We start from the raw sequence: 281160 nt of genomic DNA, 5'->3' as shown, positions 1-281160 counted from the left end.
AGTTGCTTGTTATTTATTTGAAATCCAGTCACTTCTTATTCTCACACCATCTGGCCAGACATGTCTGTTTCTATACACTGTAGATATTCTAATTTAAGTTACTTGATCCTTAACACTTAGCTCATACATTTTAGTTAAAATGTATTTACAATTAGATGATGAAACATTCACTTACACCTTCTTCATGTATGTAAACTGAGATTCCAAATGGATGTCACTATCAATTTGCCAGGAACATATACACATTCCTTAGTGTTTATATAGTGGATTAGTTCTGGTTTAATACTCATTCATTTTTATCCTATCTTCTAAATTTTTATCCTCTCTTCTAAATAATTCATGTAAATAATTTATGTTTATTGACTTTTTAGTTACCTCTGCAGCAAGACTCTTCACTAGCAGCTGCATAAAACGAAATTGCTTTTATCTAGACTGCAAGATTCACTTTCTAAATATTTTCTTTTTAAAACTGACTTGAAAGGAACAATTCATTCTTATCTGCTTGTCATGCAATGCATGATAGTTTCCTGAAGGACTATACATTTTTATTTAATTTCTGTGGGGAGGGGGGGTGTTCCTCTCCTGAATGTCACTATTTTGCTATTCAGTATTTGAAAAACTTACTGTCTTTGCCTTCCAGGCAGCAAATATCCACCTTGCCTGGCTGAGCAAGTCATGGCAGAGCATCCTGTTGCTCTTCTCTCAGCCTAGGATGGGAAAGGTGCCCAGCCAGGCCAGACCTAAGGTGTAGAAGGGAGTCCCCCTGTGCAAATCCTTCTCTGGACACCTGCAGCTTGAGGACAGAAGCCTGAGTCCCTGTAGCAGTTTGTCCTCAACTGAAAGCAAGAAAACAACCAACCAATAATAATCAGAATGTGCCTTCAAAGTAGGATGTGAAAGTGTAGACTATAAAGTGAGATATATCTTAACTAATAACTATATCTTAACTAGTTTTGGATATAGAAGATCCACCTTCCATGCCCTCAACTGCACCAGATTGAGAATTTGTCCCTTGTTCCTCCAGAAGCTGTGAAAAAAAAGAGCTGATTTTCATCCCAAAATGTATAAAAACCCTCCCTAAACAGTAATTTTCTGGCCAGTCCTGTCAGTGATAAATATTAAGGCTCTACTAAGCTGTATTTTATTTTATCTAAGACTTGAACAGTTCAAATTGATCTGAGTAAAACCTGAAAAAACTAGACATTTACTGACATTTATTTTCTAAATAATATTGCTAAAAATGGGTAATTCAGCAATAAAATAGGCAGAGCTTACAAGCAAATTATATAATAATAATAATAATGCTAAACATAAGCTTAGTCATGTCATACTGTAATGCAAGGCTCTGTAATGAACTCAAAATGAAATATGGCAGAAACATAACAAATAGACAAGAATAACAATACCAGTACACAACAAATACCAAACCACACATTTTTGTGCCATCTCTACCTACAAACAAAAGATGTTTACTGTGAATTCTTTTTATGCTCTGCAGATTTCATTTACACAAAATTTTGAACCTGTTCTAGTTGGTAATCTTCTAAGTGTAAGGAGATGTGGTAATTAAGATGCTTAAATGTAAAGCCATGAAATAACATGACATTCATGACATACACCCAAGCTATTCTGTAGGTCTCTTTCAGGTACCTTTTTAATTGTTGATACCCTGGAAACAGCCACATTTTTTAAATAGGTCAAGAAAGTTTTAACCTTAATAAATTAGAGAATTAACATATTTATAACATTCCATAACGTTGTTCAGGTGGAGGAGCTGTCTCTCATAGCCCTCTTCAGGACTGACAGAGGAAAAGCAGGGTCTCCCCAGGCCACATTTTGGGGCATATTGCTCAGGGACCAAAATCCACATTGTACAAACAGTGGAACAGAAAGGGAACAGAAAGGGAAAATGAGCTTTGGCACCTGCTTGCATCAGACTGTGTCCAGCCCTGGGAGAGAATCCTGGCCTGGGGAGAGCTTTTCTACTGGCACAAACCAGAACCTGAAACAGCACAGCAGAACCACATTCCTGGGCACCACCCTCTACACCCTCAATTCTGACTCCAGCTGTGTGCTGTGACCTGGTGTCAGGTCTCAGAGTCACCTGCTTTTCTCACAGTAACACCACAGGCACGTGTCCCTCCTGGGTTACAGCTGGCTGAATGCAGTGCTGCCTAGGTCTGCCTGAACATGACCAAAGTGACTGTTTTCCTACACAGTAGATCTTTAAAATTCACTATTAGAAGACACTAAAATACACACTCTAGGCCTTGGCTAAATTGAAGAGTTTGCTGTACCCTGCTCTTCCTTTCACAGAAGTGCCTTGTTTCCCTGGACAAGTTTCTGTATGACTCACCATTTCCATAACCTCAGCCTCACATTCATGAATGCACCAAGGCTATTGAATATTTATCAGATTGTGAACTTTTTTTTTCCCTGAAAGATTTGCATTTAAATAAACTACAACAAAAGAGAGAGCTGAAAAGAGTCTTCCAGAACTCCCCCACATTACCTCTTTCAACTTTTGTACCATCATAGCAGTCATTGTCTACCAAATCTTCCCAGGCAGACAGAGAATATATTACTGTTGCAAAAAGCAAGATGCAGTTTAGGAACAATAACTGCAAGCGATTACATGAGTTTACAACATGCATATTGTTATGATACTTGTAGGTTTTTATTGCTATTATTAAAAGTCTACATATTTGCTTAATCCTTCATTGAAACTAATGGTGAATTTGCCATTTATAACTTCTTTGTCATTTTATTTGATTTCTTTTTCTGGAGAATGGTCTGCTAGAAAATCTGAACTTATCTTCCTTTAATTCATTTAAAATTAACTTCCTCAGCATAATCTTTTTCTATCCTCTCCCTAGGTGATAGCCACTCTTCTCACAAGAGAGTTTTCTGGCAGCATTCCCTCCACCACATTTTTGGTGCAAATGCCACCAATGAGGACCTGCCACTCTGTTTGGTGCCAAGAGAACAGAGATGTTTCTGTTGGACTGGCTCCAACAAGAGTGAAAAATCAGAGCTTCTGCATGTTCCTTCAAGCAACAAAAAAGAAGCACCCTGATCTCGCCTGCCTACTCTTAACACAGGATTTTCCTTTCCCACAGGCATCCCTGCAACACCTAACATCCACAGAGCAGTTAGTAAGCTCAAGACCAGAGACATGGAGACTTGGAAAAGGCTGCTTAGGACACAAAGCTGTGTGGAAAAGCTTGGAATCCATTTTCCCTTCACTCTCACCCAGTAATGCAGGGAAAGGGAAGATGAAAGTCAAGAAGAAAAAAATTATTTAAAAAGTAATTGCATAAAAACAGTTTTGAGAGCATGAAGCTGCCTCTGAGGATCTGCAAAACAGAGGCAACCTCTGCTAAACATCTGCAAACCTCAGAGCAACAACTGAGCTCATCTTCCCATCCTTACCCAAACACCACAGAGAAACAAACAGGAGCAACCTGAGCCTCTTTCTCCCCTCCCCATATCCCACTTGAGGAAACCTGCACCAAGTAAAGGCAGCACCAGAAGATGGACCAGAGAGATCTGGGTGTGTGATGCCATGTACTAAGTCATGCTTGTAAACATGATTTCAAAGGCAGGTTTTGCTTTTGCATGGGATTTTTTTGCCTTGCTGTTACCATGATGTGTTTAGAGGGCCAAGGACAGAGCAGCAATGACTCCCAATGGCACAGCTGGGGGATAGGATGTCTGTAAGAACCAGAAATCCTGTTCCTTTACTGGGCATTTTACAAGTCCTAATGTACCTGCTGCACTGCAAGAATATTGAATTTGTACAGCTCCTTCATGCTGGCAATTGCAGTAGGCATGGAAAGGTATTAGAAAAGCCCAAAGAAAGGCAGGATCTTTGCAATTCCCAAGGGGGCACCATGACAAAGTTCAGTAACTTCCAAACCATAACACTGTATGGGTTCTGGTGGTAAATGCTAACATTGGGGGTTTTCACCTTATATATTTCCTAGAACTAATGCATATCTTTGTAAACTCAGAGTAATTTCTCTCCCAGGGAAGAGCATCTTACATTTGAAATCCGCTTTAATGATTGCGCCTACCCCGTTCCACTGAGACCCTGCAGAGGAAGAGCCTCTAGTCTATTTAGCTTCATGAAGGGTTTCTCTCTGACACGTGCTCTCCTAATAGACCATTTATCAGGATGAAGGGTGATCCCCAGAGAGTGCAGACAGCAGGACCAGCCTAGCCTGAGTGACAGTCTGTCCAGCAGAGATTGACTTTAATGAAGCACAGAATAAACAGGAAGATTAAGAGAGTGCAAAAATCAGTGACAAGTTTTGAGTCCACCTGGGCAGCTTACTGTGCAGCACAGATCTGTCACTGAGTTATAAATGTTATGTATCTGTTTGGTTGCTAAGGATCAAACACAGCAATCCCACACACATTACAAGAGGAAGCTTTCCCCTTGGTTCTCACCCTTGAGAAAGGGTACCTGCTTTAAATCCAGAAATTTAAAGGGCTGGACTCTGGCAGTTGTCTGGTCTGACCCTCTACTCAGAGCTGGGCCAGTTTCCAGTAAGTTGCTCAGGGATTTTTCCAAGTAATTAATTTTCAGTTGACAACATTTTGTAAATATTCATGATGGAGTTTGTTTCTCTGTGACAGAAATGCAGTGACAGAATGGCTGTATTGCATGGGATCCATCTTAGCAAAACTCAGACCACAGCATCTCCCAAAATCTTGTTACTGACAATGGATAGAAGGCAGGTGTGCCTGCCAGTTAAACATCTACCTCAGGGTGAGATCATGTCAGCAGCTCTCTGCACTGCCTCTTAATGGAAAAAGATCAACTCAGACACAGACATCTTTGGACAATGACTTGCATCCGCAAACATCAGGCACGTAGCCCTGAGGTGTAGCCAAGGCTCATTTTTCATTGTGACAACTGACTCTTAGTCCTGACATCTCTCCAGTATCTTCAAACTTATTATTTTTTTTGCTGGACTTGGATAGAAATTCATAAATGGAGGCTGAAGCTACAAATAGAGAGAAGCTTTTGACCTAGTGATAAGCCTCAAATATGGACAGGATTCTTACTATTAAACAACCTCACAGCTAGGAAAGCCCTATTAAAGTGTATATATCTACTACCAGCAAGAAAGAATCATGTTAAATCTTGTCTCTAGATGATCTGCTGGATGGAAAGACACCACTTGGGTAAAGCAAAGAAACCAATCATCTTTCTGCACAAGATAGTCTTGAAGAGAACACATATTACTGGCAAGATACTTTACCCCCAAAAACCTGGAATTTGAGTTTTGCTTTCTAGAGCAGGATTAAGTCACTATTAACTACTTTCAAACAGTTTTGCTCATGCAAATCAAACTCTTTACTGAAACAAAGCAGAAGTTTCCAAACACAAAAATAACTTCAATACATACTGTTGCTGCCAAATATCAGGACCATCTATAGTTTTGGACAAAAAGTGGCTTTGTAAAATCAGCTTCATAGATGTACTTCTAGAGTTCACACTGTCTAGTTTATTTCCCTGTAAAAAGCCTGTTTTGTCTGTGCCAATATTCACCTATGACATCCAGCCCAATAGACAACGGCTGCTCGACTGTATAGACGTCTGTATGTGTTTGTGTTTTTAAAGCAGAATACATAAAGTGTGAGCACAAGGAATGAGGCTGGATGTGAAACAAGCAGTACAAGAAGCATTTCAGGATCCCCTTCTGCCCATGCTGCAATTGTACATGGCCAACAGATGATGGCACCAAAATTCAGTCTGTTAGCAAATGCTGCTTGGGAATTGACAAAGTGCTTCGGCAAATACATCAAAATAAATGCACTATAGCTAATTTAAAGTGCAACAAATAGACACAACTAAGGGGAATGCACCTTTTACACTACATCATCACTTTTCCCTGCTCCCTCTTTGCCCACATCTCAAAGACTTGGTCTTTCAAAGTATGCATAGTCATGGTCTGACTTCTGAGGGACACTATGGACACATATTCATATTAATGGCATCATTATACCTTCAGCCTTTGCTAATGTAGTGTTGTATACAGCAGTAAGAATGCTCTTAAAAGCACAGGCTAACTACAGGATCAAATGCACAAGCAAGAATGCGAAGCTCAAGAATGTACTTCCAAATGCACAAATAATTTGGCTGTTAGAAGTCACAAATGTACCACACAAATATCCCCATCATGGATATTTCCATGAGTTTATTCAATCTTTCTCAATTGCTCTGGTTTAAACACTGTCAGTTTTGGCCAGCATTTGAAAAACCATCTGGTGTATAAATATTCATAAATTAATTTATGAGAAATACAGTCTCCTTTCACTGCTTCTCAGGTAAACATCAGGTGCAGCTTTAAAGAAGCAGCAGCAGTACAGTTTTAAAGCAGCAAGAAGTGTAGATGTGCTTTAAGATTTGACAAGCTGATTAGCAATAGTATTTCTAATGCTGATTATACCTTAAAGCAGGAAGGAGGCAGGTGTTAAATAACTAAACAAAGTACAACAAACAAACTTTGGTGTTGAACAATTTACTGGATTTAGTCATTCCAGAGGTTTAATGTTGTTTTAGAAGTGCTTTCTGTTTGCCATATGTTTGCAGAGCCATCATTAAAACTGTAATTTTATTATTGGAATAAGCCTCAAAAATATTGTGTCCCAGCCTTACCTGGAACCAAAGGTCAGATCAGCATTTTTTCATGGTTTGAAGCTCTGATATACCTCAAGCAAGACAAAGAGGTCCATTAATTCTGGAAGGCCAAAACCCCATCAACTTGTTAGAAGTATAATTAGTAGGTTGAACTCTATAGTGCATAGTAATGCTAGTGGCCACAAAGTTTTAAAGGGTAAAACTCACTGATATTTCACAAGGGGTAGTTAAAATTTAAAAAATACCACAAAGTTTAATTATGGAATATAAAGAGTAAAACATTTGACACCTGACACATTCATATGTTCCTATTGCCAAAATGACTGCATTAAAATTTGAAAGCTTTCAACTGCATTTTCTGTGTTTAAAGATCACTGTGAAAGCTATTTCTATAACCTGTCCATTTATCCCTGCTAGCTCATTCATTTACTGATAGGACTGTCATTTGTTGACAGACAGTAATGAAGGTATTAGTAGCTGGTTTATCCTGCTTTGTACATTTTATATACCTTTCCTCATTAAAGAATATTTTGACACATTAGAACAAGACAACATTATTCTTTATGCTTGATGCACAGGTAGCATCTTTTTACTAGTATGTGCCTATGTTAAAAAGAGAAAACATTTTTATTATTAGAAACTGTGCACACTCTACTTTTAAGTTATGTCAGGAAAGGGCTTTAGATGAGATGTCAAAATCTGGTTATTCAAATATGCAAATATGACTTTTACACCATCAAAAATAATAACAAGATTCAAAACCTACCTTTGTTACTCAGGCAAAGTATGTTGCAGGGATTTTTTTTTTGGCAACTCCAATGCTGTCTGTACTGTTTTAAAGTAAATCTTCTGTTCCACATGACTGATGCTTCTCCCTGTATTTTGAGTATTATACCTTGGTTACTTGCTCAGGAACAGCTTTGTAAATGAAAACTGGAATGGAAATTATGAAATACTTTGTTTCTACATGAGATACTGTATATTCTCTGCTTAATCTGATGTTCACGTGGGCTAATTTTTAGAAAGTTACTTATTCTCTGTATTTCTGATTTAGATCCATTAAAATCCTTCCTTTCTCCAATCTCCCACTGTAAACTTCTTACAGGATTTTTTATTAAAAACAATACCATATTTATATGGTATTTTTTTTTTTACCTAGTTAACAAAAAATGTACCATGTATACTGGGTTGGGCTTGTGCATGCAGCTGTGAAGTGACAAATGACAACAAGGGGGATTGGGATTGAAAGGCCAAAGTCGCACAGTTAAAATAGCAGTGTTCATTATCAGTTTCCTACGTAGCTAAAATAAAAAGCCAGGACAGACTAGAAGGGATTTTGTTCAGTATTTTACATCTTTTCCTTGCACTACTGTTTTTTTTTCCTCACAAGACCATAGATCAGTTACTAAACTACAGAAGTCCGCCCCTGTCTTTATCAACATTGTTATAAATTATTCTAATTGAAAGTTAAATTATAAAAAATGTGAAAAGATTTATTTATATTTTTTTGCAATTAAAATACAGTCTTCAAAACTACTGCAGCTAAAGAGAGAGCGCCGAGCCTGGGATCAGAGATCCAGGACTGAGACCCTGGAATTAGTAATCCTCAAAGCAACACAATACTAGCCCAATATCTGCCTAAACCCTCCAGGAAAATACAATTGCCAAAGCTGAAATTCCAACTAATATAAATCAAAAGAGAGGAACTGGAGGGTCAGGGGAGGAGCCTGTGACTGGTAGAAAAGCACCAGAAGTACAAACAGAATTAATTTCTCCACTCCTAGAACACAACTCAGTGATGAGGGGATAGGGAGAATGAAAATCTCAGGAAGAGTTTCAAGAAGCTGCACCTTTCTGGCCACATAAGAAACAGAAGTCCTTTGTTTTAAAGAAATGTACAAGGGTTGTAATGCTGTATTTATCTTTGTCCATCTTCTTAATCACATCCAAAATATCATGCTCTGTTCTTCTGGGACAAACATATGTGTGTTCATGTATCTGTGTATTTTAGTAAAATATATAGAACTAATCCAGTGGTCTGATGAGAAATGCACATTACATTTAAATGAGCAAAGGGAATAACAAAGAAAACAGATAAATCCCATTACAGGTGTCTGTGAGAAAGAGAATACTGATGTGAAGCTCCAGTTTGAGAATTTTAACAGCTGTCAACATTAAAATACCCCAGTGGGAATTAGAAGAGTAAAGCCTTTAACAAATCTTGCAGGTTACTGATGTTTGGCCTGTGCATCCACAGAGGGCTGAAATTAATGGAGCAAGTTTTAAACTCAGTGGTTTAAGATAATTTTATATTCTGGTAAAACTCATCTTCATCATCCAGAATGAATGCCTGTCTTTTACAAAGAGAAATCCAGTACATGTAGCATTTTCAATCTTTTGAATGCTGAGACCAACATAGGCAACCAGAGGACTAAAAGAACTATCTATCCAGGTAATTTTCAATTAGTAAAATAAATAATTACAAGTTCCAAGAAGACAATCCTTATTAACAGTTTTGCAACCCCTTAGAATACTCACTGTAGAACAAAATGAGCCCCTCCTATGCTCACTTGTCCTTAAAAGAAAAATTATGGAAATAAAAAGAATAATAAAAAATATTTAAAACAGTTGATGTTAACATGTTTGTGAGAGAAGGAAAGGTGACAAACTGCTCCACTGGTGAAGTCAAGGGTCTTAGTTGTTATTTTGAAGGAAATAACCACAACTATTACAAATGAAGGGCCATTTTCAATCACTTGTAATAAAACGGATACCTACAACACATATCCAGAAACAGATTAAGAACCATCATACAACTGAAAGGTAATTTGCACACACATATAAAATCTCACATTTGAGTCCAGAAAGATCAGTGTTGTAAACCAGTATAGAAAATTTAGCATATTTAAAACATAACAAAACTTTTGTAAAGTAACATGTTTTCCCAATTGTCCACCACCTAAATGATCAAGGAAAATTGGGTGCAAGAGAGCCTCTCTTCCTAGAGTCCACCTTCTGCAATGAAATCTAAACCATGGTTAAACCCAGTTTTTTAGCTAACTACAATACAACACAATAGTATTTGGCTACGCCTGAAGATCTCCAGGGATTATTAACCCTTTGCTAGCAAATGTAATCAATAAATTAATTTTTTGCAGACTGAGGAAAGCAGAAAAGAAAACATCAAATTGAAGATCTAAGGTGAATAGAGCACTAGTCTAATTTCTTAAATGAACTAAACCTATCCAGTGGCTGGAGCACATACTACTCATCCCAGAGCTGTCTGAAGGTGACGTGAAACCAGGCTACATCCTGCAGCACTCTCATCAACTGCCATGAAGAAATCTGTATAAGTACAGAGTGCTGGGGATGGTTTGCAGTGTGCACTCTTCAAAATGTTGCTAGAGAAATGAGGCAGTTACAAGTGTATTGCAAGAGAAAGGACCTGACTGCAATTAAAGGCATTAAAGGCTTTTAAAATTTAATGTGGATACCAAATTACATCTTATTTCTCTTTCCTTAACAAACAACAAAAATCTTATAACCTAAAATAAGCTTTTTTAAAACTTAGAACAGCAGCTATTACTCAGTGGCTGTATTGTACTATCACCCTGAAAATACCACCCAATGAGGTGTACTTGCTGTACTTGCCCCACAAATATATGAACCAATCCCTATCCTAAAGGGTTTGTAGTTTGCATGTTATAAAGTGTAATTATAGTGTGAGCATAAACCACAAAACCTCCGACAAGTGGCAAAAATCTGAAAAATCAAGATAATTACAACCCTTGCTCATCCTGATTTTTGAGGATATTTTTAGAACAGCATAGGCTGATGTGCTCTGAGCTTTTTTATATTTGCATTAAGTCCTCTGTGATTCCTCCTCTGAAATGTGTGCATATGCTGAGTCCATGTGAGATGCTACCACTGGCGCTTGTCATAAGAATTAAATCCCTCTCAAGCTTGTTTACAGCTCAGCACTTGTCATACTGCTCCCCTGAGCTTCATGCCTGGTTGGGTTTTTTCTTTCTCTTTGGCTTTGTGAAAGATTTAATTTCTTTTTTGTTTATGTGTGTACTTACACTTGCAGGTGCAGAAAAGAAAAAAATCACTGTACCCAGATGTTCTGAAGCTGCAGTAGCATACATACAGCTCAAATTAAGGAGAAAAACTGTAGCAGATAAAACCAACTTTCTCATACATTCTAGAATATATTTAATAAACTTATCATGTTTCATTGACAAGAAGACACTCAAATTCCATTTTAGGAAGACCAAAATATCTTACAGTTGCTTTCTTTGCCCTGTTGCAAATAGATTTTTAACATCTGAACATGGTCCAATTACTCCTATTTTCAGTTTCACTAATATCCTCTTGTAATGGTTACAGACTCCATCACCACTACAGCTACTGCAAACCAAGCTGTCTTAGCTCATTACTGAATTTGTTGAAGCTCCCAGTTTCACCCAAATATTCACTCATAATTTGAAAATTATATTGTATTGTTAAAAAAAACAACAAGCACAAAACAAAAGCAACAAAAAATGCCTAAACAAGCCTCTTGTTTCTGTAGTAATAGGAGAAGTCATTGTCTGGATTGCCTGTAGGGACTGCAGTTCTGATCTCTCATGTCTAGTTAAGTATGTCTCCATTTCACAACTGTCACTGGGTAACCCTGCAATTCCTTTACCCACCACACACAGTCCATGAAAGATGAAAATACCACCAAGCTGTGGTTCCACAGGCAGCTCCTGCAGCCATTCCTGTACACACACAGAGCCATGGCTTGTCTGCCTCACCTGCCCAGCAGCTGCAGGCAGAGCCCTTCCCAGGCAGCACAAGGGCTGCTCCTGCCTTTGCTCCACCTCAGCACCTGCACGGAGAGCCTTTCTACATGCATGGTCCTAGGCAGTCCAGTTTAGTCACACAACTGTGTGTGGAACAAAAGAATTCTTCTGTGAACTTTTTTCTGATCAATTTTTACCTTTTGACTTTTCTAGTCATGCATAATTTGCAACACAGAACTTGCTGACAATGGGAATAACAAAAATACAAGCATCTGATGCAGAACCCACTGGAATTTTAAAGGGCACTCTTGTGAAACCTAAACAGATGAATCTGCTTTTTTTTCAGCTGTTTTCAGCTTCAGTAACCTCCTCTAGAGCTCCACTGGACACTATGTGCAAGAGCCTGATCAATGGTTCTATGACATGACCTCTACAATCACAGCATTTTGCCTGCTGGCACAGTGGGGAAGTCAATTTTTTTACTTTTATACCCAAATATTTGTTGGGTTTTCTCTGGAATTCCAGCAAGCATTAACATTTCCTTCTCTGCATGATCAGCAGGGTAAATGGAAATAAAAAGACCTAGTGGCTAATACAAGTGAGGTGCAGAAAGTGCTTTTCACCTCCCCATAACCACATACATTGCAATGACGTATATTACACTTGAGGGACAGGAACTATGTTTGGACCAAGTGAACTTCGTCAATTATTGATCTTTAACTAATTGGTGTACAATTAACTCAAGAATATCAGTTTAGAGCTAGGTCAAATCTTTGTTCTGTGAAGTGACTGGTTTTGTCTGATGCTGCACAGAATTTCATGTTTCTTAATAGAGATGTCTACTCTCATTAACCAAACTCTTATTAAATAAAAGAGCCAAAGTAGAAGCATTTTGCTTGTACATGTTCTATACTCCACTCACAGTAAAGTTCCCATTTTCGGCTGCTTCTTATTGATCTTTTATTGTAATGAGGCATCTTGGTAATCCAATAACACTCTTTGTTTGCTGCTTTGTGTTTTCTCTGGAGATTCTGTTCAGAATTCTTATCACCTTTAGCATCACCTATAAAGAAGAGAATACAGCTATTATGGCAGGGGTCAGTTCAGAGTGGATATATTTTACCCACTCTAATTAAGGATAAGCAAAAGACTAACCTTCTAAACATTTTTTCCATAGCTCCCACTCCTTGTTCCCTGTAGTTTTGCAGGTCAACATACATAGAAAAGAGATGTGACCAAGAAATTCTCGTAACAGTGCAAGTAGATTGTAAGCTCTCTCAAACAATACAAACAATTTTTTGATGGAAAGAACTAACAAATTTGTAAGGACTGTGTAAACACATTCAATAAAGAATACATTAATATAAATCACAAATTATGTGAGAGGACCACAGATATTATTATTACTGTCAAAATATGAATAGCAATTAAGAGGCAACAATATGTTAAAAGTTTCCAATATAGCTGAGTAGCTCACCTAGTCAAGAAGTGTGCTTGGATTAGTAAAATGCTCTAATTCAAATATAATGGCAATTTTAGAACAAACTGTTTAGACAACTTTATGCTCAAAACAGCCTAAGGAGTGCTGCTGAACTCTCATTTTAAACATGATAAAAACAAGATCCTCTTTGTGTTTTATTACTCCGTTCAGATACATCAGGGAAAATAAAAATCAAGTTTTGTTGTCATTATAATTGCACATAACTCTGTGTGTGTACACAAAGGAATGAAGGAACAGTCCATAGTAGCTAAGGCTTCACTTTCCTACACTGCCACCATTTCTCTAGCAAGTTCTGTGTTTCTGAAGTTTTCCTTTAAGGCAGAATTGCTCATAATTACTCACAGCACTGGGATTCATTCTGACTGCCTCTAGTCTGTCCCACTTAAATGATATCTAACAAATACACTGGATTTCAGACCTGGAACACTGGAACAGACCTGCAGGTGATTTTCCTTTAATCAAAAGGACTAATTCTTAAATACACTATTTATGAGCAAAACATATGAAGCTTACATTTTCAAGGCTACCACACTGTTAGTAGGAGACAACTTCCTTCTTAAAGAAACCAGTTTATTCACAAAAAATTTTGGAGAACACAAATGCCTAACACTGAGACATTAGTGAACTAAAGTATGAAATGCAGTTTATTTACATTAGATTCATAGCATAAGCAACCTAGTAATGCTGCTTAAACATGGAGAATTGCTTGCTAAAAAGCTACTTGTTTTGATAATGGATTTAATCTTATTTTGGCCTGATTACAGGCCACACGTGTATTTTGAGGAGTCAGTTTCCTTAATATAAAGATAAATTTGTCCAAACATAAATGCAGATACAGGTATAACATCACAGTTATCTTTCTGGTTGTCAGAAAAAACTCAGCCTCTCTGATATAATGGTTTCAAGAGGAAAGAGTCCCTCAACAAATCCAGCACATTTTTATGTCAACGAACTCATTAGCTTTATAGCACCTTGAAGGCACAACTACATTCACCTCCCTCAAAGTGTTTCATAGATAAACATTTTCCACTTTTTTGTTTTCTTTAATCTGGTACAAAATGGAAATACCAACTTTACAAGGTTAATTTGGGTCAATGAAATGACTGAGTACAAAATTTTAATTAGCTGTCTTACAGCTATAATACTGTTCCAAAACTCAAAGGAACTCTGCAGTGTCTGTAAACTTGCAAACTAATATGAAATACCAGTCAATATACTTTCCCTTTTAGTACAGAATTGGGAAGATTAGAGTCAAAATCCTGCATAAGAACAATGTTCAAAAGAGATAACATGCCACCCTTCATTGAAGGACTGAGAACTGTCCTTTTTAATTACATTAAAACTGGAATAAATATTTCCTTCAAAGCAAAAATATTCAATGTAATCATAAAACATACTTACCTTTTTCTTTTATTAAGGGCATATGAAGCATACATCAAAATATACAGGATACAACTAGACAAACTAAGTTCACAAGCTGCAAAAACCAACAGTAAAGAAAATAAAGTATTATTAAATTAAATTTAAAATTAAGTATAAATTTGTCCACCACAAAAAAATCTGAGTGGTCTGTAACAAAATTCTGTTGTGATAGCTTATGGTCACAGTCTTTAGTGGAATATTTGTGTATCTGACAGTATTAAAAAAAATTACTTTTCTGCATGCCAGCATATAAATAACAATGCTTAATGCCTGCAGAAAAGCTTTAAGATCTTTCAAGGTGCTGCAGAATACAAGCATTACTCAAGATTCTTTACCCCGACATTTAGTTTCTGATTCCTTCTAGAAGGAGCATGACAGAAATGAGATTTAACACGTATCGCCCAAGGTTCTTTTCTCTCACTGCCCAAGGAAAAGTAGACAAAGTTTTGTTATAAAAATTTCCCTTTTTAAATTACATCACACAATACTTAGAATTCAGTGTGTGCTACAATTGGATTTTTTTTTTCCTTGCATTTATTCAGCCATTCCATTTAGAAAATTTAAATCACAGGTGAACCAAAGCTTCTCTCCCAAACTGCACAAGACAAACAGACACTGGTTGCACTTGAGGAACATCCAAGTGACTGAATGTTCACTGATCATCATGATGACTGCAGTTTTCTAGGAAATGTCAATAATGTAGAAAGCATACACATGGGACACGGATTCCTTAAAAACAAGCACTACATAAACAAGCAGCAGTGATTTTGAAGCAAATATGATGAAGTTCTTGAGAGGAGGGGAAAGGGTGATTCTACTATGGACACCAAGAATTAAGTGACTGTTTTTAGGTAAGGCAATGAAAACTGGATGTGAAATGTCTTCTCCAGGACAAAAAGGGAGGTGACACTCTGTAAGAACTACTGATGGCTAGATGGAAAAAACAACTTTTAAATGACTCAGAAACAACAAATTCAATCATGTGCAGTTATGTTCAATTAACTGAAAATGCATTAATGAAACTTGATCCTCTACAGCAGCTTCTGCCAAAAGTACCAAGTCAACTTCTCTCTTCCTTGGGAAACCTCCCAAATAACATTACAGAAATTTATCTTTGTACTTGTGCAGTTTCCTACAGTATTTATGAGCAAATCTTTTACTCCATACAGGAAAAATAGTGACAAGTTTTAGTTTTCTATTTTCATAATAACACCACACCAGTATTTTCATGATACTCCTTCCCTCCATATAAAAGGTATCTGATGCTTTTGCTAGAACAATCAAGTTCTTCCACCTCTTGTTTCAGAAGGATCATAATATATTTGAGTGGTTTTTACCTAATGTTACTTTTTGCATATTCAAGCATTGTCAACATGGTTGGAAACAAACAACATTTTACATAATAAGTAGCTACCATGGATATAATTCTGCCCAATAGGCAGGCTTTTGAGTTCTGTTTACCACCTTTTCTCAACACTATGTGGCCAAATCCTTCCAAATTCTTATTAAAATGGTCATGTTTTACAAGTTTAAATGCATTATAAAAGACACATGGAAATTTCAAGTATCACAACTGGTTCCAGTTGAACTTTTATCTTTTCTAACACCACATATCAGAGCATTTTTCAAAATATGTAATTTACGTGGAAGATCACCAAGCAGATTAAAAACACTACAGATTTCCCTGGGTTCCAACACAGATGCATTCAGCACTCCCTTGGTAACATACACATCCAGTTTTGTAGTTGATGATCTGCTTTAAACTGCATAAAATAAAGCATCACATTGAGTAACCTTGCATGTGTAAAAGCATGAAGACATCAGACTGGTTACCCAAAGCACTATTTAATGGTTTCACTAAAACTTTTAAAGAACAAAGGAATAATGGAACTTATTCTTCTCAGCTTTTTCATGTATTGTGGTTTTGAAGTTCTCCAAGAGGAAAATCTCAGAGCTGTGAGTACATAAACTGGTCCATTTTCTTTTTTAAAAATCTTCTACACGTGCATGGGTGACAACGAAGATGCAGTCTAAAGTTTAAATTCTACATCTCTTTAGAGCTTGAAGGAACCTTTGAGGCTGTTGAGATCTGTTTTATTTAGAGGTTCCAATAGTAAGCTGGATGGTCTCTAGATTTCAGTACTGTTAGACTCACTTAGCAGCTGAGCCCAGTGACCTTAAGGGGACAGAGGAAACTTCAGTTGCAGGCTGATGGGCCAGAAAAAAATCTGTAGAGTCTGGAAAGGTTAGCACACCATATCACAATACACAGGTACAAAAAACGTTTATGCATAGGCACTTGCTCATTTAATTCTAAAATAAAACAAACAAACCAACCAAAGCCCAACAAAAATCCCCAGTGAAACATAGGTCTAAAATTCACAATAATGAATTACTTACTTTTTTGGGAACTGTCACTAAATCTTTTTCAAAAATAGGAGAAGGCTATGCCCAAAGTTTCAAGTTGAGCATAAAATTATACACAAAGACAATTTTTTGTTGCAAATATTTACTCAAAAAGTAATAATTTACAGCAGTACTTTAACAGCTGTTCAAAACATTTAACATTCATTAAAAACAAAACTGTAAGTCAAAAGCACATTCTGAATGTTTCAAATGGAGCAATGAAATCAAAGGAGCAAGCTACTGTTACCATATGCATTCCTAAATCTAGCTAACTAGAAGACAAAAAGAAACCCCAAAACCAAAAAACCAAACTAAAACCAGCAGCCATTTTTCAGTACATAACTTAGACTACAAAAAGTCCTGAAATTGAACTGTACAATACTACTTTATATGCCCTTGTGTCCTATTTTTAAGTTAGCCAGTAGCAGCTGCAAAATGGCAAAATGCATGCCAGGTGGTGTTTCCAGTTGGGAGTTTTCGTTATTTTTGCTTAAAACCATTATTACATCAAACCATACTTTGGTGTGACTTACAGATCATTCCTACAGGTCTACACCTAAGAGGAATTAACCCAATGGTAAAAGCCTAAGAGCTACAGTACTTTCAGCATTGTGTCCTACTTCATACTGCTATGTTTGGTAGTTCTGCACAGCCTGCACAGTGAAAACTCCACAAATATATTTTTTATTGTAATAATTTCACTTTCACTGAAAGTTTATTAAGGTAAGTTTACAGCCTGGCAGGATTACACCTGTACAGAGGTGCACAAATTCATATACTTCTGTTTACATGCTTTTACAGACAGGAATGTGACACCAAGTTCCAATGTTTATATTTACCTAAACTATCAGCAGACCAATAACCTCCATTATAAGTGTGCTCCATGTCAGCATCAGAAGGAAATTCCTACTCAATCCCCGGTTCAATGATATTCACATTAAAGAATTTAGAAAAATACTTTCTGGGCGAACAAATCACCTTATCCTGGGCTAGTTAACTATAAAAAAATTAGAATTTATACCTCTTTTCAAGTATCAATCTAATAATATATCACATCCAAGAGACAGGAAGATATATTTTAACGTGTTACCTTTTTGAAGCTTAATGAATTCAGTCATACATACACATACATGCTACTCCATATGCAAACTTCCCTTTGGTGTCCCTTTCTCTTCTCCTCCCTTTCAAAATTTTTAGTCTTTAGCATCCGTGAGCACACTCACCAGGAATGGTCCATGGTGTTCTTAGCATAGTTTAAAACAAACAATAAAATGAACACAATTTCAGCTTGCTTCATTCTCATCTGTCTTGTTTGCAGTTGTTTCCATTCTGCTGGGATTGCTTTCTCTAGAAGTCTCATCTGTTTGTTCAGTGAGCTGTCCAGCCTTCTTTGACGAAGGTGCGACATTACCTTTTTGGAGAATTTCAGTAGCTTCGTGCTCTAGTACTTCTGATGGAGTTAAAGGCTCCAAATGAATACTGCCTTGTTCACTGATGTCTGAACTCACAGATTCAGGCTCATCCCTCTTTCTCAGGAACTGCTCAAAGCTGACATCTTCCCCCAGGGTCAGCTTTAAGTCTCTCACGTTCTTGGCTGAAAGCGCAGTTCCATCCCAGCCACACGCTTTTGTCTGCTCATTCAGGATGTCAGCTGAACTTTGGCACGTTTTCATCTCACTTTCATCATGAATACATTTTTGTTTCTCATCTACTAACTGTTTGCTATTAGCTGAATCACAGTATGCTCTTTTCTCATGCAAAGAATTCTTCGAGCAGTTGCCAGGGAGTTCCAAACGACGGACATTTTCTGGATTTGACAGTGATGAGTCTTCCCTCTTTTCAAAGGATGCAACTTTTTTAGTTTGATTTCTACTGCATTCTTTTGTTTCATCTGAAGAGTCGTGCTCTTGTTTGCTGAAAAAAATCAAACCAAATTATTTTTAGATAAGATTTCTATAATTTTAGGTTATAAATGAAAAAAAGCAAAGCTTGGCTATTCTCTGCAAAGTGACACTCGGAGGGGTATTAAAGATTTCCTCTTTGGGATTTTCAAGAGGATTCAAAGGAACAAAGGCAGAATTTAACTAATAGCTGCATTTTTCTCATCTATTTACAATCTCAGCTCTGTATTTAGCAGTCAATTAATACTCTAGTTCTTGCATTTCAGCTCCAGAAAGGAAGGCTGCCTTTGTGTGACACATGGAATTTCCCAAAATAACACCTGCAGCTCCTCTACCTGCACAGCCTCTTTGATACAGATGCAGATAAAATTGCTTTATACCTTTATACCACCAACTGACTCTGCAGTACTCATGAGAATCAAGCTAACAGCTGGAAATCTAAATTAATAAATTAAAAATTTATTTGAGCAATCACAACCTGCATTCACTGAAAGAGTAAATCTGTGAAGCAGCATTTTCAGTCACCTTTCAGAGTAAAACTGTGTGTTTATAAAGAGGAAACACAGAGAAGTTCAATTTGTTCTGTAAAGTTTAAATCTGGTAAAAGTGGAATAATTCTTAATCAATCCAAAGTTTTTCAGAATGATAAGCAGATTAAATTACCTAAAATGATGACGGTGACAAAAGAAAGTGTAAGGGAGAGGAAAGGAAAAGCTGGAAGAACAGGAACTGTCTGATTTCAGGAATAAACTCTATATACAAAGTGAAATTAAGCTAATTGTCCCAAATGACCTTTTAAAATTTAAATTGAAAGTAACAATCTCAACAGTAACATGCAGACAAAAGCTGTGAGAAACACAATATCACCACTTAGCTCATTATTCAAAATGCATTTTTATTTTACTTCAAGTGGTTTTAAACATTTTTTGGCTCAAGTCACTCAAATTCTGTAAGCAACACACAGTTCAGAACTCTTAAAAAGAATAACCAATTCTTTGCTACTATGTTTTTTCATATATTTTCAAGCTGAAAACCTACACATATTCTACTTCTCCTGTGAATTTAATTTAAATGATTTTAAAACAATTCCAGTGATTCAATTATAAGGTGACATTGAGTTCTACAGAAAATGGCTGTTCTGGAAAAGGAGCTACAACCATTCAGAAATCTGTTTTCAAGTTTTACTGTTATTTAAATAAACTAATCCAAGAATATTCCATTTCCTCCTTCTACTCTAGGTCAGAGGGATAATTTGAGCAGGAATAAGAGACTGTTGGGACACCCTTGAATGGTGAAATTTTGGTGGTCACTGGGGTATTCATAGGAATCTTTTCATCCTGTTACACTGACTTTGCATTTCTTGTAAGGAATGGACTCAAGAGAGAGGCCAAACTCTTTACCAAATTACATCCTGTATTTGCTACTTTTGTCAAACAGAAATGTTAGGGTTTGGGGTTTTTTCTCATTTAGTGGAGTAGCTAAAGAGTAGATGACTTTCTCAACTACAGAATTTATCTATACAAGTTCTTCTCTTTCAAACATCTAGAAAGAAAAGGGCAAAAAAAGCAATATTGGAAGGAGAACTCAAGACTCAATTCCAGAACAAAAATGTCAGCTAACATCAAGGCAGCTTTTGCTGTTCTGTGTTCTCCATCTTTTCCAAATGTAAGGGCTACAGTGTGGGGTTTGGGTTTTGTAATGTTTTTATTTGGGGGTTTAGACAGAGGATGTTGCATTTTTTGTTTTACTTTTTAAATAAAACCCAGTATTAGGGAACACTATTCTACGGAGAAAAAAAAAAAACAAATTTGAGAGCCATCTTCTATAATGCTGAAAAACAATACGAGATAAACAAGAAAAACTAAGAGAAAACACATCTGAAGTGGTAATGGAATCTATGGAAAAGGTGTGTTTGTGTAAGAGAATCATTCATAACACTTCTGAATGAAAATGAGAGGTCTTCTCATTTCTACAAAATCATTGCTTCTGTTAAAGAAAGTCACCAAACTCTTGGTATTTTGGAAAGCTGGCAAGCAGTGCTACAAGACAAATCTTTCCTAGGTTTGAGGACTTCTCTCACTCTCTTACCATCTGGGATTTCCGTAACAAGAGTGCCCTTTCTGAAGGGCAACAAAAAGACAACTTCTGAAAAAAAATCTGTAAAATCAGAATTCAAAGATGATATTTCTGAAAAAAACCCACTAAGAATATGTACTGTGAGATCTCTTAGATTCTGAGAGGCCCCCAAAAATTACAGTTCAGAGTCAATATTAAACCAGATCTCTCAGTGACCAATTTCCAGATTCCCTGAATGTGAAGATACATAAGAAAAGCAAAGCATTCCTTCACTGGAGGCTGGCATTCAAGAGTCAGCCAAAGGGACTGACTATAAATTACAAACTGATTATAAACCACAAACTGACTATAAATTACAAACTGCACATCCCTGCTGTGGCTGCTCCACTGAAGCTGTGTGTGCCTCTGACACAGCCCAGCTTTCAGCAGTAAAACACACAAAGCTGGATTTTTATATGCAGATCCTCTGAACACCATGACCAGTAATTTATGTATAATTAAAAAACAATAGTCTTGGATCTTCACACTAGTTATAAAGGTCAGAGATACTCTTAGACTATGTGTAGGAAAGACAAGACATTACTCCCAGCTTAGCTTCTTTCACTCCAATGGAGATTTTGGTGTGGATCATGAATTAAGATTGAATGTTTTAAAATACTGTATGGTTGAAATAGAGATAAGGATGAAGATAGAGTAAGAAAGCAATGTGGAAATCTGAAACTGACTTTTAAAGTTAATACTTATGCTGAGCTTAAACATACTTCACTTCAGAATTCTGAAGTGTTTTACTGGGTGTACAGAAATTATAAGATCAACTTGTTTCATGTAAGCCCTTCCAGTTATCTTGCCTCAGGAAAACCAGGAACCAACAGTCTGAAGATAGTGAGCATTACTTTTATTCTAATTCTACCTGAGGAATGATCTCCACACCAGAAAGGTCTTTTAAACCATGACTGAAGTATTTTAAGATCTGAAATGCTAAATTAGGTGCATAAAGCTACCTGACAAAAACATTCCCCAATATAAGCTCAGTTTTCTTTCATTTGTCTACCATAACCCAAACACCCAGAACAGAGCAGTAGTTGACTTTAGGAGAACTGTGAAATGTTGCAGCTGACCTCCAACTACTACATGTAGGGGATGCTTCCTGCAAAATACCTTTACAGGCACAGTCCATACATTAGATGAGCTATAAATTATTTAAATTTATTGACTTTGAAAAGCACATTAATTAAACAGCTTATCACAACATCACCAAAATTGATTTTCTGTGTTTCTGTAAGAAAATGTTATCGCAGAGATAGCAAGAAGTATCTCCTACAAACTTGTTAAGTCATCAGTTCTAACAAAATCTAACCTTTCAAAGGTTCTTACAGAAAAAAAGAAAAAGCAAACAAACCCCTCAAAACTGCTTATGCCTAAATCTTCTTTGTTGATGTTGCATTAAAGGCAAATTTAATCTGCTGAAGTATGGTGCTGCCTCTATTATATTTAGATAATGTTATTAATCATAAATTAAATTATTCACAACCTCAGCGAGTCTTAATGGTTGTCTACAGGGTCCAAAGTATTTGACATAAAAAACAGCTTCACCACTAAAATTTTATGAAACCTGTATACTAATATTAGATTGATCAACCACATGTATTTTCCTAAATCCAAAAACGCAGCCTAACCCCAGACCTTTTAAAGAATTTAAGCACATAGTATCAGCACACCATGGATACTTTCTAACATTAATGTTCTAGGAGCTAACCAGCATCTTAAGCTGTAGCATAAACAATCACAAATGGGAGTATTCTCATTTCTGAAATTCAGTCTCATTGCTTGTCCTGCTCTCACACAATAAATTGTATCTATTTGCACACACACACAAAGCTCAAATCATGAGCCACCCTCTTCACAGCAATCTGATATTTTCTTATAATCAAAGGCTCACTGGGTAAGTAGAACAAACTCAGCTGGAATCTTTTGCCAAGCATTTCTCTTCTGTCCACACCTAACCAAAAGTAACTTTTTCTGGGATGACTGTAGCTTCAAGAATTTCTAGAAATCAACTGTAAGTGGTAAGCTATCTTCCAGACACTCAACTGAATCATACACAGCATTAAAAAATTTAAATTTATTTAGACCCAAAAGAATGGAAAGGTCATTTGGTTTGGAATTTTTAGGTGTTGGCTTTTTTTTTGATTAATCCCACCTTCTTGCAAAAATTCCCTCTTTTGACAGATGTAAATTTAATTGCTGCACAGCCACATTTAACAGAATATCAGAAATGAACATTTACTTTGTATGACTTTTCAAACAAAGATAAAACATAACGGGCTAGTCAAGCAGTGATACTCAATGTCCTAAAAATAAAAAAGACAGGTTAAGCTACATACAAATGAAATCTTAATTCTTTGACCATAAGCTAAACTGGATATATCATGCATATTCATGCTCTGCCCTGGCAGATATGGTCCAATATGTTGCATTATTAATGTAAATTGTTGAGATCATAAAAGAGATTTAATACTAAGGCAGGTTTCTTTTAATGATTTAGAACTGCTTTTATGAGTTTTCAACATGAGTAACTTTTCTAAGATCCTCACACAAATGGAAACAGGCTGTCACAAGGCCAATTGATTCTACATGAACCATTGCCACAAATCTCTCATATCCGTAAGTACCCTAAGAAGTGTTTAAAATGCAAGTTTGAAACTTAAAATTTCTGTAGCAAATCTGCAAAAGAACTGAAGGACAATATTCCAAATAAGCATTTAAAGATGTAGAATTCACATAACTTCAAATCCAAGTGTCTATCTAGTGTCACCTCTGGGAAATTCTTAGAGAATGTTTCTGAAAGCCAGAAAGCCCTACAATCACATTCCATTCTTCTTGTTGTCAGAAACCTGAATGAAAGTGAAATACGAATTCAGCTTCCTCTGAAATGAACAGCATGCTCACAATGAAAACACAAACCCACTATGCTTTTTTGAATGCTGCTGTGTCAAAACAGAATTAAGTCCTGCAAGAAAAACCCGTAGTTGGTAAGTGATGCTTGAAGCTGAACAGCAGCATTCAAGATGGAACACAGCTTCTGTCAGAAGGAAAAACGTTGCAAAAAGAGCAAGACTTTAGAGTACTGAATAAGTGTGCAAATGCTCAGTCACAAAATACGTGGAAGAGACCATGGATGACAGGATCCTTGCCATTATTAGCAATACTAAACAGCTGCAGGAGCTCACTATCACCAGACCTGTGATTGAGTACTAGAAGTCAAGAGGACAAAAAAACTGGTCAAAATGAATTAATCTCAAAGAATTTGATTATTCAGGAAAACGAAGTGCTGCAAATCAAGAACAGCTTGCATTCACCAACACCAAACTCTTACAACTAGGAAGCTGTTTCAGTGACTGATCCTTAAGTGAGGTCAGCTTTATCTATTATGCTGTTCTCAGGCTAGGAAATGAGATTCAAAACATATCCACTGTACACAGGAGGCTGAGTTTGGAGGAATTTTACAAGTTCACCATTGCAAAAGCAAAGCTCATCGAATATCCTGATGGATAAACTTGCCATAGATAATCTAGAACTGAAGATGAAATCAGAAGCAGTAAAATCAAAAGCAGCAAATGTCCCAGCAGCTTGAGTAGAGCATCCTTGAAAATGAGAGATGATCCCAAAAGAACAAGGTGTGAAATCAACTGGAACTGCAGCTGCTCCACCCTCAGAATCAAGGCTCAATAATGTGTGTACTTCCATTACATGCTTTCCTCCTCTCACAGTATTTTGGAGCAAAAAGAAGCTTAGCTACCAGAGAGCAAAGCAGCTAGTAAATTCCTTTGGTCAAGACTCAGTTTATGTAGTTACATGCAACAGAAGACATGGAAAGCATATTTTGCCACTATATATCACAAAGTTACTGGCTGAAAAAAAATGTAACTTACTTGAATATTAACTTGATCAGGACTTGTATGCTTTAGTGAACACCCAAAAAACAACAAAGGCTTTTAGTTTCAGAAGGTGGGATCAAGTTCAGAACAAAATGGGCTTTGATGTCAGCCCATATGCATCAGCATTTACTCACTACTCTAGCTTGGGATGATACTGATAGACTGGAGCAGGGAAGAAATGCTGCACATGAGCAGCAAAGGAACATGGCATCATGTAAGTGACACTCCTGGTAAGCCTCTCTTCAACAGCCTACAGCCCCCAAAAAGCTGCCAATCAATGCTGTAAAGTAGAGAACATTATCAAAAAGGGCCTTTGACTGCAATATTTGGAGAAAAGACCAGACCCACTGTCTAAAAGATGCAAGAAGAGAATACCACAGCTTCAATGCATGAAGAAAAAGGAAAAGGTCTGGTCAGATCCTTGTTTGCTTACATACCAAAATAATCCCAAGCTGGACTGGGTTCAATTTTCTGGTCCACAATGATGTATCAGTGAGCCAAGGCAGTATAGGATACCTGCTCACTTTCAACTGCCCTGCAACAAAAATGTCTGCTGTCAGTTCATTTAAAAATATGTTAATGGTTGTGCAAAGCAGAGAGTTGAGCAATCAGAAGAGTACTTGCATAGTTATTAAATCTTACTTCCTCAGCACCAGGTGAATCACCAAATAAACAAGGAGACTTATGTGGAGTAAAAATTTAAAAAACAAATTCTGCTGGAACATCCCCAGCTGGGTTATCTGTATTACTAATGGCAGGATTCTGGTCCAAAGACAGGCTCTGTAACTGTACACAGAGTTCATGGAACATGTCTGATCATTAGCAATAAAGATGAGTTTAAAATACATACAGACAATCCAATATATAATAAGACACCCAAAGACACCATGTGAGAGATGCAAGAGAAGATCCAAAAGTGTTCAAGATCGTTACTGAGTCAGTTTCCAATGATGAAGTGATTCTGAAGAGTCCCATAAACGAGCCATTGAATTATAGATCAAAGAATTAGAAGAAGCATTCAAAGATCATTGAGAAACTATACAGCAGAAGTTATGAATATTGTCAGCAAGTTCCTCCTTCCAAAGCAACCAAAGAGTACCACTAAGAACCAGCCCACAAAAAGATGAATTTTTTTTGTACTCTGTACAGCAAATTATGAATTAAAATATCTGCTACAGAGATATACTCTTCAGTTCAGCAATGATATATTCTTGTCCTAAGTGTGAGAGGACTAGCATATGGAACAGGACAAGATTGATTGAAAATAATGATGCCTATGAGCCTGACAGTTTCAAAATGCACCATCACTGATTTTCTATCACTTCTTGTGGTATCAGTAACTAATTTTATGTTGGCATCAGAACTCTCAATAATAATGGCTATCTGCATCTGTGCTACTTTAACATCTTGCAGAAACAAACTTGCATATATTCTTGACTTTACTTCAAACCTTTTCAGTGCTCATCCATCTGCTTCTGAGCAACAGGTACATATATCCACACAGCCAACATTCTTATATATTTCCATATGTCTGTCATGTATTCAGAACAGCAAGGTCCTTTTGCAGTACTGAGGACAGCCTGCCACAGCTGCATTAGTGTATCAGTGTATCTATAACCTTTCCTTCCATACACTTCAGCAGGCATTAATTCCCAACACCTAATGCCAGCTCCAAACACAAAAGCTAACATTTCCACAAGTATCACAGCTCAACACTTTATTTTGTTATTCTCTGAGTTTCACTGAAAGCTGAACTACTAGAGAACCTCTTCTTACTAACCACTTTATGGCAACTAAGAAAGAAAATACTTAATAAATATTAAATAATCTATTTGGGAAATCTCCAAAACTCATTGAAAGCTGATTTATGCTTAGAGGCCTAAGAACTTACCACCCTGTTGGAAGAGTTCTCACCATGCATGAGACCATCTAAACTCCTGTTAGAATCCTACTACAGGCTAGATGGGTTATCAGGTTATATTTTGTTATATCTTTTAAAATATTTCTTTGCAGTCTGACTGACATTTTTCATTCTGTATTCTGAAAATGGTATGAACACAAATGTTTGATTTAACTGACATACCTCTAAACCTTGAATTAAGGCACAAACTACACTATAAAGCCTCAGAGGCTGTTCCAGGAATGATCAGGGAGAGCTTGGCATGTCTGATTGTTCTAAGGTTTTAAAAACCCCAAACTAACACAATCTGAAACACAATCTCCACAATACTGCAGGTTCTTCTTCAAATCCTTTAAAAACCCTGATTAATACATACTAATTCCCCTTTGAAAGTCAGAATAAAAAAGCTAATACAAAACCATATGCCTTTGTCATATCAATAACATATTTTTTTAAATAATTCCTAAGTATTTTTAAATATTAAAACTGAATTTGTCCTACTTCAGTCAAGGACATTCCTTTTTGTATTCATATTCATATTACATAAAGAACATAAACCACTAATTTGATAAAGCTAGTATTAAGTAGAAGTAACAATCTCATTGTATATAGACAGGTTAGAATTGAGAAGTTCCAACATTGCAACAATTATTTATCTTTCTTCAAACTGATTTTATTTTAGCTGCAATAGGTACTTTCTTTATCTCTTCATTCTTGTAGTTCTGGACATGGTAAGATGAAAAAGCACTAGGTACAGTAAAGGTCTGTGTTCATCCACACATTTCAAATTCAATGGAATTCAAAAGAAACCAAAGTTCTAAGTGTAAATTTTGGCCATCTATCACTAAAGTAATAGAGAAAAAAAACCCAAAACATTAAGCAGTAAAATAAAACTTACTGAGACACTTGTGCAGCAGTTGCATTATCTGTGGAAACTGAAAACAAAAACAAAGGATTGAATTAAGAATATTTTAAAATGTGGAAATACAGAAGTACTCACTGCTAAATGCACATACAGAAATAATGCAACTCACAACAGGACTGTGATAACACAAGAGACATCCACATGGAAGTATTTATACACTGCATAAAAAGACACCACCTGTACTCACCTTCCTCTACAATAACTTGACAGGTATGAGTCTGGTTCTCACTCAGATGTGTGGCCATGTCATCCAAGCCAGAAACATCAGCCAGGAAATCACAGTTGAGACACACTACAGTCACACCTCTAGGAAATAAAAAATCAAAAAGGAAGCACAATTACAAAATGGTCATAAAAACACTTGTCTTAACTTACAGCAACTGGACAGACTACAAAAAAAAATCAACTTCAGATGAGATGATTCACAAAAACATAATCTTACTTTTTCTACTGCAACTAGTATCAGGAAATTCCCATCAATGAGCAGGGCATCTCCATGCTGGATATAGTACAAAGAACATGACTTTAGACAGAAATTTATCTGTAGAACATGAGTTTCTCTGATTGGATGGTTGTTTTTTATTTTCCCTGACCCCCTCCCCATTTTGCATCTCATGAATAATCAAACAATAATAATAATAATTAAAAAATTAAAATTGCTCAGAATTAAGTTCATAAATGTGGACAAATAAGTATTTGTCACTGACCAGATCACTGCTATTGGAAAACCTAATGGTTTTATTTCTCTGCTCTAAATTGTAGAAATTCAAGAGGTTACAGTCTGAACCTAAGCTAGCAGTTCAACATCAGCAAGCAAAACCACACTGATCTGTAAGTGAAAAAAGCTGAATTACCGTAGCTGCTCTGAATGCTTCTTAAAGATCCAAAACCTTTTACTTGGACGAGCACTGTGAAAGCTGAATATATGAAAACATTACCACTCAGACTGGTTTCAGTGAATACATGACTCTGCATGACCCCTTCACGAGCCATGGAACTGCAATTTGCTTAGGACAAAACATGAAAATGTTTTAGAACCTTAGAACCTAAGCCTAAGGTACTGAACTGCATTATTCTGAAACATTAAATGTTTAAAGCTTACAAACCTGTGAATCTCATCTCTAGTTTAAAACATTGGCTCCCTTGGAAAGGAGCTTGGGAGGTGAAAAGCTAAACTTTACTGGCACCATCAACAATTCAGTTTTTGAAGAACCATAGCTATAGAATGCATCACAAAAGAACTAAAACTTGGCTGAACTTGTGCTCCCTGAAGAGATGGCTTTCAATGAGATATGAAATTTTCACATAACAATAGATTACACACATAAAAGCATGCAAACTATTTCAGCCTAGGACTTTTATGAGCGTTGAAATTGGTATGAATAGGTAAATATAAAGTGTATCTAAAAACTTAGATCACAGATTCAAGAATCCTAGAGTTCATAAATGCCAAGGCATTTCCTATGTATATGAATTAAAAAAAAAAAATCACATTTACTATTTTCCACAATACAGTTGGCTTCTTCAGGGCACAGGAGTAACAAGTAGGTTTTTAAAATTTTGTTTTACTACCACAGCTATATGATCTGTATCTAATTATTGTATAGTATAATTCCATGGCCCTGAAAATGATGCATTTGTGTCCTTAACAGGCTTTTTCACAGCTGTCATCACTAATGCCCAATGCTGCCCCACCACTGCTGACAAAATGAGATGTTATTTCTATGGATGACCAGAAGTGGGGTAAGGAAAAGTATCCACTTGAGTTTGCTATTTGAGACATCCTTCAAATCTGAGCACAGACTTCACTAGGATAGCTGTGGCCTGTATGCATTCAGCACTTGTAAAATCAAATGAGCCATTCAATCTGAAACCCAGAAAACGTGCCATAATTAATCATTATTTGCCAAAGTCAGGCTGAAGTGATTATGGCAGGTACCATAAAAACTCTGAAGCAAAGGTATAATACTGCCTGCACCATTGGATTTTTAAAGCAAAACAAGAATGTGGAGTTTAAGCCTTTGCTAAAATATTAAAAAAACAATCTTACACATTTTCCTGCCCACCTGAGGACCCAGTTCAAAATTCACTGAACAAACACTTCACACCTTACATGAACTTAGGAAGTATTTCCTAAGCCACTAAAAACTTTGAAAGAGTTCTTACCTCATCATGTGATTGACATAGGCTTTGCTACAGCTGGTGTTGTATCTGCATAAACTACAGTGGACATATGCAGGAAAGTGCCTTGCAAAATCTTTTATTTCTGAGAAACACTCAATGCATTTGTGAGTCCCCACATGATACCTGACAGTAACATGAAAAAGTTATCAATTAATAGCAACACTCAGAAGAGACAACTATTTCAAACCTTTTGCTTAAAGTAAGTAGCACCTTGCCTATACTAAGGAAAAATGAGGAACTGAAAACGTTGCTTTTACTTGAACTATAATTTAAATATGATCCTAATAAAAAAGTGAAAGTTAATGTACACATCCATTATTGGCCACTCCTGGAAACAAGAGATAATGCAGTGGATGAGAATCCCCAAATTCAGCTGCTGCTGTTGTCTCCATGTACTTGAGAAGTATTTCCAACAATTATTTCCATCCATCACAATGCATAGGAACAGCCTTTGGCTTTTCTATCACCCCAATATTACCCACATGGTTTGAAACATCTACAAAGCAAGAATATAATCCTGCTCTTCCCCAGTTTTGCTCACTTTTTGATCTCTTCCAGAGCTACACACTGAGAAAGTTAGAAAGTGGAGGGGTGGCATCTTCCATCTCTGACAAAAAAAAAATGCCAACTCATCATAACTAATGAACTTACACTCCAGTGTAATAAACAGTCCATAAAACACTCATGAAAATTGTAACATAAGGACAGCAAACCCCAATAAATTGTCAAGACAAGGACTTGCTTTTACTTTCTTTATTTTTTTTAATTAGTTACCCAAAATACTCTATCTCCTAGGATAGACAGGATTTTATCTTTTAACTAACTGGTTCAAATAAATAAAATAAAAGAAAAAAAAGAAAAAGAAAGGCTCCATGCAGAGAAAATTTCTAAATGTGACACAGAGAAGTTTCCACAACACTTGTTCTTTCATCATAAAGTAGTCTGCCATCACCAAAATCAGTGAAGATTCAGAATTACAACCACAGTACCAGTATGTAGAAAGTTTATGCATCTGCTTTTTCAGCAAACCTGAGGTGCCAGATCTTCTATATTACAGCATTAAAAGTGTTGAAAGACCATTAAATGATCATTTATTTATGTTCAAAATGTACTTTAAGACAATTTCAATGCCAGTATTTTACCTCAGATTATGAAATGCTATATTTGTAGGCTCTTTTTTTCTTCTGCTGTTCGTCCACGCATTTTGTTTCCTCGGTGTAGATTGTTTTGATTTTCCTCTTGATTTACTTGTATTAGATTTGTTATGATTTTTAGTGGTTGCATTTTTATTTTTAGGTGATAACTGAAATGTGGAACTGCTTGTACTAACAGAAGATGTAGCTGATGCTCCTGACTGATGAGATCCCAAAGATGCTCGAATAGTCACCTACAGGGATGAAATTGTAAAATAATTGTTTAGATGTAAGCTCTTCACATTCCAACTCCTATTTGTTTCAAAGTTCAAGCCACTTTATAGCACAAATCATAGCATAAGAAACTCTCCTGATGAAAGATTGCTTTGAAAACCACAAAACACTGACAATACTGTTGGACTAGAGTTAACCTCTAACAGCCAACTGGACGCTTAAAAAGTTTATTTTGGTTGAAACAGTCATGATAAAACATGTTTTCCTTCCAGAGCTGCAACTGGCTAGATCCTGCTTTCTTAAATGAAAAAAATGAAGCAGAAGTGTCAGGCCAATCAGCCCTACTAAGAATATCAAACCATTCCATCAGTATCTGGATTTAACAAAAAGTCCCGTGTCTTACTGCCACATGATGAGCCAGTCTACTCCCTTCAGGTATGTTTATTTCTCATCCTGGAATTCCAAGGAGTAATTCTGGTTTCAGATCTATCTGCTATTCTTGAACTTTGTCATGCTCTCAAATGTGGTTTTGACTCACAATAAGACTTCTAATTCTACTTCTTAGCCATACTCCTAGTATGGAAACACCTTGTCTTCTAAATCTGGTTCCAGGTTTTTTCAATATTATCATTTCATCCTGTCAAGGTCTATTAACAAATTTTAACATAATCCAAGCTTTTGTTAGGTCACGAAGACCAGGAAATCTTAAAAAAAAATTGAGGTATCATCACAGAGTAAAGAATTGGTGCTTTACATTCCTTCTGCAAAGCAAGACAATCAACTGCAGCTGAAGTAATTTTTCCCTTCCTGATTCTACAGCAAATGAACTGTGAAGAGCTGATCAAAATGTTAACTTCTCTTCTTCCTTGCAACTGAAAGGATACGTATTTTGATACTATACTGAAAAAATGGTTGGAAAAAGTCCCAAAATCTACAAGAAAATCTTAGTCTAAGTAGCTCCTTCTTGAGAAATGGAAGACTGACTTAAAGACAGCATAAGTGTTCTGAGGGGACCCAAGTGTTTCCTCACATACCTTCAAATGCTGAACCCAAACAAGACCTGGTGAACCCAGTTTTAAGCATACATATTCTAAGCAGAAGAAAGGAGAAAAGCACTTCTTTGTATTCTACTCTTTTCCCTACCAAGACCTTTTTTTTTCCTCCTTTGTCCCCTCAAGTTTTCCTGCATGAACACTCACCTTTGTTCCAGGAGGCAAGCCTTCTAATTGCTTGGGTTTCCTGAATGTTCGGTGATGCTGAGTCTTGTGATCCATTTTTTCTTTGCATGTTAAAAATTGCAGTCTGCATTTAGTGCAACGGTATATTCCCTTTTTCTTTTAAAGACAAATGACAATCTACAGTAAGCATGGATGGCATGACAAAACTCTAACCCTAGCTTGTCTCAAGCAATGCTCATGCAGTTCCTAAACCATCAACTAAACAAACTCCTAATACTACACAAAGATAAGATACCCTGTAGGAATTAGACACGTGAAAATGCAAGGCAGTACAGTTACTAAAACAAGGAGGAATCAGATTCCCAGTTACAAGACACTTCATTATCTTTATTTGAACTAGTGGCAGGTTTGCTAGTAACCTCAAAAAAGGCAGAATCAAATCACTAAAATGTAATGAAGAAACCAAATAGCAAGAAGATATTCAGACATTACTTTAAACAGGAAGCTGCTATCACACAAAAACAAGACAACTCCCTTAAAGATTTCTGAAATTCTTCTAATGTATTCTTATTAACTACTCTTACCTAGTAACAAGCTTACAAATCAGTCCCATTTGTTTCTTCAGAGGGAGATTGCTTAAATGTGTTTAGCATTTTTCTAGCATTAAGGATTGAAAAGATCTGCTTACCTGATGCCTCATGTAATGATGCATATACGGTGCTCCAATTTTAATAACTTTGAGGCAAAATGGGCATAGCAAATGTTTTGTGTTTTCATGAACTGTTCTAAAATGTGCTTCTACATCTGAAAAAGCTGAAGATCTGTAGCTGCACACCTAAAATAAGAAGGTTGACTTTTTAGTTACAAATTTACTGACAGTGAAGACAGGGGAGTGGTGTAACCTAAATACAAAAGTCACTCTGAAATACCTGGCAAACATACGGCATTTCACCGGGCTTATGATTGTCCTTCATATGTTGCAAAAGAACTTGCTCTGTGTCAAATGATAATTCACAGATTTTACAAATTGCTAGAAAAAGTAAAAAACAAGAAAAAAATTACAAATTTGACAGAGGTCATATGTACATAAATTATAATGCATATATATAAATACGTACACACATATAGGAAATGTATATAACATTAAAGGTAAAGAAATCAAATGACTATTCTACTCTTTAGAAGAAATTCCCTGTACAGTTTCAGAAAGCCAGGAAGGCAAGGGCCTCAAACATGAGGTCTTATAGTAAAGCTTTCAAGTAAAAATACATAATTAAAAAAACAAAAAAAATGCAAGGAAAAAAACCAAAGGCTTTTTAAAATACTTTTTTGCATATATATATATATATATATATATATATATATATATATATATAGCTCTCAAGAGAAAAAAAAGTGCTCTGTTTCTGTTTTTTTTTTTTCATATTAAATCTCAAGATTGTTGTACTTGAATAACAACAGATTTATTCTGAAATTACAATCCAAGAAATAAAAGTTAGGAAATTTCTAAAAATTTTGGCTTAGAAAAGAATTGAACTCACTGGATGACTCGTAAGGCGTGTGTGTACTCTCGATGTGGCACTGCAGCTGGAACGGCGTGGGGAACTGTCGGTAACAGTGCTGGCACGTCGTGTGGCTTTCCCAGCTTTCATTGCTTTGCTTCTCAAGCTCCAAGTGATGTTTCATGTGGTTCATAAACCTTTAAATTATAGTGAACAGGTGCAAAAAACCACATTTGAACATTCCCTATACATATCATATGCAAGATGTACAGGATTCTTTAGAAATTTTACTATGTAAGGACTTCTCAATCAAGAAAAAATATTAAATAATAAGTGTTTGTTAAAACCACAGGCAACAAACTTTAAGCTGATAGAAATCTTGACTTTAAGGAACACACATTAAATCTAAAACATGTTCTAAGACTAAATCTATTACATTTCTCATGTTTGCTTAGACAAAATTCTTGCCTTGAAATATAGGGAAATAAGTAAAGACAACATTAACACATCAACTGTTCTCACTTTATTCACCACCAGCAATCTCAAAGCCCCATTCTGAAACACGTGTAACTTTTGCTGTGCTGAAAACTATTAAGTAGCAAGAATGTATCTGCAATTTGGACATGACAGCTTTATGTGGCAGGAGTTCCAGGAACGTTCCTTGTCTAAAGCATTTACGCCTGACCTTGAGTTATGAAGGACAGTTATCAAAAATGCCACTGTGCAGCCAACATTAAAAGAGTGGGAGAAACTGGTATGGTACTATTTAAGTTACCAGCTTTTCCTCATTAATCTGACCATCTGTCTGAAGCCTACTTTTCTGGCTTCAGAACCTTTTCTAGCTGAGAAGTCCAGGCACCATGACAGCATCACTGCTACTGGTGGAGCAGCACAAGGACAGGTTACCTCAAACCCACAACAGTTCAACTTCCAAAATTCCTGTTTGGAATGCACTTTATTTCAGTACAGCCAGGAGAATTATTAAACATAAGTCACACTACAAAAGGAATGCAGGCCTTGGAACTGTAAAAAACAAATGAGCAAGAAGCATAGTCTCTTGAGCTCAAGCTCATACTACCATGCAGTTGCTTAAAAAACAGCAACAAGAAAACCAGAAAAAGCCAACTGAGACTCTCCAGTTTTCTAAGCAGACAAAAGAAACAGACACTATTACTGCATAATGTCTTAACAGAAAATTATTGCAATGGTGTATCCAACCACAAATCTTTTAAAGAAAGCAGGGGATTACCATAATGAATCACTTTCTGCTTTTCTGAACTTAAGTCAAAAATTATACTTTAATTAGGATGGTAAGACATATTTATTTTGTCCACTATACATAGAGGTGCAAAATAGACCCTGGAATGAAAATTTTAAAGTTATAGAACTATGGAATAAAGCCACAAGGTCACAGTCAAAATTAATATGGTTAAAGTCAATGCTACAGAAATTAAAAAAAAAAAAAAAAAAAAAAAGCTTGTACATTTTTAATGACTTGCTGTGGAACATATAGGGGCACCACAGCACCAACTGCTTACAATATAATGCTGAGTATAAAATAGTGCCTATTTAATGATTAATAGCAAATGTCATTGTTTTAATTACAGAAAACTTGTTTTTTTCAATAATATGTGTCTAATGTTAGCATAAACCTGCTCACTTTAACTTGCAGACTGTGCCCTTTGAAACAATAGTCCATTTTTCAATTTTACATTCTGCTACTTCAGCTTCCCTTGAAGAGTGCATGTAAAAAGGTTCAGTGACCTTAACTTCCAAAGGAACGATGACACAAACTTGTCTACCTACTAAAACAGCTTACTGGGGTTTTATCAGCATTTGGAAGTAAAATTATTCCAACAAAATAACAGATGTTACATAAGTGGACTACTGACTATTAGTCATTGTGCATCCCTAAAGGAAATTAACACTCACATCTACCAATACTGCCATCAATCCAGATGGCAAACTGTAAAATCCTTTGTGTTGCCCTTTCTAACCCCCAAGTCCTACAACTGCTCTTATCAAAACTCTATGTTTATATTAGACACCACTAAAATTCATACTCTAATCTGTAAAAAGTTCTAAGTTATGGTCATACATGCAAGGTAAAAATTAATTCAATTTGTTTAGTCACCCAGTATTATCAGTTTTCAGTACGAAAAGAACTGTAATCCAGAAACACAAAATTTTTATACATACGACTACTATGGACTGTAAGTGATTAACAAATAATTAAGGAAACAAATAATTAAGTTCAAATACCTTATGTTATTTTTAAGAACTTTGAGACAACTGATGCATTTAAATGTCGTATGAGTCTTCTGCTCCTGTTGTACCTGCTGGAGGTCACCTTCATCCTTCCCATAATAAAAGTCATTAACTAACATAATCAGCTTTCCTTTCTCAGATTCCATGGTCCTGTTTGTGCTCACACATTCTGTTTTGACCACTTCCGAGAAAAAGCTATTTACCATATCTGGGCAACAATACTGGGTGCAAACAGGGAGAAGAGACACAGAAACAAAGGTATCAGTCTCACAAACTGCATCAATCAAACAGCATTTTAATAACTGAAGGCACTAATGAGAGATGCAAAGCTTAACTCTCCGACACACTGAGCTTAGTAATATTCAATTCTGAACAGTGTTTAACTAGTGTTTAAGTAATAAAACACTACATATTATAAAACTGAAGAAAATTCTCATAGGTTCATGTAAGATAAATTTAATCAAGAAAACAATACTAGTTTTGCCTTATTCTTGCAAAAAATTCTATTTCATTTACATTTAATAAAAAGAAAGAAAAAAGCAGCTTTCCTGCAAGTATTTTGCTGACAAGCATAAGTTTATTGAGAACTTAATGGAAAGTTTTGTCCTTTTTTTCTTAGGGTGAATCTATGTTGAAACCTTCAAAAGTTCTTTCCAGCATTGCTAAAAAATTCAGAATTCTGCGTCACATAATAGACATTATTCAAGCTTCTTTATGTTGAAGTATACATAAAGAATGCTTAGCCCAGAAGCCATTTCATGAAATTTATCACTTAAAAAGTACAGCACACTTCATAAAGAAGATGCTACCAAGTTTCCAACAAAATTAGGATGTTTCAGAGCACAAATTTTTCTCCTGCTAAATAACGGTTCTTACCATGCAGGACTACTTTCCGTAAGCCTACTAGTAAGGAGCAATTTCCTGCTGTGGAACTGTAACTCAGTATCCTAAGTAAACACACTTCTTCAATGGTTCCTTCATTCAGCTGATGTACTCAGTGCAAAAGCTATTCTGTACAAATAATGATTAGAAAAAGTTAAAACCCTTGGGGTTTTTTCCACTGCTATCTGTATTTCTTAATTATGTTTCAGAACCGAAGGAGACAGCAATTACAGGGTATTGTAACCCTGTAAATCAGAACCATCTGTGAGAACAGTAACTCAGATCCTCACAAATTTGTCTTATGCAGTAGCTGATATTCCTTTTTGTTTTGGATATTCATGTTGTATACAGACTGCAAAGCCATTTCTCTGTCCCTAAAATGAAATACATATGCCCGAGAATTGAGAGGATCTTTGCAAAATGATAAATATTTTCCAGGAAACAATGTTTCCAGAAATAGTAGTAAGTAGTTTCACAATCAAATTAAGTGATGCTCAATTTCTGAGAGTTTTGTTTACTGCAGTGTTTGAGTATGAACTACAAATGAACTTCTTCCCCACAGCTTAAAAACTTTTATCTATTAAATATCAAGTATTTTTATCTTGCTGTACCAAGTGATACATCAAGATTAAACAGTAAGTTTGCATTGTCATCTTTTTGTCAGCTGCAATCTTATACAGATGTGGGTCACCTGGCTGCCTATTCTCATAGGCACCTTCAGAACATTGGAAACATGAGGCAAAAAGTAGCAAGACTTGGAAAAGTGGCAAGCTCCTGTCTTGCTCTCCATGACTGCAAGACTTTGAGCATTTGACTCTGGTTGATAGCAGGCAGAAGCCAAACCAGCTTCCTATCAAACCATGGCACTCTTCCCTAACCAAAGAGAAGCCCACAAAGTTTGTTCTAATGCTTACCAGCCCCAAAAGATTTTACCTTCATGTGATTTTTTAGAGGATCCATAAGATTGAAATGTATATTACACTTTGGACAAGCCCGTGGAAAAGGTCCTCCATTTTTAATGGTGCTGGATGCAGCATTTGTCCCTGTAAAATTTAAAACATATAAAGACTCAGAATTCACAAGCAGAATACTCAATTTAGCAGTAATGGCAGTATTCTAGTAAAATATGCTATTTCAAATGAAAACTACTACCATCAATGAAGATGTACTAACCATAAGAAAGGCTTTAAAAGCATCTTTTAACTATTCTTCCTTTTTCCCAAACTGACTTGGAGTTTGCTCCATTTGACATAGACTGATAAACAGATTTTACAAAATCTGATCAACAAACAAGGAAAAAAACACATGAAGAGATGAAGGCAGCACAACAGGGAGAAAGCATTTCATACCAGCCCACCCCATCCTGGATAGGATGGATTTTGGATGAGTTTTTTTCACAAACTTTTCAAATGAACACGTAAAGCCTGTTTTCTGCCCCAACCTGATCATCATCTCAACAAGGTTCAGATAAAACCCTATTGGTTTGGAAAGGAATTTCACCATTTGGTTCTCAATGATGAGGCTACTTCTCTCTGGAGATTTGTTGGAATCTTGGCTTATTCAAATACATTATTTCTGTTAAGCAAAGGTGTCTTTGGAGAATCTAGAGAATAAATCCTCTAAATTAATAATTACTCCTAGTAATTAAAGGAAATAATGCTTCTCTTATCAACATAAGTGATTAATACCTTTTGAGCAAAAGAGATATTAAAGCTTTGCATTAGTTTAAGCTTTAATGAATAAAATAAGCTTTGAGTTTGCTCCAAACTGTCAAAAAACATCAGAGCAAGAGCTACTTTTCCAGATGAAATTCTCTTGCATTCTCAAGTAATTTACAGATTTGAAGGAGTCCATACTAAGTAAGTAGTTTGGAAGCTAAACACAGGAAACAACATCTTAACAGCAGAGTCAACTGTTCCCTGCCAGGACTATGAAAAGATGTAATAAAACCAAAAACAAATGCAAGGAAATGAATAGGTGTATGAATTAAGAAATGAACATGCAATAGTGTTTTACATTTTTACATCACAATAGTCCTGCCTAGACCATAAATAAACAGTAATTTTCCTTAAGATAACAGTTTTGCTAAGAACCATTGCTAAGCAGAAAGTCCTTCACATGAGTGGATGGCCATGTAAAAGATGTACCACAAACAGTGCTGCAAGTCTTCACTCTTACAGTTGGTAAAACATTTTGACACATCACAGCTAAGTGCAAACTGAGCTGAAAAAAGCCAGTTCTGCAGCACAACCTTGTGCTCTGCAGTTCTTCAGTGCTGGATTCTGTGACAGATTAGAAATTGCTATGCCAGCATGGGATGGCTTAGAGACAAACTCAGCAAAATAAGGTTCTCAGTGAATATGATCTACTTCTTTTTTTACTGAATTTAGCAAGATCCTTCAGTTATCTTTTTTTATTACAGGCTGCAGCACAATATCTATTTCACTTGAAAGAGGGTGGAGGAAATTTTTTTGCTGGCATGTTCATGTTATAGCCACGTCCTTCTGGTAGCTGGGAAGAGCAAACAAGCTCTAAATAATAAATGCAAAAAACCACAAATCTGAAATGATCCCAAACCATCATTTTAACATTATAGGACAGAGGATGTCTTGGAAATGTCTCAAAAGTCAAGAATAAATCCTGGCCTATTGCAATCACTGGAAAGCACCTTTTGGCTCAGGACGAAAATGCACTTAATAGTTAATACTCTGAAACAGCCAGACCAGCTCTCTTCTTGCAGGGAAGGAAAAATCTTTCCAATAACTTTGTTTCTTTGAAATAGACCTTCTCCCCTCCCAATAGTACTTCAACCTATATCAGAAACACTGCTGGAAAAAAAAAAAAGGGGGAAAAACTGCAAAACACACTTTGCGATAATTAGTCAAAGTACAGAATCACAAAATAATTTAGAGTGGACCTTTGGAGGTGGTTTTCTGCAATTTCCCAGTCAAAGCAAGTGTAATCTTATGCTCAGAGGATAAGAGTTCAGTCAACTTCTGATTATCTCCAAGGATAGGGATTCCAAAATCTAATTTGTTACTGCCTTGCTTGGCATTGCTAAAATGATTTTTTCCTTCATCTAATCAGAATCAGTTCATAAATTCAGCAGTCAAAGAATTAAGTCAAGAATTGTTTCAATCTTGATTTTCTGGTTGGTTGTGTTTTGAAGTTTCAACCCCCTACTCCCTTCTTTGACACAGAAAATCAACTAAGAGAATGAGGTCAGGGGCATTTATTTTTATCATCTGTCTCTGAATGACTAATTACTGCTCTACAGAACTCAAACCTACCTACTAAACAATAAAGGTCTAAAATTTGAATAGGTAATAACCTCAGGTAAATTAATTTGTAAAGGTATATAAACCCTTGCATAGAATAGTTATTTTTATTTTACAGCATAAGAACAGTTACTTACTTACACTGCCTTAAGAGCATTAAAAACACTGACCAACTGAAACACTACAGATGTGTTAGCTTTTTCCATGACACAGAGGCAGATCTGCCAGCTAGATCATTCCAACCTCCTACTGTTTGAAGACGCATTTTGTGCCTGTACAACTGGCTTCAAACTGTTCTTATGCTGTAAAGAAAAAAACTGTTGGACAGTTACTGTAGGTGAAAGAGCCAAGTGGCTTCTAGCACCGACCTCAATAAGCTTGGCCTGTTTTGGAGTTACACTGTCACATTCAGAAGCTGCAGGAGGTTTAGATACAAAACCACGCATTTAGACTTGGAGTACTTTAAAGAACCTCAGTTTTTTCCCATAGTAATTAGAACACATTAGTGATGACTGCAATTTAGAGTCCACATAAAGCAGTTAAAATATTTTCCTAAACTAATATGCCATACTGAAGTTGAGAAAATATCCAACTCAGACTGCAGGCCCAGGCCAGTGAGGCAGGAAAGGGTAAATGCAAGAGATCCAGACCCACCTCCGACCCCAGTAAATCATACTGTGGCCACCTGAATTCATGTGGCCTACTTTTCACATCTTGACCCACTCTAATGTGAGACAAGGTGAGTTCACAGTAATGCAGCCAAGCTAAGCAGCTGGTTTCTGCAGTGCCTGCTATCTGGAACAAGCTCTGTGCTTCTGATGGAAGACACCTCTCCTTTCTTTCTGCTTCTGTGTTAATGCTGGTTTAGTTTCTCACATAACTCTGTAAACCTTAGTATGCATGCAAAATGGAGACAGTGTTGTAACTTCTAATGACCAACCACAGCACATCTGCTCTCTTCTTCTGAAAGAACCTTAGACATGTCCTTATGGTTTACAGTATTTCTTCTGAAGAAAATCAGTAAAAACGAACAAACAAAAAAACCCCCAAAAAGAAACAAAACAGAAAAAGCCACAACAAAACAAACAAACAAACAAAAAACCACAAAGAAAAAACCAAAACAAAAACCACCACTAACAACAAAACCTAACAAATCCACAAAAAACTAAACCTAAAAGCCCCACCAAAAACAACCACAAAACACCCCACAACAAAAAAAATCCACCAACAACTTTGAATTTGGGAGGTTCAGTGGCTGATTAACATGCCCATTAACACTCAGCTCCATCTGGTCAGAAACCCATGTTTCTGTCACTGTAAGATGACCCTGGATGATATGATCTCAATCCAGAGATCAGTCCTCAAGCAGACCTGAAAGACACAGCTACAAACCAAGGAGTCTGAAGTGCCAGCACAGGTCTTGTAAACCTCTCACAATGACAGAGTGCAAAGAATCTTAAGACTATAATAAAATATGTCAAAGGCTTCAGTTCTGGACACAATGGTCTAAGCTAAGGACATTCTGGTGTATCCCCCCCCTACAATGACAGAGCTGCTCCAATGATTTCTCAGGGTGTAACAAGAAGCTCAACAAGTAGAGATACTTTATGTCACAAACAATTGTTCACACATCTGAGAAGAAACAAAATAGCTCTCCGGCACTCATATTTCTGTTTACTCAGTGGGAACTATCTAAACGTGGCCAACAGTGTGGAGAATCTCCCCATTCAATGCACATAGGCAGACTCCCAGCAGGGAATGCTAATGAACATCTTGGAGAATCTGCCACACTGTGCCTCAAACATGGGAAAACATAATTCACTCAATATACAGATACCTCAACATCCTAACATTCTCCTTTGTAGTACACCTTTACCTCTTTTTGATATAAATATATTAAGCTCAAATGTCTCGCTCTATGCATTGTTTGCCGAAGGTTCATCCATTCACAAAATGATCAGGTTATTAATTAGATGCTACTCCTCCCTGGGGGGTTTAATTTACTTACACTCAGAGTTTGGTACATGAGCTGCTCACATGGACACAAGTCCTGCTCAGCAAAGGCTTCCATAGAGCTGGTATGGCCTTAGCACTTACCTGTATCACCTGAGGCTACTGGAGCATCCCACCATCACCACAGCAGCAACTGCTGCTGCTGGCATTAAACTTTGTGTAACTCTGCAATGAGGGCTAGGGAAATGACACAAGGTCTGACTGAGTTTACAAGGATCTCCAGTGAAGTATTTTATTTTACTGCAGAAAACCCTATTTAGAAACAAGGACTATTTTAATGTTAAAAATACTGTTCAAAATTCCAATTTTAAAAGCTTTACACATCTGTGATAAAAATTTTGAAGACTCTTTTACATACTTATAAAGGTGAGTAGTCCTGTCTATACAACCCTGACTAGTAAATTCTCTTTCAGAAGAACTATAATAATACACAGGTTTGCATTTTAGTTCTTTTGTTTGTTCATGTAAAAAAACCAGGCCTATTTTGAAAACTAATCACACCACCTCCAAGTATTATTTAATATCTTGCTGGTACAAATCAGATTGACACCTCTTATGATGAAAGTGCCTCTCTCAGCTGGAGTATGGACACCAGAATTCCTTGAATTAACCATATTCCAGGCTAGTTTGTCTCATTCTCTACACAGCAGGTCACAGGGACTCCAAGTACTCAGGACAGCAGGGAAAAGCAGTAGCCAAACAATTAGTTTTTGGTCATTTTGGTCACTTGGTGCTATTAATGAACACTTCAGTAGCCATTACCCAGGAGCTGGCTGTGCTTATACACACAATATTCCTGTGTAGCACATCCATGATGGCAAAGAAGGAGCAAAGTACACTGGCTGCAGCACCACCTTGCTGGCAGGTTTCTGAACCCACCACACCACTGAAAACACCTCAATGCTGCTCTGAGCATCTGTGCTGGCTGGGCCTGATTTCATAAATGATGGAAAAGACATGCTAGAATAAAAGCACCAAATGCACTGTGATGCCAGAATAGGCACATGAAAGGCAAATTGCTTCAGGCCTCTTAGTGCAGCATCCTGCACCAACACCTCCCTTAATCTGGAGCTGTGGATTCATGGATGCACTCCAGTCACCTCCACATGACAGATCTTTGGGTCACAGCAGCTTCTTGTTCCTCCAAGAGGGTGGAGTTTAAAAAAAGGGTTTTGTTGTCAAATTACATACTCTCTCCCTTCCCCTCCTTTCCAGGAACCATCCTTTTGATCCCATCTACTTCAACTCTTGCATATAGCAGTCAGGAAACCAAGATCATCATTACAGGGAATCCATCCAGACTCAGTTCTTCAGGTGCTGTTCACAGCCCCTCCTTTGCTAACAGTCTTTTCCTATTCCCATGGGCCAAAGAGTGATGAGTGTACTGAAAACAAACCTTCACCTGTCAATAAAGATAATAGTGGATCTGGCAATGCTTTTTCCCATCTAAATGAGCACTATAGGAAGACATCAGTTGATTATAGTCAGTCTAACGCACTGAAAAGCAAAGTCTGACAACACAAGACTCCAAAGTTTATTTCATTAAACATTATATAGTGTTATGTACAGGGGGAAGAAAAAAAGTAGTTATACTATATTCTAGAATTGCTATTTAAAGTTATAACCCACAGATCTGCACTAGAGTTTAATGACATTAGGTTGGTTGTTTCTCTTATCAACTACTACAGTTATACTCACCTGTTACAGTCACAGCTGGCCCAGTCTGGTACTGTGGAACTCCCGAGTTCTGTCTCACACCAAACAGAACACCAGATGTGTTATCTGGTGCATCTGGTGCAGAATCCATAATAAAATCCTGATAAGATATTTTCAAGAGGGAAAAGAAGTTTGAGGTTTAATATTTTCTTTTACTTGCAGGCTTCAAAGGGTTAATTTTAAAAACATATGATTGCTTAAAAAAATACTCAGCTGAAAATCAAGTTCATTATAATCTCCCCAAATAGTTTCTTTTGACATTTTAATAAGGCTGCAATTCTCATCAGTGCTTGTTAGTCTTTATAGCTGTGTATGCAGAACAATTGTGAGACCTGGGAAAGACCATTTAATGAAACACCACTAATCTGTTTGAATTACTTATTGTAAAGGCTTTTGTTCCAAAAAGTCTGATGACTGTTTTAAATTATACTTGGGTTTTTCAAAAAACCCAAATACTTTCTTCCTTCAACCTAAACTCAGGCATTTGCCTGTTACTCCTGCATAACATCTTGCTGCATTTCAAAAGATCAAAAACCAGAACTCAAAAGTAGTACAAACTTGCAGCAAGTAGAAGCTTCCCAAAGTAACAGTAAGGTAAAAATGGAAAAGAATTATTTCAACTCTGAAATAATTCAAATGCTTACACTTCATCAAGCTGTATTACAAAACAAAAAATTTACTAAAGTAAAGCAATCTTCCTAAAATAAAAAAAAATCAACAAATTTTAAAAACCATCTAATACACATACAGAGACCTTGTCATCAGTGAATTTGAGAGACAAAGGCCAAAATACATTTTGCTGGGGATAAAAAATAAAAATGTTCATAAACTGATTCCCATTCACAGTTGTGCTACTTATTTGAAAGCATCCGTGTGCAAGTTACCACATCTTTAACTACCACCATGTAAACCAAACTTAATGGAAAGAAATCTAAAGGAGCACAAGTACATAAACAGGTATCATAATCTGGTTTAGGACTCCTAAATACCAGACCAAAAAGGAAGATGCTGGTCCCCCCCATCCTGCCTTTTTACTATACATCTCCTTAAATGAAGACCCTTCAGGACCTTAATAAAGAGCCACTCTTTCTTCTGGTGAGTCACCTAATCCACTCTAACCAAATTAAAGATAGATGTTCAGGAGTAGCTGAGGAAATAGTTACTGAATTTCTGTGTTGTATTTGCTATGAGTAACAGCTACATGAGCTGCAATCACAATAGGGAAGGTGTCACTGTAGTCACAACAGTTTCAGAAGAGCCAGTAAAGGACAGCAAAGCACCTCAGCCTGCAGGCCACAGCTCAAGCACAACTAATGCTCAGGGGATAAACCTGTGGCAAACTCTTGAGTGCAGAGCCTGTGCACATCATTCACATTTGAAATGTGATCAATACAACAGCTACATACAAACACTGCATCTCTTACTGGTCTGTTGTTTCTTTGGTTTTATGTCCTGCCAATATTTTAATTTTCAACAAGATCATAGTTTCGGTATTTTGATGCCATGGACACATCTCCCCAGTATATACTAAACATATCCAGCAAGTTAAAAAAATAAAAAAGACAAACTTCAACAAGCAGCAGAAGCTTTAAGAGACCACAGAATCTGCTCTGGATATCCCAGATAAGGATACATTACTTTCTAAAGCATGTCAGTCTAACCTGGAATAGACAGAACTGATTAATTTATTCAAAAGTAATCATACCTTTTACATTATAAATGAATAAAGATTTACCTGGTTGAGTATTACAGGCTGTGCTGTTGCAGGAGTCTCTGGCCTGGATACAGGCTGAGCCACTACAGGAACTGTAATACTTCTTGATACTGGCTGTGTCGTCACTGGAATGGTTACAGGTCTGCTAACAGGCTGTGCTATTCCAGAACTTGACCCAGGCACCTGCTGTGTTGACAAACATCCAGCAAGTGGTCTCTGCAGTGTTTGTGAAGTTGCTGAAACATTCACTGCTCCAGCCAATGGCTGGAGTGCCACCGAGCTGGCGGCAGGTCTGGGCACAGCCTGGAAGACTGACGGGGCAGGCGCGGCGCCGGGGCCGGAGGCAGGCGGCTCGTAATGCTGGCTCTCAGACTTGAATGTAGTGACTGCACCTGTGGCAAAGGATTCCAAAGTCAGCTTTGTGTAATTCTGCAGTCAAATGTTTCATAAGTGTTGTGGATTTTTTTTTTGTAATTACCATATTAGGACAATAAAGTACCTCTACTGGGTGCACCATTCTGTATCCCCCTTCGTGGTGAGCTGAGGTTGACTCTGTTCAATATATCTGTCAAAAGTTACATTTATCTTAATTGCAAATAAATTAATAGCTTCATTGCTTTTGAAATTTAAAAGCTGCATTTATATACACAATTATGCCAATCAGAATTTGGGTTATAAATTAAAATATTATTTCTAAAACAAAAACCTGGCAAAACCAAGTGTCATTTGTACAAATTATGACGTGTTTTTCCACTACTCTTTGGCTAAGCTAGTTCATTTAACAATCTCAATGTTTATTCTCTTGGAGACAGGTTAACACACAGGAAGAATACAAACAACAACAAAAAAAGGACATGGCATTAACATTTCAATTTGCTGATTATAATGCATTCATCTCCATCTCTTTCTCACATATACCTAATGTTTTCCAAATACAAGGAAGCATTTTCTCTAAACCAGTAATGATATCATTTGCTTCTGTATTAGCAAAGTACAGCACTTACAAAGTGGATTTTAGACTTCAGGATATCTGTTTTCCAATGTGAAAGGAAAATCAACAGATGAGCAACTAAAGGAGTCATATTACAATTGCATTACAAGAGCACTGATTTTCTAACATATCCTACATGGTAGTCTGTGTCCAGAGTTCTGGCTCAGCAAGAGCACATGCAATTTTTTAAATTACATTTACTCCCTAACTAATACCACTCATATTCCCCGACTTTTATGTCTCAGTCTGGGATTTCTGACAATTTCAGAAAGTTACAAAAATATTCATCAAATCAAAATATTCTTCTACTCCCAGATTCTCAGTTCCATTAGTGTTGCTGACAAGTTGCTTGCTCTGACCTGTGAAAATATGCATACGAAATTAGATTGATTCTCTAATGTCTAAACCACAAGGCTTGAAGTAACTTCTGAAACCAGGATCAAATGACATCAGGTTCACAAACAATAGATCTCAGAGTATCTACATATTGTGTTTAATAACTTTAAGGCTATTTCCACCAACAATGGCTCATTAGTATACATTTCACCAGTAGATAAATATATCTAATAGCAGTAGAGCTCAGAACACCACAGCTTTCAACCTGCTACCTGCATTTAGATCATATTGATAAAAAAGCAGCTGCAACCAACATATTCAAGCAGGCTTGCATTTTAAAATATGACCAAATTTGGTGTTGCAATACTAATACTATTTTTACTTCAACATAACAGTAACTACAAACCAGGATTAAATTATTTTGGTATTTACCTGAATACATATATTTTGCAAGTGTTAACAAATCTATACCTCATACATGAATTCCAGAGTGAAATTAAACTAAAGCATCGTCTATCTACAAAAGAAAAACTTTTATAAAAGTTATGTCTTACAAAGCATAGTCAAGACATCTGATGTGCACACATTCTAAATTACAAAGGTAGATTTTATTGCTTTTAAAAAAGAACATTTCAGAAAGCCAGTTAATTGAAATTATAAACTACATTTACGTGACTCAATTGCTTCATCACAGACTTGATGTGCACTTTCCCCTCTTCCATCAAAGTGGTACTTGTCCCATTAGGTAAAACAGCACTGAAGCACAAGCATGCTGACATGCAGAGTAACATTTTAAAACAGTAACAAATTACAGGTTTGTATCATTGTGAAACACCAAGCAAGAACAACAAGTGGTAACTGTAGGAAAAATTAGCAGTTGCAGAAAAAGGTAAAGGAAACAAAGTGTGAACTACTTTTCATCCCAGCCAAAACAATCCTCCAGTACATCAGAAGGGACACTTGATGCTACACAGCTGTCTGACAGCAGGCCAGAGTTGGGGTATTTACTATTTCCTTCAAGCTTTCCACACAGTCTGTACGAAAACTAACTGTACTGTCAGGAAAAGGCTAAGAAAATGCAATGCATTGTAGAAACCACACCTTTCAGAAAAATTAAGACCCATATGTGAGTTTCTATTTGTCATCAATTTTTCATCTGATCAGGTGCAAATTAAACAGTGATAAGCAAAGTTGAGCTCACGGTATCTTGCCTATCACCAATAACAAACTGAAGCCTGACTAGTGCCAGGTAGTACTACTTACAAGCCAGAGAAGAACTGAGGTCATTCTTCCATAGCTGTTTTTGATAGTGAAGTAGAAGATTAAAAAGAGAAAAGTTGAGGAAAAGGAAGAAAAAAAGATAAAGTAACAAGTTATATCATAAGTGATTTTATTTGTGTCAGGACCGAGTATGGACAGCACTAGAATAAGAAGTAACCATTTTAAGTCTCCATCTTTTACCTAAGTTCTTGAAGTTCACAGAATCAACTATGAAAATTATAGTTTTCATCTGAATTTCTATCCTTTCACTACAAAAAAACTTGGAGGCTACAACAACTGCAATCAAACCTGGCATGTTTGTTTTTCCAACACAAGCCAGTGCCTTAATAGTTGTTGTGTGCCATGACCTACTGCCAATGACCAACAGCAATCCAGAGGTCTCTAGACCTTCCAGAAAAGAAGGGATTTTTCAGACATTCTATATGTTTGTAACTGCAGAAAACTTAAGAATAATTTTAAAATAGTCTTCAAATTTTTCAGAGTGTCCAGAGTATTTTTATAATATTCACTCTTCAAAGAATATTTTCTGGTGAGAGTACTTATCAGATTCTGTATTCTTCTCGTATTTTAAATAATTTTTTCACTTTTTTAACCTTGTGTAAGAAGCTTTAAACTTGCTATCCTAGTGAGCAAAAAAAGTGATAGATGCAAGATGAAAGTATTGTGAACTAAAATGACTGAACAGCTAGTAACAGCTCTGAAATCCATGCAGCAGAGTGTGACAAACAGCCTCATGGAACATTTTGTCTGGAGATCCTTTACTGCAAATTATACACCTTCAGAAAACTACTATGGAAATCTTAGCTACAAGCATTAGTAGAGACAAGGCAGAAACTGTGAGGAGTAAACCTCACCAGGCCAAGTCCTAGGTATGTGACTGCTAGGGAGACCTTGGGTCACAGCTCTCAAAAATTGACTACAAGATGGATACACACACAAAAAAAAAAAAAGTTTCATTACTAAAGTTAATTAAAATACAAGAAAAAATGTTATTCTTTACTTACCTGCCAAACCCCAAGCATAGGACAAACACGGAATTCTGAAACATCTCCTGTCATCACAACCACCTAACCTCACTCCCTGCACTACCTGCATTTAGGAGAAAACTAAGGAACTTGATGAAAAACTCTATTTCACAAAGGATGGGTAAATTTATCAATAAAAATCTTGTACTTCACAGACAGGCTTTCAGTATTTTCATATTAGTCACTTTCCAGATTATGCTTTTATTACAGACACTGAAGACAGTTATCTTGGTTTTGTCAGAATGATGTTCACCAACATATGAAATGAGAGGTGGAGGAAAAAAAAAGGAGTGTAACAAGAAGACTTTTAAATTCATGCACATTCTTTTAGGAGGGAGACACTCCCAAATATATAACTGAATTTTAACTATACTATGTAAGAAATTGCATGCATTATTTCAGCACTGCCTATAGGGGCTTTTAAACTCTGCCCCTAATGCTAAAACCTTCAAATGTCCTTATCTTGACCTCAGAGATTTGAGGTTAAAAGTAACCAGAGCTATGCGTAACCTGGGATACGTTTAATTTCAGACAGAATTTCTCAAGAATTCTGGTTTTCAGTAAGACAGAGACATACAGCTTTAAGGTGTGGAATGTCTTAAATCATTCTATTAAGAATTCTATACTTCCAAACTAAGTTTAACTTTCTAAACTTTGAAAGTTCTGTTTTAAGTGATGGAAAAGTGTTGTCTTACATGTAGCGGCTGGCTTTGAGCTGGAGATTTCCCCAACAAAGATTGGCTCATCATCATCATCTTCATCATCCTCTTCCACTTCTCTCACTCTCTTTTGCCAGGGTTCTAGCTCCTCTTCTTCACATTCCATAAATAATTCTGCCATCTTGAGACTAGATAGTAAAAAAAAAAACACAAAAAACACACACACCAAAACATTCAGTACTTTGATGCAATACTTCACTGCTCAATAAGGAATACTGCACTTGCCAATAATTCCCATAGAATGGTCTCCCTCCCTCCATGCTCTTTACAGATTGAACATGATCTGACACAGGAGATCTTCAAAGATTGATGCCACATCACCATTCTGACAATGACTTGGATGCTCATCTTTGCTATTAAAGAGAAAAGACCAAAGATATCCTCCACAGAATTTAAGTTATTTTTGTGTAAAACACCAGTGACTATCAGAGGAAGCCTCTGACACCACAGTGAAATGTATCTTTTAAAAAATTCCAGGAAAGTGATTCCCAAGAAACATGAAGGGCATTCTACAAGGCACATAACTGAGTTAGTGAAACGGTGATTACAACTTCATTCTCTTTGCATATTAAAAAGCCCAACACAAACAAAATAAAACCCCACCCAAACTCACAGCATCCCAAATTTTCTAAGATTTTGCCAAGGCTTCCCATAAGGTCACATTTTCTTTAAACCCTAACAAAACCTACACACAAAAAAAAAAATCCCAAAAACCCACAAAACAACATCAAGAAGAACAAGCAAACCACCCATAAAAACCAATTAAAACAAAAAAAAAAAACTCCACAACAGCAAAATCCCCAAGTTGTACCTACAATGCATTGCATACCACTTCCATTACCAATTAAGACATGATTAAAATTTTGCATAGATCTCATTAGATGTGAAGTCCCTCATGCCTGATAATGTTTTCTTGCATTAAAAAAGTCATGTATAAAACTAGTAATGAAAAATCTGTACTTTTTGGAATTAACCAAATTTACATCAGCATCTCTTATCATAATTGATTTTATTTGTTTTTTAAATAAACAGAGATGGCCAATAAAGTTTTCTTCTTTTAACATTCTTTAACATAACCTTGAATATATTTCTGAACAACAAAATAAGTAAGAAATGTTGCTATTTCTTTATATGGAGTACCAATAATCTAATAAAACTGCAGAAATAATTAGTCTGTACCAGCTTATCAGGGGAGCAGACAAGCATCCTCTACCTGTATGAGAATGGGGCTGCTGGTGTTAGCACATGTTAAGATCTGAGATGAAAGAAAGTAGAGAAATGCCCTAGGGTGACTTGATGATGCTTGTATCCCCAAACTGCTCTGTTCATGCTGGATTTACACCTTGGCCAGTGCCAGACCCACTACACAAAGCTCAACTCCTCCTTTGCTTCCTCCATCAGCTGAGAGTGCTGAAGTCAGACATGGTGCTAGGAAAGAGAACAGGACACTAAATTATTGTATGGGGGAAAAGGTAGATTCTGAAGTGAATTTCCACTTGACAGAGACAACACAGGCCACATGCCAGGTCTCAGAAAGAGAATCAAGCCTAACTCTGTAACTTTTTCTTCTCTATAGGACATTCTTTAGAACAGTTTTTTTATAACACTGAGGCAAAGTTTAATAGGCTTTAAGGCAAAATAAATTACTATTTCAGAGGCTTCTGTTACAGAACAGACAACATAAATGATCAGTGTTTTTATTTTAAGAATTTAGTATTACTTGACCTCAGGGGAAAAAAGGAATAAATTATAAAATGTGCTCAGAGCATGCAATGCAATTTACACTAAAAACACAAAATAGGCACAAGCAACCATATATGTTAGCAGAATGCTAACCAGATACATGTAGTAACCTCACCTACACTGTAACACAGCCAATTTTTCCCTTAAATACAGTTAAAAGGAATTTGATAACACAGCCATGGGCTTTTAGAAAGTGACACCAACTGCTGATACCTCTTATGGATATTTCATTTTATGCATCAGGATACACCCGTTAAGATACTCTTAAAGGTGACTCAAAATACAGAGCCTCTTTTAAAAGGCAAGTATCATGATTAATTTCACATCTTTTCACTAATTTTTTTTTTCTTGCAATGTCATAATTTGAAGCCAAGCTTTCACTGACTTCTCTTTCCTGGGAAGAAAGCTGGCCTAATGAGTTCCTGCCCTGCTCCTGCACCGTGTCCTCAGTTGTGCCAACCCAACTTTGCACAGAACTATGGTGTGAAGCAGAGCAGGTTAAAAATAACCTGGCCTAGTAACAGTTTTATCAGCGCAATTGAGAGGTCAAAAATCTGCAGCCTGAACAATCAAAAGTGCAGCAAGGGGTCATTGATTGGATTAGAGGAGATGTACAGGAACAGCTCCTGCAAGTGGTCTCCATTGCCAAAGGAAACCTCTACATCCATGTTTAGAGTACAAATAGCTTCCAAATTTTTAGCTTTTTTAACTACATTAACACACAAAATGTATTCTAGGAATCCTGTCAGCAGTGCTCTCAAAGACAAAACCAACTGTGAATCCTTCCCCCACTCTGCTTAAATATTTCCCGGTGGTGGTACAGACACCAGTGTAAAAAAAGTAAACCTACTGACAATAGACTTTATCTTCCTCATGTTTGAATGTGCATAAGCATATATTCATGTTTATACACACATTTCCTTAAAGGTGCTCCATGGAACCGAGATGTGCAAAACTCCAACGCGATGCTGTATGCATAGACACAAACAAAGTGTTGAAAATGGTATTGTAAGGTAAAGCATCAAAATTGTGAATAACTTCTTTAAAACACTTTAAAAATAACATTATCAACTATATCAAGATATTGCTTTAAAAAGCAACTGCCCATCTAAAACTAAGCATAGCTATGGAAGTTCATTAGGCAGGCACAAATAACGAACAACCTGCAAAAACACAAGCCCTGGAACACTACTATAGTTACTAGGAAAGTGATGAACTAAAAACCTGATACAGGACAGATTACAAAATGAGAGCTCATTACCCTAAACAGCAATAAGCTTCTGATAAAATAAGTGTTTTAAAAGCACTATTTTACCCATCTTTATCATGGCAGTTAGGTTTAAAAATACCTAACTTTAAAGAAAAAGAGTTTATAAATACAGTTGGCTTTTAAGAATTTAGGACTTAAAAGCACTTGCATAGAAACAACAAAAAAAAATCTAACCTGAGTAAATGCATCAAGACTGTAACAGCTGTAGTGAAAATAGCAGAATGATGTGTAGAAGAGCACCATAAGGATGGACAGAAATTGGCACTATAGAAAATCACAGTAGATATAGCCACAGTAAGACTTAGGAGTCACTGAAAATCCCGTTACCACTTCAAATGGGAATTTGTCTGTTCCACTGTTAAGCTCAAGTGAGCCCTTCAATACTCAAAACTTCCTTGGATTAGCCCAAAGTCAAATAATTAAAATGAAATTGGTAGTGAGCTCAAAGAGTGAGGACATTTACACTAACCAGAAATATGTCAGACTAGCCTTGTCACCTTTTCATAATAGAATCATAGAACATTCTGAGTTGGAAGGGTTCCACAAGGACCACAGTGTCCAACTCTTAGTCCTGCACATGACATCCTTAACAATCACACCACGTGCCTCTGAGCATTGACAAAACTCTTCTGGAACTGGAAGGTTTGGTGCTACAACCACATCCCTGAGGAGCCTCTTCCAGTACCCAACCGCTCTCTGGGTGAAGAACCTTTTTCCAATATCTAACCTAAATCTCTCCTCACACATTTAAACCATTCCCTCGGGTCCTGTCACTGGTCACCACAGAGATCAGTGTCTGTCCCTCCTCTTCCCCTAATGAGGACCGCCATGAGGGCTCCCCTCAGTCTCCTCTTCTCTAGATCAAGTGACCTCTGCCACTCCTCTTATGGCTAAATTATAATTTTTCGCCAGTTTAATAGATGCATTTCAGATGTCCAGAGAAGTTACCTTATTTACAACACAGATCACACAATGGACTACATGATGTATTTCTCAGATAACGTCCCATACAGGCACATAACTTTCCACCACATTAGTTGATGAAGGGTGTACAATCCAGAGCTCCACCAGGACTGGGAACAACTGGATTATAATTGAGGGCTGCACTTGTATAGTAGCAAAGAAACAATGATCAAGCTAAAAGTGAACCTGAAAACTGTAAAAAAACCAAAACATAAACCCACTTCCCTAAAACACAAACCTCAGAAGCCAACGCTGCCCTCTGTGCCATGAGAAGGCACAAGCTCCGCCTAGGGAAGGGCAATATCGGCGGTGCCAGCCCGCCAGCAGCTCACGCCGCCGAGCCGCGGTGGTAGCAGGCCGTGGCAGCAGCCGAACAGGAGCCGCTGCAGCCGGACCGCCCCGCGCCCGCGACCGCCGGCACTCGGCTCGAGCCCGGGGCTCCGGTCTGGGGAGGCCCGCACGGCAGAACCGCGGCCGGCGGGAAGGAGGCCGAGCTGAACCGCGCCGCCAGCGCCGCTCGTGCTGTTAACGCCCGGGGCCCTTGGAGGGCCCCACGCGGCCGAGCGCGGGCGGAGCGAGCCCTGCCCGGGCCGCCCTCGAGGGCAGAACCGGCCGGTGCCAGCGGGGCCCGCGGGCGGCTCGCGGGGGCCCTCACAGCGCGGGGGCCCCGCTCGGGGACGCCAGGCCACGCTCCGACCTAAGATGGCGCCGGTCTCGCCGGCGACAATCCCCCCGCGTCCGTCCCCTCCGAGCGCCGCTCCCGCCGCCCGGGGAGCGCGGCAGGGCGGGCCGGGGGCATGGAGCGGGCTGACCTTACCGTGCTTCCTATCCGTAGGGGCCGCGGCGGGACAGCCACTCCCTGCCGCCCGGGCCAGCGGGGGATGGGGCAGCGCCGGCTGAAGCGCCTCGCTCACCTCACCGGGGCGCGGCGCCACCTCAGCGCGGCCGCCGCCGAGGGAACGCGGGCAGGAGGCGGGGGCAGCCGCGGCCCCGCGCGCTGCCTGACGGGAACCGCGGGTCGGACACATCGCGGTACCCGCGATCGGGGCGGGGCCGGGCCGGGCCAGGGCGGGGCGGGGCCTGCGCCATGTGCTGGGCCTCACACCCCGGATGGCACCGCCGCCATGTGCCGGGCCTCCCAGCCCGGTATAACACAACACCGCCGGGAGTCACAGCCTGGTACAACACCGCCGCTATGTGTTGCGCCTCACGGCCCCGCTAGCAGGAGCTGCTGCTGATGTTGGGCCTCATGACCCGGTCCGCACTGCTGCGGTAGGCCAGGCCTCCTGCCCAGCAGGCCCAGTCCAGCCTTGCACTGCCTGCTCTCTGCTTTGGTGAGGGCACACGGGGCCAGTGCCATGCTCTCGGGGAAACCAGCCAGTATCAACAGAGGCTGGGAACTGAACAGATCGAGAGCAGCCCTGGCAAGAAGGTCTTGGAAATGCTGGTGGACTCAAGGCTTAACATAAGCCATCAATGCTCGCTTGAAGCCCAGAAAGGCAAACGTGGCCTAGGCCGCATCCAAAGCAGTGTGGGCAGCATTGAGAGGAACAGGATTCTGCCCCTGCACTGTGGTGAGGCTCCATCTTCAGTACTGCATCTCTTTATGGGGTCCCAGCACAGGAAGGACATTGACCTGTTTGAGCAAGTCCAGAGGAGGCCACCAAATTGATCAGAGGTACAGAGATCTCTCCTATAAGAAAAAGCTTTAAGATTTGGGATTGTTCAGCCCAGAAAATACAAGATTTTCATAGTAACCTAATTCCAACCTTTCAGTAGGTGAAGGGAACTTCCAGGAAAGATGAGGCAAACTGTTTACCCTGAGCATGAAGTGACAGCGTCAAGGGGAATGGGTTCAAATTGAAAGAGAGTAGGTTTGGCTTGGATATTAAGGAAAACATTCTTTACTGTGAGGGTGATGAAGCTCTGGAACAGGTTGCCCAGGGAAATTGTGGCTGTCCCATCTGTGGACGTTCAAGGCCACATTGGATGGGCTCTGAGCAACTTGGTTGCATTTTATATGTCCCTGCTCACAGCAGGAGGTTTGGAACTAGATGATCTTTAAGATCCCTTCCAACCCAAATCATTCTAAGATGTGCTCCACTGCCTAGGAACCACTCTGGCTGTGATATTTGCACCCCTTGAGCTGGGACCGAAGCCCCTTTGCAGCTGCACCTCCCACACTGACACAGACCACATTTCCTTACCAGCTCGGCCACAGGTTTTACATAGTAATGCCTTAAAATAATTTAATCGTGGTATAGTAACTAAGTCATAAAATAGCAGCTCGAGCAGGGTACCTCGCAGGAAGGACCCCGGACTTTTATACCTTCACAGTCTAAGGGTTTGAAATTCTGGGCTCATTGGCTCCTGCCCCGCCTGTGTGTCCCTCACCTGTGTCCCCGAGTCCTTTGTTGTGCAAAGGGTCAGCAGTTCACGGCTTCCTGCCGGAGCTCTCCTGCGAGCTGAGCCTGCAGCTCCAACTGCAGCTGCCCCCGGGGCCGCCAGCACTGAACGGGCTCTTCAAAAGCGCGTCCCGGTCCCGGTCCCGGTCCCGGTCCCGGTCGGGCCCAGGGCCCAGCACGGTTCCCCTCAGCGGCTCCGCGGGCGCAGTTCCCGCTCGCTGAGCCGCGGGGCAGCCCGGGGCGGCGGGCAGGCCTTTCCCTGCGGGACAGCCAGCAGCGGGAACCCCCCACAGCCCCGGGGCCGAACAAAGCCAGGGACAGCTGTGCCCGGAGCTGACATCGCATAGAGGCAGCGGAGAATGTAGCACACAGCGTGCTGCTACAGTCAGTGGAGCAGCACAGATACTCAGTGCTGTTCAGGCTGAGGGTTCGTTGTGCACCTGTGTTCTCATTTCCCCGCTGGGTTAAATATCAGTCAAATACATGATCAACTCTTCCAAAGCTTTATTGAGTAAAACATTGCCATTACTTTCAGTAGGATGTCGCTGGACACAGCCTTACCTGGGCAATGGAGTCGCAGTTCCTGGAGAAGGCAGCCCTGAAGCGCCTCCAAGAGCTGCGGTTTCACTCGCCTCAGAATTTGCATATGAAAATCGAAAGGTGACATAGTGTAATGAAAAGTAATGCAGTTTTCTCATGCCTTTTTGTCTATAGTTCAGTCTCACCCTGGCCAATAACTAAGAATGCTCCGGAGTTTGAATTAGGTTTTTTTTTCAGGTTTTCTGTCCATTATTCTCTTAATTTAAAAACTCCAAAAACCCCAACCAACCAAGCAATCAAAAGTTAAAAAACCAAAACCCCAACCAAAACCAACCAACCAAACAAACAAAAACCCCAAAAAAACAAAGACAAAAAATACCCCACCACCAGTATGATCATTTAGTAAAATATGAAAATATTACTGGTGATTTTCAAAGATAATATGAAAGTACTTAAATATGTAATTTATATCTCACCTTTTTCAGGCCATTCTTCTCACAACTTATTGTTGTACTATTTTCCATAACTACCTTCAGAAATACAGTTTATTTTGTGTAAATTCTCTCTCAAATATAGGCATTTTTTTCAGATGAGTGAGTGAAGTGGTCCCTCTCCTTGTGAGCTTAAGCTGTGTTTACGCTGGAAAATATTCTCTTCATTTTAACTAATATCTTTAGCCTTGAGATGCTTACAGAGTAGTTTGGAATCTTAGTGAAGAAAAAAACTCATTAGTAGTTAAATAATTGCTGTTTAGTGATTATGTCATTAAATCATTTGGTTGTTAGAGTTTAGTAGTTAAACAATTACTAAACTGTGCCCTTCAGCCAAAGAAGGATGAAAAAAGAGGAGGCAGAAAACATAGCTAAAGGATGGGAGCCAGAGTTGAACTTACTTGAAGCAAAGTGACTGGGAAATAGCCCATTTACTTGGAACACACATTTTCAACTACTAATTTACCTGCTGAGAAATCATTGCAGGTGTTTATATTCCTTCTAAATCAAGATAAAGAGAATATGAAGATTGCAAGGTAAAACATTGAAAAATTGTGAAGTAACAAAACCACAATGCCCTCTGTACATTTTTGTAATTAAACTTGTGCATTCCAATGGTGCACAATTGCATACTGTCTGTTCTGCAAAGCCCCAAGTCCTTGGACAGATTGGTGTGAATGTCTCACACCATCCCACAAAGGCATAGGAGCAAACCAGAGTTTATCAAGTGAGAATTAATAATCATTCATAACTCTAAAACACAAATTAATCAAGGATAGGAAATAGTCCCCGTAATTGCAAAAGAATTCCAGGGAAAGCTGTAAACATATGATACACTCTAAAGAAAAACTTAGCGGGAGCTGATAGAACAATTGAATTTCATGCAGTTGGGCAGCATTTGTGCACTGTTGACTGTAGCAGTGCAGCTAAGCTTGAAAGTTAACTAGTCTGAATTACTTCATCTGTTATTACAGTCTGCTGGCTTGGGACTCAGTTGCTAAAGAGACATTCCTTCACCTGTAGAAAGGTACTGACAGCAATCTCTCATCAGTTTCTGGGTTTTGCCTCAAAAAGCACAATCTGTGCCAGAGAAATTGATTGATTGCTATATCCTTCAGTGATACAAACTGCTTCTATTGCTTGTTGCAGGTTAAAAAACTGGGGGAAGCACTACTGAATTACTGTGACAAATACACCTAACGATGATTTTTTATATTACTATATTTATTTTAAACTCTCAAACTCCATGTTGTGTCTAGTCACTATTTGAGCATGATCTGAGAGTCAGAGGGCAGTTGTCTAGTCCTGATTTTGTATGTCAGTAAAACACCTGGAGCAGAGTGGGGATGTCTTGCTCATTAGCACTGAAGTTTGGGTTTGTTTAATATTGTTTGTTATTCTTTGAGGCACTAGACACAGACAGCAAGTACCAACCCGTATGACATTGCAACTGGAGCTGCTGCCAAAGCTTCATTAGAATAGGTATGTTCAGATGGGAAGCCTGGAACTATGAATGCACAAACAGATACTAAATGAACATCTGCAACACAAACATTATTCAACACATGTATGCTTTACTCATTTATTCCATAAGGTACACTTGTAAAATTGATTGCATTTAGTCTGCTGTGGTTTGTTCTTACAGTATCATACCTTCAGGAATTTGGCACAAGTATAAACACTGAGGGGTGATCTAATGTGTTTATAACTTTATTTTGTACTGCTTGTTAGGCACATGTAACATGTTTATAGTGTCCTTTTCAAGATAATATGAAAAGTCTCAAGTATGCAACCCTGAAGAAAGCATAAGCTTCCAGTCTTTGAAAGTATGCTTCTGTAAATGAAGAAGAAAACCTCAACCCAAACCATAATTTATCTTTTTAAATACTTCCAACATATCATTATGCAGAATAATAATAAAAAATTAGCATCTAGGAGAGCCAGTGTCTCATCAGCATGAAAACACAGTCTAAACTGCTTGAAATTACAAGAAATGTGTGAGTTGGGTGAGCTGTATCAGAGTGAAAATGGCTACAGAGCCATCACTATTAAAAATTGAATTTGTTCATTTGGAAGAAAAAGAAAAAAAATTTTTTTCTTTTTTCCAAGCAGTTTTTCATGGCAGCTTCAGGTTAAAAGAAGTTCAGTAGATTAATGTGAAGAAATAATATTTGAGCTAATTTAGTTTTTATTTAAGAAATTGATCTTGGAAAAATGATGCTATGTACATCTACTTACTACAGCTGCTCACCCAGTTCTCAGAGCAGAGACACGGGGACCTTGTCTATTGGATTTTTATCTTTCCTCTTCAAAGAAATGTAATCCAAAATGTCTACTGCTGTATGTAATCCACATGGTAAAGAAAATCCAAGGAAATGGCTCTTTGGTTTAGCCTCTGCATCCACTTCTACTGAATTAAGTAATTCAGCAGTAAAGAACATTGTTCCACTGAGGTGATTCCAGACTGTCTTATATTGACGGAAGTCTTACAGAGCATGAAAGGTGACATAACACCAACTCAACAAACAACCTGGACATCTTGTTGAAAAATTACACTACTGGGTAAAGTTTACAGTCATATTTACTGCTTAAAAAAAAAAAAAAAAAGTGAGTAATATATATTTATTGGAGCAGTTGTCTTATTGACAGCAGTTGTGCAATCCTACAGCCAGATTGTTTTCCTCTCTCACAAGCCTTGTCAGAGAAAGAAAGGGTGTTGTCTGTTATCTTGCCAAGATACTGTAGTTTATTAAAATACGGTGAACAGATATTCAACAGCATGTGTCCTTGTTAACAGGAAGTGAAAATTTCTTCTGTGATGCTTCCTTTTGTTGTGATTTGTAAAAATTAATTAACTCATGCAAAATATTAACCATTGCTCGTATAGGATTGCAGACGCAAACCACATTCTTTTGAGCAGAAAAACGTAGGACAATTCCTTAAAAAAGGACAGGGGAGGGGAAGGGGAAGGGGAAGGGGAAGGAGAAGGAGAAAGGAGAAGGAGCAAAGAGAAAAAAGAAAACACAGCTCCAAAAAAGTGAGTTATAACTTGTAGAAGTACAATGTTCCAATGCAGCTTTTAAACTATTGCAGATAGTACCAGAAGTGATACATTCTGCTGCTACTTTGAAATCATAAAAATAACTCACATTGTCTCACAATGAGTTGCCATTGGGACGAATTTGAAAATACCTGACAAATAAACATAGAAACGCATTACTAAACTTCTAAGCAGAATTTTCTCATCATCCAAAACCCCCAAACTTATAATATTTCTTATAATAAGAAATAAAGACAGAAAATCTGTTACATGTAATATTCCTTTAGCGCAGTACTGTTCAAAATTTCTGCTGAGGTATCACCAGCTCTGGATCCATCACTATGAGAAGAAAGTGACACACCTTTAGATTGTTAAATTTCTTTATGTTCTTTAATAGTAACAATGTGTTTGCTTAGGAGTTTCTGTCAAGAAAACTAGAACTGAAGCCAATTTCTTGTCATTATCATCACATCTGTAAAACTTGTCCATGAATTCTGAGAAAGTCTGTGCCAATAACTGATTTTTATTTATCGGACTGGCTGCCAAACTGAAAGGAAAGAAAACATTAGGATAACAAAACAGAAAACAACAGGAATTGCTGTCTTATCCAGTAGCCAATCAGTTACAGTCTGTAAGGGGACATGTCTTATTTTTTGTAGGCTCAACACTTCCCACAGATCTGATCTAACCAGAGTTTCACAGGGTATTTGGGGTACTCTTCTCTGATTTATCTGTTTCACTTCAAGAATGTTAAATGTCTGTCTGAACAGAGATTAAAAATCTGGGATGTCCCATCTCCCCAGTGTGTGGTTTACATATCAGACTTGAGTCATTCTGACTCAGTATACACTTAGATGAAACAAAACAAGGAGGTTTATTTCAAAACCCTCCTGAAAGTCTCCTCAAACAGGCGTGAGTCTTCTCTGCCTCGTGCCTTCTCCCAGGTGAATGCATCAGTGACTGGACTTTAGGATGAAATGTGGCATCACTTCCACCTTTTCTTGCTTATGAATCTAGCCAGTTGTGTCCTGGGGTTTTGCATTAATGCTGCTTTATGCAGTTTAGGAATCAGTAGAAGTATTGCCCTCTTTAACATTTTATTTCGTTTCACTACTGTATCATTGCCTTTCTTTGAACAGCTGTTTTTTGGCCAGGCTCTACTAAGAACAGTCTCTAGAATATAAATACATTTCAGTTTTAGAAACTTCCTCTGTAGTACGTGAATGATAACTTTAAAATAGTAGAATTATATATTTTTTAAAACCTTAGTAAAATAAAGATTGTTCTATTTTGTTTGGGGTTTTTTGTGATCCACTGACTTCTATTTATAAAGCTGTCCAACAGGCCTCATATCTACACAGCTATTTCCTTTTTGCCTCAGTATTCAGCAGTCAACTTGTTTATCTTCAGTCTCCCTTCTTTGGGCATACAGTGGTTTTAGGAGAAGTTTTTGTATTCTTCAAGAAAACCTACAAAACAAAATTGTAAGCAGCAACTCTAAAACAGAGTTTATATTATCAAGGCTCTCCATAATCTCCAGATTCTTGAATATTTGGTCCTTGACTAAAATTTAGCCAGTTAAGAGTTCCCTTGCCAAAGTACGGAGCAGAATGCATGCATCCTACCTGGGCTATGTGTGTCTGACAGCCTGGAGTGGTTTGTTCTTCAATCCAAATGCAAAATGCATCTGAATGTCACAGTGATGCATGCCCACTGGTGTCAATATTGACTGGGCTCAAACAAGGCAGTCATTTGCTGGGGAATATTTCAGGTGTTCTAAACAGCTTGATTGAAAATACTTGTCATGTAGAAGCATAGAGGAAGAGTCAAAAATTCACATAAAGAATATAATTTCTTGTTTATTCCTGCACATTTGATTAGTAGGATTAACATGATAATAAATTTTGTAGGATTGTCTAAAAGAAATTATTTTTAATGTAATTTCTAAAAGATTAAATGTTCATTTGGCTTCCTAGAGGTATTTGGCCTAGTTTAGTAAGGACAGGAGATTTGTGCAACCATAGCACACATGCCTTGTTGATAGGTTTTGAGCACATAGGCTGATGTGAGACAAATTTGATAAAATAGTAGATACTCCTTTAAAGTAATTAAGAACTTCACATTTTTGTTAAAGAAAACTCAGGATGAGACTTAAAATTAAGAGATGCTCATTCTTTCCAGGAGAGGTCTGAGAAATGCTACAAATGTGGCTTCCATCAGTTTGTATGCAAAAGTCAAGTTTCATTTGTTGTGATTCTCACAGACCTGAGGTAAGAAAAGGAGATACTATTATATCCCAGTAACTCCTGAACTCTGAGGGCATGGATGGCATGGATTACATGAGTAATCAGAGTCTGAGCTGGCTCCCAAATGACAGCTGAAGTCCAAATGACACTCTGTGTGTCATTCTGTCACCTCTAACATTTCTTAGCTGTTTTGCACAAACAGAACTATTTTGCTGAATATCTGTATATTACTTTTCTTAGTCCTACAAGTATTCTTAAAATAATAATAGACTTAAGTTTCAAACTAGAAATTAAAGCTCTTTTTCTGAGAAATTCATGACCTCACTTCAAGTTCAGTATCTTTGCTCTGTTTTCTTTATCTCAACTCTCCATAGTTCTCCGTTTCCTCTCAATATGCCCTGTTATTATCCCTGTTTTCAAGGTTGCATAAAATTAGTAAAAATATCCTTTAATTTCTGTCTTCAAATTCTGTGTCTGGCTGGCCAATGTAACATTTCAGCCCAGCTACAGTAAAGTTGTGTGTTGTAGACTCACTTAATAGGCTAATAGCAATAGAGGCCAGCATGGCATCAGACCTGTAGCAATAAAATATTGCAGAGCTACATCTTAAACAGTAGAGTTATAGGAGAACAAAATTTGACAGATGCTGGTTTGATCTCTGAGTAAGGATTCACAGAGAGAAACTGGAATTTCATATGGCATTACAATTGATAGTATTGCATAGGCACTGGCTGAAAATTCTTGTGGCTGAGGACAGCAGAAATGCCATTCTGGTGTTAAAACAGCCATAGATTAACTTTACATTGTATGAAAAAGCTGCATTAAATCACAACAGTGCAATGGTTGTAGAATCCATCGTGACAAAAAATACAGGTGAACAGAATGTACACAGAGTTCTTTAAGGGATCTTGATCATAACATTCTGCATGCCACAGATTTCTAACAAATGGTTTTTATGTGCCTGCAGCAGACATTTGCAGGGTGATTTCCTTAATTATGCTACTGTATTAGTACAAATCTGTGTGCAGTAAAAATTTTTTTTTTCTAGACCTTGAATATCTATCAACACACTGAAGCCCTAAACAATTTGTGGTTTGTGGTTAATTTTGTTGTCACAAACAAAAGATGTCAGACTAGTTGTTTTCTCCAGTGTCCCACTTCTAGTATACAGGTTCCTTGGGAAGCATTAACCATGAATCAGTCAACTGCTCTGCTTGTTTAGACAGGTGGAGTACAGATATTAAACTTCTACAATAAACAAGATACCTATGTGAATATGACAGAATTTTAAAAAGCAGTATTTTGGCATGTTTTCTAAACCCCTGTAAACACTGTGCATATGGTGTACTGTAAGCCAGAATTACTCACCAGGTCTGCCAGTCCCCAGAATCAGTGTTTTAAAAGGCCATGTACAAGTCAGTGAAAAACAGCTCATCACTTTGGTGGTTCAAGATAGGGTAATATTTTACTTTTCAGGAAAGAGAAATATGAGTTACCAAGAAGAATATCAAGAAGAAGTGGTGTATATGAAGCAATGATACTTAGCCTTCTGTTCAGAGCTATTATTGTAGAGAAGACTTACTGGCATTGACAAAAGGTTAATTTTTAAATAAAATAATCTTTCTGGAAGTTATCCAAGTGTAATTCACTTGCAGATTTAACATCACACCTTGCTTCTATCAGTATATTCTGTGTGGACCAAAGTTGCAGCTTTCAGACAAAATCCCAGTGCCCTGACAAAATATTTAAAAAATGCACCTGTGAAAAATTTGGCATTAATTATAAACTGTCTCTCGTGGCTTAAACTACAGGAATGCTCTTGTTCAGTGGCAAAGTGCTCGCATAGGAAACTTGTGTTATTATTTTAGGGCAGTTTCTCAGATGAGTTTTCTATTTCAACAGCTAATTGAAAAGGATTCCAGGAGCAGCCACATTCATTCATTCACATTGTTAGCTTCCTAATGATCTGTAATAGGGGAAGAGATACTGTTCTCCTGGAATCATATAGCCATCTAATTCTTCTAAGGTACTTTCAGTTTGGTACTATTTTGGAGAAGAATAAAATGTACCCACATGATAAACTGATCCTTTTAAACATCAACCTCCAGATATTTTTTTTATCCATTAACACAACATAGCTTCCTCACCATCCAGAAATACAATATTGTGCTGATTTGCATAACGATTATTTAACTTTACGGATTTCTACTGTAGCTTGTTAAAATAAAATGTTTTGAAGTTAGAAAGGCTTCTGCGGTGTCTTTGGTCAGATATTTATTTTTTTGGTTCAATTTCTTATGAATTTCAGATAACACCGAGAAAATGATAACGGATAAATTAAAATCCTGTTTGAAGAGGAGTTAAACAACTAAATTAAGCAACTAGAAATTAGGCAGATGCAGAATAGCAATTGTGATGACATCAGTCTGAAGTTATGCTTTTCTTCTGTGATCTATCCCATAGAGATAGGACACAGCATCTTCAGTTTTTTCATAGCAAAACCAACCCTAATTTATTTGATGCTTTTTGTGCCTAACTACTTTTTTGTCTTTTCATGAGTCATTCAGAAGTCTAATATCCATATGCAACCTAATTCCATTTCCTAATTCCCAGTAGTTGGTGCTAAAACCACCCTGCACATGATTTCCATGTTGTTAGGAAAAGTCAGATCTTAGACTTCATGCTCACCATTTGAAAAATACATTAATTCATTCACCATTTTCAGGGAAACTGCCTCTCCAAAGCAAATATTATGGTTTATTTCTGATTACTCTTGTTGGACTTTTTTATAATGTAAAGTGAGAAAGTGGACATTATGAGAATTTTAAGGAATAGTCTGAAGTAAGTTTTCTTTTTAACTAATGGAAGGGTTGGATGCTATCCTGGCCATCACCTGGGCACAACCTCAACATGAGGCTGAAGTGAGGAGGAAGGGCTTCAGTTAATGAGGGAAAAAGCCTTAAATAAAGCCTTTGATTTGCTTTATCTTTGCAGTAGTCAGGATCCAGAAGAATGAGAGCTGGCGAGATGGCTGAATAAGTGGATGCTTGGGCACAGGAGAGAGCCTGGTCTGTGACAGTGCCTCACAGAAATGAGAAGAGACCCATGAGAGATGAAAATTGGCTTTTGCATCAGCAGACCCAGGTGGGACTGCTGTGACTTAGAGTGCAATGAAAGCAGTAGGAGCCAGTGACTGACACAGGCCTGATCGTTGTCTCTGGTGGCCCTGAGAACATTTGGCAGCAGAAAAGAAGGTGGGTAGTTTATTGCTGTTTTGGCAGAACTCTTGCTTTTACTACATGAGATGAACCATGTATCTCCCTTCAGTACAGCAACTTAGAAATAATGTCATTTTGTGTTCTTCTTGGCCACTATATAACAAATTTTAGTTATTCTTAATGTAGTCTATGTCCATGGTTGCTGCAATTTTTCTGTTGTAAGAGTAACTCTGCTGGTCTCACCAGGTGTTCTATAAAGGAAATCTGATTTTGTCATGGCTTTCCTCTTCCCACAACTGATTTAATATTGGTTGAGCTTGACCTGTAACACAATCCAAAGTACTTTGCAAGCTTGTCTCTGTATATCTTCCTACAAGCAGTGAATGTTTTGGGCTGCTTATCAAAATCTGACACCAATTCTCTACATTTTTGAAGAGGCCGGTAAGATTTTCATTTCAACCATTGAGAAACACTGCAAACCTAGAATTAGTTCTAGGTTGGTGGGAAAAGCTTACCATAACCACTTGTCTTTCTTTTTCCTATATCCCCTTTAAACAAAAATCTGTGTTTTTCTAGCAACATAGATTTGTCTTACAAAAAGCACCAGTACCAAGTGAATAATCGAGGCTTTCCACCCCCAAGTTCTTGCACTACCAGATATTATAATAATCTTCATTCAGTGGGTTAACACATGAACCAAAGGTCTCACTGCATGATTGTCAGTGTAAAACCATAATGTTTTGTACTATTCCATTTTAAATGACAGTATTTCTCTATAGACCTTTGTGTGAATCTGATCTTTCTCAAAGGATATTAGAAGAATTCATTTAAAGTGTGAACAAGAACCAAAATAACCAGAGGGTCATTGTAATCTGCAAGAAATACATCCCATACAGTAAAATAAACTTACATCAGTTGCACAGCAACCAAAACATCCATTTTAGGGTGTAATCAAATTGATAATTTTGTACCAGTGTATCTTTGAATCATATGTGGACTTACTGTATTAAAAGAAGATGAGCAAAGCATTTTTTAACCAGTGTTCATATATAATAATCTGAAGAATCTGTATGGAGACCTTGAGAATAAAACTTGCAAGCCTATGACTGCTTAAGGAATTCAATTCCATCTGTATGCACTGCTAAGGTCTCTTTTCTACAGGTACATCATATATTTTACAATACTAAAGAGCATAACAATGCAGCATGCAACAAGGGCACATTGGTAATAATCCCATTCCCATTAAATATTTAGAATTCTGTCATATTTCATAATTGGAACATAGAAGTAACAAATTACAACTACTCCATGCTGATGAAAATTACTAGTTAAGTATTAAAAGCTGTTAGAGGAAGCCATTGCTTGAAAACAAAATCCTCAAAGGGCAAAAAAAGATGAAGTTACAGTAATTTCTAAATGCTTTCTCCTCTTGATTTTTTGTTTTCCTGTTGCAGTATCAGGGTGAGAACATAAATTTCTGGATATCCTGGACATATCTGTAATATCAAAAGAAATAATTTCATCTCTCTCATCTATAAAATTGAAATATTACAGCTTGTATAGGCTCGGGGCTATTCTCATGAGACATGGAAAACCTCAGTTTGTAGTGATGCCCCTGAAGTTTTGCACCGAGTCAGGCCTGACACAAATCATAGCAGCTCTAATGCTGTTCCAGCTGAAGCAATGGGGACAAGTCTTTGGCTCTGTAGCAGTTAGCACATAATGAGATTGGAACTACTAATGAAAAATTGGAAAGTACAAACAGGGAGAGCTGCAGCCTCAGCAGGTTCAACAAAGTATTTGAGCTTCCCTCAGCTCTCAGACAGTTTTTAAAGGTTCAGGCAGAGACCCTGACAAGCAGTACAGAGCTACAAAGCTACATCCAGTGGCAGCACCTGGGTGGGAGAAGGGCAGCAGGGCCTCAAACTCACACAGCAATGCCAGGGATTTGTGCTTCCTGTAACCCACCCAGATTTGTGTTTGCTCTGTGCAGGCAGATCAGAGCAAAGCAGATGGGCTGAGGCTGCTCCCCACCAGTACTGAGTAATACTGGTTATAGCTTTGGATGACAAAACACTGTCCATTTTTCTTTTAGGGAAAACATAGAGAAGCACCCACACTTTCACATTAATGATGCTTTCTAGTCATCTGCCCATTAAAAAATCAGTCTTCAGTAATCATGTTTGAACTATTTCCTTACAAAGTAGTTACACCAAAATCTGTCATAGTTCATCTATGCCTTTGTAGGGGTCTATAAATTAAAGTAAAACATCTGCAAGTATAGTAGTTGGATATTATAAAAGTTTAGGAATTCTAGCGCTTACGTTTTAATTCTTATTACAGAAAATGCATATTTCCAAAGGATAACACAATTTTTATTACCAGACATCCAATGGATTTCACACTGTATTAGCAAGTTGTGGGCAATTAACAAGATTATTCTATTCTTTTAGTTCAGACTTTAGCCTTCTTCAGTCTGGAATAACAGTGTTTTAAGATTAGTATTTTGTATCTGAATATTAGCAGTAGAACTAAAAACTTAACTTAAACTTAACTTAAAACCAGTTAAGATCCTTTAAATTAAATCACAAATCATACCCGACATTAAGTTGATATGGTGCAACACAGAGAGGTCTGCAGGGAGTGACTCAGTAATATTCATAACACATGGTTTTATCATAAGCTTCCTTAGTCTGCATATGTAGCTGATGTGGATTTCCTGAAACTTTGATGTACACAATAAGAGTTTGACTTAGAGTAACTTTTAAAATGTTTACTTGCTTTGCTTAATATGATGGGAAACATTTAGAATTTAAGATTTTCTGAATAAGGCTCTAAATCTCTTACACTCTCAACCAAAAATGCCAACAGTCTTAGTCACTCATGCCATGTAAAATACCTATTAGATGATGATCCTCAGGAACTACCCAAGACATCCCCTCCTTAGCAATATGTTCAAGTCCTACCAGCTCCTGAGTAGTGTGGGAATTTCAAATATGGACTCTGAGCATTTCTTCTATTGGTTGATCTGGTTATGGCATACTTAATGATGGAAGATTTATAGATGCTTGTGTAACATAGGAAAGAGGTTTCTGAGAAGCAGAGAATCTCTGGGCCAGCATAGGCAAAGCTCCAATAATATGGCCAAGAAACTGCCAATTAGTTGTGGTTGCTAATCAACTGTATGATATTAGCTGTAGGTGCTAAAACTGGAACCTGTGCTAGAAAAATGTAGATAAGAAACAAGGATGCATCATAGAGCCTTTTTTTAAGGTAGGTATTTCAAAATGTCTGCAAGATGTTATATCTTTCTTTATCACCTGCTCAGTGCAAGAAAGAAATGGAGTGTTTCATGCTGGGATTTATAATCTCTGTGGACTGTACCATGGTATCAAAGATTAAGTCAGCTACCATCTGCTTCATTTTATGCAAAATGGATGTGGCCCTTGAACTTCTGGCAGTTTTCTAATTCAATCCTCCACGCAGATTTCTAACACTCCTGCTTTACAGGATATCCTATTATTCATCTCAGACAGTAAATTTTACTAGTCAAGGTCAACTATTTGTTGACCACGAAGACAGTGAGAGAATGGCAGGGCAGAAAGGCTTCTACTCTTGTTTTCCATAAAAGCCCTAAAAGAATGCTCTGAACCAGTATGTATATGTATATGTATATGTATATGTATATGTATATGTATATGTATATGTATATGTACACTTTTCACTGTAATGACACAGATTCATTCTTTACCACAAGATTTCTGCAAGTGGCACAGAAGTACTTGATTACTAGGTTTTACTCTTTTAAACTTTTTTCTTGAATACACAAATCCTGTTAAAATTCAAGACTAAAGGTTGAGAAAGGTGATAATTCAAGAAGCCTGATACAAACAAATATTTTGGGAAACTCAGCCATGTCATTGCCGTAAGCATTTTGATTTTAGGAAAACTTGCAGAATTTGAGATCTTTCTCAGGGTATCATTCAACTTTAATAATGTAAAAATAGAATTTTTCTGCATAGTCAATACTTTTTAAAAATCTTTGTTCAGTGATTTGATTTTTTACATTTATCTTCAAGACAGCATTTTATTACATGAGGCTGAAGTAATACTTTGTAGTTACTATTAGAAAGAAACTTAAAATGTTTCTATCTTCAAGGATTCCAGATTTGATGGAATACTGTGGCTCTCTGTTCAGAATGCACTGCAAATTAACACTGTGTTTGTTATATTTCATGTGTGAAACATGCTATGACATTTCACTTCTTTTAAAAAATTCACTCTTGCTTCATTTTTCATTTATTAAAAACAAAGCATGGGCTGTTTTTCCAAAAGTCGCACCAGAATCTGCCTGTAAAATATTTTCTTTTTTAATTTTAAGATGTTGAAACAGGAAGTGTAGCTCCAAAAAGCCATAATTGCTTTCAAAGTACGTTTTGAAATTTTACTATTTATTATTAGGAAAGATAGAAATCAAGAATACCAATTGTACAAAGGTGAAATTAATTCACCTTTTGAACTCTCAATGCACTCATATTTAGGATTTGATCCTCATAGCCCTAAACACTTTATCAAATCCAGGGACCCATTCATATTCTGATAAAGGCTGTGATAGCAGGGATTTCTAATCTTCAAAGAAGGAGAGAATTCAGAATCTCAATAGAAAGAAAACCTCCATACTGCTGATAAGAACTGTAACTGTTTCCTTTGAAAACTGACACTATGAAGGATTCCTGTTCAGAGAAACCCGAGTGATATCTTTAAGTAATAATGTCTGGACTTAGATGTCACACACTGCAAAATGCAAACATTTTGACAAGAGAGCATGCTAGAAGTTGGAGCTTACAGGAACTGCAATGGGTACAGTAGCAGACTGAACTAGAGCAGTAGCATCCTGGAAGTGGCAGTCTAAACAGAGCTCCCATGGTTACCAGCATTTTCCATTTGTTGTCATTTCACTCTCATCAGAGAGACATTTATGTCACAGTGACTACTGATAAAGGAGTCTGTGGCACGCCTGCGGTAGTGACTCCAGGTTTCAAGGACTGATGGCTTTTCAGAGACATTCCTACTTTAGCTCCTCGTGATGGATTTTGGCACGATGCCAAGACTTTAATTTTGCATTGCATTAAATAAAAATCCAACCAAATAAAAAGAGCAAAGTATTAACTATAGTACAGATAAGGCACCTCTTCTCTATGCAATATTTTGGCAGGATGTTTATTTTTCAGACTATTATCTTGACCAACAAGAGAAATTCTAAGGCTCAGGTAGGTCCAGGTGCATATTTACTGTCACATCTCTCAAAAACTGTTAGTCTGTTGTCCCTTTGTTAAATGTTAAGTCAAGAAGTCTGTAAATGCCAGGGGGCATGGAATGTGTGTAAACTGTCTTGAGGACAAGAAAGAGATTTTGTGCTTCCTATGTGTTACCTGGTAGATTCTGGGACAGAAAAGGATGCAACAGAAAGCATTTGGGAAGATTTGAAGGAGACTGCATAATTTTCCTCAAATGTTATTCTCATGCTATCTCATTCACTTCCAAATTGTGCAGTTTTGACCTTCAAAATTTCCCCCAACTTCCTTCCAAGAAATGTTTGAGCCCACAGGACAATTTTGAAGATGTTTGTCTTCAAAACTTACTAACTGAACTTACTTTGAAGGGGAACAAGGCTGGCAAACACAACAGAGAAGTTATTTTTCCCCTATAATGATTTAGCCTTTGATGCATAGACAGATGGTCATGATCTCGTCCTCCTCCACCCATGGATTTTTCTAAAATGACACCCAAGTTTTTCTTGGCAGCAGTTAGAAAGTCTGGCAAACAGCTCACTTCAGCTCCAATTATATTGACCACATTAATGCAGAAGATCAGCAAATGAAATGTTCCATATTCATTTGGAAAAGATGAACTAGAATTTGCAATGAAATAAAATAAACATGAATTAGAAACAAATGCCAGCTACTTACCTCCACCCTTATATTTAAGGATTTCCTGTGGCATGTTTTTTTTACTGAACGAAGGCTTCTTAAGGCAGTAGCATTTAATAGAATTAGTTTTCTGAGAATGTCTTCATGGACAGAATAAAACCACTTGCTCTGAATGTTTTAAGGAATATTAGAGAATAACACTTTCCCTCCATTCTCCAGGGACACCAACTCTTCAGATGAATGTTGTCTCTAGATTTAATATCAAAGCTTTTCACACTTCTCTGTGCTTGTCACAAACTCTCTGGAGCACGGGAAAAGCAACCAGGAATGTGACTAATTCCCACTCGAAGGTTTCTAGCTGAATATTTTTTTCAAGGCAGTACCTACCATCCAAGATACAATTCTTTAGCAAGGCAAAAATGAGGAAACCATGCTGGCAATTCTTTCTACGTGCAGCTACAAGTTAACTTCTTGCTGGTACTGTGTGCTGTCACAACTGCACACAGTATAAATTCACATTCTGAATTCTGTCCTTCTTTGAAGATAAGAAATCCCTGCTATCACAGCCTTTATCTGCTTGTAACTGCTGGGCAGGTTAGTACTTCTCTACCAGTGTATGGGCCATCACAAAGAGCTTTACCTGTGGCAGCTAAATAACATGGACAGTGTATATCTGAAGACAGTTATATTGTAATTATTTATTCACCATGTCTTTAGAAGGGACGGTAGGTAGAGCTGTGTAATATCTGCTATACACATACATATATGTAAATATAAAAAAATCCCATTTATAAAAATCCTGGGTTTTTTTAAACAAAACTTTAAATACTAACAAGTTACATCAGTGAAGATATCTTGTGATGATAATTTGTTATTCCACCCAGACCACCTCTGAGTCTGATTCATTGGCATGAATAATATAAAATTAATTGTACTTAAGGTGTTCACAGTTCCAAACTATCTAAAATAAGTTTCTAATTCTTTGATACTAAATTATCAAAACCTTCTGATCATTCTACTTAGCAGGAAAACTCTTGTGCTTGTGTAACTATGTTTATAAGAATTGGACCTGGGCAACTATATACTAATTCCCAGCATTGTATTTACACACACTAAAGCAAGTTTATGAATCAAATCTCTTCTTTCAGGTCTCTGAATATTTTAAGGAAATGTCCAGTATCGAATCCCAGATAGCAGGATTTGAAATGCCATCTTAAACCTCAAGCACGTTCAGTCCTAGTTTTTCATCAATTCTTATCTTTGCCATAAATCACACCCTCCTCTGCTGTAAATATTCATTACACAGCTGCAGCTCCTCCTTTAAGCTTGCTAGCACAGCTGGAGCTGGAGCGTGCAGACCAGATGGTCAGTCACAGCCCTACTTCCTATTGTCTGCAAAACACAAGAACTGCTGCCAATAATCTCTGCTTCTGGGCCCATATCTTGTGTGTTTTAACTAACCATTCTTCCCTCCATTAAAAAACTGGCCTCTATCACACATTCAACACCATCATACTTCCTTAAGGGCTTCTTCTACTATTTTATTAGCATCCTCGACTCATTTTTTCCCTTTTTTTTTTCCATTAGAAAAGTTTACTTCTAAAACACAGGCTTTTTCACCTGATTTAGCCATATTGATCAATGGAATTCTATTGTGCATTAATTCCAATATTTGTCTACTTCAGCAAAAGAGAAATAAAGAAAGCAGGCTTTTTTTTTTGCTCCACACTTGACACATCATTTCCACAATAACGTATACACAATGAAATGATATATCTATATATGTTAGGAGCAAATTCATGAGGAGTTAGAGAAAGCACCAGACTTGCAGTAGGAAACAGGTTTGGCAGTTCCTGTACAGCACTTTGTGGAAGTGTGGCCATCTCCTTGAGTCAAGATTCTTCAAGGAGAAGAGTGGCAACAGCAGCTTGTAAAAGAAATGGATGAAAAAGCTTGCTCTGCTGGAAAGATAACAAATGAGATAATTTTTCTGGTGGTATAGGGAAGCTAGGTCTTGGTATATCAACACCTCAGTAGCGTTGTACTGAAAGGGCTGGCTAAATATATACACAGTTTTTATTAAGGCTTTAACATTTGAAATAGACAATATTTACCATTAGTTCCAATGATATAGAAACAATATTTTAAATTAATAAGTTTTTTTTGTTTGTATAGGTGTTTGGGTTTTGTGCAGTTTTATTTGTTTGGTTTTTTTTTAATTACTGTCATCTGAAAAGAGTTTGAAAAGCATAAATAAGATTTTTCCCCATTGAAATAGCAAGATTCCTTTTCCCTTCCTGAAAGGAAATGAAATTTCTTTTCGGAAATGAAATTTCATTTCCTTTTGGGAAAGGAAAAAGAATCTTGTGAACCCGAAAAGAAAGGCTTACAAACACTCTGGAAAGGCGATAGGATCAAATGAAATGCAATTGAAAAAAACCTCAAAAAAAACCAGAAAATCGGGAGTTTTAGTGTCTTCAAGAAATAGGCTGTGAGGAAATCAGCTGCATTGCAAAGGACCAAAACATGCCAAAACTAAGCTCACAGATGTTGCAAAAGCAGGGGAAAAAGTCAAGGAGGAAGACGAGACTTGGAGGGGAAGATACGAGGGACATGGCATGGATACTTAAAAAACAAAAAGAAAAAGAAAAAATCTTTCCCAAAGTCAAAGCCATCAAAATGCAGGCAGGCCATACGCCATCAAGTGCAGGCACATGCAGCAAAGCTTGCCAAAATTGATCCCCACTGAAGGCCAAAACAGAAAAGAAGGACTTACAAACACGCTGGAATGGAGATGCCATCGAACGAATTGCAAGTGAAGGAGAAAAAAAGAAAATTTGGGAAATTTGGGAAATTTAGTGACTATAAGAAAATGGCCTGGGATTATATCAGGTGCAGTGCAAAGGACCAAAACATGCCAAAACTAAGCTCACAGATGTTTCTGTTGTTCCATTTTCACAAGTATAAACCCAATCCTCCAGTCATTTCAAATTATCAATCATTTTCAAGAGCAACTGTTGCTAATCTCTGTGCTCAGCAGTTCTTTCTTTTTGAACTGTTCCATTTGAAGGGAAGCCAAGCATTTCTCTTTGGGTAGCTTTTTGAAAAGGGGGGAAATATTCCAACACATTTGAATGGCACTTAATGTCTAACAGTTAGGGGGAGAAAACAGAGTCTGAATTTTAAACTGTTTATTTGCAACGTAGAAAGACAAAGAATGTTTTCAACCAAAATACTCATGATCTTTCTCATTTTTTAAAATTACCTTTTCATAAACCAGTAATGCCTACAGGCTTGGTGCAGTAAACAGCAGATAGTGTTTGTCCTCAGAACGTTTGAAAGAGTGAACCCACTTCTAATTCCAAAGAGAATCTCCTCAGCAGCATCTCTCTGCTGTGAAATTCCTGCAGCTTTCTAGACTTGCTTGAGTTAGCAACACCTGCCAGTTAAAGATGAGAGAGGAGGATGTGCCAGTGGGGAGATGCTGGCAGAAATCCTGCCAGTGCAAGGCAGCTCCCTCTGTCACCTCTGCTGCTCACTGCAGAATGGAGGGGGAGAAATGCAGTCTGTCACTTAGGGCTAATCCCGGATGGGAACATGTAGTTAGCCCAGTTCTTTTAAAATTCCTCCTCAAACACAGCCCAGTCAGGATAAACATGAAACACTAATGTGATTGGTTTGATTTTTGGTCTCCCATTTGCACTGTTAGGTTTTAATAGCTCTAACAGCTTCATTCTCTCAGTGGTCATGAGTCCTTGCCTTGTTCAATCAATTACAGTATTCCAGTTTCAAAGTAAAAGGCATAAATCATGATTGCATTAAGGAAGGTACTCTAATTACAGAGTCACAGAATAGTTGAGTTTACACCAGAATAGTGTCATGAGTTACACTTAAATTCTAGAGTCAAATATCCCTGCTCCAGGGGCAGCAGCTAGAGCAGGTTGTTCAGGGCCATGTCTCCAATGCTGGAGACTCCACAACCACTCAAAAACCTATTCCAGCATTCAGTCACCCTCAAGGTGTTTTCTTATGTTTAGATGGAATTTAACACGTTTCAATTTTGCTTATTGCCTCTTGTCCTATCATGAGCACCACTGAGGAGAATCTGGTCATGCTCTGCTTGGAAAAAAAAAAAGAAAAATATATTCTTAATAATTTTAAAGTGTAATTGTTTAGTAGCACCTGGAAATCCAATCTACCTCCAAAATGACATAAACATAGGTATGAAATGATGTGGTAAGCCTTTAGTCATGATTACAGGAAACATCTTCATGCTCACCATCCTGAGCACTGTTTAGTAGTGTCTATCAACAGCTCCTAAAGAGCAGCATGAAACACCGTGTGAGCCCTGAGAGAAACTTCTCATATCCAGGACAGAGGCATTCCTTAGTGCAGGAGCTGTAAGAAATCTTGTTCAATAGGTACATAATTCTTCATTGCAGCAAGTTGCTGCTCAGTGGGGAGGCAAGAGGAACTGGAAGAGTACAAATTGTCTATTAGTTGTAGTTATGTTTAGGCTATAACAGATGTCAGCAGCCTGGGAAATGCTCTAGTCCTTTCTGCTTACCAGCAGGACTGGGGTCACCCTCAGCACTGTTCCCAAGGGTGCTGCAGTTGATAATTGCAGTCAGTGCAGCTCCAGAGACCACTCATGAAATGCTCTCTGATGCTGAGACAGCTTGGCCTTGTGCTTCTGGAAGCTTCTCACTGCACAGAAGCATACTCTGTAGTGATTATTATAGAAACCTACATGGTTAGTAGTCGTGTATCAAGTGTAGTGTGCCTTTCTGTACAGGTTACTAGAAAGATGCAAAAGCCACTGGAAATAACATTTCAGAGATAATCATAGTCTTGCTCAGTGTGGGTTGAAATGACGAATTCTTCTGGAACTGGTGCCTCTGGAAGCAATTGACAGACAGGTAACCTTAAATAAAGTGGGCAACAGTGGGAGCCAGTTTGTCAGTTCTTGAAGAGCTAACAGATATCATTAAGAAAATTAAATCCTATAATACACGAAATATGTCTCTGAATGCTTAGCTTCAAAATTGGAAAATATTTTTGCTCAGTGCCTCATCTGTTTCATGTCAAACTTCATTGACTTTGTAAAATGTATTCAGCCTTGTGAATTGTTCCATGATGAAATGTGTATACAATATTTATTCTGTTATACTGGTAAAAGTTCAATGAGTGGGATCTTCTGTTCTGCAGAATTAAACTATAACTTTACAGTGATTCTTAATGTAGTATCTCTAAAGAAACAACTCCTTTTAATCTTCACAGAATACATAGATCATGCCCATAGGAATAACTCATAAAAATAAATCACATTGACACATTACATGATATTTTGTAAGACCCTGCAGGGTGGCAGTGGCAGCAGCCACTTTTATTTAGCATGTGTCTATTCCCCCAAAAGCTTTTTGTCGTACTTTTAATTTGGCTTTACATCATGCTAAACAGTCTCTCAAATGTAGAAGAAACCTCAAAATAAATTATCTGATATTTCATTGCTAACCTTTCTAAAGGCTGACTGTAGGTCAGAGACATCAGTCCATCCTCTGTGATGAAGTTCTGTGTACCTATAGAAGTTTTTCATGTGCAGTTTTTCATGCAGAACCATGAGACAAATGTAACAGTTCTGTTAGTACCTTGTTCCATTGCAGTTGTAGTTCCTTATATCCCAAAGTATCACTGTTTATCATTCACTGGTAGTCTGAAAAGCAATGCCACTGGAAACAGTTCTTGTCTTAAGAAATCTCTTCAGGCTTCTTAAAACTGTTTTCTTATTGATCAAAATTAAGCCTTTCCATGGGGGAAAAAAAATTGGGGTACCTCTTTTTAGCAAATAAAAGCTGTTTAGGTATTATGTATTCTGTAGTGGAGAGGTGGAAAATATGCTCTGAAAATGTGAAATGTAAATAAGTAATAACTCATGGCAAAGAGCTAAGTTTTGTTTTATTTCTAAGCTACAATTGCCCAAATAGCTGTAAAATGTACTATGAAAAAAAATCCTGCTTGTTTGGAGTTGCTCAAGGAATGGCTTTGTCTTGGAGACTAAAGAGTAAAACATTTTTATTTTTAGATATATATACCTCATGCTGTTTTATCATTTCAGTTTTATCATTTCAGTTTAACCATCATAAATGCAATATGAACTTACATAGCTGCAGCATAAAACCAAAAATACCTAACACCACCTCTTCCCAGCAAGCAGGTCTCACTCAAATGATACTCTAATAGTTTCTCTTTTGTTATTTGATTTAAGGACAGTTTAAAGGCTATATTGATACAGAGTTGCAACCTATTTTACAGTGGTTTTATAATATCAGGTAGAAGGTGGAAACATGGAAACTGTTTCCTGTTGAATGAATACATATTTTAAAATGTGATGAGTGAAATTGGGTGCGTGGAATTTCACATAGAAAAAAAAGTTAAATTCATGATCTCTGCATTAAAAGAATTTAGAAAATCATTGCTTTCACAGGTAATAGAAACTTAGGTATTCTTTAGCTATTGTACAGGTGTTAGAAATGCAGGTCACAAGTATAAATTTTAATAATACATCTCAAGGCAGTAATTTTAAAATGTATTTCTCATAAAGTTTGAAAATACATGTGTAGGACAGAATCTCTTTAAATATTTGTGAATCAAATAGCAATGCAATAATGAGGGGGTTTTAGATTAACATTATTAGCTTTACTAAATGAAGGTAGTATATCCCTAGTGGTAAAATGTATATATTATCTAAGATTTTGCTTGATGTACATCTACCCTATAATCCAAAATTAAAATATAGTCTTACAGGTATGTAGAATGTTACCCAGTTCTAGTTTTAAATGTCAATTTACGTAAAATCATTTTTATTATGTGTTTCATTTGAAGATCTTATAGTTTAGTTCTTCTTGGCAAGCCTTTAAGGAAGGTTATTGTCTACTCTTATGTTACATGTGAGACAACTGAGATAAAGAAAGTGAAACTGACCTATATGAAATTACTTGATTATTGACTGAGTTGAAAGCCCAGAAAGAAAATCATAGCTCCCCTGAAGAGAAACCTAAAGCTTTGAGATGGTGCAGGAGGGCAAGATTCTACTGGAAGTTTTCTATTTGTGCTGCTAAAATGTTTGCCTTAACATTAAAAATAAGATCAAAGATCATAATATTTAAAATTGTGAAGTGTAAGGCAGTGTTCAAAATTATGTATACAACAGTAGCCTTTCAGAAACCTTAAACTGAGTCTGACATTGAAAAAAAACCTGCAAACTGTACAATAATTCTTGCCTCCTAGAGATAAAAGTATGTTCTGAACTTGAGCTGGTGCTCAGCAACCCCTCAATTTTCAGTTCTGAGCCAGTACCCTGATAGCAATGCAGCTGCTTAGGTCTCTAATAACCATCACTTCAATCACCATCAGCAATGAATGTAAACTTTGGAATTGCCTTGAGCTATATGATCAATTTAATTTTTTTGTGCAGTTTGAAAAAGAAGGGATTAATACAAAACAATGTTAGAAGAAAAATCTCTTGACTTTGAAATAACCATTTTTCTTAGAGAACATAATGAAAAATTTCCACATGTAATATGAATTATTTTGACAGGCTGTGACATTTCTGCTGGAAATAGTTCTGAAGGGACAGTGGATGGGCTACACTTTGGTCCTCCTTTGAAGCCAATTGCTTCATATCCATTGACTTCAATGAGAACAGAATTATGGCAAGTACCTTTTATAACTGCTTTATTCTGGGTTTTGTTTACAGAAGATAAATTCCTGCAGGTGTGCTACCAGTTTATCTGTTTGTCTTTCCAATAACTTATAAATGTATTTTCCAGTTTTTATTCAATTTAACAGAGAGAACTTGTCTCCAAGATAGTAAATCTCTACAAGTTTAATGAACATAAGAATTTGGGTAGAAGACCCTGAGCCCTACTGAGGCAAATGCAGAGGGACACTGACCTTTAACCATTTGGCTTGGTCTGCCCAACAACCAAGAGGCAACAGCTTGCATATAGTAGCAAACTAACCGTGTGCTAATCACAGTGTGTTCCATATTGTAAAAACTCAACTTTACAACTGAAGATAAGGTGATATAGGGAATTAAAACAACTGACTAAAAGCTCATATTTTAACTTGGCACTTACAGCTTTCAATGGCAATATATTGATGCTGTATTTGATGGAGAACAATCACAAGTCTTCACCATCAAGATTTGGATCTCCTTGAATGACTTTCAGAGTCTTCTTCATGGAGCATATTTACCCTATCGACACCATTAAAGAGTTTCATTACTTGATGACCCTTTTGTCATGATTTCTACAAATATGGCTACTGAGTAGTTAAAATATTTCAACATGAACCAAAGAAATTAATGAAGGATGAGCTCTCAATAGCCGCTAAAAACAATAATCAAATGCAACTTCTTGCTTGAGAAATTATTAATTTTCTTATTGGCAAAAAGGAGAATATGTCAGGTACAGGATTACTCTGCTCGTGCCTGATTCTTACATACTTCCCTGAGTGTCCTGTACTGGCTAATGATTGATCTTTCTCATTAGTCTGGAAATGATGCAATACCAGGAACAGGCACTGGGCCAAACCTATTTCTGTTCTCCAGAATCCCACTGAATAATAATCACTGCATTGAGAACATCTGAGAGACTAAACAGAAAAGAGTGACTCTATTCTGGGTTGTTATTTTGGAAATTGGCTACTGGGATAGGTGGACCTTTGGTCTGAGCAGCATGGTTTTCTTATGTTCCCTATTCTTAAAGGCTGTTGAAACTTTATTTAAGGTTGTATTTAATTCAGAAGCCTCTTTGCCATAAGCCAGCTCCCCAGGACCTGCAGCTGTGGTGGAATTATGGTTCTGGAGGTCATAACTACTACTATATAAGCACAGAAGAACAGAAAGCATAAATATGCTGTTTAAAAAGTAAACTGCTCTTCAAAAAAGAAAGTAAAATCTCAAAAATTCACTTTCTTTGAAGTTTCCTTTAGCTCTAGACTTGCAACCTGTATACCTGTATAGAACAACCCTCTACATGGTATAACATTTACATTTTCTATGTTGGTTTCAAGTTTAAGAGCAGACTCATAAAATTTCTGATGGATGTAGTCTTGAATGGGACACTGTACTATTCTGTAGCATCTGGAAACTAGGTAGTTGCAACAAGTATCTGAATGTGACAATGTCAAAATCATGTGACAGTATAAGACAGTTCATCTGCATGTGATAAAAGAGGGGTTCAGATGAAAGGATAACCATGATAATCAAGTATCTTCAGTAACTGAGACTACTCCTCCAGATTTTCCTATGTTAAGAGCCATATGAGGGCAAATTATAGGGAACAAGATATATTTTATGAAGCTTAATCTTAAATGATTCATGTAAAAAGAATATTAAATGTAGTTAATCAATAGTTCTCTGGGCAGAGCACTTGTAATATGGTCTCTTATTTCTAACAGAAACATTTATGTAATTAACAAGGAAATTATAAATACATGTGACAAGGAGACTGCCTACAATTGTATTCCCAAATGAAAATTAATCTGATGTATTCTGCAGATATTATAGGAAACAATAATATTGATTATATATGAGGAAGGAAATACTTTAGTATTAACCATTGTCTTCATACCAGGGTCCACCTATGATGTGGCTGCAAGAATATTCAAAATAGAACTTCAATTGAGAGCTTTGTTTTTCTTCCTAAAGCCTTAACAAACTCCATATTACCACTCTACTGACTTAAGAAATGAAGTTTCTTTCAGTGCAGTTTGAAGTGTAGTTCTATATGTGCATGGTGTAAAGAGTTCCTACCATTCTTCTAAGTTCTGATTTTCCTCTGTAAATGTGGTCCTCTCTGTTATCCATTAGTTCCCCAAAATGCATCATCTGATGGTCCCTGAGCTGTGTGAAGGACAGAAACTCTTCCCATCAGTGCCAAGCAGGGAATTAGTTTTGGGTAGGAATCTCATGCATGAGGGACCCATCTGGGACTGGCTGATGAATGGCTGTAGTCAGAGTTCAGTTAAATTCTTCCAAGCAATTTGAGAATGTAAAACATTATCTGTGGGTTATATGGCTTTTGATTACATTAAAGCAATTATTTCCTGGCTCATGTGAAACTTTGGAGATGAGGAAATGTTCAGAAAGTTCTGTGGAAAACAGATGGATGATTCCACTTCCTGTGGCAGACAGAATACCAGAATTTTGTCTGCCAGAAGGGAACTGCCTGAAGTTACCTTTGCATCCCTGGGTTCTTTGGTCACTAACAGGGATTGACCTTAACTACTCATTTCTTCAGTAGATGCATAAAAGTCTCCTGTTTTCCTTTCCTTTAATCCTTGTTCCATGACATGCATGAATGTGATTTAATTTTCCTTGGTTGACATTAGCAAGTGAATTTGTGATTTATTAAGAAAACTCATCCATCCCCATGAACACTGTGTGCAAGTGATTTCTCCAGGAAATGAGGCTAAAAGTGGTGATACTCATATTTTATGCTTTCTGCAAATTAGCTGTATTCTGACTACCTAGCCAGCATCGTTCAGTGTGAGAACTTAGTAGTGGAAGCTGCTTTGCCCCACTGGCTTTCACCCGTAATGATCATCCTGGAGGTATTTCAAAACTGTTCACGTTGAACTGTGTGATGTGATCATCATAAATGATATGTAGTGAAAGGCATATAGTTCACATAGGAAACTTTAGACATTGTATTATTTCCTCACTGAAAATAAGTCCCCTTTTTAACCTCAGTTACAGGATTCTTTGTTATAATCTGTGTTTTCTGAGTTTTTAAATGGGTTTTCTTAAAATGAAATAGTTCAAAGTGCTGCAGCTGCCCAGCCCCTGGTCTGTTTTTGCCAGCAGTCTGTCTGTCCGGTAGCGGGGCCGTGCTGATCGCTCAGCTCGGCGGGACTGGCCGGCTGCGACAGCCGCTGCTGGCCGCCGTGCCGGTGTCACCTCCCGGGAGCGAGAGGCAGGGCCGTGCTGAGAGCTCCTGAACAGAAAGGTTGAGATACGCTGAAAAAACCCAGCTTTCTCCAGGGATATCAGTCTGCTTTCAATGTAATGAATGCTTTAATTAAACATCTAAACACGTTTCTATTAAGCTTGAGATCATACTGATTTTTAAAGCCACCTTTAAAGACAATGTAATTTAGATTAATTTTATTAAGCTTGTGAAAATCTCTCGTGACTACTTACTTCTCTGTAAGTAGCAAAGTACTGTAAAAGCAAGAAAACATTATGTTACTTTTAGCATAAACTTGTTGATTGTTATAGGTAATTTAGGAAATATTGCCTTAAATTAAACGAGTACTCAAGCCAGCTCCTCTGTGAATTTAATTTAACGTCATTTCTATATTTAAACTGCTTACTTCTCTGGTGGTGTTCAGGTTCGTTTGTTGAGCTAGGGGAAGATGAGGAGTGTTCCAGGCGCTCATGGCCACGAGCAGCGCCGCGCTCGTACTGGTGTGTACACCTCGTGCTGTGTGTAACTCCGGCAGAAGCGCGGAGTGCAGCAGGGACTGCGGGAAATCAGACTTTCCCCGGCCGAACCGTTCGGAGTTCTGCTACCCCGCCAGCCTCTCCGCGGCCCCCAGGCCGGCAGGCGCGGGACGGCACAGAACGGGGTAGAGCGCGGCGCTGCTCCAAACGCGCCTCTCGCTCAGGCCCGCGGCCGGCGCAGCGCGCCACAGTCCCAGCCAGCCTGCCCCCGCCCTGGGCGGGACGGGATGGGGCCGGGCTCCCCGGGATTTCGTAACCGGCCCTGGGGAGGGCTCAGCCGGCCCGTCCCGCCCCGGGACCTGCGACGAGGAGCGGCCCCCGACCCTCCCCCGCGTCCGCCGCTCCCCTCCCCCGGCCGGCGGAAGGACAAATAGTCCTCGCCGCATTGTTCGGCCCCGCACAACTTTGGGCCGCTCTCGGGCGGCGGGTGGAGGGGCGGCCCCGCGGAGGGGCGGCGGCCGGGCGGGCACGGGCACCGTCACTGTCACTGTCACTCCGGTCCCCCGGGGCAGCGGGACTGGGGGCGGGCTGTGCTCGGCGCGCCCGGGGCTCCGCCGCGGGGCTCTCGCAGCCCGAGGGGCCGCTGGCGGGGCAGCTCCCGCCGGCCTCGGTCCCGCCGCCCGCCCCGGGCTCTGCGGGCGCGGTCACGGCGGGCGGGTGGCCCCGCTGTGCCCGGCCCGGTTCTGCTGCGGGGAGTGGGACCAGGAGGAACCATCTCTGATGGGCCCTTCACGCCGTGATTTCTCCTTTCAGGCGCCTTCTTTTTTTAAACCTCCTTTCCCAGACAATTTTTATAGGAATTCCTCTTGAGAGGAGGTCCCTTACGGCGAGCGAAAGCTTTTACTCACCCCATGCTCAACCATTAGCATTTGTCAGCGGCAGAAAACAAGTGAAGTGTAGCTGTCAGTGCCCCACAGAAACAGGTTTTGATTTAACAATAGTCACTGCAGATTTTCTCTCTGGTCGCCTCCTAAGTAGTACTCTTTGGCGACAGGTTTCAGCATTGTAGCCTCCTGCAAATGTTCTAAATCTTTCTGATTGTAGAATATGTTACATAATATATATGTTATATAATTTTAATTACCGCGAGGTAAATATAGCAGGCAGCAAATTCGGTTATCTGTAAGATGGGCTGTACTGATAACAGCAAGCACTGCGTAATCGTGAGGCTTGGGCATAGGAACACAGCTCTGTGCTCTTTCGTAGGATACTTTTCCAGTCTGTTTTGCAAGATGTAAGAAGAAAAAAATGCCTCTCCAAGAATTTCATCCAGAAGTTTCATGCATTACAAAAAAATATTTTAATTTTTTATTGGCTCAAGTCAGCTTCCAGGTGAAGGAACACATCAGTGAGAAAATGGAATTGCTTTGTCCATCCTAGTGCAGGAAACAATGTTGTTATCTCCTTATTGTTGACTCCAAATTAGCATTGCGCTCTGTACAGGGAAGTTTACTGGAAGCAATAGAAAGAATTCAGTAGTTTAGGTGAGGGCAGGAATTTGTTGTAAGAAACCAAACAAGAACAACAACAAGCTGGAGCAGGGAAGAAGATTTGCTGACTTTTCTTCAGGGCTGTGGATTTGCTGAGCAATAGCATTTATCATTAATAGATTGTTGGCTGTGGATGCAAGCTGACCACATACATGTTGATTTAAAGGAGCTGTTCCAGTGAAAACTCCATCCTTGGTCAAGTGCTCTGTTGGGGATCACCCTAGGAGTTTGTACAGTTTGAGTGGTGATGGTGAATTAATTCAGCATCTGTAATTTTGAGAATAAATAAGCCAAAAGGAGACATGCAAGCTTAATGATTCTATTCACACAGGCATGATACATTAAATAGTAATACGGAATACATTTTCTCACATCCCTGAATGCACAACAGCTGTCTGCTGTATCAAATATTTTTCCTTTAAGGAGTGGGTGGAAAGCAATTCATGAAGGCTGTGAAAGCTGCATATGAGTGTGATTATTTTCAGGGAGTTGTGCTCAAGTGATTTGGGTTTTATATTCCTCTTAATTTTTTTATTATGTTCTGTATGTAATTCTTCATTTTCATGGTCACGTTGAAGCATGTGGAAGAACGCTGCCACCGCCATCTGGCAAGTAGCAATTCCCTGATAGCTCTGGTTGGTCGCTGACCATATTGATGTTGGTAGCTCAGCTGTCAGGGCAGTTACCATCAAGATTTACAGTTGTATTGTGTGTTCTGTCAGCGTCTGGAGTTCACTGATGACTTTGTGTGCAGAGGTTTACCTTCCTATTACTTGCACTACTCCATGACAGACCAAAGACTTCTCTAAGGGAAGGGTATTTATTTACAACACTGACACTTCTCTTGGTAGGAAATTCATTGATGAAAATATTTTTGGGAAAGTATCTACAGGAATACAGTCCTGATTGCCGGAGTCCTGGCTTGTGAAATCAGTAGTAAAATTATTAGTGCTTATGATTGCTCCTGTATTTTCCTTCTATCCATCTGAATTGTTGTTCCTTACATAGTGAAGACCTTTTATTTTTAATGAAATGAAAGAGAAGAGGGTGTAACAATAACAAAAGGGGGTAGCATTTTAGCCTGCTACATAATGTACTGGAAAGGTACAGTCATGTCACAGAACAGTTGGAAGTTTTTGATTTTTGTGTGATTTATATACTATACTTACTGCATTTGCACATGTACGAGGAAAGAACCATATCTAGGAGTTACAGCAGGAATGAGACTGGAAGTATTTTCTTTCTTGCAAAGGGGAAACCATTATACCTGTTTGAACCAGGTTTCAGACACTGGTTTCTTCAGACCTTTAAAAATGTTTACAATATATACTGCCTTGGATTTTGGATTTTTTTTTTAATGTTGATAGCATTGGGTTTTGTTTCATTTTCTATGTATGGCTATGACAGAATAAGGATATGAAATGCATTTTTAAAAAACTCTTTGCAGTGAACAGGAATAATTTATAGGGAGTGGCAGAGCTGAAATGATTCTAAGTAACACCTTGAGCATGGGGTTGGAGATCCTGAGAATAGGTGAAAGACAGCATTTCATATACATAGAACATCATGCCTTAATGTTTTGAGTGTACAGTTAGTTCTGGGCAGTATAACATGGTAAGGGGTTAAAAACTGAATACATTAAAGATTCCAAATCTCACAAATGTGGAAGAATAAGTTCAGTACCCAGGAAACATTAGGTTAATTATATTTTGAATTTTACTGTAACAAAGGATGTGATAGTTACAGATCTTCCACAACAGTTTTAGTTGAGCTACCTGCAGAAGTATGTTCTGAAATTTCTGTTTTGGCCAGCTCACTACAATTTTGTGTTCCCCAGCAATCTTCTTTAGGTCAGACTCACAGTGTATTTTGGTCAAAGCATACCTTCCTGAGGCCTTGTGTACTTCCTAAATTGTCTGGCATAATTTCTGGAAAGTTCATTTATGTTCTGATAATTTTTCTCTAAGTGCCTTGAATTTTTTTTTGAGAGGACCGTTAAGGCAGGGAGGTGTAATGCAGACTGCTACAATGTGACTTTTGGCAATGAGCATGTTTACTCAGCATCTGCACGAGAAAGTGACATGTCGTTGTGGAGCAAATAAAACGTTTTATGGTATTTTCTGTAACTTTAAACCCTATGCCATGGATTATTTGGCTATATCATCTTCCACTCAAAGTTTCTAGCTGCAAATAAAAGCCTGTAGATGTGAACTTTAAAATCTGATGTCAGAGGGCAAATACAAAGTATTTGTATTAACAAAGAATATATCATCATCTGTATCTTAACAAAAAAAAGTTATAATTTTAATCCAATTACACATCAGTACAAATAATTGTTAGCATTATTACTTCCACTTTCTGTACATTTAGCCAGCTTTCTAATCAATGCTTATCAGGATTGCAGCTGTACTGATTGGTACTGAGTGCCGCTACTGGTTAAAAGTAACATTTCCAGAGAAACAATATCTTCTGAGTAGGTATATAGGGGATCTTGTAATAAAAATATGTTAAAGAATGTTTCTCATGAAATGTATAATGATCTGTGTCAATGGGCACTTCCCTCTAAAGTGTAGTATTATTTATACTTCAAAGAGAAAAGTACATACTTATATCCCTCAGGGGCACAGAGAATGGAAGTCATTGTGTTGGTATTTTAATACAAATTGCTTCCTGCATTTCTAAGTGGCAAATATATGAATATTCATAGAATCACGAGGCCAAATGATCATCCAGCACAAGGCACGTAAGGGAGAAAAATGGAGGAGCATCTCCAGAATCTCCAGTTTGTCTTTGCCTGCGGGTGGTAAGTTTGTTACCACATTCCCGTTCCTCCGGAAGATGTCACAGTCAGGACCCGGGTGGGAAGAGCTGCTTTGAACGGGAAGGGTGTGGGGCTGGAGAGCCCTCGGTACAGCCTGCTGCTTTCCAGAGCTGGGGGCCTGCCAAGCCTGTGAGGGATGCGAGCTCCTCCACACTGCGTGCCCTTCCTCACTGCGCTTACCGGCTCCCTGTGCCTTTTGGGTTCTCCGGGATTTTAGTATCCTTTCTCATTTTCCTTGTGTTTCGTAAATACCCTTGCTCCAAAAGAGCAATCTGCCAGTAGCTGCCTAGATTATTGCTTTATAATTCTCACTTTCGGAGGGAATGGTAGCTGGCCCTCGCTAGCTGGGGTCAGAAAGGAGCAGGCCCAGGCCCAGGTGGTGGCAAGTCGGTGCCACCTGGGGGCTCTGCAGGCTCGAGAGACGGGCGTGCGACGGAGCCCCGGCACCGCACCGGCCCCGCTCCGCTCGGTGCCGGGGAGAGCCGTGCGCCTGCCTTGGGCCGGTACGCTGCGGTGTGGGCTGGTTCACAGACACGGAATAAACTTCCCAGCAGGACAGGCTGGCAGGGCGGTTTTGTGAGAAGGAGAAGGAGCACAAAAGAGTGATTTGTCTGTAGCGGTGGCAGGACGCAAATGAGGGCGCAGGTTCTTTGCAAGCTGCTTCCCATTTCTGCACGGAAGCCGTTGGGCTGGTTCACCTTTAGCATCACCTGTTTCAGAGGGCTGCAGAGTTTATTTGAGTGTGTGTTCTTGAAGTAACAGCCATGTTCTTGTGCTTCGACACGTTACGGTTTTAATGGCACGTATTTAAGAGGAGGCTGCTAATGAATGCTTAAAAATTAATGTAATTTACATGCCATTTTATTTTGAGCAGTAAGACTGTGTATTGATATATTGAAAGTATTCAGGCGTATTTTAGGGTGTGTGAATTCAGGGTGAGCGCGATAATGTCTTTTGGGGCACGTGCATTGCCGGCAGTGCTGCATGTCGAGGTTTGCTGTCGGTTTGGCTGAGTTGGGGACCGCTGGGGAGGGGTCTGTTCCCGCGGGGCGCGTGTTTCCCTCAGCTGCCCGAGGGGACCCGCTTCTCCCCATCTGCTAAGGGGTCCTGGCCCCGCGTCCGGGGGCGAGGCGGGTGCCGGGGCGGCTCCCGTGGGTGTCTGTAGATCCCCGCCCGCCCCGTTCGGGAGCGGCGCGGCGCGACAAGAGTTAAGGCGGCGGCGCTCGGCGCGGAGGGATACGGAGCCGGAGCCGTGAACGTGGTGCTGAGGCTCTGTAAGCAAAAAAATGTCCGCCTGAGGGAACCCACAAGTTCCTTCCAGCGGGGGGGGAGCGCTCGGCTCATCGCCTCCCACCCAGCCCGCGGCCCGCGCGCCGCCGCCGGCCCGGCCCTGGTCACCGGAGCGTACAGGGGCAGCGGGTAAGTGCGGGCGGCCGCGAGAAGTTGGGAGAGAGCGGCGGGGGAGGGAAGCGGCGGCCGGGCGCTCGCAGGGGCAGAGGCGGCGGCAAGGGGACGGGGCCCGGGCGCGCGGGCGGGAGTGGGGCTGCCCGGGGCGGCGGCGGGGAGACCGCGGGGGAGGCGGAGGCTCCTCTGGGGAACCCGAGGGGCGGCAGTCGGGGCCGGCCGCGCTGGTGGCGGAGCGGGCGTGCGTGGTCTCCGGGCCGCGGACGGCGGGCAGGAGCGAGTCCCCGCGGGCGGCGCTCGGCGTCTACCCGCGCTCATAAAGGACCGGGCGGCTCGGAAACTTGCTGGGGCGCGGGGCTGCGGCGGCTCCCCCGCGGCGCCCGCCGGCACAAGGGAAGGCGCGGGCCCCTCCCGTCCCCGCCGCCGCACGCGCATTCCAGCCCCCCCCACCCGCCCGCTGGTGGCGCGCGCGCCCGGTCCCGCGTGTGCGCGTGCGGCGCGCGGGGGCGGCTCCCGGCCCGCCGCGGTCCCGAGCGCGGAGCGGCGGCCGCGGCCCCCGGTGGGTGGGTCGGGAGAGAGGGGGAGGGGGAGCCGGCACCGGCGGTAATGCCGGGGCAGGGATGGCTCTGCTGAGGCTCGTCCGGCCCCGCTCGTCAGCCCCATTGTTGCGGGGACAGTGAGTCACTTAATCTCTCGCTAATTCTCCGGACCTCGCCGGGCCGCGGCTGTTTATTTGCTTTCTCTTGCCTGGGGGGGACTTAATTCCTGGCTGCCGCCCTTCTGCGGCGTGACCGTGCCTTGCTCGAGGTTGGGGGAGAAGTGGAATGAGGGAGCCTGAGGAAACTTGAAGAGAGTTGTTTAGTTCGGGAAGCTGCTGCCGCCGATCCCCTCCGCTCGCCCGGCCGAGCGAGGCTCCCCCGGGAGTCTCCACCCCGCCCCAGGGGCGCAGGTACCGGAGGGAGGCCCCTGTTCGCCGGGGCCCGTTCGCGCCGTGAAGTGCTGCCTGTGCCTCTCTCCCTGTGCCCTAGAAAGGTGATCGGAGGAGCGGAGGAAGATGAATTCCCAGCAGCAGAGGATGGCCGCTATAGGAACTGACAAGGAATTGAGCGACTTGCTGGACTTCAGTGCGGTAGGATATTCTCTGAGGTCTCCTCATGACTTCTCCGTGGTCGTGCGAACTGAGGAGCAGGGGCAGCAGCGTGCAGGGCTTGGCTGGGTCTGCCTCAGCCAAGTTGGACACCTGAACTTTGATGTAATGTCTAGACTTCCAGATTTAATACTGTAATACCAGCTGGGTCAATTGGTTTAACTGGTTAAAATCAGGCTGACCCAGTGGTGGCATAATCTAATAATTAACATTGGTTAAGCTGGCGTGTGGCACTGGTACCTTGGCTCTTGGGTGTTTTTTTTTTCTTATTTAAACAAAAGAAAAATTATTTCCCACAAAAAAAAAGTTAATAAGTGATGGTCTTGGCTAACAAAATTGTAGGTATTTTCTGTGTGTTACTTTTACCATACCAAAAAGGCTCCTGATTTTTAAATATAATAGAAAACTATTGCATCTTAAATGCTGCCTTTGTGCAGTGACTTTATATTTACAGATCAGTAAGAAATATAATTTGAGTAAAAAAATGTAAGTCGTGTAGCTATTTTAAATAGTCACAGTAGTAGGAGGTGTCCTTTTAGTTTTAAGTTGTTTGTGTTCATGTAGAAATGAGGTTTTGGTCCTATTAAAGAGTACTTCAGCTTATTGGTTTTGTGTGTCTAAACACACGTCTTGCATTGTTTTCAAGGAGAAATAGAAAAAAAAAACTGTTTCCTTTTAACCTTCTTTCTGTTTCCATTCAAAATTGAGCACAGATTTTCAAAGCCAATTAAAACATGTCTTTTTTTTCTTTGCAGATGTTTTCCCCACCTGTAAATAGTGGAAAAACCAGACCAACTACACTAGGAAGCAGCCAGTTCAGTGGATCAGGTAGGATGCATCCAAGACACATAATGTTCATCTCACTGGGTCTTAATGTTTCAGTGTAGTCTCCATGTTCTCAGAGAATTGTAATCTTTCATTTGTGCATATTCTCATAAGATATTCAGATCAGTTAGAGATGTGCTGTTTTGATCTTTATAGTGCATTTTGCTAACTTTAACCATGGTTTTCCTCTCTGTCTTAGACTATTAACTACAGTACAGTGAAGTGTTGAGTATCTCTGGCCATACTGACATGGAAGTTGTAAATTTGTTGTATTAAACATGAATGACTGTGGTGTTTTTGTTTAAGAAAATGAAACCTAGATGTTCAATTGAGCAATTTCCTAGTCCCCTTGTATGAAGGGAGAAAACTGCTGTAAAATACCAAATAGTTAAATACTCCTGACTCAAGGACATGCTATTTTTAAATGCAGTGCTTAAGGAAAATGTGAGTTTAATACAATTTTCTAGTACTATGTAGCTCTTGAAGATTTGGCAACTAGAATTTTCTTGTGTTGAAACTTAATCCATGCATCTGGAAAGCAAGTAACTGTGTATTTACATGTTGCACGTGTTTTGTGGCTTCAGTGTATTATCACATTGTCACTGGGTCCACCTCATTGCTGTGTCAGAGACCTTTGAGCTAGGACTGTAGTAGGAAATAAGTGCAATTTTAAAACAGGTGCTTTGTACCATTCCCTAAAGGGAATACTTACTACAAAAGAGAAACCAGAGTAAGTTTTTGATAGAACTTTTTATGTAGGTTCAACTTGTTTGAACACAGTGAAATGAGATTTTTGATCCTATGGATACAAAAAAGGGATGTTTGTGTTTTAGTTAATGAAAATAAATGTTTAAAATGCCAGTAGAGTAGTGAAGTAGTGGCTTGAGGTTTTGCAGTGACATCCCCTATTAGCCTCTTGGGTTGTCAGGGCTGCTACCTTGGGAGTCCAAAAGACACTGCATTTTAGTAACACTTAAGGATTTTTGTTTTTAAAAACATCTTAAAACTTATCCGTTGAGTAATTTTAAAATTTTCCAGAGACTGTCTTTCACATTTAATTTAATGAAACTATGTAGCAAATGTAATTGTTACATACTTGAAGGAGTCTTCAAGTTAGGTTTTCTCCTGAAATAAACAACTGGCTTCCTCTTCCTCTTTGAAAGTACATCAGGTGTAAGTTAATGGCAATAGTAAGACAGCAAATCTGTCTTAAAATGTAGTTAATATTTAAATTTTTAAAAATACAAATATTTAAGAGAGTTGTTTCCCTGAAGCTTGTTTTAAAAGACATTCAGGCACCTAAAGCTTAATTGTGGGGAGCACAGCCTGAACACCTCATCCCGCTTTGTCCTTGCTTTCCCTGAATGAGTAGAATGATTTTCTGTTGAATAATAAAATTTTAATTTTTACATAAGGTCTTAGAGCTAAGTAATGTGGCATGTCCTATTTGTAGGTAATGCTTCCCTTTCTTCCCTTGGATGTTTTAGAAAAAGAGAGAATGCCAGAATAGTTATTTCTTTAAGAGAAACAGTATGACTCCTTGAATTTCTTTACCAATATGGTGTATCCTCCTATAAATACCAATTCTCATTACAACACTGCAACTGTCAAACAAGCTACAACCTCAGCTGGGTTCCCTTTGGAATGATAGTAGTGTATATTTGTGGATTTTCATTAAAAACATTTCTAGCTGTAGAAATCTAATGGATAGTGGATTATATGCCCTAATTCTGGTCATGTTATGATCTAAGCCTTGACCTAGGGTGATTACTCTGCAGGAGTGAGAGGTGACAAACTTCTCTATTAGTTGTGTTCTGAGACATTAAGTATTGTAGAAAAACTATGCCAAGATCAGTGATGAAGTACAGGCATTTACTTTCTAAGTACTTTGATTTAATTGTGATCTTGCTATAATTTCAAGTGTTTTGTAACTTGTAAGACAAACAATACTTAAAAGGTTTTTTTTTTAACTGACCAGAGATCACTTTTTAAAGAGAAACATGAAAAGAGGAGGTATTTATTCCTTCGAGCTGTCTAGGATTGAAAATCTCACTGTGCACAGATTCCTAAAAAGTACTTCTTTTTTTCTTTGGGTGTTGCTGCCTCTTACAGAGACTTTCAGTGGTTTTGATGGCAATTAGAGAAGTGAAGCTTGCTTTAATATCTTTCCCATTAAGCTCAGTTTTATTTTTGTAATATTTTTACAAGCATGCTAGAGGAAAGTGCTTTCGTTTTCTTAGTTGAAGTAAGAGTGTGTTCATTGTTTTTTATTTTAGAGGCCTCTCTTTCTCATTTAAACTTAAACATCTGCAAACACCTCCCCTCCCCCTCCAACCTGTCAGTGATTTGAGATTCAGCCTAATGGCCCCCATTAAGTAGGTGAAGATCAGTGTATGTCTATGTGGCTCTTAAGACTCTGTATTTCTGGGAAATTTGATTTAGAAGGAAGGAATGCTTCCTTGGTGCTTTTTCCTCATCACTCACTGATCCCTAGTTTGAAGGGACAAATTAGTTGCTGTTAAAGAATGGATAAGTTTTGTTTGTTTTTCAGTGTGGTTTTGTGAAGTGTTGGAAGTACTGGAGTGCATGTTATTAATCCTGATGTAACAAGCTTGATTTGCTATAACTCTGCCAGACTTCTGTTGATTATATTTTAGAAATATATGTATAGTTGGGTTGCATGAATAAAACAGCTAATACAGCTGATCTATAATTTGTAAGAAATTGCTGTCTTGGATTAACAGATGAACATTGTGTTTTGATTAAGAGATAGCTGGGGCAGGTTTGCTTTCTACAAGTCAATCAGTTATGAATGAAAGCTGCAGATAAAATAAGTGAACTAATCTGATATATTGTAGTATATTATGACAGTAAGTCGTGTAAGCTGCTGATAAAGTCAAATAACTTGGTTAGACTGCTGGTGAAAATAAACATATTGGAAAAGTAACCTGATATGTAAGCCAGTGAGTTAAGCCACAAAATATTCCTTGTCATACATGCTGTACTCAATTCTTGTTTGAAACAGAACTTGTCATTCTTTTCTTCTCCAAAGCCAACTTCTGAAGGTGAAGCCATTTCTGTCTTAGAAACTTTACTAGAAGGTTGCAAAGGTCAGAGATTTGTTCCAATGGACTTTTTAATCAGGAGTTGTTTTTTTTTTTCTTTAGATTTTATGTAAAATCTAAATCTTCTGTTGCTGCTATGGGTAAAGGTAGTGTTTGTGATTTACAGTGGCAATTTTCTTGTTTTGCCTTTGTCTAAGCTACAAAACGTATACCAATACAAACTTGGATGGTTGTGATTTTGCCCAACACCCTTTATTTATTACAGTAATTCCATTAACAGCCAGTCACAATATGCATGTGCCACCATAGGCAGTTTTCTTATGGTTTTTAGTAGATTTGATCACAATCTCAGTTTTTTTTGTGAGTTTTTAAATCTCAGGTTTTTATTTTTAATCTAAAATAACTCCCTTTTGTGGTTTTTTTTGTCTTTTGCAAAGAAGAGTAACTCCGAGGCAGTATTTTTCTGTGGCCTACCATTTTCAATTTAGTACCTTTTTCAATGTACTAATAGCATTATTTATTATTTTTGCACGTGGCTGTGCACATGCATCAGTGAGGTATCAGTCCAAGAGATGAAATAAGATATTGTGGATGTATAGCAGAAAAGAGGGATAAGAGTTTAAAGTAAGATGTACAGTTGAGGAGCCAAGTTGTCAAAATATGGCACCTCTCTTTCTGTAAGCTTCTTCTGAAGTTCATGGAAACTAAGTATGCAACTTTGGGAGTGAACAGCTTTGGGCACAAACTTTGTGTGTACCCAGACATTCCTAATATATGCAAAAACTTCTGAAGGTGTCTGTTTGTGTTGGTTTGGTATCTTTTATACAAATTCAAGAGACTGACTGGCTGCCCTTTCCACTTGTCTCTACTAATGTACTGAGTTTTTAAGGGATGCCCTGGATTGGGATAGGCTGCATATGACTTTATGCAAAGACTATTTAAGTTGATAGCCTGCCATTAACCTGAGTGTCCCTAAATTAGGGCCATGTGTCTTGAGAATGGACACAATGGCACTTCTTGAGCAGCTCCCTTAAGTTACCAAACAGTGTTTCCAAAATTAACAAAACCTGACTTTGTCAATCCTGTGAACTCTTACTTCCTTTTCAATTTTCTTGTAAAAGAAACAAACCAAATTAAAAAAAAAAAAAATGAACTTGGGAGAGTTGCCTGGAGGAGCAATGGTTTAGATACTCTGTTCATTGATCTATTCAATTGCTGAAGAGAAAAGGCACTCTTGTTGTGTCTTAAATGCTGGAAATCTGGAGTGGCCTGTTAAGCATTAGTTCATGCAGCAGTATAGCTTTTTATTAAAAAAAAAAAAATCTGAATTGTCCTCTAGCTTCATTAAAGGTGAACCAGCAGACCTGGAAACGTGGCATTTCATCTTTGGTCTGAGGGGTGCTAAATTCTGTCCTCCTCTGAAGAGCCTTAGGAGAGTTGAAGAAGCCTTGTGCTTGAAGGCAGAAGGGTGTCTGTGGCTTCTTTACCTTCCTTTTTTTGTAGGGGGTGACCCATGGATTTCTCTTCAAATGGGCCAGATGCAAGTGAGAGCAAGATTCCAGTCTGGATCCCTCACCTGTTGCATTTAGAAACCTGAGAGTGATGCAGAGGCAGTAAATTCATGACTCTGCAGCTTGCCTGTTGGCAGCCCCTGTCTCACTGCTGCTGTCACATTTCCTCCTTCCATTCCTTGTCTTTGGAAAGATAAATACCAGGCATGCCATGAAAAGTCCTGAGAAGTATAGTGTATATTCCTGTGAGATACAGCTTCCATACTCCTGTTTAGAAAGAGAAGGGGAAAAAATGTTGGATAAGTAGAGAGAACTGACAACCCAACTTTGAAGCAGTGTATTGCAAGGTGTTTGTGGTCATATGGATATTGAGGTTTTAGGGATTGAGGAAAAAGACTAAAACAGCTCAGTGTTCTGAATCTAGCTTAGTGAGCAGAGGAATAAGTGTTGGTCCATTGTTCATTACTGTTGACTTTGATTTTGAAAGATGATGGTATAAACCTCATGACACTTGGTCAGAAATTGTTTGCTGTTTTCCAAACAGAAGATCTGAGAATTTTAATAGTGCTGGTCTGACTTCTGTTTAGAGATACATTTGACACCATTACTAAGGGAAACTGAATTTTGCTGTTTTGGTATGTAGAAAGCATTCTTTCAGAAAGTTAATCCTGCATTTCCAGCAACTTTTTCCTTAGATGAGAGCAGCAGTGTGGTCACTGTGTTACAGGCACAGCACGCAACCTCCAATCCACATATAAATATTACTGATTTGGGATGCAAGGAGGGTCTTTGCAATGATTTCTGGATGGCTTCAGAAGATCTGGGATGCAGTACTGCCTTGTCCTTTCCTGATGTGGATCTAAGGATGGGGCACCTTCCACCATCAGCCTCCCCTCAGCCAGTAACTCTGTGTCCTGCCAAATTTTTCTGATCTACTGTAAGTGATGAAGAGTATTCAGAATCTTTGGACAGTGGTCTTAATGGCATGTGGAAGGAACAGGATTTGAAATTTTGTATTTATCCAGACAGCAGATTTGATAGAAATGGAAATGTGAGGACTAAGGGTTTGAGTAAAGAGGAGGAAGAGCAGAATGAATAGGATTCTTATGTATTTGTATGTCCTTTAATGTCAGCTGAGCTTGTAATCTCCCCCTGTAAAACTTTAGTGTCTGCAGCTTTTGCTGAGTTTTAGCTTTTTTTGGGTATATTTGTTTATGGTCCCTTTTTGATGTTTAGCAAAGGAATTTCATGTTAAAAGCTTATCATTCATACATGCTTGCCAAAGTTCCCCTTCCCCTCACTTCTTTCCAGCTGTCACACAAAGAGGATTTAACCCCTTAGATGTTTTTCTGTCAAGTTGCTGTGACAGCTGTTTCTCAGGTAGTTCTACTTTATCCATAGCTGAGCCTGCAGATACCATTATATGAGTTTCTGTTAATCTACCCTATACTCTAGCATTAATTTGGTAAACTATATTTTCCTGAACTTGCTAAAGGCATAGTGTAAATTTTCAGGGCTGAACATTGTGTGTATTTATGAAGAGGAGGTTGTTTGGTAATATAATACCATACCACTCAGTAAGAGTGAAGTTTGTGGGGACTGTTTTTAAAATCAAAGCTGCACATAAACTGAAATAGTTTGCTAGGCTTCTGACCTCTCTTGACCAGGGAGATGCAGTTCTGTTTGTTACTCTATTGTGGAAGGTTTATGTTTACAGGGAAATAGCATTGAGCATTTTCAGAACCATATCAAATTTATTAAAGTACCCACAGAGCCAGATGTGATCTATGGGATATAATAAATAAGTCTTCTATCTTAAATATACTTCAAAATAAATACAAATTTTCGTACTTGAAAATTCAGTTTCAATAAGTGACCTCATGAAATAAAGTATCTTCTCTGAAAACCTTTTTTTGCAGGCATTATCTAATTCAACGGGTTAGCACTTCTTCAGAAATATGTAGCAAAACTTGATTGGTTTTGTACAATCTTCTGTGAGGAAGTCACTAGATTGGAAATAAATAAGCAAAAGCGGTGTTTTCTTTTGCATGTGAATTATTTGGAGATTGTTATTGAATATGCATAATTAATTCTAAATCGTGTATTCACCTTTATCACTTTTGGCTATTAAACATTATAGGAAAAGGTAGGAAAAATTATCATTCTAAGGATAGGAAGTTTTTTTTTTTTATTTTTAATAACTGAGAGGTTTTTTCCTGCATTATATTGTAATGGCCAGTCCTGCATTTTTTGGGTTTTGTTTGCTTTTTGTTTATTTTTAATTAATTTGAAAATTTAGCACTCCCCAGTTCTATTGTATACTTCAACCTGATGATTTGGAGGTATTTTGTGGTACTTGATGGACTTTTTAAATACTAAAGTGCATTATTTACTAGTGGTTGTAGGGGCAAAGTTGTTTGTTTCTTATTTTTTTCTATTATGACTCTAAGATGAGATAATGATAATTTTTTTTAATGTCTTGAATGAATGCCTTGTTTTTTCATCTGTAAAACAAAACTGTGTTTGTAAACACAACATTCAAAAACATAAAGGACGTACTTCTTTGGTGAAGATGTTAACTGAATACCAAGAATGATCAGAAAGAGTAGCTTTTGTTATATTTATAATATCTCACTGTTTTCAGAGGATAATCAGGCTACAAAGTACCCAATCAATCTTCAGGACTTTGTTAGATTCTTGTATACTAGAGATGTGATTTCTTATTTTTTTTAAGTAAAGGACTGAAATGGCTTTAAAATGCATAAACTTAATGTTTTACCAGTGTAATGCAGAGAAATCTTGCTTGTCCACACCAGAATAATTGTTGCTGGTGTGTTAAGGTAGTATTTGGAATGGGGAGGTGAAAAAGACCTGACTAAAAGTGTTTGCTTTGCAGCGCTGAGAAATGCTGTCTGTGAATGGTAGTAAAAACTTAGCATAAAACTAAGAAAAGTTTATCTTGGACAGACAAGTTGTACATTTTCATATTAGGGCTATGGAAGTACTTTTAAAAGATGGTCCAAAAGTGTAAATTTTTATTACAGTAGCAATTCCTTGCTAAGTGGAATATAAGTAGGTTTAATTTCTTTTTTTTACATAGAGATGACAATTTGTGTATTTTTTTTCCAGGAGTAGCTTTTGTTTATTACAGTGGATTTTTTGCTCCTTATCTTCTGCAGAGATTGTCTATATTGTTGTTTGTATTTTTGTAAGCATGTGAGGTATTTGTTTCACCATTCAAGTTAACTTTGTTTTGGTAGCAGATTTTGTTGGGTTTCATTTTGTGCCAGTTGTAGTTCAGAGCCGGTGGTGTCTCCGTGCCTTGATCAGGTTGTTAATTGTGTGGACTTCTAGTAAGAACCTGAACCACTTCTACTTTGCTTTTCATGAACACGACTGTAGGACACATTTTGTGTTTAGCTTCTCTCTGGAAGAGATCTTTGCTCTTGCTGAAGCAGTGGTAACAGAACAAGACTTATGTTAGGCTGGGTTGGAGTTTTATCTTGAAGTGTGCTCTGAGCCATATTTTGTGGAAGTTATATTTTAGATGGTGTATTTTTTTCTTCCTTTTTAGATGTAAAGATGAATGTGCTGAGCTAATTGTTAGAAAAATGTACCTAGTTAATCAAAATACAAATTTGGCTATTTCTAGTTGTGTACATTTTGCAGGTAAAATGCAGACGAATATCAGACCATGATGTGCATGTTCTGTGTGTTAAATTAAATTGAGTTTAAAACGTATTTTACCCTTAATTCAGTATAAACAAAAAATCCAGAGGTATTTTTAGTTTTCTGTAAGAGAATGGAATTCACTGTGTATATTTTTATTTTTTGTTTACTGAATGCAAGATACTATTGTCTTGGTTGTTATCCCAAGAGCGATTGTGGCTGCCCTATGAAATGATTAAATCAGACAGCTTTGCTTGTAGGACAAACATTTTTCATATTGTGGTGTTTCGGCCATTTCCAATGAGACACCTATCCCGTTCCAGTTCTTTATGCAGCAACTTCATGAGTCATAATCCTTGCAAAAGAACACAGCTTAAAATAATCACTGATTGTTTCTTTGCAATTCTATTCACTGCCCATTGCAGATAAATAAGAGCGGAAGCTACAATATCATTTAATCCTTCAGTGTTTGCTTTTGACGTGCAAAGTATTCTCTTGTAATAGAGAAGTAATCCATAAGGAGGGGAGCTGCTCTTTCATCTTCCTGAATGCTAAATGAAGCCAAGGCTTTTATGAAGAGATGGTGATTTAATGAAGATGACCGAGTTTTTGAGTAATGAAAAGCTTTTGTGTATTTCTAAAAATGATGTCTGGTGCTTACTACTGTAGAGCTCAAATGGCTGTATTTTGTAGTAGGTCTTTGCAGGATTAGTGCTTGAGATGCATAGATGCAAGGGGATTGAATAGAATGGTAATGCAAAAATTTTTTCCTTAGCTGGATTTTATAAAACAAATGCACATTTCTGCCAATTTGTGTATAAATGCATGTCATGTCTGGCATGTGTTCTCTGCTCTGTGCAATACTTTTATTTTGGTAACCTTGAAAATATCTCTGATATCCTATTCCCTTGCCAGAGGACTGTAATAAGCGCACCAAAAAAAAATGGAGCATAAACTTTCAATACTACTTATGACAGGAACATCTGAATTAGATACTTGTGAGTATTTGTAGGATGTTGAATTTAAAAGCTCCTCAATTAAAAAAGCTCGCCCCAAAAATACCCAAACAAAACCAAAACAACAACAGAAAAAAATACAAACCAAAAACTTAATACAAAAGCCTGAAAAACTTCCCAAAAGTGCAAACCCCAAAAAACCACAAACTAAGTCCCCCATATTTGTTCCTCTTTCAGCTGTTAATTTTATTAATTTATTTGCAATATTTTTTAACAGTCTGCAATATTACTACTTGCTAAGCAAGTCAGATAATGCTGATACTTCAGAAGGAAGGAGAGAGTGGCTCTAAAGAATGCAAGACCATATCTTCTCCAGCACATACACCCAACATCCTACCAGGCCTTCAGGGTGTGAGTGCTGTACAGTACAACCAGAAGGAATCTTAAAAGGGGCTAAACTATTTTAGGCATTGTCAGAAACATTGAGAGTGCAGCCATGTTATAGTCTTTATTGTGTATGGGAAAGATAGAGTTGATCATTTGGGGTGAATGAACTTAGGTGAGCAACAGCAGGCAGGGTTTTGTCTGTTTATGCAGATAAAATGGATGTAGCTATTACATTAAGTTTTGAGAAGGAATGTAATAAAAATGCAGAAATGGGTAAAGAACTTAGATTTCCTTCAGGTAGGTTTAAATGGCTTGAATTAGTGGCTGGTCCCTGTGTAGTAGTATACAAATGCTTACAAGGGTGAGAGTGATGCATGTGAGGTGTTTAAAACTCTGCATGTTCGGTGATTAAATCTCAGGATGTCAAGGGTGGTTTTGTGAATACATTTCTGGGTAGAAGGTGAAGCATTCTAAGAGATTGTTTGGGGTTTTTTGTAGAGTGATGTAGTAAAACCAGAGTTTCTAGCCACATGTGTCTGTTATACTCATTAAACTCACTTTATTTCAAGGTACTTGTTGAGTACTGAATAATAGTTTCAGTATTTTGCTTCTTTGCTATGTACTAACCTTTCCCTTTTCCTTTATCCTCATCCTGTTAGGGGAACTTGAGACCAGAACAGGGGTAAATGCCTGAATGCAATTTGTATTCTATGCTAATGATAATATACTTTTTGGCTTTTGAATAGTCTAAATTTGTTTAATAAGGTGAACGGTATTTTTTCTCCCAGAGGCAGCAGTTTATAAGCAGGGAAGTGAAGTGAACTATCATAAGCCCCCCCTGCTTTGTGCCTTGCATTCCTGCAAGTGCTAACTGGCATGTGTGTGACAGTGCCACTTGTGCTGCAGCGAGCGCTCCGGTGGAGTTTGGCCATCTCTCATGAGTGTGTCACAGGTTGTCTCTGCTTTGGATCCTGCAGAACATGCTGTTGCCATAGCAATGAAAGTCCTTCTGAAGGCAGGATTCCTGGCACAGCTCTTGCATCTCCTGAAGTGCTTGGTGCATTGGTCTGAAAGTACCTTGTCAGTATTAGCACATGGCTGGAGTAAAAAGAGCGGGAAGCAGAGATTTCCTTGAAATACTTATTTACTTCTTTGGTTAGTTGAACCCAGTGTTCATAAAGCTACAGCTTTTTAAAATCTTTCTCTCTGAACTTTTTGTATATTTAACATACTGAGCTTGAATGCGTGTAGAGATTGAATGGTTCTAGCAGCTAACTGTCTGAGTTTCCCACAGTACTTGTTCCTTTTTGTACCTGGAAGAAATATTTTTGATGATTTCCTCTGTAGTTTTGAGTAGGGCAAAACAGTTGGGAAAATACACTGCTTCATTCATCATCCTTTTCTCATTCATGTTTTTGTTTTTTATAAGTAAAATGGTTGTCTTGCTACCATTTTATTTATAAATGTGACACTAATGGGGGAAAATCACTTGCAGAGGTGTAAAGTTTTATATATTTGGAAAATATACCTTACATAAGATCTCTTTTTCAGGAAACTCAGCTATATCTTTGCATATAAATGCTTCTTCCTCAGACTGTAGTTACCAAATGTTAATTGTTTTCAAATTAGGAAAAAGTTAATTTCTTGTGTCACGTTCGATAATATAGTTATTGGGGTTTTTTTAATATGTGAAGTTTTTCATCAAGATGACGTGTGGGAAGTCAGAGACAATTTTTAGAGCACAGACTAGGCAGCCATAATATCCATTTCTACATGAGCTGTCAGGATGGAGTTGATTAATTTTTTGCTTATTTAAGAAGATAAAAAAATTTTAAATCTGAGGAATTGAAAAAAAAGTGAATTTTTTTGAAGTTTGGAGACAATGTGATTAAAACTGTACCACGTATTATTTTATGTGGACTGGGACTTCCATGTCTTAAGTATTTCTTTTTTACTGAAAGAGCCTCTAGATGACATAAGTTCTGAAGTTATCCATTTAGCTTGCTCCATCCTTTACATCTGTTTATGTAACATAGCCTTTAACTCTGTCACTTCCTCTGAAATAGATAAAAGTGAGAATTAAGCAAACACTTCATTCTTCTTTTTTTGCCTTCCAAGTCAAATGAAGGAAGAATGAAATAATGAATACTTTATTTGTACTTGAAAATTTTCTGCCTGCTGAGGCAGATGTATGCATGTGCCACACTAGAGATCCTTAGCTGGGTCTTGTTTTTCAGTCCTGCCTGGCCTTGCCCCTTTGTCAGACAGGAGAGCAGCTCCAGCTTGGCTTGGCCTTGGGAAGCTGCTGAGCTGCTGCTCCGAGCCCTTCAGCCAGGACTTGGTGCTCACAGTTTGTACGTGAGTTTGCCTGCCCTGCACAGACGGGCTGTGGTGTGAGGGCAGCAGATACTGCACCAAGGAGAGGTCAGCACTGATCACAAGGAGAGTCTGAACCAAGGGAATCGGGCTCTGCAAGGTGGCTGCTTGTTGTTGTTGTTTTCCCCTTTTAAGCAAATTTAGTGCTGCCTCAGCAGAAGTGTGTCCTAAAGATGTGCAGCTCTCCTTGGGAAGGCACACAGCTCTGACAGCCCCAGTACCCTCTGACTGCTGTGCCAGTTGGTCTCAAGTCACGTTTGGGAATAAAAGATCTTTCACAGCTCCAACAAATGTTCTGTTTATGTGTCCTTTTAGCCTTTGAGTCAGTACTGATTGAGTAGGCACTGTTTTTGGGATTGTGGCAGTAGGGTCACTGACATACATTGAGATAAGCTCATTGTGTTCTGAATGTGTAAGTGTGTATAAATACTGGCCTGATTTTGTCAGGCTTAACAAAGATAGCATTTTAAATGAGGTTAGTATGAGAAGATAGGTATTTATGTTTTAAAATTCTAATTCTGAAATAGTTTTATACTTGCATGACTAATCCTTAAATAAAAGGCACAGGTCATTTAATTGATATAAAAAGCTTCTATATTGAAGTATTAGATGCTTTTCAATATTCTGTAGTTTTATAATCTATGCTGTTGTTTTATTTGATCTGTTAAATTATATTAACATGGAATACTGAATAATTAACAAAATACGTAATTATTGAAACGTGATTTTTTGTCTGAATGACTCTTAATTTATATCTAAAAATTCACTAGGAATAGCAAAGTCCTAGGAAATATTATTACTCACTTTCTCCTTAGTGCTGTTATTTTTGTAAAATTGTAAAATTTTATAAAAAGTTAAAGCAGGCTTTTTATCTCCATTAAAAGCTTTTGTTAAGATTGTATCATTGCCTGGTGAAGGGAAGATATTCTTGAGTTTTAAAGGATGTAACAAAGAGGCAAAATTTCTGTTCCTGTTTTGCTACATCGTTGAGGAACTGCCTTTCTTTTTTTCTTTTCTATTTTCCGATTTCCTCAGCTCTAAAATGAGGGCTAGTGTTTACACTGTAGAACAGACAAGAAGTGTTTTTGAACTTGCTCAGTTAATGTACATGGTGGTGTTGGAATGGGTTAATATCAATAACCTCATATGACCTAAGCAGAGTTAAATTAGCTTTTCAGTGTCAATATTCACTCCCTACTTTTCTATTTAGTTTGATGTCTTTGCTTGTTTAATTTAATCTTTTACTTATGTTGATCAATTTTTTTTTCAATTGAGTTCTTGCTTTGTCTACTATACAGCTTCTTAAATGTAGACGCTGTTATTGAAAAATGTGGAAATGCAAATTTCAGTCTGGGGCTCATATCAGCATTGCAGAAACTGTTTCAGCACACCTTCACAGATTACATATATGTCTCACTTCTGTAAATTTTATTTGAATCTTATCCAAATAAAAAAAACACAGATACATACATTTGCCTAAATTTCTTCAAGGAAGAAAATTTCTGGTCTAAAAAGGTTTCCTCATACATAAACAGAAAACAGCCCTGTCCATAGCTATCCTTTGTATTTAATGGATTAAATTCACTCTGACAGCTGGATATATGTACCAGTGTCTAGCCTATGGCCATGATCTAATAATCATGGATATGGTAACAAGTCGTCTAAAAAGATTCAGTAATCAAGTGGGTTTTTTGACAAAACCTACTCTGACTGGAACAAGAGATGAGGCAGTGTTAAATGTGGCTGCATTTGCCACTGTATCTGGATTCTGAGTACTTAAAAATTATCCTTTGTCTTGTTGTAGACAGAACCTATGCTCTAACAGCAATGGAAAAGCTGATTGTGCTACAACAGAGTGTGTCTTAAAGTTAGGAAACAAATTTGATTTAACCTAATGATCATGAAGAAGTTTGTTTCTAAACAATAATTTCTATTTCCCCTAAGTGCTTTTTAACTTGTTTGCTTCTTCTGCCATAAAAATGGTTGTGTTTCATTAAATGGAGCATTTTGTCAAATAGATGATTTTTATATCATAATTCTGGTATGTGAGGGTAAGTTTAAGAAGTGCTGATGAGAAAACACATGTCAAAGGGGAAGACTTCAAGCACTACAGATATTTTAAAAACAAATACTTCACATATTAACAGTGTACTTTAGACTCAGTAACATTTGATTAGTGAAACCTATTTTGTAAATAAATACTATGTAAGAGAAAAACAGTGTGACTTGGCCCTCAAACAGTTCTTTGAAACTCAAAATTCAACTACCACATTTTGCCAAACTAGTCTGTTGTGACTCTGCTTTTATATTTGGTTCTAGCTTCTGGAGGGAAAGAAAGCTTCTTTATAGCCTGTAAACCTCATGAAAATCAACCAGATTGGGATAAAAGCAAGTGATCCAAATATTGTAGCTCTGTTACTCCTTCTTTTTATTGTAAATGGAATTTCTGATATACCTAGTGGGAAAAATATTTTAGAAAACACTGAAACAGGAGAGACTGCAAATGAATTAAATGTTGTTGACCTGAATTTATAGATTACATTTCAGCAGCTTCTGAATGTGATACTTATAGTTATTGTGAGTGTTTGGTGTGGGGCTTTTGTGTCTTTTTTTTTTTTTTTTTTTTTTTTTTTTTTTTTTTTTTTTTTGGTAATTCATGTCTGGTTTCCCATCTCTTTGTAATTCAAGCAATTTGAGGTGCTTATTTTTAAACTTCACAGCAGCTTTTATGAGAAATAGGATGTTTGCACTGAAGTGAGTACTTAGGGAGACAGAAAGCTGGGGAAATCAGGAAGCAGAGGTATTTTCTAGGGAAGCCCATAAGGTTATCTGGTTGAAACTGTTAGCATGGGAAGGTTATTTGCTTTGTGCCTGATGTGCGAGAAACTTTGGAAATTCTTATCTTTGCAACTCCTGCTAATGTGCAAATTGTACATTTGATCCCTGACTGTTATTATTGTAGATAGGATTTTTTCTCCAACTTGTTTTTGAAGAATATATGTCTTTAAGTGGTAGTGAAACATAATATGAAGGCAACTTTCATGTTTATTTTGGTATGGTTGTGTTATCTAAAAACTTAAAATAAATCTTAAGAGCGTCAGCATTTGGAAAGAGGAGTGTCAACTTTGAAGCTGGGAAATAAAGAACTGCTGTGCTCTTGGGTGCTTCATGCAGATGGCCACGTGCACCCCCATGTGATTGCTTTTGTCCACAACCAGATTTTGTAACTGGTTAAGGTAGTTGAGGATGTCTTTCTTCTGGACTTGATGTGAGTACTTCCTAATTTCTGAATTAATTATTTTTAAAACAATTTTACTTTTAAATTCCAAGGCAAAAATAAAGAGGAGGTGTAAAAGAATTTCTGAGTTTTATAGCAGTTTGGTAGTGGTGCTGCTCCTACTAGTAAGTGTTAAAGGCATTGATAAAACTTTGCTAATGTAATTACCATTGGGTAGCAAGGAAAATGAAAACTTGCTTTACTTGGGGTAGATTTGAATTTGGATGTTTAGCTGAAGTTTATTATTTTTAAATTTTATTTGGTCATTTTCCTTATCCAGGGCTTAGTTTCATCCATATGGATAATACAGTTAGCTGCTTCCAGGTGTCTGATTGCTCCAGGCATTTGTAGGGGATGAACCAAAGGAATGCCAGTCCTGAGCCCTGTACTCTGTGTTGTGATTTCCAGTTAGGCTTTCTAACATCTGTTGATAGACAAATGCCCAGGGACAATTCAGTGACTTTCTCTTTCATTACTGTTCCTGGTGGTGTGATTTTAATTTTTTTTTTAATGGTGATGTCTTGAAAAAGAAAAGAAAGTAGGCAGAGAAAAAGAAAGTGTACAGACATAAATATTAAGAAAAATGTCTGTGTTCTGGAATACAGTTTAATTCACTTTTACTGTAAGGATATTCTTCAAGAATCCTTCAAGACTGTTGTAATCACCTTTGAGTTTTAAATATTTTTCCTTTTAAAAATCACTTGTCTTAGTTTCTTCTCACACACATGTATTTCTGGAAATGTACAACTGAAAATGTGAGTTGGAGGCACAGCAGTGTCTGCAATCACCCCTGAACCAGTGACAGATTTAGTGTTTTGAGACTTTGCATTCCCAAGGGACTGGGAATAGGCTTTTGAGTTGTTTTTAGCCTGATTTTTTTCCTCTTAAACCTCATGATGGATTAAATTTGAATGCAGACAGATTGAAAAAAAGAAGATAATTTTTGTTTCCAGCCTTTTTAGAAATGGTCTTTGTAATATACAATGTATAGTACTAATTGGTGTGCATCTGGAATGATACTATTAAGAATTATATTATTTCTTCACAGGAAATTTGTTGAACTTATGCAGATAAAAATCAGGACTACAGGGAGGGACTTAATTTCTCAGCAGTCTGATAACTTCTTTGGAAATACAGGCCAGCATTATGATGAAATGGTACCTCTATTGTGAAGACTGTGCCTGTGTGGGTTTTCTTTATGTGTTTTCTGTTTTCCCTTAACCAAAGCAAAGCTAACAACCAGCTTAATGTAAAAGATTGCTTACACATGTGAAATTCTGTGTTGTATTCTGTGGCAGCAGTAGTAATGAACATGGTGCTAATAATGCAAATAATGCAGGTTTGATCCCCATATGGACCATTCACTTAAGAGTTGGGCTTGATGATCCTTTTTGGGTCCCTTCCAACTCAGAATATTCTGTGATTCTCTGAAACAGCACTAGAACTATCTGATGTGCTTCTGTCAGCACTGGAATATCTGACCATCTTTTTGAATTTTAATTCTTGATTACTTTTTTCTTTGACCTTAAGGAATTGATGGAATATGTTCAGTTAGGACTTTCTTTGTTAGTTTTCCCAGATTTTTGATAATTTTCATTTCTCTGAGTTCAGTTAAAGATAGGGCTTTCAATCAGTGAACATGTCAGTGATATTGGCTGTGATGTAGTCAAGCACTTACATACTGGCTTTAGTTGGGGGAGTTAAGTCCTGTGTAGACAGCAGAGGAAATATTGATACTGTGAAGTTCCTGCAAGACTGAGTATTTTATATCTGATATAATGAAGTTGTGTCATTACCTTTATTATGACAGTATTTTGCTACTGAAATGTAGTTTGGATGCTGGCTTAATAATCCTATTGAAGTCACTTGCATGCTGGTAGTTTTAACTCTTCACTTTGTATATAAACTCACACAGTCTCAGCCATTTTGGGACTATTGTTGTGAATTCTAGTTATCTCTGTGCTTTAACTTTTCCCTTTCAGGATTTCTGTAAAGGGTGTCAGAGAACAGAAGTTATTGGCATAATGGGTCCAATTGTGCAAATAAATCTTCTGTTGCTGTTCCACAGTGAACAAGCCTTTGCTTAAGTGGCCTGTCTGGTTTTCTTCCTGCCTGTGAGTGATAGGAGTCAAGCTGGCTGGGAGCCATTTGTGCATACAGCCAGCACTGCACATGTGCTGGGGTTTGGTTGTGGTTTATGTTCTGCAGTGAAATTTATTCTGTGCTCACTGCCAGCCTGTGCTGGAGAGCAGAAAGAGCCTCTTAGGATTTGTCTGTTTGGAAGCAAAGAGCTCAGCAAGGATGCTAAGGTCTTCTGGGGTGTGCCAAGTTAGGTTCAGAAACTGTTATCTGCCTATCCATAACTCTGTTGTAACAGCTTGGGGCAATGCCAGCCATTTGGAAGTTGTCGGTGACCTTTTAGTGTTTGTTAAGTAGTTATTCACTCCTTTACAAGCGTATTTGTAGGGAAGTAGAAGTCCAAAACAGGTGTGCTTTCATAGCCTGTAAAATCTCTGCTGGTTTTTGGATGTGAATGTGGCCTGATACTGGAAGTGCCTTGCAGAGCAGAGCTGGCTCGGTGCTCAAAGTACTCTTCTCAATATGCCTCTAACTCAGGACTGCAGGCTGGAGCTCTGGTTTAATATGACTGTTCAAGTATTTCTGTTCTGGGTATGACACATTTTGGCCTTTTTGTATTTGGCTTTTCTAATTTGACTTTCTCTTTGGGAATTTTGATGATTTGTCTTAGCACTTTCCTCTTGTTCTCCTTAGTATTAGAGTTAGACAAAGTAGTGTTAAGAAAGGTTGTATGCTCATTTGTTTCAAATAAAATTTGATGTTGCACATCCTGAAAAAATGTTTCCTGTAATATATGTCTGGAGCTGAGAATGGAAAACTTTTGAAGAAAATGTTGTGGTAACACAGGGTGCACTGCAGTGAAGGAAGTGCCCTGGTAAGTGTAGATACTGAAGTGGAAGCTTGCTGGATGTGCCTGCATCTCTGAACGTCAATTCCCTTTCCTATTGCCAGTGCTGACAGTGGAGGTACTCACAGGTGGTCAGTCATTTCAAATTATTAAAAAGCAACAGTAACAACCCCTCCTATCTTCTTACACATTTTGTGATTCAGCTGGATATGTCTGGATGTCTGTTACTAATCCATGTGCTTTAGGAGTGGCAAATTAAGTTTGTCCTTTGGTTTTATATTGTGGCTTGCAACCAAGTTAGTTTTTAAGGAAAAAATCCTCTCTCAGAAAGGGCCTCTACTTAAAACTCTGCTTTTATTATGAGGATTATTAGAAATAGACATGTGGCTGTAAGCTGTTATCTACTCAAAGGCTTGCATGTATTTTGATTCTAATTAAAATAATTTTTTTTCCAGAATTGACTTCTCCTTGTAACAAACAAACAAAAAAAAAAAAATCTTTTAGGTGCTTCAGTTAACAGAAGGGATTTTTTTTTAAAAAAATATTTTTAGTAAATGATGGCAAGAATGGGTGACTGCCTTGTGTAAGAGCATCCTTATTTTAGTTCTTCCTCCTCAACACACTCTCTGCATTGTGCATGCACAATGAGCTCCTGGTAACTCTTAGAAATAAAATGCAATTTATCTGTGTGTCTATGGTTTGAGATGTCATTTACAGAAATAAAGATGTCATTGACAGAAATAAATTGACTTTACTGAGGTTTTGATTGGACGGACAATGATGTATGAAGTAAAAGGATGTTGACTTCTATGTTTTATACTTCAATATTTTTTCCCCTGGTCCTAGGAATGGCTCATGGTGACATACTTAGAGACGCGGTTCATTGAATGCTGAAGTACCATTGTACAATTATTTTAATGTAAATTTAGTTACTGAATCTAGTAAGGGTGAAAAGGTAAGTAGGATATTGGTAGAACAGTTTATATGCTGTTTATCATTGCTGTTGACAAATCTGTTCAGGCAAATTTCTGTCATTACTAGTCTAGGACTGTAGGAGTGTTTTCTGAAGGCACGAGATGATAGAAGAATGGCTGTGCCTGTGTGTGGTGGACATGGCATTAAGCATGCTCGAAACTGCAAAGGTGCAACAAAAACCAAGTTTGCCTGATGCTATTTGATTCACTGTAGTACTTGTTTCTGTGTACTGGTAGAGGGCAGATGTGATTGGAGTGCTGATGGGTTTTGATTTCTTGACTATTTTTACTTAATGAATTAATGGTTATAGTTCTTGATACTTACTCAGTCTGACAGCTTGCTTTTCCCATAGAAGATCATAATATCCCTTTTTCTCTGCATTTGAAAAAGAAACTGTTGTGTACTGAGTTAAATGTACATATATTTTTACTGATTTATTTAAGTTTGTTGGGAAAGTGGTTTAAATTTTCCAACCATGTGCCATTACACATATAATGTTATTTTGAGAAGTGACATTAGAGGAAGGAATAATATACTAGGTAAACTCAGTATTATCTGCCTTACAACTGCTTATGGATCATAGAAACTAGCACACTACCCTAAAACTAGCCACTGTAACATGGCTGCATTATAATCACTGTGAAATTCTCAACCACATCAGAAATGCACCATTCTCTTGGTGTTTCTGATGCTAAGCTTTGTCACAATACCTTCATTATGAGCTTAGGTTGGTCTTCCGGCTCCTATGGAGTCATCAGGCTTTACATTTCATTTATAGAAAATGCTTATGAGCACCTTTTACTGTACTGTAATCTTATTAAGCCAAGTTGCTGATGTTTTGCATTCGGTTTGTGCTTTGTATCCCTTCATGCTGAAGGATACAGTTGATCATAAATGCAGCCTTGACTATTCCTTATTTAGCAAAAAAATATAGCTTTATAAGTCCTATGAATGTATGCTGGTATTACGTTTGTCTGTGTACTAAAAAAAGCAGTAGCTCTGCTTTGTTATTGCAGTTCTTTAGCATTTGGCACTAAATTCTATTTACTTTTGAGTCAAATATTTTGGGGAATGTTCAATTTTCATCTCAAAACATTTTAAATGTAATATCAATGTGTGTTGTTCAGAGGTGCAAACCAAGTAGTTGAGTGATTTCCATTAGAATGCTTCTCACTTAAATCTGAGAGACTTCTCTGTAAATCCTTAACAGTTCTTGACATTGCCACCTCAAGGCTCAGAGCCAGCATGTGCAGACCCAGGGGAGCAGACCCAAGCACCAATCCCAGACTGCTCCCTCCAGGAGGCATTTTGCTCAAATCCTTAGGGAAATGTTGACCTTCTCTTTCTCAAAAAAGTGGCACCTGCTGGCTAAGCAGGACAGGCTTCGAGGGAATTTGGAGGAGGATGATTTGGACTTGGTAGGCTGTGAGACAAAACTCAGGTCAGGGCTAAAGAAGCACTTGGCTTGAGGAATGGATGGATAGAAAACAAAGAGAAATTGAGATTCTTGCGAGAGAAGCACTGTTTTGATCCAGATCTCATACTCTTTATTCAGATCTTTGTACTCACTCATAATATGATTTTCCTTGATTTTCCCACTGTTTCTCAGTTATTTGGATTGTGCCTCAAAATGTGCAAAGTAGTGCCTCAAAATGTGCAAAGTAGTGCCTCAAATAATTTTGAGTAGTGCCTCAAAATTAAATCAAAATAAATTAAAACAAAAATTAAAACAAAATGTTTACTCGGTTATTTCAAAATAAAAAATTAGGTTCTTACAGACCAGCCTAATGCTGAGGGATCTCAGCAATCTTCCAGATTCTTAATTTTTAGTTTGGTAGAATGACAACAGACTGAGGAGAAAGTCTGTTTTCTATTTGTGGGGTCAGTACATAAAATGCTATTCACAGCCTTTTAATCTCATTTTGTAGTTTTATGGTCTGTGTATTTAATGAAAAGTAATATATTTGGTAGGGAGCAATGAGATTTCGTGCTGTTATTTCCAGAAGATGGCTAATACAATACAAACTAAATGTTTGTCTTTTTTGTTAGATTTACATAGACTTAATCACAGTAATTGTGCAGTTTTGAGCTGAGAGTTAAATGCACAGAATTGTGTTTAAGCAGAGTTTTTTTTTTCCCTTCACCCCTTCACAAAAAAAAGAAACCAAACCACCAACAAAAATTTAAATCTTTAGATGCAAGAAACTGGGTGGTGTTGAGAGGAAAAGAAATATAATTTTTATGATCTCTAAAATTGACATTTTTTTAAAATTAGCTATTGAGTTATTGAGTGTTAAATTCTAGACTGCATTTAGTATTTAGTAGGGTAAATTGCTTATAATTCTGGAAGCACTGATCCTGATAGGAAAGGGTGATAATTAGTTTCTAATATGGACAGAATTGCTGTTATTAGCTGTGCTCCACATGTTTGCTTCCCCTGTGGCATTCCTTGAGGTGCAGCAGATGGATGAACCAGGGGCAGAGGTAATGTGTGCCATGATCGGCTGCTGCTTTCCCCTGGGGATACTTCTGGAATGCTGATCTCTTCTTTTTCCTTTCTTTTTTCCCCCTTTTCTTTTTCAGCAACTTTGCTGAGATGTATCAGAATTAATTTATGGTATTACTCCTTTATAATCCATTAATCCAAGCGTTTAATACTGGTATGGTAATGTGTTAGAAAAGGATGGGCTGTTTGTGTGCTGGTATCTTAAATCTTACAAAGTCAATATCATGCTTAAATACTTTTCTCCATTCTGTAGGGTTGTGTCATTAATAGTCTGATGTTGCCTGATACTGTTATCTAATCTTTTGGAACATGGTCATATTGAGAAATGGAGCCTGCTATTGAAAAGGATTGTGTTTTTCCTTTAAATCTAGCCAAGTAATATCTGCTCTCATTTTCTTTCTGTTCTTGATTAAAATGTAGGCAGGAGGTTGTGTGGGGGCTTTTGTATTTGAGCTTTTTAAATGTTATTTTATTTATTTTAAATACCAGATCTAGGTATTAAAAATAAATAAATGTTATAATAAAATACATAACAATATAATAATATATAACATGCATACACACTATATATTATATTATATATAATATATATAACAACAACAACAATAATAATAATAACAACATTTTATTTATTTTTAATACCAGATCTAGGTATTGAGGTAGTAATGCAGGTTGCCTTAGCAGGGTTGCCTTGCTGGTGTGAGCACAGGGAGCCTGCTGTGGGTGGAAGGAGCCCTGCACTGGAGCTGCAGCTCCTGCTGTGGGTGGAAGGAGCCCTGCACTGGAGCTGCAGCTCCTGCTGTGGGTGGAAGGAGCCCTGCACTGGAGCTGGAGCTCCTGCTGTGGGTGGAAGGAGCCCTGCACTGGAGCTGCAGCTCCTGCTGTGGGTGGAAGGAGCCCTGCACTGGAGCTGCAGCTCCTGCTGTGGGTGGAAGGAGCCCTGCACTGGAGCTGGAGCTCCTGCTGTGGGGGGAAGGAGCCCTGCACTGGAGCTGCAGCTCCTGCTGTGGCACAGCTGCAGCTGGGGGATGCCCAGGGAGCCCAGCACCTGTTGGTTATTAGGCAATGCTTCCATCGGTGCTTTGCAAGCTGTTTTCAGTTTCTTTGTGTATCTTTTTTCCTTGTCCTTTACTTATTTACTCTCCCTCCCAGACTTTTTCACTCCCTATTGGACTTTGCTGGAATCCACAGTATTTTCAGAGAAATTAGTGATTTTAAACGAAGTGACTTTGAAGGTGAGGCTCCATGGGGAACTGCAGGTTTGCCACCAGGGACAGAAAATTTGCTGAAACTCTCTGGCTCATATTTTTGTGAATTTTTGCTGTGTAAGAGCTATAGAAAAAAATACCTTCCTCTGCATTTTAAAGATGACATGTAAATGTCAAAGATTTTTTTTTCGTTTAATTTTATTGCCTTTTGGTTTTAGCCTGGAATCTTGATCTGGAATGCCTAAAGAAAACTTCTATAAATATATATTTTTTTACATGTTTGTATATATATGTATGTATTTGTTTTCTTGGCTGTGGAACCATTTCATTGTTTTTTCTTCTCTGCTTTTGCTACCACAAATTACAGATGTGGGTATGGAATAGAAATCTACTGACAAGGAAGTTGCACCTTCTGTTTGAGGTTTGCAATGTTTCTAGCACAGTAACTGCAAGCATTTTTTGTTTGCAGACTTAGAGAGGACATCCTTTATAATACAGGATTTCAAGTGAATTTTTAAGTAAATGCTAATCCACTTAAGGTTTTCAGAAATGGCTGAGTACTTGAGTGCTTCCTAAAATTAGGTGAAGTTGTAAGGGGACAGTGTCTGTCACTACATGCAGTGGCTCTGGCAGTGGTAGTGGAGGATCGTGCTTGCCAGCTGTGGCAGTGTTTTCTCCAAACTGTGATACATAACTTAGAGTAGTGTGTAAGTGGGGATGGAAATGTGTGGATGCTGCTGTTGTTGGTACTGCTGATGGTGTGTAGTCAGAAAAAAAGTTTTGCTCTGAAGTAGTTACTCTTATTTGATAGACTGACTATGAATTTGGACAGTGTGAGATATTCTGGTTATGCACTCAAGTGATTCCTTCACACTCAGGCTGCTTAAATAGGCTCAAGAGTGCAGAGCTCCTTGATGCAGGGAGTTCTGCTGCTAGGATTTCTCAAAGGCTGTGTTATTCATAGACCTTTGTGCTTGCTTTGTCTGCATCTTGGATAACAAGAGTGTTCTGGATTAGTAGATGGATTCATTGTTTTTAATGTAAAAAGATCTAAGGGATTTTCATGATCTAGTAAAATATATTTGAGTTGCTACACAATATTTTAAATTTTTGAACTGTTAGAGCAAGTATTTCTCAGTCTTCCAGAAAGACCCTTTACTGTACCATGTTCATTTTATGATATGAGCTGAGTAAAACTCTTTGCTCTAGGAAGGAATTTTGCCATTTGATATACTGTGGAAATCTTTTAATGTAAATTTAAAAGTTGCCTGTGCCATCTATGTATTAATTTTTCTATTTAATTCTCTATAGAAATTCTGGATATTAAAGTCATGAAATATTTAATCACAGTGGTGGCTCTGTTCTGCCTTAGGAAACTGATTTTTTTCAAATGTTACTCCTGTGATGAACCAGTTCAGGAGTTTTGTTTTCATCTTCTTCCACATTTTGCAAAATTATTTCCATGCTATTTGTGTAAAGGATAGAGACACGCACATGCATGTGTGTGGATGCATTGGATTATCATTATTCAACACACATAGTATCAAGTTCCTCTTAAACAGAATTTGACAATTTGTTACATTTTACCGATACACTTTTAGAATGCTGACCTCTACAGGTGGTTCATTTTACTCAAGCTGTCGGTGGCTTTGAATTACTTCAGTTGCTTTGAAAAGGAAACCAAATAAATCCTACAGAGATAGTTTTCCTTTCCAGTGAGGCTGACAACATCAAGGGACAAAGGAAAAGCTGGTAACAACCTCACTAGAGCAGTTAGCTCTTACTTGCCCTTATCTCTCCTCAATTGCACGTTGTCTTCCACCCCCACTAACATTTTGGTGCTGTAACCATCTTTGCAGTCACTAACTTCGGATAGTGTTCCATCATTTAGAAGTGTTCATGAAGCTGATTTTGGGACTTTTTTTTTTTTTTTGGTTGAAATATATGGTATTTGTGGAAACATGCATCATAGAGTTTTAGTTAACTCATGAGCTTCTGCAGGTTATCCATCCTTTTTACATTAGTGTACATGAGGCTTTGAGGCTGAGGTACTTTTGCCTGTGTTTTAGTTGCTTGATGTGATTTAGATTCAGTCTGGGGCTCTCAGCTGCTGTTAGCAAGATGCCGTGATTGAGCTAATCAGCCCTGCTATGAACTGCCTGTGGTCTGGAAGCTTAACAGCCTGAAGATTGCTGCAGGTACAGAGTTCTAATTTTGGATCTGTTTCAAAAATGGCTTTGAGTGGATTTTCTTGTGTAAAAGGGGGCATACACATAATAATGCCAGTGTTTTAATTCTAGTTAGTATTTTTCTTAGGCCTGATATTAAGACTGATAGATCTTTTTAACATACAGATGTTCCCTTTTATAATTTCTATATTTTCTTTAGCAGAAAATTTCTTGTGATGTAAAAAAAGTTGTAAACTTTGAGTTAAAATGAGAGATGTGGGTGTGGAGGAGATGTAATTGACTCTCAATAGAAAAAGGGTTCAGTACAACACTAGATCAATACAGGCACCACAGCAGATTCTTGTATTACTTCTCTGTAAGTAGCATTATAGCTGGCATTACTCTGGATTAAATCAAGTACAGCAAGTATAGAATTTTGATTTCAGCTGTACTTAATTTCATTCTTAATGGAAAATATAATGAAGTGGCTTAGCTTCATCTGTGTTTTTGGGCTGTCTTATGAACTGCTAGACTCTGATTTTACAATGAAAGAGTTACGAATCCATATTCGATTGAAATTCTGTAGGAATAGGGTGTATTAAATTTTAAGACTTCTTGAAAACCTAATTAGTTCTCAGATGACTTAGAGGCTTCACAGGTCTTAAGAGGTTCCACCATGTGTGAAGTTCTTGTTCACTTTGAACCTTTTTTAATAAAAGCAGGTATTGATTGTTTTTCTGTGCTCTTCTTACTCTGTTATTTGTCCTCTTTTTAGTGTAATATTTCATAGGATTTTTTTAGAGCTTTTTTCTCTTGTGTGTCCCATAATACACTCAACATTATTTTAATGATTGCTCTGAGTCCTTAAGGAGAATAAAAAGTAAAGAGATCTTAGGAGCTAAAGTGTATACCGTGTTCTAGTTTCTTAATTGGTTAAGAATTTATATCTTACTCAGGGCAAGTTCTGCTCTGATGTTTAAAAATTCAACAGTAAACTTGAAAGTGTAGAAGGAAGTGGCTTCCTTTATTTGTTTTTTCTTAAACAAGGCAAGAAATAAAATCCAAACAGATATTTTATTCCTGAAAATTATCATTTGATAATGCAGTTTGTAATATACAAAGTTTTTTTAAAGGCCAAATTGCAGATATACACCTGAGTGATGCACATGTTTATTTCCTTTGTGTGACCTTTAAATAGAAGCTTTACCTGTTAAGTAAACAGAGTAGAACAAAATTGTTACTGGAGCTCTTGTACTTGAATTTTTACATTTGATTCACATGATTCTTGCCAGGTGCCTTATAAGGGTTTGTCTATTCACTGGGCTTTCATATCACTTGTGGAAATTGAGTCAGGAGCTTGTGTTGGTTTGGCTGCCAGGGAAATGCTGTGTGTGTCTGTGGAATGGGCACAAAAGGACACCAAGGACATCTTGTTCAGCCTTTCAGTTATGGGAGCACATCACCTTTGTTTGAGTTCAGGTGAGAGTGTTAAGGTATGAATTCACTTCAGTTTACAGGAATTTCTTAATTTTCCTGAAAGTATGCAGGCCAGCTTTGTCCAAAGGAATAAGTTCTGCACTTTTAGTGCACGTGAGCATATGTTGTGGAGCCGTATGTGCTGTTTATTCTGAGCTGCCCTATTAAATGTGTGACTCTCCAGAATGCTCTTGTGCATCTGGGAGGAACCTTCTTCAGTAATCCTTCCCTTATAAACTGGCATGTGAACATATTTGATGCCTTACTACCCTTTCACAAAGTGTGATCTGCAAAATACTTATATTATGTTGAGAAGTAATAATATTTTTTGTGACTGAAATATAAGAAATTCTTTCCCCAGTATCAAGTCACAGTTGTCTTTTTCAAAAAAGCAGAAACTCTTTTTCTCGTTTCTGTTATTTTATATATTTAACAGAACAGGAAGAGTCTGTCTTGTGTTAAAATTATTTGATAACCGTTATAAATGGTAACATTTTTATTTTTAGTGGTTGAGCAAATCTGACAAATTTCATTGTATTGGAGCGTTACAGTATGAACAAGTAAAGTACAAAATAAAGTCTGAAAGCTGTTGTTAGAGATGAAAGCATCGATATAGAGAACTGAACACAGGATCTAAGACAAACAAAGTTGCCACGCAAAGAGGCAATATGGTTAAATTGACTTGTTCTGTCAATGCTTAAGATTCTATAATGTGTAAGAGAAAATGGGATATTATAATTTGTAGAGCAACTTATTTGGCACATGGAACCCAAGGCTAGATTTCAAAATGTACTTTGAAATTTTTAAATCAAATTATTTTTTATCTTTTTCATTGCAGAAGAAACAGAGGGACGAAAAATTCTTGAGTTTTGTTGCCATTTACTGTGAAGTAGTTTACTCTTCTTCTAACTTTTGGCTAAAATTCTAGTAAGTGAACAATAAAGTATGTGTGGGAGTTTTCTGGCAGTGTTGAACTTCCTGGTAACCTGTTTCTACCCTAACATGCAGCAGATTCAATCTTTTAAAGATTTTTTTAAATGAGATTATTGGTGTTTAATGTAATTGAAGCATGCATTTATTCAGTTATTTTTCTCACATACTGGCATGGTACCTACCACTGGTTCAATAAAGCCAGTAGTCCCAAAGTAGACTGCAGGATTTTATGCATCACCACATAGTGATGGCTTTTATTATTTTTTCTCCTGAAAAAAAAAACTTTTCTTTTTTTTTGTCCTTTAATGCTTCAGAAGTGATGGGCTGGCTTCCCTGGCCCGTGACACAACCCTGACTTTGACTTTCTCTGATTGTTGTGCTCTCCCTTTCCTTTCTGCCAGCACTGGTGCTGTCCTGGCCCGGTAGTGAAATACTTTTGTGAGCAGGTCTGGCCAGGAACCAGTGAGGGTTTGTTATTTTGATGGGTCTGTTTGCTGCTGGTTTCTTTCTGAGCAGGCTACTGCAGGTCCCTAGAAGCTGGTGCTAGTGTGAGGGGGGATGTGAGGCAGGCTGTGGGCAGTGGGGACAGTGACGTGTTAAGGGAAGCAGGATGGCCTCCCTTGGGTGGCAGCCAGCCCTTGGCTTTGGGAGGACAGGCTGTGTTTGCATACATAAACCTTGACCCATAAGCTGTTGTTTGGCAGTGATTCCTGCACCAGAATCCCCTGCTGGAGTTGGGAAGTGCTGCTGGCCTGGGAAGGGTCACTCTGCACTGGAGCTTTGGTGGGGCTGTGCAGCAGGCTGGCTCATGGCATGGGTCTGTTGGGTGCTGTGCCATGGGGACCAGCACTGCTGGGGACTTAAAGAATCCTTCCACTTCTTATTCTTGCTCACCTGTAATAGTAAAATTAGACTATTTGTCCTATTTTTAATGTAAAATCATTCACTCCAATGTTCTGGTTAATTATCCCTAGAAATTGGTTCCTAAAGCAAAGGTGTAATTTTATAGGAATGACATTAGCAGACTATTTAGTGCTTTTGTAAAAGGAGAGACTTCTGAAACGTCCTGGGAGAGGGTATTAAATGGAAATAATTAATTATTGATTGCCACTTGCTTTCTGGCTACTTAGGTAAATGTTTTAAAGTCTGTAATACCATATTATTATTATAAGAAGGATAATTACTAGGTAAGGGTGCTTTTGTCCACAGAAAGACTGTCTACCATATTTTATTGGCTTTCAGCATTTTCTAGCTGTAACCTACAGAACTGCTGGAACAGCATACTCGGAGAAACAACGACAGCAAATTTATTTTGTATTCAAAGTGCAACTTGTCCTCATTTAAAAAAAACCAAAGGCATGAGCACACAACAGCAACAGGTATGTCTGTTCTGGCTGGTAGAGTATAAAGGCAATTTAATATGAGGTTACTTGACTATAAATTCCAGTTCTAACTTTTTTGTCAAAGTTCTGCTTCTGGAGTGTGCATGGTTTCTAAGCGCATTTTATTAAGAGTGTTTTAGCTCATGTAACACTTGTTACCAGAAAAGCATTGAAAATTCAGATTTCTATAAAAAGTGTGATATTTAGGATTTAAGCCAAGGAGAAATGTTATGCAGTTGAACCAGACTATGGACTATTAAATGAAAAGCTAGCAGAAAAAATAAAAGGAAGATCAGTAAAGTCTTCAAACAGGAAAAAAAGTCTTTGGTTGAGAAGTAAAGTTGGAGAAATCTCAACATCTTCACTGCAGATGCAGGTATTTCTGGATTCACTTCCACCAGAGCCAGACTCTGTCAGACTTAGTAGTTATTTTCTAGAATAGAAAAGTAAGTGGGTTTTTTTTTTTTAGTTAGTGGGATACTATAAATTATTTTTATAATAGTTGCATGTTTCTGCTAAACTAGCAAAGTTAAACTATTTTAATTACTCCTTAGCATTTAAAGACTACAATGCTGAACACAGCATTGGCTACTCTAAAAGTTGTTACTTCTGTGCTGCTGATCCTCTCACAGTGTAATTTTGTTGTTTAAGGGTAGTCTTTCCAGAGTTAAAGCTCTAACAATATGGATATACTACCAGAAGAATGTTAAAATGTGGGTTGTTCCTGAAGGGCAGCAGAAATCAGTAGATCAGCTGATGATACCTTTTCATGAGGAATGGAGAAACCAGTGAATATGGGTGTCATACAGCTTAGTCCTGCCATGAGCTCTGGTGACGGGTCTTAGTTCAAGGGCAATCACAGCCTTTCTTTCAAACAAAGAGAAAGAGTGGAAAGAATAAAAACCAATGTTTTTGGGGATGGAAGATGAACCAGGCTCCCTCAGACATCTCAGTTGCTGCAGTGCTGCTGTGTATTAGCACAAGGCCCATTAACATCAGGCCCCAGTCGTCCTTCCACCTCGTTTGTTGATGCAGGAGACTGAACTGTATCATATCAGCTTTCCAGCATTGTGGGCACACCATCATTTACTGCCACTCACACCAAAGGAGCTGTCAACACAAAGCCTGCCTGCTTGCTTCAGGAGGCAGCTAACAGCCCAGGCAGCAAGGAGCTTGATTCAGCAAATATTTGAGCAGATGTAATGGTACCTGGCACATTTAAAAACAGATTTCTCTCCTTTGTCAGAGAACATTTTTTTTTCTTAATTTGAGAATGAGATTTAACAATACCTGTAAAAGCTCTGTCTAATAAGCTGTTGGAAGAAATGTCTCAGTGTTGAGAAAATGTTTCTTGGGGTGGGTTTTTTGAGTTGTTTTTAAGGTATTACAGGGCCCTGCTAGCAGCACAGGCTGTGCCAGATCTCCATTTGTTCAGGGTGGATTCTGGCTTTGACTTTTGGAAGTAATGGAATTATTGAGAACTGTTGCTTTTGGAGCTCTGCAGAAGGAGAACATCTGGCAAGAGCTTTACTACATTCCAACTCGCTTATGGAGGGGGAAGCACTTGTTGGTACAAAATGCATACTGGAAAAAGTAGTCCTTGACACTGCAGGCTGATGCTAACTTCCATCAGCTCAAATTTTCAGTCATATAAATGCAAGTAGAGATGTTTCTAGAAATTTTTTAATAGTTTACTTTAACCCTTTTTTTCCCCCGTCCATGCCTAAAATAATAGAAGAAAACACATTTTGCACTAGGCAGCTCTTTTACTGAGGGAAGAAGGTGCAGCCTTTCCCTTGGGCAAACTGGAAGGCACTTCATTGTGCTGCAGGGCAAATGGTGGAGCCCTAATCTCACAAAAGCTTCTTTCTTGATTGGAGATGAAGTATGGAGGATTTCTTCTTGATTTTTGTTAAAAGAGGAGAGAAATAAGTGAGCCAGGTTCTAGTAAGTCAATATTGGCTATATTTCTTCTATTGTTTTTTCCACATCTAACTTAGAGCTATCCTACCACAGCTCTGGTTTAGGTGAGCAGATGTGCAGTGCTTGTATTTATCCATTAAGCATTCTTTCCTGTTTAAATACTGAGCAGATAAGCTTTGTTTTCAGCGTTAGAAGAGAGTGTTTAATGCTGAAATTTTCATACAACAAACCCTTTCCCCCAGCTGTATTGAAAGAATCAGAATTCTCTCATGATAAACTTAAGTTCACACAACCCTGATGTGTAATTTCTGTTTTGCTTAGTAATGAGAGTTAATTCCTGCAGCTGACTTAGATGTGCTCCTTAGAACAAGACAGTGTAAGAAATCATCTCATGGAGGATATGCCTGTCTAGAGGCAAACTTAAAACCTTTCAGACTTCTTTGTATTCTACATGCTTTGTTTAATGAAAAATGTAAGATGTTAGTGCATTGCTTTAATGTGAGAGGCTGAGATGCCATGCTGCTGGTAATAGAGTTTTGATTTAAGTATTGTAGGATTGCCAAAAATCAGATACAGAGGTAGTGTGTACCTTGGCAAAGTCTAGGTTTTCTTCCACATGCTTCTATCAAGTGGCTTGATCTAAGATCTTTTAAAGTTCAGACTCAGGCTTCTGTGATCTTGACAGTCTATGTGTGTCTTTGTTTCCAGTCACATTATTGTAAACATGGAGTTACACTGGCATTGTCTTGCCTATAGTGTAAAGTGTATTTGCCTTGATACTGAAGACTCAAAATTCTGCCTCACTAAATTCCAAGGTTTTTGTCTGATGCTTGATTTCTCCACTGGTTCACCTTCATGAACTTGGAAAGTCAAAATATATGCTGTTTCTCAAAAACTTTTTCAGTTGTTTTTTAATGTCCCCCCTCTCTGCTTGATATGTCAGAGAGTCTCTTTTTCCTTGAAGGATTTTAGTGTTAAGGTATTAATGATCTTCTAAATATCAGCAAAGTAATTTTAATTTTTTGCAATTGAGTTATCTTAACTGTATGTGTATAAAGATACATGGCAATGATCAACACCATGAAAGGATACTGACCTCAGGTTGATCTTAGGATTTGTTTTCAAGAGAGTCAAAATTTGCTGGACACCTTGTGATGCAGTAAATGGTTAAAAATACTCTTTCTTAACATTTTAGACATGTTCTTAGAAAAGCTGTCACACTTGCCATGTTTTCTTTGCTCATGAGAGTTAGAACCTCAGTTACACAGTGTGTAACTCACATTAATTGTGTTCTGGTGCCTGAATTGGCAGTTTTCTGTACAATTGTGTTGTAATACAGTTGGTAACAGTAGCTGTTGCCTGTGAGGCTGTATTAGAATATTTTTGGCCTGGTGTGTGCAGTCTTGTGAAACTGGCCTTGATTTGGTGTGTATATAAAAATATATAAGTGTATATATGTATTTGAAAGTGTGTGGTTATATAAAGCAGTTGAGTCATAACTGAAGTAACCACAGGAACATTTGCCAGTAGAAAGGATTATTATGCTAGCTGGTACTGGAGGGCTGAGACTTGCATGTTAGAGCTGCTCAGCCTGATAGTCCATGGCTCAGCACAGACAGGGAATAAGCAGCGTGATGCAATTTAATAGCAGTTTAACTGTGGGTTTTGTGTGTGAATCAAAGCTCTGGGTTGTACCCCTGCTAAAGGCTTCATCTCTAAGCTGGTGTACTTTATTCACATTTGTAACCAGGGAGGCTTCAAAATATACTCTGTGAGCACACATGTAAATATTGTTTGTGTACAGGATAATTTATGAATATTAGCATTTTAATTTTTTGAAAAAAAATTAACCTTAAATTGGATCAGAGAGTAATATTAAAACTTTTATTAATATAGGGAATTTGGAGTGTGTGTGTGAAGAATAGCTTTACTGTGTAGTGCTCTGAGCACCTCAGTGGAAAATTCCTTTTTTTTATTAGTTTAAATGCTATTTTTTACAGGTTTTGTCATTAACTTATGCTTGAACAGTCTGAATATCTATACACAAGTAACAAATGCTTGTTACATACAGTATTATAAATATGCTCTCCTCTTTGAACAGTACCTGCTGTACCTTTTCTGGCAAGGTTCATGTAGCAATGTGCAGTTTTTTGGTTTAGTACAGTTTGTGTGGAAAATGCCAGTTCCAATTTTATTTTGAGTGGCTTGTATTGTATTTAAAGTGTCCAGGTCATGCCAGGTCACTTGGCGTGTTTGGGGATGTGATTTAGAGTCTAGGAAGCAGAGAATATGAGCAAAGAGAAGCAGGTAGTTTCTGATATTTCTGTAATGGCAGTGCTCTAACAGGAATTAATAACCCAGTGTTGTTCTTAGCAAATACATAGGTCTCATTGCAAGAAATGAATAGGATTATTTGTGAAATCAAGTTAAAAGTAGCAATTGCCTTTTTTTTAAATAGCAAATTATATTTAGCTAATGAGTTGAAACAAATCTAAAACATACTTGATAGTTATACAGGAACTGTATTGCCAGTACTGACTTTTGATGTTAATAGGCACTTTTAAAACAATTTCAAGCTTTTCTTCAGTTTTCCTGAACCAGCAAGGTTTTTTCCCCCATTTTCTTCTGAATTTATAGAATGTTTTTTGTTGTTTTAGAAAGTTTTTTGAGCATACACCCCAAAGTTTTATTCTTCCAGAAGAAATACTGTTCTCGCAAATAAACTTCTGTATGAAAGTATAGGTTTTGCGTACAGGGAGAATTAAATTTGCTGATATATTAAGTTGCAACTAATTTTTAATACATGCCAATGGCAATATTGGTCTGAGTTTTGGTTATTGTCCAGGTAAATTGTGTACTTGCTGTATCTTCCTCTAACTTTAATAATTTTGTTCCTCTGAAATTTTAATTGTGATTACCTGTTCTATAGATAGGAATTAACTTTGTATATCATATCTTCTTACTATTATTCCAATAATTTCCACAATGACTGGCATAGCGGATATTCATTCTTTGCTGTCAGATAATCATGTTCTGGGAATCTCCATGATAAGCAATGTTTCAAAAATGAAAATGAATTTACTTACCACTATTAATAATCACAGTTGATATTTCAAACAGATCTTATAAACTGATCTTTGCAAAGATTAATATTCAAATGCAAGCCAGTATTTTATGGGTACTAATTGAGGTAACCAATGTCCCCTCAAGGGATCTTCAGTCTCTGCAGGGCTTCCTTGCACTTTTTCAATGCCTGCCATTAGAGGCTGGTAGTTAAGATCTCAGCTCCCATGGCCATGAACCTGCTGGGCAGGTGGGGAAAGATATGAAACCTGATAGTGAAGCCCAGGAGAAATGTCACTTTTACACTGTGCAGTGGTTAAGGGCTCAATCTGTGACACCATGGATCAATACAGGGAGCAGAGTGAGCAGCATTGTGCAATTTAATAAAATTATCTTGGGAAGTTTCCTGAATTGTAAAGTCCAGAGGTGGTACCAATGACAGACTCAAGATGGTGTTTCCATGGCATATCTGTAGCTCTTCCATGGGTTTTCTCTGGAGCAAAAGTACACAAAAGGATGCTCTGCTACTCCCACTGGTGCCTCTGATAAGCAAATCTGTTACTGGGCACCAACTTTGCTTTTTGATCTGAAGGGATCGGGGGGAACTTTGTATCCATATCCTGGAAGACAATTAGTACATTCTTCAAGAAACAGTCTGAATTGAGAGTTGAATTTTTTTTTTGTCCCCCTCCATGCTTGCACTTCCCCTTTCTTTTCGTTTTTTGTGGAAGGTGGATGGAGAGAAAGTTCTTTATTTATGTAGTTTGAAATGAAAGTGGTTTGTCTTTTACCTAATTAAAATGTTGCATCTCAATTTATCCTGTTGATACTTAAGTGGTTAGACTATTGATAAGTCAGCTGCCTTTCATTTCTCTTCTCAATTTGATTAATTTTCTCAGCTTTGGATATTTTAAGCCTACCACGTATCTATTGTCAAAGCTGCTTTTGGTTTTTAGTGTCATTCTGGTCTTCTTGTCATCTGTGTTTTTCCCCACTCCCTGAGAAATAAACATTGGAACTTTGTCTTGTCTTCATTTATTTATTTATTTGACTTGTGAATGTTGAGTTCTTTGTTAGCAAATAAATGGTTTTATTATATTATTGAAAATATTACATCTAGTATAGAAAGAGAAAGTTTTAATTGAAAACAGCAAGAAGAGAACTAGTCTTAACCTATTGAAAGTTAAAACATTTGAGTATCTCCATCAAATATTATTACTATTTTCATCCCCTTATGAGAAAGTCTAGACCTCAAATATAATTTTGGGTAATAATTGGAATCATACTTTGCAATAGACATTTGCAATATATGGCTTAATGGTAGATTGAGATGTTTGTGTGTCTGACATACAAAACACAATCAGTGCTGTTATGGTTTGTGCTGTAGGTTTTTTTGTAATTGATTTCAGATGTTGAATCTTATCTGAAGGAATATCATTACTCTGAAACAAAATTGGATAAAGAAGCTATAAAAGATAGAAACTCATACCTTGAGTACCTAGTATAACAATCTACAGTGTGATTTTTTTTTTTGTCAAATCATTTATTTGATCAACATCATAGCAGATGGTAACCCTATAAAGTATATTATAGTGTTTATACGAACATTAGAGCCTGTGTCTCTTGAAATAAGTTTTAAATATAGTCTTCTTTGTCTTATGCCAGCAAGAGCAACCTTCATTTCAGTTTGATTGTAAGATCCAATTTTTTTTTTATTACATGAATGTTTGGATCTGTTTCTTCAGAATGAACACATATGTTGACATAATGAGGCAACAGGTTTCTTCAGGTTTTCTTCTAGAATAGCTTGAAATGCTCACAGCAGCATCATAAAAGTGATGTTAAGCAAAGCCTGTTTAGAATGCAATGCATAAAGCCAGAAAGCCAATGCAGAAAGCATCCTCATGGCTTGGCTGGGTCTCCCTGAGGGAGCGAGGCCAAGGGGCCTTTCCCTTCCCTTCCCTTCCCTGAGGGAGGGAGGCCACGGAGCCTTTCCCTGAGGGAGGACCCGCGGCCTTTCCTTGATGGAGGCCATGGAGCCTTTCCTTGATCGAAGATACGCGGCCTTTCCCTGAGGGAGGGAGGACACGCAGCCTTTCCTGCGGGCCGGCAGAGCTCGGGCTTTGGGCTGTGCTCCGCGTGCTTGGCCGGCCGAGGTCAGCAGTGTCCTGGCTGGGACGCACAGCCAGTGCTGTGGAGCTGCCCCAGGCTGCCAGCTGAACCTGCTCAAACATCACACTTAGAGTTACTCCCTAATTAAACTGCAGCATATGTGCTATAGAAGTAGTCAGTTTTGATTGAGAACTATGGAATATGAGTCATTTCAATTACTTTCCGTCCTCAATGCCTACTAAAAAAAGGAAGTGAGGGTAGAATGTTGTTTTACTCCTGTCTGCACGAATGCATGTGTCTGTGTATTTGAACCTTTACAACAACACAGTTCGATTTCCACATTTTTTCTTTACCCACAGAGACTGATACTGCAGCCTTGTCCTGCACGTTTTTCAATGCTTTGCTGTCACAGCTTTCCTGTGCTCTTTAATGTCCATGATTAATTAATGATGAATTCATCCATGATGAATTAATGGATACTGGAATTGGTCACTGCATTGCCTTGTGGAAAGGGGTTATACAAAGGTGATGGTCCCCTTAGTTCCTCTGTTCTCTTTTGCCTTTTCCAGGAAAACACTGGAACTCTTTTCATGACACTTTTGCCTTGAGACTTTATTGAATTTACTACCATAGATGACTCCCATGTTATTTCTTACTGAGTGTTCCCCACTTCAGGGGTTTTACATTTAAAAGTGGTCTGATGCTCCTGGCTCAGTCATGTAGTTACTTTTGGCTTGTTCAAGTATGTATTGTTTGTTTGTGCCCATCCTGCTAGGAATGGTTTGGGTCTTTGTCCCATCCAGCATTTGGGTGGTTTTCTTCTGTCACCCATGGGAAATACATTAGTGTACAAAGCAGAACAGATTGCTTGAGCACCATGGTGACACACATGTGGTTTCCTGGTTGAGTGTTGCTGGCTACCTGGGGCAGCACTTGTTGGGTGTCTCATGTTGATGGAGACCAAGGGCAGCAGGGGTATCATTCCGAATCAAATCCAGATGTCAAGCAGCAGTAAGTTAGAGTGCTGGTGTTCTATGTGCAATACATGATTCCTTTTTTCTTGTAGCCTTCACAGAGCATTTAAAATGTGAAAGCATCTTCCTTGTCTGAAAATTTTGTGTAAGAGATAGATCTACGTGTAAGCCTGTTTGGGGCTTATAAGAATGAAAAATGCTGCATGAAAAGGAGGAAAAAGACACCTGGCAGGAAAAAGGAAGTTAGCTAGAATAGTAAACTGTACTGGACTTTTTTAGAAAAAAAGAATTCTGGGAACTAGTCAGAAATTAGTTTTCTTCCCTATCTGAAGCAGTTACATTTTGGTTTAGAACAGTTTCTTTAAACAATTTATTTGCATAATTCAAATGGTAGAATTAAAATACTTGAATTTTTAGCTGTACATGTGCTGATTAAGCAGAACCATAAGTCCTTATGTCCCACTGACTCAAATTTTCATATGAGTAGCATGTTTCAGTGATTAGCATCTGAACACTATGCATAACCATATCACATATCTCCTGAAATGGGCTGGTATAACCTACTGTATCCTAAACTTTCCCAAGGACTTGGTCTTGCAGTAAGATATTTTTCTTTTCTCACCCCACATATGTCTCGTTGGAAATGAAGGCAAAGGAAGACTTGTTATGATAATGACTGGATTACTGGCACTGTTGTTTCTGGCAGAAAAGAGCCAATTGTGCCAAAAGATTACTTTTGCCTTTGTCAGTGCCAGCCACGACTCTTTCCTCAGCTCCTGGACCAGTTACAATGAAACAACAACAATACTGTCAGCTGCAAAATGCAGTAAACTTCCCCAAAGTGCTGGCTCAAGATAGTGGTGGTTTTGCATTTTCAAAGAGCCTTCTTCAACCTTGAGGATCTTTCCTGCAGTGCACAAAGTGTCTGTCGTTTTTATTTGAGTGATTTACTGTACTTTCAGTTTAACGTTCCTTTTTGCAGGCTGTCTTTGTCAAAACATTATTTTATAGCTTCATAAAGCACATTTCTTAAGGAAATAATGATTAGAATAGTAATAATCCATAGGTAGTTATTTACAGTATGGATTTACATTTTTGACTTTGCGGTATGGCCATAAGAGAAATATGCATGAAAATTTTATAGTTGCAATATAAGGTTAGGGTTTAGAGATGATTGTATGGAGGAGCTTGCACTCTACTCTTATTTATAAATTGCGATACTTAGTTCTTATTTATAAATATTATGACATTAAAAAATTTCATAAATAGTTTATAGTATATATCACATAAAGAATTTCTGCTTTATATCAAAACTCTTTATGAGAAAAGTTTGTGTGACAGGAACGTAATGAGTTGCATTTTGTAGGCCAGAGTGCTTTGAAGCCTGCAGTTTAGGATGGACATGTTCCACATGTGACAAAAATCTCTTGTGAAGCAGATAATCAGGAACCTAATTGTTAGAATAGTAGCAGCCTTATCCTATGTGAAGGAATTTGCCATAGGAATTCGGGTGCTTTTGCAATTACCTGTTTGGGAATGTGGTTTATAGGTGGTTAGACCGGTTAAATTTGGATAGAAATTGAGCAATACATGGGGTCAATATTCTGATACAGTGTTTAAAGATCTTTTCCTTCCCTTTTCTCTTGTGAGCTGTAACCTGGATTTGCATAAAGGGAACTGATTCTAAAAGAACCGTTACAGAGTGTAAAAAATATTACAGTTTTAGTAGTGCAGAGACCATGATTCTCTGTGGGTTTTTTAAGCCATTGAAATATAACCAGTCTGTCTTGCCTTTTTTCCCCATTATGCTAAAATATCTTCTGTGTCACATAAAGGCCAAGGAGGGGAAATAATTTTGCACATTTTACAATACTTAAGCAAGACACAAGAGCAAAGAGTAGATGACAAGTATGTGTTTCACAGTATGCGCTGCAATATTTCAGTGCTTGCTTGAGATGCAGATAAAGCGGGCTGCTCAAAAAGCCATGATGCTCACATCGTTGTGCTTGTTTTGTTACTCATGCTAATTTCTTATGGATTGGGTTGGGCAGACTGCAGATTGGCAAATTTCTTGGCTTTTTATGCTCCTGTTTTCAGCAGCTGCAGGTGTCCAAATGAACAGGTTCCTCTGTAGCCAGCTTAATTAATAAGGAAGCTGTTCATCTGAAGTCTTGCTTTTAGAAACACTGCTTTAAGTATATGAAAGCAGATGTATTTACTTAGAGTGTATGGAAGCAGATGAATATTTTTTCAGGTTGCATCAGAAAACATTGTTTTTGCTATGATTTCTTACAGGTTTGTATTTGTCTTTTTATTGCTAGGTATGGATGAGCGAACAGGTGCCACATCCTGGGGAACAAGCGGTCAGCCAAGTCCTTCATATGAATCTTCAAGGGTAAGATACCCACCTAATAATTCATAATGAAAGTTCATGGGAATGTGCAGAGTAAATCAGCAGATCATTTGGCAAAGTTTTTGAAGGGAAGCTCCTTTAAATATACAGATTAGCATCTTGTAGAGACTTTATTGATATTGGGGAGCTACAGTGTCAATTTATATTTCTAAGACTAAAAAAATATATAGGCTTAGAATTCATGAGAATAAGCCATATGTATGCTTGAATGATGAGCATGTATTTTATTGAACATATAGTTAGAAATTGGAAGTGGAAGTCATGTTACTTAGGAGCAGATTTATTGGCAAAATGTAGGGAACGCTTACCTCTCTGTTAGCATTACCCAGCTATAGTGTGTGCTGTCTCATGATGTTGAAGAGAGGAGTTTCTTTTGAAGTACTTTCCTCCTGTTCTTGTTCCAGCCTCATCCATCCCACTTACTGACCTGAAGGTTCTTGCTACTATCTGATATCCTAAAATAACATGACCCTTTTCAAACTAAATGCAATGGTCAGAGCAAGCTTGACCCTAGTTACTCACCTTCCTGTTCTTCTACTCCATTTTCTTTTTATGAATATTTACTCCCTGAAAGGCCAATGAGCTAAATACCTGGACTGGATACACACAGCGTGCCTGATGTTCTGATTTCAGTGCCTCTGAGTCAGAGCTGTGCTAGCACTTGTCCCTTTGCAGCTTTCTTGTGCTGTGGAATGAGGTGGGTAGGCTGCAAGACCTTGTTCAGCTTGCTGGGTGTTATTATGGCCTCTGCCTTACTCTGGAAGACAGAAGTAGGAACGTTTCTCATGAAGTCTTGATTTTTCCACTGATCATTAGTAAATAAATTATAATAAATGTGGAAGTACTTTGTGTGGAAGAAATATTTCTGTGCAACATGGAAATTCCACATTCTTTAAAACTTCCTGTGTAACCTGGGGCATGGAGCGAAACCTTCAAAGGCCTCTTTTACATTTGAAATGCAATCTTACTATGCAGCTTTATGTAACTCATATTTTTATCATGTGTTTGTTGTTTTGACACTCATTTTTTATGTTGCTGATCAATTTTAATTGATTATGAGTTAAGCTGACCTAACTGGAATTTGAGTTTGTGATTTATTGGCTGTGTGGCTGCATTAATCACAATTTTTTGTATGGTAGAGGATCAGCCAGCTAATATTTGAGTAGTGTAAAGTCAGTGTGTTAGTTGTGGGATTTTTTTGTTTGCTTGTTTTGTTTTTTTTAATGAGGCAATAAAGAATGGTAATCTGGAATGTCATTTAGGTGACAAGAGTTTTCTTTTAAAGTAAACTCAATTCCTTTTCACAGGCAAGTTTAATTCCTGTGTTCTTCCCAGAAAAGTGAACACTAGAAATACATATTCTCTGTATATAGAATTGGTCAAGATTAAGAGCCACAAATTAATTAGTCCTGTGGCTGGTATCTTCTGTAAAAAAAAAAGTAGAATACAGGAATTTCATTTCTGAATTCACTGAAAAAGCACTGGACTTTGTTTACCAGTTTAAATCAAGCTTGCATGCATAAATTTTGGCTATGATATATGGTCTTTAGTTTTTGGTTTTCTTTCAACTAATGAGGCAAATTACTGATTCAGGATTTTGAATAACGATAACTTCTGTCTACTCCTACATGTACTGCTAGAGCAGATGTCTCTGAGAAAGAGCAAAAATGAGTGTGTGGCTCTGTATTGTGAGAGTATAGATTGGTTTCTCAGAAGGCAGGGCAAATCATACACAGCCTTTTACATTTCTAGGTTATTCCTTGTGTTGATTAACACAGTTTAAGTAAGATGTAATTGTCTTACATGTTTAGCTCTTTAATCCAGCTCTTTTCTCCATTATTTCAATGTAGAATGTTTTTCTTGTCCTAATTGTTCTTACTACTTGTTTGTCTGTTTACAGGAAAATGGCAGCCTTCATGGGAAAAGCTCAGACCTCTCCACAGACATAGAAAAGGTGAAATCTCAAGAGGTACCGGTTACTCTTTTTATATTGTGTGTGATTTTCAACTTTTTGTTAAAGTCCATGTGCAGCCTACTACTGGAGTTTTCTGTTAAAGGTCACAATATTGTATTAAAATTATTAAGAATTTAAAGTGTTGACTCATTATTGACAGGAATTTCTAAAGACACAGAAAGAGAAGCAGTTTTCAAGTGAGTAGAATTGGAATTTGGTGATAGTTTAGTGCATAACCTGTTGAAGGCTAATGAAAAAAGATGATGGAATACTGGCTAAAGGATATTTTTCTTTCCCAAATCCTGCTGAAATTGAGTTTAAATGATCTGACTGTGGCCAGCAATGGGGCATAAGGAAGGAGTATAAATATAGGGCAAATATTTTGCCACCTTTACTGTGTACTCTCCTAGCACAACCCCAGCTCTTTGCTTAGATTTCCTGCAGAGAGCCAACCTTTTGGACATGGTTCTTATAGCTGTTAGTGGGCTTGGTCTCTGCTGTTTGTGAATTTTTCTGGCTTTGGTTACAATTTTGGCAACAATTACAAGGATTTTGTGCTGAAACTTAGGGATTTTTTTGTTTTATCTGTGCTGCCCAGTGATGCAACTGATTGCCACCCTGTTCCTGCATTCCAAATGGTTACTGATACATTTCATAATTTTTACTCTTTGCCCTGCAAACACCTTGATTTTACAGGCCACTCCTATGTTCAGCCAAGCTGAAGGATTGTCATCTATTGGTTTTTGCTTGTATGGTCACTGCTCCTTACCTGTGGTTGGTTCTTGGTGCTGTTCCATGGATCTTTCTGCTTCTGCATAACTTCAGAGTTAGGGTGATTTTGACTGCATGCACTAGTCAAGAGGAGGGTGTACCATACATTTCTGCCTCACAGAATCATAGATTCATTCTTTGTTCCTTTCTTACTTGTTGCTAAGTCATGCAATTTTTGATTGCCACTGAGTTGGCATGTGATAATGTTCTAAAAACGGTATAGGAAAGTAATATTTTGTCTTACATTGCACATAGTTACCACATTGTTATGACATTAAGTTATTTTTGAGTGCGTTCATTTTGTATTTATTTACACCAGATTTTATCTCTGCTTTTATTACCAATTTCATGGAAGAATTTATTTGCAAATCTGCAGAAACTTGTAGTTAGGATTATTTAAAAAAAAAATTGCTATGAGCAAACTTTACTGTATTTGTTTATCCACTCATTGATTTATTCATGGAATTATTGAGGAGTGTTGGTGTGGGTACAGTTTTTTGGGGAATTGGGGAAAACGTATTGGTAATTTCTTTTCACTGTGAAAACAAGATGTATGTTCCTGTGCTTGGGGTTGGGTGTTTGTCATGGGTTTTAATCTTTTCATCAATAATTAATTCAGACAAGAACCTACTCTCATATGTAATAGCAGTTTATCTTATTTTAGAAGTCTCTGGTAATACCTTATTGAAAGCTAAACCATTCTTACTTCAATAATGTCTTGAAGTAACATTAAAGGTGAGGAATTGCAGCAGGCTTGAGAAAACCTCGTATAGGAGCCTTGTCTTTTCATTACCTAATGCTAAACAGTGTTCTAACACAGAGAACAGCAGGTATTTATGTCTGAATTTGCTGTGATGGTCTTAGATTTGTGAAAAGGTACAAATTGAGACATTAGTGACTTCTGGGAGCAGAATCTCTTTCTGCATATTCTAACTGTTTTGTAGAAAAATAAATAATATGAAAAGATTCTATTGTGGGGGGTGAAGACAAAAGCAGGAAAGCTTTACTGTTTATAGGAATAATTCAGGAATGGTAGTTAGCAGTCACTGGAATTCTGTGATGTGCTGATGGCCTCCCTTACTCTTGAGTTGTTGTACTGAAGTCTATATACAATACTGTGTACCAAGTTTGTCTCTTGCAGGGCTTGTTTTTCTTCCTAGTCTCCAATCTTGTTTTTACCTTTCTGTGGCAGCAGTGCTGGGATTTCAGGGAATATCTTTGGTTGATGTATGCAAGTCTCTCCCTTATCTGATATCTGAGTGATTTAGAGCTAGAGATGTTATTGCCTGTGTTCATAATGCCTTGCACTAGAAGAGGAGCTCTTAGTGAGTTTTGCAGAGGGTGGTAAAGCTGATTTTTGCAAGTCTTGCTCTCCTGAGCTCTTTGAAGCATATTCTGAGGTACTTGACTGGAGTACTATGTCTTCTGCACAATAATATATTGCACAATAATATATTGCCCTACAGCACTTGAAAGTTTTGTCTTCCTGTAGTGAGATGATCCTGAACTTTGTAGCTTTTCTGTGGATTTGCGAGTTGTAATTTGTAATGTAGCAGCATAGTCACTTTTTTTTTTAGTAATTAAAATTTTTATTTTGGTTATAGTGGTTCTTGTGGTGTGGCTAATGATTGCTGTTGCATGAGGAATAATGCTCTGTGAGGTTTTCTTCCATTGTTTTGGTTTTATCATAACATAAAAGGAGCAATAAAAGGAGCAAGTCAGTTTTTGATCTGTTCAGATTGCAGTCTCTAAATCAAGCATATCTGAAATGTTTTTCATAAGACATTTCCCTCATGGATTTCCTTTTTATATATACACACATAATAATTGTAACTGTTAAAAAGTTAGCATAAATTAGCTGAGGCATTTTTCTTCCAAAATCTGAACTGTGGGTGTTTCAAATAATTTGCACCATGTACATTGCACCAAAAGCTGTGAGTGTACATTTTGACCTGATTTAACATGAATCTAGTTTCAGTGCTGAGGATGCAGTTTATCCTCCTGTTCCTTTACATAACTCTGTGTATTTAATTGAAGCCAGAGTGGAACTGATCAAGATAGCACTGTTAGGTTAGATTGTTTTGTAGCATCAGGCAACAGGTTCTTCCCTCTACTGTATGTAAAATACTCAGACATGAGTTGGAATCTGAAATACTTTATGCCCAAACTATACTCCCCTCACACTAGGCAGTACTTTTAATTTGCAAAGAAGTAAAAGAATAGTAATGAGATAGCAGGTTTTGAAATAGTATTTTATACCTCTTAATCTCAGGTACATAACAAGGAGGGAAGCTGTTAAATAGCAAAACCAGACAAGAGGGACACAGAAATACAGTAAGTGTTATCAAGTCTGTTGTATTTGTGTCCTTTTTGTCCTCTGATTTTTAAATTTTTTTTTTTATGGGAGGGAGGTTGGTTGGTGATTCTGCTGCTGGTTATTTGGTTTTCCTGATGTATTCTACAAGGTAGATGATGATTCACTGTGGAATTAAAGCCCAAATTAAGTGTTCCATATTTAGTCCTCAGGACACTTGCAAATGCAGGCTGCTTTATAATTTGATTTACGAGCAACATTTTTCAAAGCAAGTTCTGTTTTTTAAATTCTGAATGCTTTAGTCAGGTTATCAAGTATCTCCTTTAAGCATTTCTTCTTAGTCTGTTGGCTATACTCGTATTATTTTATCTCCTGGTTTATAGCTTAGATAAGAGCTAGAAAAATCTGGTTTCCATCGTATGAATTTTTCATTTAATCTGTATTGGAAAAGTGGATCTTTTGGTTGTGGTTTTTGTTTTGTTTTTATTGCAACTACCTACCACATTGGAATTAGCATTGGAATCTGTTCACAAATTGGTTTTCCGTGTGGCCAGGGAATTGTCCTATTGCATATCATGTTGATATTTGTCTCACAGGAGTTTAGAGAGGTGGAACGGGCTATTGGGTTTAGCTGTTTAAAATCAGATTTGGCACTCAGTAACTTAACTTCTTGGAAATGGATTTAGAGCTGGAGAAAATGATGTTTATTAAAAAATAAATAACATTCAAAATAAATTTGAAAAAAGAAATAAACTGTGTTTTCAATTGTTTTCCATTCTTGCACGCACAGTTTTCATGTGTTTCAACTTGATATGGGAAAAGAAGCTAATGAATAGTTTTAGAGCTCTGTTACAAAGCATATTACTTGAGGTGACACTTGGAGGATACTTGTGAAAGCTCTTTTGACTTTTCTCAATATTATGTGAAATTTGGGGTAGTGATAGCTGCTTTTGCCCTGCCATGTTGTAGCAGGTGACCAAATAACACAAAAAGCTGCATTTCTGTATTTAGGATATTGTAGTTGAATGTTAACACTTGCTAATGGTTACAGAAAGGGAATCATAATTAAAGCTAGAAAGTGGAGCTGGAAAGCTCCTTGTTTCTGGTGTGACTGGGTGGTCTCCATCAACAAACTGCTTTTATTCCTCTGCTTAAGGAGTATTGTCCAAGCTTCTTGTGCAGCTAAGGGAGATGGGGTTGAGGTCCTGGCTGTTCCCAGGGGGCTGGGAGGTGGCAGACATGGGGCCTGCAGAGGGAGATGTGTGTTTGTTTCCTGGCACATCACACAGGTCTCAGCTTGGTCCCTTAGAGTTTGGGTTGTAGTGTGCAAATGAGAGGAACGTGGATGAAACAGTGGAACGAGTGTGGGGAGACTCCCATCACCACCATCCATCTGCTCCAGACTTCTGAGAGGAGTTTGGTCATTGCTTGCAAACAGCATTGTTCCCACTGATAGTTTGCTGCAAGATTGTTCATGATTTAAATGGAGTTCTGGCCGTGACCTGTGCCAATGTGATGTTTCTTGATGTTCTCTTAAAATCAGTGAATATAGTGCAAGTGATCCTCAAGGCAAAAAGGAAGATAATATAAGAAGAATAAAAGAATATACTCTTCTCTGGATTTATTTTTAGCTTACCTTAATTTGTGCACCATTCTTCCTGATCTGTGTGTTCAGTAGACCAAGCCAGATTTTTGGCTCTCTAGCCTTTTTTCTAAGAGCTGTTGACAGATACATAGATTCAATGACTAAAAATACTCTTTTTTTTTTTTTTTTTTTTTTTTTTTTAAGGTTGTGTGTTTCTGGAATTATTCAGAATCATTGAATCCATAATCTTTTAAATTCACTAGGACATGATGGTGTGGCTGTTGTACAGAGCCTCTTGTCTAACCTTCAGTCAGTGACTCAGCACCGTGTTCCTGGATGTAGTCAGTCTCTCTGGTCTGTCCGTCTGTCTCTCACCACCTCTGCATCTTGCTTTCTTTCCTCACTTCCCCCCCCCCCCCCCCCCCTTCTTGTGTTTTTTCCCTTCTTGTTTGTCTGTAGAACTTTCAGATTAGTTTGGAGAGCCAGATAATCCAAAATAAAGTGGATTTTAGCAGTAGCTTCACTCGTTCATTTACACATTAGTCATTTGGATGACTGTTGCCTGATTCATAGATTTATTGCCAAATTTAGCTTGCAAGGGACCTCAGTGTTCCTGAGCTTTAAACAATTAATATTTGTTATTTAAAGTCAGCCAAACTATAAAACTCAAGGAATTGAAAGCAGCATTCATTAAACTTAATCTTTTGGTCTGCAGCCATGTCAAACTGTGAACCCAACCATTCATTTTAGTGGAATTTTAATGTCTTAAGTTTAAAGGCAGTAATTGAGCTATATTGTAAATTGCTAAAATGCAAATATGTGCTTAGTGATCTGGCAGCTTGGTTACGAGCCTTAGAGTTTGGTCTGTTCCCAGGGACTTGTGTAGGAGAGGGCTTGGGGCTAAGGGAGGAGAAACAAACAAAACCCCTGTTATCTCTAGTCTAGTGGACTTGAGCAAATGAAATGCTGTGGAGCAGTCAATTGTACAGGGAGGACAACTCAATGAGTGGAGTATGAACTCAATAAATGCATAGGAAAATGTGTGCCATGTAGTGCCAGTGTCTTCTCCATTTTTCACCTTTTACCCTGAAGTAGAAACAAGATGTGGTTATTTAAAAACAAAACCAAAAACCCTACAACTTGATTTAGGGTCAGGAGTACAATTTTGCTTATGGTTGGACAAACGCTGATGTGACTTCAGAAAATAATTGCTAAAGGACAATAGGTTTTTGTTTTTGAGGGGGAAGTTAATGGGAGAGGATTAATCCCACAGAAAACCAGGAACCAGTGCAATGAAAAAGGGTAGGGACAGTGAACTGGGAAAGGTTTTTGACTTGTTTTTAGGTGACTTCTGTAATTAAATTTATCCAAAATGACAGAACTTTAATGGTCATTGAAAGACATTGAATTTTAGGAGGTTAATTACCACTTGGTTTGTAAAATGGGGCATGGACTCATTGTGTCAGGCCTTCTCTCATGATTTGGTGGGGTAAACATGCCTAGTAAGCAACGTGTTTACTCTGGGTGTATGGGTTGGGGATTTTTTCCATTTTGTCTTTTGAGTCTTCTAGAGTAGTACATTATGTAAGATAATTTTCAGATGTCCTGTGTGCAAGTATTAATGATTTTGTAAATAGTGTCAGATTTTTAATTGGTTTGGCAGTGTTAGCATTCCTGTGCTTAGAATGTCCTGTTACAGATAGAGCCTAAATCACTTGGGCAGTTGTGGTACCTTACCCAGAAGAGGTAGGAATGAATGCTACAACTGTGGGATTTTTAAATTGGTGGACTTCATTAATTGGAATGATTAGAGAGCATCACTCTAATCCAGTGAAATCCCTGAAAAACTAAGAAAGTTAGAGCCTGCAATGTTGAGAGTGTGTTCACTACTCAGTTAAATTGCAGTATTAATTAGTAATAGTCTTTAAGCTGCATTTCATCACAGGTACTATTAGTAGACAATACTTTTATTTGTAGATCTATCTGACTTGGTCTTTCTGATCACAGTCAGACTGAGATCCAGGGAGAGGCCTGTGCAAAGTGAACAGTGACAACATTACAAAGCGTTGTAAGGGAACAGTTAACCCCAATTGCACTTTATTTGGGCTATAGCAGTACAGAAAGAGAAATTTTGTCTTCCTTTGGCAAACTTACAACTTGCTTTTGTAATAGCTATGTAAGAGGTTGGAACAAGCAAGACAGTTTTGAATTTACAGCTATGTCATCGAATCATATTCAAAATCAGTTTGCTTTCTGCAAGCAGAAAATTGCCCTCAGCTATCTTCAGTCCCTTCAGAGCAAAGTGCCTAAAACAGGAAATAAATTTGTCCAGTAACTCCTATTTTTTAGACTTCTTGCCAGTTATTTGCTAAACACCCCAGGTGTGCACTCTGCTGTATATTAATCCATTGATAAGTTTGCTGAGGAGGCACAGAGGCAGAAAGGAGCATGTGTATTCAGCATGGAGTGTCTCCTTCCAGCCTTGCTGTTAAACGTGCTTTGCAGGTAACAGGAGGTAGAAATGCTTCAAAGGGCTTTGGAAGCCCACCTGTGGTCCAAAGAATGACCTCACCAGCCAGAATCCGTACCATCAAACAGCTCTTCCCAAGAGGGGAGAAGAACTTTCGGCATGACTCATTAGTTCCTTTTTCTGCTTGCAGTCTGTATCAATCCAGCTATATTTAAGTGAGCTTCACTAGATTAGTCTTCAAAATTGTCAGAAACTGGGATTTCCTGCCTTTCTCAGAAAGGAAGAATGAAATTTGGCAGTATGTATTACTGAGTCCTGCTTAAAACATGGATTTGAAAAGGGGCTCTGATAGAATGTCTTGTAAATCCCTCCCTGCCATCTTCTGCTGCTTTTGCCATGAGGGATGAGTTCAGGTGCCAGCTGATTGTGTCTTCTCTTCGTTACTCAGTCACACAAGTGGGGTGTCTCTTAAAAACCACTGTCTTCATTGGTGTTCCAGACTTTTTAAGGCTTTCAACTTTGTTCTTCTTAGAGCAATAAGCAGATGTTGTTGATTTGCATTGTACATTGTTTGAGCTTTGATTGTATGACTAGAAGCTTTTCAGAAGCTATTGGAAGTTTCTAAAGTTTTATCTATGATTGGTTACAACTCCTCCCAGTAGTAGTACTTTGCTGTTTACTCTGTAGGTTAGTAATATAGATGCAAGAGCAAGGAATGGTAAGAGGGACGCAATTTTATTTGAAGAAGGGCTTAAATGTGAAGAATGTCCTGAAAAAACTCTGTAATTTAAATCACTGTCCTCAGAGCTCTTCTGATTTTTCTTCATTTGCTTTCGTGAATTGCAAAAGTTGTTAAATCAAAACTGCACGTGTTTGTGGTTATTTTGTATTCGTTTAGTGGGGGTGAGTTGTTTGTAGGAATCAGCCCAAGGTTTCTAATCCCAAGCAGGGCTCTGTGGCATGAGTTGATAATCCATAACTGAATACTGAGACTGAGTGACTGGTGCCAGGCATGCTGGCCAAGGTAAAACCTCTTTACATTGGTCCGCTCTAGCTGAAGGCATAGGTTACAATTTGCACAAGTGTGAATTCTCTAGTGGCAAATAATGAAATGCCTGATATAATTAATTTTAGGAATTGTGTTAAAATCCAAAAAAGACCAATTCTACTTAAGGGGCTTGCATATCCCTTAGTGCATTTTCACCCTGTATACCAAATGTTTGGTTTTCAATGGCTTTGGTGTTGTGAAGGATAACCCTGAGTATTTTCCAAAGTAGTTGCTTTGTCTGGTAGTGTGTAAGTACAACTTGGATGCTATGGTAATTGGTTGCAAGTTCATTCTGGGAAACTGAAAGGGTATATGAAAAGAACATGATGTCAAGTACTCTTCACAGGAATTTTGATGATAGAAGGAAGAATATTTTTTGTAAACCACCCACCCAGCTTTTCAATCTCTCTATTTAGTGAGGGGACATGCAGTATTAACGTGGGGAGGACCATTAAGAGTCCTGTGCATTAGGCAGACTGTGTTGCAGTATGTGCAACTGAATATTAAATGAGTCTTACCCATGTTATATTTTCAGTACTTAGTTACTCTGTAAATATAAATGTCTTCAAGATTGCAGTTTCTGGGTCTTGTTTGGGCACCACTTGCTGAATGTCTGAGACATGGATTTTCTTTTATCACTGATAGTATTGTTTATAGTTTCTTTCTTTTAAAAGTAAAGTATAGCTAAAATCTTAGGGAAAAAGTTTTTAAAAAACAACCATTATAAGGAGTAAAAACAGAGATGCAAATACAAACCTACCTACTTAGGAGGTTTGGTTTTGGTCCTGTATTTGCAAATTTTTGTTGTTTATTCAGCAGATTTAATTTCTTTCTTGTTTCATTTCAGCATAAAAATAAACCACATGTGGTGACCTTAGCTAGGAGCCACTCCATTTCCTCAGCAGCTGCTGTTCCACGCTGCTTGTCTGACAGACGGGGCTAGGTCACGCTTTCCAGAGGACACCCTTGTGGTCATGAGCAAGTTGTAAATGTCACTAAGATTGTTTCTGGATGCCTATCACAAGTGTATGGGCGATTGTGAGGCAGATGAAGTCAGCCAGAGCTGCAGTAGGGAGCTGGGTGTGGGGAAGGATTGCTGTGCAGCCCAGCAGCAGCAGGAGTGTGCCACGCATCCCTAAGCAGCAGCAGGGCTGTGACAGTCCTTTAGCCCTCACTTAGCAGCCCTTTGGTAGAAGTGACAGCACGCCTGCAAAGATAGGAAGGCCTGTTTCAGCCCCATTAATGTTGGCTTGAATGTGAGCCTGCGGTCTGGAGAAATGATAAATGTTCAGCGATTGATGATTTTATAGTCCCAGGGCACTTGCGATGGTTTCTGGTAGCTGTGAACAATATTCCCTCCTCTCTTAATTAGGCCTCAGCTTTAGGTTTCTGAACGAGAAGTGACTAAGTGTGAATTGTAAGATAAGGTTTACACAATATTTTTCAAAACTTTGGCCACAAAGGAAGTACAGTTTTGAGTGCCAGGTCTTTCATGTTTTGTACAGAATAAGTGATTCAGCGTGCATTTGGTAAGTCTGAAGGGTAAATGGCATATTCATACCTTTATATGGAAAAGCGGAGGGGATTTCAAAATGTCTGGAGGAGAGCTTTACGTAACTGGGTTAATTAAAGAATATCTAGGTCCAAGGACTTCTTTGTTTTCCATCTCCTCTGCATTTGGTGTCAGCTTTCAGTAAGCCAGTACTTCCTGACTGTGTAAGGGGTGCTCCAAGCCTGGTAAGCTGCCTGTGCTGATGGCCGAAAAATGTAAAAAAGTGTTTCAGTGCTTGCTTGCAAATTGGGTGGCAAAGTTGGTAATTTAATCACTATATGGAAGTAAACCTTTTGTCAGTGAGCTATCCTGGTTAGTAATGTGATAGTGTCAAAATGCCTATTAATCTGTAACATTGAATGCAGACTGCAAGAAGAAATGGAATTTGTTCTTCTCATCTGCACCAACATTTTCTCTTACATTAGTGACTCCTCCTGAACTTCCTACTGACTTTTATTAATGCAAGCAAGAAAGCATAAGGAAAAAAAAAGTTGCAAGTTCTTCAGACTAATTTTACTCTCTGTGGTTAGTGACTTTTAGCACTAAGAGGATTCAAATATCAAAATATCTCTGTATTATTCAATTTTTAGAAATCTTGTCCATGAGGACACAGCTTATTAAGAAACTATGTGGTTTCTTTTTGATGGGGAGAAAGTAATATGTGGGCAGAGAGTAATTTCTGTGAGATAGACCTGAAAGCCAACTTTTGTGATTAATGACCAATTGTGACTCTGCACATTTAATTAGGAAAGTGTCATTACACTCAATTAGCAGGGCTGCCAAATAATCTGTTTAATACTCTGGTCTTTTTTTTCTCTAGGGTTTTGCAGACAGTCCTCATTACAGTGATCACTTGAATGACAGTCGATTAGGGCCTCATGAAGGATTGTCCCCGACACCTTTCATGAACTCAAATCTGATGGGTAAGTAGGTAATTCTTTACGAGTATCCCCTCAAAGCCTCTTTGGTCAGAAAGAGACATTTTTCATTCCCTTGTCTAGGCCTGACATGTCAAGCATCTGGAAGTTGCTCTGTTTCTCATAGCAACACTGACTTTCCTATTCAAATCTTTTTATGTTGGGTGAGTTCCTCAGAAGGGCCATTATCCAGGACTTTTTAGAAGAAGGAAGTACTTAGATTTTCTTAAGTTGATCTAGAAAGCTGATATATTTTGATTTGATGTAAATTTGAAATTATTTTATTATTTTAAAGGTTATTTTTCCTTAATTTTGTTTGCGAAGATATTTATACCAATTTTCTATTTGTGCATTTAAAGGTTTTTTTTTCTAACATTGAATTACTGAACTACCTACCAATTTACTGTGGGCTTCCCCTCAGGTGATAATGTGAGGGCTAGCTTCTTATTTTTAAATTTCTAATTTCTTTGATAGTTGTTGTATTAGAAACTGTCACTTCTAAGAAATAGATGGGAACTCCTGTTTCCAGACCTGTTTAACATTTTCTGTATTTGAAACTGTAAAAAATGCAAGCAAATGGTGTATTGTATTGTGGTCTTAGGTACTGAAACCTTTTTTTCATTGCCTACACTTACCTGAAACATGCTAATGTGTTGATGGCATTAGTTGAAAAATCTCCTTTTTTGTGTCCAGTTCAGAACATAAAACTCTTGATTTCAAAATATTTAATTTGGCGACGCGTGGTCTTAGGACCATTTTTGTTTTGTATCTTACATTTCAGGATGACTCTGAATATTTGTTCTGAATTTCTACATTTCACATTGTTTCACTTCTATATTCCCCATCTTGTAGACATGACCTATTTTGTGATCTCAGTATTGTCCTTCTAAGACATAGCCCTGGTAATCTAAGTGGATTACCTAAATCCAAATCCTGGTGGTCTGCAATTTCTTTTGAAAATCTTTCTACTTTGCTCAGTCTTTGTTTACTACTTTAATTTTCTCTGAAATAGAGACAGACAAAGCTCAGCTATTGCTGAAAACAATTTTTTGTTTAAACAAAGAATTTTGTTTAAACTTCATATATAAGTTGAAAACAGGCAATTTTAAAATGCCCATCTCTTTAGACTTTGATTAGAGAGAGGACGTGTCAATTGATCAATGGCACTTCTATCTGAAGACAGCAAAGCTAAAATGTAGCAGTTATCAAGGTAAAGCAAGGTAGACTTTGCCTAAATACTCTTTCAAACATGTTGTCTTCTTTCTTTTTTAGCAGAAAGCAAAAAAGACAAGTTACTTCAATTGCTTCTTCAGTATTTTGATCAGTAGCATGTGTGGAATGTCTCTAGGCATTGTAGCTGATACTGATTTTATTTTACAAAAATATATATAGCAAAGTTTGATTTCTTTTTTAATTTGTGTTACCAAAGGCAAATTAATTGTTCATGTTATTAATTTAAGCCATTCAATTTCTAAGCAATATATGCCTTTAAATATATGAAAAAAAAATTGGTGCAACTATATCTTCTTGGCTTTTCATTTTTATTGAACAGATTATTCTATTAGACATAATAGAATTACATCATTAATACAGATTTGAGAAGAAGCCTCCATTTAGATGGGTTTGTGGAGAGGATTAACAAATAGCAAGATATGTATGTGTCAGTCACCCAAAGCTGCTGAGAACTGAAATAGTTTTGTAAAGCTTTGTGACTAAGAGTTCTTAGGGATTTTATTTTCTTGGAGTAAAAGTACTTAATTTCCTTCTGTATGCAGTCAAGAATTATAGAAAGCTTTCTGTATGTATCTCTAAGATATGTTCACATCAAAATTCTAAAAGTATGTCTTTAAAAGTATTCCACTTGTGGTATTTGGCTTGTCATAACAAAAAATTGTGTTCATTTTACTTATGTTACTGTATTGAGTGCAGCTTTGTTTATTACACCTTCACATCATTCATTTTTGTGTTTTATTTTAATTGATGGTGAAAGTTTGGAGAGAGGAATGATAAAAGCTACATGAAAACATAGAGTACTACTTTTCTGTGGGGTACTACTATCTGTGTTTATAGTTTCTTTATCCATTATTGAAAAGAAAAATGATAATTCTTCTAAAGTTTTTTTAGACAAAAAGATGTAATCCAGTTTTTTAATATTAAATTGTGGACATGTTCCCATGAACAGAATGAACACATTTATTTTATTAGCTAATGTAGACATATGATATTTAAGGCATTGGTTCATTATTTTGTGATCTTTGCAGTTTAAAAGGAGATGGAGGGAGGCTAAGAACAGGAACTTGATGAGCTTATAGGAAATATCTCACTAGCTTAGAGCAGTGATTGAGCATCTGGGGTTCCACAACCAAGATCTAAGAAATACCTCCCTTCCCAAAATTTTATCACAACTGAAATACATTTCTGAAACAGTTAAAAACTATTAAAAAGGAAGAAGAGAGTGCAACAACATATTTCACCATTGCTGTCAACACTTAAGAGTACCATTAAAAGAAAGAATTGTGTGTCAAGGGGATGTTGTTGTTTTGTGTATTATGTTCAGCTGTAAGCATATTTGCCTGAAGAGATAGTGGATTATAAAGTGCCACTGTCTTTCATGATGGAGCTCTCAAACATTTTAATGATCTTGTACATTGCAAAAGAGAGAAATTTTGTCTAACAAGAGTTGATAATGATTCAATAATGAACAATTTACCACAGAAAGATGCATTTCCATATTCATTTAGATATTTTTTGAAGTGTTTTGCAGAGGAAGTAAAGCTATTATGCTGGATTGGTTAGTGTTCTTCACTAATGAATTCCAGAATTATCGTGTTGATTTGGTAGTATAAAAAAAGAAGGGCAGTTACTTATATTTTGAGTAAAACCACTGAATCCTCTTGGGACCAGCATAGTCTATTGGTATCCATAGAGATATGTAGAAAATCAGGCAAAGATATATTGGTGGTATTGTAGCTCCATTTAGACTTGATAATCTTTGCTTATTCAACACTTTTCTTTTAATTACATTCTAGAAAACTATTCACAAGGATATGAGATTCTTTTCTCTGTAATTATGCTGCCTTTTAGTACTCTGCACTTGCAAGGAGAGGTCAGTTTTTGCTAGGACCCTTCAAGCATGTGGTATTGTATCATCTGTTGTACTGTTCCCTGGACTTTATTCTCCTCAGCTTTTTTACTGCTACTTACTAGGAAGAAAGAAAGCAGATTATTCTTGAATATAGCTTAAAGGGGTTTTTGTTGGTCTGTCTTGAAAATTTGAAGTGGGTGAATTACTTTCTTTTGTGTGCCTGTCGTTCCACAAGAGGTAGAAAGGATAACAGCCAAACCTTTGTGCTCCACGTTTGTCATCTGTGTACTGCACAGTTCCACAAGGTTGTATATGACAAAAAGTCATTAAAAAATTTAGTCAGTAGTAAGTGAAAAAACAGTGGTTGAATGTCAGCTTGCCATGTTGAAATCAGTCCCTTGAAGTAGGAAGAGAGATCATTCTTCCAAGTGTTCTTTCTAATCTATTTCCTTGTTTTCTCATTATTTCTTTAACAAGTTCCTTTAAAGTTTAATTGGGTTACATCTACGTGTTTCTGTTACATCTACGTGTTTCTAAGCTAACAGCAGGGTTTGAAGACCTGTCAATGAAATCAGAGATTCTGAATGTATGAAATCAGAGGATGTTAGATTGGCTGCCTCATTTACTCACTGACTCCAATAGATCAGCTTCAGGTTGCAGTTACTAGTTTAGTTCATACCATCTGGTGATTTTGTAACTCTCACCTCTGTTAGCATCCTGGTGCCTTTGCTTCTCTTCTAACAAGTTTCTGCTGGGTAATGCTGTGGTGCATTCTTATGGCCAGCATTAAGAGATGGAAGGACTGACCATGCAGAGAAGTCAAGACACAACAAGGTGGGAGTAGAAACTGGTTACAGTAATTAGAGCTATAAATTATTCTAATTTTTAATAAAAATATAGCTTCTTTTACTGTTGATAATGTGAATGTAAAGGGTAAGTCTGATTCTTCTCATGTTTAAAATAAATAGGTGAAAGAAGCAAAGGTAGTAGTGGCAAAGGAAAGTAGAGCAATACGTGTTGTGGTTTTTGCAGTGTAACATCTTTCCCTTTGGCTGTACTTGATGCACTTGGGCCACTTGGGTGGTTTGTCATCAGGCATCACAAATTTCTGAGTAAATTACATCTACATACACCATGAATTTTACCTTATGTTACTGTTTAACAGTCCTGTTCCAGTGTAGCAAGGGTAGAAACTATTGGGTGAAGGGTGGCAGGAGCAGAGAGGTGCTTCATAGGTGGAAGCCAAATTTTAAGAATTTTCAAAGCTAGTCTTTGGATTACTGTGAAACTCACAGTGCATTTTGTGTATTTATAATATGAATGAGAGATCAATATCTGGATTGGGATGCCTCCTGGTTTCAGAGTTACTGTTCATTTAATTGACTTGGCTGTGCAGGTTTCTAAGAATGCCTGGGCTTCTGCCAGTGCATCTTTCAAACTGAAATTGTTGCCTTGATTTTTATTGTTAAATTTATTATTTGGCTTGTAATTTAAGCCCTGTAGTTGGCTTGTATAGAGTAGTGGGTTTTTTTAAAGTTGAACATTGGAGGGACATTTTGTGAAGCAACATGGTAAATAGCTGAAGCCTCTGCAAACCTTGCAGTACTGATACAGTTCGTGAACAGCTGATGTAAGCCTTTAAAACCATAATTTGTGAAAGGTTATTCTCAGTAAAAGGAGAGGCTTTTGAACTTTAAAATAGAATTAAAAGAAGATGTACATCTGAATTGGTACTCAGTTAAGAATCTAACTAATCTTCAGGGAAATTGCTAGTTCTATCCTCAGTAACCCTTCAATAAAAGAATTTTGAAATTGAAGAGAGAGACATCTTGTTATCAAATGACTTTATAATGGTGAAGGCAATACTAGCAAACCAGCAAGGGTAAATAGTTATTAAAATGGCACACATTAAGAATGATGCCATTATAATTTTTGCTAGGAATCATGTCTTAATTACCTTTTAGGAAGGGAGAGGGCAGATGCAAGCAGGGAGTTGGCAGACTCTCTATTTGTCCAAAATAATAGTTAGATTTCCTTGAATTGCTTTCTATAGTCATTAATATTTCAACACAGGAAAAAAACCCAAGCATTACAATGGAAATTATCTCCAGAGATATGAGTAATAGCAAGATTGATCTAAAATAATTTATATGCAGTTACATTGTTACTAATTTGGAGAATGGTGGGGACAGAGTATTTTCTGTCCTTTGGAGAATTCATTAGGAAGAAACAGGAAAATGTTAGAAGAAAATGACAAAACAGTGACATAACAAAGATTATGACAAGTCTTTAGTCCATCTCATTTTACAGGGCAGTAAGTTGAGAGAAAATTGCAAAAGGATACCTGATAAGCTTCACATTCTGCATAGTTATCTGTCAAATATTAGTGAGTTTAGAAAAGCTTTCCCTAGTAAAAAACCCATGAGTATAAGGTCATTCACAGTTCCAATAAATACTTAGAGGTGTTGGTACTGAGTCCACCACAAGGCATAGACTGTAAGCTTCCCATGCTGAAAAAGTTCCTTAACATTCACTTTACATGACTGTGTTGTGCAGTTGCACAGTATTATGTTTGTGTATTATTGAATCATTTATTGTTTTGGTTATTAAAGCTAAAAATACCAAGATGCTGGCTCACCTCACCCATGATGTAATACATCATGGCTACTTTTCCCAAAGTAAGTGTTGCTGTTGCTTCACCCCAGTAATGCTTCTTGTCTTCTTGCTTCTGATGGGCTTATGTTCTTTTAATAATTAGCATTTTTCAAATCATTGTACATAATGAATCTGACAAATTAAAGATTTCTGTTTAAGCTCCCTCCTAAGATTGTTACTTTTCCTTTTGGGGTGTGTCAGTCTGTTGAATTGATGCTGGTTTTATATGATATAGATTGGCTGAAAGCCTATTGTGACTTCCCCATAGTATTTTGGGTTTTATAATAAAATTTCAAACCAAGAGTAACATTTGAAGTTAAACTTCATTTATTTCTTCCTCTCTTCCAGATAATTATTTGAATAATTTACTTCACATATGAATATATGAAACCGCCATAAGTAAATGGAGGTTCTTTTTTGTTTGTTTGTTTGTTCCTGTTTTGAATGCAGGCAGTCCTTTTGTTCAGGGCTGTTTGTGCTGTGTCTGGCAGTGTCCCAGCTCTGGCGTGGTGTGTTGGGCAGAGGCAGCTCTCAGGCCTGGGCTGACACCCTGGTTACTGCCAGCACACAGCCACTGCTCTGTGGGCTGAAGCTTGCTAGAGTTGCAGTGTTTTCTATCTGTTCATACACTTTCAGATTTATCTCTTTTTTTTCCCCAGGTATTACATTAAATAAATTCCACTCACACCAAAGAATTGCTCTCATCTGCTCTTAATTTTCCTTTTGTGAAAGCTAATGGGTTTCTGGGAAATTAAATTACACAGTCATTTAGTGAAAGTGCTAAGTGCAGGGCATTTTTACCCTTGGGTTTTTGCTCACAAGAGCGTGTGTTAAGCGTAGTTTTCCCCTCTGTTTACAGTAATATTTCAATCAAATCTCTTTCTTAACGTTTCTTTACCTTGGGTAACACACAGAGGCTTCCTCACCCGCGGCGGGGGGCTCGTGTCCTTCGTGCCGTTCCTGGAGCAGGTGTCTGCCTGTGCTCCCTGCCCCTGGAGACTTTGATCTCTCTCCTGGTGAGCAGCTGTGGCACAGGGGGGGCCCTGGCAGCGCTCCTCAGGTGCTGCTCAGGTGTGGCAGTGCTAGGTAGGTGCGTGGGCACAGCTGCCTGCCCGCTCTCCTGCCCTGGGCAGCTGCGGGCGCAGGGAGGCGAGCAGGGCTGAGCAGGTGTGTGCTGGGCAGCCTCCCCCCTCCCTGCTGGCTGCAGCAGTGCTGGAGTGTTCAGGCACTTCATCCTTAACCATTCCTGAGCATTGTGCACGTTTAGATGATTTTTGTATCTCTGGATCAGTGTAGGAGTTGTTAGCAGGTTTAGTCTGTAGTGCTGTGGTTCAAGGAAGAACCAGAAAGGTTTGCTTTCTGTCAAGTAAGCAAGTGAATAAATTTGTTCTCGAAAATCCATCAAGCTGTATGATTACACATTGTGCTAGGAAGAGGTGATGGTTCCTTTGAAAACCCATCAAGCTGTAAGATTACACACTGTGCTGGGAAGAGGTGATGATTCTTTTTCACTGGATACTACCAGTGCCACGGGTATCTTACAATCCAGAGTGTGTCCCACAAGCAGAGCTTGCAGCTCTGGTGGTCCGTGGGCAGTGGTGGTGCTTGCACTGTGCACTGATGGGAGAAAACAAAGGGACCTGGTGCTAATTGTGTTGGAAGAAGATGAAATGTTGCCTTCTTCAAAATGGTCTCACACTTGAACCCAGATTTTTTGTCATGTGAAGTATTTTTGAATTGCCCGTCTGGGAATAAATATGCAAAGTCTGTGGCTTTTACATTTTGAAATATTTTAGTTCTGATAAAATTTGTTCTGCCAAGCTTGGGTTTTAGTTAATGCAGTCTGATACATTTGAGTGTTGATTTATTCACAGTGTACTCTGCCTCTGAAAAGGGGAATAAATAGTAATCTGATGAAATTTTTAAGTCTTGTATTTCCTCTTTGTTATAACATGTCAGTTTAGCTGCTGCAGGGTATGTTTATCTGTTACAAGGCTCATCAGTGCATGAAATGCTGAAAGGGCATATTTCTCTCCTGTGGTTCCTGCCATCCCTGGGCACTTGTAGATGTGTTCCAGTGGATGGGATCAGCTGGGTGAAGCTGTAGGATTTTAAATTTGAGTCTGTGTGAAGGCGCCAAGCTCCCTTCTAGGGAGGAGGGGGTGATTTTTTCCCATACTGGTGATGTAACTTCCCCATGAGGCAGTTGCTTAGGGATCTACATAATACCTATTATCCTGTTCAAATAGGAGGCTGTAGAAAGCTCACTGGTGATTAAAAGATAATTTTGTAATTTTTCATGGCTTGTCTTTGTTTTGTAATAAAGATGTTTGCTTATCGCCAGGTGCATAAAAATCATTTACTTAATCTCTATTTCATTCCATTAATTTTTTTTTTTTTTCATTCTTGCATGTGTGTAGCTGTAGCCTGTGAGTTGCTAGCAGTCCAGTTTTTAATAAATACAGCAGCCTGTACCCAGTGATTAAATTCTGAACTGATCAACCAAAGTGTTCTAACTAGGCTGCTCGTGCCAAAACAAGTGGCTTTTGTGATTTGGGGCATTGTAGTATTTGCATTAATATGATTTGAAGTTCTAATAGTTTTCTTTAGAGATTGGGTTTTAGTGAGTCAAATGTTTGTTGCTGCTCAAAGCCTGACTTTGTTTAGATAACAGACATCTTGGAGGGGAAAACAAACCAGATGAAAACAAAAGATGCAGTTTTATTTTTAAGGTGCTTGGGGCTGTTGGACTTCTAATACTGTGATTTTTATGAGTTGCCTGAGTAGCTGCTGCATTTTCCATAGACCTGTAAGATGCTGTAGGTGTGCAGTGCTTCAGCTACATAATAGATGAATGGAACAAGTACCATCAAAAAAACCCAAAAATATTAAATTTGATTTTGGCGATAATGTCTGCACACTTTCACTTCAACCTAATATTGCACCAAAGTTTTGTTTCAGAAAAGTGGATGAAAAATTTTCATGTAACAAATGTGCAAAGACCAGAGGAACAGCAACTCATTCTGTTAAGAGATGGTTATGACTTGCTTTATTTGCGAGGCTTTCTTGGTTGCTGGCTTTTAATGTTTTTCCTGGAGGCTGTCAGTGCTGCAGCTTTCACACAGGTGTGCAGGTTCTGTCGCTCTGACACGTGTGTAAATGGGGTCAGATGAAAATCCTGCAGAGTTATTTCCTTGGCATCCCCGTGGAGGGACACTTGGAGAAATTGTGTGTGGCAGCCTCACCAGGATGGCATTTGGTGGAAGGAAGGTGCTGCTTGGTTGGGGTTTTTTGGAGGGTGCTCACACGGGTCCTCCATCTGAAGATGAAATATGAGGGAGAGTTGATGCATTATTTTATGTGATGATGTGTTACATACACAATTAAAGAAACACTCTTTGGGTTTGCTGTTACTGATTCTTTTAAAGAAAGCAATAGCCATAAATTAAGAGATAAAATAAAAAAGTTCATTGAAGTGAGAATGAGGAAGATTTACAAGTTTTTTATAAAACTGGCAAAGTCTGGCTGTGAGACTTAAAGGTTCTCTACTAGGGAACCAAAGGCAATAAAGTATGTAATGTGTAAATTCAAATGGGAGTTGTACTGACCATGGGCAAAACTAGTGCTATGATCACAATAACCGCAGTGAAATTTTAATTTCTTTCCCATTGTAACAGGGACCTCTAAAACAATCCTGGCCTTTTGGGTACGTGCAATACAAATGAGGCATCTTGCAATGTCTTCCTCTTTTACAATGGGACATAGAAAGCAGAAGTCCTGAGAGTGATGTGTGACTTGTTAACAGTCTTGTAAGCTGCAAGGCTGATCCCTGGGGTTTGTGTTGAATACCTAAGTGCATGAGTGTATCATAAATAACTTCTATCATGTTTAAAAAATTTCTGCAGTGATAGGAAGGAGTGTACTTGTATGCTCTTTATCAGGATACTGCAGTTTTAAGTATGTTTGCTCCCTGGTAGGAACAAAGAGAAGTTTGTTGTACTATTTTGACGTGATAAATAACACTTCTGTTTCTGATGGAATTAATTTCTTTCCTATTACATCATTTATTTATTTCACATATTGCTGGTCCATTACAAACTGTAATGTCAGATTTTATTTATTTATATATTTGTTTAAATCCTTGAGGTACTTCCCAGCTTAAACTGATTGATCTACTAGAATCAAGATTTACAAAAATAAACTCCTTACAGAACAGTATTTCTTAAATTATGCCTTACCTGTCTTAAAAGTTGCATTGCATTATTAAATACTGTAGGGAATTTTGTGGTCATGTAATTTTAACTTCAAAGGAGTTTTCAGAAGCTCCTATGTGAGCTATACTATAGAAAATATTTGGCACACCTTAATATTCTACCGATCAGTCAAAAAATGAGAACTTCTCCCCCATATTTGTAAGTCCTTTTCACTGTAATTTTAGAGGAGATTTCATTTTCTTATGGATGTGCTTTATTATTATACAGCTTCAAGTTTGAAAGGTACTGGAATCGGTACAGATATGCTAGATCAGAATCTGAGCTGTTGCTTATTTTCCAGGATGCAGTTTTTGCTTTATATTTAGACAAATATCATCCTTTCACCTGGCATGAATTAGATCTTTTTTCTCAATGATAGGTGAGGTGATTTTGTTTTCAGCAGTGCTGTCTTCTGTGGTGAAAGATCAGCCAATATATTTTACGATCCCTGAAAAAAATTTCTTTATATGTTCAGGGACTGATATTTTTAAGATTAAGATAAATTTCACTAGCATTAGTAGCATTCAAAAATTATTTTGGATATAACAAAGCTGAGAAATCCACATGGCTTTTTGTGTGTGTCTGAATGCTACTGCTTTGCTGGGTGCTTTTCAGGGTGAGCTGTGGGAGCACGGCCTGAAGTCACTGGTTCATGAAATGCTCTGTTTACCTTGCACCCCTACGTGGTTCCTGCCCAGCATAGTGGGGGCTTGAGGGTTATTTTGTTTTGTTTGATTACAGAGTGCTGGGAGGAGGAGCGATGATTGCCTTGTCTTTCTGAGGCTTGGCTGCATTTTTAAAATTTTTTTGTTCACTGCTTTTATTCATCAGTGACAATTTATAAACAGTGCATGTTTCACAATGATTTCAGCCTTGAGTGCCAAACAACTGTATGATTTTGTTCCTTTGTTTGACAGCTATCTGGCACTCAGCCCTGGGCACAATTATAACAAATAGTTTTGTCCAGTATACTTGTATGTTCTTTATTTCAATTACATTTTTGCTATTACATTAGAAATGGATCTTCCTGGAAATGTGGTTCAAAAGGCACATGGTAAAAAACCCAATCCAAACCCTTTTAAAATTGGATAAAGGAATTGAGTATAAATTTGTTCCGTCAGTATTTTGGAATTGAGGGGAGGAGGGGGCAGCAGGGTAAACAAAGAGAGGCCAGTAGAAAAATACTGCTGGGTTTAGTTGGTTCAGTTTCACAGTTACAAACTATGAAAAAGAATATAGTTTGTTGGCAGGGGGAAAAAGGCCATGTGTTTCTCCAGTTGGTAACCATTTTATCTAGGATAGTTTGTGTATGTATAGACAATTAGTGGGCTTGCAGCTATTTATTTAGAACAGAGTAAAGCTAAATGTTACTTTTAAAACACAGAATATTTTCTGTATTGATTTATCTTATTTTACCTCCATAGAAGAAAATTTAGAGCTCAAATGTCTTGAACTCAAGGTACTGCATTTAGTTGGCTGGGTTGATGTTCTCCAACATGAAGGAGGAACACTTCCCTGTCACTGTGTGCCTCGAGTTTCTGCTTTGTGTGCCTCCCCCTCTCTCCCCAGCTCTGACACAGCTTGGTCTCATGATAGAGACATAGTGCAAATGCCAGTAAACCAATGTGAAATAAAACACCAAATGGAAAGGCAGTGATTCATCAGGAGAAAATGTTATCCAGACCCCAGTAACTCTTTTTCTTCTTTTAACCTGTGCTCTCAAGCATTGTTATTCCCTTGATAATCAGTTTCAGCTCTGTTATTGAACTCAAAGCTGTGTATTTAAAGTTGCTGTTGCCCTTCTACTGATCTCTCCTACTTCTTTGATGGTACTTTTATGCTGCTTTCTTGTTTGTTAATGCAATGCAATCATGTCATTGGTCCAGTTAATTTTCTTCAAAAATTGCCAAAGCCTCAGAGGTAAGAAATAATATAAACTTTAGGTTACACTAAAATCATTAATAGAATCATCTGTCCTCAAATCTGTAGAGTATAATTTTACTGTAGTGTTACTTTGTGGTTAAACTTGTATTTTTGTCCCTGGAATGCACCCATCTGGATCACTACACTGTTCCACCTGAGCACTTTCATAAGGCTCAGCTGCACGTTGGGATTTTTCCTGTCTTTACCTGGCTTGTCTGTCTGCCTTGCTCTGTTGACTTGTTTTGCCTCACTTAAGAAAAGACCATTTTTATGTGGTTTTGCACAGATGTGTTGCTCTTTGTAAAGATTTATTTTCTTTTTGTTTCCTTCATCTTAAGCATAAAGAAAAGGTAGATTCTAAAAGGTAGATTCTAATAATTGCTTATGCCCTGTTACTTGCCCTGTGGTACAAACCTGGTTACAATGCCTGACTGTTCAAGTCCAGACCAGATAATTTTTTCACATTCTCTCTGGATTTGTGTGGTTCTTTCTCTGTGCACCTGTTAGTGGCCAGTGCTGTTGGTGGGGCACCATGGTAGAGGAGTCTTTCTCCAACATGGGTGTTTTTGTTTGTTTGTGAGACATCTATATACTCAAAATTTGCATCTTCTAAGAGGTCTTTAAGTGCAGATTCTGAACAGGAGTGCTGTATAGTAGTGGAAATTTTCCCCTTCACAGGACAGATAATTGGACAATAGATTTGGAAGATGAAAACTTCATATTGCAATGAGGTATAGTAATGGTATGTATGGTACAGTAATTACAATGAGGTATATTAGTGAATACTCTGTTAGAAATGCTAACGATACTCTGTTAGAAATGGTAGAAATTGTGGTGCATGAACATGAGAATAATAAAAACCAATATGGGAAAATACATTTTAAAGTGGAAAAATAATAATTCATTGATGGCCAGCTTCTAAAGAATATTAAAGCAGGACTAAAGCTTAGTTACATTGGAGGAAGGAATATGAGCCCGATGATAAAATTAGACCTGAAATAATTGGAGTGCAAAATTAGTAAAAATTTGCTTAGTTCTGTGTTAGGTCAACAGCATGGCTTGAAGGGAAACTTTGCAGTTTTCCACTGCAAAAAGCAAATTCACATACACATTATTGGTGCCCAGTATTTTGTTATTTGAAACATGTCCTTTTTACTGCAGCTTCTGAGATGTGTGTGGCTGTTTTTCAGAATGCTTGATCCCTTGTAGCATGTACCATGCTGCTCAAGGCAAGAACCTTTAGATGTCACAGTCGTCTTGCCACACATGATGAATCACTTTGCCTAAAGATTTTCTGCCCACAAAGCCTCTGGGGTGGCTCTGTCTCCCTGAGGATGTTCTGTTCAACTGGCCATCTGAGCTAACTGTGCTGTGACCACTTTACTTTTGTAAGGTACTAAATCCAAACCTTTTCACATTTTATTTCTGTCAGCACATTATAAAAGGGGGCATATGCAGAGAAGTAGTTTAGCTTTAAAAAGATGGTATTGCCTTGAATGTGTTTTGTTTGAATTTATTTTTTAAATTTAATTTGCACGAGAATCATATCAAGTGATTGTAACTGCAATCTGTCCAAAATGTGTTTTCCTAGATCTTCCCTTTTAAATTTTTTTTTTTTTTTTTATCTTGCCAATAAACCAGTGTGTGTAAGGAGTTTCATGGCTTTCCTGATTGTGTCCCTCTTTGGATGTTCTTTGGTTGTATTGGCCTGTGAGACAGGAGTAGTGGTAGCTGGTAATAAAACCTGAAGTTCCGAGATATTGAACAGGTATCTGATTGATTGTTTCCTTTCAGAGGTCCATAAATTTGCTGTGGTGAGCTTGGGGGACCACTCCAGGAAGAACATTTAGAATATATAGGTTTTAAATGTTTTTAGGATTTAGAGAGCAATTCATGCTTTTTAAATAATTCAAAATTTGTGGTAGGTAAACTTAAATTCATATCTGGTTATTTATTTTTCATATTCAGTGGACTAAAGCAACATGTATTTAGCACTTTGTTGTGACAAATCTGTAGAAGTAATACATCAAAAATAAGACATAAGTGACAAATTACAGCAAGTAAATTGTATTTTTAGCTTTATTTTTAAAAAACTATTATTAATTATTTTTATTCTTACCCTTACTGCCTATTTTTATTCTTACCTTTCATGCCTTTTTGCCTTTGGTGTCTTTATGATAATATCCATTGCAGTGTTCTCTCCTTCCTGTGTGATCAGTCCCTGACTCCCTCTGTAGCCTGTTCAGGGTCTGTTGTAGTGAGGAGGAGGATGTGGCCCTTCGCCTGCTCTACTCCTCCCCCTGAGAAAATTCATGAGCAGAATTCAGCAGTGATTTTAAAAAGGGGTGGCAATGTAACTACCAGCTATTAGATGCCGTATTTCATCTCTACAGTTGGACAAAGAACCACCTTTTCTTACTTAAACCTCCTTTCTCCTTTCTGTCCTGTTGACCCTTTTCAAATATTTGCTTAAATAAGCATTGATGGGAGAACTGCTCATCTGTTTTCTTTTTTGGATGACAAATGCAAATTTTAAAAAATTCCACAGACTTCCCTTTTTTCCCTTGTGGATATTGATTTTTTTTTTTTAATAACTATCCATCTTGCAAAAGATATTTTCATTACCAAGAACATTCTTTAAATACGAAATAGGTCTGAGCAGTGTATATGTCTCTCTGTCATAATTTGGAAATCCTTTTTGTTGAGGATGTAAGAGATACCAACTCTTCAAGAACCAGCTCAGTAACTACTGGAAAAGTTTCCAAAATATTCCTCATAGCTTTTTCAAAAAAAGTGAAAACAAACCCACCCTTTCCATGTTATTCCAACACTTCTTTGCAAGGAGGTTTTTACCTATAGAAGATAAATTCTTGGTTCTTGTCCTGATTCTTTTTTTCTCATTAAGATTTTGGTTTTGTTAGCTTCTTTACATTTGCAGCTCTTCAATAGATGCAGTCTGCGTCACATTGAAAAAAACTTGTATTGGAATGAATGTCTTATTTAATACCTGAAAGTATATCATGATTAGTTAGAAAAATGCTTATTTGGAAGTCAAAGCCAGCTATGCTTGCCCAAGGTTTAATATTCTGGTTTTTTATGATGAATCCAGCTGTGAAGCCTGAATGGAAATCAGACAGCTTGACGCTAACAGCTGATCACAGGAGTCCAGTTAGGCAAAACACAAAATGAATCATTTTTGTTGACCCTGGATAAAGCTGAGTAATGTCAGTATAGCTGATTAGATAGAAGGGAGCACTTAGGCAGGATCTAAACTTCAGAGCATTCAATGTAGCTGGGTTTGAATGTTTCTGCAGTAGTTAAAGAAAATTCTTAGTAGCACTGAAGATTTTCTTTGGATTTGAATTCTTTTAAGAATTGCTTTCACGGAGGGAAGTAGAGTCTTAATTTGAGCTGTGCTTTCAGTTTTAAGTTTCATTCACTGAATGAATCTTTTAAAGCTTTTTTTAATGTTGGGCAAATGTGTGTCTCTTGTTAGTGTAACATTTGCATTGCTTCCCTGCCATTTAACCATTTCACTCAAAAAAATGCACAATTCATTCGGTCTGAGCTATTGACTGTCATAAGCTTCCACACATTCTTGCTTATGATTATTGTAAATATTAATTTTGCCTTATTTTTCATGCTGTGAGTACTTTTTAAAGAAATCCATTTCAAGATACTGCACTGATAAGATGAGGTTGATTTTGTGTTTTTTATAACTGTTTTGTTCATTAACTTCTAGCATCCCCTTTCTAAACACTGGTGCTTGTCTGATTTTCAGTGAATGAATTAATCAAAGCTACTTTTTGCAAGATAAATTTCCTAATTTATACATGATATACTTTTGAATTATATATAACGTTTTATTGATAACTTTGCTTCTAAGTATTTTGGGGATAAGAATTGTAATATAACTAAAGCTTCATTGGAGTTCTTTGCTGTAGAAAATGGTTCAGGAGTTATGTATCATTGTCTTTAGGGATTAAAATTTGTTGTCATGATTCCTTCACTGATCACAACAAACTGATTAAATTCTGTTCATGTTCATCCTGAAGTCCTTACAGCCTATATAACTTATATAACAATTCGATCCCTGATACCTATGCCATGCACTTTTTAAAAGCTCTTCCCAGAAGTTCACTAAAATGTGTGTCTGATGCATTTCATCCTGTCTTTGTGGAAATTCCCTGCTCACAAGCAGCACCACCTTTTGCCATCTTGGAATACCCTTTCTTTTGAAGTGTTGTTCATCAATCTTAATCCTGTTGTGCTGTAGTTCCCATGTGTTGAGCTGAACCTTTTGAAGGTGCAGTTATGGCACAAGCATGTGCAAGCCAAGCCCCGTTGCTTTCCTATCCTGTTGATGAGAAGCTGGTTTTGTCTGAGCACTAGAAGAGGTTTAGTGGCTGGTTCATGCTGCCCACCAGAGTTCCCTCTGGTTTTGGCTTCACTCAGACAGAATTTTAGCACAGGGAAGGGAAGAGAGGTGCTCAGATGGACCTGGAGATGTGAGCTGTCCCCTTGTTCTCCATATTACTTAATGTTCCCAGGTAAGGGTAAGCTTTGCTGAGGCACTTTGATTTTGGATGACATTCTTTGTCAAACTCCTCCCAGCACTTTCCATTGGGAATGTCACCAGCTGTTAGTTTTTTGCCTCTTAAGAGATGTCAAGTCTGTAGCATAGCCATCAACTTGCCCTGTGCTGCATATGAAGTGTAGTGAATATTAGTACTTAATTCATTATATGACATTTTCATTTCTTTTCAAGAGCTTTCAAAATAAAAGGAGCTGAATTTAATCTAAAAAATGGATCTTATTGAAGGAGAAATTCTGATTTTAACACTATAGGTTCCCCTAACACTGCAGTAATTAGCATTCTGTAAGTGCCCGGAATAGAACCAGTCATCAGGCCCTTAATTTAATAATTTATTGATTAATGATTTTTGTATTCTAATGAGGGAGAACACTTCCTCTGCTTCTGGTCAACATAATTCTGCAAAAGGATGTGAATATTCCTTTGATAATACTCATGTTTGTTCTTTAACCCTTTCATGCTCTTCTAACACCAAATGTGCCACCTTTTTATTGTGTGTAGGTTTTGGATTACAGGACTCAGATTTGGCCCTGTGGTTCTGTGAATTATACCCAGACTCTGAGTTGTTATAAATATTTCTGTGCATTTCCTTGAGATCTTTGAAATAGAGAAGGGAGGAAGTCAAGGAAAGATTAGAAGGCCTGCAGCACCACAAATCACCAGATTACCTGGATGCTAACTATAAAAAAGTGTGCTTTTTCTGACATTTTTCCTCTCTCCTTGTATTAATGAATTAAATTATGCTGTAGTTCCGTTGTGTAGCCTCCCAGATAGGCCAGGAGGAATTGCCATCGACCTAAAGCAACGTGTAGTGCTTTGGAGTGCAACCTAAGAACTGTACTCTTATCATGCCTACATACTTATTTTTTCAAGTTCTCAGGAATTTATGCCCAAAAGCAAAACTGAGTGGTTCAGTAGATGTTACATTTGCATAATGCAACATTACATTAAAATTTTACATTTTAACTGTAAAATTTAGAGGTGTCTGCTTTTCATATAATCAGTTTAAGAAATACGTAAGTAAAACTAAGCTCTTTGCTTTGATACCAAATGGGGGAGTCTGGCCTACCTGGGCACTTACAGCATTCTAAACATTATATGTGTGTATTAGTAGTTTGTTTAGTCTTTTACATTGCAGTTGCAACTTATTTGACTTTTGGCCTCAAGGTGCAATGTAATTCCCAGAGAAGATGTGCTCCTTATCACGTTTGTTTCCCGAGTATCTTTTTAACAGTGTGAATACTTAACAGTATAATGTGATATGCTCTGGCAAAAATGTCACCATATCCTTATGTCCGTAATGTTTTTTATATTCCTGAGTCATCAATAACACAAACATAAATTACTATTTGTAATTGACCTTTTTTGTGAACTAGTCAAAAGCAGCTAGTGCTCTGATCCAAGTCTTGGTGTGTTGGGATCACAGCGCATTGTGTACTTTATCTGCTTGTTTTAAAACTAATCTGTGATACTTGGCCTAAAAGAAATAAAATTATTTCTTTCCCTGAAAGCATTGGTAAGCATATCAATAATTTTTTAAAATAGTTTTTCTTTTTTTGATGTTGTTACCGGTGTTCCTGTTTGTTTCAGAATTTAGTCTTGCATATCACCAGGTCCAGCAGCATATTCTTTCATTGATTTTTCATCCTGCTTTGTCCTTTATCTCTGCCTGCTTGCTATTGTTCAAGGGTGGCTTGGTGAAAGGTGCGAGCGTCATGCAGAGTTTATTTTGGCAAAATGAATAATGTTGCCATTGATCTGGTCTGAGCAGACTCCTTCCTCGGGCAGAAGTTCTTAGCTTCAGGTTGTTTCCTTCTTGCAGGCTCTGCTCGAATTGCAGCGTGGAGCCGGTGCTTGAGCTCTACCCAGCACTCTATTAATATGCACAACATGACCGGTTTCGGGGGAAGGTTATTAGAATGCTGGTTTGTATCCTCCAGTGAATGAAATGATGTGTGATTATGAAGTCATCAGGCATGGACCAGTAAGGCTCGAGAGAGCCTCCCCCCCAGGTCCTGGGGGTGCCATTGATTGGTGACCATGTGTTTGTGCCCGATAGACTGTGAAATGGTGTGTTGCTACACGGCTGTGTTGCACCTGCGCCCCACCGAGGTGATTGATTGGTTTGGTCATGTGGAATGTTCCCATCTGGTCTGCAGTAATGTGTTTTTTTTTGTTAGGGTTTTTTTTTTCCTTCCTTCCTCTTCTCTCCCATTTCCCCTTCATGCACAAGCCGCGAGTGCTGGCTGGGGACTCGGAGCAGGCAGTGGCAAAGGCAGCGCTCGGCTTCGCCTCGTGAACAAAGTGGGGCTGCTGCAAGCGCTGCTCTCAGCCCTGCTCAGAGATCACAGAGGCTCAGGGGGATCATGAGCAGCTCTCCTAAAAGATACAAACTGGAGGAGGGATGGGATACAACAACCGAACCCCAAAACCTACATGTCACTGCAGATTTCTTACTGATTTTACAAAAGCGCTCTGCTATTGTAATTAGATTACCCAAGCAGCAGTGCATGTGGAAGATCTTATTTAACCTCAGGAAAGTAGTAGTTTATTTATTGAAAACTACTGATGTTGCACTTTAAATGCCAAGAAATTATTTTAGTTCCTTTAAAAAAAATTCTATGGTTACATTGGGCGGTCTTGTTTGATATTTCTTAATCTCACTCCTTTTTCATAATTGATCTATTCATTCCACTTAATGACTAATTACATATCAGAGCACATCATCAGCAGCATTCATCATTGTAGAATGTAATAATCAATGACATTTCAACAAAGGAAAAAATAAATATGCAAATAAGGACTCATTAACATTTGCATGAGCTGTTTGAATAATCACGTTGCTGACAAGGCTGTAATTAACAGAAATTGATGCTGAGTTCAGTATTTGATAGTGTGTTTTCTCAGCGTTTTATTGTTGTCACTGCGGGGGCTGGAATGAAGTTCTGCTCTACTTGTACCTTGACTTAGGCTTGATGTGATGGGTTGTGCCAGGTAGCAGAGGCTTCTGGGAGTCCTTAATTCATCTGTGACCTACACTTAATGCATAGAAAGATATTTACTTAAATTGCCATATTGCTAATGAAGGATTGTTAAATTTTAGATAATTGTATAACAACTGAAGGCAAACCTTTTTTCCCAAGTCAGGAAAACTAAAAATTATTCACATTTTTTTTAATTGATAATCTTTTTCATGAGTCAGGCACTTTGAAAGTATAGAATGTATTGTTTACCTTGAAAATTAGGTATTGATGTAGGATTTTTGGGGTTTTTTGTCTCTCCTTAATCTGGCACACCAAATCAGTGTCAGGAGTCTTGAGCTTTATTTTAATTGAAAATCACTTGGTAAGGAAAATGTTGTGTAATTATGAAATGTACAGTCTCTGTCTCTTCCCCTCCCTTTTTATTATTGCAACTTTACTGCCTCCTCCCTCTTTTTTTTCTTTTTTTCTTCTTTTTTTTTTTTTTTTCTTTTTTCTCCCCCTGAAGCTTCCTCTTTTTGTCATGGATATCAACTGAAATGAACAAAACACAATAAAGCTGTTTATGTCAGTTTTTTTGGATGACTGTAAGTGCTGATTATAACAAGTTTAAGGAATTTCCTTTGTTGAGTGTGTACCCACGCCATATGGCTCAACATGGAACATTAACTTGACAGGGATAATGGATTGTGGTATATGGAGACAATTTTGCCTGCAGCTTCACTATAACTCATTCTGGTTGGGGATCACAAGTTTATAATATAGGATGCAGCAAACATCCAGATGGATTTACTTTACATGAAAGAGTTGCGTTTCTTTTTATTTCCTGCCTGTAATTGATGGGGGGGAAGACTTTTAAAAAAAGAATTAAAAAGTGGTAAAGAATGGGTCTTATTCAGGGAAGAAAAATCTCAGCATGTATGTAGCTGAAGTGGTTTGGATACACTGAAATGTGCATAGGTGAAGTGTTGTTACTTATACACTCACGCACACAATTATTGAAATAATATCTCAAGTGCTTTCACTTTTCAGAATATTTCAGTACAGCTCCAGTTCTAGAAATACATAATGTTCTAGGATAGTGTGAAAAAAGCTATTTAAAACATATCTCTGATTTTTATTTCAAGGCTGTTTTTATCATAAGCAAAGTGACCACTTAATTAGCATTTCTGGTGCTTTAGTAATGCTCCCATAGTACCCTGTTTTCTTTTAGGAAAATAATAATCCTTCTAAGCTTTTTGTGATACATGCAAAGAAAATATTGCTGAAATAATTCTACTTCTGTGTTTACCTCATATAATAGGAAGTGTCCAAATATCTTACAAATATAACAAAAGTCAGTATAAACCTAATGTGTCCTACTGATCTACATACCCAAGGTAAGTCCTAATTTTATGAATACTTCTGCATCTAAGAGACTTTAAGCAGACATAATCCCATTAAGCATGTATGTAGCTGTTTGAAGGATCAGGGTCATAAATCCATATTTAGGATTTCAAATAGAGCTACATGACATGGCTTCAGCATTCCTGTGCACTTGTGATTGAGTTATACTTCAAACAAAATTGGGTGTTTTGCTGTCTGAAAAGCAGCCATCTTTTAGCTATCAGTTTTGGAGATTCTTTTAAAACACTGTATTTTTGAGACACTGAAGTTTGACCTTCTGTATCCAATATAGCTGTTGTAATTTTTTTAAACCACTTTCTCATGGATAAGAATTTATTATTTTTTTTCAATTATCTCTTGAAAAAGAGGTAAGTACCTGAGCAGATGGATGAGACATGGTTCATGGTTGGGCAAGAGAGATGCTGGTAGTGATTATAATAGGTGCTGTTTGTCCAGTCTTCCTCCCTTGTCACTGACTTAATATGTTGATATTACAGTTTAACATTTTTAGACATTACCAAAGTTTCAGAAAGTAGATATCTATAAAGAATCTGCATTTGAGAAGGGAGCAATAAAAAGGATCACTAACTATTGACCTATGAAGAACCTATGAAGAATCTGTGGTAGTTTAAGATGTAGGGTTTCTTTTAGGTTTTCATGCTGCAAATTATACTTGAAAAAGCTTCTCTATGTTCATTCATCTTCCCCCTGCATGCCTGGCTGTGTGTGTGATAATCACAAACAGGTGGGATTTTACTATGGACTTAGACATAGCTGCTTGTATTCTTGCTGTGAAGTCCCTTATTTGCTACTGCCACTACAGCTACAAAAAGACAGTCTCAGGAAAACACATGGATTTATCTTGAATATTTTCAATGAAACTGGCACTGTATTTGATGTAAAGGAGCAAAAACATCATCTCTAATATACCAGTCAGATGGTGGATCTTCAATTTATTGTCTGCTGTTTGGGAAACACTAGGATAGGGAAATGTACACCAGTGTTGCAATAAACTTGAAGAATTTAAATCTGTAGATAAGAAAATTCTTTCCAGGAACTGTAAGGGGAGTTCGCTATTTCTGCCAGATTCTGGACTTCTTGTCTCCTTTTAAGCTTCAGAAGGAAAAAAAAAGAAGGAAAAAATAGTCAAACCGTCAGGAAACACTTAAGAAAATTGAAATTTTGAAGTAGCATTTGTGTCCTGTATCGGCATTTACCAGTCCACCAAAGGACTTCTGCGGGACTCTATTTGCAGAAGAACCTGAATGTTCTTCCTGGGTTACAGTGGTGACCACTGCAGCACAGATTACACCCCAGAACTAGGGTTCTCTCAAGGTGCAATTGCTGTGCTGGCAATAAGAATGTTGCACTCTGTGTGTATTTTTCTTATTCAGGTCCTGGAGAAGCTACAAAAGCAAGCTTCACTTTTTTTCCTAGTCTTGTAATGCGTAGTGGCCTGTGGGGAGTGCACTTATGATGCAGCCTTGTTAATGGCTTAGTGCAAGGATGTGATAAAAGTCCAGTAAGTTGTCAGTAGAAAGGCCATCAATAGAAATTTATGAAGAGTAATGCGTGCAAGTGAATTCCAGCGGCCTCTGACAGTAAGCTGCCCTAACCCTCTTTGATCCTCAAGGGCCTGCTGAATCTCAAGTTGAAGTCAATGGTTTGGGTATAAAGAGCAATCATTTAATTTTTGTTTCGCTAATGATTTATTACTAAATATTTCTGCAGCCTTTGGACTACTGTTTTTCTTTACTGAGCTGCCCTTTCAAGGGACTCGGTCGTGAGGGGAGTCTCGGCCCGCGCCGGTGCAAGGCCGCGCTGTCGGTGACATTTCCGTGCGCTGCAGGCCCGGCACCGGGAGGGGGCGCTCTGGGCACGGCAGCGGCCGCGCCGCGGGGAGCGGGAACGCGCCAGGGCCCACGCCGCTGCCCGGACGGCATTGCCGCCATCCCCTCCTCCCCGGGACGGCATTGCCGCCATCCCCTCCTCCCCGGGACGGCATTGCCGCCATCCCCTCCTCCCCGGGACGGCATTGCCGCCATCCCCTCCTCCCCGGGACGGCATTGCCGCCATCCCCTCCTCCCCGGGACGGCATTGCCGCCATCCCCTCCTCCCCGGGACGGCATTGCCATCCCCCCGACCGGCATTGTCACAGCCACACGGCGCTGCTGGCTCCCCTCCGCTCCAACCACGGCGTGCTGCGAGCCATCACTTTGTTTCTGCCCTTAGACAAGGTGGACTGTATTCTATAGAAAAAACAGAAATGAATGTCTAGCTTAAAATAGCACTACTGTTAAGTTGCAAACGAGTTAGTGTTAACTTAGTACTTTTTCAATATTTCCAGTAGTTTTGACAGAATTTCTTAAGAACTCCATTAAGAGTTGTTTGAGATGTGTTTTCCTTTGTCAGATTTCTCTGTGATCCGCCTGCAGTCCCCTGTCAGTTTCCTGAGTGTGTAGTTCACATGAGAAGTCCCTGCTGAATTTAGAACATTTGAATACTTGGAAGTAGACATGTGCTTAGTTGCTTTACAGAATTTGTGCCTAAATCTACTCCTAATAAATGTGGAGTATTGATTAGGTCCTGTTTTCAATGAGACCTTCAGAATCAAACCCATGTGATTAAGTCTCAGTGTTTGTTTAACAGCGGTGTGCAGACCAGTGTGAAAAGGGGAGTGACCGTATACATAAACTGGATCTCAAACAGATGAAAAGTTAGCTAATATGGGGCAGGATTAAATTACTAGTGAGTGGAAGTCTTGTGTCTTGCCCTAAAACAGAAGACTGTCTTTGTTCTAAAGTGACATGCATGCTTTAATGCTTCTTTTTGGGGAGGGAAGCAGTTCTGAAAGCTCAGTGCCATTTCTTGTCTCTGGACTGCCATGTGACTTTCTCCATTTACCAGTTTTAAAATTGCCCCTGTACTTTATTTTCAACAGCTTACTTGAAGCAAGTGAGTGGAATTGTATCAAGGAAGAAAGTTTGAAATTCTGTGGCCAAAAAATTTCTTTTAGACTGTAGGGGCAGATGCTCCTGCCACCGAAGCTGCGTTTCTGGTTATGTACTTTGTTCGGTAATTTGGAAGACTTAGCATTAGTATCATTACTTACAGAATTAAATAACTTTTCATTTCAAGACAGAACAGCAGCAGGATTTGAAATGTTTGAGTTTGGCAAGAAAAGGCTTGTCTGTAAAACAATGAAATTGCGTTGGGGAAATACAGTGCCTCCGTTCAGCTGTGGCGGGCTGAGGTACACTGCGAGCTGTTGTGAGCTGCAGCTGCATTTACCATCAAACACTGAGCTGCTGCCGATGAATGTTTTGTTTTTAGTGTCATGGAAACTGTGAGCCAAAGAATGGATATTCTATTCATCTGGGAAAATAGCAGTTCATTGCATAAAACATCAGTTGCTTCCAAAGCAGTTCTTAAAATAGACTTTGTGAATATAACCCTAGAAGTAAAAGTGCAGCAATTTAAATGACCTCGGTACTGCTTTGGTTTTTTAAAATTAGAATATATGTGTGAATTAAATAAACACAGAGGTAGTGAAAGTTCCAAGATACAGCTGTGGCATTGAACTCCTACAATGATTCCATGTTTTACTTAACTATACAATTTTTAATTTAAAGAAATGCAGAAACCCAGATATTTCAATATCAGTCTTAATCCTTTTTATGACTCTTCTCCAAATGGCTTGCCTAAGGAAGGATAGTTTTGGTCATCATTCAGAATCATTTGCTGTTTTGTACAGCAGAGTGCAAATCATAAACTCATTGCAGAGACCGGATATCGAAGAGAGTGCTCTCATGGGCATAGAAGGAAAGAGGTACAGATCAGTGTTGTGTGAGTTTTTAAATGCATGAGCATTTTTGCAGAACCAGTATGTAATGAATAATTAAGGGACTTAATTCAGTTGAATTGGAAAGCTTAAACTTAGTTCACTAAGTTTTGGTGTTGAGGGGAAAGTGTGTGTAAGAGGTAAAGAGAAACCAATACAGAAAAAATAGGTATTTGAAGTAATTGCAAAAGTAAGCTGAAGAAACTGGAAGTAATATGACCTGATGGAAGGTGGGGGCAGAATTGCCAGTTGCAGGATTTCAGAATCCAGGATTTTAGAATGAATGTGATACTGGTAAATAGAAAGAAACCCTTGCATCCAGTGAAAGCACTGGGATTCTTTCTATTTATTGCTTTTTGGCTTAGGTTTGGTTGGTTGGTGTTTGTGGGCTGGTGGGATTTTGTTTTGTTTTAATTGGGGATTTGGAAATTAGGTGCAATATTTTTGGTCTGGTGTAAGGTGTGCAGGGCAGAGGTGGATGGTCTCTGCCCTGCCCATGCTGTCTCTCCTGCAGCTGCCCCTCCCAGACCCCAGCCTGCACTGGTGCAAGGGGCTGCTCCTGGCCAGGTGCAGAACTTTACATTTGTTATGGTTGAATTTTATGAGTTCCTGTTGGCCCAATCCTCCAGGTTGTTTCTGTTTCTCTGAATGGTGGTCCTGCCTTCAAGTATGCCAACTGCATCTCTGAAATTACAGTCTGTAAAAACTGTTTCAGGGTGTGCCCTGTGTTTTCCTCCAAGCTGATAAAGACTTTAAGCAAGAAAGGTTCCATATACACTGTATAGTTGGTAATAACAGAATTATAAATGCAGGGAGAGTGAAAAACAAGGTAAATTTAAGTTGAAAAAACTGCATGAGAAGTAAAATAGGTGCTTCAGATGCTGAGACTTAGATGAGTTACTCAGAACAGGATCAGGAAAAGTGTTTTATAAGTGTTTATGACTGTTTGATATCAAGTGTAGTTGAAAGCTTACAGCAGAGATAACAGCTAGATATGAAATGGGAAATGTCTTTGAAATTAATCCTTGTTTGTGTATAAAAGGCTTGCACAATAATACACAGAACCTGTTCTATAGTCCAGGGAGTTGAAGTACAAGCAGGTAAAATAGATAGAAAGATATAAAGCCCTTGTGGTTTTACTTTCACTCATTAATATTGTTTAGGCTTACAAGGAAGATTTTCACTCTGCAATACTTTCAGGGACCATCACCACATAACACCAGGGTGGACATTTGGCCTTTTCTAGTCAACACCTCAGGAGGTTCCCTGTGGGATTTGCCAAGGCCACAATGCCTTTTGCAGAGGTGCTGGGGCAGGCCAACAGGAAGGGCTGGGATAATGGAGGAATGTGGAAAGTTTCTGTAGCTCCTACCCTCCCCCTGAAGGGGAAATCCACTTCCAGACTGCAGGGCCTTGTCTCAGTCCTGCACGTGGCTGAATAAGAGGCAGTTTGCTTCCCAGAGTGCAGTTGAGAGCACGCCACTGAGCTGTCTGCATTTGTTTCAATCTGCCAGCTCTGAATTTCCGGTAACGCATTCAGATTGACAAGCTGATACTTAAAAAAAAAGCTAAAAACCCCTAAAGCTAGGGGTGAGGTTTGAGTCATGTTGGTGTTTCCGGTTGCATTTAAAACATTATCTGATGCCTAACTTTCACTCCCTTAATGCATTCTTATTTCAATAAAGTAATAAGTTCATTCTTTTAAAAAATTCTTTTTAAATGTAGCCTTTTTTGTCAAATGGTTTGTTATCAATGCACATAACTTACAAAGCTGAGGTACATTGATAGTGTACTGTGCCATCTTACAGTGAAAAAACACACCTTTCCCACAAAATCAGATTGAAGAGTATTGCCATTAGCCTACTAATTCTTTATTAATAAAATTCCATTTCGGTGATGTCATTATTTACGAATTGCTATCAGGGGAATAAATAGTTTAGGTAATCCCATTTACTTATTTTAAATAGTGTACAAAATGAAACTTCTTACAGAGATCTTGCACTTTATGAATATTCTAAGACTTAGTAAAAACCAGCCTTAATATCTGAGATAACCCCTTGCTTTATATATTTTTGAAAAAAAAAATAATCCTTTTGGAGTCAGGATACCTTGACCTGCTGATACAGATGTGCAGAGCATTAGTAATTGCTTTTACATTCTCCTTGCTGTTGTAATAGAAAGTATTTAATCATTCTTATTCGTGTCACCATTTCTATAAAATAATTACCAATATTGCAATGAGCATTCCTTTTATTCTTAACATGCTGAGGAAAAATGTTTTCCTTATCTGCTTTAGGTCACTTAAAGCCTCTGTAAAGCATGTGTAGCTAAGCAGAGAGGTAGGATTGATTGATTGATATATGAAGGTTTTGTCTTTAGTGCATTGAGCAGCTCCCCCTGTTCCATGGTGTTTTTAAACCTGAGACTTATGATCACCTTGACTATGTCTGCACTTGGGTTATTGTTCTTAATGTTTCTTCCACACGTGTTATGATCTCTTATAAATAATCTGTTATTTAAAACTCCAGTGTTCATCCTGGAGGTGCCTTGGCAGTAAGGCATTGGTGTTTTCATTAATACATGGAGATGTGAGGTGCCTACAGATGAGGGATGGTTTAGAGAGATCTGTGGGTTTGATTGTTTTTTCAGTGGATAGTTAAAAGTTCATTCTCTGTGTAGCTGCAATACCAGTTTGCATTTCTGCAGGCTTGTGCAGTTACCATCAGTGGTTCAGGGCTTGGGAGGATTGTTTTCAATTTTTGGACATTCCAAAGTCCCATACTGTAAATATTGCTTTTGTACTAAAAGAAGAACACCTATTCTAAGCTCCTAGCATTTGAAGTGCTTTGCATTACTCTAGACTACGTAATTATTCTTTCTGGGGTTTTGTTTCATGTTCTTTTGGCTTGATGCACCTTCATGTAATGCATGTGAACAGTCAGGAGTTTCCAGCCCCTAACCAGGACATGGCTCCTTCCAGGCACCATCTCCTCAGGATTCCCCCTCTTGTTTTAACAGGTAACTTGGTTATTCTGTGGTACCTGTGGGAATTGTTTCTAGAAGAAGTAATACTCAGGAAACACTTAACATGTTTTGTCTTCCAAAATGTGTTATAGCATCTAATTTGTGTTTGGGGTTTGGTTTTCTATATTGTTTTCCTGTGTTGTTTGGTTCTTTGGGTGGTTTAGTGGGGTGTTTTATTTCATTGATTTTTTGTTTGGGGTGGGTTTTTTCCCTGTTGCTGGTTTGTTGGGTTTTGTTTTGTCGTCAGTTTAGCAGCTATTGCTGGTCTGGACCCGACAGATTGAAAATTCCTGTTTTGCAGACCTCTGTCTCTGCAATTGAGATGGCTGTGAGGGGTGAAGTTAGAAAAGGTTATGCAAGTCATTCAAGTAAGAACTATCAGAAGTTCTGCAGCACAGGTCCATTGTATGCAGTTGCCTTGTGGAAGATGGTTATAAATGTTTGTGGTGTTTGTGCCTGTGTTTATACACACAATGGGCAAGGGGGGAATCTTTCTTTGTTGACAAGCTGACTTTTCATATTAAATGAGAATCAACAGATCTTGGATATTAAGAGAAGCTGTAGATACTGGCAGAACTTATATATATGTGAAGTAATCTAGTAATTTGTAGTAAGTAGTGTCACCAAAATAATCTTTTAATTGGAAACAGGTGTAGCATTTTGTTGTAAAGTGTGGATTCTCTATTCATTTCCAATTAAAAAATCCTCTTGACTTTAGACTTAAGAATGTAATTGACGTTCTGAGTAATTTTTGTCCTTAGATCTGGGACAAATTCCACACCAGGAGAGCAAGGGATGCTTTTCAGTTAACTCTAAGTAGCCGCTTTGCTAGTTACTTAAGAATTTCAGCTAAATCCCTTGGGGATGAGGTGGGGAAGATGACAAAAAAAAAAAAAATTGATAAAGTGAAGACACTTGGATACTCTAGAAAAACAAGGGATGGATAGGTGAGTTAAGTAAATGTATACGACAAATGGTGGCAGTGTGGAATGGCTATGTGTTCACATGCAAACTCACTTTGGTTGTTGTTTTCTGGATATTCTATATCCCTGATCTCCCTCATTTTTAGTACATTTTTAATCTGTGTCTCACTGGGTGCTCTCTCTATGTGCAGCATACATCATGGGTTAATAGAGTGCTACCATTGATAATGGTGAGGTTAGCCCGGGGTAGACATAGTAGTGAGGATTTGCAAGTGCATGGAACAGCTCTTCAGGAATTATTTGGTTTGCAGATAGTTGCCCACATATGCTTGGGGGAGGAAGAAAAGAAAGTTCTTTCTTCAGGTTTGTCCTCCCTCTTCCCTCAGTTACTGCTGTGCATTCTTCCTGCCAGCGCCTTCAGTGCCTTTTAGCCTTGCAAACATTTGATTTGTTATTCAGCTCAGAGTAAACCTGCTAAGTGGAGGGACAGGAATAGTACTGGGGAAGGAGCCCTCATGGATCAGCCTCTGTTGGAATAGAAATGTTCCTAGTTGACATGAGCATATAAATTACAAGTTCATAGGGTCAATCCAAATATAATGTGGAATTTAGTCCACCCTTACCTCCTGTGTATTTGAAGTACATAAGAACATTAATAAATTGTTTTTATAGCACAAGATCTGTGCAGTGATCTGCAAACTGACAAAATACTCCATCTTTTCTTAGATGTACTTACAAATCAATGGGATGGAAGTGTCAAAGGCATGTCTTTGAGAAGCAGGTTCTTTAGTACCTCTTCACACACTGACATTATTTAAAAAAAAATATTGTGTTAAACAAGTTGTGAGAAATCCCTTGACTTCTGTGTTTAACATCTTTATAAATATACTCAAAGATTTATTGCCTGGTTGGTTCAATCAGTAGAATTTTCACAGTGAAAGACATCTGCAAATGCCGACACAACTGTAAGTATAAAAGCTTCTGATCTTTTTAGTCTTTGGAAAGCAAACTGAATGTTTTTTTTCCAGATCATCTTGTGCAAATGTTAACAAAAGCAATAATTCAGTATCCGTGCCTAAATTGCAAAAGTTATAATGGGAAGTTGATTACAGGTAATTCCAGCTTCAGTTTTTTCACATTTTGGATTATTTGGATGTGAAAAGCAGTTCTTGCTCCAAATAAGTAATTGGACTTGATAACAAAAGTATGATGCTGTCTTCTTACAAATGAGAATTTATGGCATGGAGAATCCTAGGAGATTACTGGCAGACCTGAGATTGGACTGTTAAATCCCATAAATTTCATTTAGAATCACAGCCCTTACTTCTTGATAATCATTAGTTTTGTAGGATCTCAGTCTTGCAAAATTTTGGCCAAAAAAGGAGGAGGGAGCAAATCTGTAGTGTTAAACCCAAGTTTTGCTAAAATACTTACTTCTGCTGTCTGGGAAAATTGGTCTTACAAGATGTCGCAGTATGGGGGGAAAAAAAAACAACATTTATTCACTAGTTGCAGTCTGTACATACCATTTTTATCATGATCATTGTATTTATCATGAGACTGCATTGCTGATCAAAATTTGGGCAAGGCATTTCTGGCTTAACTATGTTTGTTGTTTTTCTTCTGTTACTTTATTAAAATTCTGCAGTAATAGGATTTTATTGTGTATTAATTACTTATTAAACTTCAGGTTAAAAATGTGTCCTACAAGTTTGCAGACATTCTGTACTGTGTAGGTTTGACTGCTTTATTAAAAGGTGTGAGTGTGGCTGAGTTTGCAAGACTTGGAGGGATATTGACTGGAGGAGCTGCCTGCAGTCAGAAGTCTGAACTGAGATGGAGCAGTGATGAGATAAAGGCTGGGTTAGGAAAGTGATTACGGCTGGGGACCTGCTAATCACTGACCTCTGTAGGGATCCTGTAGTTTATCACTAATCTCACTTGCACTTGGCATTTTTCTGTGTTGCTGCTTCATTGTTCATAGCTGAGTGAGTAATTTGGCTTGGAATGAACAGGAGGAGGGTGCTGCAAGTCCAGCAGCTGCACTTGTTGGCACTGGCTTGTTAAACATCCTCAGTGCAGCCAGCAGCATGCTTGGCACACATCAGCCAATAATACTTAAACATTGTCATGAAGAGAATAGGAGGTCATTTGTTTTAAACCATTTCTTCTAATTGTGTTGCTCCAGATCTCTGTTTCATTTCCAGGAGTTCTGGGGCTCGAGTATCAGAAGGAAAAATGCGTGTTGTATTTTTATATGTACTCACAATATATACATGTGTGCATTACAGGTCTTTAAAGTGCTAGACAGAAGATACTAAAACTGGGACAGCCTCTATTAATGAGTAGGCTATATAGCAGTAGAAAAGGAAGAAATTATTCCTCTGCTGCCGTGGGAAATGCATAGATATGTAGTAAAAATTTTTATGGCTGTATGTGTCAGTCTTGCCTCAAAGAAGGCAACACACCAAGTCCTAGGAGCAGAGATGGATTTGTGTTTTAACCAAATATAATTTTTTTTTTACTGTATTGAATAATTGCTGAATAAGAATTTCTAATGCCAGCAAAATTTAAAGAAATAAAGAGTGAACCTACAAGAATCTTATTCTATAAACCTTGTGTACTTTTTGCCTCATGGTAATTTGGAAAGCAATATTGATTAGTAGCAAAATATCTATTTTGTTGAAGGTTTTTCTTGCATCTTTTGTATGTGCCAGTGTAGCTTGTGCAGCTTGCTCCTTGTTACATTTGATCTGCATATGAAAAATTATTTGAGTGTATTCATTCTGTGAGTAACAAAGACACATACTTTGCTGGATGTGGAGGGGGAGAAAGCAGTCTGATAATTGATTTCTAACTGAATTGAATTGAAATATTAAACTGAAAACACCACTTTAATAACTTGAAAAGAAAAAGAAATTCTCAAACTTGTCAACAAAGTTAATAAGCTGATTTTTGGGTAGGCTATCTGTGGGGACCAGTTTAAAGTGTTACATTGAAGAAATGATGTTTAGAAACTGTAAAAACACGTTTCAGTGTTCACTTAGAGCAGATTCTCTGTACAAGTAGGGCAGACATACTTCATGTCTGACAAACAGAGCAGCTGCCAGCTGTGGTCACTGTGGCATTCATGCTGGATGATAAACATTGCTCATTAAAAGACGTTGTTGCTTTCCATATTGCCAACCACACAAATTCTTAGCAATGCACAGACAGCTCTTCAGTTTGTAAAGGGTTAATTCTGTGGGAATTGAAATAATTTTTTGAGAGTTCTGTCATCTTCTCATAAGCCAAGCATTTTCTAGAAGCAGTGGGAAAAGGCTGTTTGATACTGGCAGGCATTTATAGCACAATCACTGAAGTAGTCCTCAGCTGAGTTCATGCAGTGCTGTTTTCAGCTCACTATCACTTTGCATCTTGCTGTTTCAGTTCCTTCTGTGTTCAGAGTATTTAGGCTGCACAGCTGTTATAGTATAGATGGATTGTGGAAGACAATTCCTCGTGTGGTATTCATAGGCTGTGTTAAGTTGTGAGCATATCACATTTAGACAAGTGATTGCAAGAGAAAAAAATTATTTACTAAATGCCTATTAATGTTTGAATTGCTAGAGAATGTGTCAGGGTTTTAAATTTATGCAGTTGGGAAATATTTGTGGTTCAAAATGTCTAGTGGGATTTTCTTGGTTGGGTTTCTGTTAACTCTATAGTCCCTGAACTTTAAGCTTGTTAGGTGGTGACTAGGTCCTTGAGATTTTTTGTGATAAAAACACATGAAACGTCAAAAAAAAACCCCAAGGCCCAACAAGACACATGAATTCCAAGTTATTAAAAGATTCAAATGCCTTGTGAATTGACCTGTGCAAATGTAAAATTTTTGCATATAAGCAGCTCAATTTTTTAAAAATGTCTATTGCTTTATTCCAAATCAGCTTGGAATGCACAACTCTGGAGCCACTAGGATGTAACCTGAAGAAAAGTTTACCATGATGCTACTTTGTAAGCAAGGCATGGATTTTGCTTTTAAAATGGCAGCATCTAGCTTTTTTGTTGTGTGAAAATAAAATCAGATCTGAAGAGGAAATAAACTTCATCTGGGCATCTGCTTTACCTTCCCAGCTGATAAGTCTGCACACTGCCTTACCTCCATCTCTGCACAAACCTGTGCAAATGAAAGTGTTCAATAAGGATTTTGTCATTAATAGTGTTTTTGCTCTCTTTCTTCTAATTAATGTTCAACAACGATTTTGTAATTTATAGTGTTTTTTGCTCTCCTTCTTTTAATTAATGTCGGGTGCCACAGTGATAAGTGTCCTTATGTCCCTGAAATGCTGAGCATTGGTGTTTCTGAATTTGCAGCTGCAATGCAAAGGAGACTATTGCTGTCTGTGTAGTGGGCACTGACTGAGACAAGACCTGAGAGAGGGCATAACAGACTCAGCTGCAAATCTTGTGGGGTAAGCCTGCAAGTCATTTCAGGGTCTGCTTTGGCTCTCAGTGTCATTATTTTTAGAGTTTGCGTTCTCATAAGCACTGGGACTCCAGTAATTTGGGATTTTACTTTAACCTCTACATTTTTATTCTCTTCTGTCAGTCTCTAGAGAGTATGAGTAAATAAGAAAGGTATTTCATAAGCTGAAAACCACCAAAGGGATTCTGCTTTGATACATTTGGCCATGTTTATGAACTTCATTGGATGCTGGAGACTGCCCATGCATTGATCACAGAGTGTGTGGGACCTACCTGTTTGTGAGCCATGCAGGAAGTGTCATCTTCTCACACCTGACATTAGCCACCTTCCAAGTACTTGTGAAGTAGTGCTAAGTATTTTCTCTTTTTGTTGAGAAGTAAACATCACCTGTGGCATTAGCTTACAAAGGTTTTGTGCCTGGGCTGGAGCAGCTAAGTGTGTTGAGATGACAACAGCAGTTTGAAATCTGTTCTCTATCACCTTTCCACTGTGTTGGAAGTGAAGCTGTCCTGTGATACGGCCAGGCTGGGAAACGTTGGTGTTTTCTCCCTGGGGCTTCAGAGGCTTCACTGCTCTCAGATGTGCTCTGATGGTGCCCAGGATCCCCCACCCTCCTCTGTCCCATCCTTGTGCTGTGCTCACGTAGAGATCAAGCTGCTGACCCTGCTCCAGTCCCACCCAGGGACCACAGGGTGCAGCTCCATGGTTTGAGAGGGAACCAGGAGCAGGACTTGACTGTGGCTGTTGCTGTAGTGTGTGACTGCTCATTTTGGGTGTTTAAAAAATGTGTACCTTGAATATTATGACACTATTGCAGGTTTGAGAGTGCTTGAAAGGGGAATGTGTTTGGGAGACTGTCTGTGAAAGGCCCTCTCATGGTTGATCCTGGGTTGTTTTCCAAACCCTTCATTGAAAAGCTAGGGCATTTGAACTCAGATTAGATGTTAATTTGCCCAGCTAATTTTTGATAAATATTTAGGCACTGCAGCATCAGAAAGCTTTGACTTTTCCTGGTCACTTCTTGAAACCAAATTTACTTTAGGTTGGGCTGTTGGAGTAAGCTTTTCTCCTTTAATATGAATCTGCCATACTTTAAAAATTATAACATTTAAATAACACGATTTTATGCATTCTTATCTAACAATTTCTTGCTTGCTGCACAAACCATAATTTAAATCATAATTTTTCTAGCCTCTGTAATTGACTCTTGTACAAATATTTGTTTTAAAGCCTGCCTGGAATACTGCATGCTTCAGTCAAAGTTGTTTATCATGTGATATGAGATTCTCATTTTCTGGAAAGAAAGTGCTGAGTCTGGTTTAAAATGAACAGCATGATTCATCCTACTACTTATAATTTTGCATGCTAGGTATTTTATTTGCTTGGTGCTTGATAGATTGTTAGGAGCAAATTGCTTCAGCAGAAAAATGTTAACTTTTTTTCTCCCTTTGTTACAGCAGAGCTGCCATTTTTCAAGCAAACTATTGTTGACCATACCATTGGTAGCTATCATGATGATAACCTTGCAGAGATGTTGTTCCATGAGATTCAGACTTCCTCGTCCTCCCTGCTTACACAAGATGCACTTTTAAAATGAACAGAAAGCATACTTTAGATTTTCCTCTTATGAAATTGTATTTAGGGATTTCTAGCAGTAAGAGAGAAAAATCAAAAAAAGCAAAGGAAGTCCTATTCTTGAAGTGCAATTGCAATAACATGGAGCTATTTATCACTGAAATGGGAATGTGAAAGAGGCTACTTTTTCTTCTTATTAGGACAGGATAACACACACATCATTTGCAAAGGGAGTGCCTAGTTGGGCGAGATAGCATTCATTTTCAAATGGGTAGATCTGCTTAATTAATGCTTGCCTTTGGATAAGGCTCTGAGTGGTGGTACAGGGTTTTTCTGAGCCCTGACTGTGCTGTAATTAGGGCAGGCACATGCACTTGGTGCTTTTTGTTACACACAAACTTGATGAGTGTCTGATGCTTGGCATTGTTCCGTGGGCTTCTATTAAAGATTTTTTTCAAAGTGTAGCTTGATAAACTTCTGAGCTCTACTGGAGAAGCTGCACACTGAGTTTTCATATACAAACATGCCATTTTGGTGGCATGCCTAACAAATACAGCACTAAATAGATTTTCTGGAGCTGCCAAACCCATTGCTAATGTCTTGTGACCTGAGGCAGCAACATCAGAAGGCAGCCTCTGCACCGTGTTCTCTATGAGCTGCTTACCCACAAAAATTGCATTTGCTGTCTTGCCCAGTTGTATTGCTTGAGTTTTGTGCCTGCTGATCTGTACATGAAACAAAAAGAGATTTAGGGGTGAGTGCCAAGAGCTGAATAAATCAGCTGTGGTTTAAGGGTGAGTTTTAGTGTTTTAAATGAGATTTTTGTTTGATTTTCATGTGGTTTGATTTTGTTGCTCAGTATATTAATTGTCTAAGATGGATGCCAGCTAAGTGTTACTTTCATGTAGGAAGGAGAAATGTCTAAAAGTATCTCTACCTTTGCTTGTTAATAATGGAAATAAAATGGAATTTTGCCTTTTGTATTTAAACATACTGAATAGGAATATTTTATAGTATCTGACTGGTTACAAAAGGAATTTAGGTAAATATGTCATCTATCATTGTAGTGTTGTTTGAACATGTTAAACACAGATATAAAAACCTGATTTTATTCATGCAACTTAATGTTTGTGAATTTATTACGATGCTAATAGATTTTCTGAATTGCATAAAAGGACAACTGATGTGGATGTCTAGGGGATTTTAAAAATAACCAAATTTTAAATTTCTTTCTCTTTTAGGAAAAACCTCTGACAGAGGTCCATTTCCACTGTATGGTAGGGATACAGGCTTGCCTGGCTGTCAAGTAAGTACAGAGTTTCTTCATTTCAGAGTGATGATATTCTTCATGCTATTTTAATGAGCCAGACTAAGAATACTTTGATCATTGTTTAAAAGTTTGTTTTGAATGCACAGGAAGTTTGACTGCTTAAAAAGTATAATTAGCATGTGATTACATTCAGTGTCTGTTGATAAAGATTTAAATAACTAGTATGTTTATAATTCTAAGAAATTAATTTATGTTTATTTTCTCAAAGAGGAATAATTTTTTAATTTTACTGTAGGTGACTATTTCCTTTGAGCTGATATTTTCAGAAGTATCTTTCTAACATCTAGCATATGAGTTTGACATCTCGGTTTTCAGTCTTTAACTAGTAGCTTGGGAAGTGTGAATGGGCAGCACCATGTGGCAGTGCTTCCCCTATTAAGAAAGGATCATTCTCACAGCCTTTACTACTTCTCTGCAACGCAGATGTGGCAAACAAAGACCCATTTGTAGCTGTATGGGTGAGCTTTCAGCAACATTCTCCCAAAAAGCAGTATAGCTCTTTACCTGAGAGTTATGGGCTTCACATTACTGCCAGTCCAAACAGTAAAACATTGTATTAGTGTAGTTACTATTGTTGAAATAACTCTGTATGTACTCTATTTAAATATAATAACTTAAATTTGGCATTAGTTTGGAATCAAATTAATTTCCACATTACTCTTTCATTAAATAAATGCTTTGTATTGGGAAATGGTTTTATGTGAACTTTGCAAAAAATTCCACTCTGCTTTGCACTAATGAGTATAATTTCTGTTGTTCAGTTTCTCAGTGAGAAAAATCCTTTTATATCTCTGTATATTTAGGATTGTTTCTATCTAGTACTGTTTAATAATAATTTTTTACATATTGCTTTTTAACCCTACAATCTTATACATCTTTGTTTCTATTAACACAGAACAAAAAGTGATGTATCCCTTTGATAAGCTTCTGACTATTTAATCTCCCTTAAAATTTTTAGTACGAGGGGAAAATGTTACTGTAGGTAAATCTGTATTAGTTCTATATTCAGGAAAATAAAAAATGAACATAGAGTTAACTTTCAATTAAAGTTTAATTCCAAGTAAATTCATGTGATAAGTTACAGTTTGGACTTTAGTTTGGTTTTGTCAGGTAAATCTGACAGCATTCGAATTCATTTAGCTTGGACTGTGCTGGGATTTCTGAATCTTTTTGATTTGTTTGCTTGTTTGAATGCATAGTAGTGCTTAAAATGCAGCTCTCATCGCAGCCACAGTGTTTGAAATCTGTCATAGAGAATGTCCAAAGTGACCATGAGAGGTGATTACAATCTAAATGAAGAATCAGCTGCCATGTCCCTGACAGAGGCTTCATGGGGTCAGTTCTCAAAAAAGTCCAGAGATGGAAGAGGCTGCATGACCACCCTGGGTTTTGTTTTCAACTACTGAAGTGTAATTACTTTAAGAAAGTTTCCCTGGTCCCTTATCTAAACATCACTGTAATTGAAGTAGCTAACTCTGGTCTTACAGCCAGTGGACATGGATCTACTCTCTTTTAAGCCTGTAGGGGCTGGAAAAACCATTAGATGATGAAGATGATAAGGAGTCCTTAGAAAAGATAAGATATAGCTGGAGTTAATTTTGACCTGGGTGTGTACAGTGCAGGTATATTTTAAGAGTGGCTGTGTAACAGGATCTATCTCAGACTGAAATGTTGGTAGAAAAGCTTATTATGCTCTGCTCTGAATGTTCTCCAGTAGGTTCACAACTCTAGGGAATTCCAGTGCTTTAAATGAGGTCAGTTTTTCACCTAGGGCCTTACCACCATGGCAAAAAGACATTTCCTGGATCTTTCAGACAGTACTGTGAATGTCATGTTGGGTAGTACTTGCCTGTTTTCCTAACAAATATCCAGTTTCTTATACATATTTGAATCATGGTGATCAAAAATTTCCCAATACCTTTTTATGGTAATGGGATATTAGCTTGCTATTCCTCACCCTGTGTTTTTCAGTTTACAGGTTCCATGTACAAAAATGTATTTACTTTTGAACACATTGCTTCTACCATCTCTAAATTTGTCAGTGCAATTTTGTATTCCAGGCTTGCACGGCATTTGTAGATCCTTATGGGTTATTTGCTTTGTGAGTTCAGTAAATGTAGTCTTCATTTTTCATCCAAGTCACTAATTAAGAGGTGGAATGATGCCCAAAACAGAGGCCTGCAAAGTCTCAGCTAATACATTCACCCACTGTTGATCATAAACTCTTAGCTGTTTTTAATCAGCTTCTCTCTGTATTCAGCACTTCTTTTAGTTGTCCTTGGTTCCTTAGTTCACCTGTAAATGTGGAAGTGGTAAAAGCCTTATTTAAACATGTATTATGCAATCTGAGAAAGAAATTTATTTTATATAGGGTATTCCAGCTGAATTGGTATCACTTCTTCATTATCTTCTGACATTTGCAGTCTATTTCTGACAGTATTATTAAAAAAAAAAAGGAAATATAGGTTTTTGAGGAATTACAAGCCACTACTTTTCTTCCTCTCTGAAACCAACTAACCCCACTCTTTTCTGGTCTCTGCTCTGAACCATGAGTTCTTCAAAAGCAGTGGCTAAGGTTTCTGAAATGGTAAAATGGCAAGAGCTGGTCAGTCTCCTGAGTTTGTTATTGGGTATAGATAAATTGAAAATATCTATCTTCTCCAAATTCACTTGAATCCATCCTTCTCCTACCTCCTTTCCTTATGTTGCTGTTGTAAAAGGTATTAATAACCTAGTATGGAAGTGTGAGGAGTTTTAATTTTTACTTTGAGTTTACAGAAGGCTGCAATGAAAATTTTCAAGACTACTGTAAGCTGCAATATTTCAGAGTCTTAGTATCATTCTCACCTTTTACTGAGAATAATCTAAGCAGTGATTTGTAGGGACTGTTTGCTACCTACAGGCTTTATATTTAGGCTGTAGGAGTGAAGTGTGATTGATTTTCAATGTAGCTTAGGAACCTGAGTGACTTAGGTAAAAGAATCTGATTCACTGTAACATTTAGTCACAAGAATATAAATATGGCTAAATTACAAATATTTTATTAGCAAGAAGTGCAGGTTTTCAGGTTTTCTCTCCATCGGGTGTTTTAAACAAGCCAAAAAGGAACATCCAAAAGTATATAGACTCTAAGTGGATGGTTAAGATGACAAATTAAGGCTTATGCAGAGCTGATTTAGATGAATGTAAAAAATTTTTACCTGGAGGAAGAATTGACAGCTTTTAGAAGAAATACTAAAAACTCTGTTTAGCTGTCAGAATGAAATGCAATGCTACGTGACTTGACAAAAAGTCTCCTTTTGTGTCTTTGAATTGAAGGGAGGGTGGTGGCTTGTGATTTTTGTGGCGAACTCCACCATTCCTGTTGGCCATGTAATTGCAGTTTTGGGAATGGCAACTTTTCACAAATTATAAATCAGGTAAAGGTTAAATTTTCAGAAAGCTTCTTGTGATAAAAAGGGTTTTCTTCACATTTTTGTGGTTTTGTACTGCAAACAGTAGCTTATGTGAAAGAAACAAGATTAGACTTCAGATATTGAATTCACTACTCCCATTTCCAATATCATCAAAAAGGTCCCAAGCTGTCACTGCACATTGGTTTGACAGCTCCGAGCTCAAAGAAAGCCAGGGGTCTGCACTATTTTTAAAGTGAAATTGAGATAAATGTGCAGTACATGTGTAGCTGTTAGACTAATTCTTCTAATTGTTGGTGTGGGTCTTCCCAGAAGGTAACTTTATCCCCAGGAGCCTGAGAGTGCCCTGGGGAATTGGGGGGGATGTTTCTTTGGCCTCACATTGCCTGTTCTCATTGCCTGGCACAGTCTCTCCCCCTTGGCATCACCAGGCTCAGCATAGGAAATTGCTGGTGACCATCCCCTTTAATGTTCTATTTTCATTCTAAACAATCATGCATGAAAAATAGACATGATGGATTTTTTGACATGTGGAGATAACACATTTTTCCTCCCTTCATAATCATTTGAAGTCTGCACTGTATCCTGTGTGTGGGAAAGGAGGAGAATCCAGTGCTGAATGTAATGGATGCTGGGCAGGAACTAAAGAGCTATTCAGCACTTGTGGTTTAAAGTGTAGCTTTTTATAAAGAGTCCTCTCTTAATTTACTCCATTTTTGTTGCTCATTAATCTCTGTGGTCTACATGATGATGGGACACTTCAGAACTTATAAAATCAATTTAGAAAAAGCTGCTGCTGGTAAAACTGTAGAATATATGAGTGCTGGAAGGAGCTATTGATTGAATTTAGTAAATACATTTCACTTAGACTATGTACAATCATATATATATGTAAAATAATTTATAAAATATACACTATAGTACATGATGTATATACATATTGCATGAATAGTATAGCATTACACAGAAGGCATATGGATGATCTATATGATGCTGTATACTCTACATAGATTTTGTTTAGTGGCAGATGGATTTCTAAGTCATCTTTGCTGCTACTATTATATAGGTTTTGTGTATGTTGGTAATACACAATAAATAAGGCAGCTTTTTCTTGGATGAGAAAAATCCAATAGAAAGCTGCTCCATCAATATTTGCAGTAATATTTCTACCCCATTTTCCCTTCAATAGCCATCAACTCTGCTGTTGCCATGAAGCTAATGTGGGGTGACTCATTTAGCAGCATATTATTGCATCATTGCAGCATGATTTAAGGCACATCAGACTTTATTAAATTAGCCTGAGTTTTGCAGTATCTCAGTAACATTTTATGCACATTAGCACCACACTTAGTGCTCCTTATGGGGATACACTCCAAGTAAACAGATTAAGACATGATTTCAGACAACTTTTCAGAATTTACCAATTTCTCCTTTCTTGACAATTTAACATGGAACTTTAAAGGTTTGCATCTTGTTGCTTGCAAATTTAGCTATTTGTTAAAGAATAAAATGGCAGCATGTTAGACTGTATTTGTTAGCTGTTACATCCTTAACAGACTAAAAAGTTTGTTTTATTTTTGTGTAAAAAAATTTGTTTCTGAACAAACACTCTAAGAACTTCTGAAATAAACCCAAAAAATGCCTTTAGCATCAATTTCTTGGGCAATTTAACAGATGATCACTTCAGCAAAAGAAATGACTACAAGTGTATGTTACTTTGTCTTTGCATAGTCAGTAATTTGCCTCTTTAAATTTTAAAGAGACTTTAAAGCAGCTTGAACAGAATTCAAACCTAAAGAGCAATCCTGCATTGTTGGGGCAAGTAGTTATCTCAGAGCTCACACTCTAATAGCTGAGGAAGTGTAATAAGGGTATAACTCCAGAAATTTGAGCTGTCTAGGGAGAACATAAAAGCTCATTTGTATTGTGCATAAGCAAAAATCGCAACTTTTTTGTATGACTGGCTGGTGTTACAAGCAAAAGTTAAAACAAGAGTATAGATACCAGAAAATAGCACCAACCTAAATGTATTTTTAATATGTTCTGAAACATATTAAATAATATTAATAAATGATATTTAAAAATAAATACATAATAATTAATTTTTGCTAAAATAAATATTCATTTATATATTAACAATTATGTAAATTATTATTTATATCATACTTTTAATTTATACAGTTATATAAATTCTATAACTAAGGTATTTGGTGTAATGGAGAAGATTGATTTTAGTGTTTTTAATAAAGCATCAAGTAACATTAAGCAGCACTAAGATTAAGCACACAGACAAAAATGTGAGTGTTAGGTTATAAGGATGTGCAAAATGTGTGTGGGAAGCAGAAACAGGATGTACTGACAAAAATGGAAAAGTGGAGAAGAATATGAAAAATGTAATTGGAAATCCAAGTTTTGTGAGGACAAAAACCTCAGAAGTGACAACAGTGAAAGAGATGAGTGATTATGAATAGTGGGGCAGAGCAGGATTTTAGTGGCATTTGACAGCTGGGATGTTGCTTAAAATCTAAGAGTTAGACTAGAAAAAGGGCTTTGTGGCACAGGGTGTTTTCCCAGGTGCTTGTTGTTCAGATGGGTGCAAAGGCACACAGATAAATCCTCCTCAGGCTGCAGGAGCAGTGTGGCAGCCTGGCACTGCAGTTGTTCCTGGGATGCTTTGCCAGGATTTCTGCCAGCCAGTGTCCATGAACAGCCAGAAAGCTTTTCCTCCTCACTGCTGGTGTGTGTCTAAAGATGCTTTAGATGGATCTTTCCAATGAGGCAGAAAATTACATCATTTTCTGCACCTTTCTGATGAGTGGGGCTTTACAAAGGCTACAAGCAGTGGCACCAGTTGCTTTTCTTCCTTCCTCACATAGTTTTAGAAGCAGAACAGAGAACATGATGCCTCCTTAAATCCAAGTAATACTGAATTATGGAAGTATAAAAAAAATTTAAGGCTTGTACATGTGTGGGGATTTCAATACCAATATAACTTTAAAGCTGAAAAACTGGTTTTATTTTGTAAATTCTCTCTTTTTAATCTCCCCTTCTCTGACACTTTTGATATCAGGTGTCTCCCTGAAGCAGATTTTTACAGCTGAGCTATCAATCTCTAAGAAATGCAGCTGCTGAAGGAAAGGCTGACACAATGTTAACTGAAGCAGTGACTCTGGATTCTGCCAGCTGATACCATCCTGAAAGATTGGGATGGGGAGAGGAATATATAGTTTAAGGGCAGATGGAATGTCTGAACTTTAGTTTATTTTGCTTTATTTTACTTCTCAAGTAGAATCAAGCAATATTAACTTTCTTTTCATCATGATTTATTAGAAGTGAATTACTTATCATGCTATTGGGAAAATATCTCCTGTCACTCAGCAGATAAGGAGTCTGCAAAACCTTTTTAGAAAGTAAAAATGTATGGGGCACAGGCTAGATTTCTTTTTCCAGCGCTGGAGGTGACCACCTGAAGTTAATCAGGGAAGACATTCCCCCTGGAATGAAGCGGGTAGCAGGTGTTAGGAATTTGTTATAGTTGGAGGAGGGATGCTATTTATAAAGGGAGAGCAGCTCTGTAAGGAATAATTTTCAATGCCTTTACCAGGCAGTTTCTTGTCTTTGCCCTTCTCTTTCTCACACTATTTAGGCTTGGCAAATTTCCTTGCTGCCTTTATTTTTTTATTTTTGATTGTATTTAAGGTTATGGGTATTCTGTAAACTAATATGCATATTGCTGCATAAGGAAGGAAAAATATGCTACAGCACAGAGTGCAGGTGAAACTTCTTTGGTGAATTACTGTTTGTGTCCAGCTGTTCTGACTGCCTCAGAGTTTGGTGCTTCTCAATTACAAATTTATGGTATTAGTGGAGGATGGGGAAAATATTAGCTCAGCTCTGTACTCCCAGCCATGTCTGCTTATCTGAATGAGCTGGATTGCCGTTTGGATTTTCTTGAAGTGTGCATTCCTTTTGTCTGCAATTACTCTAGTATGTTAAGCCCCCATTTACCTTCCTTTTTGAATTAATAGGTAGAGAAAGTCCTTTCCCAGACTTCACAAAAGCACAAATAGCTGGTGTCAAGAAGAACAGAGGCCCTGAGCAGGACTGGGGAGGGGAGTGAGTGCTGTGGGCAGCCTGTTCTGGGCACGGGGAGTTGGTGCTGTGGGCAGCCTGTTCTGGGCACGGGGAGTTGGTGCTGTGGGCAGCCTGTTCTGGGCACGGGGAGTTGGTGCTGTGGGCAGCCTGTTCTGGGCTCTGCTTCCTGGGCCGGCTGGGACAGCACAGCCCAGCCACTGAGGCAGGGCTGGGAGGAAGCGCAAGATTTGGCATTTACATTCCTCCTCCATGGAACTAAACCATGCAGCTTGTTTTGGTTTCAGCTGTGTTCTGGAGTGCTTTTCCAGACACCGGTGCTCCTGCTGGCACAGGTTTCTGAAGAGCAGGGAAGAAGGATAACATTCAGGAGAGGGGATTGTAGCCTAGGATATCTCCTGGCCATTTCCTAGCACCCTAGTACTGAACTGAGCTCTCCCTTGATCATATGTGAAAACATTTGGGTTCTCCATGTTAAGTCCTAACAATTAACTGGTTGCTAATTAACATACCCTCATCATGTTAATAATTTTCTGACTTGGTTCTTAGAGCAAGATTTTTCTCTTGGTTGTGTGCGAGAGGAGATGTACAGCTTCCATACTATATACATGAAATGATCTACTAATGGTCTGAAATATTTTAAAATAATTTTGCTGAAAATGCAGAGAATACTTTGAGAACTAAGGAACAGATGCAAATATAGTTTGTTTTATAATATCCTTTATAGTCTAACTTCTGTAAATAAGGCTCAGCATAAAATCCTTTAATATTGACTCCTCATGCTAGTATCATGTAATCATAAAGGAAAGCAAGGAGGGTGGTACCATAAAAATTAAAAACTAGATGAATAACCACTCAGCAACTTCTCTTGTAAAATTTTAGAATTTTCCAGAAAGAGGCTTTTGTATAATCACAGAAAGGAAGCTGTTCAAATTGCTGTTTTCATAATGTAGCAAAAAGATTCAAAGGCAAAGGGAGGGGTGCCTGACCTGGAATCACAATGCTTAGTAATGCCTTCCTAGAATTCAGTCAGCAAGGCAAAAATCCCTTGCCCGGGGGGATGAAGGAAGACAAACTGAGGCAGCATAACCTCGGGGATTGGACACAACATCAGCAGGGTGCTGCTTTAGAGGCGTAAAACTGAATTTGTAGTCTTGCCAATATGCAGCATCAGTGCAGGGGAGACAATATTGCAAAAGAGAAGGAAGGGACTCTTCACAATATTTGTGTTAATCAGGGCCTTTAAAGACATTTAGATGCAAAAAGAATACAAAATGATTTCTTCCCTTTGCATTTAATCTTTGCTCTCCTCATGGCTAAAAATCCCCCATATATGTAATTCTGAATCAACTCCTTTCTTCTCTCTCCTCTGTCCCTGTGCTCAGTCCCAGTATATTTACACATGAACAGAATTTGCCACAGTAGCAGCCTCTGCTTAGGTGCACACATGAATAAGCAGCTCTTGGTGATCTGGAAAAGCTTTGGCATAAAAAGAGAATATATTGATAATCTGATCTTCACTGGAGTTACCATTAATTGGAAAGACAGTAAAGCTAAATGTAATTTTGTTTATGATGTTGCATCACTTCAGTATTTAGTACCCTAGGTAGCTGGTTTTAAATCCAGTGAGCAAGATTAGCCTGATTACACTGGCAGGATGCAGTTGATGGATGACTGTCATTATCTTCTCAAACCTGCATGATACTTTAGGTATAGGAGATGATAATTAAATTTTCAAGAGACTACACTGAGATTATAAGACCTAAGTATTTTTTTTTAAATGAGGAATGTGTTTGCAATTATCAACATGTTGTTAGAGGATCCTCTCCTGAGATGTTTTATTGGCAACCCCTGATTTCCTTTAAATTGATCAAGGAGAAAAAGCTCAAGTTATCATATAACACTTTAGGTGTTGTTTTGGTTTTCTAATTCTGGTATTTTCCTCCTCCTGAAACAGACCAAAAATGTATCTGATCAAATCTATTGGTAATGGCTTGAAGATGTACAGGTTAGCACAATATATTTAATGAAATGTTGTTTGAGACAAAACACTAGAGAGGATCGTAATTAATGCCTCATTTTCTGCCAGTTGCTATTGATTACTCATTCAGAGTCCCTTTGTTCTCAAAATGGTAACACTGTATTTCACATTACTATTTGATGATATTCTCAGGATGAGATTCTTTAACAACATGCTGATAATTGCAAACATATCTCTAAAATTTAAATTTAAAATGAATTTACATCATATGTCAGTGTTTTTTTCCAAATTCAGCTCCTATTTTGGAGTGCATATTCATTACAGTTTCCAAAGACTGGAGACTTGAGTAAAGTGAAATTCAACCCTTTATATCTTAGTTATATTTTTGGCTTGAACTGCATGACGTGGAACTCAAGTGAATGGTCTTTTTGCAGCCCTAACCTCTCCACTGGACTTGGATTTCAGAGCAATTATTCATGTTTTAGTGTTGTGCTGGGTTTTCCCTTGGAAACACCATAACAGAATATACAACTTTGCTGGGGGATTTTGCAAGTTTACCAGACTTTTCTGTTTTGTTATATTCTTTTAAGCCAGCTTATGCAGATTGTCAGGTTTATCTATTAGGCAAGACATGCAATCCTGAGACACGTTCTATCCATGCTGTAAGTCATCCAAACAGCTCACTGAGTAAAAAGGACATGCACATGAAACTTGTGCTCTACCCAGGGCAACATTTCAAGTTTACAGTAAGGCAAGGAATGCACTTGCCATCTGCTCTGTGTAATTCTGAGGAATAGAGAGATGCCAAGTGAGTTTGTCAGCGACTGTGGCGGGATAATGGAGGGATTTGATTGAGATGAATGGTGTTGCATTACATTATTTTGTAAAAGTAAAGTACTCAAGCTCACAATTTTTAACTGAAAACTCAAGTACTTTTTATTTGTTTTTTACTTCTAGACAGTTTTCCTGCTTTAAATAGGTACAGCCTGACTGCTAGGATTGAAAGCAAAAATTTTATGAAAAGGAAGCTACTGCAAAAAAATTAGGAAAATAAAATCTAGTCAAATTTAGTTGACTGTTGGGGAGGTTTTCAAGATCTAAGTTTGCAGTTGGTGAGTTGCAGCTCTCATTTCACTGCCAAAGCAGACTGCCTTATTATGCCAGCATAATAGGCCTGTCATAATCAGTTGCATATAATGGGCTAATGCTTTTATTCTCAACCATATTATTCTTTTGATAGAAAATAATGAATAATGTAAAGGCACACAGTTGTATTTGGATGAAACTATCACATAGTTTGGCTATGGCTATGCTGGGAAAATTTGAATTCTTAAAAGTGTTTGCCAATGTTTGCATTTAAGAAAAGAACATGGACAAGATTTAGACCAGGAAGCACAAGGCTACCTGCCTATGGCAAATACATTTTTGAATAGGTAAAAAAAACCTGTATATAGGCAGTGTATGGAGTGTGTTTGTTCAAACTGTTTGTGTGCTTTCCAGGACAGCTTGGCTTTCCTGTTTGCATAGAGCCTAAACATTTGAGAGCTGCAAGGAATATTATGTAAGGACATCTGTGGCCTTTACTTGTCCACTTTTTTTTTTTTTTTAAATATCAAAGTAAAATCAAAGAAATGTTTACCAATGTATTAAAATTCTGCTGGCTGGTGTCCTAGAAGTTCATTGAAGGCAGAGCAGTGTTTTGGCATCAAATTGTATCTGCAGAGTCAAAGAGCTGGGCTGCAGAGAAGAAAATGTAGGAATTAGTCAAACTATTTTTTACTTTTATGCTTAAATTATTTGAAAGAATCAATTAAAAAACTATTTTAAAATAAGTTGACTGAGGACTTTCTTTTTATCTCAGGCATATAATTTTGATATAAGCATATGGCTGATTGGCTTGTTAGTTTGAATGGAAGCAAACTTTGCCTGCATGAAAATGCAGCTGCAGTGCAAAGTTACTTGTTTCCTGTGACAAAGGTGCATAAATCCACCCCAATATATAGATATGATTCTTTTCCCCCACCTCATCCATACAGTGATTGAATAGACACCTCCTGCATTTCATTTTATGAGAATACTCTTTAGGAAAGTGACCCTTTAAAGCATTTGTTGAGATAGTGGCCCTTGTGAAAGCCTTTCCTATTTGGGTCAGGCCATGCTATTTCCCCTGAGGCTGTCAAAACTGTTCTTGGCTTCTCTGAAAGGGATAAATCTCAAAAGTAAAGCAGTCATTTTCACATCTTTTTCTCTTTTCACTTCTGAATCAGGCTTGCTGTGTTCTTAGTTGATTGTAATAAAAGCAAGTTTTTCCCTTTTTATTTTTTAAAGTTATTGAACACTTATTGCTTAGGGAAAACATTGCTTTAAATAACTTTTTGTATATCTTGACACTGGATATATGCATTATAAAATCCAAAGAGGCAAGTTTTTAGGAGTGATGCCTGTTTATTTACAATGGTAATACAGACAAGGACTTGGCCAAGCATTGAGAGAATAACCAGTCATTGATTATTCTTTGGTAATTGGATGCATGCTTGGCAGATGAGGTTCAGAGTGAGGGTGCAGGTTCTCTGTGGAGAATGCCCCTAGCCACGTGTGTAAGTGATCTGCCTCTGCACAGGGACCTCGGGCACTTGGGCAGGAGGAGCTTGATGCTGATAATACAAAGCTGTTCTGCTATCCTCAGTGGTATTTTTGTATTCCTTTCTTTATCAGATGCCCTTAGGAAAGGATCAGTCCTAATCAATATTTTTTCTCAATTGGTTCAAACAGGCAGAAAAATCAATGAGCTGAACTAATGACATCTATTTTTATTTTCTTTTGGAAGACTGAGGAACAATTATAAAATTCTAAACAGATGTTTCATTTGATTGGGCCAATGGTTAAAGAGGGTTGTGGTTTTGTATTGCTTTGGTTTTTAAGCATTATTTTACAAATAAAAAAATGCTTACCCAAACACAGTATAGATTGGAAAACTTCTTCAGACTGTGTTGCACAGCTTGAGATTTACTATAGCTTGAGTATCTACTATAGTGCTTACACACTAACTTTATATTATTGTAGAAGTCAGGCTGCTTTGAAATTCAGGGTCTGGTGAAAATGTCAAACACTGGAATACTTAGGGCAAGAGCAAGAGTGGCAAATGTCAAGAAGTAAAGGTTGGAGGTTAAGGCTGGAAAAGACACAGACTCATGCCTTTTGGAATGACTTTGCAAAAATGGATTTCAGAGTTTTTACTGGTTGGTTCTTTTTATTTATTTAAAAAAAAAATCTTTCCCCATCTCCTAATGAGTAGAGGAGCAGAGGAACTAGGAACATTCCCTTTTTTTTTTTTTTTTTTAAGCATCAGTATGGATCCCATTGCATTTCCAAACTCCCTGCAGTGGTCAGGGGAGATGGAGGGCTGTGTCTGATGTGAAGGGGCCGTGGTTCCTGATTGTGTTTGACAGCTGCTCTGAGCGAGCAGGGCTGCGCTCCTGACCCCCAGAGCTCCTGCCAGCCTCAGCACTTGTGCTGCTCTGGGAGGGGGACCTTGCCTCAGCTCCTTGAAATGACAACTACCACAGTACTTCCTCCCTTTCCCACAGGCTATGCTAAGCAATTTTCCTTCAGTCCTGGGTATTCTTGGTCAAGAAGGTCAAGTGTTGACCTAAGTGAGAACTGGTTTCATTTCTTCTTCTGGCTTGTGTTGGTTTGGAGGAGCTGCTTATCACAAAACATTGCCCAGGTTTCCTGCATAGTGTTCACCTCTAAAACTGTAGGAAATGTTTAAAATGGATCTTTGTTAAATTCAGATTTATACTGAGTAAGCCAGATAGTCTGATGTTCATGTTTTCTGCAAAACAATAAAATCTTAACGATTTGACCAAAGCAAAAATTAGAAGACCTCAGAACAGCCCACTAGAAGATTTCCCCCTGCATGTATTTGCTATATACTTTTGTCACCCTATCAGAATATCTCATTCAAATATGAGTTTCAGATTGAGAATTCTGTTTCAAAGACTGTTGTAAGAATAATTCTGAAGAAGTTAAGCTGAGAGGAAGCTATTTCTATGCAGTAACATTTTTAATAAATTTTGATCTTCACACTTTTGTATAAAATACTTAACACTTTTGGGCCTTCCTTAAGTTTATGATGTGGCAATTCTTTCACATCCCACTCTATTCAATTAAAATATAAGATTTTCATGCTCAAATTAGTTATCAAACAAGAAAAGAGAGACATTTCAATGGTGATACAATGCAAAAAAAGGCTTATTTTATATATATATATTCTGTAACTCTGTCTGAAATCTTCATTTTTTGCTAATCCCAGTGCACTGCAAGGTGGAAGGCATTTAGTACCTTACTGTGAGCTCTATGAGTGAACCTCACCTTTCACATCTCCTCACACCAGACAGATCTGTTTTGATGATCTAGTATAATGCAAAAATACATTTATTTATGGATGGGGTATTTGGGCCTCAGAAGGAAGGTGAGGAGAGGCAGGAGCAGTGAGTACCTGCTGTACCCCAGGCAGGCAGCAGCACTGGAGCAGCTCCTGCCATAATCCAGCCCGTGAGCGGGTTTGGTGATACCTCTGGAACCGTGTGGGCATGAGGGCTCCTCCTGGAGAGCAGCTGATGGCACAAGGAATGTTGGCTTGGGAGCAGCCAGGCTGAAGGAGGAATTAGGTGGGGTTTTGGTATAAAACTTACTCCAGTTAGCAGTCCCTGTCTTAGCATCAGCTGGCAATGAAATGTCAGTGCAGGTGAGTGTAAGGAAAAATGCCCGTTGTCCTGCCAGCTGTGCTTTACCCCCTTGTCTGGGAAGGCTGCACCATGTACTGACCATGGCTGAAGAAATCCAATTGCTCATGAGGCTGCTGCTTCCACATGACCTTAAAATACTGGCAGACATGAACAGCAGTGTGTCTTTAGCTGTGTGCAATGTGGAGTGGATGCTGCTCCGTGAGGAAAGCTGTGTGCACCAGCCAGGAATGAAACACAGTGAATTTTTACCACCTGCTACAAGAACATTTTCTGTACAGACCGTTCTGTGGGTTCCCTCTATGTCAGGACTTTCAGACTAAAATAAAGCTAAGCATAACATCACCCAGGGAAAAAAAATGTTGTTCTAAATCACCAACATTCATTTCAGTTTTACAGAGGAAACCCAAATAATGTGAGGTTAAACAATATACAATGCACTTGTTAAGTGTTTAGAATGTTTTTGTTTTTACTGCATGGGAAGGGAACAAAAAGGGTAGGGTTCAGCCACTTTGTTAGTTTGAAGGGTTTAAAGTGTCAATTTGTCATGTTCTGTTCATTAATCTACTCTGTTGTCTCTTGTCTGCATTTGATTTTTTTTGGACAATTTTATTCCATGTTTTTATGAATGTAATCTAAGTCTTGATTTCTAAGTATGTGCTAAAACTTAATGTCATGCTATAAACTCTTAGCAGTTTTTATCAATTATGTTTATATTGTGTAATAGAAGAAGTGTTATATTGCAAACTAAACAAAGGATTATGATTTTTGTTTAAAATTTAAATATTTATTCTTTCAGATGTTTTCAGCTGAAATGGTTATGGCTTTCTGGAGGCTCACAGCTAACCTTGCTCTGCCTTTCTGAGTTATGCAGTAGTGCATACTCTGAACATTGATTTTAAAAAATCTACATTTTTTGAGCTCTAGAACCTTCAGTAAATCCCAGTACATTCCTCTAAATGCCAAGAGCAGTATGTGTGGTTATAGTTTGTCAGCCTGGCATATTAACAGCTGCATTGTAGAGTTTAATTTGACTTTTCTCTGTGTACTTTGCAGTCCAGTCTGCTTCGTTCTGACATGGGGCTTGGCAGTGCAGCTCAGCTGGCATCCTCTGGGAAGCCTGGCACCCCCTACTACCCCTTCTCTGCCACCAACCAGCGCCGCCGGCCGCTGCACGACTCTGCCGCTCTTGGTAAGTCATACACACACTTCAACTCTGCTTCCCAAGGCTTCTCTGCAGACTTTTGGTTTTTGACGCTTCATTTAATGTACAGGAGATTGTGCTGAGCAAGTGAAATTGCATCAAACTGCTATATAAGAGAAAAACTGGAATTATCAATGTTTTCTTTGGGACGCTAGCTTCGATTCGACACTGGTCAGTCTGCCTTACAAAACAAACAAGAAACTCTAATAAAACCCTTAATTGCAAAAGCAATAATGACAGATGGATAGGAGCTGATGACCAGCTGAGTGCCCTTAACCCGTGCCATCATTAACTCCTGGAAATGCCTGACCTTGAGGTCATTACCATTATTTAGTAGGGGAAGGACACAAAGGGGAAACAATTATCCTTTTATATGCTAAAAGTAACTTTATTCAGGGCAATATATAGTTCATTGTAATTGGTTCAACATGCCTTTAAAGATCTTAGCAATTGGAAGCTAGTAGTTTATCCTAAAATCAAACTATCTTGCAAAATATGCAGGAGGAACGTGCCTTAAAATTGTTATAATCCTGTTGACAGTATTAGTATTTTAATCTGGGGATAGCTGGAGGTGAATGGAGTTTTCATACTTGGTCACAGACAGTGGTAATATTTTATAGCTTTCTAATTCTGTTGAATCAGAGAATCAAGAATGAGTCAGCTGTTCTGTAGTATCTGCTATAAGACTGTTGTGAATAATTGGGTGTGCAAATAAAAAAAAAATCTTTTTGGTATAAAAAGAGAGACTGTAACCTTATATTGTAGTTTACCATTATATTCCAGTTATATAACTTGGTTACCATATATTTAGGTATTAGTGTGATAGGTCGTTAGAATTTCTCTAATTATATAGTTGAGTCTTTAATGCCCCTCATTTGCATAGCACTTCTATTCCATAGTAAAAATCTTGTTTGTTGGAACCATGTAACTCCAACCATATTTTACGCAAAATAAAATTTTCAAATGCAAATTGCTTTGTGAAGTAACTTGAATATTAACTATAACTGCAAACTTCTTGGGCACTAAAATAGTCCTGAACATGTTTGAAATTGTTTTTTAAATATTTTTTAATAAGAAAATATTACTGTAGAACATAATCTTATGTATTATGGGATCATTTAATCTGAAAAAGTCTTCTAAACCATCGAGTCCAACTTTTAACTCAGCACTGCCCAGTCCACCACTAACCCATGTCCCAGGTGTCACATGTACACATCTTTAAATCCCTTCAGGGATGGTGCCCACCACTTCCTGGGCAGTCTGTTCCAGTGCCCAACACTCCTTTCAGTGAAAAAAAATTTTCCTGACATCAAACCTAAATCTCCCTTTGTGCAACTTAAGGCCATTTCCTCTTCTCCTAATATATGTGTGTATATATGTATTTTAAATATATATTTGGGTTATCTTTTTACTTGTTGTCAAACCAACTGCCATTTATCTTGGGGTTGGCTGCCTTTATGAAGATTGTTGTAAGTATTCCTGTTGCTCAGAATACCAGAACAAACACAGCAGTTCCTCACACCTGTTTCAGAAAAAGAACACTTAAATTGTTTACAGCTTGAGAGGGTGGTTGAACTTCAAGAGAAAAGAACTGTGCTTTAAGCTGCTGCTGCTGCTGGTTTAGCCCACACTGAATTGGGTTTAGTGAGGAACTACTTGCAGTGTAACCTGCTCTGGGTTGGAGTGGCAGGGGGTGTGAGCTCGGCACAGGGTGCTCCAGAGGTGCAGGGAGGTCACTGTGTGCAGCAGGCACTGAGATGGTCCTGAACGAGGTTCTTGTTTCCTGTGCAAACTCTACAGAGTTTGGGAAGTTTCTGATATTATTAAATTAAATAAATGGAAGTGAAGTGTGGAGTTTTCAGAGTATATTTAGCTTTTTCTTTGAAAGAGAAGCTCAGGGGGTATACATGTGTTTAAACTGGAGATATTCCTCTTTTTGTCATGGTTGAATCCGAGGCTTGTAGCCTGGGATATGGCAGGTGGTGGTTACAAATCCATGGAAATGTTTTTCCAGGAATGTCAGGAAGAGGAAGTAATCTTTTATCCTGAGTCTTTTCCAATAGCTTGAGAAAGTATGTCTGAGTTTTAATTTTTTTTAATGGACTTGTTAAGTGCTACAAATCTGCTGCCTGAGAATTTCTAACAAAGTCAAATTATGCCATTTTATCCCTGAGAAGGAGTTGTCTGACCAGGATTATAACAAGCTCTTGTTAAATTTCATATTAAATTGCATTGATACCAACCAGTGTTCTCTTCCAGGTGACATTTTGAATCCAATATAAATATGTTTTCCAAAAGTCCTTTTCTTTCTGATCATGCCCTATGGGAAACAATGAGAGTAAAGATATCCAGCAGATATTTCACCTTATCTCACCTTTATCTTGTCATATCATCATAAATGTTCTGAATGAAAACAGAAAAATAAGAATTTTGTGTTTTAATTAAAGACTTTATTGGTTAACTGTTGAACCGGTAATCTCACCAGATACTCATTTTCAAAAATCAGTTGTTTTGTAATTTGCATGCAGAGTTTTCAGATTAATTGTATTAGCATCTGAATAAACTGGTTCAGGTTCTTGGTTTAGGTAGTGGAATTGCTGGGTACTTCTGTTATAATACAACACCTACTGGAAGAAAGAAGCAGTATAATACCTCCAACTTTATTGTTACATGCAAATTTGAGATGTATTGATTTTATTACTCAAGGAAAGTAATTACGTCATTAAATTTGCTGTTTATTTACCACCTTGGAAGACTAAAAACTATAAAATGTACATCATGTTAGTATTCTTAGAGTATAAATCATGTCAAATTCCTTTTGACATGTCTTTACTCTGATGCACAGAAAATAAAGCATTTCTCTTGCTAATAAGTCCCATTCTCCTCCTTGTATATATCAAAACCATACTTTGTTTTTAGCAAGTGTATAAGGTCATAGGTATACCCTTCAGAGTAACTGTTCTTAGGAATAACTGTCTTCCTTAGGAAAAGAATCGAAAGTAACTATTTAGCAAAGCTGTATTTTAGAGGAGAACATGGTTATGTTACATTTTTATATTGATGTGACAGACAAATCTCTTTGCCAGGGAATAAAAAAAACCGCATGAAATTGGAAAATAAGATATTCATCATGGAAGAAAAAACTGAGCAGTGTAGCTATTTATTCTTTCTCACCTATAATGTAGATATTTGATGAAATGCTATTTTTCTTGTACAGATCCTCTACAGACAAAGAAAGTAAGAAAGGTGCCCCCTGGTTTGCCTTCTTCTGTAAGTATGACATTTTTTACTTGTAGTGATAAAAATTGGGCTCAAATTGCATTCTCCTTACCTGCCATACATACCAATTACGTACCTTTAGCACTAGGAGGGCTGTCTGCTGGACATGAACAGCTAGGCTAGGTAATTGGGAGTGGTTCTGCAGGACTAAATGCACATTTGATGTGGAATTTTTAGATTTCATAGCAGTGATTTGTAGCTCGCTCATATGCTCCTACCCACTTGTCCCTGTCATTTGAATTCCTCTCTTGGGAAGAGAGCTGGGCCAGGAGCTGTCAAAGAAGATCTCCTGTACAGGTCTTTTGATGTTTAATTAGTCATTATGTTGCTGAACAGGAGGACAGACAGAGATTAATAGCTGAGAATCTTAGAAATTTACATTTGTAATAATCCCAGTGGAGCTGAAGACATTAAGATTCGGAGGACATGTACAGCTCAGCTTGCCTCAGTAGGACTGAGGTTATTAATATGCATAAATCACCGAGTCAGATGTTCATTGTGAAGTCCTGGTGGATTTTAAAGCCTTCATTAAGCCTTTCCTAACTTCAGCCTAGCATCAGGAAAGCTTTCAAGCAACTAGTTTGTTGATCCCTCTTTGCTTGAAAATTTATCCTTCGAGAATAAAGGGCTTTGATAAAAAAGGTTGGAAGGGTTTTGGTGGAAAAATCATTAATGGCTGTGATAATCTAATGCTATAAGGGTGTTTTGTGGTATTAAATATGCTTTATTCTTAAAAGGAAGAAAATTGTTTATAAATGAATCTGCATTTAAAAAATCCACGTGAAGTGAAAAATCCCCAGTGAAGTGAAGGACAGAATTATTTTTTCCCTTGCTCAGAACAAACAGGAGGGGAGGGGGAAGCTCCGCTGCCTTGCGGGATACATCTCTTTGTTGTGTAAATGGATGTTGGGCTTTTATTTGGCAGTACTTAACACATGGGCGCAGGTGCACTTGGATGAGTCATAACTCAAAGCCGGATAGGCTGAATAGAACACAGTGCACAGGAACAGCAATATAGCGGCAGCAAAATGGGGCTGAGCTTTTCATTTCCTATTGAGCCTGAACTATGGATGGTGTCTTCTAGTCCTCGCAGCTCCCCTGTTCTCTCCTCCCTCTCGTTCCCTTCTTCCACCCCCTGCTCACGATGATACAGACAGAACCGGCATCTGAAATCCTATTTTAACAGTACTTCCAGATGGAGCTGAGATAGTGGGGATAGCCTGGGGCAGCTGTGCTCTGAACCTGCAGCCTACCTGGAAGCCAGGATTGCAGCTGCAGGCACTCTTAAAAGCTTTTGCTTGCATAAGCACTTGGGCCCCACTAGAGGCTGAATAGCTGCTTGATAAACAAAATGAACACAATGCCTCAAATCATTATTCCCGAGGCCAGGAATATTCTTCTTTCCCCCCTCCCTTTTTTTTTTTTTTCCCTTCAGCAGCAGCTAAAAATAGTTTGGCAATTTACATTTTAACAGTTGCGTGTTATGTAGGGTGGCTTTACAGTCTAGCAGATGATTTCTGCTAGATTAACAAAAATATATTTAAAATGTCAGAGAAGCTGAAACACATAGCAGTGCAATTTTCGTGAAATTTATTACAGTAATTCTAGGCAGTAATAAAGCTTATGCTACACATTTAATATTTAGTAGCATCAGCCAGGTAAAGAGATCGTTTTGGAGAACGAAAGATTTCTCTCATTTGTCTTACCAGGGTTTAATTTTAACAAGCAGTATTTTTCAAACGGTTTTCATTTAATTCTTCTTCTGTAAGATTGGAGACAATGACATGCTGATAGATTTTATTTGTATTAACATTGTACCAATCTGTGCAATTAAGTGCAGTTACTGTGAATAATCAATGATTGTGATGCTGCAGGTTTTAAGCACTGTTTCTCTGTATTTCAATGCTTTCACTGCTGAATAGAGCCTTGAAGTAAAATGATACGTTACAAAAAAAATTGAGATATTGCATCTGTGGAAGATGATACAAAACTAAATTTTACTGAGCATCATGAGAAATTTAAATTGACTAGATCATTATGTAAGTGTAGTCTTTATTTTAAATATACTTTCCTAAGAAGTCAGAATGTATTGTGGGAAAAAGTTGCTTTAGTGCAGAGAAGTTTAATTATAATATGAAAAGTCAGAGGAAAGATGATACTTAATTTTGTTATACAAATCTGTGTTTTTTAATTTTTCAGTTTCTAAAATATTGCTTTCTGCAATGTTTTTGTTAGTATAAGGCTGCCATGTCAACGGATCCTCAGCAGTAATTTAATTTCCTAGATAACTGTAATTTAATAACAGTCTTTTAAGTAATAATGATTCAAAAATCCCCAACCAACCCTTCCTCTAGTTTATTTCTTTTGCCCTTGGTTTTATATGGTATTTTCTGAAATTATTAGTTTTGAGGTTTATCTTTTTTAATGTTTTCTTATCAGGGCCTAAAGTAAAAACAGTTACAGAGAAAAGTGATGGTGAATTGCTTGGCTTCTTTCTGGAATGCAACTCAATCTGAATTTGTCCTCTTACTGCAAAAATTAAATGTTCCAGGCCAAATGCATTTTCAAGTTTTTCTGTTGTAACTTGTTAAGTGGTGACTCACTGCCCAAAACATTTTGAATGTTGACATGCAAGCATTTATGTTAAACTACAACTACTAAATTTAAAGCACTCTGAGGAGGATAGAAATTAAAAAACATATTTTTTTAAAAGCCAGATTTGAGTGAACAGCAAGATTGCTATGCTGTTTATGTTATGGGGGGGGAATACTGTTCAGTGAGTTATATTGTCTTCATAGATTGAAAGCTGTTGTATTTCTGAGAATTCTTCTGATTGTAGGAGTGAAGGAAGCCAGACACTAATAACATCATGTGACCTAAAAGCAGCGTAGCTCCTCGGCCAGGCACAGCAGTGTCAGGGCTTCCAGAGAGCTGCTCAGGCTGCACAGGGAGAGCACAAACAAGGGAGGCTCTCAGAAATGCTCAGGGACATCATCATCCAAAAATGGATGGGCTGGGAGCAGGAACCTCCTATTTACATGTGGAGTCAGGAAATATTTCAAACTAAGATTTGTTACTACTACCATAATCAGTGGCTATCATGGGGTTGTAATTCTAAGTAAAATAGTGTGAATATCTATCATCATTCTTTTGCTATTTAATTAGTGTCATATCAGAGAAATAGCTGGAATACATTGTTATCTGTTGATTTTTGTTACAGAAAATCAGCTGTGACATACAGACATAAAAGTCTGCTTGTTTTCTGTGTATTTTCTAATAAGTATTTTGAGTATATTAGGCTTTCCATAGTACCTGAGATGTTCAGTTTAATATTAAACTTTGAATTGCACTTATTTAATAAGAGATTGTCAAATTGGTATTTTCTGATACCAGAGATTTCTTTCTAAATTCAAACTTTTATTTTTCAATACATGTAAGTCAACTTGTAGTTTCATTATAGGAGTTTCTCATATATCACTGTCTATGGTGTGTGTATAGTCCACAAGTCCTAATTCTTGCAAGAACTATTTATGGTGCAAAGACACAGCAGATTGTGTTTGCATGCAGAGAACTACCTCCCATTTAAGGCACTTTTCTTTCTGTTTTCCTGCCAGTCTTTTAAGACTGAGCTTGTAGAGATGTTTCAAATCATGTCACATAAAGATACTGATGGTAAAGAAGAAAGATAATAGATGTTGCTCGTTTCTATGTTCTCTCCTTCCTCTACTCTTCACAAAAGGCTAAAAGGAGATTATTTGAAATGGTAGAATGGGAAGTATCTTTTGAATGATTATCTGAAACCAAGTTTTTGAGAGTTTAAAGTTTAGACTATTAGAAATAATATAATGTTCACCACACTGAGTGGACTCTGTCAGTATTAGCAATTTCCATGTGTATTGAAGTAGCCTGGTGTAAAGCAACACCACTGGAATACTTTATGAACTGTGTGGCTCTGAATCAAAGCTTCAGAGCATCCTGAGCAGATACTTTGTGTAATGTTGAACTGACTGTGATGTGTTTAACTGACTTTCTAGGGAGACGTTTTTTGGTAAGATTTTTTTTTTCCCACTGCCCACAAACAGTGCCCAAATGTGAAAAGCAGGATTTAGTTTGTTCAGATCTGTTCTGAACTGCCTTGCACAGTCAAGTGATGCATTCAGCTGTCACTTGTCTTTAACAGTGAGAGCTCTCAAAGCCAGCAGGAACTCTCCTGACCCTCTCCTCTGCTGTACTGCTGTGTTTTAGAAAGCAAGTTTAAATAATGAAACTGAGTAAATAAATCTTTATGGATAATGCCACACAGAACTTAGGATTTCTTCCTCAGTACACAGTCTTCCATCTTCTGCTTTCTGCTTGTTCTTTGGTTGCTTGATTTATGGAATAAAGTCTTTCGGGACTTGCTCAGTACTGCTTTTTAAACACTCTGTTCATCTATGTACCTGAACAAAATGCAAATGTATAAAACATCCAACCTCTAAATTATGTTACAAACCAAGTAAAAATATTTGAGATGTTATGTTTAATAAGAAAAAGGTCTGTTTTTCTGGTTAGATTATTGTAGGGTTTTTTTTCAACATGGCCTTTATTTGAAATCCACCTGAAAACCGCGGTATCCTCAGATTATAGCATCCCACCTGCTCTTTGCTGCATGAGAACATTTAGCTGTCATTAAACAAGCAGGCAGCCCATTGCAAATTCCTGCTGTGAGAGTTCAGCTTGACTTCTCATTGAATTAGGGTGAAGGTACTTGAGCAACCCTCTCTTAAAAGCTTTTACGAAAAATTGCAATCAGATTATTTTTCCAAACTGTCCTGTCATCTGACTGCAGTGAACTAATGTAAGGTTGCTGAATTGAGAGATCTTCTCTGAAAATCCTGCATATACATACATCCATGATGGATACATAATGATGTCAAATAATTTCTCTGTGTTTGGATTTACTGGAGGTACTTTAATTTTGAAGTTTTCATAACATATCAAAATGAGTGTATTGGATGTTCTTAAATTAGAGTGTAGATTTGCATAAAAGAACCTTAAATTTTGTGCACAGTTAGAAAAAAATGTTATTAAAAAATACTGAATTGCAGCTCATGTTATTTAGGGAGAAGTTACATGGAATTTCTGCAACTCTGCTTTTCCTCAAAGATGAATGCGTCCATTACCACAAATTGGTGCGGTCTTTTGTAACAATAGATAAGGATAGAAGCTTTTCTGAAGACTATTTCTTACTATCTTTTGCTTGATTATACTTGTGGCTTTGGTGGGAAGATGTTTATAATGGTTGAAGTGAGCTGGCAAAGTCGTGAGGAATGTTGTGTTGCTGGACTTCCACGGGCTGTTGAAGTGAGAGGTTTCCCTTTGCTTGCTTGCTCAGCCCCAGAGTGGAGCCGGGGCCAATACAAAACCAAAACAACTGCAAAACCAAAACAAATGCTTTTCAAAAGAATGATACTGAAAGTAAAGCACTGCATCATTTTTAAGTAAAATTTCAGATGTAGATGTGCCTTTACACAATGAAGCAAAGAAATTGAATTTAATTACCTCTTTTTTTAGTGCCACAGTTGCTTGTGACATCAGGTTTTATAAAGCAAGCAAGTTGTTCAGCCTTGGAGATGCAGTTAAGGGCTTTCATTCCACTTGCGCTGATAGCTAGGATTAGTTGTTAGTTGTTCCTTTCTGTAAGGCACGGGCGGGTTCCTGATCCTGGATGTCAGAAGGATTGTTTGGCTTGTGATAGCTCTCGGCTTCATTCGCAGAGCAGTTTTGCCGAGCAGCGAGCTAGAGCACAGGAGAAGGGGAGGGACGCAGGGCGCTCCATGCCGAGGCACAGCGAGCGCTCAGCGTTCCGCCTCGCCATGTTCAGGGCTCCCTGACAGCCAATTTCTGCCTCAGCCTCGGCGGCGGCTGCGGACCGGCCCGGCCGGGCGCAGGTCGTGCCTCTGGAGCCCCCTGCAGGCCGAGGCCGCCGGCGCAGGGCCGGGCCGGGCACTGCCGGGCCTGGCGGGAGCCCCGGGGGGGCCGGGCCGGGCACTGCCGGGCCTGGCGGGAGCCCCGGGGGGGCCGGGCAGGGCACAGCCGAGCCTGGAGGGAGCCCCGGGCGGGCCGGGCGGGGCCTGGAGGGAGCCCCGGGCGGGCACAGCCGGGCCTGGAGGGAGCCCCGGGCGGCCGGGCCGGCAGAGGGACCCGCAGGGACCACGCAGCTGCTCACGGCCAATGGCCCGGCCCGCTGCAGTTGGTGCGCAGGGATCTGTGCTGCCGGTAGTCCTGTGCGAGTTTCAGTGACGGCCGTGCTGGTTTATCTCAGGGTTTAAAACTCTTTTAAGGTCTGCCTAGGTTTCTAGGTTGGATAGGTTTTTATCACGTTTTGTGGTGATTATCTGGCTTCTGATAGGAGAGTTTATTGCCTCAGGATAATAAACATGTTTGTTTACTTTTTAATGCAGATATGGGTGGTTAAGGCCTTCGTATAGGGACTTTCAAACTGTAAGTGCTTTATATTTCCAGAAAAATAATAAAACTTTCTGAACTTGACCAATATCCTATCAAAGTTAAATTTGAATGGTTTTGAAACAAATTTCAAACTTCCTCTAAGAAATTAGTTTGGAATTGATTGTGAAAAATGGGATATGCAACACTTTTTCCCTCATTCTTCCCATTCAAAGAAAATACTTGTTTAATAACTTAAATATCTCATAAAATTCAATAATTTCAATTTAAACATTGAATAAATTCATTATTATTTGGAGAACTACTGAAACAGAAAAGTCCTGGCTGCAATTTTCTATTAAAAAATTATTTTTACTCATATTTGCTACGGCTAACTGGAGTTTTTGCAGAAAAAAAAAAGAGCCCAACTCAATGACAAAATCCTCAACAACTATCCCTCAACCTTGTAATAATGCAAGGTAAAAGCAGTGGATAGCAATTAATATCCATTTAATTAGTATTTACTGTCTATTCACTATCCCTTCAAACTCTTACCTTGGTTATAGTAACATGAATGTTAAATGTGCAGTTAAAGACAAACCCTTTGAAAAGGAAAACCACCAAACTATTTTAGCTCTTGTGTGGATTAGCAAATTAATTTGCATAAAACATCATCCTTTGGATATTGGCAGGAGGGATTGCCTATAAAATTTAGTCTACTGGGTTATTTTAAATTACCTTCCATACAGCTCATCTGCTCCATCTCTGCTGAGCAGCATGCTTAGTGGCTGGTTAACACAGAAGGCTATCCTTCCAGGATTTTAAAATAAATTAACATGTACTTAGCTGATGAATTACATGGAGGACAGTATAATAGGCATTGTGTTTTCCCCTGAAAACAGCCAGGTTTCTTTCTTACAGCTTGAAATCTTGTCTATCCTGACAGCTACATTATGCAGCATATTCAGTGCATGGCTTAGCAATGGTTCTAATTCTGGCTTTGCTATAGTTAATCATCATAAATGTTTGGCCTTAAAATAAGTTATATTGGGAATCCTAAGATGTATGGATTTTTTTTTCTGAATTTTTGCTGGAAAAACAGCTCACAATTACTACGTATATTTTAGATAGCAACAGGTTGTTCTGTATCAGTTCCAGTCTGTCTCTCCTGTTCAGGTTCTCGTTTTCTTAGAACTGATAAGAACTTTATCACTTGGGAAACTTCTGTTCCTCTTTGAACGTGGTTGAAATTGATAAGAAGTTCCAGCCTTGGACAGTGTGGGGTGGAAAGGAGAGAGTTCTAAGACAGTTGCTTTTGCCTTATTTCCAAAGCTAGAAGGTTAACCTAGCCCCTAAGAAAATAATGGAAGTTGGTAAGAACAAAAGATCTGGGTTCCCCATGGAAAGCAGGCTTTGGGCTCTCACCATGTTAGTGTTTTTTCAACAAGACTGAAGCTAGCTCTCCACAAGGAGGTACTTGATACATGGGTTTGCACATCACAGTTGCTTTTGTTGGTGAAAGAGGAGCTTTAATTTCTAGTAGCACATAATTTAAAAAGATTTGGTGTTTTTTGTGTGAGAGCATCTAAAATAACAAAACTGATCAAATGCATTAACCTTTTTAAAGCATTTTGATATTCAAGTTTTGTGGAAAATGTTTGACTAGAGAATGGCTCATCTGTTGAGACAGTTATGTAACTAACTTTCATATGGTATAGCATTCAGTAATCTGTGGAAATTGTGTTTATTTTTTATAAATTCGAGTGATTAATTACATATGCTTTATGGTGTATTTGCTTTGTGACTGACAAATGGAACAAAAATGTATTTCACATATAAGTTTGTTTTCAGGGAGAGTGTGAATGTGGTTCATTCACAAAATCTCTTAGCGTTAAAATCATCTTTGAAAATATTCTCTTACAGGTAGCTTCATTTATTTTTAGGTCAGTATTTCACTCTGCATCAGCTTTCATAATCTCTTTACATACTTTAGGAACAGGCAGTTTATTGTTTTTGACACACACTACAGGGTCATGAGTGGAAACAATTCGGGCTACAAAGTGCATGTCAGTTCAGTGTTCCTCTGCTGACGGCATGTCTGTCTGAAATCAAGTTTAAAAAATTGGCCCTGTCTCCAGCTGACTTGTTTGGTCAGGCTGAGTCATAAGATTAACCCTTGACTTGTCACCAAGGAAGAATGGAGTAAACAACTGTACCCTGTACAGTACCACTTATCCAGCTATGATTCATTTCACTGTAACATGATTCTCTTAAGAAAACAAATTACAGAGCAGCTGTTGCTTGGCTTAAATGAGGATTAGAAAAATTGCAACCACAAAACAAAAACTTGCTTTGGACTTCAGGAGCTTTTGGAATAGTTACCTGGTAGCAGTTCCTGCAAATGCAGAGTTATTGCTAACAACATAGCCTTTTTTTCAGCAGTCTTTCAAATTCTTCCATTTTAGGTTCATATTTTATCCTGGTGAAAGTAAACTTATGTGGTTTCAAGTTTGATATGCTGAGGGAATTATGGCCTGATCCTGTACGGTCAATGAATGTATCAAATGTGAGAAACAATGTTTTCATACAGTAAATGTAGAGCAGATACAGTGATATGTTTCAAGCATTGGGCACTCAAGATTTTATTCCCAATGATGTGAGTGAGTGTAGGACAAATAATTTCCTTTTCAGTAAAATGCAATTGTTATCCTTTTGATTTGTGGGGAAGCAAGCCAGGAGCAAATTCATTTAGTGACTCATGATGGAGGGACCAGTTTGTCTCCAAACAGATGTTTGCAGTGGCATTCCTCAGTTTTATTGATCATATTGTTGCTTTTGTCTTACCTATGTGCTGGTGAACAAAGTTAATGATTTACTTCTACTGATAAATGTTAATAGTGTTAGTAAACATTGCTAGTCAATATTACCTATGTATTTTTTGATACACTGCTCTTACAAGTGTAGGGCAGCTGAACACAGAGCAACCTCCCACCAATGCTACACAGTCAAGTTAGGTTTCTCTGCTTGATGTTTTTAATATTTTTCCAGTTGCTTATATACAGGTAATGGTTATTATTTGAAGGGGGTTGATCATGCTCTTCATCTCTAATACAACTATTTTGAAAACCAGGCATGTGTGCATGGAGGTCCAATAGCAATTACAACTGTGCTGGTGATAGTCTTCAAAGAATTGACTGCAGTTACCCTGGAAGTACTTCTAATGTTTCAAAAGTTTGCATGCTAAAATTATTTTAAAGGGTTCTCTTAGTGCTTCAAGTCTGTGAGCTAAAGTGTCTTTTCCAACTTTTCTAAGTTGTACATTATTCTGAAGTAGTGTTTTTAATCTAGTGCACTATAAGAAGTAGCACATGCAAAGATCTGAAGATCTTTTAGCAAGTCTCATCTGTAGAGTCCTGAACATTAGTGAGAAGCTTTAAGGAACGGCATTGTTAGCTGCAAATCAAAGGTTCTTAGGGACTCTCTGGGGACTGAAATGGGTCTTTGCGGTCCCTAGGGAAGGAGGAAGCTGCCAGTCACTCTGCAGGCCTGGCAATTTAATAGTCTCCAGTATAGTGATGTTCTTTTTTGCAGCTGCTGCTGCTACGCCTTTTGTATTGGAGAGGAGTTTGGTTCAGATATCATTAGCTTTGCTGCATAGTTAAACAGTTCTGGATGCGTAGTTTGACTTGCAGTAAAAATGCAAGTGTTCTTCAGCAGATGGAAACTTCAGGATGTATTTGCCAACATATTCTGAGCACAGTAGTCTAATTGACTGGAAGAGTTCACTGAAAGAAACATTTGAAGCTTGAGATGGGAATAATTTTTGTCAGCGTGTATATATTCTGTATATTTATAGACACTACAGTAGTGATGTCCTGAGATAATGGACATTACACAGAGATTTTTATCTGATTGAAGTATTCAGCTGCAGTCAGTTTATCACCCTTGTGGATCTTTTTAGTTCAGAGGGTTTCACTGACACACGAGGTGCTTGGCAGAATGAACCAGACTTCTGCAACTTGCTTTCTCTCCCTGTAAATGGCTGAATTGAACTTTACCCATTTTTTTCCTTATCCTGAAATATTTTCCTGCTTTTGTCAGGAGGAAGGCAGGGAGAATTCACAGCATTGGCAGTAGACACAACTGGAGGTGGAGAAATGTGGTTGAATGTTAACCTTTTTTTCCCTGGATTGAAGTCGGTATCTGACTTAGCAGAAGCTCAGTTAATAACCAGCTGTGTTCACTTGTAGAAAATAAAAAAATGTATGCCCCATTAAGAGTTAATGTTAGTTAATGCCCCTGCTCGGTGAAGAAAGTAAAAAGGCCTAGCAGGCATTGATAGTGTGCAAATATTGAGGGATCTCTGTGCTGGAGGTTGCAGTCTGTTTGCTGTATTTGAATAATTCACGATTTTGTGATGTGACAAAGTTGCTGAGGTCCTCTCCCCTTCTCTGCCCTGTCTTGTATGGGCATGTATGTGTGCTCTTTCATACAAAACTGTATTATACGATATAAAGGGACCCTGGACTCGTGTTTCCAAGAGAATCCTTCCTTATAGGTTGTATACCCCATCTTAAAGACATGGTTTTATTTTAACCCAACATATTGCGTAGGTGTTGTCTGTGTTAGGATCACTCCCTGCCCCATCCTGCCCTGCTCGGAGGGGCTCGGGTTCTCCCCTGGGACTCGCTCCCAGCAGCTCCCCGCGCCTTTGGGAAACGTTTGCCAAAGTTGGAAACAACTTTAGACAGAGCCAGATGGCCGTGTGGCTGGAGCTGCATCGAGCAGCGTCTGCACGGCCACAAGTGCTCTAATTTAATTAAAACAAAAAGCAGACGATTATCTCAGGGCTCAGGACGTGCCCATGTGCGGGTTCCCTGCGGCCCCCGGCGCGTAGGGCTGCGTGTGCCGAGCCCTCAGCGCCCGCGGGCCCGTGCGCGCCTCCTCCCGGGGCCGGGGCCGAGGCGCGGAGCGGGGGCTGGCGCGCCCCCCGCGCCCAACCCCCGCGCCGGCCGGAGATGGTTCAGTCCTGCTTTGCATAAGCCGCCTTTGAGCGCTCCATGTGCGCGGCGGCGGGTGGATGCCGTGGGGAGCGGGAGGCGGCGCGCTGAGCCCGGCCCGCGCCAGCCGCGCCATGTACTGCGCCTACCCCGTGCCCGGCGTGGGCAGCAGCTCCCTCATGTACTACTACAACGGCAAGACGGTGAGGGGCCGCCTTTGTTCGGGGCCGCCGGGCCGGGCTCGCGCAAGTTCGCTCCGGGGCCCCGCCAGCCCGGCCGCGCTGGGGCGGGAGCTCCCCGGAGGCGCGCGGCGGGTCGGGCTCTGAGGAGAGCGGGCCTGGGGCGGGGGGCTGCTTTGTGCCACGGGGGACGGGCGGCCGCGCAAGACCCGCCGAAGTTTGTGTTCCTGCGTGCCCGCGCCTTTTCTTTGTGGGTTGCGGGTTTGGCCGGGGTTGTTTCGGGTTTGTTTTCAGGCAGGGCCCTCCCCGAGCGCTGCGGGCTGCCCTGTGCCGCGCTCCCGGCTCCGGCGGCCCCAGCCCCGCGCAGCGGCGCGCACCGGGCCGGCCGCCAGCGCTGCCCTGCCCGCGCCGGGCGCTCGCCGCGGGACTTCGGAATCATCAAATGTTCCTGCAAAGGCGGGAGGGGGGAATGCGGATTCCGGAGGGGGGGAAGAAAACAAATCTCTGTGGAGTGAACTTAGTGGAAGTTGGACGGGGTATTTCTGTTTCGTGGTAGATAGTTCTGTTTTTTAAATTAGAAGATCAGTTCTGATTTTTGTGTGTAAGAATCAGCATACGATGGTAAATTAGCAACCGTGTGTTTCTTCCAGTCTGTTTATGTTGTATGTGGTTTTGGCTTTCTTCTGTTATAAAAATAGTATTAAGTAGGAAATGGGGAGATGCTGATACTGATCTTTTTTTTGTGGCTTTTTTTTTGTTTGGTTTTGTTTCTTTATTGCTGGTCCACCTCCCGTGGGCCTGTGTGAGTTTTGCTTTCATTAGTAAACTTTTTTTTGCCAAGATTTTTGTTCAATGGTAATTAAAATATGAATCTTTATATTCATAAAAGACGCTGTGTACGAGCTTCTTGAATAACAGCGAAGACGCTGGAGGAGAGGTTGAGGAATCAGTAAAATCGCTTGGTCTCTATTTCATTTCCTTTGGTATAAATGCCAGCTGTCTTTCAAATATGAAATGATTTTTCTTTCATGTCTGCTCCTAGGCTAAAACAATCTGTTTGAAGTTTTATGTGAAGATATATATAAGACTTAAGTAAAATTAACTATACAATACCCCTGAAGCAAAGGGAATATAACTTGCATGGAGTTATGATTTTATTCTTTCTAGAGCACAGATCACTCTATTACAACATTTCTCTTTGTTCTTGTAGCAGGAAAAAAGGCTTTGATCTTATTAAGTATTTCCAGGCATATAGTAGATGGAAGTGCTGGTACTGTAGGAGGGCATGGCTTGAAAATTGATAGCATGTGCCTGTTATGGGTCAGAGGTGACCTTTATGAGCTTGAAAACTTAGTAAATAGATGACAAATCATATGATCATCCTATATCATGTTGCCCAAGGTTTTATTTAATTTTTTTAAAAAAATCTTAGTAACTTTTACCACTGTTTCTCCTAGGAATATTGCAAGTTTGCCTAAATTACTAATTTAAATATACGTAAGGAGGTTATGTGGAGTTGTGGGATTGGTTTTTGTGTTAGCTTTTGAAGCACGCCTCTTGGTGTGTATGCCAAATCTTTGTATGAACTTTTCTACAGTGAGAGAACAGTACATACCCTAATTTTGATGTCTTAGTGCTTTTATTTGTATTGTCTGATAAATTAGTGGTTGCTAGCATGAAGCTCATTGTTCAAGTTGGAGATTTTTATTTAGATCGTTGTATTAGATTTTGGGTGCTGGCATTCCTCAATACCTGCTAATGTATATAAAATCCAATTTATTTACTCACAAAATAAGTGAGAAATCACATGAAGAAAATGTGTAAACTTTTGATTAAAATATTTTCTTCTTTTCAATTTCTTTAATCTGTAAGCCAAAACAAAGCTTAGTATTATGCTTAAAACCAAACATATGAGCAGCCCAATAGAAGATTCAGTGAGGACTGGCACATATATTAAAGCCTGAAATATAAATCAGAGGCTTTTACTGTTAGAAGAAGTTCAGTTTTTTAAATTTGTTTTAGGAAGGACACATCAAAGTAAAAATAGTGATTTAATACAAATCCCTTGCTGAGGAGTGAAATTTTACTGTTATGTGTGATAGGTGCTATAGGAAAAAAAATATGTATTTCAAGAATCCCCTTTAAATCAAAAAGAAAAAAGTCCTAATCTATTTCGTAAAGAAAATAAAGCACTTGCACTGCACTAGACATAGCCTGGTTTTTTTTCTTGTTGTGTTTGGGGGTTTTTTGTTTCTTTTTTTGCCCTTCACCTGTTGACATTTAGAAAATACTCTCAGTTTAATGAAAGCTTACAACCTTTTTGTATAGAGCTTTTAGGAAAAAAATTAAAGCTATACTTGAAGATTGTTTCTATCAATAAGGTTTTATCTTCTCTTTCAGTCAAGAGTCTCAGCCCCCCAGATGTTCCAGATACCTCATTTCCATTAAAAATAAACCTGCAGAAATATTTAGGTAGAGATAATAGCACAAATGTAAATTATGTCTTTTTGTGGGTTTCTTGTTTTTTTGTTTTTGTTTTTGTTTTTTTTTTTTTTTTTTAACTAATGCACAATTAAGCAAACTTTGTCATTCACTGTGGCCTTTTCATTTAGATTTTAGGAAGTGCAACAGTGCCGAAATGATATTTAATAGAAGTCTGATACCATCTTTGTGTTTAAAAGTAAAATAGACTTGCATGATTCCACTGTTTTCAGTTCACCTACAAGTATAGAAATAAGTTAGTTATTTTCTAAATGTACTGTAGAATTATTTAAATATAGATGACAATGCAGTAATGTGTCAGTTATCACCAAAATAAATAATTTTTGCAAAAAAGATTATATTTTATATCACTTATTACTACTATTTAATATGAGAACAGATTAGTGAGTATACTCATTTTATTGTTTTATTTTGTGCATTTTATGGGTTGATTTAATATACCAGTCTATGTACAAGTATATTTTATTATTAAATAAATATCTATTTTTCTCATCGTAGGCTGAGATTGAGCCCTTCTCCAAGGTGGAGAACCTGCATCTTTTCCAGTAGATTTCTACAATGCCTATTTAAAAAGGACAAAAAAAGAGTCAGGAGATTTAGGTATTTTGCATATACGCAGTGTGTTGTGATTTGCTTTTTGGTGAGCTAGCTTATACTGGGATATTTTTTGAGAAAATACTCTTTTCCTTGAGAGTTTTGAGAGCTTTTTATAGACATGTTGCTGATGAGCACATGTATAGATGAACAAATGCAGAGTGTGGGGAGAGCCGGGTGTGTTTGGGGGTTTTTAGGGCAGCAGTTGCCGCTCCTGCGGCCGGCACCGAGCGCTGGGGCAGAGCGCGCGTTGATAATCCTGGTGATGCTCAGCTGGCACGGCAGCGTGCCTGCCTCTGCCTGATCTGCACTCAGTAACGCACTAAGGCTTCCAACGTCCATGGAAAATGGTTTTGGTTTGTAAATTTTGGAGCAGCCAGGTGCTAAGATTCAATTTCGCTTTTATTAGTGCTGGGCTAGCTAGTACACAGGGAGGGAGGTACAATTAAAGCTGTTCTGTACCATATGCTGCCCACAGCAACTTACACAAGGTCAAAGCTAACATTTGTGAGTCAGGACAAATACAAGATCATCTGGAAAATCTCTAGGGGTACGTGGCTGTGGACATTGAATAAAGAGAGGTAGTAAACGCTGGTCAGCTGGATTTTTATTTCTTTCTGTTTCTCACTCTTTTCCTTCCCCTCTCCATCCCACTGAAAAATGATGAGTTACAATTCATCAGCCCAAGAGAGTTTGCCCTGCTCCACTCCATTGGGTTGAACTGCCAATCTGCTGAGCAGTGCTCCCCTGCCAGGAGGGTGTCTTGACTGCAACAAGCTTTATGAATGCTTTAAAGTGAAGGTTTTGTCCGTTTCCTTGGGCACATGAGAGCAGCCAGGGAAGGGCTCAGGTGCTGGATGGGCAGTTCTGGATTTCTCAGAACATGCACACCAAGGAGGAACATGCCCCGTTTGCTCCCTGCCTTGGCTCCCTTTAGCACGTGCACAGCAAGGTCTGCCTGGAGAAGTACAATAGTCTGTGCTGGAGGTGCAGGACCAGAGTGGCTTCAGAGAGCAGAGGGACAAATGGAAAAGATGGCCTGTGTCACTTCTGTGTGTTTGTGGGGGCACTGCTGGTCCTGGGGATTTCTCCCGCAGCTCGAGCAGCCTTCTGAAGTACAGGGAACAGGTTAAGAAACAGGCAGAGTAGTTTCAAGTGTTCTGGTTTTCGTTTCCTGAAAATCTGAATTCAATCAGGAGTTTTTGAAGACATAGTTGCATGTGTCCCTTAGTGACAGCATGATTTGAAGAATGCGGTGAAGAGATTTTGCTTAGGAAATAAAATATAAAAAGAATCTTCAAGCACTATATAAACACATATTTCTTCCTAATGTTGTTTTTGCTGCCTTACCTTCTTTTTCTTTCCCTCTCTAGTTCACACTACAATAAAAATAAAAACTACTACTAATAATAATAAAAAAACAAACCAGGCCAAGAGGTTTCTCTGTACTGAATTTGATATTTTTGCTAAGTTTGTCTCATGCTTTTTAACATGACTTTAAAATTGTCCTTCCCTAGGGAAGAAGCTGGGAAGTGCTTGTGCTATCATTACAGTGGGATTCTGCATTTCAGAAATACCCAAATAGGCATGTATAGCGTGCCTAAACTGCATAAACATTTATTTAAGATGGAATTCAGTTTAGCTACTCTAAGAAGTTTGAATTTTATACCATCCTTAAAAAATACAGTTTGATTTGTGGACAGGAGTGTTTTCTTAAAGGAGTCTTGTATTTTCATTTTGGATGGTGAGAAGGGTTTTTTATATACATGAACCTTTAGAGCTGGTATTGGAAACAAAAGTATGTTTGAAGATGTGGTGATACTGACTTAGTACACTAGGGCTCTTCATTTTATCATCTTGCTTAAATATTAGTTAGACAAGAATTTAGACGGGATCTTGGGTTTGGTTGGATTTTGGGGTTTTTTTTGAAGCTTCTGTCTTGCTGTAAAGAGGAACATGGAAAACTGTAGTGAATATTCCACATTCCTGAAGTTTTACTATATGATTTTGTCAGAAATACAGTAAACATGAAAACAAGTTTCCTTTTCCTAGAACTGCCTTTCAGCAAAATTAGCTTTTGCTGCAAAACCTGCAGATAATAGTCTGTAAAGTTCTGCCACATGTACAAATCATTCATCAGCGCACACTTGCATGACTGATGCTGATGGAATGCAGATAGGCTACTTAGCAGAGTTTACAAGCTACAGAATAGGTTATTCATCTTTACTGGTTTCAAAAAATTTTGTCTCAAGCAGCTTGACAAATATTTTCCTGAACTTCCAAGAATTGCTTAAATGAGTAACATAATTCATAATTTCATAAACAGTGTGTGTGATGGGAGTCTTGGTCTTGAGATAGCATGAGCTCATCGGAAGTAAGTTTGGTTGCTTCACTGCTGGTTTTTTAATCTGCTTTTAACATTAATATTAAACGTTGATAAATATTTAAGAATTTGAAACAGGAAAATTGCCTGAGAGGATGGATGCCAACGGGACTCCAAGTGTTATATTTATTAAATGCATTTATAGAACAAGACTTGGAAGTTTTATGTAGCATAAAATTTGGTAAACCCAGATCTTCAAATTACTGTTGAAGTTATTGGCACCTGTATTATTAAAGAAGCAACAGTGAGTAATATTTGAAATGTTTTAGATATATTAGGTCCATTTAAGTTTCATGGTAGTGTTCATTACCTGTGGTAATCACCAAGGCAGATTTCAGAACTGGGATGTTTCTGTTTTGTTAAACAAATCAAACAAAATTTAAAAAAAACCCAAATCAAAAATCAGATGTCATACATCTAATGTCTCTCAGCTTTGAAGTCAGGCCCACCACTACCCCAGATAAAGAAATCTGAATTGTCATCCTTCTTTTCCTTCTGGAGAGATGTGAACCATTCAAGGGTGCAGGAGAGACTGATGCGTGTCTCTGACTTGACATCCTCTGCAACCCGTTTGTCCTGCTTGCCTCAGTGGAGGCTTTCAGCCCTTCAGGAGCACTGCAGCATTAGGATTGATGTATATATTAGCACAGCTCCAAAAAAGTCGAGTCCAAGAGTTGATAAGTCATGTAAAAAAACTGGTTTTGGCTTGCGTTTATCGGGAGGGAATTTCCCATTCATAATGGGAGAGTGTTTTGCTTGTCAGCATGGAGGCACGCTCGGTGCCTTTGGCCACAGTGCTTTGGAGGGGATTAAAGATGGGCTCCTCTTCTACCTGCTAGAGACAGCCCTCTTCAAGGAGACTGCTAACAGGCTGACCTTTTAACAGTATTCCTTCCTTGTCTTAGCGGGAATGTCAGCCAGGAAAAACTGGTTTGATGCCTCCTGGATGTCAGTGTTATCAGTTTAATAGCTAAAAGAGGCCGTCTTGAGCAGCCACGTCATATTTTTAACTGCCTTAGTCAGCTGTTGCAGAAGAGAAAGCCCTTTAAGTAGGACACCAAGTCCTGCTGGGGAGCCGCTGCAGGGCCATGCCGGCAGCCACGGGGTACGTTTGGCTGGGGAGGGGTCCCACTGCTTGTGGGCCTTTCAGAGCGAGCTGGCCGCTTGCCCTGATGCATTCCCCACTTAAAAATAAAATTTCATCTTTTTTGTCAACTTTCTTATTTAAAACCTTTGTATTTTGCATCTCATAGACTTTGGCTTAATTTTAGTACAATTTCTCCTTTGCTTTTAAATTTTGTTTGTAGTAACGCAGCACAAAAATTATGATTAGGTCATTAACCAGAAAAAACCCGGCGCTCATCTGCAGGTGATCAGATGACATCAGAGGCCTGGTTTTAATTTGTGGGTAGTTCTGATTGTAACTAAAAGAGACTCGCTCCTTTTGTGGAATTGGCTGGCTATTTCCCCACATCTGGAGTTAATGAAGTCTTTGAGACCACATCAGTTGTGTTTTGCCGCAAGAACCCTTTGATCTGAAAAATCTAGACTGGCACAAGTGCAGCTTCATAACATTGCAGCTATGTTTTTGCAAGCTATAGTTAAGATACCAAAACAAGCAGAAAGTATATGAAGTTATGTGTCTGTGCTAAGACTTTCATGTAGCTGTTTGGAAGGGCCTCTTTTGCGTTTATATAATTCATAACATTTTTATTATGTTAATGGCTTGTACATACATATTTGTAAATTATACATTTGTAGGAGCTTTTAATTCCCCTTCTGAGATAGTGTTTAATCAGTTTTTATAAATCACCCAATTATGTAAAATGTTAAAATTTCTGTCTGAAGCTTGTATTTACAAATCTCGTAGATAACATTGCAGTTTAAAAGAAGTAGAATTCGTCACTGTAGGTGACTTCGCATTAATCAGTGTACATCTCCATGGCAGTGCTAAATGTCATAAAGCTTTGTTTCCACTGCTGTCCTGTGACAGTGATAGATTATCCATCAGCTATAGCATATGCTGTGTTATTCTGCACAACAGAGAACTTGTAAATTAAGCCCAGTTTTACCTAATATGTTTGCAGTCTTATGAGTGCGAGTATTTACAATTTGACAGAGTGACATTTCTGTTAAAATATGTCCCAGGCATGGAATATACATGCATTCATCATATAGAGTAAATACATATGTACTGCGAACATTGCTCAGGATGTATTGTCATTCTGTCACTCAGGTCTGGTAAGCATCTCTATTTTACGTCTATTCCATAAACTGAAAAATTTCGAGTAAAATATTGAGCAGCTTTCCGAAAAGCTTTCCTTCCGAAAAAAATTTCATTTGTTTTCAATAAAAACCAACGGTAAACAAGCACGTAACTTAAAGTTTTGTATTTTCCACTTGACTCCTCCTAACCAGGTGTCTGTTTACCTGCTGCCCTTTTCATTGCAGGGCTCATCCCGACAGCTGTGCCCTGTGCCCTTGTCCCGGTTCCACCATTGTGGGATTGCAGGGATTTTGCTGCAATGGTGCCGCTGTGAGCGAGGCCGCGAGCGCAGTGCCTGGGCGCGGGTGATGTCAGAGGCGCTGGCTCAGGCACATCCCGGCCATTTGTTCCCACAACAGCAGGGCTGCAAAAGCGTTCGGCAGCGGGAGGAGGGGGATTGGGATGCAAATGGAGCGGGACTTGCCCACTTCACTATCCTCAATGTCCCTATCAGAACAGTCCGCCTCTGGGAGGACAATGGTTCTTTTTTTAGGGGAATTTAGGCTTTTTTGTTGGTTGGCTTGGTTTTCCTGGCCCTTCTCGCGCTTGGTAAACAACATCTCAGAAAGACCAGGGAGAGTTGTGAATGCCGTAGAAACATATGTGTGTCTGTACATGCATAGGAGGGGATCAAAATAATCACTTTTGAATGTTAGGGCACAGTGCATTTTTGAAGCTGCATTATATAAGCCTTAAAGTTGTGAAATTATTCATCATATATGTATTTAGTAAGTCATCTGTATTTAACAAATAAGATAAACAGTTAAAAATACCACAGTTTTTACTTCATAGGAAAAAGATGCTCCAGTTTCAATGTTACATTTTTTATATTTTTTGCTGTCGTATATGTTAATTTGCTTTTTATTTAATTTCTCTTCTAACACACACTAATCATTGCAATATTCAGTATAGAACAACTACTTATGGGTAAAGTCCTCGACTCTGTGAATGCTGGGCCTTGTTCATTTTACGGAACTTATTCCTGAATACACTTTATATTTCTTCTTAGAGTTGCTGCAGTGAAAGACTTTGAGTCATTATGTTTATTTGGCATGTTATGTTTTTAACTTGAAAAGAATATTTGTTGCTCACAAGTTGAGAACGGGCATTCCACTGGTGTGTTAACACTGAAAAAACAATAGTATTGCTTTTCTTTAATGCTAGGCCAGTGTGAAAATTATGTCGGTGTTGCAGTTTTAGGGTTATTCCTGAGGACATGCATGCGTCTGTTTCTGATGGCTCTCCAAAGGCGTGCAAGTTTCTGAATGGGTGATAAAACGGCTGCATTAAAACCTTTCCATTTGTCACTGGATGTTCTTTTCTTTCTGATTGTTGGGATGCCAGCTAATTAAATATTCAAATAGGCATACAGTTGTTTTAAAATAAAATTTGTTTGGGGCCCAGTTGTTTTATCTTGCTTTTTTATCTTGAGCAACAAGTCTGTGCGAGTCATGTACTTAGAAAGCAAAATCAGCATTCAGGCTTTTATCAGGCCACCTGGCTGAGTTGGCACACCAGAAAGTGTGTTGTTAGGATCATTCTACTGTAGTTCCTCTGTACTGTGGCAACTTGCTAAAAAGCAAATAAAACAAGGGCAACAAATGCTGCAGCTTGCTACACTGTTCTTTTTTTATTTGTGCTTTCTCTCTCTATATCTGTATGCTGTTGTGGTTTTTTTTATGCACGACACCCAGTTATTGCTAACCTGCTTTTATTGCCCTCCAATATGTAGGTGTATGCACCATCCCCGAGTTCTGATGATTTCAACAGAGAATCTCCAAGTTACCCATCTCCTAAGCCACCAAGCAGTATGTTTGCTAGCACTTTCTTTATGCAAGGTGGGTAAAATGTCACTTGTCCTTTAGGCAGAAATCTGCAGTCAGACACCGTTTACTGGTGAATGGAGAAGTGTAAAGAGAGCGTATTGTGCTAGAGCCTGTGGTTAGGTTTTATATACTTTTGAAACAGCTAGATGAAGGGAACTGTCTGTTGATGTAAAGTTTTTCTCATGACATTGATTGCTGACTGAAATTTAAAGGGATTACACACCAGGCCAGATGGACAGAATTCCCATCCTTTGATTTGTAGGGGCTTCAGAGCAGCACACCGGAGTGATAGAGAAAAATGAGGTGGGGGCTTATTGACTCTTCTGGAATTTGACTGTACAATATCAGCTAACAGTCTTATGTTCTCAAACGCTTGTATATCCAGCATGCCAGAGAAAAGGGGGTTGCACTGAACGAAACAAGAGCAGAATCCATTTCCTCAGCCTCACGTCACACAATTAGCTCGTGCTGCAGTCTGGTGAGGGTTTGGAGCACATTGAGAGCTCAGTGTCTCAGAACAGGAATTCACAGAGCACTTCACTTTGTGCTACAGAAGGGAAGGGAAACTGCACTGACACACAGGCTGAGGCTTATGTAATGTAGTCATTTCAGCTACTTAAATCTGCTATTTTGAAATGTTTTTATATTTTTGTGGTGCTAGGGTATCTTACACTATAAATTGCTTGTTTTAGATAAATAGATGTTTTGCAGTGTATGTTTATGATGAGTTCTGTTTGGCCAAACTTCTTATCCCTCCACCTCCTTTTTTATTATTTCTTTCAGTCTGGACTTTTTATCAACACTCTTGATTTAAATCTGGCCTTGCTGAAGGTCTGTGTAATTAGCAGAAGTGCGTGGTATTTTCTCAGCTGTGGTTGGATTATATTTCAGCTATAAAGCCTCTGTTGTTTCTTTGGTTTTTTAAAAATAAATATAGCAACAGTGTGGTGGTATGAAAATAGAAGATGCAGTATAAACTGGTCACCATTTCTCCACTGATATTAGTCTCGGTAACTGAATTCTGTATTTGTTTCAAATAATCTTGTAAAGGAACAGAGAAATTAGTATTCTTCATTAAGTGCATTTTTCTTATTTTCTCTTCTACTGAAAAAATACTACAAAAAAAGATGGGACCCACAATTCTTCTGACCTCTGGAGTTCATCCAATGGCATGAGCCAGCCTGGCTATGGTGGGATGCTTGGAGGCTCCTCTTCCCACATGTCCCAGTCCGGCAGTTATGGCAGCCTGCACACACACGACCGTTTGGTAAGACTCAGCTCACATTAATCTGTTTATAGCTGTGTATGGAGATCTAACTGATGAGAATTAACTTCTCGTTTGCTGCTCATGTATGTCAGGTAAAAACCTAGTTAGAAATCACAAACTTTGTGTATTATTAGATTTATGTCCTTCTAGTTATGTCTGTTGTATAAATAAAAATCTGGCTGTGTAGTGGTCCATTCAGAGGTTGGATGAGTCCCTTTCTTCTGTAATAAAGAGCTGGGTGTTACGTGTTTGGTATCTTAAAATATCAACATTTATCTAAGGACTAGTTAATGTCTTATGTCTGCTTCTCTTCTCTGCAGAGCTATCCCCCCCACTCAGTCTCACCTACAGATATAAATGCCAGTCTTCCTCCGATGTCCAGCTTCCATCGTGGCAGTACCAGCAGTTCACCTTATGTAGCTGCCTCACACACTCCACCTGTCAATGGATCAGATAATATTCTGGGTAAAAAGTTCTTCCTGATTTTTTTTTTTTCATTTTACAAGAAAATGAAATTTAGGGCTGCATGACGCACAAAATTAGTAAGATTTATGACATGCTTGTAGATCAGGAAAAATTCACCACTGTGATATTTCTATCCTCAGTATGGCTGACATAAGGCAAATTGTTTTTCAGTCAGCTTAAGACTTTGCCATTTATTTGCTTTCACAGTCAAGCCTGTGCTCAGGGACTGGGTGGGTGTGACTTAGTGGCCACTGTCCCTCCCTAGTTCAGTACATGTGCGGGCCCTGTAGGCAGTTCTGGCACTGAAGTTTGCAGAGCTGCTCTGGAGAAAGGCAGGAAGGCTGCTTCCAAGGGGAGGTTGATAAAGTGCATCGTAAATTCCTCTCTTAACATTTTGAGAGATTACAGAGTAGCCAGTATGATGGCTGGTTTAGCCTCCTCTGTGCTCACCTAGGAAGAAAGAAATAGAGGATGATCATCTGTTCCTTGCACATACTTGCTCGTCTTGAGATATGGCTGTAGAAGTTAAATGCTTGTAGATGCTCTGTGTTGGTTCGATAGGATTTGCACTTAGCTTCATTTTAAGGAAGTGGAATTTAGTTAGGGTGACTATGTTAGCTTTGATTTGGGAACATGTTTTAGACCAAGATCTTTAAACAGAACCCAGTTAGTGAATCTGCATGGGAAATGCAGGCTGGAAAATCCAAGTTTGTCACAAACTTGGAAACAGTGAGCGTTGCATTATTGAGATTTCTGATGTGAATGGCTTACATTCACATTCAATACATTTTTTGGCTTTAGAAGTTGATAATTGGAGAAAGAAGATTTGCTTTTAAAGGGTCTGTCTTCTACAGCAAAGCAGATATTTCTGAGGATTCAGTTCCTCTCTGTGTTTCCAATTGGCAGGGCTTCAGACTTCCTCTTGGCTTAATGGTGTGTGGAGCAAAAGGGCACGCAAAGCTGCTGACATGCAACTGAGAGCAGGGGTGACAGAAAGCTTGGTGCATCAGAGCTTTTCAGGGACTTCTTAAACTAAAGATGAGAGCACAACACAGGGAATTAGAGCAGGGGGAGCAAGGAGACACACAAGGAACTGTTCTGTGAATTTGGCTTTAAGAATTAATTAAACGTGCAGCACTTCATGATAGCAGTTTAGAAATGAGCTGCAATAATGTAATTTTCTGATTTTGATTTTCTTTTTCATATTTCATTAAAATTAGACTATGATCCAAGAAAATAATTTGTCTTTTTCTAGCTGCTTTCACTTGTTGGTCCTTAAGTTATCACAGTGGTACTGTGTTTGACTTTCAAGAGAAGAGCATCTAAATGTAAATCTAATTGTTTTAATTAAATTTTTAAGTCTAATGAGAACTGATTCTATTGACACTGACTTCCTCAGAAAATCAATTTAAAAAGTGGTTGCTCAACTCTATGTGATGAATAAAATAATAAAAGTAAATAAAATTTCAGCCTTAAAAATAAGTGTTGGGTTTACTTTCCACATTACAGGAAACAGAGGAAATGGTGCTGGAAGCTCACAGACAGGTGATGCACTTGGAAAGGCGTTGGCATCTGTAAGTAGCAGTTAGAATATTCAGATCTGAAACATATTTTAATCTATTATTTATGTGTCATTCATTTCATAATATCAAATCAGGAATTTTCACATATGAAGGCAAGACAATATACTATGATGCAATTTCTTTTACTAGAAAAATGTCCTTTTTAAATGCAAGCTAAAAGGCTTTTATTTGAACAAGACTCATTCTGAATTGCTTTTTCTTCAGGTGATCAAAAGATTTAAGGCAGATCTGGTTTATAAAGCTGGTTAGACAAAGTAAAAGATAATCACAAAAAGTTGATTTTAATATTTTTTCTGTAGTGTTTTTGGCGAAGTCAAATATTTTTAACATTAGTCTTAGAGCAGATCCTGCCTCAAGGTTTAAAATGTTTTCTCAATGGCCTTAGAAAACTGAGAGGTTTTGAATGCTGTATTGTATAGCTATAATCTATGGAAGAGCCTTTAGAATGGTTTATATGCATAAATTTAAACTTTTAACTCCTGTTGGAATAATGTAAAACATGGTAAGTGTCTTCAACCTACTGTAAGTTCTGTTTCCATATGCATGCATACAGTAATTATTTTTTCATTACTGCAATCTGATGTGCTTTTTATAAAAGAGTAATTGATACACAGCAGCAGAAATTTTTAGAACTAGGAATGGTGGCTGGGGAAGCACTTTGTATTTCTTGTATAGAGCAAACTTTGCAGCCCTGAATGACCGTCCCTGTGTCGGGTTCTGCATCCCTCACCTCATACCAGTGAATGCAAATGTGCATGTTCATGCAGATCCTGTTACCCTCGCATCCCTCAGAGGGTCATATGTTAAAAGATTACCAGATCTGATAATGTCTGTAATGTCCATATTGGGGAGGAGAACTCTGACCTGCTGGCTTTGAGGAGAAAAATGTCCCTGTTGCTTTCAGGGATTCAGCAAGTAGATAACAATTTGGGAGTCCAGAGGGCAGTTAACGCTCCCTTTTGCCCTGTTTGAGACCTGTCAGAAAAGAGCTGGGATCGTTTTTCCTCCTAGAAATGGCAGTGCTCACATACTGCAGGCTGCTCATTGCTCTGCAGATGTATTTGGGTGTCTGCTGTTCTGCAGCCGGAACAAGATTTCGTTGTTAAGTCTGACACGCTGGCCAGTTAGACCTGCGGGACTTGGTGGCATTTTCCACTGCTCTCCTTTTCTAAATGATTTTCTCATCCTTTCAGGTATTTTTGTCCAAGTCACTAGCTGAGAAAGCCAGGCTGATGTTTTGAGGAAAAACTAAATATATTGCGAGTGGAAGTCAGGGCAGAAATGTTTAATCTAACTGGTGGGTGGGCTCTGGTTGTCATAGAAACTTCTTTCTGTCATCCCGTGTTGTTGCTTGGCAGGAGCAGCCAGGTCATTCCATAAATCATTTCTGTCATAGCTGATGGTGATGCATTCCATCTGCTCTATCAGTGCATGCCATAGTCTGCACACTTCAAATCCCTCGCCTCATCCATCTGCTTCCCCCGCACCCCGCAGCACGCGCACCCAGCACACTCCCTGCGCTCCCTCGGCGAGAGCGCGGCTGCGGCGGGCCCAGGAGGGAGCTGAGCTCTCCTGCAGGTGAAGCTGACACACATGAATTTTGACAGCTAAGAAATCAAGAATATTTTTCTGTTTGAACAAAGTTTTATTCAAATACTGTGCCGCCTTTTTTTCCCCTAAGATGCCACTGCGTTCCTTTCTGTTTTTGGCTTTAAATGCTGCTGCTGCAACTGTTGAGAGGAATTTCTAGTTCTAAAATTCTGTTGATGTACATCTCACAATAGGCCTTTCATGTGTGAAACATCAGAGGATACGACATTTGTTCTTCAGTTTAGGTATTAAAGACCATACAGAATAGTATGTGATTAAACATGTAAGGCCAGATAATACATTTGCAAAGGTTCTTTTATTTTAGGTTTAAGCCTGGATAATTGTGGTCTTAATCTCAGGGTAGGCAAGAAAGAGAATTGTACATGAAAGTATTTACACAAAGTTCCCAAAGCCCTGTGGATTATGCATTAGTTTGGATAATGAACTAGTATAGATAGAAAGAAAAGAAAATCTGGGTATTCGTGCCATTTCTAATGTGTTTCCCTGAACATTTGCCAAACAATAACCCTTTAAGATTGTGCCCATGGAGGGTTATATGGCAGGAGAAACATCTGGTTTATTTCATTGCCTAATGCCAAATCAAAACACTTGGTCTTTAATTTAGAGGAGATCAAACAGGAGGACTGTTTAACTTTGTTGATTATATCAGACCTCTTTGTGATAACTTATGTTTTGATTCCTACCTCAGCACTGGGGTAAAGGCCTTTGTACCGTCTCGGTAGTTAAATAGCCACTGGTCCCTCCACAAAAGAAAAGAAAATGTAGGGAAGTTGACTTCTAAAAGTAATTCATGAATTAAGTTTCTTTGTTGCTTTAGACTCAATAACATTAACATAACAAAGCCTAACTGAAATGTACACTGTAGTGTTTAAAAAATTGGACTAACAGCTCCGAGGTTTGGCTCTGCAGGCTCTCAATTGTGCAGCTTTTGTCTAAGAGCCTTTTCATTAGACCCTGGCATATTGGCACCCCACTGATTGGAATGGACCATGACTGATAGGAGGAGGAGTCTCATTTGTTGCTGTAAAATGAGTCATGTTACCGTTTAAGCCTGGCAGAAGGTGTCAGGGTTGTTCATCATTGGTCATTTAACAGCACGGCAGCCAGGGACTGCATGCAGAATGAATTCTGACCTCGTATTTTAGTTGAGGCTTTGCTGTACTGTAGATTTTCCCTGTTATAAAATACAGCAAAATAAAATTGGCAGGTACGCCTGTGAAAAATGAGCAGTTTCAAAGAAAACTTTGTAGCCTTTGACTTTATTTTAATTTTCTGTATCTTATCTGTCTGAAACTCTCTGCAGTTCTTATACTGACACCAAGATTTATTTTTGTGCTGATGTACAATGCATGAATTTCCTCCGGTAGTATGAGGTAGTTTGTTCTAAATATATTTCCTTTCTAGCATGTATGAAAAGGAGGAAGCATTTCCATTATGGTCTTTTCTAATGGAAAAGTACAATGTACCAGGAAGGAGCATGTGGTCTATCAGGTCCTGGTTTTGTCAGTTCAGAAAATACAATATGGAACTTAATGAAGTTATTGTCAGCTAAATGCTGAAATGTCATATTGTCTGTGTGAAGAGACATCAACCACACTGCCAGTGAAGATTTTTTTAACTGCCATCTGATGACTAACAAATCCTGGTCTCTGCTCAAGTAAAACAGGTTTGAACTGATGACCTATAAAAATATGTTCTGAAGTCCATAGTCAGCCTCTAAATCTATTAAAATCCCTTCATAAAATGAATTTTCCCAGTGTCTTGAGATTTTAGTTTTTAATTAAAGCTTTAAGCATTATGTCTTCTATTTTTACCAGTAGTTTTTAATTTCATTATTAGCAAGAAAAGAATCGTTGTAAGTTTAGTATCTCAAGAGGCCAATTGATATTGAAATACGAGAGAAGCATTTTATGTGCTGCAATACATTGCAAGAGGAACAAAATTTCAAGTTTTTTTTGTTTGGTAGGTACCAATAATAAGAGAGCCTGAATGCTTTCTTGGTGTTATGTGAAGGATTAATTTTTAGCAGATAACATGTGTTGAATGCTAAAATCTCTCTCTAAAATTTGGAAAGTCATTATTCATTGGCATTTTCCTGAAGTTTTGTTTGATATAATTAGCTGTGTACTGTGAACTCTTATGTGAACCGTTCCCCTGCAGAGACAAAAAGGCTGTAATTTCTGCTGCTCTTAAATGAGCAGGAAGGTCAGTTATACTTGTGTCACTATCAAATACAGACTGTGCTTATTTGGACAGCTGCTTGAAAATGAAAGTTCTTTGGACATTTTTAGAGCCTTGAGTGTAATAAAGCAGAGCTATGATTGAAGGATCAAATTGCATTTTTTATCAATCCAGAATCAAGAGTGACAATTAAAACATGAAAAAGAATTCTAATAGCGTTTTTCCTGTGTATTATAACATATATTGATATGTAATCTCTTTGTCTGTCATCAGATTTATTCTCCTGATCATACCAGCAGTAGTTTTCCATCGAATCCATCAACACCAGTTGGGTCACCATCGCCTCTTACAGGTACAGACTGGTCATTTGTCAATACCTTGCTTGTGGTTTTGAAAATGTCCTGTTGGAAATCAGCATTAACTTCCTTGCATAACTGCTTGTGCATTTTGGTTATTTTTCCATTGTAAAAAAGAAAATTTATAAATCCAGATTCATAGACGTTTTGTTAGGGGCACTCTCTTGAGTCCTAGCAACTTGCTTTGAAAATTAGCAAATTAAAATAATGTTTGGAAGCATTAACTGACCATACATATGAGGGCTATAAAGATATCTGTACGGATTTGCACTGTTGAGAGAAAGAAGAGTGATTTGATTTGATTTGATTTGGGGGTTTTTTTGAGCTATATGTTAAAGCTCTGTGGCAGCTTTCAGTGACAAACACAGCAGATGTGTGTTCCTCTAATGAAAATATAGTAGGCTATGAGACTATCCAACTTGTACACAAGATAGCTTTTCATTCATATATTTCATGAATGTTTTCATTCTCTGGGAGAAGAATTTCTGGCATTTTTTAAAATAAATGCTGTGTATTGCAGGCACCTCTGTCACCTGTGCTTTGTGCATTTGTAGTGTGAATGTGGGAAGAAGCATTCCAGTGTGGAGATGAACTGTGGGCAGCTGCCTACAGCTATTAGTGCTAGTGCAGCTTTCACAGACACTGTGGCCTCAGCTGTCTAGTAAAAGTTGAACAGCTGTTCTCCATATAGAGAGGACTGTGAAAGCTCCATTGACTTAAATTTGTTGTTTAACAAAGAACTAGAATTACAAGTAAGATGATGTAACTTTAACCCTCTTCTTTCCTATAGTGCAATTTGTTAAATTATTTAACATTTATGCAACAGTCTGTTCCCGTGTTCTCTGTTGTTTTAATATATCCCTGCAGGCTTCTGGCCATTGGTCACTTTTTTTGTAAATGTTGTGCTTCTTATAAAACAATAAAATTACCTTAAGGTGAAAAGGGTACAGAATGAGCTTAGCTGAATGCTTTTGTAATCTAGATGAATAAATTAGTAAAGGTATTGCATGCAAAATGCAGTCATAATCATATGGCTGTGAATATGCATATCTTTATATGCAGTGTCACTCAAAGCCTCCATCATTCATGCTTCACTCCTATTTAATGGACACTGCTCTGGTTTTCTGTGGATGTAATGGATTAATGAATATCTGACATGGCTTACCTGAGCAGCTGCTTTGGGCATTTCTTTTCTATTATTGAATAATCCATGTTGAATTGAGTAATGATGGGATTAATGGGATTTTTGATTTAGTGATTACAGTTGACAAAAATGTTTTGTGTATTCTGTTGTACTGAAGAGGCAGATCAGACCAGAAAATTATTATTATTTTCTTTTTAACATCAAAGCAAGTATTGAAAATATTTTGTGGCTGGAAGAAAGAAGTTCTGACATTTCCAAGTATTTAAAATTATAAAGAACCCAAAGAGGTTTTTTCAAGAGTTGCCTAATGAGATACTGCACCTCGTTTTGTAAGCGTGAAAGCACTAGCTAATTTCTGAGTTTAGAATACAAATTTGACGTCACTAAATTGGTGTTTTTGCTGTTATTGTCTTTGCCTGTTGCAACCTGTATGAAATGTACAAAATTTGCACTTTACATTCCTTATTCTGGATTCTGATGGTTAAGACAGTAGTAGACATAAACAAATAATAGTGAAGTCCTTTTCAGGCTCAAACTTAGCATCTGCTTCACATTTATACCCTCCCATCCCCTTTAATTCCAGTGATACAGAATTTATCAAGCCTTTGGTAAATTGCTTCAGTAGTTAATTACCTTCATTTATGAATCTGGACTTTTATCTTTATTCCCAGATGAGTCACTAAGAACACGGTGAAGCACAATGTGAAGTAATTACTACTGCATTTATTGCTATTTATACTCCTGGTAGCCATTTTCTGTCTTGACCCAAAAAGTTATTGCAGATAAAACAAATGTTTTATGTGTACCGAAATAATATATTTTGGAGCATTTTAGCCTTCGTTGTCATTTTCCCCTTTTGCAATTAGGTATTTGTTTAGTTAGCATTCATAGTATTACAGATTGCTTAAGTTATAATTTGCCCATGCTTTAATTGTGAGTTAGGGTAGGAGTACTGTGTTTACCAGGGAGAGCACTGACACAGACCAATGTCATGAGACCTTGGGGTTCATAAGCTCATGACTGACTCCTTGGCTCTTCCGTTGCTGAATGAGGATTAATGACGTTTTTTAATTCAGTTAAGTAAAAGCTTGGAGAAAAACTTGATGAAAACCCCCAAGTATTATGAGACAATAGTGCATGTCTTGCCTGCCTTGCCCTCATTTAATTTCTAATTTTACATAAACATGACCAGAGCTGAGCATCTTGCATAGTTTTAATGATTGTGTACACGCATGTGGAGTTTATATAAGCATCTCAATGGTGGGAGCCTCGGTATTTTAAGAATCCTTGTGCAGGATCAGAGGCATTCAGGAGGTTTGGTGGGTTCTGAGGATGCAAAGCCTCTGCAGCTCTGAGTGTGTTTGAAAGGGGAGCCAGAGGATTAGTGTTGGGGAGACTGGGGGTAAGAACAATACTGCAGTGATTGCTGTCGGTGACCCCTGTAAATCCTAACACTTGCCTGGCTTATTTGTTTTTTAATGCTGCTGTGTTGGTGCTGCCCTAAAAGCTGCAGTTGTTAATTGCAGGGCTTGTGGTGCCAGGATGCTTTTTAACATAATTGGTGGATTTCATGCACAAACTTCTAGGAGGGGGAGTGGAATGAGGCAAGCAGGAAATCGGTGCCATCTGGCAACGTGCAGCCATGGAGGCAGAGTGCCACCGCTCGGGAGGAGCCCCGGCGCTGCCGAGGTGTCACTGAAAGCTGCAGGTCACACTTGAGTTGGTTGTTCCCTCCCTTCTTTTCTTTTTGTCTCCTTCGTGAGATGCCCCACTCACAGTTTTGTTCTGGGCTTACACTGCAGAAATAGGACTTTCTTCAGTTAAAGCCCCCAAACAAACAGAAGAGGTGCACAGGATTTCAGTCTGCTTGCTGCTCACCTGGCCACCCTCCTGCTTAATCCCTGTGCTACAGGGAGTAGTACTCTGAGTTCTGATAGCAGCAGTGCTCCTGACCACAGTCCTGTCTCTAAAAATGGAGTTCTGGGCAAGGAAAAATTTGAACATTATGCTAAACCAAAATGCTCCATAGTTTTTTCATTAACGGTTATGCAGAAATAAGTGGGACTCCAAGCATTATTCCCAAGTTCAGGAATGAGAACAATGCAGATGGAGACTACAGGTCCAGACCCAGAGTAGCTGTGTGAAGTGAAAATCGGTAATTATAAACTTACTCACTGAATTCTTTGTATTCTAAAACAGAGTTCCAGCACAATTATGGCAGCTCTGGACTTTCATGAAATAGGAGATTTTTATTATTTTTTAATTAGAAAGGAAATATTTAGGTATTTTAGTAATTTTAATAGCTATGCAAGCTGTACTCTTTTTGTTAAATAAAACCTTGTCTTTAAAAGGTAACTACTTGCAGCTCTCTGAACAAAGGAACTGTAATGTTATTAAACCTTTTCCCAGTTTTCCAGACGCACAGCTCTGGCTGTTATTGAAAGAACAAGCCCACAGGCTCTTCCTTTAATGAGCTGAGTTGGATTGTATATCCATAATTTATTAATGTAATTGCTTTATTATTACATTTGTATGGCTGAAAGGAAGCTGTCTCTAATGGCCATAGAATTTCATGTAGTATCTTTATAAAAGATGCATTATTAGTTGGTGAGAAAAATGCATGTTGTACTACTTCAGGCTTTGTGTTAAAAGTACTGCTTTATTAGTTATTACATTTCACATCTAATTATTTTTAAAAATTACATGATAATTAGGTATATTTATGTCAGATTAGAATGGCTGTGTTTTTGAATTTGAAGTGTATAGGTAATACGAATTTAATTGTCAATTTGTTGCACAATCGAGTTCTTCTGCTGTGATTTACCTTAAGTATATCTGAAATACCAAATGGGAATGACTTAGATATATTTTTACTCTTCTGAATCTAAAATGGTATGGTATACAACTAGACTAGATAAAGCTTTTAGATCCAGTTTTAAGTTTTTGCATTTAGTAGAGAGGTGTCATAAAAATGGTTCTCCAGTTCTCCTTAACTTGGTGCCTATTTGATGACTTCAAATATTTTTGTTGTGTATTTATATTAACAATATAAAATACATATACCTTCATATACTGAACAGAATCTGAAGAAGAATTCAGCAGGTCTTTTTTGGTGACACATGCAGAAGCAGGTATTTCAAATATGGTGTGTGTGTGTACTTAGTCCACTTTTTAATATTGAAGTACTTGGACGATGTCACCGCTTTTGTCACTGACAGTGATCTAACCCTGCAGATGCCAGGATATAAAAATTATCCCTCAGTAAGGCAGAATGAAGGAATTTGTCCTCCTTTGTATACCCATATGTTAGCTTACCTTTATGCAGAATATGTTGGGTTTAATTATGTTGAGAAATACAGTCTCTGCTTCCCACTTCTGTGTAAATCTGTGCACTAACCTAGACAATTTTGACAGGTGCCAGTCAGTGGTCGAGGAGTGGAGGACAAGCCCCCTCATCTCCCAGCTATGAAAACTCTCTACACTCCTTGGTAAGAATTGGTGAAAGCAACATAGTACTTTTTACTTAGGAGTTGAAGGCTTGGTTTTGTATAAATCCTGCATATCATTAAAGGAAACAGTAGGATAGCATTACAAATGAATTCTTTGCTAACAAATGGCCTGTTCAGTTGAACAATATAAGACGTGCAGGGTGTGTCTTTCACCATCTGTTCCTTGGGCATCAGGCTTCTGTGCTGAGGACAGCTGGTGCTAAAGCGCTGTTATGAGATTCTGGTACCTTTTCACAAATCCATAGCTAATTCTTATCTAAAGTTCAGTCTGGAGAAAGATAAAGACTTCATGCCTCCGCATTTACTTGTGCTTCCCCCTCTCTCCCTCAAATGGCTGTCTCCAGGGCTTGTTTGCATTACACTGTTATTAAAGTATTAATACATTTTATTTGTAATTATTATTTGTTGTCAGGAATGTTCATTTATTAATTAAACATTTTACAGAAAAACACACAGGCAGTAATCTACAGCATTGTAAATTTTCTTCTTTTGAGGATTCAGCAGAGGATTTCACTTACTGACTTCCTTCTTACATTTCCGATACAATATTGGGAAGGAAACAGGGAAAATTTGAGGGAAGGTTTTGATTACTTGCTTAATATTTCTAGTTTCCACAGATATAATTTCTCTTTTTTTCTGTCTAACAAGAATAAATTATAAGTTAAATCAGATTTCTTTTCTTCAGTATTTTTGCAATTAAATATAATGGTTATGTACATCTTAGAATCCTAGCATAACTGCAGTGTTAAATATTAGCTTTTTCTTATCTTAATATAATCAGATCTCTGTTGCATTAACTTGACTAACAATTTATTGCTGACATGCACATCAGCTGTTTCCTCACCTCTTTTTTGGATTAATCTTAACCTGTGCTTTGCTTCCTGTTCTGTCTTGACTTTGCCAGAAAAATCGAGTTGAACAGCAACTTCACGAGCATTTGCAAGATGCAATGTCCTTCTTAAAGGATGTCTGTGAGGTACTATTTCACTTTAGATGGTGCCTTTTTGTGTTTCAATTAACACTTCCTTCGGATTCCCCATTAAAAACTTAAATTAGTGTAGTGTGTGACCCATCTTTTGACTCCAACATCCTGCTATTTCAGTTTCTAGAGCTGCAATGTCAGAATTGGTTTTGCTTTGGTTTTTTTTTTTTTGGTATCCCTTTTAATAAAAGAAAGTAATTAAAAGAAAGTAATTTTAAGACAGACTTTGACAGTAACACAACTCGCTTTTATCTCTGAAATACCTAATCTGTTTAAAGGTCCATTTAAAAAAAATGGTAACTTGAAGTTTCGTCCAGTTTTTTTTGTAATGCAGATTCTCAAAAAACCACTGCCTCTCTTAATTGTTTCCAGCATGGTGAGGCTGATTTTACGATCATTCTTTCTTGTCCTGCATTAGCTTATTTTGTAGCAATTCCTTTTTTTCTTTTCATGCAATATAATAGCAGCTGAGTAACATTAACCTAATAATAAGCTTCACTTTCAAAGCTGCCACCTATTTGTGGAATGAATGCTATCTTGAACAAAATCTCCAGATAATATTTTCTTTTTCCTGTTTGTTTGTAGTGCTGGTAGGTGCTCTCAAAATCTTTTGATACTATTTTGATACCACATTTCATCTTCTATGTTTAATACCTCCAAGCTAGACTCTGTTGTGGTGGGAGAGCCTGGGGATTTATCCAGTAATGGCTGTTGCTGTCCCTCTTGCAGCAGTCCCGGATGGAGGATCGCTTGGACAGACTGGATGATGCCATCCACGTGCTGCGGAACCACGCCGTGGGGCCTTCCACGAGCCTCTCAGCTGCCCATGGAGACATCCACAGTTTGTTGGGACCATCCCACAATGGGCCAATTGGAAGCCTGAACTCAAACTATGGAGCATCCAGCCTTGTAACAGCCAGCAGACAAGCATCCATGGTAATGATGTTATGAAATATGTGTATGTTTATGCAAAGCAACTCCAGCTAATGCATTGAAACTATTGTAGAGCCTGCTGAGGCAGAGCTGGGCTGGAAGACTAATATTTATCAGGAAGAAACCACTTGAGATTCTTGTGGAGGGAAAGATGGCAGACAGCTTGCACCTGCTATGGGTTTCCAATTAGAGTGTTGGAGTGGGGGTGGGCAGAAATGAGGGGGAGGAAAAAGATGGGAAAACTTAGACTTTGGCCTGGTCAGTGGCCCATAAAATCCTGCTGTGACCATATGCAGAAAGCTGAAACTTTCTGCTGAGAGCGTTTCAGCTTATACATGCATTTTTTCCAGATGTGTAATAATTGGCAGAACCATTTTCTCCTTGAAATGGTGAATAGGGAGATTGAATGGGAAAAGCAGTCGAGAAGGACTGAATTTCAAGTGTTCTGGTCTGGAAAAGCTGTTTATTGTAAATTGGAACTAGTCTTCAATAGCAGATGCTGGCAGAGGACTGGGAGGAAGCTGTTGGAATGTGGAACCATAGTGTGCGCAGGCTCAAAATTTAAACTTTTTTTCTAAACGAAAAGGAGTTTGAACACAGCTGTAGTGTAAGTAACAATGAAAAGGAAACTACTTTCAGATTAATCCCCAAGAAGGGTGAAATAATTCAATCCATCTCTTTTTGTTTCTTTAAAAATGTGAACTGTTCCGAAAAAATGTAGTTGAGCTTTTTATAGATCAGAAATATGCTAAAAGCATTACACAGTAAACAGATCTATTTGTAGCATTGCTCACTTCCCTTTTTCTTCCTTTTCATTCCACCCTTCTCAAAAATGCTTAAAGGAAAAAGAGCTTTTAAAAACATGCTTGTTTTAGTGGTGCCATGTGTTTGCATGTTTACAGCGTAATTTTAAAGACCAGTTACATGCTGTGAAATTTTCTGTTATAAAACAGATTCACAGCTGGGTACTGTGTGATCAAGGCAAAATTTCACCTATCATCAAAATAATTAGGTACCCCAATTGCTGAAGGGTTTGTATTCTATAAAACAGAATTAGTTCCAGGCTCTCCCATTCGCACGTCAAACATCCATTTATATTAATTTCAGGACCACTGCAGTAAACATCAAAAAGAACTGCTTGCTTTCTATAAGCTGCGTGGGTTTGGGGGCTTTGGGGAGGGCGTACTTTCCAATTGCACATCCAACTTCAGCTTTCTATACAAGTTCACAGTTACTTTTAGTAATGAAAGAAGTGATGCATAACTGCTTTTGAATTTTTTCATAGTACCTACAGAGATTTAATATTTAAAGAATGTTGTTAAAGTTCTACCGTGTTCTAGGGTAGACTGAAATTTAGTCCTACAAAAGAAAACTTTTTTCCCCTCTGCTCTTGATGTGGTGTAAAGTGAGTGACTGAAACTGCAGTGACAATTTTTTTCTGTGACTTGAGGAACCTTCTGATACTGCTAAGCCAGGCATAGTCAAATAAATCCAGATAGTGCCAAAATGTACCTAAAAGTACCAATTTCTCTTTTAAATCAGTTACAATAAATATTTTATCAACTCAATTTTTATTAAAATAGGAGACAGTGGAAAATGACTCTCCAAAAAGGACAGAAGTTCCTTGATCTTCTCTAATTTAATGTAGTTGTGTAACTTAAATGTAATACAGACCTAATTTATCATCTAATTATTTGACTGACAGAAGCTTGTCTGTTAGAAATAAATTTAAATTAAGAAAACAAAAAAAAAAATTTGCCTATACATTTCATCCTCACTTGGTGGAACAAGCTTGCAGATCAGTTTGGCTTGTAAAGTGAGTCAGCTAAAGAATGTCTTGGATTAACCTTAATTTTGTTACATCAGAATAATTGGCTCCAACAGAAGGCATCCAGTTGTGGTCTTGCCCAGTCCCCAGAGAGTGCCCTTTGACATCACTGGCAATTGCAGGAGCTCAGCCTGGCTGAGGATGGAGTCCTGAAATAGGTGCAGGGCAGGGGCTGCCACATCTGGCTGTGCTGCAGGCTGAGGGCTTTATTGGTGATGACTGCATTGCAGTAATGCCCCCCAGGTACCAGGGGTAATTCTTCTTCAATAACCAGTTCAGTTCATTTCAAACTCTTATTTACTGTAGTGTTCTTTTTAAATAGTAAGTAGGAGAGCAGAGCATTTGACACACGACCTGAACTGTAAGATCCAGCCTTCATTCCAGATTTAAATACTGCTTTACTTGAGATGACATCCAGTAAATTTTAAGAAAATAATGAGTATTGGGCTAACATAGTGAGAAATGTCAACATTGATAACGGTGATTACCTATTTTTGAAGTTTTGTTTGACATAGGGTCAAGAAATGTTCGTTGGAATTCAGCACTAAATGAAACTTCCTTGTTGAAGGAGGGTGGGATCTTTGCACAAAACCTTTTTGCTCTTTAAAAAAAAAGTAGAAAAAAAATAAATTTAATTTCCCTTGAAGATGATGATCTTGGCAGAAGGAGCTAGGAAATGAGTAATTTAACTCCTTTTTATGTAATTAGTGTAACCAGGCATGGTTTTATTTTAACATTTGCTTAATTTTTGAGCCAGATTTATTTTACAACTCTAGTTGACTTCATTTCCTGCTTGCTCTGAATGGCCTTGTTTTCTTTTTAGCTGGGCTGGCCATTAGACTTATTCAAATAGATTTTTAATATCTCAAACTCATCAAATATTTGCTAACTGGCCTTTGAAGTTGATTTGTATTTTATTTCATGTATTATTGAAAAGTTAAGAAGTAATACTTTTTGTTCTTATTCAAGCTGCTTTTTATTTGTCATTGTAATACAATGGAAAAAGAACAGCCTGAACTGATTAAAAATAAATAAATAAAAGGCCTGGAAACTCAGTTAAGGATGAAACTTAATCTCTAAGTCAGAGGGTTTTTTCAGGTATAACAGGAATCTAAGAAAATTGGTGATCTCCCTCTTTGTGCCCAGTGCCTGCTCCAGCAGAAGCGTGAAAGGCCAGTTAAGCAGCTTTGCCAACACCAACCTCTGCTCTTGCTCAGGCCCTTCCAGAGTTGCTGTTTCCCTGTGGAGATTGTGCTGCCACTGAACAGCTCTGTGCTGTCTGAAGTGTAAAATTCTTGATTACAAAGCCCTTTTCTTTGCCTTAATTATGCACACCTTGGCTAAAATGGTTCTAATGACCATAGCCAAACTGACCAGCTAGTAGGGCTTGAAAAGTTCAAAGACTCAGACCAAGAGTGGTATTTTTGTTTTCCAGTTCTCAAAAGCTTTCCGTGCTAAGTGCTCAGAATGAATAATCAGACTAAAGTGTGAGATGCAGAACCAATATTAACAGGACAGAGATGTCCTTTCCCCACGTGTCACTCTCAGTTCTCCTACATGCAGTTGTGTGTCATCACTGCCCATGATTTGTCTAGTTTTTATTTAGTTGCCTAAAATACTTAACTGGTTTTCTGGTTTCAGATCCCAAATGTTACCACTTAAATCAACCGAAATATGTTCTGCCCTCAGGTTTGGAGTTTTTTAAGTTTGCAAGTGTCAGTGGGGCTGCAGATTGTCCTGTGTGCAAGTCTTGAAATGCATAGAAATGAATACAGTTGACCTGGTAAATTACAACAATGTACAGTGTTGTGACAGTACTATTGTTTTACTCAACCTGGGGTTACTGAGGGGTAAGTTTTTTGTGATGGCACTGGATACCAGACCTCTGTTGGGTTGGCATTGTGTGGAGGAAGCAGGCAAAGGGCAGTGATGGGAATGCGTTGGTACCGAGCGGGTGCTGCACAAGAGATCCCTGATCACTGCTCACAGCCCATCCCGAGTGCAGTGCCTGCTCAGGTCACTGCTCACAGCCCATCCCGAGTGCTGATTGCCCTGGTCACTGCTCACAGCAGATCCCGAGTGCTGTTTGCCCTGGTCACTGCTCACAGCAGATCTCGAGTGCTGTTTGCTCAGGCTCAGCAGATCCCTAGCACGGTGTTTGTCCTGGTTACTGCTCACAGCCCATCCCAAGCTCGGTGCCCGCGCCGGTCGCTCCTCACCGCTGTGTTCTCCCGCACTCTGTACGTGTGCTCTGCTTGCCTGCGGTGTGGCAGAGCCCGGCCTTCCGTTTGTCTCCCATTTTGTGTGCCTGGGAAGCTTGGAGCTTTGCTAGGGAGGAGAGGGAGGAGGCGGTGGAAACAAGGCTGGATTAGCGGCGGAGAGAATGAATTCGCTCCGAGTTGGTTTGCTCTGGGGATGAGCTGCCGCGGGTCCCGCGGGCCGGTGCCCGCACAGCCCGCGCTGCCGGCCGGGCCGGGGCAGCTGTATGGAAATGGGGAGCGCTCGGGAGCCGCCGCAGCACCGCGATCCCCGCACCGGGGCACCGCGGGACCGCCGGCAGCTCCTCCCCCGGAGCCGGCCCTTGGCGCTAGGAAAGCGCCTGACTGGGAATCGCTTACAAATAATAGCGATAAAACACGTCGAGAGCTTGTTTGTTCTGAGCGCCGCGGAGCTGATGGCCCCGGACGCCTTTCAGAAGACTTAAAGGAAGCCCGAGTTGTGCTCCATTGAAATGCAGATGGGAGAGCCCCTTCTCTATGCCGTGCGAGTCCAAGGAAAGGAAAGCAAACCAAATTTTCCAGCTCGGCGTTTAAGATACTTGAATCTTGGGTAGCTTGAAGTAGCCACCGATCAGTTGTAACTGTAGCAAACAGAGCTTCTGGCCTCCGCCTGGGATGCGGTGACTTTCAGCAAGTCATGTTGTTTGGGGTTTTTTGTTTGCCAGATTGGATTTTCTGGTATATCATAGATCACAGATAAAAATCACTGTTATGGTCAGTTTGGTAACATTTTAGCTCTTAAAATTTCTGTGTAAATCCTGTTAATCTAAATTGTATGCTTTTAATTTGTACATCTTGGTTTCAAAGCTTTGGAACATGGTCTTGAATTCAGGTTTTATTTCTCATCTAGTCTCTGCCTTTATCAGAACTGATTTGCTAATCTCTTGCCTTTAGATTAGCTCTAGATTTGAAAGTTGCCAGGGTTCTGACAGCTGCTGTGTTTGTACACAGCTTTAAGAAATTTCTGCCTTTTTTAAGAAGTAGATTTTGGAACAAACCTGGCCCTGAAACAATTAATAGTCTGTAGCTTGAATAAAAGCACCCTCAAGTGTTAGGACTAAGCATGACCAGAAGAAGAAAATAAAACACACAACCTGCAAGGTAGAATTAGGAAAATACTCAGTTTTGAAAAATTCAGTGTGAGAATGAGCTTCATTTCATGTTCCAGTTGTAAAGAGTGTTGTCTCTGAGGCTGAAAGACCCAGGGCAGCTCCTTCCTCCCAGCGAGTTCATGACTCCTGCAGGAGCTTGCAGGGCTGACTGTACCGGAGTAGAACTTCGCCCAAACAAAGCCTATTACACGCAGAGGAAGATAAAATATACTTGAAATAGCAACAGATATTGCACAGTATACAAGAGGAGATTTTCTGCAGAACAATGGATACAAATAGCAGCCCGGAATGACCTGATATTAGTTGTGGGTTGTTGGGGAGGGGGGGTTCCCCCTTTCTTTTTTTGTTCCTATGCATTAGCTTACAGGAACAAGTGTATATTAAACAAAGGATAAACTTGCATAAGGGTATTTATCTCTCTCTGGGTAAAACCCATACTAAGACATGAAAGGTAAAAGCTGCATTAATTACTCAAGAGGGATTCAAAGCTCAGCAGTTTACTAGGATTGAAGGATTTATTGAAAAACAGTGGTTCTCATGTGTAACTCCAGGCAATAAACCTATTTAATTAAAGGCTTAATCTTCTAGTTGACATGTTTGCTACTGTTCCAATAAAAAGCTTCATCTGTAGCCAGTTTTTGTAACTATACAAATAATAGTAGAATCCCTCGTCTTTGTTCATTTTTAACTGTTTAATTGTATTATGTTGGTTGTATTATAGATGTTTAAGAACTTTTGTGCCTTTAGAAATCAAAAGCTTTAAATGGAAATTATTTAAATACAGGCAGTGTATCCTTACCCCTTTTTTCTCTACCAAATATTTTTTAATAGAAGTTGATGACAGTATTCTGTATTGAGCAGCAGTTTTTTAACAAGTTGCCTCTTCAGGTTAGGTATGCACACTCAAAGCTGTCTCACATAAGTATCATTAATTCAAGTTTATGCAAAATTAGGATTTTTCAAGACTCTTCATCTCAATGCTTGCTGCTCAGAAATTAATTCATGATATATTATGAAGGAATAGATGAAAAAATAGGTGGTAAGAATAGTTAGATACCTGGATTATTTTATTCCAAACAGGATTGGTCACTGCTTGAGACACAGCCCAGTCCAGGAAGTCTAATCAAGTGTTTCAGTATAACAACATCTACCAACTAAATCTTTCCTTTATTCAGCAAGAATCTAAAGTTGGGTCTCTAATCCAGCAAATACTTCCAGTGTTTCAAATACTTCCAGTGTTTTAAACTTCTGTTTTTGGACTATTTCTTTGAATCACATCTTTAATATGAAATCTTTGCTTTGCCTTGCTTTAGGTTGGGACTCACCGGGAAGAAGGTGTCAGCCTCAACAGCAACCATTCAGTTCTTCCCAGTACAGTTTCTGCTCAGAGCACAGAACTAAATCATAAAACACAAGACAGCTACAGAGGTAACTTTCCAGGCTTAAATGCTGTACAGAGTCTGCAGTGGTTCAGAGCCAGTGAGGCTGTAGATCTTGGTAAAATGTCATCAGTGCAAGGGATAGGGGCATAGATAATGTTGAAAAATGAAAATTAATAACAGGTCTGATATACCACCACTGTTAGGGACTCCTGCAACAATTTTGAGGGCATCCCTCAACTATCCCAATATAATTTCAAGAGAAGGCTACATTACAGCCACGTTCCTGCAGCCTCAGGGGCCGTGATGCCCTTGCAGAGCTGCAGCCATTTCCCAGTTTGCCAGGAGAGCTGTGGAGTGGGCTGAGAGCAGAGTTCAGCACAGCCAAGGGAAGGAGGTCATTCCACACCCGTGTTTACAGGTCCTTCCATTTTTAGCTGAAGAAGTAAACTGCAGAAAACAGAAGTCAGCTCCTTTTATTGGCATGCTAGCACCATTTAGGGGGTGTTGCACATTCAGCCTAAACCCAAGCCTCGATGTCAGTGCAGCTTTGCCCTTCAGTTTGCAGCCCAGATATCAGGTGCAGATTTCCTTACTTCACTCAATGTCCTTTTGTCTCAAACAGTGTTTTCCTTAGACTAAGCTGTTACCAATCAAGCTGCTCTGTGAGCTGTGATTGCTTTATAACCCATGACACATGTCCAAGTGCAGCAGTGTTAGCAGGATTTCTTGTTTCTGTTAGTTCTTCCTGTTGTCTCGGCCCTGGCCCCTCAGTGCCATTCTCTGCTGAGGTCCTGGGCACAGTTTCAGTGCTGTGACTCTCTCTCTGCTCTCTGCTTGCTTGCAGCACTGTCGGGTGGCTTACAGAGCCAGTCTGTGGCTATAGGTCCAACAGAAATCAAGTCTGAACATAAGGAGAAGGATGAAAACATCCATGAACCTCCCTCATCAGATGACATGAAATCAGATGATGAATCCTCCCAGAAGGATATCAAGGTCTCCTCCAGAGGCAGAACAAGGTGTGTTGCTGACGTAACGTGGGGAATCTGTGCTTTGATAATGCTCAGTAGCACGTTGTCCTTACATTTGATAAATTTATTGCAAGGCTTTTGTGTTACTGCACTGCATACACCAATGGGCAGCTGAAAGGGAGAAAAAGTGTATAGTATCTGTATATATTTAAATACAAGGTAGAGGATGTGCTGGGAAAATCATCTCTCAAGTGTGCATTCCCGTACGCTAGTGCCATGCCTAATGTCTGCCTGTACATGTAAGCAGCAAAAGATTGAGGGCTCTGCCCAGCACAGAGGATGGGACAATGTCAGAAATTCCCGATACTTTGTACCTGGGCCAGGGCTGCCCTTCCAGATGTGAGTCTGTGGCGGTGGAGAGCTCCAGCTCCTGACCTGGAGCCTGAGGTGAAACACTGTGGCTAAATATCCTCTTGAAACACTTTGTCCTCTCCCAAGCCACAGACGCAAAACTGGAGCTGATACTGGGGAAATGCTTCAGGATCTGCCTGACAGGCCTGATACAAGCATTGAAATTTGAGGTAACAGTAAACAATCAGAATTTTGCTACCACAGGCAGCATAATCTGTATTAAGACATGTTCAATAGGATTTAGTGTGTTAGTTTTAGTAGAACAGAGGTTTTGCACAGTTTTAGACTAAATTGGATGAACCTGTATTAAAAAAGGTTTGCAACTTGATATCATTTGAGGCAGTTCAGGAATTCTTAATATAACTGTTTAGCTCTACAGAGTAGTAGAAGAAAAAATAGTTCTAGAATTTGCCAGTGTGGTCTTTACCTAAAGTAAAACTCCTAAATCAGCGCATGAAATGAAAATTCCTTGAGTGTGTTTTTATATAAGCTGATGCATTGGAAAATAGCAAAAACTTCATTGGAAATTATTTCATTCATTATCTATTGGGAGTCAGCACCAGGATGAAGCACCAGTGTTATTTCAATAGCCCGTTACGTTTCCTTTGTTGCAGCAGTACTAACGAGGATGAGGATTTGAACCCCGAGCAGAAGATCGAGCGGGAGAAGGAGCGGAGGATGGCCAACAACGCCCGGGAGCGTCTGCGCGTGCGCGACATCAACGAGGCCTTCAAGGAGCTGGGCCGCATGTGCCAGCTGCACCTGAAGAGTGAGAAGCCGCAGACCAAGCTGCTGATCCTGCACCAGGCCGTGGCTGTGATCCTCAGCCTGGAGCAGCAAGTCAGAGGTCAGTGCCTGTGGGCTGGGCCAGCCCTGTGGCAGCGGTGTGGGGCTCCTGAAACCTGCTCAGCCAAATGCATGAGCTGCTGAAAGGGGGTTTGCTGTTCTGTAATGAAGCTGAAGTTCTTTAGAAAAAGCAAAGAGGGAACAGAGTGAGTATAAGGTTTATAATTTGACCTTTCATTTTCCTGTTCAAGTAGTCTTCACTTAAGTTTTCAAGGTAAATTCTTTTATTCAAATAGTGATGCATCTTGCTTTAAATTGTAACAAGCACTTGTTTTGTAGTAGCAACAACAAGAGATCTGTTTTAGGCTGAACTCTGCATAATTGAAATATTAAAATGCAGTGTGTTTATTTGTGTTTTCATAAGATTTTGCATTAAACATGTACTGGTGAGGGAAGGAAGCTTGTACTCTAATTGAATCAGAGCTGGGTTTGCATGAATCTTCTTTCTCTGGTTCCTTCAAATTTTTCCAAGGCAGAAACAATAGACTTGCTGTAGGTGCAGAAGGAAAGCTACTTTTTGCCATTCGTTCTCGTAAGGAGAGGTGGTTCTAGGGATTACGTTTGGTTCTTCAACTCTTCTGTTCTCGTGAGTTGGTGAAGCCACAGTTGACTTTAAATCTCCATGTTTATTTTTGCCAAAGACATGTTGAAGTTCTGGAGCACCTTGCTCTAACTTTTGGTCAGCCCTGAGTCAGACTGGATGGTGGCTGGGAGTCCCTTCCAACAGAAATAGTCTCGTTCTGTGGAGGTGGCACTTCCCAATGAGTCTGCTCGTGTTTTGCTGTTTGGGACTCATTAGCAGCCATCTTCCTTGGTGTCTCACTGATGGAAGTGTGTCAAGTGAAAAGTCTGAGATGTGGAATGTCAGTGGTTGTATTGTTCAGTGCACTACATCTTTGTATAACTGATGCCACCAAGTGATAGCATGTTCTCATTTTGCAAACCTCATTTTTACTTCCTTTTTGTCATTTGTTGCTTGCATTTTGCACAGAAGATCCAAGCAAAACTTAGAAGTTTATTGAAAGAGGCTAAATAACTAACTTAACACAAACTTAGGTACTTCATGCCGTAAGGATGAGATGCTGTGTTTTCAGGCACTTTTACTGATCCAGTTGTCAGTAAAGGAGCACACTGTCTCCAGCCAGAGCTCTTTCAAGGCATGGAGCAACTGCAGATGAGACAGCAGCTGGGGCCGTTGTAAAACCCAGTTTAGCATCTCTGAGAGTTAGAACTCAGGCACTGTTTTGGTCTGAAAATGGTTGCCCTGGTCTAGAAGATAAGGCTGAGCATTATGAAGTCACATTAATCAGGCATGGGTTTTGGTGTTTAAAAAAGCATCTCCTTGCTCTCACACATTCTGGAGTTCACAGGAAGCTCCATGTTAACAAAATCATTCTGCCTCGGTCAGAGGACTTCCAGCCCTGGTGTCAGTGGTAGAAAACTTTAGTGCTACAGCTCAGCTGGCCCCACTGTGCAGGCAGTGTAAATGAGAACTTCCCTTCCTCCGTTCCCCGAGCTCCCGGAGAGAGGCCCTGGCTCCGTTTGTCTTCCCGTCCCCCTCTGCACCTGTTCCTGTGGGTGACTGACCAGAGCTTTGTGTGACACCCACAGGAGCTTGCACAGTGCTTTGTGTAATTGCATAAACAATTTCCTCTCTCTGCTGGTAAAGAAGCTTCTCATTTTGTGATTGGTGCTATTCAAAATGAACCATTTCAGATTTAAGCTTTCAGTGGAGGCCAGGGGTTTTTATCTCCATTTCCTAAATCACTGTAAATTAACTTCCTTTCAAAGTTTCCACGTAATTAAATCTTTAAAACTTCAAGGCAAGCCACATTTAGACAAAGAAAACTGTGATTAAGGAAAGTTAGCAGTTTGGGTTTTTTTTCCGGTAGACTCTTTAGGGAGTGCTCATCCTTAAGGAAATGCAGTAGGAGGCTGCTGATAATGACTTTGGTGACAGCAGAACTATCAAGTCCATCCAAAATAGTCTCTGTCAGATGAGCTAAAATGCACAGGGGTCACTAAACTGCAGTTACTAGAGGGGTGCCTGTGCAGTGCAAGAAAAGGGCTTGTGCTGTCTGTTCAGTTTTGGCAGACTTCTTGCAGTTATAATTGTATCTGCCATCTCCAACTGCAAAACAGAATGTACTGACAGCTAGAAAATACCTTAAAATGTTGATTAAATTCCACGGTGGAATATATTACATGTTTTTTGTGTGTCTTTTGGACCCCTGTGATTGACATCTTCTGTATTTGATTCATGAAAAGCCATTTTGAAGAACAGAAACAGTTGACTTTTAGAAACTGTCATTATTTGGAAGTAAGATCCAAATCTACATCTATTGAAGCTAAGTGGGAAAGTGGAAACACACTGATGAAAATACCTTGATAGCTGGCCCACAGCTGGTTATTATAAAGCATTGGCTTTAATGTGAGAGGAAATAGGGTTTGGAAAAAAAATAATGCTCCTGCCTTATGTGACTGTCATCACAGTCTTTTGATTGAACCAAGATGGGCACAAGGTGATTGAGGCTGATGAGAAGTGTCCATTCAGGGTGTGCTGCCTCCCCTGCCCTAACAGCTGGCTCATACTGGGGAGGAAGAGGCAGCAACATTACTAAAACTGGTGTGATGTCAGCAAGGTTGGTAAGAATTCAGCCTACCAACAAAATGGATGCATTCCATTTTATTATATTGCAAACTGCAGACAATTTTCATTTAGCACTTAAGTGTCTTATGCTGATAAAGGAGATGCTTTTTAAAAGTTTCTGAAGGCATATGTAGGCTGCTGAAAAGGTTTGGGCTTGGCTTTTTGTCTCTTTGGGTTTTTCAAATACCAGTTTAGGAGCTGTCTGGCAGTGAGTAGTAGTGATTGTCTGCAGCTTTGGACACCTGTGGGTGAGCAGGGGGTGTCAGCAGCTGAAGGGGGAAGCTGCAGAGCTATTTTTGCTCCAGGTTTCTTGTATCGATACTGCCCATGGTGTCAGTGGATGGGAGATTAAGAACTCTGATTCTTCTGTTACAGAACGAAACCTAAACCCTAAAGCAGCCTGCCTTAAGAGAAGGGAAGAAGAAAAAGTTTCTGCCGTATCGGCAGAGCCACCAACAGCACACCCAGGAAGCCACCCTGGCCTGAGTGAAACTACCAACCCTATGGGTCATATGTGAACACCAGCCAGGTACGTGGGGACACCTCTGCTGCTTTGTGGGGGACACCTGGAGATGGGGGTTCACTTCCTGAGCTGCCAGCAGCACCGAACTCGTCTGTGCTTTCACATCTCTCAGCAGAAGCAGAAGGCTGCAGATTTGTTTGGGTTTATAATAAAACCCCAAGAAATTGTCGTCAGTCTCTATTTTCTTGCCTTGTTGCCAATGGCTACATCTCTTGGCTCAGGTGGCCTTCTTGGCATGACATCAGAGGAACAGTGAACAGCTTGCTAGATAAGCAAAGCTTATTAGAGATGAATTATACATCTTTAAATGGTCTGAATATCAGATTAGTTGATTTAAAAATCCGCATATTGTTTCCCAGTGCTGATACAGTCTCAGGGACTCCTCATCCCAGAGAGATTGGCTCTCTGGCTTAAGGCCAGTCATTCTGACTCCTCTCATTTGCCCAACAGAGACTGGCAACTGTCTCAAGTCACAATCTGTATTGGTAAAGATAGTTAAAATTTGAAAGTAGTGTTTGCAGCTTTGCAGGGTAGCCCAGTATGTAATATCTCATTGAAACACACTCATGGGGAGGCCCCACAGGAATATCAGTCTTTGGGGTTTATTCTTGGTGTTGGTTGGTTTTCTAAATAGTTGGGAAACCTTGATTTTAAAAGGGAAAAAAAAGAGTATTTCAGTAGACCTGTTGCCACTTCCAAAAAAAAAAAAAACAAACTGGTTTCAGTGTCCTTGTTTTAATCCAGAACTTTACTGAATTTTATGGTTTGGGAGGTTTCTTGTTGTGTATATTCTAATTCTTAATGCTTTGAATTTCTCTAATTTGTTCTATTTCATACAAGAGTAATTGGCTATTTTGGAATTGTCAGATAATTTTTAATTTACGGCCAACCTAATCTGTTCTTTCAATATAAATATAAAGAACCACTTTCAAAAGTTTGGTGTCTTTGCTTTTTTAATAGCAGTAACTTTGTGGGTTGACTGAAGTGCAACATTGACAGAAAGGGCTGTACAGGAACGTGGCAATTTACCTTCAGGAGGAAGTGAACTTGGCACTGCTTGATTTGGAGAGCAAAGTCAGACACAAACTGAAGGTCTGAGATGTGCAGATTATTCTTTCTCCCTTATGCAGAGAGGCCCAGCAGAAGGTTCTTTAATCTCTTCAATATATCACATTCAAGGTGGATATCTCTGGAACGGGGGATTTCAGGGGCTCTCAGTGTGATCTTCTTTTGCACCTAAATGACTGAAAATGCCACCCAATCCAGTTCAAATTAGGTCTCTATTGTTGATACTAAGCTTTTTAATTATTCTTTTCCTAATAACCTCTTTCTTCTCCTAAACTTCTTTCTAGAATTCCAGAATTATTGGTAGGATACACAGAAGGTGACCTTTCTTCACAAGGACACAGACAACTAACATTATATGAAGACACAAACCTGACAGGAGAAAACACTTGAAGCAAGAAACCCAAATGCAATCTTATGATCAAAGCTACTGGTCAACACCTGCATCAGGAGTGAAGATACAAGATCTTCAGACAGAATTTCAGCCCATGAGATACTCTGAACATATCATTCTGTTGCAAGCAGTGTGTCGCTTCTGCACAATCAGAGACTGTTGTGATCTCTCCACTCATTGTGGAAGTTGCCTTGTGCCTAAACTGAATTGACAAATGCATTGTAACTACAAATTTTATTTATTGTTATGGAACTGTAAAGGTCTACATATAAAGGGAAAAGTTAACATGTTAAAAGCTGATAAAATTTCAGCTGAATGCCAGCATTTACTAAAGCTGTTCACATTCAGAGAACAAAGCAGTGACAACCGTCGACCCGTAGCATTCCCAGCATACCTATTAGTGTCTTAAAAAAGGAAGGGAAAAGTCTTTTGTTGTCCTTTCCTCTCCTTTTGCCATATGACTAGTGTTTTCCATGCAATAGGAAACTATTCCTTGGTATAGCTTTTTTTATGTTATTTTTGATCTCTGGTAATCTGAACAGTTATGGTCACAGTTCCCCTTCCATACTGAGCTCTGTGCCTCAAGCCACGCAGAGGCCTCGTGAAGGCTGCAGGCTGGAGCAATACTGTGACCATAACATTTCTTGGATTTAAAAAGTGATTTTTATTTTCCCTCAGACTTTCCTCAAACGTTTTTTTTTTCTAATTATAAACAAAACCTTTTTAGGCTTCTAGGCTTCATAGTAAAGCTTGTAACGTGAAGTGTAAATTGGGTGGGGAGAATCTACTTTGTTAGAGTTGCTTTGTTTTCCGAGCAGTAAGTACTACATATAGTACATGTAAAGTGTTAGCTGTATGTAAGCACAAAATGCATTAAAATACAAAGGAGATTTTTTTCAGGCTGTAACTTTGGTGAATAGTAAAATCCTGAATTCACCGTGGCAGGTAGTGTGATGATATAACCACCAGCCAGGTGGGCTTATTACATAATGGAATCTTAAGAGCAATGGTCACCAGTTTTTCCTTCCTGTACACGTTAACTATCATGTCATGTTGTATGGCTTGTCAGTGGAGAAAAATAGTGTGAATCAAATGCAAATACCCCTGTCCCAAGCCATATTAGCATTAAACCTTTAAATGTTTCTCCACCAGAATAGTGTCCATAAGTATTCCTCTGTCACAGATGTGTTGAAATGGTTAAAATCCCTTTGAACTTCCATGGAAACTGTCTTCCACTGCAATGACCATGGGAGGAAATTTCCTAAGCCAAGGTTGTCTGAGCTATTGTTTATATAGTGCATCTTTCATCACTGGCAATTGGTTCACACACAAAACAGGAACAAAACTATAATTTTTATGAAGTCGTTTAATTTGAAAGAACAAAAGATGGATTGATAAAATAAACTAATGAATTTAAGCTCATGTTCTGGATGGTTCCTAACAAAACAGTTTGTGGAATTAGTGGACTCATTTCTATTACTTTAATTTGCATATATCGTCAGATAACACCTGATTATATCTGTGGCCTTGTTCTTCATTTCAGTGTTTATCAGCTAAACGGAATTTGTTGCTTATGACGTGTGAAAGTGATCACGTGCCACTGCCTGGCCTTTTTCCTTCTAAGCTTGTTGTCTTTTTGGCTATATTAGACTTTGCAGTATGCCCAGAAGCTTTCCTTCATAAAATAGAAAGAAAAAAACATTTGGCTTATTTTTCACTGTAGCTAGTCTTTTATACAATAATCTTGTAAGAAAATTTCTTGAATTCTAAATATTACTCTTTCTAGATTTTTGAAATCAAAAAAAGTTTTCAGTAAAAAGTTTCTTACTTTATTTTACTATATTAGGTAGTAAAAATGTAGGGTTATTTACCATAACCTGTTCATTAATATCAGAAATTTACAATAGCATTGTAAGACCATAGTAGGGTTCTAGCATACCGTGTAGTACCTATGGAGTATTGTAAGAGCTAATTGTCCGAGATGAATTGCTTCTCATCTTGTTCTCCAGTTTCCATTGTTGGTTTATTGCAGATTTGTACCCTGTGTCAAATTTCAAGGTATTGCTGATAAACCTTTCAACCAGCAGCAAGAAGTTCAAAAAATTTCTGTCAATGTAACAGAAAACACTATGTATATAACATTTATGTAGCAATAAATGTGCCATCTTTTTTTAACATGGTAAATCAGTGAGTTTTTAAAATTTCTCTCTCCTCATAGGCAATGTGGTGCTTGAAAAACAGTGGCAGAACTCTCTTCTGCCTTTATCAGAACAAAGCCTGACACATCCCAAGGAGCAGAGCACGTCACAGGCAAAAGGTGCTCCTGTGAAGCCAGGCCAGAAGTGCCCAGTGCCTGAGGAGCAGCAGTGCCTGAGCTGTGGGTGCTGCTGCAGAGCAGGGAGGGGATTGCACAGACAGACAGACAGACAGACACCAAACCAGGAGCAGCTGATCTACAGGCACACACAGCCTCTTGTCCAGCTCACTCCTGTCTCTTCCTGTCCTGAAGAGAGTTTGCCTGGATCTGAGTCCCTTTGTGCAGGGAAGTTCAGTGCCAAGTTCATTCTGACCTGACTGATGGAGCTGTGGAGGTTTTGTGGCACTGTGGGGAAGGTGTGCACTTCAGGAACATCAAAGATGCAGCTCCTCTGTGTGCAGTGCTGATTGTGAGTGTGGGGTGTCAGCACAGCTGCTGTGCTCAGCACCACTTCTGACTCCTGAGTCTGTCCTTGGTCACCTCGGGGACCCAGAGTGCAGGTGAGGCTCGTGTTTGTTACAGAGACAGAGACAAACTCTGCCATGGCCTGGCCAAACAGGGGAGCTCAGACCCAGCCACGTCAGCTGCCTTTTAGCAGGGCTTTAGCAGCAGCAGTGGCAGAGATGCCCAGTGCCTACCCCAGCACGCATTCCCAGTTTGAACTTTACTCCACTAACAATTCTAAATCCAGCCTTTATCTTTTACCACATGTTGTCCTGTTTGCATATACTTTCTGATCACAAGTCCATCTTTTTTTTTCCATTTGATTTTTTTGTGTGTGTGTGACAGAGATGCATGTTGGGATACCTTTGTTAAATACAGTTCTATAATTAGCATTTGGAATATTATAGGAAAGCTCTCCTGTAAATCTAAAGCATTGGGAGGTATTAAAATGGACTTTACCTTTTTTTCCTCCAGCTACTGCGTAGGTGCTGCTAAAAAGATTCTGGATTCTTCATTAATTAAAATTTCCCCAAGAATTAAACATTTTCCCCCAACATCTGGAAATAGCGGCAGACCAAAAGTAAAACGGAACCATGTGTAGAAGACAACCAAGACAGTGGGTGGTAAACTTTGCTGTTTGTTTGGAACACCAATACCTTCTGCATCCAAAACCCCTTGCCTGTGGATACTAAAATGTCCTGTGAAAGGAAGGAACTTTAAAACACTTTAAAGCCTGGCAGCACATCAAGAGTGGGGCTCCAGCAGGGATGAGGGAGCAGGCTGGCACCTTCCTGCCTGTGCACAGGCTGGGGCTCCCTGCTCCCAGTGCCCTGCCCCGAGGGCATTCCCCAGCCTGGGCTGCAGGGAGGAGTCCCTGGGGCACGGCAGGCCCAGCTCTGCCTTCCTGCTGCTCCTGTGCCCAGGGCAAGGATGTGGAACTCCCAGGCTGGGGGAGAAGGGTGCTAACAGGAGACTGCTGCAATCCCTCCTCCTCTGCCCCTCAGCTCTGTGCTGCACAGAGCACCTAAGTCAGGTGCCATTTGGGGGCTGTTTTGTACTGTTTAACCTTCATTTGTTTTACTGAAGTTAATCCCTCTGTCAACCTGGATGCCTTGGCAAAACAGGGAGAGTTTATTTTTTGGTGAAGATAAAAATCCACTGCTAAACACTTACCACAAGCACGGTGTGTTCATGTTCAGAACTTCAGCTGCTCACTGCAGTCAGCTCAGCTTGTTTGTATCAGTCAGAAACTGTCCAGACCAGGCTCTGAAACTGCAAATTGTCTGGGCTGTAAACATAATATCTGTTAAATAGAACCTGATAAAAAAAAAAAAAAAAACAAAAACAAACAAACAAACAAAAAAAAAAAAACTTACACAAAATTATACCAGCTGAGATAAATATCTTTCTCAAAATAGTGACTGTAACTTATCCTGGAGGGCAGAAAGGAAAAAGAAGTACTAGAAAAGAAGTACTAGTAATGGTCCAATACAACTAAGGAAATTTTATAACCTTGAATGTGTGTGTATCAATTATAAAAATAAATTCTCCAAACTTGAAGTTATAATCTCATCTGTAGAATGAAATATCTGAGGATCTGTGGCTCCACATTTTACTTCCCAGCATCAATAAACCAATTAGCCAATTGTTTGCTGCACAGCCAGATCAGGTGCTCCAGACTGCTCCCAAATGACTTTCACTGAAATAACTGCTTTCACAATCAGGTGAGTTCTTTAGGACATTTGTGGGCTTAATATTTCCTCATGAGCTGTATTTGCTCAGACTAGAACCTGGATGTGCCAGAATGAGGATCCACTTCTCAAGATGCTGAATGGCCATTCTGTGGAAGAGAAATCTCCTGGGTGTAAATATGAAATGACAAGGTAGGGGAAAGTTTTGGATGATTTGAATGTTCAGTTCACACCTGCAAAAGCAAAATAATCAGTATTTCCTTTGCAAGGTGACAGAGAAAGTCTTGCAGATGCACCTCCCATTCTGTTTGTACAATCCATAGCAGGAGAGAGCTCCCATCTGAACTCATCTTCTGTGTGCCACAAATGCTAATGCATCTGATTATGAATAGAACAGTTAAAGTTCATTAATCCCTAACACTACCTGACTAATTAAGATAAATGCACGCAATATTGGTTTTAAAGTCGATGGACTCTGTTTCCAGTTTACCCGTTTAAATGGGTAACATTTAATTAAATGTACATTTAATTTGTTTATGTGTCTAATTAATAGCTGAAAATGTAATTAAACATAAAGCTTTTAAAATGCTTATTCATTTCCTAGCACACAAGAATAGTAAATGTGAGCACCATAAAATGCAAGTACAACAGAGGGCGAGAATGCTAAAAATTTAAAGGAAAAAAAAGGTAACAGCCTCCAGAATCTGAAGGTAGAAACCCAATATAAATGAGTGCCTGTCATTATCTGTAGCCAGCTGTTCATCATTATCCTGTTATACAGAAGTAGAACAAATGTGTCAATAAAGCTCTCATTAAAAAGTGTTTTGGATATAAATGCAGATTCTGCATTTACAGGAGCATCAGGGAAATGAGTGTGAATGACACCAAAATTGACACGTCAGGCTTTGCCGTCTGTTTTTCTGCTGGGGCTGTTTTTCCTATCTGGGATAAGTTATGAAAATTAACTGCACACAGGTTCACTCCCATGTTTCTGTTCCCCTCCACTTTGCAGCTGGAAGGCTCTGCAAACTGAGCTGGTTGTGTGTCCTTCCTCAGGCCTTCCTGAACTTCCTTCCCTGGCCCTTCCCTGCCCCAGCCCATCGCTGTTTCTGTTGCATGGGAGATGGGTTACAAACTGTGGGTTCTAAGTGTAAAGCTTCTGTTCCTTCCAGGCCCAGTGCTGGGGCTGCCTCTGCCACCAAGAGAGGAGTGGAGCTGTCTCCAGGGCAGGCAGGCCCAGAGCTGGGGATGCTCAGCCTGGAGAAGGCTCTGGGAGACCCTGCAGCACCTTCAGTGCCTAAAGGGGCCACAGGAGGCTGCACGGGGATTGTTTCAAGGACATGAGACAAAGGGTAGTGGGTTTAACTGACAGAGGGCAGGTTTAGATTACATATGAGGAAGAAATTCTTCCTTGTGAGGCTGGCTGGGGACTAGCACAGAGAAGCTGAGGCTGCCCCATCCTTGGAAGTGCTCAAGGCCAGCCTGGATGGGGCTCTGAGCCACCTGGTCCAGTGGAAGGTGTCCTTGTCCATAGGAGGGGAGTTGGAAGTCAGTCCCTTCCAACCCAACCATTCCATGATCCTATGATTGACAATAATCTGTTCATTGGGGAAAAAAAAAAACCCAATCCATCCCACATTTGTTTTTGATTTATTTCATATTATTTAGTAATATTTTAAGCTCCATATGGAGTAAGGAGGAAATCTGAAGGAATTTTCATCTGAGATCTGAACTGCTACATTATAACCATACAACTTTTCTGCACATTTGCTAGAGTAATTTTTTCCTCCCTAGCCTATTAAAATTCCCTCTGCCCAAGGGCCTTGATTTCACAAATACATATGCACAGTTTATGCATAAGGTAGCCCTTCTCATTTCAGTGGGCACACTTCTATACCTCATACTGGGTTTGTATTATTTCATGAGTCTGATGCTTGCAGATCTTTCTGGGTTTTCTACAGCACCCAAGGTAGGAATCTGTGCAGCAAAAGCTCCAACGCTTCTTTTCTGTTGGAGGCCTGAAGACAAAACCACCAATATAGCTTCTTTCTCTACTTCCCTGCAAGTGAAGCAGACCCTGAGCAGGAGGCTGGGTGTAGAACATAAGTACTTTGTATCTGTGCCTTTATAAAGAGATTTGAAGACGTCCATTTTGCAACAATTGAGAAGAAACTGGGTGGGTGGTGTAGAAGAGGGGAACTGTGAAGACCAAATGTTTAGCTGTATTCAACTGTAAACAGAGAGATAGTCAGTAAACAGTTCCTCTGAAGAGAGTAATTAATAGGCACATGTGAAGAGATGGAAAAGAAGATGTATCCCTCCTCAGCTGACATCAAAGGGCAGGCTGGACAGTGAGGAATTGCGCATTCCCAAGGAACCCACACAGCTGTATGGACATTCAGCTAGGAAATGGAAGGCAGTGTCCGAGCTGGGGAAAAGAGGAGTGAGGGGTAGGACAGGCAGTGAGAAAGGAGCCCTGCAGCAACAAAGGAAGGAGCAGCATGCTCTGTGGGCACGGGAGCAGGAGAGGAGAGGCATGGAGGTCTAAGCAGGTCAGCTCTTTCTGCAGAGGGGTCAAGCAGCAGAGAAGTTTTGCAGGATCAGAAAGAGTGATAAGACAGCACAGTAGGTAGCCTCAAAATAAGATAAGGAAACAGAGGAGGAGCCACTGAAATGAATGGTTCTTCGTTGTGATTCTCCTGCCTCTTGCTACATCTGAAAGCAGAACCCTGTGGCAGTTGGCCAGTTTGACAGGGAAGGCGATAAAAATAAATTACATCCTCTGTTTCCAATACAGCCTGAGATGTTTCCAAAAGAATGGGGGAGGGGAACTTATCTGCAGGGAGAAAAGGTACTCACAAGATCCAAAAGTCATTGTCTGTTCTCTATAAAGGGGTGTCATGACTGACTCCACAGCGTACGTACTTGGCTCCAAAATGGGAGCTTGGAACACCCCACCTCTGGGACCAGCTGCTTTCACGAATGTTTCACTGCAAGACAAATATTAGTTCAAAATGAAGGAAATGCTCTTTTCTGCCTCAAAGAGCACACATGAAGCTGGGAAGAACAAATCAGAGAAACTGAGGCCAAGAAATTTGAAATTCCCAGTGTCCTGGGTGGTCTTTGTTGTTTAATTCTGCTTGTGTCATCAGTGGAGAATGTTCCTCTCCAAAACCTGACTAACACTTGGACAAGACAGATTTTCCCAATGACTTTGATTCACAGTTGAGCAGAATACAAGCACGTCAGCAGTGTGGTTTTGGGCTACTTCTTCAAATCAGGTCTTGTGCCCCAAACACAGTCTAAGGAAATAGGTTGTCTTCAAATGTCTTGGCACAAGTAGACAGGCATTTTTGCTGTAAAAGCAGCTTTAGCAAGGATAAATAATCTCTCCTGGACACAGCACTACAGGAGTGGTTTTGCAAAAAACAAAACCAGAAAACAATGAGAAGGCTGCACTCATCAGTATCTAAGCTGAAATGTTTGTAGGACCTGTTGTGACAGGACAAGGGGAATGGCTCTAAACTAAAAGAGGGTACATTCAGATGAGATACAAGCAAGAATTTTTTTACAATGAGGGTGGTGAAACACTGGAACAGGTTGCCCAGAGAGGTGAAAGATGTTCCATCCCTGGAAATCTTCAAGGTCAGGTACGATGGGGTCCTGAGCAACCTTATCCAGATGAAGCTGTCTCTGCTCACAGCCAGGAGGGTGGGACTAGATGGCCCTAAAGGTCCTGTCCAGTCCCAACTCTGTGATCCTAAGAAACCTCCTCTGTCTTCTTGCAGTCCTTTCCTTTTGGGCTGTGCTCTTTCCTTTTGGGCTGTGCAAAAGGGAGGGCTGCCCTGCCCCCTCTGATGTGTCAGGTGACACTTGGAGGGGAAATGTGACCTTGTATCTTCCAGGGACAGAACTGTGGGTCACACAAGGCAGGGAATACTTTGCTCTCCATCCTGTGCTTAAGCCCAGGCAATTGCCCTGTTAGTAATCCACCATCATTCTCCCACTAAGAAAGCAGTCCAAATTTTTGTTTAACCACTTCTTGTGGAATAAGCCATCAGCTCCCAATGAACTGGAAATTAAAAGTAGATCTCTCCTTAAAGTTCCAGAACAAATATATTATTCATTTTACCTGGAGACCTGTCCCATACCACTAGTGATTTTCCCAGAAAAAGATGCTGCATAGGGCAAATGGCATTTTTTGAGAGTTAGACATTCCAAAGATGTCTACTCAAGGGAAGAAATTTCGTGTTCCAGCAACTTAGAAACATTGGCTGCAGTTACTGCTAAGAATGGAATTGCAATTAGTCTTCTATAATCTTTATAGACATGCCTGAAAAACAGAGATGTCAATATTGCAAATCTGAGAGGTCAGTGAGGCAGTGTCCTTTGCTGATAGACAACAGACCATTCCTCAAAACTCCCACTTGCTGGGCTGGTGGAGATAACATTTAGTGTGAGACAGAGCAGCTTTAGTTTTAGGGCAGGGGTGCTGCCTCTGTGGTTCTTTGGAATCCTCTTTGCTGGAAAACAACGTTGTATTATCCTCCAGAGATCAGCCAGGGCTGGTCTCCCATCTGTTCATGGATCTGCACCTGTTTTTCATTTCACCAACAGTGGCCACATGGCCTAAGAGTGTGGGGAAATACAGAGAAGAAAATGAATGTGTGGCTCAGGCACTGGGGCTCTATTCAGAAGTTCTGAGTTTAAATCCTGACTGTGTAGCACAATCTTGGAAAGTATTATCATTTTTGTCTACCTTACCCTCATCTGTAATGGACACAAAGGAGTGAATATTATTTTAGAGCCTTCTCCTTAACCATTTTTTAACAAGAAATTGGAGAAAATTTTCTTATTTGCTTCTTTCTCACCCATCACAGAAGTCTTCACAGAAGAAAATCTCTTTAAAACATGTCACTTATGATTCAACCTTTTCCTGTAGTTGCAGTTCTACTTATGAGTCCACTTGGATCTAACATTAAAGTTCACCTTGCTCTCAATGGGTTTTTTACAGGATGAACTCCAAAGACCCTTTCCATTTCAGCTACTCCATACCTTGAGAGCATTGGCTCCAAATTAGTTTACCTTTTAGCAAATGCATTTATAGCATTTTATGAAGAAAAACCAGATATAATTGAAATAACTTAAAGGTAGGCCATAAAAGAAAGCTGAGTCATGAAATAGAGGAAATATCTCAATAGCTGGCTCTTCAACATTAACATCTTCATTGTTAGCACCACATTGGCATTCCCTGCTAGTTTAAGGTCTGGTCTTGTCATTCAAGAAAAACATTCCAAAAAGGATGTTTCCATTGAGCCCAATGTAAATTAAACATCTGAATGTGAAAGAACTGATTTTATAGGTAGGCCTTACAAAACTACTGAGAGAGTGTGAACCACAGGTGTTTCAATGATAATGTTTTAAAATAATACAGTGATTTGGATCACCAGAAGCTGGATAAACTGGTATAATCTGAATTCTGGTAATATATATACTGGAGTTAGGATTGAATGGAGACCTGAAATATAAACCTGACTCTGGAGATGGTTGAGAAGAAAAAGTAAACCGTTGATTGACTGCACTGCATCAGGGTCTACATGGGATACTACAGAGCTGGAGTCCCACAGCAGGCACAGGTGAAAGCAGAACAACATCCAGAGACATGAAATGAAAGTTAACAGGTTTACATGAGAGATGAGGAACAAATTTTAAAAACTGAGGAAAAGAAACCTTAGATTGCAACAAGCTTTCCATGACTGGAGGAAATTAAATCAGCTAGAATTCTAATGACTAGTTAAATTGAGAAGTATGGTCCTTTATAAAACCTATGAGGCATTTGTAGTTTGCAGAAAGTCGAGATGAACTATCATAATTGTCTCCTAATTATCTCTTCTGGCCATAGCACCTGCAAAGGTGTAGTGTTCAGCATAACATTGTACCCCACTCCTCTAGAGGTTTTCTGAAGCTGACACAAAACTCCTAATCCACAGGTCCTGCAAAAGACCTTCCCTTTCCATTGTTGCAAAATTCAGACAAAAGCAGGTAGTCTCAAGTGCACTTGAGAGTCTCAAGTGTACACCAATGAGGCAGGTAGCTTTTAATTTGGGGATCAAACATAAAGAACTCAATAGCAACCTTGCTTGGTGCCAATTTCCTTGTGATCTCATGGAACCAATCTGAACCCAACAAGCTCCCAGAGATAACAGTTTGTCAATTTTCCATTTCAAAGGCAGCATGATAACTAAAAGCTAACAGATGTATCACATGGAAATCAGACTTGCAGCAAGCAGCAAACTTTCTGATAAAGGCCTAAGCCTAATTCTGCTGAAGTCAATGACAAACCCCAGCAGATTTCAATAGAGGCTGAGTGAGGCTCAAGGTGACAAACAACTCCGAGAACAGTTGTAATCAACTCAGTGCCCAGTTAGGACAGAAGAAATGTGAGAGGAGTTTTTGGTGAGCAGTGCCCAAGCTGAGAATTCACAGAGTGAGTTGCAAGGATCTGTGACACTGAGAATTTTAAGGGACCCTTGCAGAAACTGATAGGATTTGGCACGGTCAGCATGTCCCCAGTTAGCCTGGTATTGCCATGCCCAGTGAGCACTTTCATGGAACCTGACAGCAATTACCCTCTCTATAAACTTTATAAATTTTATGTAGTTACCCTGCATAAAATTAACCGTCCATAAAGGATGGGACTTACAAATATTATGACAGATTACTGCACCAGGGATGCTGCTATTGTATTTTGCTAGGCACTCTCTCACTGTGCATCCTTAACACAAATTATAGAGCCAAACTCTACTAATGACTCTAGAATCAACATAAATCTCATGGAAGTGTACAAATTACTTTGAAGTCTTCTGTCTCATCAGTGGCCCAAGAACTAAAGCTTACTTTAACCCTCTAATGTGCAACAAGTTGACTTAAATTTTTTTCACTATCTATATGCATTTCTATTTCAATTCTACTTCGTAAAAAAAAATAGTCATCCCACTTATGGAATGATCTTAGTAAAAATAAATATTTGACAGAAATCTGTAAAGTGATATTTTTTAAAATATAAAATACTGTTGTAACATTTGCTCTTCTGGTCTTATTCTTTATTTACTACAGTTTTTCGACATCTGTTCCTGTCTCTTTTCATCAAATATTTATCTGCAACAGCTGAAAGAGCCTCATTTGTTTTAATTAAAAATAAGACCACCAAGCTGGGATCACTTCCTTGGCTCTTCCATGGCTTGCACAGACAGACAGTAGATCTTGTGAGGTTTCCTGAGGGTGGCCCAGTGACAGGCTTTCCCCCCCTCCCTATATCCTTTTCTTTTGCACCATGTTTATTTTGGGATAGGGAAATGTAATCAGAGCCACATTCCAACCACAGGAACTTTTTACAGTTACACGCATGAGAAAGGAGGATGATCTTGTTGTGTTTCATTTGCTGTTTCATTGGAAGAAACTATTTTCTGATTTGTGACTTCTGGGATGGAATTATCACTGCCACAGAAACACAGGAATAGCAATAAGGCCTCTGGTTCAGCATGTCAATACTGACAGAGGCAGCAAGTGCTTAAGGAAAAATTGTAGAAATTCAGCTGAAGAATATGCTGCTGTCTGAAAATATTTTTGTGCTTTTTCTCACTAGCTAACATCTATTTCATCTCTTTTTCCCCCTGTTGACTTAAGAAGAGGAAAAAACAAAGAAGCAACATAAAATAAGTGCTTTGTACAAAGTCAGTATTCTAAGGCAGTGGCACAGGCTCGTGCCTATTACTGCTAGAACTGTTCTGAAGAGTGTTTGGGACATGCTATTTTCAGTTTTATGTATTCCAGAGAGATACTTCTGGAATGCATAGACTGCTCATGACTTCTAGAGATGGTGAGATGTCTCCTGGCCTTGGGATCCCAATTAAGTTGCATATATAACTGACTTTTCTCAGCCATCCTTATTATCTTAGTCCTTGATAATAAGAAAGATTTTTAAATTAAGTTTTTATATTTATTTAAGATGAAGGAGACTAATAAGCAAATTTTGATTTTTTTCATTCCCCATTTTCACTTCAAGCTTCATCTTACAAGAAAAATAAACAAGCTATTCCTGTGAATCAGCAAATTAAGGCTGTAATATCCTCACCTGGCAAAAATTACCTTCAAAATGGGTCCTACTTCAGTCTCCCTGGCAGTACATTACAGCAGAGTCATTAATGCTTACACAGATATTTCTTACAGTTGTTAGTTAGACATAAACCACTGATTACGTTTAAAATGAGAAGAACTCCTTTTCTTTGTAGGTTTAATCAGTTTAGAACTTTACAATATGGAAGTTAGAATTTTCTCAATTCTGAAAAAACCCTATCAGACTCAAAGCCTGACAGTAATTTGTCCATTTCTCAGTTTATTTTGTGGGCAAAGTAGAAAGAAAGGTAGGTTGATGTGATCTTGTGTATCAAAAATTACCTCATTATAGCTATTTTTTTCCTCATAATACACATATGCAACAGGCATGTATATAGCACATTTCATTACACTTATATAGAAGTTGTTGACTAACCAAGAGGTGAAAGGAGATTTTATCTCAGCATCTTTTCCAGTTCACAGTATTATCTCCTATTCCACAGGACACAGTAACGTGGCTGTATAAGGTTCTCGTGTAGATTGGTTCTGCATTTCAGACATATGGGTAAAACTGACACAATTTTAAAGGCAAAGTTTTCAGAAGGATATTAAGAGCTTAAAATTAAATAAGCAGTTGTTCCTTATGTTGTCCAATACTAATACTTTTTATTTAAGTAACTTTTACAATGACTCACTATATTATATTTACAGTACTATACTGTAGCTTTCTAAGAAAAGGAAAAGAATCAATTGTGCAACTTGGAATCAGAATTTAATCCTTTCCTTGCAAGATACTGAGACAGGAGACAGCACCATTGCTTAATCAATTGCACAACAGAAGGGCATGCAGGAACCTAGATTTTCTTTCCAGCACTGCCACTGGATTGAGGGTGACCTTCATCAAATACTCTCTGTAAAATCTAACAATAACTTCTTCTGAAGACATTTGAAATGAGAAAGTACTGTTAAGTACCCTAGATTTGATGCCGATTCCTTACAGCGGTAAGTGAAATAAGAGTTAAACTAATTTAAGGGAGACTTTATTAACTAGAAAGATTATGAGCTTGTCAAAGAGATATTAATTAAAGTCTGGGGACTGCTCTTGCCAGTGTCATTCTAAATTAATTGCTAATAGGTTACTCTTAAAAGTGGAGTGCAGCTGCAAGAACATCAGGCTCAAAGGAAACTCGATTTTGTTTATCATTCATTTTTACTTTGTTTAGCAAAGGATTTCTAAATACCAAAGAAACCTGAAACTGTTTCTGGTAAGGATATTTTTGATTACAAAAGTATTTCTATAATCCAAATGGCAGGATTCACACACTGACTATAGAATTTTCTACACTTTTCTCTCTTTTTGTAAAATTTCTGATAATATAAAAAACTTTAGGACTGAAGAGTGCAATCCCTGCCAGCAGGCTGAGGCCATGCTGCAAGAGGCCTGCCCTACACTGAGCTCCCCTCCTTGCCTGTGATCAAGACTCCTCTGCTTCTGACCTTGGACAAGATTTAGCCAGGCTCCCCTTCCAGTCTGGGCATGCACTGGGCTTCTGCTTTTCCATTCAATGGTACTGAGCTGCCACCCACGATACAGAAAAAAGGTACCCCACTGAATAGCTGTTGAGCCATTTATTTTATTATTTTATGCTATCTGATAATATAAGCATTTTCATCAGTCCCTGGGTTAAACAAAATCAAAGATCATTATTTTAAAGGAAGTTGGAGAGTTCTGTGCTACCTCATAAAGAAATTTTTGGAAGAGTGATAATTCAGTGAAAGCACTTCTCTTTCTTAGAGCTCTATTAAAGCTCTATACGAGAAAGAAAAGAAGGAAGAAGGAAGTAACAAACTATTATCATTTTTATTCCTACAGTTTCAATTTGAAAATATAAAAGCCATGACTACATATAATTCTGCTTATTCAGGTATGTTAAATCCTGACAAGACTATCAGACTCAAAAAGCACACATGGGGCTTGGTGGAAATCAGTGACAAAAATTACAACTGATTATAAAAGATGTCAAAATTGTGCCAAAGTGTTTTGGGGTTTGACCCCAGAAAATATGAATAAGATTTACACCTTGATCCTTCTGTTCAGGCAGTCTTGATCTCCATCATACTGGGACACTTCAGTGCTTTGGCTGCTGTGATTCTAGCAGTGTAAATATGAAGTGATATGGGTGTATGGTACTTTGAAGTGCTGATGACTATTCTGTCTAATGGCTTGAGAATACAGCTAACACAGCTGTCTCCATATTGCTTGTGAACAGAAGTCCTCTTCTGTTTGCTTCATTTCAAAATTCTTTAATATCCTAATTGAAAGCTTCCTAACATTTACAAAACCATCACAGAAAAGAGAGACATAGTACTGTTACATTAATTGTCCCATTTGAAACATCCACTCTAAACCTATGGATTCAAAACCTCCAGCAGAATTTACCAGACAGTTCTGTTCAATACTGACATGACCAATTTCATAGCATTTTCCTTAAGGGGGATTTGAACCATGGCCTGAAGTTTCCCTTTCTCTCTGGTCATCTATTTCTCCCTGAGCCACTATTTTTCTACTTGTACACACATACACTTGTGGTTTTCATAGCTGGTATGTGACATGTGGAACCAAGCAGGGGAGCACCAGCAGTTGGAGAAATCTTGATGACAGAAACTTGAAGGAGTGAAGTACAAAGTGTTCCCTGGAAATGAGATAAGCTGGAATGGAATAACTTTCTGTGTGCCATGTTTGAAGACTCCACACTTGATATTGCTCTGAGAAGAAGAGCACCTGTAGTGCACTATGTTGTGACTCTTGTTTGTACAACACAGATTGAGTGACAACAGAGTAAGTCCTGTAAGAATGCCATAAAAATACATAGCTGTGCTTAGTGATCATGATGTAATTAAATAATATGCACACACTGCAAGGTGGATGCCATGCAGTGTCTGGTTGGTAACAGGATTGCTTTAGATCCTATGGACAAGGAAGGGCATGATTCACAGACTGAGCTCAGAGCAGCTCTAGCACCCTGGCTACATGGAGGCTGGCATCTGATTGTCATGAAGAAAAGTTCCTTAATATTAAAAGTGTGTTTAAAAAGAAGGGTCAGAGAAAACACAATTAATATGTCCATATTGTCCTACCATGAAAGTATTTTGAACAATTGTTAAAAGAACCTACACAAACTGTGAGGTTTATAGATACATTATAACTCAGACTCATGAGAAGTCTTTAGTGGATGCTCCAATTTAAGATTTCCAGGCATTCCATCTAATCTTCTAATCCAATAATCCTAAAATCCAGCAATTAAAGAATGTTTTGACAAAGCAACCTGAGGCTCATTCCTCTAATTATGCCACACAGTTTAGGCTCACTGACTTCAAACAGACAGGTTTACTTATGTAAAATATGCATTCATTGTGTCTGGATTCACTGGAATCACAGATGCTTCTGCAGAACTCAGCCTGCTAACAGTTTCATCCAAACTGAGACTAAATCAAGAAAAAGGAAATTCTGTTTCCTTGTTGAGAGTTAATGCAATTATGCCTCTAACACAAAGTCATAACCAAGACCCAACAATCTTTCAAAGAACCCCAGAACTTAATAAGCAGCTTTTAGAAATCCTTCTTATTCTGCCATGTGTGTTGGATTTCTCCTTAATACCTGCCATTTTGCTGGTGTTTCCTATCAGAAGGTGCAGATCTGATAATTCAGTGAGACTGTAGGTGCACAGTTTGTGGTCATTGGGAGTGGGGCTGCAGCTCATCCCCAGTGGGCACAGCTGTGAGCAGCAGGGGAGCAGCACTGACAGCAATGAGCCAGGGAGTGCCCAGGGGCACTGACCAACACCAGAGGGAACAGAGGGCACACAGGTGCAGTGCATCAACGTGAGGGGATAAAAGGCTGGGCTAAAGAACAAGAAAGAGCAGCTATCTGCAGCCTTCTGCAGTGATGTTCCTGTGTATGGGCAGAGGCCTGAAGCCTTCTGATGAGGTGAGGTGTTACTGTGTATGGGTGAGTGCTTGAAGCCTGCTGAAATTGCATGGTGATGCTCTGTGTATCATGGCCATCTCAACTGTGACATGTGCTGTGACAAGAGACATTAAATATACTAAAGTCATGGAGAAATTGGGAACTTCAGTAATGCAGGGAATTCATATTATGTGTTAAGACAATGGAGTGCATAGGGTTTGCCCCAGAAACTGGAAGAGAAATTAAATGATACACTGAGGCTGTTGTAGTAGAAACACAGAATATAGAATCATTTACTTAGAAAAGGCCTTTGAGATCATTGGGTCCAACCAAGCTGTCTTTTCAGAATTCTAAACTGGACTCAGTTTAAATATGAAGTCTGCACTAACACTCTGATACAGCATGTCTCTCCAGTAAAGTAATAGTTTGCTAGCAAAACAAATTACAATATTTTCTTTGTGAGTTCTGTTGACCTTCAACCTGGTAAGAGGATAAAATGTTTAAAAAGCACAGAAATAGACAAGAGTGGTTTATACAAGTGGAACCTTTGTAATATCTGTATCTGTGTGAAGGGAAGGCTTGGATTGTTTGTTGTTTGTTTTGGGGATTTAGGAGGGTAATGAACAAAGCAATTACAAGAGACAAAGATATGTAGCTTTTTCCTTCTCCCAACGATCTCCAGGAACTGAATCCACTGGCTGCCTGGAGTTCATTCTTATAATCCCTCCCTTAACCCTTTCACTTAGTGAGCCCTCAGTTTTCCCTTAGATGCAACTACAGTTTGCTTCTATCTATGCCCAGATTCTTGTTTTATTATTACACTGGGCAAGAGTCCTTCTCTGTAGTATTTGGTTCCTTTTACATGCATTAGTCTTTTCTCAGACCACCTCCAGCTCTTCCAGTGTGGGCAGCATTGTACCAAAAATACAGAGTACAGTGACATTAGTCAACTGATCATATTGAATCATTCTTATTTTCTGAATGACCTCCCATAACTTCCTGGATTTAGAATTTGTCTATTGCTTTGGTATGTGGTTTTCAAAATCCTTGAGCCAGAAGCTAAGGGGTTAAGTGGTTTTTCATCATATATATTGTACAGACTGAGATGAAAGCTATGGCTCAGCAAAGTCTTGCTTAACACAGTTATTAGCATCAAACACTCATTCTAAAGAGGTGTTGCTATGCACCTGCTATTTTAATTCCTATTAGGTTTATTAAAATCAAAACAAAGTGTCAGACGAGAAACAGAGCAGTGCTATGATCTGCTAGAAGACATAAAATATAGACAGATTATGAAGTCTGATATGGCTACTGAGTAATGTCTTCATTTAGACTGTGTAAAATTTTTAGGTAATATCCTCAGCAGAGATAACTGGCACTGAAGCCACACTGTTTTTATCAGCAAGATCTGGATCCCTTTTATCTTGCATAAAACATTAATTACTAGCTTTTATGCAGTTGTCTTGCCCACTGTGCCTCTCTAAAGAAGAGGTGTGAAGGAAATAGTATTTGTAAGGAAAAGTTGAAAAGTGTTTCCCTCTTGCAAGGCACCCACCTTGAAGCACTCTTCACAACAGGGGACTGAGCTGGATGGGCTTTTGGGCTGACCCAGCCCTTGACTTACAATTCCCTCCTGTCACCTGGAACAAAGCCTGGTGTTACTCATTTGCTTCTAGTCCTGGTCAGACAGCACCAGGGAAGCCAATGACAGCACTGCAGTAACTGCTGAACAGTCTGCTGGGCTCAAACCCTTTGTGTGAGGCACTGAAATGGATCCTGCCTGCCAGATTTGTCACTACCAAGTGAGAAGCTGGTAGACATTGGTATGCTTTGGATCTCTCTGCCAACAGGAGAATCATACATTTTTTAATTATAGAGTGGGGTACACAGTTTGCCAACTGGACACTTAAAATACTGATCAGGAGTTATTCCAAGAAGTACAGACTGCCTGTTGGAATTGTATCTTGCAATGCTGCTGACATCCTGCTTTGTGTCCTAGAATATGAGATAAGACTATGTATTACCTCAGCTAGGAAAGATGAAAAAGAAAACCTTGCTTGTCAATAGACATGGATGAAACTGTTTCTCAGAAACCAGGTGACCTGAAACTCTGCTACAGCAACTCTAAGTCTTCAAGACTGCATTAATTTTCATAATTTGAACAGCACGTGAATAAAGAACCTTAAAGACTTAAGATGAGTAAAGAAGATATTCAGAAAGTACAGAAGTATCAACCAAGCCTGGAGATCCAAGAGAGGCTTAATTGCAATGAGAAAAGGAATAAAATATAAATGTCAAAGTATACATACAGAATACTTTGGTAGTATCTGTAACTACTTAGTGAAAAAGTGAAATAGATCAGATCTTCTTTCCAAGTCAAGAGATTTTTTAGTACACAGATGGCCTAGAATTCAGTGGAAACAAAAGTATCACATCATAAGTCAGTTGTTTAACATATTCTGTGTTTATATAAACTATGAGTAGACACAGCATTACTGTAATACCATGGTTGAGCAATCAGGCACTCAGGGGTCAGAAAACGCAGCACAGGTCAAACCACAATCATAATTCTTCTCTTGCTAATGCATGAAAATATGAGTCTGGATGTTCCACTGACTTATATCAGGAGGCCTGAGTGAACCAATAGGGTTCAACAGCCCTGACCAGCCTCACCTGGGACCTCTACCCACAGTCCTGCCCATGGATGTTTAGCCTCTGCCTGAGCTACATCTTAGGTGAGGCTGTGCTTGGCCATGGACCCGGCTGATCAGATCATGAGCTGAGCTGATTTCCCAGCTGCCTTTCACGTGTAGAGTCCTGCCTGTTGATTCCTGGGCTGACCCTCCCCTGGGCTGCCTGCCTTGATGCTGCACCTGCTTTGCCAGGGCAAACTCCCTGGTTTTTGGACTGTGCTTAACCCCTGCTGTCTCCCCTTCTCTTGCTGTGCTGCTGTGGGATGGAGCTCTGGTTGTTACGGCCTCTCCCATGCTGGCTGTAATAACATGTTTGGCTTCTTTGGTGGGAGCCAGCCCCTGCTGTGATCTGATCACTCTCTTACCATTTCTATTTCTTAAGAGGGAGAGTGTGACTTTCCTATAAAGTTCTACTTCTCCAGTAAGACTTGAAGGCTAAGTCTGCATTCAGATTTAGCAGCTACAGACTGCTGGTTAAAAGATGAAATTCAGTTAATAAAATCTTACAACTATTGCAACAGTATGCTTACATAATACTGATGAATTGTATATTGAAATTTAGGTGTAATTTTCTCAAAACCTTGAAGACTACTTGAGTGACATTTTATAAGAGATTTCACAAAACCTTTTTTTTGGCCTACTAAAATTTGTCTCTCTTGTTAAGTTTGTTTTCAAAAACTTCTAGATTTCAGTTATGAAAACTAGGATTTCCTTTAACCAAAAAAAAAAATTTTTGGAGGTTGTTTGCAAAGTTGTGTCAAAAATACAGTGGTGTTCCACCTCTGCTATTAAGTTTTGTAAGACCAACAGTTCCATAGAAAATAATGAGAGAAGGCTGAAGCCACCTCAAACTGCTGAAGTGTTGCATGTTTCTGGACTTCAGTGGTTTTAAAGAGAAGAGGTGAAAACTTCTGGCATCTTAGAATTTGGTGGCTCCTGTTGATATCGGGGGAAACATCATCTTGCCCAATGGCTAAAACAGTGAGACTCTTCTGTTGAATGAAACATTTCCAGAGACAAAATAAATAATAAGAAGGAAAAAAGTGAGGAGATGGCTCTTGGAAAGATTTACAATGCACAAGAGAGCTAACTGACAAAAGAGATACTGCTCAAAGGCATTCTCATGGACAAAATATGTGCTTACTTTTCAAAGCCAAGGAAACTTCAAGTACTTAAGGGTGGGGGTGTGTGCATGTGTGGAGATCTTAACCTGTTGCACGTTAGCAAAGTATTGTGAGAAAACAACAATCGGTGGCTTTGGAACTGGGAAAACTAAGGCCAGTACCTAAGCAGTCTCTAGTCTGTTAAAGTTCATTTGCCAGTGTAAAGATGAAATTGCAAGGACTTTTTCAGAGTTGGAGAAATTTGAAGTCACAAGAGACTGGGGGGAGAGAGGAGGGGGAGCATTAGATGGGGAAAAAACAGTCTTTTGAAGTTTTGTATGCAAGACAAGATCTGGATTTGTGCCTTTAAAGCAAACCTTCCTGATGTTACAAATTCAAAAAAAACTCATTGTGGCCAAAAGCCACATGGCATGCACTTATCTTTGGGAGGAAGGGGGAGGGAGAACAGTTCACAAGCAGGAAATGGCTTCCAGGTGTCTCCCTACTCCAGTGCACAACTTGATCACTACAAACCAGCGGTGCCAGGTTTAGTAGTCCCAGCTGTCTTGCTTCTTCTCAGGGATTTGGACTAATCATGCATTATCACAGCCCTTCTGCTGGTGACACAGCATAAGCCTGGCTCTGGAGCTATGCTTGAACAGCTTACAGGCTGTGGGTGATTGAAAAAGTTACAGGTAGTCCTTCTCAATCGAGTGTGAGCATGTGGAAATAAGCAGGGTATGCATCCCTCAGTCTGCGTAGGCACTCAGGCCCATGTGTGCAGAAATTCAAACCACATCTGTTCCTGGAACTGGACAACAAAATCAGTTACCCTGCTGCTTGCTGTGTTGTGGGAGGAAGTAACTGAATGTGGCACTCTCTTTCCATCACTGAGCTCTCTACAGCTGGCAAAGAGGGAGGAAAAGATATATTTAATTTCTTTTACCTCCATGCTGGTTTCAGTTTTTTTCCCTCCCTTCTTTCAACAGCAGAAACACTTCTTTGTTGGTATTATTCTTTCATTGTACAAATGTGATAGGAGGAGCTTTACAAAGCCTCATTCCACTTGTTAGTTTAGAATATAACAAAAAAATAATTAGCTTATATCTAACAGAAAGGAAAGCTAGTTTTTAAGGAGTACTGTTTAACATTCTTTTGGCCCTTTTCTCACACAGAAGTTTGAAGTTGTAGCATTAAGCTGACAGAAGAGTGCTGCTATCCATTTTACTCTGTTATTTACATCAGTAGGAGATCATGGTGAGCAGAGCAGTGTCCTTTTATTTGGCAATGCAGTGTTTTTCCCAGCTGGGTAACTCTGCTGTTTTCTGGTTAACCAGAATAAATTTAATATTCAACAGGGAAAGTGACATCTTGAGGAGGAAAAAGGAATAATAAAGAAAACGAACAGTAATTTTATTTTGATTGAGTATATTGTGTCACAAAATAGTGATAATTTACTTGGCTGTAGAAGCAATGAATGTTTGCATTCTCAGTTCTGGTGAAAGCTTCTCCATTGCTTCCCCAAGAGATACTGTTTTCACTGTGCTCTTTGGAGGATCATTTGGAACAAAACTCTTGAAGTTTGCATTCAAATATAAATTTTTTGTGACTATTTCCCTTTTAAAGATGAGTGAAAATATAGCAAGCATTTCCTTGGTGTGGAAAAGACTGTACATAATTTTTCTCAAGTACAAGAGCACTTTGGAAGAACAGATTAGTGAAAAGCTTAATGAAGTAAATATTTTTAGCCAAAAGCAGTGTGAAGTGCAGGAATTAGCACTGTATTTTCATGGCAGTGCAAAAGGTGGGATGGATGGCATGACAGCAGCCAGCAGCAGTCACTCTCTGCCTGTAGCAGTGCCCTGGCAGGTGTTACAATCCTGCATTGTGGCTTGTGAACACCCTGTAACGTGACAGGCTGCACTATATTGGGCACATAAGGAGCCAAGCCACCACCTTCTCTCCTTCTCTTTGTTTTCTGGCAGTACCAAACACCCTGATGATAAATCTCCTACACCATGGTGTGCTGGGTCTATCAGCACTCAATATTCAGTTGATGATTTCATGAAGCCCTGAGATATTTCCACAGAGGTGTAGGGTCATGCTTTTGTTTTTCTTGTCCCACTATTTAATATTCTAAGTTTTAAACTCTGTTTCTCAGTGTGTGAGAAACCCTAAAAAGCTTTAAGCTGTAATCCACAAATTCTATTGTCAAAACAGGAAAACCCTGTATATCCAAGGTTTTATTACCCATTTTTTGTCTAACTGCCTAGTTTCTTCCCAGATTAGTCTGTTTCAAAATTAAGCAGACTACTCCTGCACCAGATGTCCAGATGCTCCTCGGGAGAGCAGAGTTGTTTTTCAATTGGCTCACTGTCTTTTAATGAGGCAGGGGACTTGTGACCTCAGTGCATTGTGGCTGATAAATGGTAGGATGTACCCACACATACTCACAGAAAACCTGCAAACACAAATGAGTTGTTGGTAATCTCTAGATTTTCCTAGGGAAAGGCAATCTTGTGGGCAAACACTTAAGCAGAAAGCTAATGCTTAATAATATGTGATTTTAAACTGCCAGTGCACAAGCCTGTCAACATTTATTTCCAGGTTCTCTGATCCCTTTTATTAGTTTCCTGTCTTGTTTTCATCTTAACCAAGCCACAGAAAGGAATGATTTTCTTTTGTTAACAAATATTCAATTTTTTTCTTCAAATCTGCTTGCATTTCTCAAAGATCTGAACAGGTTAAAAATGTTGTTTGTGCTGCTTGAAAGTAAAGTATGCTCTTAAACAAAAAGTTATGTAACTTTTACAAAATAATATCACATGCTAGACCATTATGCTAAAATCTGATCAGATAAGTAAGCTTTGCCTTCATTAAGGGCTTTAATCTTGACTATACACAGGGCAACTTCTAAACAACAGCTTTGGAGTTTTCCTCCAAAAGATCTTTCATGCTCTAGTCTGGAATATTTTAAGTAACTAACACAATGTTTTTAGAAATCAAAAGCAACACTTTTCCCCTTTTGTTTCTAAAAGTAACAGGGTGATGACAGAAAAACTTCCCTTCAGCTATAAACCGTGTGTTAAAAATACCCAAAAGCTAAATCCTAGTCTGGGTTGTTTTTAAAAGAAAAATGATTTTATTTTAATTTCTTTCTCCAAGACCTCTTTTCTGAGATGCATTTGAGCCTTAGATCTCTGCTTGCATTGCCACAAAACTGATGAAAGTCTGAGATCTCAATCAAAGGCTTAACAAAACAATAATCCTCTATTGCCCTAATTCCTCTCGGAAACATCTCTCTCTGACAAGAACAGTCCCTAAGCTTTTACATCTTTTTTTTCTGCTTAAAATTACTTTCCTAATTAGAAGGAATTGTTTCCTTCCCAAGTCTTTGTGCCTGAAGAACACTGTATTTATGGAAAAGATCTCTCAGACTCTTTAGTTCCCGGTCTTTAAATACTATGATAGTGATTGCACTCTACATCCTCCAAGAATTCCAACTTCTTTTATAAATAAGCAGAAGAATTCAGTAACATTCTTCATAATCTACCCAATTTCATTTGAAGCAAAAAAATCAGAAATAATCATGAATCACAGACTTCATGCAGAGTGTAAACACTAACTTTCAAGCACAACTTTAAAATTTAAAATAAATTTTCTTTCCCAGATGTATTTACTTTTTACACTTCCATGTTAGCCCTGAGTTTTTACACATCATACTAAACAGGAATTTGAATCAGAATGTGTGAATGCAGTATAGGTAGAAATAGTTAAGTATTGAAAATTTTGAAAGGAATGTAAAACAGATTTCCATACCAGAGGATTTGAGCTTTGTTTTTTTTCCAGTCAGCAGCTACCCATCCTTACAGAGGCCTTATAAAGGCCCCATTTCAAGAAGGTACTTCTGCAGGAATAGTATCAGCAGTTTCAAGCATCTGAGGAATTCTGTCCACCCAGGTTGGACACACACTCAGATGTCATCCTGACTAGGTTTGTTGTAATAAATTTACCTGCCAGCAAATTTGAATGTGCTAACTGCTAACATGGACTATGCCCCTGGAAGTTCTTGACAAGCTGCAACAAGATTTGGAAGGTCATGAACAATCAATTAAAAAGCAGATGAATTTAAGTACAGCTGTATAATAATAAAAATAAGGCAAATAATCAATACTAAATGAGATGACTCCAAGTAGTGTGGTTTGGAAGAGCACTGAATGGAATTTGTTGGTGCCTGTTGGAAGTACTCAGTGTGAAGATGTGATGATGGCCATGGCTCCTGCCTCTCAGTGGTTGCTTAAGCACCTATCCAGTAGGCATGGCTGCCCCTGATCTGATATTCTTTCATCAGAAGTGAATGGAAGAAGCTGCTCTAACAAGTGATTCTCTCTTTCTATGCCTGTGAATATCTCTGTTTAAATGTGAGAGGAATGTTGAAGCTGGAGTAATGGTCTATCTTGCACTTAGCAGGAACCCAGATTACAAAGGCCACTACTGATTCATGGCAAGGTCTCAGATTCATCTGCATTGAATATTGAAATCTGGGAATGGACTGCTTTTCCTCATTTGAATTCACATCTCAGTAAGGATATTGCAGTTACAGAAAAAGTCCAGACATTGAGAATGATTAAAAACAGTCTGAAGAGACTTTTGTAGTGCCAGATTTGTGAAAACTTGTGCTACTGAGTTGAGACAAAAAGTAACAAAGACAATGAGGTTATGTAAACCAATGAGTATCAGTACCAATGTTTCCATTGCTGTCCTACTGAATAAGAAGACAACATACAATAAAAAAGATCAGATATTAAAAAATGGTTTTATAAATATTGCTTTCCCTCATCTAGGTAGCTAAATGGAAGAGGATATTAATCTGATGGGATTAAAAATATTACTGAATAATTTAATGAATTACAATATCATCTTATGTTCACTAGGTTAAGTAACTTTATTTTTCAGAGAAAGACTTTATTAATTGGGAGTTGAAAGTGCTGTAGGTGCACAGTTTGTGGTAATTTGGAGTGGGGCTGCAGCTCATCCCCAATGGGTACAGCTGTGTAGGTCAGGTGAACAGCACTGACAGCAATGGGAACAGAGGGCACACAGGTGCAGTGCATGAATTGCAATGCACCTCATGTCTGATGTGACATGATGTTACTCTGTATGGGCCAATGCTTCAAGCCTGCTCCTGCTGAAATTGCATGGGGATGCTCTGTGTATCATGGCCATCTCGACAGTGGCATGTGCGGTGACAAAGTGCTGCATTCTTTGGCTATACATATCTTTTTAATTTAAAAAAATGTTCCTTTTAAAAAGTTATTTTTATGAAGGTAGTCTCCTTAATTAATCCTAATATTGCCTCTGAAAATCCTTGAACACATGGATTTGCAGCCTAGAATTTAAAATTCTGTTTCTATGGCAGATGCTATTTAAGTTCTTTTGACATCTCAGAGGATGAACATGGAGAGGTTGCTTTTGTTTGCATTGTTACTGCTTACAGCTCCATGAGGGAGTTATACTTCTGAGTAAAGTCTGAGATGTGTCATTAATGATGAACACACATCCATGCTGTAAGGAGATATTCTAAATGAAGGGTCACCCTACAGCTTGTACAGTTTCACAGGTATGCAGCTGGAATAGAAGAGAAAGTAGAGGAAGGACTTGTCTTTCTCATAGTCTGAGTCTGCTCAGGGCCAAAACCTGGCAGACTGCAAAAAGAAACTTGTGCATCTGGACAAGCCATATCAGAAGAGAGAAGGCTGAACTGTCTTGAAAACAAGCAAAATCTGTGAAACAGATCTGATCTTTTGAAGAGCCAGTGCAGAGCAGCAGAAATGACAGAGCAGAGGGGCCATGCTGAAAACTGACCGCATCATCAGCACTCATGGCAATGGGAAAACTCTCTGGATTGACAACAAATAAGCCGATCAGGCAAAATCACTCAGCTGCTTCCCAGGTCCACATGCACACTTGCAGGAAGCTGAAGTGCAGCAGAGCCAGCTGGCTGTTCCCGAGGGTGGGCCCACTGCCAGGCAGCTGCGACAGGGGGAGCCAGACTCAGTAGCCACCCCCTGATGACCTGGGCTACCCTGGACTGACTGATACTCTTTATTAGGAAGGGGGAAGTTGACTACACTTTGTGAAAATAGCCATAGATTTTGTTAGTTATTATTTAAAGACATCTATACAGCCCATGTCCTACAGTCTGCTGTTTGCATTTCAAAATAATGAAGAGCAGAAGAATATATCAGTAAGAGTACAAGAAAAGGTTAAATTAATTTTTTCCCCAGAGGGGAGTCAGAAATTAAACTCTAAGCAAGAGCATTGAGACACAGCTATCTTGCCAAAAAGAGCTGTAGATATTGAAACTGAACCTCTTTGCTACCAATTTAGAAATTTAGGTTTTGAGCCTCTTCTATGATTTTAAAAAAATTTCTAATGTGATTCATTCCTTATTTTCTAAACATTCAATGCCTCTGTTAATTCCCTAGTTTCACATATGGAAAAGTGTATGCCTGGATGTGGCAGGGCAAGGACACATTTCAAAGACAGTGTAACACTGATCACAGAAAGAGGCTGTCAAAGCCACTGCATCAGCACAGGTCAGCACATTTGTAAAATTAAGATATTTATTTTTCTTAAAGAATGAGGGGTATCCCTTCAGTGAAGTACTAGAAGATGCATAAGTGCAAACACTGCCAGCTGCCCATGCTAATGCAACAAAATGAAACAAATATTTTCACTGCACCTCAGAAGAGAAACATCACTGACACCCCCTACCACTCTTGTGGTTTGCTATAGAGTATTAAAAACAGGAAAACACAATGTATGTATTAGCATCCCACCCCTTCTTACCTTCATGGATTTCAGAGAGGAAATGATGAGTGTTTCCATATATTGTTTTTTCATTCCAGAAAAAAGAATGAAAATAATTTTCTGTACCCAGTTTCTGCACCTGGGGCCTAAATGAAGGGAAGTAGGTAAATAGTTCCAAGTAATTAATGTAATGACTCAGAGGGGCCACAGAAGGAAAGAGGAGTTTCTCCAGTTTAAATGTTTGCATTCATGCTTTGCCTAAAGCAAAACAAACTATCTGTCTTCTGGTTTGTATTTTCCCAGTGAAAACTTCCATTTGTCTTATTGTCGCTCCAGCATGTGCATCATTTACAGCTTTCACTGCTTGAAACATCCAAGTACTGTACATTGCAAGATTTTTTTTCCCCTGAGCTTTTAAGATTTTCTAGAACTGTAGAATGTGCTGTAGGAAGTGAACCAGTGAAGGCAGACTCAATGTAGAACGTGTTGGGTAATTTTTGTAAGTGGCTGCAGCTTAGAGGTACTGTGATGTTTGCTGTGAAGTCTCCAACCCCAAATGAAGTGCATTGGTCTTTTCACACTTCAGGAAAAGAGAATCCACTACAGGAATGACTAAAGTTGATAAGCTACATCTTGACTGGCCATTATAAAAAAAGATGATGGGTATGGAGTTCCATCTGTTTCTGATATTCTAGTCCTTTAATGTGAGCTGCAGAGGTGTGAAAATCTACAAAATACATTCTTGAACTCTCTCCTAGTTAGAAATTTAAGTCAACCTGTTCTTACAAAATGGGAGGAAAAGTATAATCTGTTTTATCTAATAGCTCAGTCAGGAAAAGATTAATTACCAGAGGAAGTCTGTGTTCAGGTCTTGACTCTGAGGGTATACAATTTGCATTTCTAACTTTCCATTTTAAGAGCCTCAGTACAAGAGATGTTTAGGGGAAACACTTGTAATTTCTCCTAGGGAAGTGAGAACACTGCCCACCAGAAATATCATGAATGGAAAGAGAACTCAGTATGACCGTTTGTCTTAATAGTTTGTGTGCTTAAGGTTGGATGAGGCCTAGGTTTTGTTTGGCCAAATCTCTACTTAATCCCGAGGAGGAAAACTCTATGAGACAAAATCCTTGTCTCTGGCCAATCATTGTGCTCATGACTTGGAACAGAAATATTTTCCTCAATCAGACCTCAAGCAGCAACATTTCTTCTGTAGAAGAGACTTGCCTGATGAGTGTGATAGTTAATTTTTGCCAGCTCTTGCAAAGAATTTCATTTGACTATGGCAAGCCTGCAGTCACTGTGCTAGGTAACATCAGGTTCCCTTTGTATGATCCAGGGACATGCTCTAACCTGCAAGCTGCTAGTGAGGAATTTGATGTGGAAGCTGGAGACTGGAACAGGACAAGTTCATCTCATTGGAAGCCAGCAAACAGCTATTAAGCTTGCTCCATGCTGACAAGGTTTCCTGATGTAGTGGTCTTGGCAAAGTCTCCCTAGAATAGGTACTGCTGAATTTAGCCAAAAAATGCTCAGAGGGCTTCTCCAGGCAAAACAAGATGCACTGACTTCTGTGCTCTAAACTGGGCCTACGGTAGAGCTGCTGTAAGAGCAAAGAGTCACAGTCTTGGTGACACTGAATCCAATGAGTGATCACTGGTGAAGTCCTAGAAAACAGACTGAGTTCACATCTAACAGTACCACCTCATGGGAAGGATATAAATCCAGTGTAAGAAGCAGAGTAGCTGTTGCTAGGAAAAGTCTGAATAGGGAAAACTCTGCTTCTGTAGTACCTGTTTCATGTCCTGCCAGGCTCGTGACCTCTGAGGGCAAAGGGCAGTGCTGGTGCTGCAGGGCTGCTCCAGCAGAGGGGTTTTGACAGCCCAGGCAGTCAGGGATCACCTCCCATATCCCTGACTCAGAGCAGGGCTGCCACAGCTCTGGAGCTTCATCTTGGTCTCACTAAAGGTGGTCTCACCTAGGGAATATTAGTCCTCCTTACACCAATTTAAAATGGGCAGTAACAGAGATGATATTCTGCATGTGACTTAAGTCTGTCCTCAGTGCAATTTTAGCTTATTGCTGGGTTTGTATACATTCCTTCAAAAAACAAAATTCTTATATTTTTGAGGTTTATAGACTCCACTCTCACTTGAAAGAAGCAACATTTCTTAAGCACACAGAATTAATTGTTTCTTGGCTGTACTGAGGGGAACATAAAATTTTGTATTTTAAAAAAATATTGTATTGTTGAGGGAAAAGTATAGCAGGATGCATTTTGATTTCGTCAATTGCACCTAGGATTTTTTTTACTTGCTAATTTAATTACAAAAGTACAAGAAAACAGCTTGGGAGTATGGTGAGGCAATCAATAGAACTACAGACAAATGAAAGTAAAATAAAGTTAAATCTTTCCCAACAAAATACCAGATAGCACAATGTAGAAGCATCTTCTTCATGTAACTAAGGATTTTTAAAAATATTTAAACGGCTTGTTTGGAACAATAAGTTCTTATTCAACTCTCAATGGCCTTGAAACTAAAAATAAACTCTATTTCATATTTCTTTCAACTTGTTTTAGAGCACATCAATAGTTTTCTCAGAAGATACTATCACTGTTTGGTAGAAACATACTTGCAAAAATAAACTAAATCCAGAAAAAGTTTCCAGGGATGTTTTTGGATGCAAATGTGGATAGTGACTGTGCCCACATCAAAAATAAAACACACTAGCTCTACAATGTCCTTTGCTAAATATAAACATCCTAACATTGATAAGCTTTACAGAAAAAGAAACTGATTGCCATATATTATTACCATCTCCAGTATTTTAAGAGCACCCTCTACAGTCACAAACACTAAACAGGAAGAATTCTTCCTAAAGAAAATAGTATGAACTGAAAACTGGAGTAGCAGTTTAGTTCATTAGCACAGTGCCAGATCTATATAAACATATCTCTCCTGGTAAAAAGGAGCAGACTTTGCACAAATGCCAAAGATAGAATCTATTGCATCACCAAAGTCTTCATCTTTGAGAATTTAAAATACCTTATATATTCTGTGCTGACTCATAATTAGGCTGTAAGCTTCCTCTCTTAAAGCAATGGATGGCTGTGGGATCTGGAATGGAAACACATAAAATACACTGTTATTTTCAAAATAAAATGAGGAACAAACCATGGTAAAGGCCAGGATGAACTAGTTCTCCTGAGTTCATTTAGTTTGTTTGCTCAACTCTTTAATAAGAGTTGTGAAAATTGAGTACTTAGCTCATAAGTGGAACTTGAAAATTTAAAAAAATTGAAATTGAATATTTCAAAAAATTGAATCATTGAAATTGATGAAATTTCATCAATTTTATTTTCATTAAATGCTTATTATACACATGTACATTCTAGCTTTGAAAACTCCAATCCTCTGAAACGTGCCTTTAAGTTGTCTTTCTGTGTTTTTCCTAGATTTACAAACATACAGTTATTTTCTTAAGTCTTCAGTGCTTCAGTAGCTAAATTACTGCAGGTGAATCAGGAGTGATGTCTTTCTTTCAAGGAGAAGGTGTAGGTAGTATCTCTAAGTTGATTCTTAAAGTAATTGGACATCACTGAAATGTTTACATCTCTTCGAAAATATTGCTTCACAAAACTGTTTAAATGGTGCTATCTCACCCAATTAAGAAAAGTAGCTGGAAATAAAAACAAACGTAAAAATTTGAAAGATAATACTTTTTTCCTGGTTTTTATTTTCCAGCTGCTGGGGAACGCGTCGAAGGAGGGAGCTGTTACGATTACCGAGGCCACCAGGTGGTGCCATTGCCCCGCAGCACAAGGGCCCGCGGCCGCTCCCCTCAAAACCCCGCCGGAAAAAGGGCCTGCGTCAGGAACTGCTTTAGGCTCCCACAAACATTTCCTTATCTTCGTCCAAAAGTAGGAAAAAACCCACCCCAAACCGTAATTGCTAAGACATCCATGCATGCCTATAAGAAAAAAAAGTTAATTTTTACTTGGGATAGGGATGCTTAGATTTAGACCCAGGTAATTTAACATTTCACTTCTCTATTGAAATAAATAAGAGCTACATGCATAAAGAGCATGGAAGCCATTTCATTTACTACATTACCATTTCTGTGATAAATGAACCAATGTTTATATCTGCAATGACTGAAACAATACACCTTTAGGCTTTCTTCAAATAAATACACTGACAATGCCAACAAATCACTCTGTATTTCTGGAAATAGAAGCTCAGACTATGCTGCTCTTAAAAAATTAGTTTCTTCCTGCAGGAGGGCTGCACATGCCAAGCAGGTAATGACTACAATGGTTTCTGGAAGTTTAATGCATTTGGTAGTACTTAGGCTTTTTGCAGGTTCCTTCTGGAAAAAAACTTTTTTCATTGCTAGGATTACTGAAATAAGTCTTGTGGGAGCAAGACTGTGTCATTAAAGTGAAGGAAAAAACACAGATTTTGGATTTAGCCAAAGTTGTCCAAGGAGAAGAACAGGAGATCAGAAACCCTCATTGTGGCTAGATGCTGAACAGTGTCCAAAATCTTCAACTTAAATTCCTATCAGTATTAATTATTTACCAAATGACTTGACTACATATTTTTTCTTAAATGAATATTGAAACTATCATAGTACTTATGATCAAACTTTCTGTTGTGTGCATTTTTCCCTCAACAGCTTTTAAAGTCAATGGTAGCTTCTCTTCACCTCACTCTTGATTTCTATGTACATAAGTAAGGTTAATAATGGTACAGTCTTTTATTCAACATGAAGAGTACTTGTAAACTTGAGCTAAGATGAAATTAAATTCTACAGAAGACAAGTTACAATTTAAATCTTCACCTCCTAAGTTTTTCCATCCCATGCATTAGCTAAGATAAAGTATTTTCCAGTGTTTAAGTGATCTGAAAATATGAATCTCTCGTTTTACAATTTAATCTGTCATTTTCTACATTTTATTAAATTAGTCTTATTCTCCCGCAATGTAAATATGTTCTTGAATATATGGCCAGGATTATTCAGGCTGTTTTAGAGCCCATGGAATGCTAGGGTTAGAGACAGAGAGAATCCCTGTGCTCTGGGTTCTGTCAGCAGGACCCTGTGTTTGACAGCTGCATGTGGGAGAAGAGAGAAATGGGAGAAATGTAAAAGATGGACTATCCCAAACAGGAAAGGGGGAGAGGAGGGGAAGAAGGGAGGAAGAGACAGAGGTGAGGATGAGAAGAGAGAGAAGGTCCCCTATGAAAAGGGGGAGGTGTGGGGAATATAAGAAAGGTAGAAAATGAAAGGCCTCCTTTTTGGTTCATTGTATTTGAGGAGAAATCAGAGATCACACATTAAAAAGCATCTGATAAGAGTGTATCATTAAATTTTTTCAAATGCCTCATCTCCTTTCTGAAAGTAATGACCTGAATTTTTAAGATTGTGTTTCTTGAAATAAGAAATGGATAAAAATATCTATTTAGTAGCTCACTGACTATAGTAGTAAGAAGGATAACTGCTATTTCTTAAGCAACAGACATCTAATCTTTGATAATAAAGAAAATTTCCAACATATATTGTAAAGATAGGTCAGAAGCAATGCTTCAATGGAATTATACACCAGACTTTTTCCCCCCTACTTTCTACTGTGATTATTGGATTAGATTCTTTCCTGAAAGGCAATGGGGGAGTATAATGAAGTGCCAGCACTCAGTGAAGTGTGCAGTGGCACAGCAGAGACAGAGGTGCATCTTGCTGGGAGCCAAGCACAGCACTGACACACCAGGCTTTCAGCACAGATACTCACTGCACAAATGCAGGAGAGCTGCTCAGCTCCTGAGGTGTGCTGGAGCAGCCAGCAGCTGGAATTCATCTACAGCACAGGCTGCTGGGCCATTCCTGTTTGTTTGTGCTCGAGCTGCGAGCTCCATTCTGTATTGTGTTTCACAAGTGCCTGATAATACACTGCCTGAACAGAGAGACATCAATCACAGTGTCCAACCAGTTTTGTAAACAAGGACCAAAACCTTTACTTAAAGGCAAGGAAAAAAAAAATAACTGGCTGAGGGGTGGGAAAGGAATGATATTCTGTGTGTGACCTAAGTCTGTCCTCAGTGCAATTTTAGCTTATTGCTGGGTTTGTATACATTCCTTCAAAAAATTGTTACCTCACTGGATAACCTTGTATTTTGCAGTATTACAGCTGGACTATGGCTCTTACTGAACAGTTCATGCTTGCAGCATTACTATAACCAAGTACTTGTAAAACTCATGTTCAGAGTATGCCAAAGATCTGCAAGAAACTGACAAAATGTTTGACTTAGTATTTCATTAAAACTGTAGTTTAAAGGCTCAAAGGGTCAAAATAAACTTCTCTCAAAGGCTGAAGAAGTGTAGGATAGAGCTTGTGAAAATCCAGTCAAAACTTCGGTTTGGGATGCTCACAGGCAATACAAGTAATTTAGCAATTGTGCTTGTCCCACCTTTTTCTTTTTTTTTTATCCCCTCATCTTTGATACAGAAAAATAAAGTTAAAAGAAAGAAAGAAATAAAGAAAAATGCCTTAGCATATTTTTCTGAAACTCAGTACAGAATGATAGAAAGGTTTTCTGAGCAGTTGAATGCTGAGCATGACAGATAGCAACTGAATTGTCTCCTAAGCTGTTACCTGAGAGGTATATAATGAAAAAATTAATTATAGACTACATAGTAATGACTAGTAGTCATCATAGACTGCTTGTTTTAACAAGAAATGATTATGGTTTTTTTGCTGCATCTAAATTCAATGGAAATGTATTATTGTACAACATCATTGATTAACAGTCTTCATTAACCTTTAACAACAATGTGAAAATTACAGGTGTATACACCTCTTTAATTAAGCATTTTGTTTTCTATTAAGTGCAATTCCTTCACATCTTACCAAATGACAGTATGAGGCTGAACAAACTGTCAGTATGTTTCTTAACACTCTAATTGTAATAAAATGCAGCCATTGTAAATGTCTGTATAATATCTGTGAGTTCAACTGAAATGCTGCCACACAACTCATGTAACTGAGGAAAAAAAAAGTGTAATTGCTTTCTTTTCTGTTCATTGTGTCCCAGTTTTTCAGGTGGGGTGAGGGTATAAGCTTTGTGTGCTTTCCCAAAAACTACAGGTAAAAAGCTAAGCAAATTCTATGCATCTTTTACTTACACAGTTCCAAGATTATGGGGTTATGTGGAAAAAAATGCATATGAAAAGCAAATGTTAAATGGCAAAGCATGTAAAAGATCAGATGGCAGCACAAGTTTGGGCTGTTCTGTCTCATGAACATATTTTTGTTAATACTAAAGGCAGAAAACTCCATACATCTATGACTTTCTTCTCAAGAACCATTTTGAGGGAGAATCAGCTTAGTGCTTTATGTAGACAGGCAACAGAATTCTTTACAGACCCTGTCCCACTGAATACTTCCATCCTCTCAGCAAACACTGTCAGTAGTCTGCAAACACCTCACTAGCTGCCTCCTTAGAGCTGTTTATAATTTGTGCAGTTCCTACAGTTCACAGCTCTTTCTACTGATTAACTATCAATATAGTACTTTATCACAAGCAGTTGCTGCCAGACACTACTGTCTCATTGTTTTGCTTTTGACTGTTTCTTCCAGGACCCTTCCAGGACCCTTCTGGAATACTGACTTATAATACTACCAAAATACATATTTTTAAAAATTCTTAAAAGGCATTTAATTTTCTGGGGTAGATTTGTGAGAA

The 281160-nt window shown here is 38.5% G+C and overlaps 2 protein-coding genes and 1 long non-coding RNA gene across 18 annotated transcripts; 1 reads left to right on the top strand and 2 right to left on the bottom strand.

The window, feature by feature from the left end:
- Positions 1-16553: 16553 nt before the first annotated feature.
- Positions 16554-54850, bottom strand: ZNF280D (zinc finger protein 280D). Of its 3 annotated transcripts, XM_058811337.1 has the most exons (18): positions 54756-54850; positions 49939-50090; positions 48201-48234; positions 46110-46175; positions 45632-46002; positions 43879-43996; positions 37823-37932; positions 36002-36228; positions 33779-33936; positions 33167-33267; positions 32926-33072; positions 32259-32393; positions 30835-31079; positions 29675-29815; positions 28363-28425; positions 27696-27814; positions 27482-27518; positions 16554-18682 (listed from the first exon to the last, which is right to left on the bottom strand). In XM_058811337.1, the coding sequence occupies exons 2-18, from the start codon at positions 50005-50007 to the stop codon at positions 18052-18054; spliced, it is 2772 nt and encodes a 923-aa protein (XP_058667320.1). In that variant the 5' UTR covers positions 50008-50090; positions 54756-54850; the 3' UTR covers positions 16554-18051. The 3 variants fall into 3 exon arrangements, with proteins under 3 accessions (XP_058667320.1, XP_058667319.1, XP_058667321.1); XM_058811336.1 differs by lacking the exon at positions 48201-48234 and having other exon boundaries at positions 16555-18682; XM_058811338.1 differs by lacking the exons at positions 46110-46175; positions 48201-48234 and having other exon boundaries at positions 16555-18682.
- Positions 54851-88881: 34031 nt separating this feature from the next.
- Positions 88882-248510, top strand: TCF12 (transcription factor 12). 14 transcript variants are annotated; one of them, XM_058811318.1, is made up of 22 exons: positions 88882-89047; positions 90061-90161; positions 90935-91007; positions 130213-130286; positions 132205-132258; positions 142819-142921; positions 178865-178929; positions 194244-194379; positions 197609-197661; positions 218753-218858; positions 219974-220113; positions 220434-220578; positions 222088-222152; positions 226227-226305; positions 230868-230941; positions 231867-231938; positions 232674-232880; positions 239410-239524; positions 240323-240494; positions 241472-241704; positions 244729-244882; positions 246229-248510. In XM_058811318.1, the coding sequence occupies exons 2-21, from the start codon at positions 90087-90089 to the stop codon at positions 244869-244871; spliced, it is 2184 nt and encodes a 727-aa protein (XP_058667301.1). In that variant the 5' UTR covers positions 88882-89047; positions 90061-90086; the 3' UTR covers positions 244872-244882; positions 246229-248510. The 14 variants fall into 14 exon arrangements, with proteins under 14 accessions (XP_058667301.1, XP_058667299.1, XP_058667300.1 ...); XM_058811316.1 differs by having other exon boundaries at positions 132205-132273; positions 232677-232880; XM_058811317.1 differs by having other exon boundaries at positions 132205-132273; positions 241475-241704.
- LOC131561854 (uncharacterized) lies at positions 189350-203585 on the bottom strand. The gene is made up of 2 exons (XR_009275110.1): positions 203212-203585; positions 189350-190176 (listed from the first exon to the last, which is right to left on the bottom strand). It is a non-coding gene; the product is annotated as an uncharacterized LOC131561854 (long non-coding RNA).
- Positions 248511-281160: the final 32650 nt, after the last annotated feature.

Source organism: Ammospiza caudacuta, chromosome 10 (assembly GCF_027887145.1).
Source record: "Ammospiza caudacuta isolate bAmmCau1 chromosome 10, bAmmCau1.pri, whole genome shotgun sequence".
Taxonomy (NCBI): Eukaryota; Metazoa; Chordata; class Aves; order Passeriformes; family Passerellidae; genus Ammospiza; species Ammospiza caudacuta.
The sequence above is the reverse complement of the archived record's forward strand: the minus strand, read 5'-3'. Positions and strand labels throughout refer to the sequence as shown.

What these genes read in the sequence shown, in the direction of transcription:
- ZNF280D (XM_058811336.1), bottom strand. Translation starts at nt 50,083, where the DNA reads ATGGCAGAATTATTTATGGAATGTGAAGAAGAGGAGCTAGAACCCTGG. An exon ending in CACGCCTTACGAGTCATCCA is followed by an intron (nt 33,268 to 33,778) that starts GTGAGTTCAATT and finishes TACTTTTTCTAG; the next exon opens with CAATTTGTAAAATCTGTGAA. An exon ending in AAATGCCGTATGTTTGCCAG is followed by an intron (nt 33,073 to 33,166) that starts GTATTTCAGAGT and finishes TTCTTATTTTAG; the next exon opens with GTGTGCAGCTACAGATCTTC.
- TCF12 (XM_058811314.1), top strand. Translation starts at nt 90,087, where the DNA reads ATGAATTCCCAGCAGCAGAGGATGGCCGCTATAGGAACTGACAAGGAA. An exon ending in CATGAACTCAAATCTGATGG is followed by an intron (nt 142,922 to 178,864) that starts GTAAGTAGGTAA and finishes TTTCTCTTTTAG; the next exon opens with GAAAAACCTCTGACAGAGGT. An exon ending in GTCACCATCGCCTCTTACAG is followed by an intron (nt 226,306 to 230,867) that starts GTACAGACTGGT and finishes CAATTTTGACAG; the next exon opens with GTGCCAGTCAGTGGTCGAGG.